Source organism: Hypanus sabinus, unplaced genomic scaffold (genome assembly GCF_030144855.1).
Source record: "Hypanus sabinus isolate sHypSab1 unplaced genomic scaffold, sHypSab1.hap1 scaffold_202, whole genome shotgun sequence".
In the NCBI taxonomy this organism is placed as follows: domain Eukaryota; kingdom Metazoa; phylum Chordata; class Chondrichthyes; order Myliobatiformes; family Dasyatidae; genus Hypanus; species Hypanus sabinus.
This window is the reverse complement of record NW_026780120.1, coordinates 107,185-395,542: the sequence shown is the minus strand read 5'-3', so window position 1 is coordinate 395,542 and position 288,358 is coordinate 107,185. Positions and strand designations below refer to the sequence as shown.

Here is a 288,358-nt window from a genome sequence, read left to right as displayed (position 1 = left end):
AAAGCTAATGGTATGTTGGCCTTCATAACAAAGATCAAGTGCAGGAGCAAAGAGGTCCTTCTGTGGTTGTACAGAGCCGTGGTGAGACCACACCTGGAGTATTGTGTGTAGTTTTGGTCTCCAAATTTGAGGAAGGACATTCTTGCTACTGAGGGAATGCAGCATAGGTTCATGAGGTTAATCTCCAGGATGGCAGGACTGTCATATGTTGAAAGATTGGAGTGACTGGGCTTGTATACACTGGAATTTAGAAGGATGAGGGGATCTGATTGAAACATATAAGGTTATTAAGGGATTGAACATGCTAGAGACAGGAAACATGTTCCTGATGTTGGGGGGAGACCAGAACCAGAGGCCACAGTTTAAGGACAAGGGATAGGACATTTAGAACGGAGTTGAGGAAAAACATTTTCACCCAGAGAATTGTGGATCTGTGAATGCTCTGCTCCAGAAGGCCAATTCTCTGGATGCTTTCAAGAAAGAGTTAAAGCTCTTAAAGATAGTGGAGTTAAGGGATATGGGGAGAAGGCAGGAATGGGGTACTGATTGTGGATGATCAGCCATGATCACAATGAATGGTGGTGAGGCTTGAAGGGCCGAATGGCCTACTTCTGCATCTATTGCCTATTGTATATAATTTGTCATCGTTGTTGCTGAGGCCACAACCACTGTTGACAGGGTTTGATCTGAATCCCGTGACACAGTTGTGTGTCAGCAGCGGGCTGAACATACAGACCTGGGGAGCGCCAGTGCTCAGTGTAATGGGACTGGAGACTTTACTGTCCACACAGACTGACTGTGGCCTTTCATTCAGAGTCCAAGATCCAGTCACAGAGGGAGGTGTTGACACCCAGAGAGGGCAGTTTCTATGGTGTTAAATGCCAAACTGCTGTATAAATGTGAGACCCCATTTTCCAGGTGGGACAGGACAGAGTGGATGGCAGAGACTAATGCATCATCATTGGATCAATTCAATCCGAACCAGAAAGTGAACCGGAAATGGTGCAATGTAGGCGGGAGAGAGGCATTAATGTGCTCCATGACCAGCCGGTCAAAGCATTTCATAATGGTTGATGTTAATGCCACCAGATGATAGTAATTTAGACAGGTTACTGTCACCTCCTTTGGCCCTGGAATGCTGGTTACTGTCTTGAAAATCGATGGGAGAATGGACTGCTCCAGAGAGATGTGGAATATATCCGTCAGCACCTCAGTTAGCTGGGATGCACAATCATTCAGAACCCGACCTGGTATATTATCAGCTTTGTGTGGGTTAGCACTGGCCAGGGTCCTCCTCACCTCTGCTTCAGCCAGACGGAGGGTCTCCTCCCCTGGGTGTCTCTCTCACCAGCACTTTGTTCTGTGCCTCAAACCGGGCTAAAAGACATTCGTCCTGTCGGGGAGTGAGGCATCCTGGTCCCTCTGATCCAAAGACAGCATCACGATCCCTCAGCCGTGCATGCCCCTCTGCGGTGAGCCATGGATTCTGATTTGCCCCACAGAGATGTGTTTTGTGATGGATACAGTCTCAGTTCATTTCCCTGTGTATCTGGTCACAGAATCCACAGATTCCTCAACGTTACATGGTTGACATAGGTAGCAGCCTTTCTGAACATTCTGTTTCAAAGCAGTCCTGCAATGCTGAGATTGCTCCCTCAGAACTGGTTTGGCCAGTTTGATCAGTGGTTTGTATACTGGAATTAGCATAACAGACAAGTGATCTGAGAGCCCAGTGTGGGGCAGGGGAACAGCTTTATATGCTCCTGGTATGTTAGTGTAAACCAGGTCCAGTGTATTCTCACCTCCGGTACCAAAACCAACAAGGTAGTGGAACTCAGGCCGACGACTGGTCAAAACTGCAATCAGTGGGATTGGGTGAAGTTTGTCTTTAAACTAGGTAAAAGGTTCAACATTGGAAGAGTGTGGATAAAGTAAAAGGAAAGGAGAGTGCAGTAGAGGTTACAAAAATCTCCAGTATAAATAAAAAGACAGAATGCTTAGAAAGGGAAATAAATTTAACTGATGATAACATGGGGGTAAAATTGAATACAGAACTGAAAGTGATGGCTTTGAACAGTGGTCCCAACCACTGGACCGCAAAGCATGTGCTACCAGGCCACGAGGAAACGATACGATTTGGCGCTATGAAACGCCATGAGTCAGCTGCACCTTTCCTCATTTCCTGTCACGCCCACTGTTGAACATGAACGCACGCAAGGTCATTACTCACGTCATTCATGTCAGCACGGGAAGAAGATCAAATCCTTGAGCTTGCAAAGGATGGTGGGCTGAAAAATATGTTTGATATAACATCTCTGCTGGCATCCTGGATCAAAGTCAAGGCTGAATATCCTGAAATAGCCACAAAAGCACTGAAAATGTTGCTTCCATTTCCAAAATCATATCTGTGCAAAGTGGGGTTTTCTGCAATGAATGGAACAAAATCTAAATTGCGGAATAGACTGGACGTATAAGGAACTCCCTTTGAGTATCGCTGTCTTCCATCACCCCTCGATGGGATTGTCTTGTTGCAGGGAAACAAGCCCAGGGCTCGCACTGATTCACCGATATTGCAATGATTTTATATGTTCATGCGAGGAAGATATGAGCTGTGTGTTTAATAGCCAAACGTTGCTTAAAATGTTGTGAAGCTATTGACTTATAAGTGACTTATAATTGACTTATCACTATATTCATGTGAGGAAAATATGCGCTGTGTGTTTAATATTAAATTCATTAGATAAACCCTTTTAGAAATGAAATTGAGTGTATTAGCCACTTATAAGTGACTTAGAGTCTTAGAGTTGACTTATCACCTTACACCAGTCGTGATTAACACCCCACCCCCCCCCCCCCAAGTCGGCTGGTCCACAAGAATATTGTCAATATTAAACCGGTCCACTGAGCAAAAAAGGTTGGGGACCCCTGTCTTTGAATGCTCACAATGAGTGAATAATGTCAACAATCTTGTAACACAGACAATAGCAGATACGACATCACGGGCATCACTGAGTCACAATTGAAAGAAGATCAATTGAGAGCTTATTTTTCAAGGATATGCGTTGTATCGAATGGTCAGGAGGAGAAGCAGAGGGAGTAGGGTGGGAATTGAATTCTGAGAGAGAGTTAGCATACGTTTAGGAAGATGTAGAATCCTTGTGGGTAAAGTTAAGAAACAGCAAGGGTACCAAGACCCTGATGGGAGTTGTATTCAGGCCTTGGAACAATAACTAGCAATATGGGTTACAAATTACCAGGATATAGAAAGGGCAGGAGATGAAATGGGCAATGTAATGATAGCCATGGGGGTTTCAATATGCAGATAGATTGGGAAAATCAGGTTGGTGCTGGATCTCAAAGGAAAGAATTTGTAGAATGACTGCTAAAGGCTTTTTAAAACAGCTTGTGGTTGAGCCCACCAGGGAAAAGACATCTGGATTTGATGTTGTGTAATGAGGCAGAGATGATGATGTGATGGAATTCACTCTGCAGTTTGAGAGGGAGAAGCTGAAATCAGATGTATCAGTATTACAGTGGAGTAAAGGGAACTACAGAGGCATGAGAGAGGAGCTGATCAAAGTTGATGGGAAGGAGACATCAACAGGGATGTTGGCAGAGCAGCAATGGCTGGAGTTCCTGGGAGTAATTCAGAAGGTGCAGATAGATTAATACCAAAGATGAAGAAATACTGTAAAGGGAGGGTGAGGCAACTGTGGCTGAAAAGGGAAGTCAAAGACAGAGTAAAAGCAAAATCAGGGGCACACGGTGAAGCAATCATTAGTGGGAAGCAGAAGGATTTTAAAAAACAAGTGAAGGCAATAAAAAAACAAGAAGGGGAAGGGATGAAATGTGAAGGTTAATTTCCCAATAATATAATAGAAGAAACCAAAAGCTGTTTCAGATATATGAAGAATAAAATAGAAGCAAGAGTGGAAAATTGATGCTGGAGAGGTAAAAAGGAATAAAGAAAATGGAGAAACTTAATAAGTATTTTCTGTCGATCTTCACTGTGACAGTGGCCATTAGTCTGACAGAAATTCAAGTGTCAGGGGGCAGAAGTCAGTGTAGTTGCTGTTACTAAGGAGAACGTGCCTGGGTAGCTGAAAGGTCTGAAAGTCGATAAGTCACCTGGACTACACCCCAGGGTTCTGAAAGAAGTGGCTGAAATGATTGTGGAGGCATCAGTTGTGATCTTTCAACAATCACTAGATTCTGGGATGGTTTCGGAGGAATGGAAAATTGTAAATGTCATGCCGCTCTTTAAGAAGGGAGGGAGGCGAAAAACAGGGAATTATAGGCAACAGAAAACACACAGACTGAGAACAAGGAACTGTTCATTTCAGTCACACAGGTGTCACATGTTGAAAGCCACAGAAGTAAATTCACCCACCGACAGAACTGAGAGGAGTTCCTGGAACAGGGTGGTGAGCTCTTACAGAGAGTGAGACAGAAAGTTGGGGGGGGGGGAGGGCAGAGATGATCAGAGGGGAGTGTGAGAGAGGGTCAGAGAGATGCCATGCAGTTTGTGGGGCTGAATATTCAGTTTCTCTGCAAAACATTCCAGATTATTCACTCTGCTCCTGTGGCCATTACAGTTCCAATAGGAACATCCCTCTGGCTAATTCTGCCCTGTTCTGTTCTCCTGTTTGCCACCGGATGTGAACAAACTGAGAACAGAGGGGTTTTCATATCATAGACACAGGTCACATTTGGTGAAAGATCACAGGTCAAAAACAATACATTGAGGTGTTCAAGGGGAGGGGGATTGGGAGAGTGAAAGACAGCAGAGGTGAGAAAGGAAGGGAGAAAAAGAGTCACAGTCATACAAACACAGAAACAGGCTCTTTGGCCCACTGGGTACATGCTGACCATCAAACACCATTGATGCTGATCCTACCCTAATCACATTTTATTGTCTCCACATTCCCAGGGACTGTGGCCATTTAATCTACTGATCAGTGTGTGGAACGAAAACAGGACACTCTGCTCTAGAGTTACCTCCTGAGGCCCCTCCATCTCATTATGCAAGATGACAACACACTAGGAGGAGAAAGCATCCCAGCTCCTCAAGCCCGGGCCACCACTCACTGGTTGATCTGTCCCAGTCCCACACCACTGCACAAGAACAGAGAAGCCTATTAAAAGTGGTGGATACAGCCAAGTGCCCAGGAAAAGCTCCCCCACCATTGAGCCCATCTAGAAGGAGAGTTGACAAAAGAAAACAGCATTCATCATCAGTGACCCCCATCCAGACCGTGCTCTCTTCTCACTGCTTCCACTGGGCAGGAGGTACAGGAGCCTTGGTCTCACACCACCAGGTCAAGCACAGTTATTACAGTTCCAGTGAGGATAACTTCACTCACCTCAATACTAACCTGATTCCACAACCTATGGAGTCACTTTCAAGGACTCTACATCTCATGTCCTGAGTATTATTTATTTATTTATTTATCTCTCTTTTTACAGTGCCTTGAAAATGTATTCAGCCAACACCTTGTTCACATAAATGAGTGTTGTAGCCAGGGATTTTTATTAATTTAACTGAGAATTTTTATTTGTGAATAACATGCTCCTTGTTTTTGCAGTGGAACCAGAAAAAAAACACGGGAAAAATTGCAAAGCGTGAAAAACTAAGAATTCAAAAACTGAAAACTGAAAACAGTGAAGACTTCTGTCAGCTTCACTGTGGAAGACAGGATGTCAGAAATTCAGGAGTGTCAGTGTGCAGAAGTGAGTGTGGGTGCTTCAAACGCCATTCATAAGTTTGCCGATTCCACAACTATTGTTGCCAGCAGTTCAGATGGTGATGAGGAGGTGTACAGGAGTGGGATAGATCAGCTGGTTGTGTGCTGTCAAAACAACAACCTTGCACTTAATGTCAGTAAGACCAGGGAATTGACTGTGGACTTCAGCAAGGGGAAGTCAAGGGAACACACACCAGTCTTCAATGACGGATCAGCAGTGGAAAGGGTGAGCAGTTTCAAAAACTTGGGTGTCAACATCTCTGAAGATTTCTCCTGGGCCCAACATTAATGGAATTACAAAGAAGACGTGACAGCGGCTGCATTTAAGAGTTTGAGGAGACTTGGTTTGTCACCAAAGACTCTCAAAAATGTCTACAGAAGTACCGCAGAGTGCATTCTAACTGATTCATCACTGTCTGGAATGGAGGGGATACTGTACAGGATCAGAAAAAGCAACAGAAAGTTGCAAACTCAGACAGTAATTTATAGGCCATTTAGTCTGACTTCAGTGGTTGGTAAGATGTTTGAGTCCATTACTAATGATGAGGTTTTGGGGAACTTGAAGGCACATGAAAATTTAGATTGTAGTCTGCATGGTTTCCTCAGGAGAAATCCTGCGTGAGAAAGCTCTGAAATTCTTTAAGAAAATAACAGGCAGGAGAGAGAAAAGAGAGTCAGTGGATGTTGTTTACTTGGATTTTCAGAAGGCCTTTGACAAGGTGCTGCACATGAGTTTGCTAAACAAGAGACGGGAAGATACTGGCATGATGGAGGATTGGCTAACTGGAGGAGGCAATGAATGGGAATAAACCGGGTCTTGTCTGGTTGGTTGCTGGTGAGTCGTGATGTTTGGTGTTGGGACTGCTTCTTTTCACATGAAAGGTCTGGGATTTTGATGACAGAATTGATAGCTTTGTGCAAAGTTTGAGGATGATACAAAGTTAAGTAGAGGGGCAGGTGGTGTTGAGAAAGCAGGGTGTCTGCAGAAAGACTCAGACAGATTAGGAGAATGGGTAAAGAAGTGTCAGATGGAATACAGTGTAGGGAAGTGTATGGTCATAGACCTTGTTAGAAAGACTAAAAATGTAGAGTAATTTCTGAATGGGGAGAAAAGCCAGAATTCAGAGTCAGGAAAGAGTCATAGAAGTCGTAAAGTCATAGCCATCTAATTACTGCTGTAGCATCCCACAAGATGCACAGGAACACTTTGTCAGGCCCTGGGGAATTATCCAGTCTAATTTGCATTGTCAGTAATCTGTGTACGGTCCATAACTTCCCTACTTTTCCTCACTTCTATCGACTCTGTGTCTGTCTCCTAAGGAATGCAGATGGAAATTATCCACTTAAGATCTCACCATCTCTTTTAGCTCCGTGCATAGAAGATCTTCAACAGGACCATTTTTTTCTCTTGCTATCTTTTTACATTTAATGCATTTGTTGAAGCCCTTGGGACTCTCCATCACTTTGTCTGCCAGAGCAACCTCATGACTTCTTTTAGCCCTCCTGATTTCTTATACTCCTCAAGTATCTGATTTGTTCCTTTCTGCTACTCCTTGCTTTGCTCCCACTTTCTTAATCAGGACCTCAAATATATCTCGGAAACCAACATTCCCAAAGCCTGTTATATTTGCCTTTTTTTCTGACAGGAGCATACTCTCAAAGGCCTCCCACTTACCAAGCATACCTTTGCCAGAAAACCAATCCACACTTGCCAGATCCTTTCTCTAACTTCGAATGTCACCACAAGGACCAGACCAATGCTGCTCGGTAATTGTCTTGAGACTACTGGCATGATCGGCCGGCTGGCGGTGCAGTGACATCTTCACCGGACCTGAAGGCGAGTGGTCCCGGGTTCAGATTGGGCCAGTTCTTTGCACGCTTTCCATGCGTACCGGGTTGAGCGTTGAGCGAGCAACATGGCCTCACTTAAAAACAGATAAATGCTAAAGAAGGCATAGAAAGGAACAACAATGATTATAATTACTGGATGCAAAGTGTTCCCTTACACAAACTTGTCAGCAACCCTGTCTCATTCCCTAAGAACACATTAGGTATCCTATACCCCATCATCGGAATCTCTATTTATTGATTAAGGAAACTTCCCTGAACACATTTGACAAATTCTATCCGATCTAATCCTTTCAGAGTATTTGAGTCCCAGTCAACATATGGAAAGCTAAAATCATCGACTATCACAACCTTGTCTTTCTTGTAACTGTCTGTGTACTCTACAAATTTCCCCCTCTAAATCCAGCTGACTACTGAGTGGTTTGTAATGTGATCCCATTAATGTGGTCACCCTTTTCTTATCCCTTGGTTCCACCCATAGAGCTTCAGTAGTCGAGTTCCCCACCCTGTCCTGTTGGAACACTGCTGTGACAATTTCCCTGACTAGTAATGTCACCTCTCCCCTTTAATCCCCCTGGTCAGTCATGTCTGAAACAATGGATCCCCACAACATTGAGCAGCCAGTCCTGATCCTCCTGCAATCAAGTCTCACTAATGCTACAGTGTCATAATTCCACGTGCTGATCCATGCCCTGAGCTCATCTGCCTCTCCTATAATACTGATCGTATTGAAATATACACAACATTAGTCCCACCGTGCTCAACCTTCAGCTCCACACATCCACAGTAGTTTAGCCAAGGGTGAGATGCCAGAGGACTGGAGGATAGCTGATGTTCCATTGTTTAAGAAAGACTCTAAGAACAATCCAGGTAAATTACAGGCTGGTGAGCCTGTCATCAGTAGTAGCTGACATGGGCTCAGTGCGAGAGGACAGAGAGTAGTGGAAGCTGGTTGTCTCTCTACAAGAGGCCTGTGATTCGTGGTGTCCACAGGGATCAGTGCTGGGCCCGTTGTTTGTCATCTGTAACAACAATCTGCATGATAATGTGGTAAACTGGTTCAGCAACATTGCTGCTGACTTCAGGATTGTGTGTGTAACAGACAGCGAGGAAGCTATCAATGCTTGCAGTGGGATCTGGACCAGCTGAGAAAAAGGGCTGAGAAAGGGCAGATAGAATTTATTGCAGATGGGGGTGAGATGTTGAATTTGGGAGGACAAACCGGGATAAGACTCACATAGTGAATGTTAGGGCTCTGAGGTGTATGGTAGAACCACGGGACCTGAAAATACAGATCCACATTTTATTAAAAGCAGTGTGACAGGTAGATCCAGTTGTAAAGAGAGCTTTAGGTACATTGGCCTTCATAAATCTGGCATTGAGGAAGGAGTTGGGATGTTATGTTGAAGTTGTAAAAGATGATCGTGAAGCTGATTTCAAAGTAATGTGTGCAGTTCTGGTCACCTACCGGTAGGAAAGATATGAATAAACTTGAAAGAATGCAGAGACAATTTACAAGGATGTGCTGGTACTTGAGGATCAGAGTTACAGGGACAGCTTGAATCCATTAAGAATTTATTCACTGGCGTACTTAGTTGGAAATATTTTAGAGGAATCTGAGGGAGAACTTCACTCAGAGGGTGGTGTGAGTGGAACAAACTGCCAATGGAATTGTAACATGTAGGAAAAGTTTGGATAGGTGGATGAGATGAGAGAGGTCTGGAGGGCTGTGGTCTGGGTGCAGAGAGATGGGAACGAGGCAGAGGAGCAGGCTGGCGTGGACTAAATGGGCTGAAGTTCTTGTTTCTATGCTCATGACTCTATGACCAACAACCCCCCCATAAGATAAATGTCAATGTGCCATTTGCATGCCTAACTACTGCTGCCCCTTCCTGCAGTCTGAGATAAACACTCCACAGTGGACCAGTGTGACTACACACTCGCATCTGTGTATAAACATCTTTACATCTTTCATAAAATTCTCTAAGTTCCTTTTCCATTACAGAACCTGTCCATGATTCACTTCTCGTTACTGACCCTTTGCCAACCTGACCGGGGGTTTATCCTGTGTCCACTCCCCCTCTAATGTCTGCTGTCCATTACAGACGATCTACACCTTCCTCTCCACAACACTGACCCATTATAAACCTGGCAACAGTAATCCTGTGACTATTTCCTCTCCAGCACCTGTGTCCATTCCTGTTCCTCTGCTCAATACTAACCCATCACTGAAACTGTGGTTGTTGAGGAAGCTCACTGACTGGGAACAGTAGGTTCTTCATTTCAGAGCCTCAGGATACGTGATGTTTGTTTGCTTTGCATACTTTTCAAAACATACATCAACTGTTCCACCGCCCATCTCTGGCTTCATCGCTGAATCTGACACCACTCACAGCAGAGAGTGAAGAGGTAGTAGATGGTCCCATCTCCCTCCAGTTCACACAGCAACACTTCATCGGGAGTCACACGTGAGTTGACATCACCCAAAACTGATCGAATCTGGAAATTTGTCTTGGGCTCTGTGTATGAATATGTGCGGGGGGGGGGGGGAAGGGGGAGAGAGAGAGAGAGAGAGAGAGAGAGAGAGAGAGAGAGAGACAGAGAGAGAGAGAGAGAGAGAGAGAGAGAGAGAGAGAGAGAGAGAGAGAGAGAGAGAGAGAGAGAGAGAGAGAGAGAGAGAGAGAGAGAGAGAGAGAGAGAGAATGAGAATGAATGAGAATGAATAACTGAAGGTAGATGGACTCCTCTGTCTCATCCATCTGTGAGGTTTCCGGAAGGGTTTTGTCACCTCTGTCTAGTGTCTCAGTCACAGAGATTTCACTGTATGTGGGGTCCCAGAGAGAGACAGAGGAAGATCTCACCTCCTTCTGTGGGGACTTGGTGAAGGCAGAAGGAGATCCCACCTCTGTCGGTGGGGTTTCTGTGAGATAGTGACGCATCTATCCCATTATAGAAGGATATCCCTTTCAATCCTCAGTTCCCATCCCCATTTACACCTTGTCCTCAGCCTCAGTGTGTCACCACCTCACAGAGTTAATTCCAGTCTTTCATTTCCAGAATGTCACCGGCTGAACTGAGGGTTGTGCTGCTGATCCTGGGTTTTCTGGGTGAGTAATGTCTTGTAGGGACAAACTGCGTGCTGTGTACAGTAAGAGGAAGTAGGAGTTATTTATTGTTTCTGTAGATGAGCAGAGACAGCCTGTATTTAATGGGGGGAAAGTACTGAAGGGACCTCAGGAATATTATGAATCCAATTTGACACCGGGACACACGGCATTAGAGCTGGTGATCAGAAACGTCCAGATACCCGGTTTGGGTGAAACAACAGTAGGGAGTGGAGGGAGATGGGGAGGCAGAGAGGTTTCAGCAGAGAATTTCAGGCTTGAAGACTGAGGAGAAGGCACGGCTGGAAATGCAGTGATTACACTCCGAGAGGGTGGGACTGGAGGGAGTGTTAAGAGGCAGGAGGAGATTACACTGGGAGGAAGTGGTGAGGCTATGTTGGGATGTGAAAGCAAAGTTGGGTTGTATGTTACATAACCAGATTAGTGATCACAGGGATGGTGGAAGAAGGGGCCTCTGGGCAATTTCAGGCATAACTGGCAAAGTTTATGGAGAGCAGAGGGCAGGAGTGGGAGGTGGCTGAAGGTGTGAATGAGATGCGGACTGAGACAGGGTGGAGGTGGGTGACATTACAGAGGTGAGCATCACAGTTGGGCATCGATTTCTCCTTCCAGTAATTTTATTTCCCTTCCCCTTCACTCTTCTACGATTCCCCAATCCGGTCTCTTACCACATTGCCTCATCTGCCTATCACCACCCCTGCTGCCTCTCCTCCTCCAGTTTCTCCCATGGTTCACTCTCCTTTTGGAGTGATAGAACACTACAGCATTGAAACAGGCTCTTTGGCCCATCTAGTCCATGCTGAACTAAAATTCTGCATCGTCCATCTTGTACCAGATTCCTTATTTTCCAGTATCTGGGGAGTGTTGTACGATAGATGGTCAAGATGGTGTCTGGGGAGTGTTGTACAATCGATGGTCAAGATGGTGTCTGGGGAGTGTTGTACAATCGATGGTCAAGATGGTGTCTGGGGACTGTTGTATAATCGATGGTCAAGATGGTGTCTGGGGAGTATTGTACAATAGATGGTCAAGATGGTGTCTGGGGAGTGTTGTACAATAGATGGTCAATATGATGTCTGGGGAATGTTGTACAATCGATGGTCAAGATGATGTCTGGGGACTGTTGTACAATCGATGGTCAAGATGGAGTCTGGAGAGTGTTGTACAATACATCGTCAAGATAGTGTCTGGGGAGTGTTGTACAATAGATGGTCAAGATGGTGTCTGGGGAGTGTTGTGGTCAAGATGGTGTCTGGGGAGTGTTGTACAATCGATGGTCAAGATGGTTGTCTGGGGAGTGTTGTGCAATCGATGGTCAAGATGGTGTCTGTGGAGTGTTGTACAATACATAGTCAAGATGGTGTCTGGGGAGTGTTGTATAATAGATGGTCAAGATGGTGTCTGGGGAGTGTTGTACAATAGATGGTCAAGATGGAATCTGGGGTGTTGTACAATACATAGTCAAAATGGTGTCTGGGGAGTGTTGTACAATAGATGGTCAAGATGGTGTCTGGGGAGTGTTGTGCAATCGATGGTCAAGATGGTGTCTGGGGAGTGTTGTACAATAGATGGTCAAGATGGTGTCTGGGGAGTGTTGTGCAATCGATGGTCAAGATGGTGTCTGTGGAGTGTTGTACAATACATAGTCAAGATGGTGTCTGAGGAGTGTTGTACAATAGATGGTCAAGATGGTGTCTGGGGAGTGTTGTGCAATCGATGGTCAAGATGGTGTCTGTGGAGTGTTGTACAATACATAGTCAAGATGGTGTCTGAGGAGTGTTGTACAATAGATGGTCAAGATGGTGTCTGAGGAGTGTTGTACAATAGATCGTCAAGATGGTGTCTGGGGAGTGCCGTACAATAGATGGTCAAGATGGTGTCTGGGGTGTGTTGTGCAATCGATGGTCAAGATGATGTCTGGGAGTGTTGTACAATTGATGGTCAAGATGGTGTCTGGGGAGTGTTGTACAATAGATGGTCAAGATGGTGTCTGGAGAGTGTTGTTCAATACATAGTCAAAATGGTGTCTGGGGAGTGTTGTACAATAGATGGTCAAGATGGTGTCTGGGGAGTGTTGTACAATAGATGGTCAAGATGGTGTCTGGGGAGTGTTGTACAATACATAGTCAAGATGGTGTCTGGGGAGTGTTATACAATCGATGGTCAGGATGGTGTCTGGGGAGTGTTGTACAATCGACGGTCAAGATGGTGTCTGGGGAGTGTTGTACGATCGATGGTCAAGATGGTGTCTGGGGAGTGCTGTACAATAGGTGGTCCCTTTCATCCTGGAAATATTAGCCACTTCCATCCAAGGAAAAAAAATCGTTGTTCCATGGACCCACCACTCTCTGTGTGTAAGAGAAATGGAGAAAAATTTTAGCTTTGAAAATTATGGGCCCTGGTATTAGCAACATCTGTCCTGGGGGAGAAATAGCTGTCTGTCCATTCGATCCATTCCTCTTCCCATCCTTCACACCTTTATCGAGTCCCCTCTCATCCTCCTTCACTCCAGTGATAAAAGCCTGAGCACACTCTCGAAAGCTTCCACATCCTTCCCATAATGAGGTGAGCAGAACCACCCAACCCAGTCTGCCCTGACACACATGGGGAGCACCGAAACATTGTAAAGGTCATGGTGGGGAGAAGGGAATGGGGAAGAGTGAAGGAGAATGTAGGGGTAGGACTGGAAAGACTGGGGTGGAGTGAAGACCATGGGGAGAGGAAGGAGGGTGGGGAGAAGGCATCAGGGGAAGGGAAAGTGCAGGGAGACTGGAGGTGGGGGATGGGATCAAGGTCTGGGGTGTGGGGTGAAGCGAGATTACTGGAGGTGGGGGGAGGTATGCTGAGACAGAGCCATGAAGGGGGTGGCAGTGATAGGGACATTTCTAGAAGTTTCCCTCAAAGCCACACACTCCCATGCCTTGGAAATACATTGCTGCTCCTTCAGTGTCACTGGGTCAAAACCCTAGAACTCAGGAACATCATTGTGGGTGCCCCACACATTAAGGATCACAGTACCACCACCACCACTTTCTCAAGAGCAACTCTAGTGGGGCAGTTAAACAGTAAATAATAAATAAATTGTTACCCAGGGCTTTCTGAGGGTGGAAATGTAGATGGGGGTTGTGATTGGCAGAGAAAGAGGATGGGAAACGTGAGCTGTACATTAACACTGAACATCGTTCTGTCCCTCAGTCGCAGACTCCACACTCGGTGATCCGTGTGTAACCCACACCGTCCTGGATCAGCCCTGGAGGAGCACGGATTGTTCCCACACAGTGTGTACCGCTGGACAATGGATGAGTGATGGAAATCTTACAGTCGGATGGTACAGATTTAACAGGTAAAGTGAGGAGATAATCACTGAGAAACTGGACACAGAAGGGGAATGTAAACAGGGGAACAAGGGGTGTGTGAATGAGAAATGCAGGGAGACCGGGATCATCAGTGACTACACTGAGATGGGGAGTAAATACAGGGAGAGGGAGATCCCACACTCTCGGGGTCGAGACAAGGGGGAGGTACAACAGAGAAGGAATTCCCAGGATTCAGGGGGTTCTATTGACCAGAGACAGGGTACGGACAGGGTGAGTGTAATTTCCCATGCCTCTCTGAGTGAATAAACTCCCTCAGATCAGGGACTGACTCTCTGATTGTTGTTTCAGTTCTGGAGGATGGAAGATTCCGGAGACGGTCGTTCCACAGGGTCGCTGCTCCGGGGAGACCCCAGGCTGGTTAAACGGTAGGGTCAGAGTTTACATCAGTGGGGCTCGGTCATTTTTGATGAGAGTCAAACTTACAACACAGATCTCTTCAGAGGTCCATGAACATTGACTCAGGATCTCTACACAGGATCTTAGCATGGACACAGAACCCCATCTCCCTGAGAGGTCTCCCCACGGTCACTCAGACCGCTCTACGGTCCTGTATCGTCATGGAGTCCGGTGGAGGAGTGACAACTTCCTGGAGTTGGGTTACAGAACTGATCTGCCCACTGACCCCATTCTGGATATGACCCGGAGGAGTTTCAACAACCCCAGACTCATTTCAGTGTTGGGGCAATCTCCAGGGAGTTGGAGGAGTCTGCAGACATTATCATTCACCAAATAGTGGGATACATTAATGGTTGCTATGGTAACATAGTGGTTAGTGCATCACTATTACAGATCGGGGTGTCGGAGTTCAGAGTTCAATTCCAGTGTCATCTGTAAGGAGTCTCTGTCCATCCTCCCCATGGAATGAATGGGTTTTCCCCCGGTTCTCCGGTTTCCTCCCACAGTCCAAAAATGTGCTGGGTAGGTAAATGGGTCATTGTTAACTGCCCCATAGTTAGGTTAGGGCTAAATGGGGTTATTGAGGATTGCTGAGTTGGAGTGCCTGAAAGGCCAGAAGCCCCAACTCCATACACTTCAAATGTGGAGAAAATGTAAGGAAACAGGAATAATCCTGGAAACTACAGTGTGGATCGAGCTGCCTGAGCAAGTGGTGGATGCCATTTCGATTTCAATGTTTAAGAGAAGTTTGGTTGGTACATGGATAGGAGAGATGGACGCCTGGGGTCCGGGTGCAGGTTGATGGGACAAGGCAGTTTAAATGGTTCAGCATGGACTGGATGGGCCAAAGGGCCTGTTTCTGTGCCGTAGCTTTCTGAGACTCTCTGACCAGTAATTCTCACGTCAGTGGTAGGGAAGGCAGTGGAGAGGATTCTTATGGATGGGACTTCTGAGCATTGGGAAGACCATAGGTGAATGAGGGATGGTCAGCATCTCTTTCTGCAGGGCAGGTCATGACTTCTGGACTCGTTTTGAGTTTGTTGAGGAGTTGACGGAGGTGGTTGATGAAGGTAGAGCTCTGGATGTTGTCTTCATGGATTTTAGACCAGATGTTAGCAGAATTAGGCCATTCAGCCCATTGAGTCTGCAACACCATTCCATCATGGCTGATTTTCTATCCCTCCATTCCTATTCTCATGCCTAACCTTTGACACCATCACAAGTCAAAATACCCCTCAACCTCCGCTTTACATTTATAAATGATGTGAACTCCACAGCCATTTGTGGCAATGAATTCCTCAGATTCACCACCTTCTGGCTGAAGAAATTCTCCCTCATCTCTCTTCTAAAGGGTTCTTGTGTCCTGCGGCTGTACCATCTGGTCCCAGACTCCCCCACTATAGGAAACATCCTCTCCACGTCCACTCTATCCAGGCCTTTCAATATTCGATAGGTTTCAGTGAGATCCGCCAGACGTTTGACAAGGTCCCTCATGGGGGGCTCATTCAGAGGATGAAGGTGCTGCTGTGGGGATGGTGGGGTGGAGAGGGAGAGGGCAGCAGCTCAGTGCTGACTGAGGCTGGACCGGACCGTGGGTTGTGAACCACTGATTTACAGTGGGTCCTGATTCACATTCCCCGCTGTACTGTGGGACCGGGTACATTTTACAGTGTTTATAAATCTCATTCCAGGTCCCCATCCCAGCATGGGAGAGGGGGAGGTGACCAGGACCGTCTGTTTCACCTGGGATAACAACACCTGTTACCAGAGCCGGGAGATCAATGTGAAAAACTGCTCCGGTTACTTTGTGTATCGGCTGGGGCCGACATCCTGGAGTAATTACGCTGTGTTCTGTACAGGTAGGTCACCATTCCCCAGTGACACTGCAGTGTGGTAGTTGTGGGGAAATTCTGGGACGTCCTGAGTCACCAACACACACCACGGGCTGAGTTTTCCAGTCGGCTGCCCAGCCCGTGGTCTGTGATCTCCTTTCCCATATCCCCCCTCACACTGGGGTCAGAATGAAACTGCCCAGTCTGACCTGTGACAGAGATCATAGAACACAGAACAGTACAGCACAGCACAGGCCCTTTGGCCCACAATGCTGTGCAGACCTACTCTGAAATCAATCTAACCCTTCCCTCCGACATAATCCTCCATGTTTCTGTCATCCATGTGTCTATGAGTTTGTTAAATGCCCCTAATGTATCTGTCTGTCCACACACCCACCCCTCTCTGTGTAAAGAACAGTACCTCTGACATTCACCCTATACTTTCCTCCAGTCACTTTAAAATTTCACCCCCTGGTATTAGCCATTTCCTCCCTGGGGAAAAGTCTGGCTCTCTACTTGATCTGTGCCTCTTACCATCTTGTACACCTCCATCAAGTCCTCTCTCATTCTGCTTCACTCCAAAGAGAAAAACCCTCACTCACTCAACCTCTCCCCACAAGACCTGCTCTGTAATCCAGACATCATCCTGGTAAATCTATTCTGCACTGCCTCTAAAGCTTCCACATCATTCCTACAATGAGGTAACCTGAGGTCCACACCCGCCCCGCCCCCCCCCCCCCCCGGCTGCCCAGTCACACATAGGGACCATGCGAAGATTGTCAGGGGGAGAAGGGAGGGGGCATTGAGGAGAAGGGAGGTGCAGGATGGGAATGATTGGGGTGAAGTGTGAAGTGGCAAGAAAAAAGGAAAGTGAGGAGGAGGGAGGAGGAATGAGGACAATAGAGGAGGTTTGTAGGTGGGGTACGAGATGGGGACTGGAGGGAAGAGGGGTGCTGAGAGGGGGCTGTAGACAGTTGTGGGAGTGGAGGAGGGAGAGACAATGGATGCTGGACTGTCCACAGCTCAGGAATTGGTGGGGGGGGGGGATCATCGAAGGGAATGCTGATCCCAGTGGTCGGAGAGAGGGACAATGTTTTAGTGATTTTCTTTCTCCCACATCTCTGTTCCTTTATCGGAGAATTGGAGACTTCTCATAGGGAACAGGTCAAAGGGTCATCGAATGAAGGGGCCACCCAGGAACTGCCCTCTGTTCCATCGGGAGACACATCCTCAGGTAGAAAAGCATGTGACTGGAAGAGGTGGGTGGGTGGGGGGGTTCATTGCACAACTCTGTGGCCGACAGGCTCTCGTGAGCTGATTCAGTGGTTATCTGTGTTTCTCAGTGGGATGTGAACGATGGAGTCCGTTCTATCCCCACTGACAATCTCAGGAGTACATGAGCTCTCCAGAAAGGGTGATTCACTCATCCGGAATGACCTGTCTTGGATGGCGGTTGGTCTGGAACAACATAAGGACATAAGAAATAGGCGCAGGAGTAGGCCATCTGGCCCATCGAGCTTGCCCCGCCATTCAAAAAGATCATGGCTGATCTGTCTGTAAACTCAATTCCATCTACCTGCGTTTTTACCATAACCCTTAATTCCCCCACTATGTAAAAATCTATCTAACTGTATCTTAAATATATTTAGTGAAGAAGTCTCAACTGCTTCCCTGGGCAGAGAATTCCACAGATTCACCACTCTTTGGGGAAAAACAGTTTCTCCTCATCTCCGTCCTAAATCTTCTCCCCTGAATCTTGTGGCAATGTCCTCTAGTTCTAATCTCACCTACCAATGGAAACAACTTTCCTACTTCAATCTTAATTATCCCTTTCAAAACTTTGTATGTTCCTATCAGATCACCTCTCATTCTTCTGAATTCCAGAGAGTAAAATCCCAGGTGACTCAATCTCTCCTCATAGGTTAACCCCTTCATCCCTGGAGTCAACCTGGTGAACCGCCATTGCTCTGCCTCCAAAGCCAGTATATCCTTCCTCAAGTATGGAGACCAGAACTGCACACAGCATTCCGGGTGCGGCCTCACCAGTACCCTGTATAGTTGCAGCATGACCTCCCTGCTCTTGAATTCAATCCCTCTAGGAAAGAAGGCCAACGTTCCATTAGCCTTCTTAATAACCTGTTATACCTGCTAGCCAACTTCTTGCGATTCATGAACAAGCACTCCCAAGTCCCTCTGCACAACAGCATACACCATTTAAATAATAATCTGCTCTTCTATTATTCCTTCCAAAGTGGATGATCTCGCATTTACCAAGGTAGTATTCCATCTGCCAGACCTTGGCCCAGTCACTTAACCTATCTATATCCCTCTGCAGACTCTCCACATCCTCTCTCTACAATTTGCTTTTTCACTCAATTTAGTGTCATCAGCAAATTTTACTACGCTACACTTAGTCCCCTCTTCCAAATCATCAATGTAAATGGTAAACAGCTGCAGGCCCAGCACTGACCACTGACTGCCAACTGGAGAAACAAACATTTATACCAACTCTCTGCTTTCTATTGGTTAACAAATCCACTATCCATGCCAATACACTTCCTCCAACTCCATGCGTCCATATCTTCATAAGTCTTTTGTGCAGCACCTTATCAAACGCCTTCTGGAAATCCAAGTACACGACTTCCACCTGTTCCCCTCTATCCACTACACTCATTATGGCCTCAAAGAATTGCAGTAAGTTTGTCAAACAGGACCTGCCCTTTCTGAATCCATGCTGCATCTGTCAAATGGAACCCTTCCTTTCTAAATGTTTTGTTCTTTCTTCCTTAATGACAGCTTCAATCAAGCATTTTCCCGACTACAGATATTAAGCTAACTGGCCTATAGTTGCTCATCATTTGCCTACATCCTTTTTTAAAAAGCGGCGTGAAATTTGCTGTCTTTCAGTCCGCCGGGACCTGCCCAGATTCTAGACAGTTTTGGTAAATGATTACCAACACATCTACTAATACCTCCGCCCATTCCCTCAGCACCCTGGGATGCATCCCATTAGAGTCAGGGGTCTTATCAACCTTCAGGCCCTTTAGTTTTCTCATCACTATCTCTTTAGTAACAGTGATATTATCTCCCATTTCATCCATAACATAACTCTTTGGCATATTAGATGTGTCCTCCACCTTGAAGACCAACACAAAATTGTCGTTCAATACCTTAGTCATTTCCTTATCACTCAATATCAATTTCCCCTTCTCGTCTTCCAAGGGACCTACGTTCACTTTAGCCAACCTCATCCGCTTTATATATTTATAAAAACTTTTGCTATCTGTTTTTATATTTCATGTTAATTCACTTTGATACTCTATCTTTCCTTTCCTTATTTCTCGATTAGTTGTTCTTTGTTGCTTTTTAAAGTCTTCCAATCCTCCAGTCTCCCACTACACTTTGTGACTTCGTACAAATGAGCTTTTAATTTGATACTATCTTTTATTTCCTTAGTTATCCAAGGCTGGCTGTCCCCACACTTCCGGTCCTTAATTTTGATTGGAATATACTTTTGTTGAGCACTGTGAAAAATCTCTTTGAAAGTATTCCACTGTTCCTCAACTGTCCTACAAAATAGCCTGTGCTCTCAATCCACATTAGCCAACTCCTCTCTCATCCCGTCATCGTCTCCCTTGTTCAAGCATAATACACCAGTTTTAGATCTATTTCACCCTTCATGTGAAATACAATCATACTATGATCACTCTTTCCAAGAGGATCCCTGACTACAAGATCGTTAATCTTACCTGTCTCATTGCACAGGACTAAATGTAAAATAGCATTTTCGCTTGTAGTTCACTAACATGGTTCTCAAGAAAGCCATCATGGATGCATTCTATGAAACCCTCCTCAAGATTTCCTTGACCAATCTGATTCACCCAATCTAAAGTTAAAATTCCCCAAGAAATGTGGAGACAGCTGTGCGGAAATGAGTGGAGGCCTGTGACTAGTGGTGTGCCACAGGGATCAGCGCCTTGCTCCATTGCTATTTTTCATCTATATCAATGATCTGGATGATTATGTGGTAAATTGCATCATCAAATTTGCTGATGATACAAAGTTTGGAGGTGTAGTGGACAGTGAGGAAGGTTTTCAAAGCTTGCAGAGGGATTGAGACCAGCTGGAAAAATGGGCTGAAAAATGGCAGATGGAGTTTAATACAAACAAATGTGAGGTATTGCTGTTTGGAAGGACAAACCAAGGTAGAACATACAAGGTAAATGGTAGGACACTGAGGAATGTAGTAGAACAGAGGGATCTGGGAATACAGATATAAAATTCCCTAAAAGTGGTGTCACAGATAGATAGGGTAGTAACGAGAGCTTTTGGTACAATGGCCTTTATAAATCCAAGTATTGAGTGTAAGGCAAACATGAGGAAATCTGCAGATGCTGGAAATTCAAGCAACACACACAAAATGCTGGTGGAACACAGCAGGCCAGGCAGTATGGTGAGGTTGTATAAGGCATTGGTGAGGCTGAATTTGGAGTATTATGTGCAGTTTCGGTCACCAAATTACAGGAAGGATATTAATAAGATTGAAAGAGTACAGAGAAGGTTTACAAGGATGTTGCCGGGTCTTGAGAAACTGAGTTACAGAGAAAGGTTGAATAGGTTAGGACTATATTCCATGGAGCATAGAAGGATGAGGGGAGACTTGATAGAGGTATATAAAATTATGATGGGTATAGATAGAGTGAATGCAAACAGGCTTTTTCCACTGAGGCTAGGGGAGAAAAAAAACAGAGGACATGTGTTAAGGGTGAAGGTGGAAAAGTTTAAAGAGAATATGGGGGGGGGGATTTCTTCAGACAGAGTGGTGAGAGTGTGGAATGAGCTGCCAAATGAAGTGGTAAATGCGGGCTCACTTTTAACATTCAAGAAAAACTTGGACAGGTACATGGATGAGAGGTGTATGGAGGGATATGGTCCAGGTGCAGGTCAGTTAGACGAGGCAAAAAAATGGTTCAGTAAAGCCAAGAAGGGCCAAAAGGCCTGCTTCTGTGCTGTAATGTTCTATGGTTCTATGGCTCAGTGAACAGAGCAGGGGAGCTGAGTCCTGTTGCTCAGGGTGGAGGAAATGGAGGGCTGGGTGAAGTTTGGAGTGACGTTCAGGCAGGATGTTTTCTCTATTTGTATAATTGTTACCACCGCTGTCTGTCAGGAGATTGTACATTCTCCCTGTGACTGTGTTGGTTTCCTCCCACATTACAAAGACGTCTGGGTTAGTAGGTTAATTGGTCACATGGGTGGTGTGGGTTCGTTGGACTGGTTACTGTGCTCTATCTCTAAATAACTGATGGCCCAGTCCATCGCGGATAAAGCCATCCCCACCATTGAGCATATCGACATGGATTCGGAACGAGAAGGCAGCGGGAGAGCACCTAAGGATTTCCAGTGAGAAGACATATTGAGTTCTCGGGGGAAGAGGGAGGCCAGACTGCACAGGCATGTGACGTCAGCCAGTTGAGCGCGAACAGTTTATAAAGAAGGCAGCCATATCCAGCGGGCAGCGGAGTGAAAGGTCTTTGGCTCCATGGGCTTCGGTGGTAATGGGATGAGGTGAGGCAGTTATTAAATGCTAAAGGGGGTAGTATGTGTGAGGCCAGTTTTCTGTGGTCGGTGTCAGATGTGGGAGGTCCTGGAGTCTCCCAGCATCACGGACGGCCACATTTGCACCCGGTGCATCAAGATGCAACTCCTAAGGGACTGTGTTAGGCAACTGGAGCTGCAGCTCGATGACCTTCGTCTGTCAAAGAGAGTGAGGAGTTGATAGGGAGGAGTTACCGGCAGGTGGTCACTCTGGGGCCATGGGGAACAGAGAAACGGGTCACAGTCAGGAGAGGGAAGGGAAGGAGTTAGGTACTAGAGAGTAGCCCTGTGGCTGTACCCCTTGACAATAAGTACTCCTGTTTGAGTACTGTTGTGGGGGGACAGCCTAACTGGGGGAAGCAACAGTGGCCGTGCCTCTGGCACAGAGTCTGGCCCTGTGGCTCAGATGGGTAGGGAAAAGAAGAGGAAGGCAGTAGTGATAGGGGACTCTATAGTCAGGGGGTCTGATAGGTGATTCTCTGGATGCAGGAAAGAAAGTCGGATGGTAGTTTGCCTCCCAGGTGCCAGGGTCCGGGATATTTCTGATTGCGTCCAAGATATCCTCCGGTGGGAGGGTGAACAGCCAGAGGCTGTGGTACATATGGTACCAATGACATAGGTAGGAAAAGGGAAGAGGTCCTGAAAGAAGACTACAGGGAGTTAGGAAGGAAGTTGAAAAGCAGGACCTCAAAGGTAGTAATCTCGGGATTAATGCCTGTGCCTCGTGACAGTGAGAATAGGAATAGAATGAGGTGGAGGATAAATGCATGGCTGAGGGAATGGAGCAGGGGGCAGGGATTCGGATTTCTGGATCGTTGGGACCTTTTTTGAGGAGGGTGTGACCTGTACAAAAAGGACGGGTTGCACTTGAATCCCGGGGGACCAATATCCTGGCAGGCAGGTTTGTTAGAGCTGTTGGGGAGGGTTTAAACTAGTGTGGCAGGGGTGTGGGAATCAGAATGTGAGTGCAGGGATTAAGGTAGAAGGACAAGGGCATGATGCTAAGAGTTCTGAGTTGATGAGGAAGGATAGACAGGGGACAGAACATAATTGTAGCCAGTTAAAGGGGTTGAAATGTGCCTATTTCAATGCCAGGAGTATTAGGAACAAAGAGGATGAACTTAGAGCATGGATTAGTACGTGGAATTACAATGTTGTGGCCGTTACTGAAGCTTGGGTGGAGGAAGGGCAGGATTGGATGATGAAGGGCCCGGGGTTCAGGTGTTTTACAAGGAATAGGATGGGAGGTAGAAAAGGGGGTGGGGGAGTGGCATTGCTGTTCAGGGATAGTATCACAGCTATAGAAAGGGAGGATGCTGCAGAGGGAGTGTCTACGGAGTCGGTCTGGGTGGAAGTCAGAAATAGGAAGGGATCAATCTGTGCTGGGAGTAGTCTAGAGGCCCCCAAATAGCCCTCGGGACACGAGGAGCAGATAAGTAGGCAGATGTTAAAATGGTGCAGGAAATACAGGGTAGTTGTTATGGGTGATTTCAACTTCCCTCAAATTGACTGGCACCTCCTGAGTTCAAGGGGGATAGATGGGTCTGAATTTGTCAGGTGTGTTCAAGAAGGATTCCTGACACAGTATGTGGACCGGCCAACGAGAGGAGAGGCTATACTGGATCTAGTTCTGGGTAATGAACCTGGTCAGGTGACAGACCTCTTGGTGGGGGAGCATTTTGGTGAGAGTGAGCACAACTCCCTTAGATTCAGCAAAGCTATGGAAAGGGATAAAATCAGACAACATGTTAAAGTACTTAACTGGGGAAGGGCTAACATTGAAGGGATGAGGCAGGAACTAGCGAGAGTAAATTGGAAACAGATGTTCAAAGGGGAAAGCACAGAAGTAATGTGGGAGAAGTTTAGGCACCACTTGAGCTGGGTTCAGGATAGGTTTGTCCCACTGTGGCAAGGAAAAAATGGTAGGAAAAGGGGACCATGGCTGATGAAACACGTGAGGCAACTCGTCAAGAGGAAAAAGGAAGCAAATGTTAGATATAAGAAGCAGGAAGTAGGAGGGGCTCATGTGAAATATAGTGTAGCCAGGAAGGAGCTAAAGAAAGGACTTAGGAGAGCACAAACGGGGCATGAGAAGGCCTTGGCATGTAGGATTAAGGAGAACCCCAAGGCATTCTATGTGTATGTGAAGAATAGGAGGATGACGAGAATGAAGGTGAGACCGTTAAAGGATAAAGAGGGCAACATGTGCCTAGAGGCGGAGGAGGTTGGGGAGGTCCTAAATGAATACTTTGCTTCAGTATTCACAAATGAAAATGATCTCAATCAGGATGAGGTCAAAGTAGAGCAGGCCTGTGTGCTGGACAATGTGGAGATTAAGGAAGAAGACGTGCTGGATCTTCTTAAAAGCATTAAGATTGATAAATCCCCAGGGCCGGATATGATACACCCCAGGGTGTTGTCGGAATTGAGAGAAGAGATCACAGGAGCATTAGCTATGATCTTTGGATCCTCTTTGGCTACAGGGGAAGTGCCAGAGGACTGGAGAATGGCAAATGTAGTTCCCTTGTTTAAAAAAGGTAATAGGGAGAAACCTGGGAACAATAGACCGGTGAGTTTTACGTCGGTGGTCTGCAAACTATTGGAAAGGATTCTTAAGGATAGGATCTGCGAGCATTTAGAGAAGTACAGTCTACTCATGGGTAGTCAACATGGCTTTGTGAAGGGAAGATCGTGCCTCACGAGCCTGATTGAGTTTTTGAAGAGGTAGCAAAAGAAATTGATGAGGGTAGGGCAGTAGATGTGGTCTACATGGACTTTAGCAAAGCTTTTGACAAGGTCCCTCATGAGAGACTCATCCAGAAAGTCATGTGGCATGGGATAAGTGGAACCTTGGCAATTTGGATAAAAATTTGGCTTAAGGGAAGAAAGCAGAGGGGAGTTGTGGAAGGGAAATATTCTGCCTGGAGGTCGGTGACTAGTGGAGAGCCGCAGGGATCTGTCCTGGGACCCCTGCTATTTGTCATTTCTATAAATGACCTGGATGTAGAGGCAAAAGGATAGGTGAGTAAGTTTGTGGACGACACGAAGATTGGAGGAGTTGTGTATGCAGCTGTATGTTGTTGAAGGTTACAAGAGGATATAGACAGGCTGCAGAGTTGGGCAGAGAAATGGCAGATGGAGTTCAATCTGGACAAGTGTGAGGTGATGCATTTTGGAAGGACAAACCAGAAGACTGAGTACAGGATTAATGGTCAGTTACTTAAGATGTGGATGAGCAAAGGGACCTTGGGGTTCAAATCCATACATCCCTCAAGGTCACTGCGCAGGTTGATAGGGTAGTTTAGAAGGCCTGTGGGATGCTAGGTTTCATTAATAGGTGGATTGAGTTCAAGAGTAGAAGAGGTCATGTTGTAAATCTACAAATCTCTGGTGAGACCGCACTTAGAGTTTTGTGTTCAATTCTGGTCACCTCATTGTAGGAAGGATGTGAAAGCTTTGGAAAGGTTACAGAGGTGATTTACCAGGATATTGCCTGGTTTGGAGAACAAGTCGTATGAAGCAAGGTTAGCAGAGCTGGGACTTTTCTCTTTGGAACGTAGAAGAATGAGAGGGGACTTGATAGAGGTCTACAAGATTATGAGAGGCATAGATAGGGTGGATAGTCCGTACCTGTTTCCCAGGGCACCAATAGCAAACACTAGAGGGCATAGGTACAAAATTAAGGGAGGGGAGACATCAGGGGTAAGTTTTTTACACAAAGAGTTGTGTGTGCCTGGAATGACTTGCCAGGGATGGTGGTAGAGGCGTGGATAACTTCACTAACATCACGCCGGTCAGGAGTCTGATGGTTGTGGGGTGATAAATGTTCCTGAAGCTGGTGGTGTGGGATGTCCTGCTGGGAATATTACCACTGATCAGGGTGAATATAACTAGAGGACATAGATTTATAGTCAGTGGTCAGAGATTCAGGATCCGAATCAGGTTTATTATCACTAATGTATCTTGTGAAATTTGTTGCTTCTTTGGCAAAAGTACAGAGCAAGATATAAAAATATTCCTGTACATTCCAATCAAAAATAAAATAAATGAATCGTGCAGAAAGTGGAATAGTGAGGTCATTTTCATGAGTTCATGGATCGTTCAGAAATCTGATGGTGGAGCGGAAGAAATTGTTCCTTTAGGGTCTTGTACCTCCTCTCTGATGTTGGTGATGAAAGGATGGTGACAGTCTTTAATGGTGGACTCCATTGGAGGTTGGAGAGTGTGGGGTGGGATGAATGAACAGAGAGGGGTGGAGTGACTGAGTGACACAGGAGGGAGGGGTGGAGTGATGGAGGTGAGAGGGGAGGATGGTCAGAGACAGGAAGGCAGGAATGACTGTGAGGAATTGCACGATGATAGATGAGACATAGAAACGACCAGAGAGGGATTTGAGTAATTCAGTACATGGACAGAAGGAAATGGGTGAAAACACACAGGAGAGAGGGATAGAGAGACGTGGGATGCTGGAGTGGGAGGAATGAGGCGAGTGAAGAGAGAGTGATGAGTGTGTCAGGAGAGTCAGGCAATGAGAGTGACGCTCAAACTGGAGGGAAGGAAGGAGAGATAGAAAAGAGAGTGATGCAGACAGAAAGAATGCCGAAAGAAGATGAGAGGAGAAGGATTTGAGAGACAAAGGCAGAGGTATTAAAAAGCAAAGGAGAAGGGAGTGTGTGTATTTCAGAGGACAGATTTTACCTGGACTTGAGCCTCCTGTTCCTGCCATTGAGTTCCTTCCTGATTGAATGTAAAACTTGTTTACTACTTTACCCTTCCTTTGTATCTTTACTTATTGCAGAACATCTGTCGGACACAACTCAGGAACGCCAGGGATCGGTGACCGGAGAGTCTGGTCCAGGTTTGACCACCAGCCCAGCAGGGTCTATGAGCTCAGGTACAGATTCCCAGACAGACACAACTTGGGAAGCCCAGGAATCGATGACAGGAGAGCCTGGTCTGGGTTTGACCACCAGCCCAGGTATTCGTGATGGGGTTTGTGAGGGTCAATGAATATAACAATCTTTCCCTCCTTTAGTCGATATTCATCTGGACTTTGTCGGAGAGACGTGTCCAGTCACAGAAACTTTGGGAGGGAGAGGTGGTGAATGGTGACTAGATGGTTTTCGTTTCTTTTCAAATCAGAAACCTCTTTGTCAAATTCTTGACAAATTTTCTTGGCTACCCATTTTAATTCTCCTTACCATTCCCTTCTGCTATGACTGTCCACAGCCTCCTCTGACTTGATGAGACCACCCCCAGGCTTGAAGAGCAACACCTCACAGTCTGTCAAGGCCACCACCAACCTGATGACATGAATATCGATTTCTCTTACATCCAGTAAACTATTCTCCCTCCCACTTCCCTCTTCTTTCCGTTCCCATTCTGGCTCTCCTCTCAGCCCTTCCCCTCTCCACAACTGCCCATCTCCTCCCTCTGGTCCCCCTCCTCCATCTATTTAATCCATTGTCCACTGTCCTGTCTCGTTGGATTTCTCCTTCTTCATCCCTTTACCTCTTCCACATATCACCTCCCAGCTTCTCGCATCATCCTGATCACATTCCCAGACATCTTCTCACTGCCTGGCTTCACCTGTCACCTGCCAGCTTGGACACTCTCCACCTTCTTATTCGGGCTTCTGCCCAGTCACTTCCAGTTCTGAATGAGTGCCTTGAACAAAACATCGACTGTTTATTTTGCTCCAGAGATGTGACCTAACCTGCTCAGTTCCTCCAGCATTTTCTGTGTGTTGCCCCAGATTTACAGCATCTGCAGAATCATTCATCTTTATGAATAATTGTCTCTGTTGTTTTGCTTAAGCTCTGCTCATTTCCCAAGTCTCTGTTACTTTGTTTCAGACCTGGAGACTTCAACATTGGAACAGTCTACAGGATTGTCTACTGGAGAGCACACCCAGGAGCTGTCCTCTGTCCCAGCGGGAGACACATCCTCAGGTACCAAGTCTCATGTCGGTCTATGTTCATTCAGTCTCTGTCACTCTGTGAGGTTGAACCTCCCATGGACCAGTTCACCTACTGGATGTACAGTGCATTATGGGTAGGTGTGTGAATGATGGAGTCAGTGGTTCCTCTCTCCTATCTGTTGGGTTGAGTTTGGTGAGTCGTGAGGGATGAGGCTCCGTGGGATGGGAGGAATGAACAGAGATAGGTGGAGTGACTGAGAGAGACACTGGAGGGAGGGAAAGAGTGATGGAGGTGAGAGGGGAAGGCGGTCACAAGAAGAGAGTTTTGGCTTCTTTTCAACTCAGAGACCTCTTTGTTAAATTCTTGTTCCGGTGGCTACCCAATTTAATTCTCTTTACCATTCCCTTCTGATATGACTGTCCACACCCTCCTCTGACTTGCTGAGACCTCTGCCAGGTTTCAAAAGCAACATCTCATAGTCTGTCAGGATCACCACCAAACTGATGCATGAATACCGATTTCTCTTACATCCAGTAAATTCTTCTGCCTCCCACTTCCCTCTTTTTCCATTCCCATTCTGGCTCCCTTCTCAGCTATTCCCCTCTCCTCATCTGCCCATCTCCTCCCTCTGGTCCCCATCCTCCATCTATTTAATCCATTGTCACCTGTCTCGTTGGATTTCTCCTTCTTCATCCCTTTATATCTTCCACATATCACCTCCCAGCTTCTGGCATCATCCTGCTCACATTCCCAGACATCTTCTCTCAGCCTGGCTTCACCTATCACCTGCCAGTTCGTACACTTTCCACCTTCTTAGTTGAGCTTCTGCCCCCTTCCTTTCCAGTCTTGAAGTATCTTGGCAGAGAAGTTTAACATTTTATTCTCCTCCAAAGGTGCTGCTGGACCTTCAGCATTTTCTGTGTGTTGTTCTAAAATTCCAGCATCAGGAGACTTTCTCGTCTTTACAAGTTATTGTCCCTGTTGTTCTGTTTAAGATCTGCCAATCTCCCGTGTCTGTGATACTTTGTTCCAGGCCTGGAGACTTCAACACTGGATCAGTCTACAGGATTGTCTACTGGAGAACACACCCAGGAACTGTCCTCTGTCCCAGCGGGAGACACATCCTCAGGTACCAAGTCTCATGTCTGTCTGTGTTCATTCAGTCTCTGTCACTCTGTGACTTTGAACCTCCCATGGACCAGTTCGCCTACTGGATGTACAGTGCATTGTGGGTAGGAGTATGAATGATGGAGTCAGTGGTTCCTCTCTACTGTCTGTTGGGTTGTGTTTGGTGAGTCTAGAGGGATGAGGCTCTGTGGGATGGGAGGAATGAACAGAGATGAGTGGAGTGACTGAGAGTGACACAGGAGGGAGGGAAAGAGTGATGGAGGTGAGAGGGGAGGATGGTCACAAGAGGAGAGTTTTGGCTTCTTTTCAAATCAGAGACCTCTTTGTTAAATTCTTGTTCCGGTGGCTACCCAATTTAATTCTATTTCCCATTCCCTTCTGATATGACTGTCCACAGCCTCCTCTGACTTGATGAGCCCACTGCCGGGTTTGAAGAGCAACACCTCATAGTCTGTCAGGATCACCACTAACCTGATGCAGGAATACCAATTTCTCTTACATCCAGTAAATTCTTCTCCCTCCCACATCCCTCATTTTCCATTCCCATTCTGGCTCCCTTCTCAGCCATTCCCCTCTCCTCATCTGCCCATCTCCTCCCTCTGGTCCCCCTCCTCCATCTATTTAATCCATTGTCCACTGTCCTGTCTCGTTGGATTTCTCCTACATCATCCCTTTACCTCTTCCACATATCACCTCCCAGCTTCTGGCATCATCCTGATCACATTCCCAGACATCTTCTCACAGCCTGGCTTCACCTATCACCTGCCAGTTTGTACACTTTCCACCTTCTTATTTGAGCTTCTGCCCCCTTCCTTTCCAGTCCTGAAGAAGTATCTTGGCAGAAAAGTTTGACTTTTTATTCTCCTCCAAAGGTGCTGCCGGACCTTCAGCATTTTCTGTGTGTTGTTCTGAATTTCCAGTATCAGGAGACTCTCTCGTCTTTACAAGTTATTGTCCCTGTTGTGCTGTTTAAGATCTACCAATTTCCCATGTCTGTGTTACTTTGTTGCAGACCTGGAGACTTCAACACTGGAACAGTCTACAGTATTTTCTACAAGAGAGCACACCCAGGATATGTCCTCTGTCCCAGCGGGAGACACATCCTCAGGTACCAAGTCTCATCTCTATCTGTGTTCATTCAGTCTCTGTCACTCTCCTCCCTCTGGTCCCCCTCCTCCATCTATTAAATCCATTGTCCACTGTCCTGTCTCATTGGAATTCTCCTTCTTCATCCCTTTACCTCTTCCACACATCACCTCCCAGCTTCAGGGATGAGGCTCTGTTGGGTGTTGGACAGAGAGGGGTGGGAGGAATGAACAGGGAGGGGTGGAGAGACTGAAAGTGACACAGGAGGATGGTCACAAGGAGAGAGGAGTGTGTGTATTTCAGAGGACAGATTTGACCTCGACTTGAGCCTCCTATTCCTGCCATTGAATTCCTTTCTGCTCTAACATAAAACTTGTTTACTACTTTACCCTCCATCAGGAAGGAGATACTGACAACAGAGTGATACAGACAGAGTGAATGCGGAGAAGGAGATCTGAGGAGTGGGATTTGAGAGACAAGGGTGGAGATGTTAAAGAGCAAAGGAGAGGGGATCGTGTGTATCTCCGAGGACAGATTTGACCTGAAGCCTCCCATTCCTGCTGCTGAGTTCCTTCCTGATCTGACATAAAACTTCATTGCTAATTTAACCTTTTTTATATCTTGTTTTACAGATTCCCATTCAGGCTCAACCTGGCAACCAGAAGGATCAACAACCAGAGAACCTATGCAAGATTTATCCTCCACCCCAGCAGGCTCTTCAAGCTCAGAAGCAGATTCCCAGTCAGGTACATCTCAGGAAACTCTAGTATCAGTGATCGGAGAACCGAGTCTGGGTTTGACCACCACCCCAGCAGGGTCTGAAAATGCAGGTATGCATGTTGGGGTCATTGAAGGGAACGATCTTTCTCTCCTTCAGTCCTCAATATTCATCTGGGCTTTGACTGAGAGTAGTGACCGGTCACAGACATTCACGAGGGAGAGTTGTTGAACAGGGACTGGTTGGTATTGGTAACTCCAGATCAGAGACCTCCTTTTCAAATTGTTGTCCCAGTGGCTACCCATTTCAATTCAACTTCCCAATCCCATTCCCCGTGTCTGTCCAAGGCCTCCACCACTGACATGATAAGGCCAAACTCAGATTGCAGGGGCAACACCTCATATTGTATCTGGGTATCCTCCAAACTGACAACATGAACATTGATTTCTCTAACTTCTCTTTTTCCATTCCCTCTCTGCTCCCCGGTGCTTTACCTCTTCCACATATCACCTCCCAGTTTCTTAAATCACACCCTCCCTCACCCACCCACCTTCCCACTCACTTGGCTTCGCCTATCACCTGCCAGCTGTATTCTCCCCCCCCCACCTCTTTATTCTGGCTTCTTCCCCCTTTTTTCCCAGTGTTGATGAAGGGTCTCAGCCCAAAATATTTGCTATTAATTCCCCTCCAGAGATTCTGCCTGACCTGTTGAGTTCTTCCAGCATTTTGTGTGTGTTGCTCTGGATTTTCAGCATCTGCAGAGTCTCTCATCTTTATGAATTATTGTCCCTGTTTAATCTCTGTCACTCTCCCATGTCTCTGTTACTTTGTTCCAGACCTGGAGGTTTCCACAAAGGATCAGCCCAATGGATCGTCTCCAGGGCAACCCACCACATCACCATCCTCTGTCTCAGCAGGAGAGAGATACTCAAGTATTAGATCTTGTGTCCATCAGGGTCTCTCAGTCTCTCGCTCTGTGATGTCGAACTTCTCACAGACCAATTAGCTGTTGGATGTGCGACATAATGGGCTGTATTCAGTTGTCTTATTCTCCTGTCTGTGTGAAATTTCTGCTCTGTCCAACATTACTCCCGGTTGGTGTGCATTGTAGTGGTGATGAATAAGCCTCTTTGTCTGAGCTGGTCGATGGGGCTGGGTAAGATGGGTTGTCAGGGAGACGACGAGGATAGAAACCCGGGGGATTTATTGGCAGAGGGATTTGCTGGGAAAATGTTTACCAACCTTTGAAATGATGGAGATCTAGTTTGGAATTCGAGGGGTGTGCCTACTGACTGACATTGGGAACGATGAAGTTTGTGGAGCTAAGATCATGGAATATGGGTGTAGCTCGAGAGAATGAGGGGATAAGGTTTGTTAAACCATGAGGAGTAAAGATAGGGTACATACAAGCAGACTGCTTCCACTGAGGTTGTGTGAGACCAGAACTAGTGGTCACAGGTGAAAGGTGAAATGTAAGGGGAACATGAGAGAGAACATCATCACCCTGAGGGTGGTGCAGGTGTGGAACAAGCTGCTGACTGATGTGGTGGATGTGGGTTTGATTTCAACATCAAAGAGAAGTTTGGATGAATACATGGATGGAAGGGAAATGGATGGCTCTGTTCTGAGGGCAGGTTGATGGGACGATGTAGAATACTAGTTCAGCATGGAATAGATGGGCCAAAGGGCTTGTTTCTATACTGTAGTTCTCTATGACTGAGTGGATAGTGGTGATTCAGATTGGAGAGATAGGGGATATGAGGGGAAGAGGAAAGAGTAGGAATGGAAGTGTCACTGAAAGAAGACGAGGTGAGGATGGGAGAGATGTCTGGTGTGTGTGACGAAGAGAGAGGATGGGAGGGAAGAAGAGGGAACAGGGATGGGGGGGGGGGGTCCCTGAAGGAGGACTGGGGATGGGAGAGAGGTCTGGGGTGTGTGACGAAGAGAGAGAATGGGAGCAGAAGAGGAGTTGAATTAGAGTCAGAATCAGGTTTAATATCACCGGTATGTGTTGTGAAATTTGTTGTTTTTTGACATGTAAAACATTGAGTTATTGTTCATGGGTTCCTTGTCCATTCAGAAATTGATGGCAGAGGAGAGACTGTTCCTGAAACGTTGAGTCTATGTCTCCAGTCTCCAGTTACTCCTCCCTGATGGTAACACTGAGAAGAGGGCATGTCCTGGGTGATGTGGTCCGTAATGATGGATGCTGCCTTTTTGAAGCATCACCTGTTGAAGGTGTCCCGGATGCTGGGAGGCTCCTGCCCATGATGGAAATGGTTGTGTTAACAACTTTCTGCAGCTTTTTCCGATCCTGTGCAGTGGCCCCTCCACACCAGACAGTGAGGAACTAGTTAGAATGCTTCCACCTGTGATCCCTCCATGAGGTCTGGTGGGTGTTCCCTCGACTTACCCTTCCCGAGGTCCACATTCACTTCTTTGGTCTTCCTGATGTTGAGTGCATAGTTGCTGTCGCAACACCACTCAACCAGCTGATACGTCTTGCTCCTGTACGCCTCATCACATCTGAAATATGTAAATGGCATTTGAGTTGTGCCTCGCCACACAGTCGGGGGTGTAGGGAGAGTAGGGCTGTGGGCTAATCACGTATCATTGAGGTGTGCCAGTGTTGGTTGTCCGTGAGCCATCCCAGCAGCTTCTGTGAGCCCAGGGACTGATATCCAGTTGGACAGAACTTGGGGACGTCAGGGATCATTAACAGAGGCCCTGGTCCGGGTTTGACCACAAGATCACGTCAAAGGAGCAGAAGTAGGCCATTCGGCCCGTCGAGTCTGCTCCACCACTCCACCATAAGCTAAACTATTCTCCCATCTAGTTCCAATTTCCGGCTTCTTTCCCAACTCAAAACAACTCCAAACAAAACTAAACAAGAAGCGCAGTAGAGGTCCTTTATGTAATTATATAATCATGTAAAACCTGCCTCTTAAAGTAGAGGGGGGAGGAGTCAGAGTGGGGGAGTGCGCACTCAAGGGGGGAAGGGAAGGAGGGTGTGTGGGGGAGGGGCTTGGTGTGGAGGGGAGAGAGACAGAGAGAGATACACATATACACACAGAGATACAGTAATACACACAAAATACTGGAGGAAGTCAGCAGGCCAGGCAGCGTCTATGGAAAAGCATAGTTTCATACCGAGACCCTTCATCAGTCCTCCAGTCTTTCCTGCTCAGTTCCTCTGGCTTTTTGTGTGTGTTGCTTGGATTTCTAGCATCTGCAGATTTTCTCTTGTTTGTGATCACAGAGTAGCGCCCAGCAGAATTAGACCCAACAGCTTTTCATATCCATGTTGACTGACTAGTATTTACAATACTAATATCATTTTACCAGAACTTTCCTTAGACTTCTAAGCGCTTACAAATTAGCGGCTCAGTGAGATATTTCTTGTTTTACTCCGCCCTCACTAATTTCTCACGTAGTGCATTTCCCAATCCAACCACCCTCTGAGGAATCTCCCCCGACTGTTTCACACCTCGCCTCAACCCTGTGTCCTGCAGCTTTCCATACCTTTGATATGAGGATAAATCTGCGCTCTCTGCCCATATTGCCCGTGGTCAGAGAGGCCCTGGGTGTCCAATGCTCCTCTGGCCAATATTCCTGTCCGGAAGTTCAGTATTGAGTGGGAATAACCTCAGCTGATTCATTGTGAAGTCCCAGTGCCTGGCAGCATCGATGGGTATCCAACAGCCGACTTTCAAAGGACCTCATGCTGTAAATGTATATAGACTCTATTTTAAATATATCTAAGTCGAACATCTAGGAATAGCTAGTTAATCAGTTGTTGAAACAAGACAATGCCAATAACGTTCATGGTTAATTCATATGTCAAATTTGACATGAAATTAAAATTGACTGTGATTTCCAGACACACATTGGCTGAGAGAGGATTGGACCCCAAGGTGGGTGAAATTGGTTACATATAAAATTCCTTGTTTGTAGAGCCGTATGACGTGGAAACCAGGTTCAACCCATTAAGCTCGTTCTAGTTGTAAATCTCCACTCATCCAACGTTAATCCCATTTTAAATTATCTCTACATCCTCATCAACAGCGCTCACGACAACCCATATTCCAGCAATTATGAACACTAGAGTTAATTTAGGGTGAGAATATGGTGGAAGCTTTACAGAGGGACAGAATAGTTTATTCCAGCATGCTGTCTGGGTGAGTGAGCATGTTTCATGAGAAGAGACTGAGCGAACCAGGTTTATTGTTTCACTTTGGAATAAAGGGACATGAGAGGAGACTCGATAGTTTATTGTTTCACTCTGGACTGAAGGGACATGAGAGGAGACTCGATAGTTTATTGTTTCACTCTGGACTGCAGGGACATGAGAGGAGACTCGATAGTTTATTGTTTCACTCTGGACTGAAGGGACATGAGAGGAGACTCTAGAGTTTATTGTTTCACTCTGGACTGAAGGGACATGAGAGGAGACTCGATAGTTTATTGTTTCACTCTGGACTGAAGGGACGTGAGAGGAGACTCGATAGTTTATTGTTTCACTCTGGACTGAAGGGACGTGAGAGGAGACTCGATAGTTTATTGTTTCACTCTGGACTGAAGGGACATGAGAGGAGACTCGATAGATGTTTGGAAAATGATAAGAGGCAATGATCGGGCGCAAATGACTAATACGAGGGGATCATAATATTAAGGTGATGAAGGTATGGGGGTAGGGCATGTCAAATAAAAGTATTTTCCAAAGAGCGTGTGATAGCTGAGGCAGACGTATCAGCGATATTGAAGAAGCTCTCAGGTAGACAGATGGATGTAGAAAAATAGACTATATAGGGGACAAAGGTTATATTGATAATAGAGCAGGTGAAAAAGAAAGCACGAATTGTAATGAATTATGGTGTAGCGTCCTGTTCCATATTATAATTCTCCAAACACACGGGTCTGGTGGTGACAGGTTTGGGTGTAGAATCCAGAGGACACCCATCGGTCACAGAGAGAAAGTGAAAATCCCCTACCTACAGCACTGGAGGGCAGGGTGAACACAGATTTCTTGATTAATGTGCTAATAACTGAACTTGTTGCGCCAGTTTTTTTTTTGCCTTTTCGTAGAACCGGCTGTTAATATCAGTAGCTTTTGACACGTGATCATGGCCGTAACAGCTCTGCATCGTTTATGTGATTTACAATGACGTTTGTTCATGCCCCTTGTTTTGTGACTAGCTTGCACATAGTTTCGTTTACATACGATGCAGTGAGAGGATTTTCATACACACCACCTTTTCCAATGTGTAACAACCCAAATGAACCACAGAGGCTTTAATATGTCTTAAAACGTGCAACAGGGGCGATCTTTGTGCTCATATTTCATAAGAGAGGTGCGGAAGGAGTCGCAAATTGCAATCATGTGGTCGTAACACCGGTGATTTTTTGGGAACGGGTCTGCATTCCGAAAGCACGTTCTCAGTATATCAGTTCTGATGGCTCATTCCGTGCCCTTGTTCGCCATTTCAGGAACAGACGTCCGGACGATCTACACGACAGCAGGCGGGGTGGGAGCCGGCCTTGTCATTCTGATTGTCGTCCTGTCGACAATTGCAGTGTGCCGGTATGTGTGATTTGTAACGCGGGGATGGGAGTGTCCAATGCCAAGCAGCTTTGGTAAATAACCCAACTTTCGTTCATTACCTACTCAAATGAAATCTGACCATCTGTCTTAAAGTAGCAATAGATTGAAATTTGGAAGGACAATTTCAGAGTCTGAATTAAGACACATGTGATTGAACATGTTGTTTCACTTAATTTAATGTTTCCTTGTGTTTTCACTCTGTAAACTTCTAAAGTTTTTTTGTTTGTTTGTTTTTAAACGACCGCGTTCTGTGATTATGTTCACCCGTTTTTAACTTGGGCGAACATTAAAGGCTGTACAGTAAATAACCCTCACGTTTACTTGTGCGGCGACGTGATCAGGCGGCTCCACTCGAACCAGAATGCCGAGGAGAAACCGTCAGGGACACAGTTGTTGAAATTTTGTTCCTCGTCGCGGTGCCACTTCAAATCATTTCTATGGTTTATAACCAATCTGTAACCCGTCTCTGTTTGGTGCTTTAGGAAGCAACGACGAAAAGCTGCTGCTGTTTCCGAGCTTTCTGTCGTCTACAGTACTGTGACGCCTTCAATAAATGTCGTGGTAAGCAGCGTCAAACTGCAGTGACATGTTCATGTAACGTGGCTTGCTTTTATTCAGCCGGTGATACTGCACAGGCAAGAGTTGTGGGACCGTGCTGTCAACTGTATTGGGGCGTTGGACACTGAAGGAATGGAAAATCTCTGCTTTCATGTTTTGATGGTCTTTTCTTTGATCCTGGTTTGATATTTGCTAATAACCCTTTCTCTTTATCGGTGCCTTGATGAGAATTGAATCAGCGGCTAGGTTTAGTGTCTCAGCAGTTTGGGAAAGTAGTAACCTGCAATCAGTCAGGGGTCATAATCTATCCGCGTAAAGTTTACACGGTCCCCTCGTTGTATTACCCGTGCGTGTTCCACCCCGAATGTCAAAGGTTACGATGCAACCGATTGTTGGAGATCGGCGACAAAAATGTATCAACATGGAGAGACGAAAGAGGGGTTAAGGTGTATGGATTTGCAGAAAAGGCAGAGGGGATACGGCTGATCTGCTGTGAAGAGTAAATGAGGGCGGCTGGTGGGATAATCTAAAATTCAACATGTTTATCTTATTGTCTATCTAAAATATAATGGAACTCCCATCCAGAATTGAAAACATTTTCATCCGGATTTCACGTGTCTACTCTTTACTCCCAAGCCAAAAATAAGCTTTGTCTTTATGTGGAATACAAATATTTTCTATTGCAGGGCGTCGCCCAGGAACCTCGTGGCGTTGGCGACTCGCAGCCGACTCAAAGAGACAAGATCGTCTATGCTGATATCAACTTCCAGAAATGAAATGCACAGCAACTGCTTTGGACTGAAGTATCGCATCGGTGAGAATGGAGCCCATGGAACGTCAAACGGTAGAGCAGAGGAGCCCCTCCTGACGGAGCTAATGACGCCTGATCTCTTCTGTCCTGTCATTGGTCGGAACCACCGTCTTCATTTGCATATGCAACAGCATTCCAAGCGTCTGTGTCATATTTACTCCACTGTCGAGCGTCCAGACACCCACCACTCTCTGTGTGAAAGCACCCGACCAGCACATCTCCATTTTTGCATTAAAAGTGTTTCCTTTCGCCTCAGACATTTCCACCATGGGGAAAAGATGCCAGTTTTCAGTCGATGCTTCTCGTGATTCTATAAAAGTTTATCTGTCACATCTGCCCTTAGTCTCCGAAGCTGTAGAGGAAACAACCTAAGTCTGTACAACCTCTCTTTTATTCCCTTATCCTCTAATCCAGGTAGCAGTCTGTTAAACCTGTTCTACACCTGTCCAGCGCCTCCACGACATTTAATGAGGGTACGCTGTGCTTCCACTGAGGCCGAACCAGCGATTTATGGAGCTGCACACGGTTTATCGTCTCTTCTACCTAAAGACCCGACCAGTGAAGGCAATAACCGTTTGCCTTCTTTACCGCCCAAGCTACCTTTTATGGAGATATGGTTCCATTGTCCCTCTGTGCAGCGACGCTGTTAATCGCAAGTTCATTAACTGTGTCCCTCCCCTTTACTCTTAACCTCCCAAAGCACAACACCCCACATGTGCCTGAATGAACTTCCATATCCCCATATCTACAACAGATATACAGTGAATGCCGCGCTGTTATTCAGCGAAGCACTACGCTATCCATTAAGGCATCAATCTTTGCATCATTATCAACAGCACAAACACACTCCACCAAGCTTCACCCAAGCCCCATGCAGAATGAATAGAGACACCAACCCGAGTCCCTGAGGGACACCGCTCGGTAAAGATCGAGTCAGAGGAAGATCTAACGACCTGTCTTCAACAGGAAAGGCAATTCTGTATCCAAACTTATTCCTATAAGTCAGCAAGGCTCATGCTGAAATCGCCCAGCACTAGAAGATCCACGAGTTTTTAAATCTGTGGTTTATACAGTGTTCAGGTACAAACATGTTATTTGAAACAAATTTGTGGAGACAACATTTTGAGTAATATACTTATAGCATGTTCTCTATCAAAGTGGGAAACATAACTGCATTATAAGAGAGCCCCTATCTTACAGCCTGAGACCCCTGTTGAACTCTGATCTTTGGTGGTGTTTGTGTGTGGGGTTCCAAAATTCCCCATGTGAACGGAGGTGAAGTGGGATCCCCGGATATTCCACTTTCCTGCCATGTTCCTGTTGAGCACCTTGATGGTTCAATAGAAATTAGGCCTTTTATTTCCAATAAAAAGCAAATTAAAAAATCATGGATGCAGAATTCTTGCAAAATGACTGACGGACAGTGAGATTGAAATAGTTGTAAAGTGTTGCTTTATGTCAAAGACTTGTCCATCTTTTCAGATGCATGGATCGGCAACGAAAGACCATTGCTGAAGAGATATAATTCAACACTCGAAAATATGCCAAAACACACTGCAAATTTTACATTATTATCTGACGTCCACTCGGTGTTCTGCATTCATTCAGTGTAGTAGAATTTGTGCAGTCCATTCAGAAGGAATTTAGCCTGTTTGTAAGGGTACAGTCTGATAGGGATTCATGGGAGTTAGTAGATAGAAGTGTCATTGGGCGATCATTCTGCGGATATTAACCACAACCCACGAGGTTTCAAAGCAGTTGTGGTAAATGTGTTTGAATTGGACCAAGTCTAGTTTAAATATCATTCGACAACACCCATGAAATGTTGACTGGGAGCTTAATGAGAACTTGCATTTCCCCGAGGGTGAATCTGATCAATATGATCACAGGGACCCTCAACTAGAGTGAAATTGTGAGAGTGCAGAGACAACGTGTATCCCCGAGGGTGAATCTGATCAATGTGATCACAGGGACCCTCAACTAGAGTGAAATTGTGAGAGTGCAGAGACAACGTGTATCCCTGAGGGTGAATCTGATCAATGTGATCACAGGGACCCTCAAGCAGAGTGAAATTGTGAGAGTGCAGAGACAACGTGTATCCCTGAGGGTGAATCTGATCAATGTGATCACAGGGACCCTCAACTAGAGTGAAATTGTGAGAGTGCAGAGACAACGTGTATCCCCGAGGGTGAATCTGATCAATGTGATCACAGGGACCCTCAAGCAGAGTGAAATTGTGAGAGTGCAGAGACAACATGTATCCCTGAGGGTGAATCTGATCAATGTGATCACAGGGACCCTCAACTAGAGTGAAATTGTGAGAGTGTAGAGACAACGTGTATCCCTGAGGGTGAATCTGATCAATGTGATCACAGGGACCATCAAGCAGAGTGAAATTGTGAGAGTGTAGAGACAACGTGTTTCCCTGAGGGTGAATCTGGTCAATGTGATCACAGGGACCCTCAAGCAGAGTGAAATTGTGAGAGTGCAGAGACAACGTGTATCCCTGAGGGTGAATCTGATCAATGTGATCACAGGGACCCTCAAGCAGAGTGAAATTGTGAGAGTGTAGAGACAACGTGTATCCCTGAGGGTGAATCTGATCAATGTGATCACAGGGACCCTCAACTAGAGTGAAATTGTGAGAGTGCAGAGACAACGTGTATCCCCGAGGGTGAATCTGATCAATGTGATCACAGGGACCATCAAGTAAAGAGAAATCTTGGGCTCGATGTCAGATAAATGGAGGCAGAGGTTAGTTATGGTGTGTGGAACCATGAAGAGGGAGAGGGTGTTAAAAACAGGAGAGGAATCACGGCTGTGAAATGTCACTGACAGGTAGAACTAAGGACAGTCCGATATATTTTATGGATATAGTGCAGGAGCTCAGGGGATCCCGGTGATGTTTGAATTTCCCAACTAACAGAACTGTGACACATCGATTGGGAAATCTGTAGCGTAACCAGACCAAGCTCCGGGATGATGCTACAGGTGTCGTAGCATCGATTAAACATTGAATAATCCTGAGAACTAATCTGCATCGATTAGTTTTGTGGTGAACGACTTTCCGGCAACTTGACATAATGTTCCTCTGATATTCCTTAACGTCCTTGGCATCCCCACTCCATTCCTGGGAATAGGGAGTTAATCTCCATCGGGTATAAGGACCCGGGTTCATCCATCTTAAAGTCTTCTTCCACTCCAGACACTTCAATTCATTATCGCTGTTTACTCCACTGCCCTCGCCTCTGTTCTTAGTGTCTCAGTGCATTGGAGATGCCTCTGTTTCCAGTATTCCTGCAACAGATGTCATTCCCCGGTAAGCCCAGCTTGTGCGTCGCATTGGACTGAATGTGCTCCATCAGTCCTTCATAGTAACTGTCCGTCTTTCCTCTTCCCGTCCACACGCCTGTGAGTTAAACGGCCCGTCTCCCAGACACCACCGGCCGCATCACAATCTCAGGCCATGATTTCCAGAGCCGTCTAGTGACAGCGGATCGAACAGTCTCTTCCGTCTCTTGCAGTGGAGTCTCCAAACACCGGACCCGATCCGTATTAACACCACTTCACACACGTTTCCTGGTTGTGCTCAGTGAGTCGTAGAGCAGAGACGCGGATCTCTGGGCGAGGGCGTCAATGCGGACGATCGAGGACCCATTCTCATTGACTAGAACCTGATTGATAGTCTTCTCACGGTCACAGTCACGCAGTCCCGCAATACTCTGTCTCGCTCGTCACTGCCGACCATCAGGCTTGCGTCCCTGTTCATTCCCTCTTCCAGCACTCAGCCCATAGAGTCTCTCGGGACTCTTCCTGTAGGTACTCACCAGTTTCACAGGGAAAAGGGCCCCTCAGATTCCATCATTTTCTTACTAATTATCCTAAAATGTCCTCCAGCGTTAATCACCACATTTATGGTGGAAATCTTCCTGCAGTCTGCCCCATCTACTCCTGAACCAATGTCATGTCCTCCACTCAGACTCTCCGGTTTATATTGATATCGGGGACACACCTTCCCAGCCAGCTCCTTTGTTGAGTTTCCAGACAATCTCTCCAAGCCTTTCCTGTGCTTTGGGGACAATAACTCCAGCTACGGTCCGACGAACGCTTATGAGATTTGAGCAAAGCCTCACTGGTCTGGTGATCAATGCCCTGACTCACGGGGATCTTTGCCCCGAATGTGGACTTGCACACCGACACCAAATCATTCGTCTCTCCGCAGGACCCGGCTGCTCACAGCGTCCGTGTGTCCGAGTCACAATAGGACTCAGAGAAATCACCACCTCACATTTATCCGAATTATACTTCATCTGACATTTCTGGGTACATGTCACCGACACTCTGCTATCAAGCATTTTATCTTGGAATATCTGTCGGAAAGAATTGGCCGTGAACTTTCCGTGTTTACCTTGCTGGCAGAGCGACAGATCGGGAACATATTAGTGACCATTTTGAATGGGTTTAAACTTAGCTATTGAACAATTCCTATCAATGTGCTACACTGTTCTTCATGTAATGGTGTAAATTCCCGAAAACATAAGTCATTAGGCACAGCTGTACACCTGCAAACATTGAACCAGCCAATCAGAGGCAGCAGCTCAGCACATAAAAACATACCGGCTTGGTCATGAGCTCCAGTTGTTGATCAGACTGGGGAAGAGCTCTGATCTGAGTCACTCTGACCCTGGGACGATTGTCGGTCAGACAGGTTGCAGTGAGTCTCGCAGAAAATGTCTCGCTGGGGTTTTCACGCACAATAGTCTCCAGAGTTTACATAGAATCGGATGGAGTAAGACTACACCCAGAGAGCGGTAGCTCTGTGGACGAATACGGGTTTTCAATAAGAGAGATCACAGGAGATTGCCCAGACTGGTTCAAGCTGACAGGACAGCGACAGTAACTCAGATAAACACGGGTTGCAACAGCGGTATGCAAGGGAACACCCCTCAACGCACAACACGTCTAGTATTGAAGTGGATGGGCTCCAACAGCAGGAGACCACGAACATACTCTCCGTGTCCTCTACATTTGGTTCAGGAGTTTCCTAATCAAGTGGGTCCCAAATCTGCTTTCTACAACTCGGACATATGTGATGTATTTCCTAGAGAGGAAACATTCCCTCTGCCGGGATGGTTATGAGAGACTGTACCTAGCCAGTCCAGGACATTTGAACTTTGTTGTTTTAAGCCATTCCTGTGTAGCTTTGGCTTTATGCTTGGGGTCAGTTCTTACTGGAAAACAAATCACGCAAGTCACAGTTCTCCTGGAGACTGCATCTGCTTTTCCTCCAGGATTTCCTTGTATTTTGCTGCATACATTTTACCACTACCCCAACAGACCTTCCAGCGTCTCTGCAGTGAAGCATCCCCACAGCATGATGCAGCCACCACCGTGCTTCACGGTAGGGATGGTGTGTTTTTGATGATGTGCGGTGTTTGACTTATGACAAACACAGCGTTAGTCTGATGGCCAAAATGCTCAATTTTGGTTTCACCAGACCATAGAACCTCCTTCTACGTGGCTTCCAAGTCTCCCAAATGCCTTCTTGTAAACTCCAGCCAAGATCTCATGTGAGTTTTTTCCTAGTTCCCTCACAACGTCACAGAGGGGTAAAGCTGCTGGGGAGGGGTAAGTGTGTAGGAGGGGGAGGGATAGAGTGAGGGGAGAATTTGATATGCAGGGTGTGTTGGGGAAGGGGGAAGGAAGAGGAGGGTAGGTGATGGAGGGAGAGGGAAGTGGAATGGTAGTTGGGGATGGAGAGAGTGAGACAGATCGGGATGGGCAGGATGTGTGAGATGGGAGGGCTCAGAAAGGTTCAGTGTGAGGGAAAGGGCAGGAGGTGCTCTCACTGGAGGACCCAGGACAACCAGGGCAGGGTGGGAGGATCATGTGGAGGGGAAGGGGAGAGGAAAGTGATTGTGGGGTTAGTCCGGGGCAGAAGACGGTGTCACTGATGGAGTCCTCAAGAGATGCTCCAGAATGGAGCGGCACTGATCAGTCAGCACGGTCTTACCCAGGTTTTCCAGCCAGCTCATTGGCTGACACCTAGGGCTGGTCCACTGGATGAGCCAATCAGTGACGCCCTGTCTGAGTCACTGGAGGAGCCGGTCGGTGTGGGTGTGGAGTCATTGGAGGAAGCAATTGCAAAGTCAGACTGAAATTTTCCACAAGCCTATGAGAGATGACATCTGTGTCAATCGATGGGCCAATGGGGGCTGTTGCCTGGGAAGCATGACGAGGTTATTGGTGTTGCCCTACGAAGCTGTTGGGCTGGAGTCCATTGATGCGCAGCCAATGAGGTCAAACTGTGGGGATTCTCAGCGGAGTTATTGGGTAGGATCCAATCCAGTATGATGATGTTGGTGAGCCAATGGATGATGTCAGGCCACTGGAGCCAATAGCCGTTGCCGTTGCTGTTGCTGAACGGCCACATAGGAGTGTTCAGTGAAGGCTGGAAAGTAGCCCGTTGTTGGGTGTTAGGGGGACAGACAATCGCCAGTGGGACAGGCCGGGTGCCAACAGGGCTGCTGGTGGAGCACATCAGAGGGGTGATATCGGTCACATGGCACGATGACGTCAAGGCTCAGAAGCCAATCACCATTGCTGTGGGAACCTCAGAGCCAATTGTAGGGTCTTTGATGCAAAACTTGTTGATCAGTCCTGGGACCAATCACAGCCAAGGCCTATGATACCTAACTCAGTGATGTCACCATCCTGGAGCCAATCACAGAGACCCATCTGGAAACATTGCTTGATGACATCAATGTCCCGCAGCCAATCGGGGAGCCTCATTTGGATGGACCTGTTGATGACATCATCATCTTTGAGTGAGTTTTGTCAGATGGTTGAAATAACCTTGAGACAGTGGTTTAATGGATGGGGAGGGAGTAGAGAGGAGGGAAAAAGGGTAAGAGGGATCCTCATATGAGCTAGTCCCACCCACTTGCATTTGGGGGTATCTCACTGAACCTGTCCTACTCATATATCCAGTCCTTTAGAATGCCTTCCACTAACTTTCCCACTGCTGATGTCAGGCTCATCGGCCGATAATTCCCGGTTCACATTTCAAGTCGTTCTGAAACAGCCGGACAACATTAGATACCCTCCGATCCTCCGGTACCTCACCTGTCACTAAGGATGATCTAAATATCTCTGCTAGGGCCCCTGCAATTTCTCCACTTGCCTCCCACAGGCCCTGGGGAATTATCCACTCTAATTCACCTCGTCAGCAAACTCCTCCTCCTCGGTAGTCAGTATAGGATCCATGACCTCCCTGCTGCTTTTCCTCACTTCTATAGATTCTGTGTCCATCTCCCGAGTAAATACAGATGAAAAAAATCAGTTTACCATCTCCCCATCTCTTTCAGCTCCACACATCGTTCACCATTCTGATCTTCCAGCAGACCAATTTTGTCCCTTGCAAAACCTTTGCTCTTAAAATACCTGTCGGATCATAATTCACCCTGTCTACTAAAGCAACCTTTCATGTTGTACGGCACAGTAACCTCGTGTCCTCGATCACCCTCCTGATTTCTCTCTTACGAGGTCTCTTGCATTTCTTATACCTCACAAGTGCTTCATTTGATCCTAACCTCACCTCTTTTTCCTACCCTGGGTCTCTAAACCTGTTAGTCTAGCCTTTTACTCCAAACCCAACGTACAAATTCTGTGCTCTCAATATTTCACTTTTGAAAACCTCCCACTTACCAAGCATCTCTAACAGAAAACCACCTCCACCAATCCATACCTGCCAGATCCCTTCAGATGCCACCAAAACTGGCCTTTCTCCAGTTTTGCATCACAGTCCGAGGACCAGTCCTATCCTTCTCCGTACTTAACTTGAAACTAATGGTTCCTTCAGGTTGTCACTGAAGTGGGAGGGGAGGTGGTAGTCAGGATAACCTCCCAATACCCATTAAATGTTCTCAATGGCCTGCATCTCAAACAGGCTCTGACAACCAAGTCCAGCTCCTGGCTTCCACGTGTGGTTTAGCTGATATGCCCAGAGGAGCTGTTTCTACTGACGGGACAAGGGACAAAGGCAGATTATTCATGCCTTTAAAGCATTCGCTTCAGGCAGATTGGGCTTGTCGGCCGTGGTTGGGAACTTATCTGGAGAAGGAAATTTCTGAGCTCAAACCCCCGCTGTCTTGCAGCGATACCCACTCAAGTGTATGGGTTTGGGAGTAAACCCTGAGAAATAACCTGGAGCTGGGGTCTCTAGGACAATCCTATCCACTCATGTGTACGGGTTTGGGAGTAAACCCTGAGGAATAACCTGGAACTGGGGTCTCTCGGACAATCCTACCCAGTCATGTGTACGACTTTGGGAGTAAACCCTGAGGAATAACCTGGAGCTGGGGTCTCTAGGACAATCCTACCCACTCATGTGTACAACTTTGGGAGTAAACCCCGAGGAATAACCTGGAGCTGGGGTCTCTCGGACAATCCTACCCACTCATGTGTACGGCTTTGGGAGTAAACCCTGAGGAATAACCTGGAGCTGGGGTCTCTAGGACAATCCTACCCACTCATGTGTACAGCTTTGGGAGTAAACCCTGAGGGATAACCTGGAGCTGGGGTCTCTAGGACAATCCTACCCACTCATGTGTATGGGTTTGGGAGTAAACCCTGAGGAATAACCTGGAACTGGGGTCTCTCGGACAATCCTACCCAGTCATGTGTACGGGTTTGGGAGTGAACCCTGAGGAATAACCTGGAGCTGGGGTCTTTAGGACAATCCTACCCACTCATGTGTACGACTTTGGGAGTAAACCCTGAGGAATAACCTGGAGCTGGGGTCTCTAGGACAATCCTACCCACTCATGTGTACGGGTTTGGGAGTGAACCCTGAGGAATAACCTGGAACTGGATTCTCTAGGACAATCCTACCCACTCATGTGTACGGGTTTGGGGGTAAATCCTGCGGAATAACCTGGAGCCAGAGTCTCCAGGACAATCCTGTATTGAGTTCTACACAGACTGGCAATTCCTGAGATGCCCCTGGTTCCAAACTTTCTATTTCTCTGGATTAATTAGCTTCGAGGAGAATGGATCCTCCTACATGGACAAAAGCTTGCTCTCCATATCCTACAGTCCTGGTTGTGTACTGGCTCTCATATCATGTAGACAGCTAGGGTGCAATCACCATGGGAGACAGCGACCAGCGGAGGGTCTCAGTGGAATTGTGATCACTAGATCCAAAGTGTGTTCCTGCACACACTTCTGTCACCTGTCCTGTTTCGTCCCCAAGGGGAGATCCAGTACCTTTCTCAAATTAAACAGTCTATATACATAATAGAATTTACCAGTATAAAACATTCAATGCCTTTTATTTCTTTACACATGTGATGAAAGCATTAGCTTTTGGGACACCGTTAAGAAGGTGACTCCTGTAAGAAGCTCCGATGATAATTGTCCAATATTCTCATTTTAGACTGCTGCATCTGAAACACAGCTACACCCATGGACAATACAGGATGTGACGTGCTGTTAAGGCATTTAAAAAGGTGGAGTGGGCTTTATGATTAACTCCTTGTGGTGGTCAAAAGTGGGGGTTCTGTCCAACTCCTACTCACCTAACCTGGATCATCCAGTGACCAAGTGTCATCTAGTTTACGTGTCAGGACTTACCAGCTGTAGACTTGGACCGTTAGATATCGGGGCAGAATTAGGCCATTTGGTTCATCGAGTCTGCTCTGCCACTTTCATCATTTCCCTCTCTAATATCTACTGTTAGGCAGCCCTAATATCCTGCCTTCCTGACCCAGTAAGAATCTATCAATCTCTGCCTTAAATATACCCAATGTGGAGACGAATTCCACAGATTCACCCCTGCGGCTAAAGAAATTCCTCCTTATCTCCGTTTTAAATGGACGTCCCTCTGTTCTGAGGATGTATCCTCTGATCTGAGACCCCCACCAGTGGAAACATCCTCTCCAATGTGGAGAAAATTCCACAGATTCACTCCTGTGGCTAAAGAAATTCCTCCTTATCTCCGTTTTAAATGGACGTCCCTCTGTTCTGAGGATGTGTCCTCTGATCGGAGACCCCCACCAGAGGAAACATCCTCTCCAATGTGGAGAAGAATTCCACAGATTCACTCCTGTGGCTAAAGAAATTCCTCCTTATCTCCGTTTTAAATGGACGTCCCTCTGTTCTGAGGATGTGTCCTCTGATCTGAGACCCCCACCAGAGGAAACATCCTCTCCAATGTGGAGAAGAATTCCACAGATTCACTCCTGTGGCTAAAGAAATTCCTCCTTATCTCCGTTTTAAATGGACGTCCCTCTGTTCTGAGGATGTGTCCTCTGATCTGAGACCCCCACCAGAGGAAACATCCTCTCCATATTCACTCTATCGATGCCTTTCACATTTGAGAGGTTGATTGAGATCTCCGCTCATTATCCTGAATTCCACAAAGAACAGGCACAGAGCCACCAGACTCTCCTCACATGATAAGCATTTCACTCCTGGAATCATGAACCCTCTCCAATGCCAACACATTTTTTCTTAAATGAAAGGCGTAAACCTCTCGCAATACTCCAAGCGAAGCCCCACTAGGGCCTTATAAAGCCTCAACCTTACATCCTTCCATTTATATTCTAGTCATCTTGAAATAAATGCTAACGTCGCATTTTTCTTCCACTCCACCAACACAACCTGCAGATTAACCTTCGGGGAATCCTGCACGAGGACTCCCAAGTCCCTTTGCGTCTCAGATTTTTAAATTTTCCCTCCATTTAGAAAACACTCTACACTTTTATTTCTTCTACCAAAGTGCATGATCATACAGTTCTTGACACTGTGCTCCATCTGCCACTCCACCTATGTTCATATTGTCTGAAAACCTGGCCACAAAGTCATTAATTCCATCATTGAAATCACTGGCATATGTATAACATCGAAAGAATCGGTCCCAACACAGACCCCGTGGAATACCAATAGCAGCCAAACAGAAAAGGCTCCCTTTATTCCCACTCTTTGCCTCCTGCCAATAAGCCAATGCTCTATCCGTGCTATATTCCTTCCTCCAACACCATGGGCTCTCAACTTGTCAAACAGCCTCATGTGTGGCACCTGGTCAAAGGCCCTTTTGTAAATCCAAATACACAACATCCACTCATTCTCATTTGCCAATCCTGGGTGCTATTTCCTCAAAGAATTCCAGTGGAATTGTCAGGCAAGATTTTCTCTTAAGGAAAGCACGTTGACTACGGCCTATTTTATCATGTGCTTTCGAGTCCTTAACCACATCCTGAACAATTGCCTTCGATATCTTGCCGACCACTGCGGTCAGACTAACTGGCTGATAATTTCCTTTCTTTAGGCTCTCTCCCTTCTTGAATAGTGGAGTGAATTTTGCAATTTTCCTGCCCTCCGGAACCACAGCAGAATATATTCATTCTCATCACTCTTTCCTCCACAATGTCCTCTGCCACCACTTTTAGAAACCTGGGGTGTAGACAATCTGGTCCAGGTGATTTATCTACCTTCAGACCTTTCTGTTTCCCAAGCACCTTCTCCTTAGCAATGGCAACTTCACTCACTCCAGCCCCTGACGCACTTAAACTTCCAGCATACTGTCAGTGTCTTCCACAGTGAAGACTGGTGCAAAATACTTATTCATTTCATCCACTATATCCTACTCCTCACATCCTACCTCTCCAGCGTCATTTTACAGCAGTCCAAAATCTACTCTTGCCTCTCTTTATATATCTGGTAACTTTTCAGAATCAGGTTTATTATCACTGCCATGTGACATTAAACTTGTTAACTTAGCAGCAGCAGTTCAATACAATACATAATCTAGCAGAGAGAAAAAAGTTAATAATAAATAACTCAATCAGTTATGTATATTGAATAGACTAAATAAAATGTGCAAAAAGAGCAATACTGTATATTTTTTAAAAAGTGAAGTAGTGTCTAAAGATTCAATGTCCATTTAGGAATTGGATGGCAGAGGGGAAGAAGCCGTTCCTGAATCACTGAGTGTGTGCCTTCAGGCTTCTGTACCTCCTACCTGATGGTAACAGTGAGAAAAGGGCTTAATAATGGACGCTGCCTTTCTGAGACACCACTCCCTGAAGATGTCCTGGGTCCTTTGTAGGCCAGTACCCAAGATGGAGCTGACCTTTGTATTCCATCTTTTTGTCTTCTTTTAGTTGCCTCTGTTGGCTTTGAAAAGCTTCCCAATGCTCTAACAGTCTGGTTGTTCTGGGAGAAGAAAGAGAAAGTAAATTCACAGGCTTACAGCAAGACAACGACAGAACCACTTACACTGAGAGTCACCCATTTACACAGCATGAGAATCCGCCACATCTTCTTCACTCCCCTGTCTACCTGTGTGCCTCTTTCAGGGAACTCTATACATCTCCCCATCGGACTCTCTGTTCTACAACTCTCCCTGGACCCTGTCATTCACTCTGTGTGTTCCACTCTGGTTTACCTTCCAAAGTCGTGCTTGTCCAGTTAAGTTGCCCCAACCATTCCTGGGCCCACTATCCCGGGTGGCCTCCATCCCACTGTAACCTCCGACAACCCTCATCCTCACCATTGTGGTGTTGTGCACACCCTCACTGACTGTTCAAGCTGAGATTTTGGAGCATGAACAGAAACACGGGGACGAGCTGTCATTGGATCTTCTCAACCATCCGTGTAGACGTGTTACAGCCCATAATATCTGCTTTGCATCTGTTTGTCTCCGGTCTCCAGGCAACCAGAGATGAAACCCTGTGGTGATGCTGCATCGCATTGTGATGTGTCCCGCCCGTGTCACAGTGGCCTTGTGATGTCAGGCCTTGACCTCTCCCTGATTGGTCACTCCTCAACACCTCTGCATGTAGTAAAGGCCTTGCTTGGCCACATTACAATGGTGTGAAGATGGTGAAAATATTAACTGGTGTCCATGGTGACCCTGGGAATGGTAGAGGTGGGATTGTTCACTTACCTGGCCCCTTGTCCGGGTTAAGGGAGATTCAGTGTGAAAATTGTGCTTGCCTGTCCAAATACAGTAGGTTCTGATTAAATGGGGTCCAATTAAATGGCTGTCCCTAATTAGACCAAGTTTCATGGAAATAGTTTGAAAAAGACAATCTAATTGATTAACAATTGACACATTTAAATGAAAAGACAGTATGATGAAACTCTGTATTAGTTCCTAACAGTTACCAACAGAAGAATTCAGTGCACGTTGCCGTGTTCTTTTGATTGACTGTCAAAGAACAAGTCAGCACAGACACCGAGTGCTGATAACAGACTGCTTGCATTGCCTTCCAGCTTCCGGTAATCTCGAAATCCAACAGTAATTTTCCTGGCATCTTGTGCAGGCACCAGCTCAAGTTCAGACGTGTCTAAGGGCCACACAAGTCACCTGACTGAAACTAGTTAGAAACTGTTCAGCAAAAATCTTCTGTCCCAAATAATCAAATGGAACGCTGGCTAATTTCTCCATTAGTTTTTGTTCTTTAAGTGTTGCCCCAGCTGCCCCAATGAGCCAGAATCCATTGAATTTATTAATCCTGCCCTTTAGAATGCCTTCCAGTAATTTACCCATGACTGACGTCAGGCTCACTGGCTGATAATTTACCAGAATCCACAATATTTATTAATCCCACCCTTTAGAATTCCCTTTAATAATTTATCTATAATTGATATCAGGATCACTGACTGATAATTTACCTGCTATATCTTAGAAACTTTCAGAACAATGGAACAAAGTCAGTTCTCCTCCAGTCCTCTGACATCCCACCCATGACCTAGGACATTTGAACTCTTCCTGCCAGGGCCTCTGGAGTTCCTGCATTAGCCTCCCACGAGGTCCAAGGGGATACCTTGCCAGACCCTTCGATTTATCCACCCTAATTTGCCTGAAGACAGCCAGCACCTCCTCCTCCGTAGTCCAGACAAGGTCCATGACCTCACTACTCTTTTGCCCCAGTTCTACAATCGGTGTCAGTCTCCCAAGTAAATACTGATGCGGAAAATGCATCTCTCCCCTCTCTGTCAGTTCCATGCATAGATGGTCACGCTGATCTTCAAGAAGACCAACTCTGTCTCTTGCTACCCTTTTGCTCTGAAGATAGTGAGAGAAACTCTTGGGATTTTCTTTCATCTTGTATGGCACTGTAACTTCGTGTCCTATTTTCCCCTCCAGATTTCCCTCTTAAGCGGTCACGTACATTTCTTATACTCTTCAGGTGCCTCATTTGATCCTACCCTTCCTTCCTTTTCTTACACGAGCCTCAATATCCCTCGATAACCAACAGTCTCTGAACCTGTTAGCCTCGCCTGTTACTCCAAAAGGAAGGCCTCACCTGTGGCTCCTTGTCAAAAGCTTTCTGAAAATCCAAATACACAACATCCACCAATTCTCATTTGTCTATCCTGTGATATTTCTGCAAAGGATTCCAACAGATTTGTCAGGCAAGATTTTCCCTTGAGGAAACCATGTGGACTATGGTCTATTTTATCACATGTCTCCAAGTAACCCAAAACCACAACCTCAACAACCGACCCCAAGACCTTCCCAGACATTGAGGTCAGACAAACTGGCCCATAGTTTTGTTTCTTTTGCCTCCCTCCCTACTTGAAAAGTGGAGTGAAATTTGCAATTTTCCAATTCTCCGGAAACATGCCACAATCTCGAAAGATCTTTACTGAAACCTGCACAATCTCTTCAGCCACCACTTTCAGACCCTTGAGGTGAGGACCAAGTGGTCCAGGGGACTTATCGACCTGAGGCCCTTTCAGTTTCCTAGGCACCTTCTCCCTGGCAATGTCAGCGTCACTCACTCTGCACCCGATACTCTCGAACCTCCGGCACACTGCTCGTGTCTTCCACAGTGACGACGGATGCAAAATACTTCTTCCGTTCCCCCGCCATTTCCACCTCTCCAGCATCGTTCTCCAGTGATCTGATCTGCATTCTCTTCTCTTTTGCTCTGTATATATCTGATGCAGCTTTTCACATCCCCTTTACTATTATCGGCCAGCTTTTGCTTCTTCATCACTATTTTAGTTGACTTGCTTTGGTTTTTATACGTTTCCCAGTCCTCAAACTTCCTACTAAATTTACTCTATTCTATGCCCTCTCTTGGAGTTCTATGTTGGCTTTGACTACTCTTGCCAGCCACGGTTCGATCAGGCTGCCTTTAAAATGCTTCTTATTCAAGGCAGGTATCGATATGTCCCTGATTAATCAGTGTCAAAGGTTACCAGGGCAATGCAGGAGAATGTGGTTTAGAGGAATAATGTATCAGCAGTGCTGGAGGCAGTGCAGACTCAATGGGCTGAATGGCCTCGTGCTGCCCCTATGCCGCATGGTCTTACAGTCTGACGGGCTTACTTCACCAAGGCATCGAGCAGCAGTTACAGGCTGTATGCTGGCCAACCCAGGCTGTGCCGTAATCGTCACAAGTCAGGACACGTCTCGGCCCGATGCAGGGCAGCGATGTGTGAAAACTGCAAGCAGGAATGCCACCAGACAGAGGACTGGCAGGAGAGGAAACGCGACAAACTCTGGAGACGGCGGTCACCTCCACAGAGCCCGCCCCTCACTCACTGGCCCCTCCACACTGGAACGAGAAGGAGAGCTGGCACCCCAACCATAATTATTTTTTATTTATTCATTAACGGGATGAAGCATCGCCAGCTGAGCCAGCATTTATTGCCCATCCTTGTTACCCTTGAGGAGGGGGTGATGAGCTGCCTTCTTGAACTGCTGCAGTCCCTGAGGTAGTTATATGGTTATAATAGACAGAGAGGGTGAGAGAGGGTCAGATCACAGGATAAATCCCCCCATACCCGCAATGTGTCAGTGTTGGACACTGGGCTGAGTTCACAGGAATATAATGGACAGAGAGGGTGAGAGAGGGACCGTCCACAGGGTAAATCCCCCCCTCACCAGCAACGTGTCAGTGTTGGACACTGGGCTGAGTTCACAGGAATATAATGGACAGAGAGGGAGAGAGAGGGACAGTTCACAGGATAAATCCCCCCACACCAGCAATGTGTCAGTGTTGGACACTGGGTTGAGTTCACAGGTCAGTTAATCTCCCCGCCCGGTGAGCCGCACCTCCTGCCCTGTCATTGGTCAATACGCCTGCGCAAGGTTGCCAGACTGAAATACTAATTTAAACCCAAACAATACTAGAAAAAAGCCAAACAAATTACAATATGTTTCTCACACTCACATCACATGAAAAGCTCCAGATCCAGGTCATTACTATTCTCTTCACAGGAATGAGTGGAACGTGCAGCACAAACCTTGTCCGATGTGAAGTTTTTTAGCATTTCTGGAGATGCAGTGAAGTCTTTGCAACACAGGCCTGAAAGCAATAATTCTGCCCTGATTCTCACCGTAGCATCAAGAAGATTCAGCTGCATTCTGTTTCTTGCCTTTGTTTTACCGGAGGATACAAGAGAAAATATCCTCACAACTACAGCATTGCTGACAGGGGTAGTTAGGCAAGTAAGGGCAAAGGTGGCAACCTCTTTAAATGCCTGATGGTGAAGTACACCAATCCAAAACTGTTCAGTGTCTGTCGGGAGTCCGTCTTTCTTAAATGGAGCTTCTTCGTTCCAACCGACAAAAGGCATTTTTCTGTGTTGTTCTTCAATAATGCCGACGTTGTTTCCTGCAAGGTGTATAAAGGGTAACTCGGAAAACATGGGCCTTGAGTCTTGATTTAAAAATATCACAGGGCTCAATTTTAATAAACTTTCAAATGTATCTCTCGTTGATGGAAGTCTACATGTAACTTGACTGAGAGGTTCTTCTAGCATAGACATACATCTTTCTTTGACATTTTTTATTTCTAGATGGGCCAATGTTCTGCTGTAGGACCTTATTACATGCTGTTAAGAATTTGATACCAAAATCAACTTCATCAATATTTTTTTTCTGTCTTTTGGCATCATACAGTCTGCACTGAAGACTCTTCTGGTGTAAGAATACTTGTTGGTAAAATTCATAAGTATCAGCTTTGGTTTGCTGAAAAAGGCTGTTCAGTCTTTCAAATTCATGCACAACAGCTGTTGCAAACTCAAAGAACAAGTAGTTTTTGTAGTCTGAGTGACAACATTTCCTTTAGGCGTCTTGCTTTGAATTTTGTACCAAACTTTGATTAGGCTAGTTCAGCAGAAGTGAAATAACCCTTTAGCTCTTCCCAGTTCATCAAAACTTTTCCACACAGAAGCCACCAAGCAGATGAAGGGTTTACACCGAAAGGAGACACATCTTTTAGTCTAGACCACACAGAATTGTTGCATCCAACCATGTCTGATGCACCATCAGATGCAAAACCAATGCAATTTCCAAGACTCTGGCCACAACTTTTCATTTCCTTGTCAATCAAATTGAATACGTTTTCTCTTGCAGCCTCTTGCACTGGAATTAAACCTAGAAACCCAGTTACAACTTCCTTTGTCCTGTCACTTAAAAATCAAACTAAAATACATAAGTGTTTTTCTGTTGAAATGTCTGTAGATTCATCTATGATGATGGCATATTTCTTGTTCTGAAAGTCATCAATAAGATCAGTTCTCAGTGCAGGCAAAATGATGTTTTTGATTAAGCATGCACATTTAGTTTTATGTAACTCTATGTGCTCCAGTGTACTATCATGATTTCACTAAGGTGGTCAACTGTACATATCGCACAATGGCAGGTCATGCTTACAGCAATTTGCAGCTCTGCTGCCTTAACTTTATCATTATCTTGCCTAAGTCTTTGTTACATTAAGCTGCGTCTGGAGTTCTCCGCTAGTGTCACTCCGATTTTTCATGATTTGAAAGGTTGCTAACTCTATTACCAATGATGATATTACCAATAACACTAGTAGGTAGAGTAATTGCCGTATAAATGAATATATTCCCTAGATTACAATGCTTATTCCAATCACTACCAATACAACTACCTCAGAAGTTTTTTCAACAGTTAAATAAATATGTGAGGAAGTTCCTTTGGAAAGGTAAGATCTCAAGAATATCGTTGGAAAAATTGACATGGAAAATTGATCTAGGAGGGTTACAACTTCCAAATTTTAAGAATTATTATAAAGCAAATCAACAGATTTATTCCATCTTTTTTTTGATAAAGATAAACCAGCATGAACTAGAATAGAACTAGATAAAAAAGGAGAAAATACACCAGAAGATTTTATATATAAATGGGAATCTAAATGGATACGGGAAAAGAAAGAATCTCCTATATTAAAACATTTGATTGATTTATGGAATAAATGTTGATGATAAAATAAGGAATTCTTTATTAGCAAAGAGATCTTCAATTCAAAATAGACATTCCTTTTACAATGGATAATCAACTTTTATATAATTGGTTTCAAAAACGGATTAGATATATAAGAGATCGTTTTGAAGGAGGTATATTAATTTCATTTGATCAATTAAAGAATAAATATAAAATATCTAACACTCTTTTTTGTTACTTCCAATTAAGGGCTTATTTCCGAGAAAAATTGGGTCAAACAATGTTATTGCCGAAATCTAATGAAATAGAAACTTTAATTCAAAAAGGAAAAACTAAAACATGTATTTCTTGTATGTATAGTTTGATTCAAAAACAGGCAATTAAACAAGGAATCCATAAGTCAAGACAAAAATGGGAAACTGGCTTGAATATTAAAATTGAAGAAACAAATTGATCAAGACTATGTCTTGACAGTATGACAAATACAATAAATATCCGGTTAAGATAAGTGGAATATAATTTTTTACATCAATTATATATTACACCACAAAAAATATATAAATTAAACCCAAATTTATCTGATCAGTGTTTCCGATGTAACCAAGAAATTAGTACCTTTTTACATTCTACTTGGTCTTGTTCTAAAATTCAACCTTTTTGGACAAATTTAAGAGTTTTACTGGAACATCAGCAGCCTTTTGTACCCAGACAAGTTTTTCTTCCCATTTGCTGTTGTACTTACCATTGCTCTCGGAACAAGCTTTCCATTTCTTTGACGACATGTGTTGATGATAAATGATTTATAAAAAGAGCCGAAGGCGTCACAGTTTCACCACAAAACGTGATTCCGTATAGAAAGTCGATGTGTATGATTATAAATCACATCCGAGACAAACTGGAGCCGGATCACGTGACCGGCCGTGTTGCTGGTTTGGATATTGCCGAATGGAACTGACCGAAATACATCTTTCTCAAAGGAAAATGTTTCAGAAACAGGATGGCTTGTAATTTTCGTGCAGATAATGTTAACAGGTGAAAAAGCCGGGAAAAAGCCAAATGAATCTTCCGAAGCCAAACAAATTGAATAAAAAGCCAATTTTCTGGAATTTGCTCCGAAAAAGCCAATCAGGTGACCGCGCACCGTCGCGCGCAGTTCGTCTTACGTCACTGCTCAGGTAACTCCGCCCATCCCGAGTTACGTCATTGGGCAGGTAAACCGTCGGCTCGCGAGCTCCTCCCTCCGCCTCTGGTCGGTTCGTTTCCCGCAGCGCGTGCCCCACCTCCCTCGCTTCGTTATTCGTCGCTCAGTCCGTCAATCCTGCTTGTCCCGCCTCCCTCCCTCCGTCATTGGTCGATTAATCGACCCGAGGCTCGAGCTCCGCCTGAAGATGTCGGAGTGTCTGAATGGGGGGGGGGGGTATGAGGGTGAGGGTGTCTTTGGAGTGACTGAGGGCGGGTTTCGGTGAGGGTGTCTCTGCGTTTGGGGTGACTGAGGGTGAGGGCGGTCTGTGGGGTAGAGAATGTAGTAGCTGAGGATGATTCAGTGAGGGAGGGTCTGGTAGTGATGAGGTTTTCAGTGAGGGAATGAGGATAAGCAGTGTCTCTGTAGGAGGGACTGAGGGTGAGGAATGTTCTTGGTGAGGGAGGGTATGAGAGTGTCTCAGTGAGGGAAGATTTGGGGGTGAGGGTCTTGATGAGGGAGGTTCTTGGGGTGTGGAGGGTCGGTGAAGGAGGTTCTGAATGGGGAGGGTCACAGTCAGGATGGTGTTAGTGAGGGGTGTCTGAGTGTGAGGAGGGTCTTAGTGAGGGAGAAGCTGAAGCTGAGGAGGGTCTCAGACCATGGGACCTCTTACATTGAGTGTTGGTCTGAGTATCTCCTGAGGTAGAGATGGGTCTGAGGTGAGGGAACACTCTAGGATAAGGGATGGACTGAGGAAACTCATGGGGTAAGAGGACGGTGTCTGTTGTAGCAGCTCCAGGGATGGGCTGAAAAAACTCCTGAGGTAGTGGGAGGGATCGAGGTGAGGCAGCTCCTGAGATCAAGGGACCATCTGACTTGAGGGATCTCCGTAGGGTGAGAGATGGCTGGGTCTAAGGGACTGACTTGAGGGAGCTTCTGAGGTAGTGGGGTAGTCGGAGTGAGGGGGCTGCTGAGGGTGAGGGACGGTGTGTTGAGAGGGAGCTCCCGAGGGTGAGGGACGGTATGTTGTGAGGGAGCTCCCGAGGGTGAGGGACGGTGTGTTGAGGGGGAGCTCCCGAGGGTGAAGGACGGTGTGTTGAGAGGGAGCTCCCGAGGGTGAGGGACGGTGTGTTGAGAGGGAGCTCCCGAGGGTGAGGGACGGTGTGTTGGGAGGGAGCTCCTGAGGGTGAAGGACGGTGTGTTGAGAGGGAGCTCCCGAGGGTGAGGGACGGTGTGTTGAGAGGGGGCTCCCGAGGGTGAGGGACGGTGTGTTGAGGGGGAGCTCCCGAGGGTGAGGGACGAGTCTGAGGTGGGCAGAGTCCCAATGGTCAGAGTCCACTGATGACGGGTCTGTTACAGGAAGGTGTCAGACTGAGAGCGATGGACTCTCCGTGTCAGAGGCAGAGGCAACGTCTGGTGAGGAGCCACAGGGGAACATTGAACAACAGATGGAAACCAGGCTGAGGTGAGAGATGGAGCTGAGACTGGGAGGGTGAACATTTCCTCTAGTCTCACTCCCCACTGAGATATCACTGCTGTCCCATCCCTGCCCCTATTATCCTGAATTAATCTCTACAACACCGTCCACCATGACTCTCTACTCTAGAATTACCTCCCGAGACCCCTCCACCACTGAGTGTATGTCCCTCATGATTGTCTTCACCTCTATAAGATGACCACTCATTCTCCTACACTCCAATGGGGACAAAACAAAAAGTCCCAACCTGCTCACCCTCTGTCCATAACTCAGTCCCACGAGTCCTGGCAACATCCTGGTAAATCTCCTCTGCACTCCGTCCAGCTTCATGATATTGTTCCTGTCGCAGTGTGACTAAACCTGAGCATAGTATTCCAAATCTGGCCTCACCAACATCTCGTACAATGTCAGAACATAGAAATAGGAACAGGAGAGGACTCACAGACAAGAGACAATCTGCAGATGCTGGAAATCCAAAGCAACACACACAAAATGCTGGAGGAACTCAGCAGGTCAGGCAGCATCTGTGAAAAAGAGTAAACAGTCGACGTTTCAGGCTGAGACCCTTCATCAGGACAGAAGAGAAAGAAGAGAAGTCCGATTAAGAAGGTGGGGGGAGTGGAGGAGGAAGTGCAAGGTGGTGGGTGATAGGTGAAACCGGGAGAGGGGGAGGAGGTGAAGTAAAGAACGGGGAAGTTTGATGGAAGAGATAAAGGGCTGGAGAAGGGGGATCTGATCGAGGGCAGAAGACCATGGGAGAAAGGGAAGGGTAGGAGCACCTGAGGCAGGTGAGGGGAGGGTAAGGAGGTAAGTTGAAAGAGGGAAAAGGGAATGGGGAATAGTGAAGGGGATTGGGACAATTACCAGAAGCTCAAGAAATTGATGTTCATGCCATCTAGTTAGATGCTCCCCAGACAGAATATAAAGTGTTGCTCCTCCAACCTGAGTGTGGCCTCATCACGACAGTAGAGGAGGCCATGAACTGACGTGTCGGAATGGGAATGGGAAACAGAATTGAAATGGGTGGCCACTGGGAAATCCTGCTTTTTCTGGCAGATGGATCGTAGGTGCTCGGTGAAGCGGTCTCCCAATTTTCATTGGGTCTCTCTGATATACAGGAGGCCACACCGGGAGCACCGGATACAGTAGATGCCCCAACAGTTTCACAGGTAAAGTGTCAGCTCACCTGGAAGGACTGTTTGGGGCCCTGAATGGTAGTGAGAGAGGAGATGCAGGGACAGTTGTGACTCCTGTTCTGCTTGCAAGGAGGAGATCAGTGGGGAGGGACAATTGGACAGGGAGTTGTGTTGGGAGTGATCCCTGTGGAAAGTTGGGGTGGGGAGGAGTGCAGGGGAGGGAATGATTTGCTTGGTGGTGGGGTCACGTTGGAGCTGGCGGATGTTATGTAGAATTATGTGCTGTACGTGAAAGTAGGTGGGGTGGTGGTTGAGGAAAAGAACTCTATTCCTGGTTTGACGGCGGGAGGATGGGGTGAGAGCAGATGTGTGTGAAATGGAAGAGATGTGGGTGAGGGCAGCGTTGATGGAGGAGGAAGGGAATCGCTTTTCTTTGAAGGAGCAAGACATCTCAGTCATTCTGGAATGAAGGGTGATGGGGATTTTACAAGTGACGGGGTGGGACGAGGTGTGGTCCAGGTAGCTGTGAGAGTCAGTGGGTTTGTAAAAGATATCAGGAGATAGACTGTCTCCAGAGATGGAAATAGAGATTGAGAAAGGGGAGGTATAGACGAGGTAAATTTGAGGGCAGGGTGGAAGTTGGAAGCAAAGTTGATGAAGTTGACGAGCTCAGCACGGGTGCAGGAATCAGCACCAATGCAGTCTTTGATTAGCATAGGAAGAATTGGGGAGCAATATCAGTGTACGCTTTGAACAGGAATGTTAAATGTAGCCGACAAAAAGGGAGGCACAGCTGGGACCTATGTGAGTGCCCATGGCCACACTTTTGGTTTGAAGGTGGTGGGAGGAACCGAAGGAGAAATTATTGAGGATGAGGACCAGTTCCACCAATTGGAGGAGAGTCGTGGTAGACGGGAACTGGTTGACTGATGTTCTGAAGAAAGTGGAGAGATTTAATGCCCACCCGATGGGGGATGGAAGTGTATTGGGTCTGGACATCCATAGTGAAAATGTAACGATCAGGACCAGGGGGCTTAAAGACATTGAAAAGATCAAGAGCACGTGAAGTGTGATGGATGTAGGTAGGAAGGGACTGACCAAGGGGAATAAAACAGTGGAGGTATGCAGATGTAAGTTCAGTGGGGTAGGAGCAGGCTGAAACACTGGGTCTACCTGGACAGTCAGGTTTGTGGATCTTGAGTGGGAGGTGGAAACAGGAGGTGCAGGTTAAGGGAACTATGAAGTTGGTGGCAGTGGATGGGAGATCCCAGAGTCGAGGTCAGTGACGGTGTGGGAGACAATAGTCTGGTGCTCCTTAGTGGGGTCCTGTTCAAGGATTAAGTCGGAGGAGTTGTCTGAGAGTTGGTTCGTGGACTCAGCAGGGTAGTGGTCAGTCCACCAGACTACTACAGCACCCCATCCTTACCTGGAGGATTGATAGTGAGGTTAGGATTAGTGCGGAGAGAGTGGAGAGCAGCGTGTACAGAGGGGTGAGGTTGGAATTGGAGTGAGGAGGGTTAAAGTTGAGACAGTTGGTGTTTCGCAGGCAATTGGCTATAAAAAGAAGAGCAGGCAGAAGACCAGAGCACGGTGTGCAGGAAGAGGAGGGTTGGAGATGGGAGACTGGGTAATCGGTGCGGTCTGCAGAGTCCTTGCCAAAGACGTAAGCATGGATACAGAGGCAATGGAAGAAGAGTTCAATGTCACGGTGGGTGCAGTGGGGCAAAAGTGAGGCCTTAATGAGGACAGAATGTTCTGCCTCAGAGAGGGCAAGGTCAGAGGGAATTGTGAAGACCCGGCACGGATGAGAGTTGGGATCAGAATGGGGAAGAGGGTTGGTAGTGTCTGAGGAGAGAGGAGGGTTGGAGTGTCCAGGGAAGGTGGGGTTGGAGGACGATGGAGGCTCTGTGGACCCAAGAGCTGACAGTGGGGCCTGAGAGACCCGGGACTGCAGAGTGGTGGTGGGGGAAGGGGAGACTGGGGTTCCAGTGGCAGCGTGTAAAGTCTCGGCCTGGAGGCGACATTGTCAATGTCCAGGCTGGAGTCGGAGTTAGATGTTCTGCAGTTAGCAGTTTGAAGGTGTCCATGGTCATTGGAACCAGCACTGACGGCAGTGGAAACCGGGTTCTGAATCCGCTCGGGATCATTGGAACTGGAGTTGGTGATATTAGTGTCACTGGTAGGGAGATGTCCAAAGCCTTTGGGACTGGGGATGGATTCAGAGAGATTCGTAATCTGGGGGCATCCGATGGTATCGAGGTCCAAGCGGGTGGCAGCAGGAACTGTGGTCTCGGGGTGTCCAGGGCCACCGGCGTTAGACACAGTGAGTCTTTGGTCTGCAGCTTGCAGGGATAAGTGCCAGGAGGAGACCAGTGGGGAGGGACAAGTGGTCACCAGGTATCTCCTCATGGTGGAAAGGGTGGAGCATAGAATACGTAGGGAGAAGCAGCAAGAGAAGCAGTCAGTTGAACGTGGGGCTGGGGAACAGCTTTATATGCTCCTGGTATGTTAGTATAAACCAGGTCCAGTGTATTTTCACCTCTGGTACCAAAACCAACATACTGGTGGAATTTAGGCAGAAGACAGGTCAAAATTGCAATCACTGGGATAGGGTGAAGTTTGTCTTTAAACTAAATAATAGGTTCAACATTTCAACAGTTTGGAAAGTGAGGATGAAGTAAAAGGGATGGAGAGCGCAGGAGAGGTTACAAAAGTCTCCAGAAAGGGATATAAATTTAACTTCTGGTAACATGGGGGTAAAATTGAAAAGGGTGATGAATACAGCACTGAAAGTGTTATCTGTTAATGCTCAGGTATGACATTGTGGCATCACTGAGTCGTGGTTGGGAGTTTAACATGCATAGTGTATCGAATGGATAGGAGGGTAAGCAGAAGGTTGGGGTGGGAATTGAATTCTGAGAAGGAGTTGGCATAGGATTGAAAATACGTCGAATCCTTGTGAGTAAAATTCAGAATCTGCAAGGCTAAAAAATCCCTGATGAGAGTTGTATCACTCTGACACAGTGTTGTCAAGAAAACAACCTCTCCCTCAATGTCGTTAAAAATAAAGGAGCTGGTTGTGGACTACAGGAGGAATGGAGACAGGCTCGCCCCTATTGACATCAATGGATCTGGGGTTGAGAGGGTGAACAGCCTTAAGTTCCTCAGCATTAATATCACCGAGGATCTCTCGTGGCCTGTACATACCGGCTGTGTGTTAAAAAAAGCACAATAGTGCCTCTTTCACCTCAGACAGTTGCAGAAGTTTGGTCTGGACCCCCAAATCTTGAGAACTTTCTACAGGGGCACAATTGAGAGCATCCTGACTGGCTGCATCACTGCCTGGTATGGAAACTCCACTGTACAGCCCAGTGCATCTGTAGATGCGAACTTCCAACTATTCAGGACATTTACAAAGACAGGTGTTTTAAAATGGCCCGAAGGATCATCGGGGACCCAAGTCACCCCAAGCATAATCTTTTCCAGCTGCTACCATCCAGGAAACGGTACCACAGCATAAAAGCCAGGACCAACAGGCTCCGGGACAGCTTCTTCCACCAGGCCATCAGACTGATTAATTGACACTGATGCAACTGTATTTCTATGTTATATTGACTGTCCTGGTGTACATAATGTTTATTACAAATTGCACATTTAGATAGAGACGTAACATAAGTATAGCATCTGAGCCCCCAATTTACCCCCATTCGCCTATGGTGAACCCTACCAATAGTGCAATACTTAAGTGTAAATACGGTGTAATGCCCCCCCCCCCCCGCCAAAAACATGCTCACAACACAAATATCAGACAATACTCCAAAGGCGAGTAAGTAATTACAACTTTATAATTATTTCTTAGTGATGGGTTAGTAGAAACAGATAACCTAAAAATGCCAAATCAGTAAGTTTATCAGTTTGTGCACATAATATTTTAATACGTTGGAGCTCACGCCTCCGGTTCCATCCACAACGACCTTCCGAGCCTTCGGCCACCGTCCGAACCACCGACATCCAGTGTCCACTGCCCTGGAACCGCTGTCCGCTCCTCACACGTCATCCTCCTCGCTCGCCTCCCGTAAAAAGACCATGAACTCCTGCTCAGCTCACTAATACAAGATAGCATAACAATTCTCCATTGGCTAGTTCCCCCCTTAGCTACAGTTATAACCCAAACATTCCAGATACAGAAACCCATTACAGCATTAAGTAACATTACAGGGAAGCCATTTCATTATAACAATACAAAGAAACCATTTTGTTGGCCTGAACAGTTAAAACCACAGTTACTGGTTCTGAGAGCCCCACATAAGACTTTTACTCCTGTATATGAAGGTTGTAAGTTGTAAGTTCAATTCCAATTCAATGTACACAGGCCTCAGAACAGTAACTAGGATGCAGACTACAAATTGCAACAGGAGATGGGAAGGGCATGTAAAAAGGACAATGTAATGATAACCATGGGGATTTCAATTTGCAGGTAGATTGGGAAAATCATGTTGCTGCTGGATCCCAAAAGAAGGAATTTGTAGAATGCCTACGAGATGGCTTTTTAAAGCAGCTCGTGGTTGAGCCCACTGGGGAAAAGATGTCTGGATTTGGTGTTGTGTAATGATGCAGAGATCATGATATGATAGAATTCACCCTGCAGTTTGAGAGGGAGAAGCTAAAATCAGATGTATCAGTGGGGTAAAGGGAACTACAGAGGCATGAGAGAGGAGCTGGCCAAAGTTGATTGGAAGCGGACATTAGCAGGGATGATGGCAGAGCAGCAATGGCTGGAGTTTCTGGGAGTAATTTGGAAATGCAGGATAGATAAATACCAAAGATAAAGAAATATTGCAAAGGGAAGAGGCAACTGTGGCTGTAAAGTGAAGTCAATTACAGCATAAATTCGAAAGCAAGGGCATACAGTAAATCAATAATTAGTGGGAAGCTGGAGGGTTTTAGAAACTAAATGAAGGCAATAAAAAAGCAAAAACGAGAAAAGATTAAATGTGAAGGTTAATTAGCCAGTAATTTAAAAGAAGAAAACAAAGGTTTTTCAGGTATGCAAAAAGTAAAATAGAGACAAGTGGAAAATGACACTGGAGAGGACATAATGCAGTATTAAGAAAGGCGGACAAACTTAATAAGTATTTTGTATTTTTCTTCACTGTGAAAGACACGATCAGTCTGCCAGAAATTCGAGTGTCGGGGGCAGAAGTCAGTGTAGTTGCTATTACGAAGGAGAAGGTGCTTGGGTTGGTGTAAGGTCTGAAAGTCGATAAGTCACCTGGACCAGATAGACAACACCCCAGGGTTCTGAAAGAGGTGGCTGAAATGATTGTGGAGGCATTAGTAGTGATCTTTCAACAATCACTAGATTCTGGGATGGTTTGGGAGGAATGGGAAATTGTAAATGTCACTCCACTCTTTAAGAAGGGTGGGAGGGAAACAACAGGAAGTCATTGGCAACAAAAAACACACAGGTTGCGAACAATGGACTGTTTATTTCACACACGCAGGTGTCATGTATTGAAAGCCACAGATGCAAATTCACCCACTAACAGAACTGAGAGCAGCTCCTGGAATAGGGTGCTGAGCTGATATGGAGAGTGAGACAGAAAGGTGGGGGGAGTGGGTCGGTGGTGAGAGAGGGTCAGAGAGATGCCCATGTAGTTTGTGGGGTTGAATATTCAGTTTCTCTGCAAAACATTTCAAATTATTCACTCTGCTTTTGTGGCCATTACAGTTCCAATAGGAACATCCCTCTGGTTAATTCTGCCCCGTTTTGTTCTCCTGTTTGCCACTGGATGTGAACAGACTGAGAATAGAGGGGTTTTCACATCAGAGACACAGGTCACATTTGGTGAAAGGTCACAGGTCAGAAACAATGTATTGAGGTGCTCAAGGGGAGGGGGATTGGGAGATTGAGAATGTGAAAGACAGCAGAGGTGAGAGAGGACGGAGAGATAGTTACAGTCATAGAACACAGAGACAGGCTCTTTGGCCCACTGGGTACGTGCTGACCATCAAACACCGTTGACACTGATCCGACCCTAATCACACGTTATTGTCTTCACATTCCCAGGGACTGTGGCCATTTTATCTACTGATCAGTGTGTGGAATGAAAACAGGACACCCTGCTCAAGAGTTACCTCCTGAGGCCCCTCCATCTCATTATGCAAGAAGACAACACACCAGGAGCAGAAGATGTCACCAGCCCCTCAAGCCCGGGCCACCACTCATGGGTTGATATGTCCCAGTGCCACACCAGTATACAAGAACAGAGAAGCCTATCAAAAGTGGTGGATACAGCCCAGTGCCCAGGAAAAGCTCTCCCAACCATTGAGCACATCGACAAGGAGCGTTGACACAAGAAAGCAGCATCCATCATCAGTGACCCCCATCATCCAGACCGTGCTCTCTTCTCACTGCTTCCATTGGGCAGGAGGTACAGGAGCCTTGGTCTCACATCACCAGGTCTAGAACAGTTATTACAGTTCCATTGAGGATAACTTCACTCACCTCAATACTAACCTGATTCCACAACCTATGGAGTCACTTTCAAGGAGTCTACATCTCATGTTCTCAGTATTATTTATTTATCTATTTTTCTTTTTACAGTGCCTTGAAAAAGTATTCAGGCCCTGACACATTGTTCACAAAAATGAGTATTGCAGCCAAGGATTTTGACCAATTTAACTGGGAATTTTTATTTGTAAATCACATGCTCCTTGTTTTTGCAGTGGAGCCAGGAAAAGAAACAGGGGAAATTGTAAAGCGTGAAAAACTAAGAATTCAAAAACTGAAATATCAGCAGTTCCAGAGTATTCATCCCCCCGCCCCTTTGTTCTGTACAGAAGAGGCCAGGCTGACTCGAGGGATTTGGAGTGAGGTCGAGGCAGTTTTGGGGCATGCAGAGTGGAGAAAAGTTGGATCAGCAGGCCCAGCATAAATACATCCCAGAGAAGAAGTGTTCTAACTGGAGGCTGAGGCTGACAAGGGAAGTCGAAGATAGCATAAAAGCAAAAGAGAGGGCATGGATCGCAAAATCAGTGTGAGGCTGAAAGATTGGGAAGCCGACGAAAACCAACAGAAGGCAACTTCAAAAGCAATCAGGAGAGAAATGTGAAATATGAAGGTAAGCTATCCAATAAAAGTGGATACAAAAGTTTTTTCAGATATATAAAGAGTAAAAGAGACGGGAGAGTGGATATTGGACCAGTGGAAAACCGCTGGACAGGTTCTAATGGGGGACAAAAATAGTGGATGAATTTACAAGTATTTGTGTCAGTCTTCACTGTGGAAGACAGGATGCCAGAGATTCAAGAGTGTCAGTGTGCAGAAGTGAGTGCAGGTGCCTCTAATGCCATTCATAAATTTGCCGATTCCACAACTATTGTTGGCAGCAGTTCAGGTGGTGATGAGGAGGTGCACAGGAGTGGGATAGATCAGCTGGTTGTGTGGAGTCAAAACAACAACCTTGCACTTAATGTCAGTAAGACGAGGGAATTGACTGTGGACTTCAACAAAGGGAAGTCAAGGGAACACACACCAGTCTTCAATGAGGGATCAGCAGTGGAAAGGGTGAGCAGTTTCAAGAACCTGGGTGTCAACATCTCTGAAGATCTCTCCTGGGCCCAACATTAATGGAATTACAAAGAAGGCACAACACTGGCTGTATTTAAGAGTTTGAGGAGACTTAATTTTTCTCCAAAGATGCTCACAAATTCCTGCAGAGGTCCCGCAGAGAGCATTCTAACTGGTTCATCACTGTCTGGAATGGAGGGGATACTGTACAGGATCAGAAAAAGCTACAGAACGTTGCATACTCAGACAGTAATTCATAGGCCAGTTAGTCTGACTTCAGTGGTTGGTAAGATGTTGGAGTCCATTACTAACCATGAGGTTCTGGGGAAAGAAGGCACATGAAAAAATAGGCCATAGTCTGCATGGTTTCCTTAGGGGAAATGTTGCATGAGAAAGCTCTGAAATTCTTTGAGAAAATAACAGGCAGGAGAGAGAAAAGAGAGTCAGTGGATGTTGTTGACTTGGATTTTCAGTTTTGATTGCCAATTATAAACCCATTTTTCCAGCTGGTCTCGATCTTGCTGCAAGCTTTCATAGCTTTCCGTATTCTCCATTACAGCCCAAATCTTGGTGTCATTGGCAAATTTGTCGACATAGGTGACAAACAAGTGCAGTCCCAGATCTGAGCCCTGTGACACACATCACTAGACACAGTCCTCCAGTCAGAGAGGCAGCCATTTACAAGTACAGACCCAGCTCTGATCCCTGTGACACACATCACTAGACACAGTCCTCCAGTCAGAGAGGCAGCCATTTACACGTACAGACCCAGTTCTGATCCCTGCGGTACACACCACTAGTCACAGGCCTCCAGTCAGAGAGGCAGCCATTTACAAGTACAGACCCAGCTCTGATCCCTGTGGCACCCACCACTAGTCACAGACCTCCAGTCAGAGAGGCAGCCATTTACAAGTACAGACCGAGCTCTGATCCCTGTGACACACACCACTAGTCACAGGCCTCCAGTCAGAGAGGCAGCCATTTACAAGTGCAGACCCAGCTCTGATCCCTGCGGCACACACCACTAGTCACAGGCCTCCAGTCAGAGGGGCAGCCATTTACAAGTACAGTCCCAGCTCTGATCCCTGTGGCACACACCACTAGTCACAGGCCCCCAGTCAGAGAGGCAGCCATTTACAAGTACAGACCCAGCTCTGATCCCTGTGGCACACACCACTAGTCACAGGCCTCCAGTCAGAGAAGCAGCCATTTACAAGTACAGACCCAGCTCTGATCCCTGTGGCACACACCACTAGTCACAGGTCTCCACTCAGAGAGGCAGCCATTTACAAGTACAGACCCAGCTCTGATCCCTGTGGCACACACCACTAGTCACAGGCCTTCAGTCAGAGAGGCAGCCATTTACAAGTACAGACCCAGCTCTGATCCCTGCGGCACACACCACTAGTCACAGGCCTCCAGTCAGAGAGGCAGCCATTTACAAGTACAGACCCAGCTCTGATCCCTGGGGCACACACCAGTAGTCACAGGCCTCCAGTCAGAGAGGCAGCCATTTACAAGTACAGACCCAGCTCTGATCCCTGCGGCACACACCACAGGTCTCAGGCCTCCAGTCAGAGAGGCAGCCATTTACAAGTACCGACCCAGCTCTGATCCCTGCGGCACACACCACTAGTCATAGGCCTCCCGTCAGAGAGGCAGCCATTTACAGGTACAGACCCAGCTCTGATCCCTGCGGCACACATCACTAGTCACAGACCTCCACTCAGAGGCAGCCATTTACAAGTACAGACCCAGCTCTGATCCCTGTGGCACACACCACTAGTCACAGGCCTCCAGACAGAGAGGCAGCCATTTACACGTACAGACCGAGCTCTGATCCCTGTGGCACACACCACTAGTCACAGGCCTCCAGTCAGAGAGGCAGCCATTTACAAGTGCCGACCCAGCTCTGATCCCTGTGGCACACACCACTAGTCACAGGCCTCCAGACAGAGAGGCAGCCATTTACACGTACAGACCGAGCTCTGATCCCTGTGGCACACACCACTAGTCACCGGCCTCCAGTCAGAGAGGCAGCCATTTACAAGTACAGACCCAGCTCTGATCCCTGTGGCACACACCACTAGTCACAGGCCTCCACTCAGAGGCAGCCATTTACAAGTACAGATCCAGCTCTGATCCCTGTGGCACACACCACTAGTCACAGGCCTCCGGTCAGAGAGGCAGCCATTTACAAGTACAGACCCAGCTCTGATCCCTGCGGCACACACCACTAGTCATAGGTCTCCCGTCAGAGAGGCAGCCATTTACAAGTACAGGCCCAGCTCTGATCCCTGTGGCACACACCACTAGTCACAGGCCTCCAGTCAGAGAGGCAGCCATTTACAAGTACAGACCCAGCTCTGATCCCTGCGGCACACACCACTAGTCATAGGTCTCCCGTCAGAGAGGCAGCCATTTACAGGTACAGACCCAGCTCTGATCCCTGCGGCACACACCACTAGTCACAGACCTCCACTCAGAGAGGCAGCCATTTACAAGTGCCGACCCAGCTCTGATCCCTGTGACACACATCACTAGACACAGTCCTCCAGTCAGAGAGGCAGCCATTTACACGTACAGACCCAGTTCTGATCCCTGCGGTACACACCACTAGTCACAGGCCTCCAGTCAGAGAGGCAGCCATTTACAAGTACAGACCGAGCTCTGATCCCTGTGACACACACCACTAGTCACAGGCCTCCAGTCAGAGAGGCAGCCATTTACAAGTGCAGACCCAGCTCTGATCCCTGCAGCACACACCATTAGTCACAGGCCTCCACTCAGAGAGGCAGCCACTTTCAAGTACAGACCGAGCTCTGATCCCTGTGGCACACACCACTAGTCACAGGCGTCCAGTCAGAGAAGCAGCCATTTACAAGTACAGACCCAGCTCTGATCCCTGTGGCACACACCACTAGTCACAGGTCTCCACTCAGAGAGGCAGCCATTTACAAGTACAGACCCAGCTCTGATCCCTGTGGCACACACCACTAGTCACAGGCCTTCAGTCAGAGAGGCAGCCATTTACAAGTACAGACCCAGCTCTGATCCCTGCGGCACACACCAGTAGTCACAGGCCTCCAGTCAGAGAGGCAGCCATTTACAAGTACAGACCCAGCTCTGATCCCTGTGGCACACACCACTAGTCACAGGTCTCCACTCAGAGAGGCAGCCATTTACAAGTACAGACCCAGCTCTGATCCCTGTGGCACACACCACTAGTCACAGGCCTTCAGTCAGAGAGGCAGCCATTTACAAGTACAGACCCAGCTCTGATCCCTGCGGCACACACCAGTAGTCACAGGCCTCCAGTCAGAGAGGCAGCCATTTACAAGTACAGACCCAGCTCTGATCCCTGCGGCACACACCACAGGTCTCAGGCCTCCAGTCAGAGAGGCAGCCATTTACAAGTACCGACCCAGCTCTGATCCCTGCGGCACACACCACTAGTCACAGGCCTCCAGTCAGAGAGGCAGCCATTTACAAGTACAGACCCAGCTCTGATCCCTGCGGCACACACCACTAGTCATGGGCCTCCCGTCAGAGAGGCAGCCATTTACAGGTACAGACCCAGCTCTGATCCCTGCGGCACACATCACTAGTCACAGACCTCCACTCAGAGGCAGCCATTTACAAGTACAGACCCAGCTCTGATCCCTGTGGCACACACCACTAGTCACAGGCCTCCAGACAGAGAGGCAGCCATTTACACGTACAGACCGAGCTCTGATCCCTGTGGCACACACCACTAGTCACCGGCCTCCAGTCAGAGAGGCAGCCATTTACAAGTACAGACCCAGCTCTGATCCCTGTGGCACACACCACTAGTCACAGGCCTCCACTCAGAGGCAGCCATTTACAAGTACAGATCCAGCTCTGATCCCTGTGGCACACACCACTAGTCACAGGCCTCCGGTCAGAGAGGCAGACATTTACAAGTACAGACCCAGCTCTGATCCCTGTGGCACACACCACTAGTCACAGGCCTCCAGTCAGAGAGGCAGCCATTTACACGTACAGACAGATCTCTGATCCCTGTGGCACACACCACTAGTCACAGGCCTCCAGTCAGAGAGGCAGCCATTTACAAGTACAGACCCAGCTCTGATCCCTGCGGCACACACCACTAGTCATAGGTCTCCCGTCAGAGAGGCAGCCATTTACAAGTACAGACCCAGCTCTGATCCCTGTGGCACACACCACTAGTCACAGGCCTCCAGTCAGAGAGGCAGCCATTTACAAGTACAGACCCAGCTCTGATCCCTGCGGCACACACCACTAGTCATAGGTCTCCCGTCAGAGAGGCAGCCATTTACAGGTACAGACCCAGCTCTGATCCCTGCGGCACACACCACTAGTCACAGACCTCCACTCAGAGAGGCAGCCATTTACAAGTGCCGACCCAGCTCTGATCCCTGTGACACACATCACTAGACACAGTCCTCCAGTCAGAGAGGCAGCCATTTACACGTACAGACCCAGTTCTGATCCCTGCGGTACACACCACTAGTCACAGGCCTCCAGTCAGAGAGGCAGCCATTTACAAGTACAGACCCAGCTCTGATCCCTGTGGCACCCACCACTAGTCACAGACCTCCAGTCAGAGAGGCAACCATTTACAAGTACAGACCGAGCTCTGATCCCTGTGACACACACCACTAGTCACAGGCCTCCAGTCAGAGAGGCAGCCATTTACAAGTGCAGACCCAGCTCTGATCCCTGCAGCACACACCATTAGTCACAGGCCTCCACTCAGAGAGGCAGCCACTTTCAAGTACAGACCGAGCTCTGATCCCTGTGGCACACACCACTAGTCACAGGCCTCCAGTCAGAGAAGCAGCCATTTACAAGTACAGACCCAGCTCTGATCCCTGTGGCACACACCACTAGTCACAGGTCTCCACTCAGAGAGGCAGCCATTTACAAGTACAGACCCAGCTCTGATCCCTGTGGCACACACCACTAGTCACAGGCCTTCAGTCAGAGAGGCAGCCATTTACAAGTACAGACCCAGCTCTGATCCCTGCGGCACACACCAGTAGTCACAGGCCTCCAGTCAGAGAGGCAGCCATTTACAAGTACAGACCCAGCTCTGATCCCTGCGGCACACACCACAGGTCTCAGGCCTCCAGTCAGAGAGGCAGCCATTTACAAGTACCGACCCAGCTCTGATCCCTGCGGCACACACCACTAGTCACAGGCCTCCAGTCAGAGAGGCAGCCATTTACAAGTACAGACCCAGCTCTGATCCCTGCGGCACACACCACTAGTCATGGGCCTCCCGTCAGAGAGGCAGCCATTTACAGGTACAGACCCAGCTCTGATCCCTGCGGCACACATCACTAGTCACAGACCTCCACTCAGAGGCAGCCATTTACAAGTACAGACCCAGCTCTGATCCCTGTGGCACACACCACTAGTCACAGGCCTCCAGACAGAGAGGCAGCCATTTACACGTACAGACCGAGCTCTGATCCCTGTGGCACACACCACTAGTCACAGGCCTCCAGTCAGAGAAGCAGCCATTTACAAGTACAGACCCAGCTCTGATCCCTGTGGCACACACCACTAGTCACAGGCCTCCAGTCAGAGAGGCAGCCATTTACAAGTACAGACCGAGCTCTGATCCCTGCGGCACACACCACTAGTCACAGGCCTCCAGTCAGAGAGGCAGCCATTTACAAGTACAGACCCAGCTCTGATCCCTGTGGCACACACCACTAGTCACAGGCCTCCAGTCAGAGAGGCAGCCATTTACAAGTACAGACCCAGCTCTGATCCCTGTGGCACACACCACTAGTCACAGGCCTCCACTCAGAGGCAGCCATTTACAAGTACAGATCCAGCTCTGATCCCTGTGGCACACACCACTAGTCACAGGCCTCCACTCAGAGGCAGCCATTTACAAGTACAGATCCAGCTCTGATCCCTGTGGCACACACCACTAGTCACAGGCCTCCGGTCAGAGAGGCAGACATTTACAAGTACAGACCCAGCTCTGATCCCTGTGGCACACACCACTAGTCACAGGCCTCCAGTCAGAGAGGCAGCCATTTACACGTACAGACAGATCTCTGATCCCTGTGGCACACACCACTAGTCACAGGCCTCCAGTCAGAGAGGCAGCCATTTACAAGTACAGACCCAGCTCTGATCCCTGCGGCACACACCACTAGTCATAGGTCTCCCGTCAGAGAGGCAGCCATTTACAGGTACAGACCCAGCTCTGATCCCTGCGGCACACACCACTAGTCACAGACCTCCACTCAGAGAGGCAGCCATTTACAAGTGCCGACCCAGCTCTGATCCCTGTGGCACACACCACTAGTCACAGGCCACCAGTCAGAGAGGCAGCCATTTACAAGTACAGACCGAGCTCTGATCCCTGCGGCACACACCACTAGTCACAGGCCTCCAGTCAGAGAGGCAGCCATTTACAAGTACAGACCCAGCTCTGATCCCTGTGGCACACACCACTAGTCACAGGCCACCACTCAGAGAGGCAGCCATTTACAAGTACAGACCCAGCTCAGATCCCTGTGGCACACACCACCAGTCACAGGCCACCACTCAGAGAGGCAGCCATTTACAAGTACAGACCCAGCTCTGATCCCTGCGGCACCCACCACTAGTCACATATCTCCAGTCAGAGAGGCAGCCATTTACAAGTACAGACCCAGCTCTGATCCCTGTGGCACACACCACTAGTCACGGGCCTCCAGTCAGAGAGGCAGCCATTTACAAGTACAGACCCAGCTCTGATCCCTGTGGCACACACCACTAGTCACAGGCCTCCAGTCAGAGAGGCAGCCATTTACAAGTACAGACCCAGCTCTGATCCCTGTGGCACACACCACTAGTCACAGGCCTCCAGTCAGAGAGGCAGACATTTACAAGTACAGACCCAGCTCTGATCCCTGCGGCACACACCACTAGTCACTGGCCTCCAGTCAGAGAGGCAGCCATTTACACGTACAGGCCCAGCTCCGATCCCTGCGACACACACCACTAGTCACAGGCCTCCAGTCAGAGAGGCAGCCATTTACAAGTACAGACCCAGCTCTGATCCCTGTGGCACACACCACTAGTCACAGGCCTCCAGTCAGAGAGGCAGCCATTTACACGTACAGGCCCAGCTCTGATCCCTGTGGCACACACCACTAGTCACAGGCCTCCAGTCAGAGAGGCAGACATTTACAAGTACAGACCCAGCTCTGATCCCTGCGGCACACACCACCAGTCACAGGCCTCCACTCAGAGAGGCAGCCATTTACAAGTACAGACCCAGCTCTGATCCCTGCGGCACACACCACTAGTCACAGGCCTCCAGTCAGAGAGGCAGACATTTACAAGTACAGACCCAGCTCTGATCCCTGCGGCACACACCACTAGTCACAGGCCTCCAGTCAGAGAGGCAGCCATTTACAAGTACAGACCCAGCTCTGATCCCTGCGGCACACACCACTAGTCACAGGCCTCCACTCAGAGAGGCAGCCATTTACAAGTACAGACCCAGCTCTGATCCCTGCGGCACACACCACTGGTCACAGGCCTCCAGTCAGAGTGGCAGCCATTTACAAGTGCAGACCCAGCTCTGATCCCTGCGGCACACACCACTAGTCACAGGCCTCCAGTCAGAGAGGCAGCCATTTACAAGTGCAGACCCAGCTCTGATCCCTGCAGCACACACCATTAGTCACAGGCCTCCACTCAGAGAGGCAGCCACTTTCAAGTACAGACCGAGCTCTGATCCCTGTGGCACACACCACTAGTCACAGGCCTCCAGTCAGAGAAGCAGCCATTTACAAGTACAGACCCAGCTCTGATCCCTGTGGCACACACCACTAGTCACAGGTCTCCACTCAGAGAGGCAGCCATTTACAAGTACAGACCCAGCTCTGATCCCTGTGGCACACACCACTAGTCACAGGCCTTCAGTCAGAGAGGCAGCCATTTACAAGTACAGACCCAGCTCTGATCCCTGCGGCACACACCAGTAGTCACAGGCCTCCAGTCAGAGAGGCAGCCATTTACAAGTACAGACCCAGCTCTGATCCCTGTGGCACACACCACTAGTCACAGGTCTCCACTCAGAGAGGCAGCCATTTACAAGTACAGACCCAGCTCTGATCCCTGTGGCACACACCACTAGTCACAGGCCTTCAGTCAGAGAGGCAGCCATTTACAAGTACAGACCCAGCTCTGATCCCTGCGGCACACACCAGTAGTCACAGGCCTCCAGTCAGAGAGGCAGCCATTTACAAGTACAGACCCAGCTCTGATCCCTGCGGCACACACCACAGGTCTCAGGCCTCCAGTCAGAGAGGCAGCCATTTACAAGTACCGACCCAGCTCTGATCCCTGCGGCACACACCACTAGTCACAGGCCTCCAGTCAGAGAGGCAGCCATTTACAAGTACAGACCCAGCTCTGATCCCTGCGGCACACACCACTAGTCATGGGCCTCCCGTCAGAGAGGCAGCCATTTACAGGTACAGACCCAGCTCTGATCCCTGCGGCACACATCACTAGTCACAGACCTCCACTCAGAGGCAGCCATTTACAAGTACAGACCCAGCTCTGATCCCTGTGGCACACACCACTAGTCACAGGCCTCCAGACAGAGAGGCAGCCATTTACACGTACAGACCGAGCTCTGATCCCTGTGGCACACACCACTAGTCACCGGCCTCCAGTCAGAGAGGCAGCCATTTACAAGTACAGACCCAGCTCTGATCCCTGTGGCACACACCACTAGTCACAGGCCTCCACTCAGAGGCAGCCATTTACAAGTACAGATCCAGCTCTGATCCCTGTGGCACACACCACTAGTCACAGGCCTCCGGTCAGAGAGGCAGACATTTACAAGTACAGACCCAGCTCTGATCCCTGTGGCACACACCACTAGTCACAGGCCTCCAGTCAGAGAGGCAGCCATTTACACGTACAGACAGATCTCTGATCCCTGTGGCACACACCACTAGTCACAGGCCTCCAGTCAGAGAGGCAGCCATTTACAAGTACAGACCCAGCTCTGATCCCTGCGGCACACACCACTAGTCATAGGTCTCCCGTCAGAGAGGCAGCCATTTACAAGTACAGACCCAGCTCTGATCCCTGTGGCACACACCACTAGTCACAGGCCTCCAGTCAGAGAGGCAGCCATTTACAAGTACAGACCCAGCTCTGATCCCTGCGGCACACACCACTAGTCATAGGTCTCCCGTCAGAGAGGCAGCCATTTACAGGTACAGACCCAGCTCTGATCCCTGCGGCACACACCACTAGTCACAGACCTCCACTCAGAGAGGCAGCCATTTACAAGTGCCGACCCAGCTCTGATCCCTGTGACACACATCACTAGACACAGTCCTCCAGTCAGAGAGGCAGCCATTTACACGTACAGACCCAGTTCTGATCCCTGCGGTACACACCACTAGTCACAGGCCTCCAGTCAGAGAGGCAGCCATTTACAAGTACAGACCCAGCTCTGATCCCTGTGGCACCCACCACTAGTCACAGACCTCCAGTCAGAGAGGCAACCATTTACAAGTACAGACCGAGCTCTGATCCCTGTGACACACACCACTAGTCACAGGCCTCCAGTCAGAGAGGCAGCCATTTACAAGTGCAGACCCAGCTCTGATCCCTGCAGCACACACCATTAGTCACAGGCCTCCACTCAGAGAGGCAGCCACTTTCAAGTACAGACCGAGCTCTGATCCCTGTGGCACACACCACTAGTCACAGGCCTCCAGTCAGAGAAGCAGCCATTTACAAGTACAGACCCAGCTCTGATCCCTGTGGCACACACCACTAGTCACAGGTCTCCACTCAGAGAGGCAGCCATTTACAAGTACAGACCCAGCTCTGATCCCTGTGGCACACACCACTAGTCACAGGCCTTCAGTCAGAGAGGCAGCCATTTACAAGTACAGACCCAGCTCTGATCCCTGCGGCACACACCAGTAGTCACAGGCCTCCAGTCAGAGAGGCAGCCATTTACAAGTACAGACCCAGCTCTGATCCCTGCGGCACACACCACAGGTCTCAGGCCTCCAGTCAGAGAGGCAGCCATTTACAAGTACCGACCCAGCTCTGATCCCTGCGGCACACACCACTAGTCACAGGCCTCCAGTCAGAGAGGCAGCCATTTACAAGTACAGACCCAGCTCTGATCCCTGCGGCACACACCACTAGTCATGGGCCTCCCGTCAGAGAGGCAGCCATTTACAGGTACAGACCCAGCTCTGATCCCTGCGGCACACATCACTAGTCACAGACCTCCACTCAGAGGCAGCCATTTACAAGTACAGACCCAGCTCTGATCCCTGTGGCACACACCACTAGTCACAGGCCTCCAGACAGAGAGGCAGCCATTTACACGTACAGACCGAGCTCTGATCCCTGTGGCACACACCACTAGTCACAGGCCTCCAGTCAGAGAAGCAGCCATTTACAAGTACAGACCCAGCTCTGATCCCTGTGGCACACACCACTAGTCACAGGCCTCCAGTCAGAGAGGCAGCCATTTACAAGTACAGACCGAGCTCTGATCCCTGCGGCACACACCACTAGTCACAGGCCTCCAGTCAGAGAGGCAGCCATTTACAAGTACAGACCCAGCTCTGATCCCTGTGGCACACACCACTAGTCACAGGCCTCCAGTCAGAGAGGCAGCCATTTACAAGTACAGACCCAGCTCTGATCCCTGTGGCACACACCACTAGTCACAGGCCTCCACTCAGAGGCAGCCATTTACAAGTACAGATCCAGCTCTGATCCCTGTGGCACACACCACTAGTCACAGGCCTCCACTCAGAGGCAGCCATTTACAAGTACAGATCCAGCTCTGATCCCTGTGGCACACACCACTAGTCACAGGCCTCCGGTCAGAGAGGCAGACATTTACAAGTACAGACCCAGCTCTGATCCCTGTGGCACACACCACTAGTCACAGGCCTCCAGTCAGAGAGGCAGCCATTTACACGTACAGACAGATCTCTGATCCCTGTGGCACACACCACTAGTCACAGGCCTCCAGTCAGAGAGGCAGCCATTTACAAGTACAGACCCAGCTCTGATCCCTGCGGCACACACCACTAGTCATAGGTCTCCCGTCAGAGAGGCAGCCATTTACAGGTACAGACCCAGCTCTGATCCCTGCGGCACACACCACTAGTCACAGACCTCCACTCAGAGAGGCAGCCATTTACAAGTGCCGACCCAGCTCTGATCCCTGTGGCACACACCACTAGTCACAGGCCACCAGTCAGAGAGGCAGCCATTTACAAGTACAGACCGAGCTCTGATCCCTGCGGCACACACCACTAGTCACAGGCCTCCAGTCAGAGAGGCAGCCATTTACAAGTACAGACCCAGCTCTGATCCCTGTGGCACACACCACTAGTCACAGGCCACCACTCAGAGAGGCAGCCATTTACAAGTACAGACCCAGCTCAGATCCCTGTGGCACACACCACCAGTCACAGGCCACCACTCAGAGAGGCAGCCATTTACAAGTACAGACCCAGCTCTGATCCCTGCGGCACCCACCACTAGTCACATATCTCCAGTCAGAGAGGCAGCCATTTACAAGTACAGACCCAGCTCTGATCCCTGTGGCACACACCACTAGTCACGGGCCTCCAGTCAGAGAGGCAGCCATTTACAAGTACAGACCCAGCTCTGATCCCTGTGGCACACACCACTAGTCACAGGCCTCCAGTCAGAGAGGCAGCCATTTACAAGTACAGACCCAGCTCTGATCCCTGTGGCACACACCACTAGTCACAGGCCTCCAGTCAGAGAGGCAGACATTTACAAGTACAGACCCAGCTCTGATCCCTGCGGCACACACCACTAGTCACTGGCCTCCAGTCAGAGAGGCAGCCATTTACACGTACAGGCCCAGCTCCGATCCCTGCGACACACACCACTAGTCACAGGCCTCCAGTCAGAGAGGCAGCCATTTACAAGTACAGACCCAGCTCTGATCCCTGTGGCACACACCACTAGTCACAGGCCTCCAGTCAGAGAGGCAGCCATTTACACGTACAGGCCCAGCTCTGATCCCTGTGGCACACACCACTAGTCACAGGCCTCCAGTCAGAGAGGCAGACATTTACAAGTACAGACCCAGCTCTGATCCCTGCGGCACACACCACCAGTCACAGGCCTCCACTCAGAGAGGCAGCCATTTACAAGTACAGACCCAGCTCTGATCCCTGCGGCACACACCACTAGTCACAGGCCTCCAGTCAGAGAGGCAGACATTTACAAGTACAGACCCAGCTCTGATCCCTGCGGCACACACCACTAGTCACAGGCCTCCAGTCAGAGAGGCAGCCATTTACAAGTACAGACCCAGCTCTGATCCCTGCGGCACACACCACTAGTCACAGGCCTCCACTCAGAGAGGCAGCCATTTACAAGTACAGACCCAGCTCTGATCCCTGCGGCACACACCACTGGTCACAGGCCTCCAGTCAGAGTGGCAGCCATTTACAAGTGCAGACCCAGCTCTGATCCCTGCGGCACACACCACTAGTCACAGGCCTCCAGTCAGAGAGGCAGCCATTTACAGGTACAGACCCAGCTCTGATCCCTGCGGCACACACCACTAGTCACAGGCCTCCAGTCAGAGAGGCAGCCATTTACAAGTACAGATCCAGCTCTGATCCCTGTGGCACACACCACTAGTCACAGGCCTCCAGTCAGAGAGGCAGACATTTACAAGTACAGACCCAGCTCTGATCCGTTTGGCACACACCACTAGTCACAGGCCTCTTGTCAGAGAGGCAGCCATTTACAAGTACAGACCCAGCTCTGATCCCTGTGGCACACATCACTAGTCACAGGCCTCCAGTCAGAGAGGCAGACATTTACAAGTACAGACCCAGCTCTGATCCGTTTGGCACACACCACTAGTCACAGGCCTCTTGTCAGAGAGGCAGCCATTTACAAGTACAGACCCAGCTCTGATCCCTGTGGCACACATCACTAGTCACAGGCCTCCAGTCAGAGAAGCAGCCATTTACAAGTACAGACCGAGCTCTAATCCCTGTGGCACACACCACTAGTCACAGGCCTCCAGTCAGAGAGGCAGCCATTTACAAGTACAGACCCAGCTCTGATCCCTGTGGCACACACCACTAGTCACAGGCCTCCAGTCAGAGAGGCAGCCATTTACAAGTACAGACCCAGCTCTGATCCCTGCGGCACACACCACTAGTCACAGGTCTCCAGTCAGAGAGGCAGCCATTTACAAGTACAGACCCAGCTCTGATCCCTGCGGCACACACCACTAGTCACAGGCCTCCAGTCAGAGAGGCAGCCATTTACAAGTACAGACCCAGCTCTGATCCCTGCGGCACACACCACTAGTCACAGGCCTCCAGTCAGAGAGGCAGCCATTTACATGTACAGACCCAGCTCTGATCCCTGTGGCACACACCACTAGTCACCGGCCTCCAGTCAGAGAGGCAGCCATTTACAAGTACAGACCCAGCTCTGATCCCTGCGGCACACACCACTAGTCACAGGCCTCCAGTCAGAGAGGCAGCCATTTACAAGTACAGACCCAGCTCTGATCCCCGTGGCACACACCACTAGTCACAGGCCTCCACTCAGAGAGGCAGCCATTTACAGGTACAGACCCAGCTCTGATCCCTGCGGCACACACCACTAGTCACAGGCCTCCAGTCAGAGAGGCAGCCATTTACAAGTACGGACCCAGCTCTGATCCCTGCGGCACACACCACTAGTCACAGGCCTCCAGTCAGAGAGGCAGCCATTTACAGGTACTGACCCAGCTCTGATCCCTGCGGCACACACCACTAGTCACGGGCCTCCACTCAGAGAGGCAGCCATTTACAAGTACAGACCCAGCTCTGATCCCTGCGGCACACACCACTAGTCACAGGTCTCCAGTCAGAGAGGCAGCCATTTACAAGTGCCGACCCAGCTCTGATCCTGCGGCACACACCACTAGTCACAGGCCTCCAGTCAGAGAGGCAGCCATTTACAAGTACAGACCCAGCTCTGATCCCTGCGGCACACACCACTAGTCACAGGCCTCCAGTCAGAGAGGCAGCCATTTACACCTACAGACCCAGCTCTGATCCCTGCGGCACACACCACTAGTCACAGGCCTCCACTCAGAGAGGCAGCCATTTACAAGTACAGAACCAGCTCTGATCCCTGTGGCACACACCACTAGTCACAGGCCTCCGGTCAGAGAGGCAGACATTTACAAGTACAGACCCAGCTCTGATCCCTGTGGCACACACCACTAGTCACAGGCCTCCAGTCAGAGAGGCAGCCATTTACAAGTACAGACCCAGCTCTGATCCCTGCGGCACACACCACTAGTCACAGGCCTCCAGTCAGAGAGGCAGACATTTACAAGTACAGACCCAGCTCCGATCCCTGCGGCACACACCACTAGTCACAGGCCTCCACTCAGACAGGCAGCCATTTACAAGTACAGACCCAGCTCTGATCCTGCGGCACACACCACTAGTCACAGGCCTCCAGTCAGAGAGGCAGACATTTACAAGTACAGACCCAGCTCCGATCCCTGCGGCACACACCACTAGTCACAGGCCTCCACTCAGACAGGCAGCCATTTACAAGTACAGACCCAGCTCTGATCCCTGTGGCACACACCACTAGTCACAGGTCTCCAGTCAGAGAGGCAGGCATTTACAAGTACAGACCCAGCTCTGATCCCTGCGGCACACACCACTAGTCACAGGGGTCCAGTCAGAGAGGCAGACATTTACAAGTACAGACCCAGCTCTGATCCCTGCGGCACACACCACTAGTCACAGGCCTCCAGTCAGAGAGGCAGCCATTTACACCTACAGACCCAGCTCTGATCCCTGTGACACACACCACTAGTCACAGGCCTCCAGTCAGAGAGGCAGCCATTTACAAGTACAGACCCAGCTCTGATCCCTGTGGCACACACCACTAGTCACAGGCTTCCAGTCAGAGAGGCAGCCATTTACAAGTACAGACCCAGCTCTGATCCCTGTGACACACACCACTAGTCACAGGCCTCCAGTCAGAGAGGCAGCCATTTACAGGTACAGACCCAGCTCTGATCCCTGTGGCACACACCACTAGTCACAGGCCTCCAGTCAGAGAGGCAGCCATTTACAAGTACAGACCCAGCTCTGATCCCTGTGGCACACACCACTAGTCACAGGCCTCCAGTCAGAGAGGCAGCCATTTACAAGTACAGACCCAGCTCTGATCCCTGTGGCACACACCACTAGTCACAGGCCTCCAGTCAGAGAGGCAGCCATTTACAAGTACAGACCCAGGTCTGATCCCTGTGGCACACACCACTAGTCACAGGCCTCCATTCAGAGAGGCAGCCATTTACAAGTACAGACCGATCTCTGATCCCTGTGGCACACACCACTAGTCACAGGCCTCCACTCAGAGAGGCAGCCATTTACAAGTACAGACCCAGCTCTGATCCCTGTGGCACACACCACTAGTCACAGGCCTCCAGTCAGAGAGGCAGCCATTTACAAGTACAGACCGATCTCTGATCCCTGTGGCACACACCACTAGTCACAGGCCTCCACTCAGAGAGGCAGCCATTTACAAGTACAGACCCAGCTCTGATCCCTGTGGCACACACCACTAGTCACAGGCCTCCAGTCAGAGAGGCAGCCATTTACAAGTACAGACCCAGCTCTGATCCCTGTGACACACACCACTAGTCACAGGCCTCCAGTCAGAGAGGCAGCCATTTACAACTACAGACCCAGCTCTGATCCCTGTGGCACACACCACTAGTCACAGGCCTCCAGTCAGAGAGGCAGCCATTTACAAGTGCCGACCCAGCTCTGATCCTGCGGCACACACCACTAGTCACAGGCCTCCAGTCAGAGAGGCAGCCATTTACACCTACAGACCCAGCTCTGATCCCTGCGGCACACACCACTAGTCACAGGCCTCCCGTCAGAGAGGCAGCCATTTACAAGTACAGACCCAGCTCTGATCCCTGCGGCACACACCACTGGTCACAGGCCTCCAGTCAGAGAGGCAGCCATTTACACGTACAGACCCAGCTCTGATCCCTGCGGCACACACCACTGGTCACAGGCCTCCAGTCAGAGTGGCAGCCATTTACAAGTACAGACCCGGCTCTGATCCCTGTGGCACACACCACTAGTCACTGGCCTCCAGTCAGAGAGGCAGCCATTTACAAGTGCAGACCCAGCTCTGATCCCTGCGGCACACACCACTAGTCACAGGCCTCCAGTCAGAGAGGCAGCCATTTACAGGTACAGACCCAGCTCTGATCCCTGCGGCACACACCACTAGTCACAGGCCTCCAGTCAGAGAGGCAGCCATTTACAAGTACAGATCCAGCTCTGATCCCTGTGGCACACACCACTAGTCACAGGCCTCCAGTCAGAGAGGCAGACATTTACAAGTACAGACCCAGCTCTGATCCGTTTGGCACACACCACTAGTCACAGGCCTCTTGTCAGAGAGGCAGCCATTTACAAGTACAGACCCAGCTCTGATCCCTGTGGCACACATCACTAGTCACAGGCCTCCAGTCAGAGAGGCAGACATTTACAAGTACAGACCCAGCTCTGATCCGTTTGGCACACACCACTAGTCACAGGCCTCTTGTCAGAGACGCAGCCATTTACAAGTACAGACCCAGCTCTGATCCCTGTGGCACACATCACTAGTCACAGGCCTCCAGTCAGAGAAGCAGCCATTTACAAGTACAGACCGAGCTCTAATCCCTGTGGCACACACCACTAGTCACAGGCCTCCAGTCAGAGAGGCAGCCATTTACAAGTACAGACCCAGCTCTGATCCCTGTGGCACACACCACTAGTCACAGGCCTCCAGTCAGAGAGGCAGCCATTTACAAGTACAGACCCAGCTCTGATCCCTGCGGCACACACCACTAGTCACAGGTCTCCAGTCAGAGAGGCAGCCATTTACAAGTACAGACCCAGCTCTGATCCCTGCGGCACACACCACTAGTCACAGGCCTCCAGTCAGAGAGGCAGCCATTTACAAGTACAGACCCAGCTCTGATCCCTGCGGCACACACCACTAGTCACAGGCCTCCAGTCAGAGAGGCAGCCATTTACATGTACAGACCCAGCTCTGATCCCTGTGGCACACACCACTAGTCACAGGCCTCCAGTCAGAGAGGCAGCCATTTACAAGTACAGACCCAGCTCTGATCCCTGCGGCACACACCACTAGTCACAGGCCTCCAGTCAGAGAGGCAGCCATTTACAGGTACAGACCCAGCTCTGATCCCTGTGGCACACACCACTAGTCACAGGCCTCCAGTCAGAGAGGCAGCCATTTACAAGTACAGACCCAGCTCTGATCCCTGTGGCACACACCACTAGTCACAGGCCTCCACTCAGAGAGGCAGCCATTTACAGGTACAGACCCAGCTCTGATCCCTGCGGCACACACCACTAGTCACAGGCCTCCAGTCAGAGAGGCAGCCATTTACAAGTACGGACCCAGCTCTGATCCCTGCGGCACCCACCACTAGTCACAGGCCTCCAGTCAGAGAGGCAGCCATTTACAAGTACAGACCCAGCTCCGATCCCTGCGGCACACACCACTAGTCACGGGCCTCCACTCAGAGAGGCAGCCATTTACAAGTACAGACCCAGCTCTGATCCCTGCGGCACACACCACTAGTCACAGGTCTCCAGTCAGAGAGGCAGCCATTTACAAGTGCCGACCCAGCTCTGATCCTGCGGCACACACCACTAGTCACAGGCCTCCAGTCAGAGAGGCAGCCATTTACAAGTACAGACCCAGCTCTGATCCCTGCGGCACACACCACTAGTCACAGGCCTCCAGTCAGAGAGGCAGCCATTTACACCTACAGACCCAGCTCTGATCCCTGCGGCACACACCACTAGTCACAGGCCTCCCGTCAGAGGGGCAGACATTTACAAGTACAGACCCAGCTCTGATCCCTGTGGCACACACCACTAGTCACAGGCCTCCACTCAGAGAGGCAGCCATTTACAAGTACAGAACCAGCTCTGATCCCTGTGGCACACACCACTAGTCACAGGCCTCCAGTCAGAGAGGCAGCCATTTACAAGCACAGACCCAGCTCTGATCCTGCGGCACACACCACTAGTCACAGGTCTCCAGTCAGAGAGGCAGACATTTACAAGTACAGACCCAGCTCTGATCCCTGCGGCACACACCACTAGTCACAGGCCTCCAGTCAGAGAGGCAGCCATTTACAAGTACAGACCCAGCTCCGATCCCTGCGGCACACACCACTAGTCACAGGCCCCCAGTCAGAGAGGCAGCATTTACAAGTACAGACCCAGCTCTGATCCCTGCGGCACACATCACTAGTCACAGGTCTCCAGTCAGAGAGGCAGCATTTACAAGTACAGACCCAGCTCTGATCCCTGTGGCACACACCACTAGTCACAGGTCTCCAGTCAGAGAGGCAGCCATTTACAAGTACAGAACCAGCTCTGATCCCTGTGGCACACACCACTAGTCACAGGCTTCCAGTCAGAGAGGCAGCCATTTACAAGTACAGACCCAGCTCTGATCCCTGTGACACACACCACTAGTCACAGGCCTCCAGTCAGAGAGGCAGCCATTTACAACTACAGACCCAGCTCTGATCCCTGTGGCACACACCACTAGTCACAGGCCTCCAGTCAGAGAGGCAGCCATTTACAAGTACAGACCCAGCTCTGATCCCTGTGGCACACACCACTAGTCACAGGCCTCCAGTCAGAGAGGCAGCCATTTACAAGTACAGACCCAGCTCTGATCCCTGTGACACACACCACTAGTCACAGGCCTCCAGTCAGAGAGGCAGCCATTTACACCTACAGACCCAGCTCTGATCCCTGCGGCACACACCACTAGTCACAGGCCTCCCGTCAGAGGGGCAGGCATTTACAAGTACAGACCCAGCTCTGATCCCTGTGGCACACACCACTAGTCACAGGCCTCCAGTCAGAGAGGCAGCCATTTACAAGTACAGACCCAGCTCTGATCCCTGCGGCACACACCACTAGTCACAGGTCTCCAGTCAGAGAGGCAGCCATTTACACGTACAGACCCAGCTCTGATCCCTCCGGCACACACCACTAGTCGCAGGCCTCCAGTCAGAGAGGCAGCCATTTACAAGTACAGAACCAGCTCTGATCCCTGTGACACACACCACTAGTCACAGGCCTCCAGTCAGAGAGGCAGCCATTTACAAGTACAGACCCAGCTCTGATCCCTGTGACACACTCCACTAGTCACAGGCCTCCAGTCAGAGAGGCAGCCATTTACAAGTACAGACCCAGCTCTGATCCCTGTGACACACTCCACTAGTCACAGGCCTCCAGTCAGAGAGGCAGCCATTTACAAGTACAGACCCAGCTCTGATCCCTGTGGCACACACCACTAGTCACAGGCCTCCAGTCAGAGAGGCAGCCATTTACAAGTACAGACCCAGCTCTGATCCTGCGGCACACACCACTAGTCACAGGTCTCCAGTCAGAGAGGCAGCCATTTACAAGTACAGACCCAGCTCTGATCCCTGTGGCACACACCACTAGTCACAGGCCTCCCGTCAGAGAGGCAGACATTTACAAGTACAGACCCAGCTCTGATCCCTGCGGCACACACCACTAGTCACAGGTCTCCAGTCAGAGAGGCAGCCATTTACAAGTACAGACCCAGCTCTGATCCCTGTGGCACACACCACTAGTCACAGGCCTCCAGTCAGAGAGGCAGCCATTTACAAGTACAGACCCAGCTCTGATCCCTGCGGCACACACCACTAGTCACAGGCCTCCAGTCAGAGAGGCAGCCATTTACAACTACAGACCCAGCTCTGATCCTTGTGGCACACACCACTAGTCACAGGCCTCCAGTCAGAGAGGCAGCCATTTACAAGTACAGACCGAGCTCTGATCCCTGTGGCACACACCACTAGTCACAGGCCTCCAGTCAGAGAGGCAGCCATTTACAAGTACATACCCAGCTCTGATCCCTGAGGCACACACCTCAGGTCTCAGGCCTCCAGTCAGAGAGGCAGCCATTTACAAGTACAGACCCAGCTCTGATCCCTGTGGCACCCACCACTAGTCACAGACCTCCAGTCAGAGAGGCAGCCATTTACAAGTACAGACCGAGCTCTGATCCCTGTGACACACACCACTAGTCACAGGCCTCCAGTCAGAGAGGCAGCCATTTACAAGTGCAGACCCAGCTCTGATCCCTGCAGCACACACCACTAGTCACAGGCCTTCAGTCAGAGAGGCAGCCATTTACAAGTACAGACCCAGCTCTGATCCCTGCGGCACACACCAGTAGTCACAGGCCTCCAGTCAGAGAGGCAGCCATTTACAAGTACAGACCCAGCGCTGATCCCTGCGGCACACACCACAGGTCTCAGGCCTCCAGTCAGAGAGGCAGGCATTTACAAGTACCGACCCAGCTCTGATCCCTGCGGCACACACCACTAGTCACAGGCCTCCAGTCAGAGAGGCAGCCATTTACAAGTACAGACCCAGCTCTGATCCTGCGGCACACACCACTAGTCACAGGTCTCCAGTCAGAGAGGCAGCCATTTACAAGTACAGACCCAGCTCTGATCCCTGTGGCACACACCACTAGTCACAGACCTCCAGTCAGAGAGGCAGCCATTTACAAGTACAGACCCAGCTCTGATCCCTGCGGCACACACCACTAGTCACAGGCCTCCAGTCAGAGAGGCAGCCATTTACAAGTACAGACCCAGCTCTGATCCCTGTGGCACACACCACTAGTCACAGGCCTCCAGTCAGAGAGGCAGCCATTTACAAGTACAGACCCAGCTCTGATCCCTGTGACACACACCACTAGTCACAGGCCTCCAGTCAGAGAGGCAGCCATTTACAAGTACAGACCCAGCTCTGATCCCTGCGGCACACACCACTAGTCACAGGTCTCCAGTCAGAGAGGCAGCCATTTACACGTACAGACCCAGCTCTGATCCCTCCGGCACACACCACTAGTCGCAGGCCTCCAGTCAGAGAGGCAGCCATTTACAAGTACAGAACCAGCTCTGATCCCTGTGACACACACCACTAGTCACAGGCCTCCAGTCAGAGAGGCAGCCATTTACACGTACAGACCCAGCTCTGATCCCTGCGGCACACACCACTAGTCACAGGCTTCCAGTCAGAGAGGCAGCCATTTACAAGTACAGACCCAGCTCTGATCCCTGTGACACACTCCACTAGTCACAGGCCTCCAGTCAGAGAGGCAGCCATTTACAAGTACAGACCCAGCTCTGATCCCTGTGACACACTCCACTAGTCACAGGCCTCCAGTCAGAGAGGCAGCCATTTACAAGTACAGACCCAGCTCTGATCCTGCGGCACACACCACTAGTCACAGGTCTCCAGTCAGAGAGGCAGCCATTTACAAGTACAGACCCAGCTCTGATCCCTGTGGCACACACCACTAGTCACAGGCCTCCCGTCAGAGAGGCAGACATTTACAAGTACAGACCCAGCTCTGATCCCTGCGGCACACACCACTAGTCACAGGTCTCCAGTCAGAGAGGCAGCCATTTACAAGTACAGACCCAGCTCTGATCCCTGTGGCACACACCACTAGTCACAGGCCTCCAGTCAGAGAGGCAGCCATTTACAAGTACAGACCCAGCTCTGATCCCTGCGGCACACACCACTAGTCACAGGCCTCCAGTCAGAGAGGCAGCCATTTACAACTACAGACCCAGCTCTGATCCCTGTGGCACACACCACTAGTCACAGGCCTCCAGTCAGAGAGGCAGCCATTTACAAGTACAGACCGAGCTCTGATCCCTGTGGCACACACCACTAGTCACAGGCCTCCAGTCAGAGAGGCAGCCATTTACAAGTACATACCCAGCTCTGATCCCTGAGGCACACACCTCAGGTCTCAGGCCTCCAGTCAGAGAGGCAGCCATTTACAAGTACAGACCCAGCTCTGATCCCTGTGGCACACACCACTAGTCACAGGCCTCCCGTCAGAGAGGCAGCCATTTACACCTACAGACCCAGCTCTGATCCCTGCGGCACACACCACTAGTCACAGGCCTCCCGTCAGAGGGGCAGGCATTTACAAGTACAGACCCAGCTCTGATCCCTGTGGCACACACCACTAGTCACAGGCCTCCAGTCAGAGAGGCAGCCATTTACAAGTACAGACCCAGCTCTGATCCCTGCGGCACACACCACTAGTCACAGGTCTCCAGTCAGAGAGGCAGCCATTTACACGTACAGACCCAGCTCTGATCCCTCCGGCACACACCACTAGTCGCAGGCCTCCAGTCAGAGAGGCAGCCATTTACAAGTACAGAACCAGCTCTGATCCCTGTGACACACACCACTAGTCACAGGCCTCCAGTCAGAGAGGCAGCCATTTACAAGTACAGACCCAGCTCTGATCCCTGTGACACACTCCACTAGTCACAGGCCTCCAGTCAGAGAGGCAGCCATTTACAAGTACAGACCCAGCTCTGATCCCTGTGACACACTCCACTAGTCACAGGCCTCCAGTCAGAGAGGCAGCCATTTACAAGTACAGACCCAGCTCTGATCCCTGTGGCACACACCACTAGTCACAGGCCTCCAGTCAGAGAGGCAGCCATTTACAAGTACAGACCCAGCTCTGATCCTGCGGCACACACCACTAGTCACAGGTCTCCAGTCAGAGAGGCAGCCATTTACAAGTACAGACCCAGCTCTGATCCCTGTGGCACACACCACTAGTCACAGGCCTCCCGTCAGAGAGGCAGACATTTACAAGTACAGACCCAGCTCTGATCCCTGCGGCACACACCACTAGTCACAGGTCTCCAGTCAGAGAGGCAGCCATTTACAAGTACAGACCCAGCTCTGATCCCTGTGGCACACACCACTAGTCACAGGCCTCCAGTCAGAGAGGCAGCCATTTACAAGTACAGACCCAGCTCTGATCCCTGCGGCACACACCACTAGTCACAGGCCTCCAGTCAGAGAGGCAGCCATTTACAACTACAGACCCAGCTCTGATCCTTGTGGCACACACCACTAGTCACAGGCCTCCAGTCAGAGAGGCAGCCATTTACAAGTACAGACCGAGCTCTGATCCCTGTGGCACACACCACTAGTCACAGGCCTCCAGTCAGAGAGGCAGCCATTTACAAGTACATACCCAGCTCTGATCCCTGAGGCACACACCTCAGGTCTCAGGCCTCCAGTCAGAGAGGCAGCCATTTACAAGTACAGACCCAGCTCTGATCCCTGTGGCACCCACCACTAGTCACAGACCTCCAGTCAGAGAGGCAGCCATTTACAAGTACAGACCGAGCTCTGATCCCTGTGACACACACCACTAGTCACAGGCCTCCAGTCAGAGAGGCAGCCATTTACAAGTGCAGACCCAGCTCTGATCCCTGCAGCACACACCACTAGTCACAGGCCTTCAGTCAGAGAGGCAGCCATTTACAAGTACAGACCCAGCTCTGATCCCTGCGGCACACACCAGTAGTCACAGGCCTCCAGTCAGAGAGGCAGCCATTTACAAGTACAGACCCAGCGCTGATCCCTGCGGCACACACCACAGGTCTCAGGCCTCCAGTCAGAGAGGCAGGCATTTACAAGTACCGACCCAGCTCTGATCCCTGCGGCACACACCACTAGTCACAGGCCTCCAGTCAGAGAGGCAGCCATTTACAAGTACAGACCCAGCTCTGATCCTGCGGCACACACCACTAGTCACAGGTCTCCAGTCAGAGAGGCAGCCATTTACAAGTACAGACCCAGCTCTGATCCCTGTGGCACACACCACTAGTCACAGACCTCCAGTCAGAGAGGCAGCCATTTACAAGTACAGACCCAGCTCTGATCCCTGCGGCACACACCACTAGTCACAGGCCTCCAGTCAGAGAGGCAGCCATTTACAAGTACAGACCCAGCTCTGATCCCTGTGGCACACACCACTAGTCACAGGCCTCCAGTCAGAGAGGCAGCCATTTACAAGTACAGACCCAGCTCTGATCCCTGTGACACACACCACTAGTCACAGGCCTCCAGTCAGAGAGGCAGCCATTTACAAGTACAGACCCAGCTCTGATCCCTGCGGCACACACCACTAGTCACAGGTCTCCAGTCAGAGAGGCAGCCATTTACACGTACAGACCCAGCTCTGATCCCTCCGGCACACACCACTAGTCGCAGGCCTCCAGTCAGAGAGGCAGCCATTTACAAGTACAGAACCAGCTCTGATCCCTGTGACACACACCACTAGTCACAGGCCTCCAGTCAGAGAGGCAGCCATTTACACGTACAGACCCAGCTCTGATCCCTGCGGCACACACCACTAGTCACAGGCTTCCAGTCAGAGAGGCAGCCATTTACAAGTACAGACCCAGCTCTGATCCCTGTGACACACTCCACTAGTCACAGGCCTCCAGTCAGAGAGGCAGCCATTTACAAGTACAGACCCAGCTCTGATCCCTGTGACACACTCCACTAGTCACAGGCCTCCAGTCAGAGAGGCAGCCATTTACAAGTACAGACCCAGCTCTGATCCTGCGGCACACACCACTAGTCACAGGTCTCCAGTCAGAGAGGCAGCCATTTACAAGTACAGACCCAGCTCTGATCCCTGTGGCACACACCACTAGTCACAGGCCTCCCGTCAGAGAGGCAGACATTTACAAGTACAGACCCAGCTCTGATCCCTGCGGCACACACCACTAGTCACAGGTCTCCAGTCAGAGAGGCAGCCATTTACAAGTACAGACCCAGCTCTGATCCCTGTGGCACACACCACTAGTCACAGGCCTCCAGTCAGAGAGGCAGCCATTTACAAGTACAGACCCAGCTCTGATCCCTGCGGCACACACCACTAGTCACAGGCCTCCAGTCAGAGAGGCAGCCATTTACAACTACAGACCCAGCTCTGATCCCTGTGGCACACACCACTAGTCACAGGCCTCCAGTCAGAGAGGCAGCCATTTACAAGTACAGACCGAGCTCTGATCCCTGTGGCACACACCACTAGTCACAGGCCTCCAGTCAGAGAGGCAGCCATTTACAAGTACATACCCAGCTCTGATCCCTGAGGCACACACCTCAGGTCTCAGGCCTCCAGTCAGAGAGGCAGCCATTTACAAGTACAGACCCAGCTCTGATCCCTGTGGCACCCACCACTAGTCACAGACCTCCAGTCAGAGAGGCAGCCATTTACAAGTACAGACCGAGCTCTGATCCCTGTGACACACACCACTAGTCACAGGCCTCCAGTCAGAGAGGCAGCCATTTACAAGTGCAGACCCAGCTCTGATCCCTGCAGCACACACCACTAGTCACAGGCCTTCAGTCAGAGAGGCAGCCATTTACAAGTACAGACCCAGCTCTGATCCCTGCGGCACACACCAGTAGTCACAGGCCTCCAGTCAGAGAGGCAGCCATTTACAAGTACAGACCCAGCGCTGATCCCTGCGGCACACACCACAGGTCTCAGGCCTCCAGTCAGAGAGGCAGGCATTTACAAGTACCGACCCAGCTCTGATCCCTGCGGCACACACCACTAGTCACAGGCCTCCAGTCAGAGAGGCAGCCATTTACAAGTACAGACCCAGCTCTGATCCTGCGGCACACACCACTAGTCACAGGTCTCCAGTCAGAGAGGCAGCCATTTACAAGTACAGACCCAGCTCTGATCCCTGTGGCACACACCACTAGTCACAGACCTCCAGTCAGAGAGGCAGCCATTTACAAGTACAGACCCAGCTCTGATCCCTGCGGCACACACCACTAGTCACAGGCCTCCAGTCAGAGAGGCAGCCATTTACACCTACAGACCCAGCTCTGATCCCTGCGGCACACACCACAAGTCACAGGCCTCCCGTCAGAGGGGCAGCCATTTACAAGTACAGACCCAGCTCTGATCCCTGTGGCACACACCACTAGTCACAGGCCTCCAGTCAGAGAGGCAGCCATTTACAAGTACTGACCCAGCTCTGATCCCTGTGGCACACACCACTAGTCACAGGCCTCCAGTCAGAGAGGCAGCCATTTACAAGTACAGACCCAGCTCTGATCCCTGCGACACACACCACTAGTCACAGGCCTCCAGTCAGAGAGGCAGCCATTTACACGTACAGGCCCAGCTCTGATCCCTGTGGCACACACCACTAGTCACAGACCTCCAGTCAGAGAGGCAGCCATTTACAAGTACAGACTCAGCTCTGATCCCTGCGGCACACACCACTAGTCACAGGCCTCTTGTCAGAGAGGCAGCCATTTACAAGTACAGACCCAGCTCTGATCCCTGCGGCACACACCACTAGTCACGGGCCTCCAGTCAGAGAGGCAGCCATTTACAAGTACAGAACCAGCTCTGATCCCTGTGGCACACACCACTAGTCACAGGCCTCCAGTCAGAGAGGCAGCCATTTACAAGTACAGACCCAGGTCTGATCCCTGTGGCACACACCACTAGTCACAGGCCTCCAGTCAGAGAGGCAGACATTTACAAGTACAGACCCAGCTCTGATCCCTGTGGCACACACCACTAGTCACAGGCCTCCGGTCAGAGAGGCAGACATTTACAAGTACAGACCCAGCTCTGATCCCTGCGGCACACACCACTAGTCACAGGCCTCCAGTCAGAGAGGCAGCCATTTACAAGTACAGACCCAGCTCCGATCCCTGCGGCACACACCACTAGTCACAGGCCTCCACTCAGAGAGGCAGCCATTTACAAGTACAGACCCAGCTCTGATCCCTGCGGCACACACCACTAGTCACAGGTCTCCAGTCAGAGAGGCAGCCATTTACAAGTACAGACCCAGCTCTGATCCCTGCGGCACACACCACTAGTCACAGGCCTCCAGTCAGAGAGGCAGCTATTTACAAGTACAGACCCAGCTCTGATCCCTGTGGCACACACCACTAGTCACAGGCCTCCAGTCAGAGAGGCAGCCATTTACAAGTACAGACCCAGCTCTGATCCCTGCGGCACACACCACTAGTCACAGGTCTCCAGTCAGAGAGGCAGCCATTTACAAGTACAGACCCAGCTCTGATCCCTGTGGCACACACCACTAGTCACAGGCCTCCAGTCAGAGAGGCAGACATTTACAAGTACAGACCCAGCTCTGATCCCTGCGGCACACACCACTAGTCACAGGTCTCCAGTCAGAGAGGCAGCCATTTACAAGTACAGACCCAGCTCTGATCCCTGCGGCACACACCACTAGTCACAGGCCTCCAGTCAGAGAGGCAGCCATTTACAAGTACAGACCCAGCTCTGATCCCTGTGGCACACACCACTAGTCACAGGCCTCCAGTCAGAGAGGCAGGCATTTACAAGTACAGACCCATCTCTGATCCCTGTGGTACACACCACTAGTCACAGGCCTCCACTCAGAGAGGCAGCCATTTACAAGTACAGACCCAGCTCTGATCCCTGTGACACACACCACGAGTCACAGTCCTCCACTCAGAGAGGCAGCCATTTACAAGTACAGACCCAGCTCTGATCCCTGCGGCACACACCACTAGTCACAGGCCTCCAGTCAGAGATGCAGCCATTTACAAGTACAGACCCAGCTCTGATCCCTGTGGCACACACCACTAGTCACAGGCCTCCAGTCAGAGAGGCAGCCATTTACAAGTACAGACCCAGCTCTGATCCCTGTGGCCCACACCACTAGTCACAGGCCTCCAGTCAGAGAGGCAGCCATTTACAGGTACAGACCCAGCTCTGATCCCTGCGGCACACACCACTAGTCACAGGCCTCCAGTCAGAGAGGCAGCCATTTACAGGTACAGACCCAGCTCTGATCCCTGCGGCACACACCACTAGTCACAGGCCTCCAGTCAGAGAGGCAGCCATTTACAAGTACAGACCCAGCTCTGACCCCTGTGGCACACACCACTAGTCGCAGGCCTCCAGTCAGAGAGGCAGACATTTACAAGTACGGACCCAGCTCTGATCCCTGCGGCACACACCACTAGTCACTGGCCTCCAGTCAGAGAGGCAGCCATTTACAAGTACGGACCCAGCTCTGATCCCTGCGGCACACACCACTAGTCACAGGCCTCCAGTCAGAGAGGCAGCCATTTACAAGTACAGACCCAGCTCCGATCCGTGCGACACACACCACTAGTCACAGGCCTCCAGTCAGAGAGGCAGCCATTTACAAGTACAGACCCAGCTCTGATCCCTGTGGCACACACCACTAGTCACAGGCCTCCAGTCAGAGAGGCAGCCATTTACACGTACAGGCCCAGCTCTGATCCCTGTGGCACACACCACTAGTCACAGGCCTCCAGTCAGAGAGGCAGACATTTACAAGTACAGACCCAGCTCTGATCCCTGCGGCACACACCACCAGTCACAGGCCTCCACTCAGAGAGGCAGCCATTTACAAGTACAGACCCAGCTCTGATCCCTGCGGCACACACCACTAGTCACAGGCCTCCAGTCAGAGAGGCAGACATTTACAAGTACAGACCCAGCTCTGATCCCTGCGGCACACACCACTAGTCACAGGCCTCCAGTCAGAGAGGCAGACATTTACAAGTACAGACCCAGCTCTGATCCCTGCGGCACACACCACTAGTCACAGGCCTCCACTCAGAGAGGCAGCCATTTACAAGTACAGACCCAGCTCTGATCCCTGCGGCACACACCACTGGTCACAGGCCTCCAGTCAGAGTGGCAGCCATTTACAAGTACAGACCCGGCTCTGATCCCTGTGGCACACACCACTAGTCACTGGCCTCCAGTCAGAGAGGCAGCCATTTACAAGTGCAGACCCAGCTCTGATCCCTGCGGCACACACCACTAGTCACAGGCCTCCAGTCAGAGAGGCAGCCATTTACAGGTACAGACCCAGCTCTGATCCCTGCGGCACACACCACTAGTCACAGGCCTCCAGTCAGAGAGGCAGCCATTTACAAGTACAGATCCAGCTCTGATCCCTGTGGCACACACCACTAGTCACAGGCCTCCAGTCAGAGAGGCAGACATTTACAAGTACAGACCCAGCTCTGATCCGTTTGGCAAACACCACTAGTCACAGGCCTCTTGTCAGAGAGGCAGCCATTTACAAGTACAGACCCAGCTCTGATCCCTGTGGCACACATCACTAGTCACAGGCCTCCAGTCAGAGAGGCAGACATTTACAAGTACAGACCCAGCTCTGATCCGTTTGGCACACACCACTAGTCACAGGCCTCTTGTCAGAGAGGCAGCCATTTACAAGTACAGACCCAGCTCTGATCCCTGTGGCACACATCACTAGTCACAGGCCTCCAGTCAGAGAAGCAGCCATTTACAAGTACAGACCGAGCTCTAATCCCTGTGGCACACACCACTAGTCACAGGCCTCCAGTTAGAGAGGCAGCCATTTACAAGTACAGACCCAGGTCTGATCCCTGTGGCACACACCACTAGTCACAGGCCTCCAGTCAGAGAGGCAGCCATTTACAAGTACAGACCCAGCTCTGATCCCTGCGGCACACACCACTAGTCACAGGTCTCCAGTCAGAGAGGCAGCCATTTACAAGTACAGACCCAGCTCTGATCCCTGCGGCACACACCACTAGTCACAGGCCTCCAGTCAGAGAGGCAGCCATTTACAAGTACAGACCCAGCTCTGATCCCTGCGGCACACACCACTAGTCACAGGCCTCCAGTCAGTGAGGCAGCCATTTACAAGTACAGACCCAGCTCTGATCCCTGCGGCACACACCACTAGACACAGGCCTCCAGTCAGAGAGGCAGCCATTTACAGGTACAGACCCAGCTCTGATCCCTGTGGCACACGCCACTAGTCACAGGCCTCCAGTCAGAGAGGCAGCCATTTACAAGTACAGACCCAGCTCTGATCCCCGTGGCACACACCACTAGTCACAGGCCTCCACTCAGAGAGGCAGCCATTTACAAGTACAGACCCAGCTCTGATCCCTGTGGCACACATCACTAGTCACAGGCCTCCAGTCAGAGAGGCAGCCATTTACAAGTACAGACCGAGCTCTCATCCCTGTGGCACACACCACTAGTCACAGGCCTCCAGTCAGAGAGGCAGCCATTTACAAGTACAGACCCAGCTCTGATCCCTGTGGCACACACCACTGGTCACAGGCCTCCAGTCAGAGAGGCAGCCATTTACAAGTACAGACCCAGCTCTGATCCCTGTGACACACACCACTGGTCACAGGCCTCCAGTCAGAGAGGCAGCCATTTACAAGTACAGACCCAGCTCTGATCCCTGCGGCACACACCACTAGTCACAGGCCTCCAGTCAGAGAGGCAGCCATTTACAAGTACAGACCCAGCTCTGATCCCTGCGGCACACACCACTAGTCACAGGCCTCCAGTCAGAGAGGCAGCCATTTACAAGTACAGACCCAGCTCTGATCCCTGCGGCACACACCACTAGTCACAGGCCTCCAGTCAGAGAGGCAGCCATTTACAAGTACAGACCCAGCTCTGATCCCTGCGGCACACACCACTAGTCACAGGCCTCCAGTCAGAGAGGCAGACATTTACAAGTACAGACCCAGCTCTGATCCCTGCGGCACACACCACTAGTCACAGGCCTCCAGTCAGAGAGGCAGACATTTACAAGTACAGACCCAGCTCTGATCCCTGTGGCACACACCACTAGTCACAGGCCTCCACTCAGAGAGGCAGCCATTTACAAGTACAGACCCAGCTCTGATCCCTGCGGCACACACCACTGGTCACAGGCCTCCAGTCAGAGTGGCAGCCATTTACAAGTACAGACCCGGCTCTGATCCCTGTGGCACACACCACTAGTCACAGGCCTCCAGTCAGAGAGGCAGCCATTTACAAGTACAGACCCAGCTCTGATCCCTGCGGCACACACCACTAGTCACAGGCCTCCACTCAGAGAGGCAGCCATTTACAGGTACAGACCCAGCTCTGATCCCTGCGGCACACACCACTAGTCACAGGCCTCCCGTCAGAGGGGTAGACATTTACAAGTACAGACCCAGCTCTGATCCCCGTGGCACACACCACTAGTCACAGGCCTCCAGTCAGAGAGGCAGCCATTTACAAGTACAGACCCAGCTCTGATCCCTACGACACACACCACTAGTCACAGGCCTCCAGTCAGAGAGGCAGCCATTTACAAGTACAGACCCAGCTCTGATCCCTGTGGCACACACCACTAGTCACAGGCCTCCAGTCAGAGAGGCAGCCATTTACAAGTACAGACCCAGCTCTGATCCCCGTGGCACACACCACTAGTCACAGGCCTCCAGTCAGAGAGGCAGCCATTTACAAGTACAGACCCAGCTCTGATCCCTGTGGCACACACCACTAGTCACAGGCCTCCACTCAGAGAGGCAGCCATTTACAGGTACAGACCCAGCTCTGATCCCTGCGGCACACACCACTAGTCACAGGCCTCCAGTCAGAGAGGCAGCCATTTACAAGTACAGACCCAGCTCTGATCCCTGCGGCACACACCACTAGTCACAGGCCTCCAGTCAGAGAGGCAGCCATTTACAAGTACAGACCCAGCTCTGATCCCTGCGGCACACACCACTAGTCACAGGCCTCCAGTCAGAGAGGCAGCCATTTACAAGTACGGACCCAGCTCTGATCCCTGCGGCACACACCACTAGTCACAGGCCTCCAGTCAGAGAGGCAGCCATTTACAAGTACAGACCCAGCTCCGATCCCTGCGGCACACACCACTAGTCACGGGCCTCCACTCAGAGAGGCAGCCATTTACAAGTACAGACCCAGCTCCGATCCCTGCGGCACACACCACTAGTCACGGGCCTCCACTCAGAGAGGCAGCCATTTACAAGTGCCGACCCAGCTCTGATCCTGCGGCACACACCACTAGTCACAGGCCTCCAGTCAGAGAGGCAGCCATTTACAAGTACAGACCCAGCTCTGATCCCTGGGGCACACACCACTAGTCACAGGCCTCCAGTCAGAGAGGCAGCCATTTACACCTACAGAACCAGCTCTGATCCCTGTGGCACACACCACTAGTCACAGGCCTCCGGTCAGAGAGGCAGACATTTACAAGTACAGACCCAGCTCTGATCCCTGTGGCACACACCACTAGTCACAGGCCTCCAGTCAGAGAGGCAGCCATTTACAAGTACAGACCCAGCTCTGATCCCTGCGGCACACACCACTAGTCACAGGCCTCCAGTCAGAGAGGCAGACATTTACAAGTACAGACCCAGCTCCGATCCCTGCGGCACACACCACTAGTCACAGGCCTCCACTCAGAGAGGCAGCCATTTACAAGTACAGACCCAGCTCCGATCCCTGCGGCACACACCACTAGTCACAGGTCTCCAGTCAGAGAGGCAGCCATTTACAAGTACAGACCCAGCTCTGATCCTGCGGCACACACCACTAGTCACAGGCCTCCAGTCAGAGAGGCAGACATTTACAAGTACAGACCCAGCTCTGATCCCTGCGGCACACACCACTAGTCACAGGTCTCCAGTCAGAGAGGCAGCCATTTACAAGTACAGACCCAGCTCTGATCCCTGCGGCACACACCACTAGTCACAGGCCTCCAGTCAGAGAGGCAGCCATTTACAAGTACAGACCCAGCTCCGATCCCTGCGGCACACACCACTGGTCACAGGCCCCCAGTCAGAGAGGCAGCATTTACAAGTACAGACCCAGCTCTGATCCCTGTGGCACACACCACTAGTCACAGGCCTCCAGTCAGAGAGGCAGCCATTTACAACTACAGACCCAGCTCTGATCCCTGTGGCACACACCACTAGTCACAGGCCTCCAGTCAGAGAGGCAGCCATTTACAAGTACAGACCCAGCTCTGATCCCTGTGACACACACCACTAGTCACAGGCCTCCAGTCAGAGAGGCAGGCATTTACAAGTACAGACCCAGCTCTGATCCCTGTGGTACACACCACTAGTCACAGGCCTCCAGTCAGAGAGGCAGCCATTTACAAGTACAGACCCAGCTCTGATCCCTGTGGTACACACCACTAGTCACAGGCCTCCAGTCAGAGAGGCAGCCATTTACAAGTACAGTCCCAGCTCTGATCCCTGTGGCACCCACCACTAGTCACAGGTCTCCAGTCAGAGAGGCAGCCATTTACAAGTACAGACCGAGCTCTGATCCCTGTGGCACACACTACTAGTCACAGGCCTCCAGTCAGAGAGGCAGCCATTTACAAGTACAGACCCAGCTCTGATCCCTGCAACACGCACCACTGGTCACAGGCCTCCAGTCAGAGAGGCAGACATTTACAAGTACATACCCAGCTCTGATCCCTGAGGCACACACCACAGGTCTCAGGCCTCCAGTCAGAGAGGCAGCCATTTACAAGTACAGACCCAGCTCTGATCCCTGTGGCACACACCACAGGTCTCAGGCCTCCAGTCAGAGAGGCAGCCATTTACAAGTACAGACCCAGCTCTGATCCCTGCGGCACACACCACTAGTCACAGGCCTCCAGTCAGAGAGGCAGCCATTTACAAGTACAGACCGAGCTCTGATCCCTGTGGCACACACCACTAGTCACAGGCCTCCAGTCAGAGAAGCAGCCATTTACAAGTACAGACCCAGCTCTGATCCCTGCGGCACACACCACTAGTCACAGGCCTCCAGTCAGAGAGGCAGCCATTTACAAGTACAGACCCAGCTCTGATCCCTGTGACACACACCACTAGTCACAGGCCTCCAGTCAGAGAGGCAGGCATTTACAAGTACAGACCCAGCTCTGATCCCTGTGGTACACACCACTAGTCACAGGCCTCCAGTCAGAGAGGCAGCCATTTACAAGTACAGACCCAGCTCTGATCCCTGTGGTACACACCACTAGTCACAGGCCTCCAGTCAGAGAGGCAGCCATTTACAAGTACAGTCCCAGCTCTGATCCCTGTGGCACCCACCACTAGTCACAGGTCTCCAGTCAGAGAGGCAGCCATTTACAAGTACAGACCGAGCTCTGATCCCTGTGGCACACACTACTAGTCACAGGCCTCCAGTCAGAGAGGCAGCCATTTACAAGTACAGACCGAGCTCTGATCCCTGCGGCACACACCACTAGTCACAGGCCTCCAGTCAGAGAGGCAGTCATTTACAAGTACAGACCCAGCTCTGATCCCTGCAACACGCACCACTGGTCACAGGCCTCCAGTCAGAGAGGCAGACATTTACAAGTACATACCCAGCTCTGATCCCTGAGGCACACACCACAGGTCTCAGGCCTCCAGTCAGAGAGGCAGCCATTTACAAGTACAGACCCAGCTCTGATCCCTGTGGCACACACCACAGGTCTCAGGCCTCCAGTCAGAGAGGCAGCCATTTACAAGTACAGACCCAGCTCTGATCCCTGCGGCACACACCACTAGTCACAGGCCTCCAGTCAGAGAGGCAGCCATTTACAAGTACAGACCGAGCTCTGATCCCTGTGGCACACACCACTAGTCACAGGCCTCCAGTCAGAGAAGCAGCCATTTACAAGTACAGACCCAGCTCTGATCCCTGCGGCACACACCACTAGTCACAGGCCTCCACTCAGAGAGGCAGCCATTTGCAAGTGCCGACCCAGCTCTGATCCCCGTGGCACACACCACTAGTCACAGGCCTCCACTGAGAGAGGCAGCCATTTACAAGTGCCGACCCAGCTCTGATCCCTGCAACACACACCACTAGTCACAGGCCTCCACTCAGAGAGGCAGCCATTTACAAGTACAGACCCAGCTCTGATCCCTGTGGCACACACCACTAGTCACAGGCCTCCAGTCAGAGAGGCAGCCATTTACAAGTACAGACCCAGCTCTGATCCCTGCGGCACACACCACTAGTCACAGGCCTCCAGTCAGAGAGGCAGCCATTTACAAGTACAGACCCAGCTCTGATCCCTGCGGCACACACCACTAGTCACAGGCCTCCAGTCAGAGAGGCAGCCATTTACAAGTACAGACCCAGCTCTGATCCCTGCGGCACACACCACTAGTCACAGGCCTCCAGACAGAGAGGCAGCCATTTACAGGTACAGACCCAGCTCTGATCCCTGTGGCACACACCACTAGTCACAGGCCTCCAGTCAGAGAGGCAGCCATTTACAAGTACAGACCCAGCTCTGATTCCTGTGGCACACACCACTACTCACAGGCCTCCAGTCAGAGAGGCAGCCATTTACAATTACAGACCCAGCACTGATCCCTGCGGCACACACCACTAGTCACAGGCCTCCAGTCAGAGAGGCAGCCATTTACAAGTCCAGACCCAGCTCTGATCCCTGCGGCACACACCACTAGTCACAGGCCTCCACTCAGAGAGGCAGACATTTACAAGTACAGACCCAGCTCTGATCCCTGTGGCACACACCACTAGTCACAGGCCTACAGTCAGAGAGGCAGCCATTTACGAATACAGACCGAGCTCTGATCCCTGTGGCACACACCACAGGTCTCAGGCCTCCAGTCAGAGAGGCAGCCATTTACAAGTACAGACCCAGCTCTGATCCCTGCGGCACACACCACTAGTCACAGTCCTCCAGTCAGAGAAGCAGACATTTACAATACAGACCCAGCTCTGATCCCTGCGGCACACACCACTAGTCACAGGCCTCCAGTCAGAGAGGCAGCCATTTACAAGTGCCGACCCAGCTCTGATCCCTGCAACACGCACCACTGGTCACAGGCCTCCAGTCAGAGAGGCAGACATTTACAAGTACATACCCAGCTCTGATCCCTGAGGCACACACCACAGGTCTCAGGCCTCCAGTCAGAGAGGCAGCCATTTACAAGTACAGACCCAGCTCTGATCCCTGCGGCACACACCACTAGTCACAGGCCTCCAGTCAGAGAGGCAGCCATTTACAAGTACATACCCAGCTCTGATCCCTGAGGCACACACCTCAGGTCTCAGGCCTCCAGTCAGAGAGGCAGCCATTTACAAGTACAGACCCAGCTCTGATCCCTGCGGCACACACCACTAGTCACAGGCCTCCAGTCAGAGAGGCAGCCATTTACAAGTACAGACCCAGCTCTGATCCCTGCGGCACACACCACCAGTCACAGTCCTCCAGTCAGAGAGGCAGCCATTTACAAGTACAGACCCAGCTCTGATCCCTGCGGCACACACCACTAGTCACAGGCCTCCAGACAGAGAGGCAGCCATTTACAGGTACAGACCCAGCTCTGATCCCTGTGGCACACACCACTAGTCACAGGCCTCCAGTCAGAGAGGCAGCCATTTACAAGTCCAGACCCAGCTCTGATCCCTGCGGCACACACCACTAGTCACAGTCCTCCACTCAGAGAGGCAGACATTTACAAGTACAGACCCAGCTCTGATCCCTGTGGCACACACCACTAGTCACAGGCCTACAGTCAGAGAGGCAGCCATTTACAAGTACAGACCCAGCTCTGATCCCTGCGGCACACACCACTAGTCACAGGCCTCCAGACAGAGAGGCAGCCATTTATAGGTACAGACCCAGCTCTGATCCCTGTGGCACACACCACTAGTCACAGGCCTCCAGTCAGAGAGGCAGCCATTTACAAGTCCAGACCCAGCTCTGATCCCTGCGGCACACACCACTAGTCACAGGCCTCCACTCAGAGAGGCAGACATTTACAAGTACAGACCCAGCTCTGATCCCTGCGGCACACACCACTAGTCACAGGCCTCCACTCAGAGAGGCAGCCATTTACGAATACAGACCGAGCTCTGATCCCTGTGGCACACACCACAGGTCTCAGGCCTCCAGTCAGAGAGGCAGCCATTTACAAGTACAGACCCAGCTCTGATCCCTGCGGCACACACCACTAGTCACAGTCCTCCAGTCAGAGAAGCAGACATTTACAATACAGACCCAGCTCTGATCCCTGCGGCACACACCACTAGTCACAGGCCTCCAGTCAGAGAGGCAGCCATTTACAACTACAGACCCAGCTCTGATCCCTGCGGCACACACCACTAGTCACAGGCCTCCAGTCAGAGAGGCAGCCATTTACAAGTACAGACCCAGCTCTGATCCCTGTGGCACCCACCACTAGTCACAGGCCTCCAGTCAGAGAGGCAGCCATTTATAAGTACAGACCCAGCTCTGATCCCTGTGGCACACACCACTAGTCACAGGCCTCCAGTCAGAGAGGCAGCCATTTACAAGTACAGACCCAGCTCTGATCCCTGTGGCACACACCACTAGTCACAGGCCTCCAGTCAGAGAGGCAGGCATTTACAAGTACAGACCCAGCTCTGATCCCTGTGACACACTCCACTAGTCACAGGCCTCCAGTCAGAGAGGCAGCCATTTACAAGTACAGACCGAGCTCTGATCCCTGCGGCACACACCTCTAGTCACAGGCCTCCAGTCAGAGAGGCAGCCATTTACAATTACAGTCCCAGCTCTGATCCCTGCGGCACACACCACTAGTCACAGGCCTCCAGTCAGAGAGGCAGCCATTTACAAGTACAGACCCAGCTCTGATCCCCGTGGCACACATCACTAGTCACAGGCCTCCAGTCAGAGAGGCAGACATTTACAAGTACAGACCCAGCTCTGATCGCTGCAGCACACACCACTAGTCACAGGCCTCCAGTCAGAGAGGCAGCCATTTACAAGTACAGACCCAGCTCTGATCCCTGCGGCACACACCACTAGTCACAGGCCTCCAGTCAGAGAGGCAGCCATTTACAAGTACAGACCCAGCTCTGATCCCTGCGGCACACACCACTATTCACCGGCCTCCAGTCAGAGAGGCAGCCATTTACAAGTACAGACCCAGCTCTGATCCCTGCGGCACACACCACTAGTCACAGGCCTCCACTCAGAGAGGCAGCCATTTACAAGTACAGACCCAGCTCTGATCCCTGTGGCACACACCACTAGTCACAGGTCTCCAGTCAGAGAGGCAGCCATTTACAAGTACAGACCCAGCTCTGATCCCCGTGGCACACACCACTAGTCACAGGCCTCCAGTCAGAGAGGCAGACATTTACAAGTACAGACCCAGCTCTGATCCCTGCGGCACACACCATTAGTCACAGGCCTCCAGTCAGAGAGGCAGCCATTTACAAGTACAGACCCAGCTCTGATCCCTGTGGCACACACCACCAGTCACAGGCCTCCAGTCAGAGTGGCAGCCATTTACAAGTACAGACCCAGCTCTGATCCCTGCGGCACACACCACCAGTCACAGGCCTCCACTCAGAGAGGCAGCCATTTACAAGTACAGACCCAGCTCTGATCCCTGCGGCACACACCACTAGTCACAGGCCTCCAGTCAGAGAAGCAGCCATTTACAAGTACAGACCCAGCTCTGATCCCTGCGGCACACACCACTAGTCACAGGCCTCCACTCAGAGAGGCAGCCATTTGCAAGTACAGACCCAGCTCTGATCCCTGTGGCACACACCACTAGTCACAGGCCTCCAGTCAGAGAGGCAGCCATTTACAAGTACAGACCCAGCTCTGATCCCTGCGGCACACACCACTAGTCACAGGCCTCCAGTCAGAGAAGCAGCCATTTACAAGTACAGACCCAGCTCTGATCCCTGCGGCACACACCACTAGTCACAGGCCTCCACTCAGAGAGGCAGCCATTTACAAGTACAGACCCAGCTCTGATCCCTGTGGCACACACCACTAGTCACAGGCCTCCAGTCAGAGAGGCCTGTGACTCGTGGTGTCCACAGGGATCAGTGCTGGGCCCGTTGTTTGTCATCTATAACAACGATCTTCATGATAATGTGGTAAACTGGATCAGCAATGTTGCTGCTGACCAGGATTGTGTGTGTAATGGACAGCGAGGAAGCTATCAATGCTTGCAGTGGGATCTGGACCAGCTGAGAAAAGGGGCTGAGAAAGGGCAGATAGAATTTATTGCAGATGGGGGTGAGATGTTGAATTTGGGAGGACAAACCGGGATAAGACTCACATAGTGAATGTTAGGGCTCTGATGTGTACGGTAGAACCACGGGACCTGGAAATACAGATCCACATTTGCTTGAAAGCAGCGTCACAGGTAGATAGGTTGTAAAGAGAGCTTCATAAATCAGGGCGTTGTGTACAGGATTGGGATGTTATGTTGCAGTTGTAAAAGATGTTAGTGAAGGTGATTTCAAAGTAATGTGTGCAGTTCTGGTCACCTACCGGTAGGAAAGCTATCAATAAACTTGAAAGAATGCAGAGAACATTTACAAGGATTTTGCTGGGACTTGAGGATCTGAGTTACAGGGAGAGTTTGATTCCATTAGGAATTTATTCACCTGTGTTTTTAGTGGGAACGATGAAATATTTTAGAGGAATCTGAGTGGAACTTCACTCAGAGGGTGGTGTGAGTGGATCTTCACTCAGAGGGTGGTGTGTGTGGAACGAGCTGCCAACGGAAGTGGTAGATGCAAATTCAATTGTAACATTTAGGAAAAGTTTGGATAGGTGGATGAGATGAGAGAGGTCTGGAGGGCTACGGTCTGGGTGCAGAAAGATGGGAACGAAGCGGAGGAGCAGGCTGGCATGGACTAGATGGGCCGAAGTTCCTGTTTCTATGCTCCATGACTCTATGACCAACACCCTCCCATACAATAAATATCAATGTGCCATTGGCTCTCCGTACTACTGCTGCCCCTTCCTGCAGTCTGAGCTAAACACCCCACGGTTGACCAGTGTGACTACACACTTGCATCTGTGTAGAAACATCTTTGCATCTTTCATTAAATTCTCTCTAAATTCCTTCTCCATTACCGACCCTGTACACGATCCACTCCCCGTTACTGACCCATTGCCAACCTGACTGCGGGTTTGTCCTGTGTCCACTCCCCCTCTAATGTCTGCTGTCCATTACAGACGATCTACACCTTCCACTCCACAATACTGACCCATTATAAACCTGGCAACAGTAATGCTGTGACTATTTCCTCTCTGGCACCTGTGTCCATTCCTGTCCCTCTGCTCAATACTGACCCATCACTGTGGTTGTTAGAGGAAGCTCACTGACTGGGAACAATAGGCTCTTCATTACAGAGGCTCAGGATACTTGACGTTTGTTTGTTTGCTTTGCATACTTTTTCAAAACATACATCAACTGATCCACCGCCCCGCTCTGGCTTCATTGCTTCGAGAAGCCGGTGCGGAAAGTAGTCGTTGAACTGCCGCTGTGTCTTACACCACTCACAGCAGAGAGTGAGGAGGTTGTAGGTGGTCCCATCTCCCTCCAGTTCACCCAGCAACACCTCATTGGGAGTCACACGTGAGTAGACATCACCCAAACTGATTGAATCTGGAAATTTGTCTTGTGTTCTGTGTTTGTGTGTGGGTGTTGCAGAGAGAGAGAGAGAGGGGGAGAGAGAGAGTGTAAATAAATGAAGGTAGATGGAGCTCCTCTGTCTCATCCACCTGTGAGGTTTCAGGAAGGGATTTCTCACCTCTGTCTGGGGTCTCAGTCACGGAGATCTCACTGTATGTGTGATCCAGAGAGGGAGAGCTCACCTCCTTCCATGGGGACTCTGGAGTATCTCACCTCTGAGTTCTCACTGAGGGAGGTTTCATCTCTATCTTTGGGTTGTCAGTGAGGGAGATAAAGAGATCCCACTTCTGTCTGTGGGGTCTCCATGAGGGAGATCTCACCTCTGTCCATGTGGTTTCAGTGAGGGAGTGATGAATCTATCCCACTGTAGGTGGATATCCCTTTCCATCCTCAGTTCCCATCCCCATTTACACCTTGTCCTCCGCCCCAGTGTGTCATTTCTCACTGAGTTAATTCCAGTCTTTCATTTCCAGAATGTCACCGGCTGAACTGAGGGTTGTGCTGCTGATCCTGGGTTTTCTGGGTGAGTAATGTCTTGTAGGGACAAACTGCGTGCTGTGTACAGTAAGAGGGAGTAGATGTTATTTATTGTTTCTGTAGACGAGCAGAGACAGCCTGTATTTAATGGGGGAAAAGTACTGAAGGGACCTCGGGAACATTATGAATCCAATTTGACACCGGGACACACGGCATTAGAGCTGGTGATCAGAAACATCCAGATACCCGGTTTGGTAAAACAACAGCAGGGAGTGGAGGGAGATGGGGAGGCAGAGAGGTTTCAGCAGAGAATCTCAGGCTTGAAGACTGAGGAGAAGGCACGGCTGGAAATGCAGTGATTACACTCCGAGAGGCTGGGACTGGAGGGAGTGTCCAGAGACTGGAGGAGATTACACTGGGAGGAAGTGGTGAGGCTATGTTGGGATGTGAAAGCAAAGTTGGGTTGTATGTTACTGAACCAGATTAGTGATCACAGGGATGGTGGGTGAAGGGGTTGGGGGCAATTTCAAGCACAGCCTGCAGAGTGTGTGGAGAGCAGAGTGCAGGAGTGGGAGGTGGCTGACGGTGTGAATGAGAGACGGACTGGGTCAGGGGCGGAGCTGGGTGACGTTCCAGAGGCGAGCGTCACAGTGGGGCAGAGGTGCCTTTTAAATGTCATTATCATACCGAAGCGGGCCAGGCAGCATCGATGCAAAAGAGTAAATACTCGATGTTTCGGGCCAAGTTCCTTCATCGGGACCGGAAAGCAAGAGGAGAAGTCCATCTTTTTTCCCCCCAGCCCTTTCTTTCCAGTCGTGATGAAGAGTCTCAGCATGAAATGTTGACTGTTTATTCTTTTCCATCTCTGCTGACTGGCCTGCTGAGTTCATCCAGAATTTTGTATGTGTTGCTCTTGAAACCAGTGTCACTGTGTGTCCTCAGTGACCACTTTATTATGTGCGGAGTATAATTGGCTAATTAGATATTTGTATTAATGGACAAGTGTGCAGGTGTACCTGGTAAAGTGGCCACTGAGTGTATCCCCAATGACGTGACCCCCACAGTCGTCTGTGGTAATGAATTTCACTGGTATATGTTATGTAATTTGTTGTTTTGTGGCAGTACACTACAATACAAGATAAAAAACTATATATTACAATAAGAAATATACTTAAATAAAAAAGAAAGTTGAGCACAGAGAGAGCAAAAAAGTTTTTACAGTGGTGTAAATGGGTTCATTGTCCATTCAGAGATCTGATGGTGGAGAGGAAGAAACTGTTCCTGAAGCGTTGAGTGTGTGTTTTCAGGCTCCTGTACCTCCTCCCTGACAGTAGCAAGGAGAAAAAGGCATGTCCTGAGTGATGGGGGTCTTTAATGATGGATGCTGCTGTTTCGAGGTGTTACTTGTGAAGATGTCCTCGATGCTGGGGAGGCTTGTGTCCATGATGGAGCTGGTTGAGTTTACAGTATTCTGCACCTTTTTCTGATTCTGTGCTGTGGCCCTCCATACCAGACGGTGATACAACCAGTTAGAATACTCTCCACTGTACATCTGTAGAGATTTGCGAGTGTACTTGGAGTCAGACCAAGTCCTTCAAACTCCTGATGAAATGTAGCCACTGTTGGGCCTTCTTTACAATTGGCTCAATATGTTGGTCTGAGGATCGATCTTCAGAGATGTTGACACCCAATAGCTTGAAACTTCTTCTGTGGGACTCGGCAGTATTTACAAGCAAGGATAAGTTTTTTTTTAGCCGGGCTGCTTCTTTGACATTCTTCCATAAATACTTCTTTTGTGGAAGGCTTTAAAGATTGTGGAGCCATGAACTTCATCTCCAGTGTCAGCCACTGACTCCTGCAGCTCACTCAGAGTGACTGTTGTTGTCACAGTAGCCTCTCTTACAAGTGCCAATCTTCTCCGGTGACTAAGTTTAGAGAGATCGCCTGACCTGGGCAGTGTGGCTGTGGTTTTGTATTTTTCCACTGATTCACGATGGACTACACTGAGTTCTGAGGAATGTTCAGTGCCTTTGAGATGGTCTTGTACCCTTCCCCAGATTTGTGCTTCGATATTATCACTTGTCTTGAATGCTCTTTAATATTCATTTTGGTTTGGTGTGTTGAAAATCTACCATACTGTTGGCCCTTACCGGGGCAGGGGTATTTGTTCAAATGACACTCCAATTTTCTCCATCAGCAAATGGAGTGAGTTGAGGATGAATACTTTTTCAGCCTCACCATTTTGGTTTTTAATTTTCAGCTAATTGTTGACTGAATTTGGAATTTTCTTTTGATTCGACATGTTTCACACTGTTTTATAGATTAGCTCAAAATATCCTACTTCAATATATTTTAAATTTAGGAACAGAGTAGGTAATAGATGAAAATAGTTGTGGGGACTGAATACTTTTTTAAAGCACTGTATATAACACCAAGAGGAGAGGGAGACGGGAGTAGACCCGGGGTGGAGGGTAGTAGGGAGAGACCGTGGAGGGGGAGTTAGAAAGTGACCAAAGGAGATGGGGGTAGGCATGCTCCGAAGGGAGACAGTGGTAGTGAGAGACCGAGGGAGGTAATGAGACACAGAGGGGAGAGGAAAGTAGGGAGAGAATGAGGAAAAAGGAAGGTCGGGAGAGTCCGAGGCAGAGGGTGGTAGGGAGAGACGAGGGGAGACGGATATAGACAGAGAACAAGGGGACATGGAGTTTGGCAGAGTGAGGGGCAAATGACTTGGGGAGAGCCTGAGGGCAGAGTGAGTTGGAAACAGCAAGGTAAGGAGAGACCGAGGAGGGAATGAGGTAGGGAGTGGAGGAGGGGTGAATGAGGTGAGGAGAAATTTAGTAGAGAGGGAGTTATGGTGAGCCCAAGGGATGAGTGAGATGGGAAGAGATCGAATTAAACTTATTTTTGGAGAAGGAAATCGGAGGATCAGAAAGAGAGTGTGGCGGCAGCCATTTTGATTTTTTCTTCCTCTCATCGGGGTTAAGAGAGTCGGGACTGTGAGGCGTGTGACGTCGGGCAGTGAAGCGGGGAAGATTTAAAAAGGGCAGAAATCCTGAATCGGGTTTCATTTGGAGAAGAAAGTCGGAGGATCAGAACGGGAGTGCGGCAGGAACCATTTTGATTTTTTTCTTCTTCTCATCGGGGTTAAGAGAGGAGGGACTGTGAGCCGTGTGACGTCGGGCAGTGAAGCGGGGAAGATTTAAAAAGGTCACAGCCTTATACAGCGGGCAACGGAGTGAGCTGGGAACAGAGTGAAGGCTTAACAGCTTTGGCTCAATGGGCTGAAGTGGAAAAGGGTGAGGCAAGGTCGGTTCAGGTTTCAGTTTTTCCTGTTATTTGAGGAAAGGGGAAGTATGAGTGTGAGGGCAGCTTGTTGTTCTCGGTGTCGGATGTGGGAGGTCCTGGAGTCTCCCAGCCTCCTGGACGTCCACATCTGCACCAGGTGCGCCGAGCTGCAGCTCCTAAGGGACCGTGTTAGGGAACTGGAGCTGCAGCTCGATAATCTCCATCTGGTCAGGGAGAGTGAGAAGTTGATAGAGAGGAGTTACAGGCAGGTGGTCACACCGGGGCCACAGGAGGCAGACAGGTGGGTCATGGTTAGGAGAGGGAAGAGGAAGAGTCAGGTACAAGAGAGTACCTCTGTGGCTGTACCCCTTGACAATAAGTACTCCTGTTTGAGTACTGTTGGGGGGGACAGCCTACCTGGGGGAAGCAACAGTGGCCGTGCCTCTGGCACAGAGTCTGGCCCTGTGGCTCAGAAGGGTAGGGAAAGGAAGACGAAGGCTGTAGTTATAGGGGACTCAATAGTTAGGGGGTCAGATAGGCGATTCTGTGGATATAATCCGGAGACCTGGATAGTAGTTTGCCTCCCTGGTGGCAGGATGTTTCTGATCACGTCCAAGATATCCTGAAGTGGGAGGGTGAGGAGCCAGAGGTCGCAGTACATATCGGTACCAATGACACAGGTAGGAACAGGGAAGAGGTCCTGAACGGAGAATAGAGGGAGTTAGGAAGGCAGTTGAGAAGAAGGACTGTAAAGGTGGTAATCTCGAGATTACTGCCTGTGCCACACGACAGTGAGAGTAGGAATGGAATGAGGTGGAGGATAAATGCATGGCTGAGGGATTGGAGCAGGGGGCAGAGATTCAAGTTTCCGGACCACTGGGACCTCTTTTGGGGCAGGTGTGACCTGTACAAAAAGGACAGTTTACACTTGAATCCTAGGAGGAACCAATATATTCTGGTGGGGGGATTTGCTAAGGCTACTGGGGAGATTTTAAACTAGAATGGTTGGGGAGTGGGAATCAATTTGAAGAGACGAGGGGAGAGGAGGTTAGTTCACAAATAGAGAAAGCTTGTAGACAGTGTGAAGGAGGATAGGCAGGTGATAGTGAAGGGGAGCACTCTGACCGAAGATGTAGAGGAGAAGGAAGAAAAAGATAATAATGTTGTTTGCACCGTTCGGGATAAACAGAGAGTAAGAGGTGGAGAGTTTCTTAAATGCATCTCTTTTAATACTAGGAGCATTGTAAGAAAGGTGGATGAGCTTAGAGCATGGATTGATAACTGGAAATATGATGTTGACGCTATTTGTGAAACATGGTTGCAGGAGGGGTGTGATTGGCAACTACAAACAGTAAATATTCCTGGATTTCATTGCTTCAGGTGTGATAGAATTGGAGGGGCAAAAGGGAGAGGTGTTGCAATGCTTGATTGAGAAAATATTACAGCGGTGCTCTGGCAGGATAGATTAGAGGGCTTATCTAGGGAGGCTATTTGGATGGAATTGAGGAATGGGAAAGGTGCAGTAACACTTATAGAGGTGTATTCCAGCCCAGCTAATGGGGAGCGAGAATTGGAGGAGCAAATTTGTAAGGAGATGGCAGATATTTGTAGTAAGCACAAGGTTGTGATTGTGGGAGATTTTAATTTTCCACACATAGACTGGGAAGCCCATTCTGTCAAAGGGCTGGATGGTTTGGAGTTTGTAAAATGTGTGAGGATAGTTTTTTTGCAGCAATACATAGAGGTACCAACTAGAGAAGGGGCAGTGTTTCATCTCCTGTTCGGGAATGAAATAGGTCAGGTGACTGAGGTATGTGGTGGGGAGCACTTCGGGTCCAGTGATCCGAGGGGAGAGGGAGTTAGTGAGAGTGAGGGGAGAGTGTGAGGTAGTCAGAGTCTGAGGGGAAAGGGCTGTAGGGAGAGAGCAGGGGGAGAGGGAGGTGCCAAGAGACCGGGCAGAGAGGCAGTTGGTGAGAGTCCAAAGTGGAGAGGGAAATGATGATGGACCAAGGGGAGATGGAGAGGTAGAGACGGCCAAGGGGAGAGGGTGAGGCAGGGACTGTCCGAGGGGAGATGGAGAGGTAGAGACGGCCAAGGGGAGAGGGTGAGGCAGGGACGGTCCAAGGAGAGAGGGTGAAGCGGGGGAGGACTGAGGGGAGGGGGGAGAGTCTGCGGAGGACCGAGAGGAGGGGGGAGATGTGGGGGAGGACCGACGGGAGGGGGAGGTAAAGGAGACTCGGAGCGGAGAGGGACAGGAAGGATGAAGGGAGAGGAAGGGAGATAGACACCAGACTGAGAGAGCATGAGGGAGAGACCAAGGGGAGAGATTGTGAGGGAGAAAGAGACGGAGTGGTTGGATATAAGAAGAGTATGAGGTAAGAGGGAGGGAGACCCTGGGTGGAGACGGAATAAGGGAGAGTTCAAGGGGAGTATGAGGTAAGGAGGGACCGAGGACAGATGGAAGTAGGGAGTGTCCGAAGGGTGAGACCTTGGGGAGAGGGAGGGAGGGAGGCACCAAGGGGAGAGAGAGTGAGGGAACACCAGGGGTATACTGTTAGGGTGAGATCGAGGGGTGAAGGAGGTAGGCTGAGAGCTGAGGGAGGTAGGGAGAAGCCAAGTGGAGAGCCTGAGGGTAGTGTGAATAAGGGAAAGACAGAGAGGAGTTGGAGGTAGAGAGAGACCAAACGGAGAGGGATGTATGCAGAGATTGAGTGGAGGGGGGAGGTTGTGGGGGACTGAGGAAGGAGAGGGTAGGGAGAGACTGAGGGAAAGAGTAGCTGAGGGAGACCAAAGGGGGGAGGCAGGTGGAGAGTGACCAATTGTAGAGGAAGTTAGGAGGAGACCGAGTGGAGGGGGTAGTGTGGAGATTCCAAATAGAGAGGGAGGCAGAGACCGAGGAGTGAGGAAGGTAGGGAGTGACTGAAGGGAGAGATAGAAGGAAGTAGGAGCTTGGTGGATATGAAGGGTAGAGAGAGACTGAGGTGGGAGAGGGGTAGGTGGAGAGACTGAGACGAGAGGGAGTTACTGTGTAACCGAGAGTTAACTATGGTAGGAAGACATGGAGGGGAGGGGGAGACTGAGGGTGGAGGGTAGTAGGGAGTGTGAGTGGAAAGGGAGGAAGGGAGCGACTCGGGAGAGGAAGGTAGGGTAAGACCAAAAAGGAGAGGGTTAACAAGAGACAAGGGGAGAGGAAGGTAGGGAATGACCAGAGTGGATGGTGGTAGGGAGAAATCAAAGGGAGGCAGAGTGAGGACGTATAGAGGTGGGGAGAGGGAGGTACAACGAGTTCAATTGGAGAGGGTGGTAGGGAGAAGCTGAGGCATGAATAAGGTAGGGAGAGACTGAGGGGAGAACATGAGGAGAGACCAAGGATAGGAGGTGGTGGGGTGAGACCGAAGGTAGAGGGCGGGGGAAACCATGGGGAGAGGGAGGTGGGGAAGGACCGAGGGGAGATGTGGTTATTGAGAGAACGAGGGAAGAGGGATGTACACAGAGACCAAGGGGATGGGGAGGTTGGGAAAGTCTGAGGGGAGAAGCAGGTCACGAGAGTGAGGGGAAAGGAAGGTTGGAGGAAGCCAAAGGGTGAAGAAATGAGGGAGGCGAGGGTGAGGTGGTGGTGTCTGAGGGGAGGTGGAGGTAGAGAGAGGGAGACCAAGGGGGGAGGGTGGCAGAGTGATCTCGGCTAGATGGAGTTAAGGAGGGGAGAGAGGGTGTAGGGAGAGACCGAGGGGTGAGGAAGAGTTCGAGGTGTGAGGGAGGTGGGGAGAGGGAGTCTGTGAAAGTCAGAGGGGAGATGGAGGTAGAGAGAGACTGTGGAGGGAGGGAGACGGAGATTTGAATTGACTTTATTTCTTACAACCTTCACATGCATGAGTAAAAATCTTTACGTTACGTCTCTGTCTGAAGGGGCAAAGTGCAATATATAGTAATTTGTAATAAATAGTATGTACACCAGGACAGTCAATATAACACAGAAATACATGTGCTGTCTTTACGACAGTTATTTAGTTTATAATATTTTCGCTTAGTAATTCATTCAATAGTATTTTCTAGTTAGAATTAGAAGTGTTTAAAGTGTATTCATTGCATGTAAAATATATCGGCATGCGATGACGTCACATCCGGTTTCGCCGCGTCTTGTGGGAAAACACCGGTTTGAAATTAGCGCGAGGGTGGGGGCTCACCACGAGGCTCACCTGAGCACAAGCAGTTTTGCAGGCATGAGAAATCACAGTGAGAGCAACGCTGTAAGTTAATAGATAATCGATATATTGAACTAAGATGTTAATGCTGATCCTGTTAGAGGTAACGACGGTAGATAATGTTTATGCTTTCGTTAGTTAAAGAGTCGCGGATAGTTTGCATGGAAGTGTATTTAAAGTAGTCAATGGAGCAGGTAAACTCTCCCTGTATACTGCACCTTAGTGTAATGTAGTTATAGTCACCTTTGCAAGTATTTACACTTGAAATGTGATATTAAGGAAGGAACAAATACTGTATCAATCTTGTATTGTTTTATCAACAGTTTTCACCATATGTTAATGTGAAGAGTGAACAGTAAATGGTTAATCTTACTGCGATCTGGTTTGCATTGGCTGTGGTTTATCCGGACGTTAAATTCGGCGTTTCGTTACACCCGAAGGAGAACGTTACAGTGAAAAAGCGGCATTATCAGGTGTTTCAAGTGCTGCAATGTCAGCTCAATCCAGCATCAAGTCGACGCCGCCCAGCGACAAGGGCAGTAAACCGACATCAAGTAAGCCCACCCGGGCGTTATCAGGTGTTCCAAGTGCTGCAATGTCAGCTCGATCCGGGATCAAGTCGATGGCGCCCAGCGACAAGGGCAGTAGAACGACATCAAGTAAGTCCGCACAGGCAAGAGCCAAGGCAGAAGCCGCCAAGGTGCGACTGCATTACGCCAAACAAGAAGCAGTTTTGAAAATTAAACTGGCTGCCAGAGAAGCCGAAAGGGCCGCCAGAAAGGCAGAAGCCGCCAAGGTGCTACTGCGTTACGCCAGACAAGAAGCAGTTTTGAAAATGAAACTGGCCACCAGAGAAGCCGAAATCCAGAAAGAAAGGGCCGCCAGAGAAGCCGAAAGGGCTGCCAGACAAAGAGAAGAGGCCGCCAGACAAAGAGAAGAGGCCGCCAGAGAAGCCGAAACCCAGTTGGAAATGGCAAAAATATCGACAGAGTTGCAAGTGCTGCAGCTAGAAAGAGAAGAAGAAGCTGCCATGGCGGAAGCAAAGTACATAGAACAAGCTGAAGGGTCGCGTGATCTGACCGAAGTAAGATCTACTTTAGAAAGGACCAGACTGGAACGCACAAGCGACTATGTACAATATCAAATAGACAGGCAGGCTCGTCTCCCCTCTCCATACGTATTCGATAACTTCCCCAGCTACGAGGAACCTCAGAGAGTCACGATTGCATCACATCCATACGAGGAAGGAAATTTACCCTCACGGCTCCGTGATGAAGTCAAGAATGAAAGAACCGACAACGCTCCTTCACCCCCACAACAGGACGGCGGGGAGGGAGAGGTTCACTCCAGGACAACAATTGTCAGCTCGAACTGTACAGAAGTTTGCGGTCAAACTCAGTCAAGCCGTTCTTGTTCCGAGATCTGCCTCACTGAGGTGTACCCTAAAGAAGCACAACAAGACATTACCAAGCGTAAAGTAACCGACGAGACGCTAGGTCAGTCAGTTTTTGTTCAAACCGAGCACGGAAACAAACTTGCACAATCAGCTCAAGATACCATTTCTTTAAAACCCAAAGACACCAAGGTCTTCAGAGATGAAGCAAATAATGGGGTTGCCCCATTGCCTATCAGAGAACCATGCCAGCGCTCACCAGATAACAAAGAGCAGGCAGTCAAACGGTTCACGTCCTTACGGAAAACCCAGAAAAGGAAACCTGAGATGCAGCAACGCACCCGATTGGCCCACGAGGTACTGTGCACCCTAATGGCAGAGGTCACAGCCATTATAAACGCACAATCATTCCTACCTGTGTCCTCTGACCCAGAAAACCCCTTCATCCTTTCGCCATCAATGCTCCTTACACAGAAGGCAGGAGCACCTCCTCCACCAGGAGACTTTTCAGACAAGGATTTGTACACAAAGCAATGGAGACAAGTCCAGGCTCTGGCAAATCAGTTCTGGCCTCGCTGGAGACAAAAATATCTACCCTCGTTGCAACAGAGACAAAAGTGGACAGGACCCCACAGGAATCTGGCCAACGGCCAGAATCACTGCTACATTCCCTAGCGGGGATGGACATGTCAGGAAGATTGAATTGAAGACTACCGACCAAGGCGATGTGAAAAATTTACCAAGGGCCAGTTACAGAAGTTATTCTACTTCTACCCAATGACTGATTAAGAGACTAAGTTTTGTACTCTGCTCATTGTGACCTTACGAAGGTCAAGCGGGGAGTGTGCTGTCTTTACGACAGTTATTTAGTTTATAATATTTTCGCTTAGTAATTCATTCAATAGTATTTTCTAGTTAGAATTAGAAGTGTTTAAAGTGTATTCATTGCATGTAAAATATATCGGCATGCGATGACGTCACATCCGGTTTCGCCGCGTCTTGTGGGAAAATACCGGTTTGAAATTAGCGCGAGGGTGGGGGCTTTCCACGAGGCTCACCTGAGCACAAGCAGTTTTGCAGGCATGAGAAATCACAGTGAGAGCAACGCTGTAAGTTAATAGATAATCGATATATTGAACTAAGATGTTAATGCTGATCCTGTTAGAGGTAACGACGGTAGATAATGTTTATGCTTTCGTTAGTTAAAGAGTCGCGGATAGTTTGCATGGAAGTGTATTTAAAGTAGTCAATGGAGCAGGTAAACTCTCCCTGTATACTGCACCTTAGTGTAATGTAGTTATAGTCACCTTTGCAAGTATTTACACTTGAAATGTGATATTAAGGAAGGAACAAATACTGTATCAATCTTGTATTGTTTTATCAACAGTTTTCACCATATGTTAATGTGAAGAGTGAACAGTAAATGGTTAATCTTACTGCGATCTGGTTTGCATTGGCTGTGGTTTATCCGGACGTTAAATTCGGCGTTTTGTTACACCCGAAGGAGAACGTTACAATACAGTTGTATCAGTGTGAATTAATCAGTCTGATGGCCTGGTGGAAGAAGCTGTCCCGGAGCCTGTTGGTCCTGGCTTTTATGCTGTGGTACCGTTTCCCGAATGGTAGCAGCTGGAACAGTTCGTGGTTGGGGTGACTCGGGTCCCCAATGATCCTTTTTACACACCTGTCTTTGTAAATGTCCTGAATAGTGGGAAGTTCACATCTACAGATGCACTGGGCTGTCCACACCACTCTCTGCAGAGTCCTGCCATTGAGGGAAGTACAGTTCCCATACCAGGCAGTGATGCAGCCAGTCAGGATGCTCTCAATTGTGCCCCTGTAGAAAGTTCTTAGGATTTGTGGGTCCAGACCAAACTTCTTCAACTATCTGGGGTGAAAGAGGCGCTTACCTGCTGCCCATGTCAGTTACAAACACACGAGATTCTGCAGATGCTGAAAATCTACAGAAAATGCTGAGAAACTCAGCAGGTCAGGCTGCATCCATGGTGAGGAATGAACAGCGGACGTTTTGTGCTGAGACCCTTCATCAGAACTGGAAAGGACGGGGGAAGGAACTGAAATAGGAAGGTGGGGGGAAGAGAAGCAACACAGGCTGGGAGGTGATAGGTGGAGCCAGGCGAGGGGGAAGGTAAGTGAGAGTGAAGGTGAAGTGAGAAGCTGGGAGGTGATAGGTGGAGCCAGGCGAGGGGGAATGTAAGTGAGTGGGAGGGTGAAGTGAGAAGCTGGGAGGTGATAGATGGAGCCAGGTGAGGGGGAGGGTAAGTGAGTGGGAGGGTGAAGTGAGAAGCTGGGAGGTGATAGGTGGAGTCAGGCGAGGGGGAAGGTAAGTGAGTGGGAGGGTGAAGTGAGAAGCTGGGAGGTGATCGGTGGAAAAGGTAAAGGGCTGAAGAGACCCGAAACGTTGACTCTTTATTTCTCTCCATCGATGCTGCCTGGCCTGCTGAGCTCCCCAGTATCTTGTTTGTCCGATACACATCCCAGTGAAGAATGTTTTGTCAGGGGTTTATCCCACTCCCTAATTCATGGGTTTAATTCGACTCTCTGGTCTGTGTGTCCATTCCTGTCCCGACACACAGAGCCCTTTTCCTGCCCTGAGCTGTTGCCGATTCTGTGTCAGTTGAGGAAGTTTGGGAAATGAGAACAATGGACTCTTCATTCCAGGCGGCTGGGATACATGTCAGCTCACTTACTTTGCATGTTCACCCATATCATATCTTCAGCCATGTCACTACCCAGCCCTGTGTTCTTTCACACCAGCAGCCGGTGTGGAAGGTAGTCGGGGCCAAGGCTGCCACCACTGACCCCAGAACTCAGGAGGATATAGGTAGTTCCATCTCCCTCCGTCTCTCACACAGACTGTAAACCGTGGTCAGGCACAGGTATCTGTGATCTGTGCCGTTAACAGACGTGTGTGTGCATGTGTGAGATGACCCCGAGTGAGGGTCGGTGTGTGTGACTGACGGGGTGCCATTCCCCATTGAGGGTCAGAGTGTGTGTGACTGGCGGGGTGCCGTTCCCCATTGAGGGTCAGAGTGTGTGTGATTGACGGGGTGCCGTTCCCCATTGAGGGTCAGAGTGTGTGTGACTGACGGGGTGCCATTCCCCATTGAGGGTCAGAGTGTGTGTGACTGACGGGGTGCCGTTCCCCATTGAGGGTCAGAGTGTGTGTGACTGACGGGGTGCCGTTCCCCATTGAGGGTCAGAGTGTGTGTGACTGACGGGGTGCCGTTCCCCATTGAGGGTCAGAGTGTGTGTGACTGATGGGGTGCCGTTCCCCATTGAGGGTCAGAGTGTGTGTGACTGACGGGGTGCCGTTCCCCATTGAGGGTCAGAGTGTGTGTGACTGACGGGGTGCCGTTCCCCATTGAGGGTCAGAGTGTGTGTGACTGACGGGGTGCCGTTCCCCATTGAGGGTCAGAGTGTGTGTGACTGACGGGGTGCCGTTCCCCATTGAGTGTCAGAGTGTGTGTGACTGACGGGGTGCCGTTCCCCATTGAGGGTCAGAGTGTGTGTGACTGACGGGGTGCCGTTCCCCATTGAGGGTCAGAGTGTGTGTGACTGACGGGGTGCCGTTCCCCATTGAGGGTCAGAGTGTGTGTGACTGACGGGGTGCCGTTCCCCATTGAGGGTCAGAGTGTGTGTGACTGACGGGGTGCCGTTCCCCATTAAGGATCAGAGTGTGTGTGACTGACGGGGTGCCGTTCCCCATTGAGGGTCAGAGTGTGTGTGACTGACGGGGTGCCGTTCCCCATTGAGGGTCAGAGTGCGTGTGACTGACGGGGTGTCGTTCCCCATTGAGGATCAGAGTGTGTGTGACTGACGGGGTGCCGTTCCCCATTGAGGGTCAGAGTGTGTGTGACTGACGGGGTGCCGTTCCCCATTGAGGGTCAGAGTGTGTGTGACTGACGGGGTTCCGTTCCCCATTGAGGGTCAGAGTGTGTGTGACTGACGGGGTGCCGTTCCCCATTGAGGGTCAGAGTGTGTGTGACTGACGGGGTGCCGTTCCCCATTGAGTGTCAGAGTGTGTGTGACTGACGGGGTGCCGTTCCCCATTGAGGGTCAGAGTGTGAGTGACTGACAGGGTGCCGTTCCCCATTGAGGGTCAGAGTGTGTGTGACTGACGGGGTGCCGTTCCCCATTGAGCTACAGAGTGAGTGAGTGTGTGTGTGTGTGTGTGTGTGTGTGTGTGTGAGAGAGAGAGAGATTGATTTCACCCTCTCTATGTGGTGGGAGGGAGAGGGGAAAAGGGCAAGTGAGAGGGAGAGGTATCAGCCCTCTCAGTGTGACAGAGAGATGGAGATTTCACCCTCTCCATTTGGTGGGAGGAAGAAGGGAAGGGGGTGACTGAGGGAGAGGTATCTCACCCCTCTCTGTGTGGTCTGTGTGAGAGAGATGGGCAGACAGACTCAGATGGTCTCTCTGAGATCCAGAGAGAGAGAGAGAGAGAGATCTCACCTCTGTCGCGTCCCGTTGAGAACGTCGTGTTCCACACCCACTGTCGATAGATCCTCAGTTATTGTCCCAGTTTGCGCTCTGGTCCCTACCCCACTGTCTCATTTCTCTCTGATTTAAATTATGTTCAGCAGCAGGTGTGTTATCACTGACATATCCTGTGAGATTTGTTTTACGGATGGGTGCAGTGCATTGAATAAAATTTACATTAGATTATAATAAATATAGAAATATATTGATCTGAAAATTAAATTATGTTTTCCCCTCTTTAGCCAGCAGGGTGAGGGTCCCATCACTGGTTCTGGCTTCTCTGGGTGAGAAATTTCCATCAGCAAGGGGAAATCGTGTGGAAGTTGTGGCAAGGCAAAGGTTAATTAATGTCCGGCAAGGGTAAATTGTAGATGGAGTGCAGACAGCCCTGGCAGCAAAGGCCCTTAAAGAGCATCACTCCCATTTTGTTTTACAAAATTATAGAAGTTTGTTCACTCACAAAACACAAACATCTGTGATTTACGAGGTTGCTAACAATTTCAAGTTAAATATGGTTTCTACAATCTACAAAGCATATAATTCCCTGGAGGACCCACCATTCCCGGAAATCCCCCCTGTACCCATAGTGACTGCATTCTTCTGCTTTACAGAAACTTTGGTATAAACATAACCCCAGAAGGGGGACAGGCATTCAGCTTGGGCAGAGCCCTTGACTGCCTGGAGCCACGATTGGCCATCTCGGCCAGGTCCAGGAACAAGCCCACCAGTAGATTCTCTGAGTGACCCAACCCCCTCCGTACTGGGTGACCATATATCTGGAGCACAGGGCTGAAGTACAACCAAAACGTGAGCAGCAGCCCCTTCAGATACTCAAACAGGGGCTGCAACCTCTCACACTTCATGTAAACATTGTACACTGACTCCTCCCGGCCTCACAAAGGACAGGTGAACCGGGTGTCTGTGAAACGCCTCAAAATCTATTGCATGGCACAGGGGAAAAGTTCACTCAACTTCACTCGCCCCGTCATTGAAATGTTCCCACAACCTATGGACTCACTTTCAAGGACTCTTCATCTCATGATCTTGATATTTATTGTTATTTATTTTTTCATTATTATTTCTTCTTTTTGTATTTGCACAGTTTGTTGTCTTCTGCACTCTGGTTGAATGGCCTAACTGGTCGGTCTTTCATTGATTCTGTTGTGGTTATTATTCTATAGATTTATTGAGTATGCAACAAGAAAATGAATCTCAGGGTTGTATATGGTGACATATCTGTACTTTGATAATAAATTATTCTGAACTTTGAAATGCACCTTATGCTAAATGTCAATCTTCTGGAATATGTTTTATAATTTGTTAATTTATTTGTGGTAGTATTACTTGACGTGTTGTTGTGAATTATATGCACTGCGTTGTACTGTGGTCTGCAACATACTCCAAAGGAACGTTGATTTGTTTGGTGGTGTAGGTTTATATAGTTAAATGACGATAACCTTGAACTTGAGAGTCCACTTGTTCAGTGACAGGAGATTCACACCCAACTTCTGCAGGAATGGGGTGATAACACGGATGAGTGAGTGACTGGGGAGCTGGTGCAGGGGACAGGGTTTCAAGTTGTTGGTTCATTGGAACTTTTACTTGGAAAGGGGTGACCTGTACAAGCGGGACGGGCTGCAACTGAACTATAGGGGAACCAATATCCTGGCTGAAACGTTCACCAAAGCTACTCGGGAGAGTTTAATCTGGCTTAGCAAGGAAATGGGAAACTGGAGCATCAGGTGAGTAAGGGAAGGTCGATGTCAGGGGAAGTATTGAAATTACCGGTATGATGGGTGGGATAGTTTGAAGAATGTATATGTTAATGCTAGGGGTATTATGGGTAAAGGTGATGAACTCTGAGCATGGATCAAGTACGTGGAACTACGATGTTGTGGCCACTACTGAAACTTGGTTGAGAGAGGGGCAGGAACGGGTGATTAATGTACCAGCTTTTAAAAGTTTTTGAAAAGACCGAACTAAAAGAGGTGGTCACACTGCTGCACTCAGGGGAGACATAATGGAGGGGTCAGACCCTGAGTCCATTTGTGTAGAACTCAGGAATAGGAAGGGTACAATCACACTGACGGGATTGGATGACAGAACCCCCCAGTAGCCAGCAGGACTTTGAGGAACAGATTTATAATTAGATTAAGGAAATGTGAAAAAATAATCGTGTTGTTGTCATTGGGGATTTCAACTTCCCTAGTGTGAATTGGGACCACCTTAGTGCAAGGGGGTGAGAAGGAAAATAATTCGTTAAGTGGATCAGGGTGGTTTCTTAAATGAATATGTGTATGGTCCATCGAGAGGAGGGGCCGTACTGGACATGGTGTTGGGTAATGATCCTGGCCGGGTGTCTGACCTTTCAGTGAGTGCGCAGTTAGGGAACAGTGACCACAACTCCTTAACTGTCAGGATAGCTATGGATAAGGACAGGTATGGTCCTTGCAGGAGAGATTTAAGTTGGACCAGGGCAAACTACAAGAGTCTGAGGCAGGAACATCTGTCAAGTCCACATCAGACATGTGGAGGGTGTTTAAAGATCAGCTGCACTGAGTACAGGATAGGTGTGTTCCCATTAGAAGGAAGGACAGGGACAGAAAGATAAGAGAACGTTGGCTGTCCAGAGAGGTGATGAATTTTGTCAAGAAGAGAAAAGACAAGTATGGAAAGCTTCAGGTTAGGTTCGAATGAAGCACGTGAGGAGTATAAAGAAGCCAGAAGAGAACGAAAGAGCAGAATTAGGAAAGCCAGGAGGGTCAATGGGAAGTCCTTGGCAAGTAGAATCACCGGTGAGATCCCAGAGGTCTGGCGAGTGGCTAATGTATCTCTGTTTACTAAGGGGACAAGGGAAAATCCTGGGAAATATAGACTGGTGAGTCTCACATCAGATGTAGGGAAATAGTTCGAGAAAATTCTTCGGGATAGGACAGATGAGCATTATGGACAGCCAGTGTGTCTCCGTGAGGGGCAGGTCGTGTCTTACCAACTTGATTGGGTTTTTTGACAATGTGCTGAGAGAGATTTAAGAGGGTAGGACAGTGGATGTTGTCTACGTGGATTTTAATAATCTGTGTGCTAAAATCCCTCATTGGAGGCTAATCGAGAAGATTAAGATGCAAAAGGTCCATGGCAACTTTGCTGTTTGGGTTCAGAACTGGATTCAGCAAAGGAGATAGAGGGTGGAGGTTGAAGGGATTCGAGCTAGAGGTCTCTAATTAGTGGAATTCTGCAGGGATCTATATTGGGACTTCTGCTGTTTGTGATGTCTAAATGACCTGATGAAAATCTGGATAGGTGGGTGAGTAAGGTTGAAGATGATACCAAGATCAGTGAAGTTGTTGATCATGTGGAAGACTGACAAAGAATACAATGCGATACAGATCAGGTGCAGGTATTGGCTATTAAATGGCAGGCGGTGGTTAATCCAGATAAATATCTGTTGCACCTTGGTTGGGCAGATGAAAGAAGACAGTACACTGTTAAGGGCAAGAACTTTTAGAGTGTTGCTCAGCAGAGAGATCTTGGGATCGATATTCATAGCTCATTGAAAGTAACTACATAGATTGATAAGGTAATATACCAAATCTCCTCAAATTCCTAATGGCGTGCCTTATTAGTGATGGGGGTCAATGTGTGGGGCACAGAATGGGTCTACAGAGATGTTGATGGCTTCTCTCCACCGGCTAACTCCCAACCCATTCCCATTATTTACATCCACTGACCGATTGACATTTGTGAAATGTTACTTTGTGTCAGTGATAATGAAACGTCCTTTGTTCTCTCATGAAATATTAACCCGTGGGGTGGTTCTATTAGAAATGTTATAGTTGCAACATCAATAGACAGTTATTCAGAAGATGCTGTACAGGAATGTGTAAATCAGCCCAGCAGTCCAATGAAAGTGATGGATGGTGCACAGGGAGTGTTGTACAATCGATGGTCAAGGTGGTGTCTGCGTAGTGTTGTACAATAGATGGTCAAGATGGTGTCTGAGTAGTGTTGTACAATTGATAGTCAAGATGGTGTCTGAGGAGTGTTGTACAATAGATGGTCAAGATGGTGTCTGAGTAGTGTTGTACAATCGATGGTCAAGATGGTGTCTGTGGAGTGTTGTACAATCGATAGTCAAGATGGTGTCTGAGGAGTGTTGTACAATAGATGGTCAAGATGGTGTCCGGGGAGTGTTGTACAGTCGATGGTCAAGATGGAGACCGGGGAGTGTTGTACAATCGATAGTCAAGATAGTGTATGTGGAGTGTTGTACAATCAATGGTCATGATGGCGTCCGGGGAGTGTTGTACAATCGATGGTCAACATGGTGTCTGGGGAGTGTTGTACATTCGAAGGTGAAGATGGTGTCTGGGGAGTGTTGTACAATCGATAGTCAAGATGGTGTCTGCGCAGTGTTGTACAGTAGATGGTCAAGATAGTGCCCATTTTTTTTAAAATTACAAAATCCTTTATTACAAATATCGGTGCTATACAATATATACAAAACAGTGGCAAACACAATTACTGCACTACAAATAGACAATAGACATTATACCAGAATGTTGCCATCCCTATCCACGATGGCATTTACACCCCGCGGAGCCCAAAGGTCTCGAAACTCCTCTAAGGTCGCCGTGGACTGTTTTTCAATAGTTACCCAGGCACGAACATACCCCCTAAACATCTCCAGGCAGTCTGCCCGGGGAGATCCTCCCGCCACCCGTTTCCAAGACCCACGGATGGCGGATTTCGCCAGCCCCAGGAGCAAGTTGACTAGGACATCCTCATCCCTCCATGCCCCCTTCCTTACTGGATGACCATATATAAACAGGGTGGGACTCAAATGCAGCCAGAAGGCGAGGGAGAGTTCTACAATCGATAGTCAAGATGGTGTCTGGGGAGTGTTGTACAATTGATAGTCAAGATGGTGTCTGTGGAGTGTCGTACAATAGATGGTCAAGATGGTGTCTGGGGAGTGTTGTACAATTGGTAGTCAAAATGGTGTCTGGGGTTTGTTGTCCAATAGGTGGTCAGTATGTTGTCTGGTTAGTGTTGTACAATCGATAGTCAAGATGGTCTCTGGAGAATGTTGTACAATAGATGGTCAAGATGGTGCCTGGGGTGTGTTGTCCAATTGATGATCAAGATTGTGTCTGGGGAGTGTTGTACAATTGATAGTTAAGATGGTGTCTGGGGAGTGTTGTACAATTGGTAGTCAAAAAGGTGTCTGGGGTTTGTTGTCCAATAGGTGGTCAGTATGGTGACTGGTTAGTGTTGTACAATCGATAGTCAAAACGGATTCTGTTGTGTGCTAAATAATAGATGGTCAAAATTGTGTCTGGGGAGTGTTGTACAATCAATAGTCAAGATGGTGTCTGGGGAGTGTTGTACTATAGATAGTCAAGATGGTGTCTGGGGAGTGTTGTACTATAGATCGTCAAGATGGTGTCTGGGTGGTGTTGTCCAATTGATGATCAGTATGGTGTCTGGTTAGTGTTGTACAATCGATAGTCAAAATGGATTCTGGTGTGTGTTAAATAATAGATGGTCAAAATGGTGTCTGGGGATTGTTGTACATTGGATGATCAGGTTGGTATCTGGGGAGTTTTGTACAATCGATGGTCAAGATTGTGTCTGAGGAGTGTTGTACAATAGATTATCAAGATGGTGCCGGGGGAGTGTTGTACAATCGATAGTCAAAATGGTGTCTGGGGACTGCTGTACAATAGATCGTCTAGATGGTGTCTGGGTAGTGTTGCACAATTGATAGTCAAGATGGTGTCTGTGGAGAGTCGTACAATAGATGGTCAAGATGGTGTCTGTGGAGTGTTTTACAATCGACAGTCAAAATTTAGTCTGGTGTGTGTTGTACAATCAATAGTCAAGATGGTATCTGGGGAATGTTGTGCAATAGATGGTAAAGATTGTGTCTGAGGAGTGTTGTACAATAGATTATCAAGATGGTGCTGGGGGGTGTTGTACAATCGATAGTCAAAATGGTGTCTGGGGACTGTTGTACATTCGATGGTCATGATAGTGTCTGGGGACTGCTGTACAATAGATCGTCTAGATGGTGTCTGGGGAGTGTTGTACAATTGATAGTCAAAATGGTGTCTGGGGAGTGTTGTACAATAGATGGTCAAGATGGTGTCTGGGGAGTGTTGTACAATTGGTAGTCAAAATGGTGTCTGGGGTTTGTTGTCCAATAGGTGGTCAGTATGGTGTCTGGTTAGTGTTGTACAATCGATAGTCAAAACGGATTCTGGTGTGTGTTAAATAATAGATGGTCAAAATGGTGTCTGGAGAGTGTTGTACAATCGCTAGTCGAGATGGTCTCTGGAGAATGTTGTACAATAGATGGTCAAGATGGTGTGTGGGGATTGTTGTACAATTGATGATCAGGTTGGTATCTGGGGAGTTTTGTACAATCGATGGTCAAGATTGTGTCTGAGGAGTGTTGTACAATAGATTATCAAGATGGTGCCGGGGGAGTGTTGTACAATCGATAGTCAAAATGGTGTCTGAGGACTGCTGTACAATAGATCGTCTAGATGGTGTCTGGGTAGTGTTGTACAATTGATAGTCAAAATGGTGTCTGTGGAGAGTCGTACAATAGATGGTCAAGATGGTGTCTGTGGAGTGTTGTACAATCGACAGTCAAAATCTAGTCTGGTGTGTGTTGTAAAATCAATAGTCAAGATGGTATCTGGGGAATGTTGTGCAATAGATGGCCAAGATGGTGTCTGGGGAGTGTTGTACAATCGATGATCAGGTTGGTTTCTGGGGAGTGTTGTCCAATCGATGGTTAAGATTGTGTCTGAGGAGTGTTGTACAATAGATTATCAAGATGGTGCTGGGGGGTGTTGTACAATCCATAGTCAAGATGGTGTCTGGGGAGTGCTGTACAATTGGTAGTCAAAATGGTGTCTGGGGTTTGCTGTCCAATAGGTGGTCAGTATGGTGTCTGGTTAGTGTTGTACAATCGATAGTCAAAATGGATTCTGGTGTGTGTTAAATAATAGATGGTCAAAATGGTGTCTGGGGAGTTTTGTGCAATCAATAGTCGAGATGGTCTCTGGAGAATGTTGTACAATAGATGGTCAAGATGGTGTGTGGGGATTGTTGTACAATTGATGATCAGGTTGGTATCTGGGGAGTGTTGTACAATCGATGATCAAGAGTGTGTCTGAGGAGTGTTGTACAATAGATTATCAAGATGGTGCCGGGGGGTGTTGTACAATCGATAGTCAAAATGGTGTCTGGGGACTGTTGTACATTCGATGGTCAAGATGGTGTCTGGGGAGTGTTGTACAATTGATAGTCAAGATGGTGTCTGTGGAGTGTCGTACAGTAGATGGTCAAGATGGTGTCTGGGGAGTGTTGTAGAATTGGTAGTCAAAATGGTGTCTGGGGTTTGTTGTCCAATAGGTGGTCAGTATGGTGTCTGGTTAGTGTTGTATAATCGATAGTCAAAATGGATTCTGGTGTGTGCTAAATAATAGATGGTCAAAATGGTGTCTGGGGAGTGTTGTACTATGGATAGTCAAGATGGTGTCTGGGGAGTGTTGTACTATAGATAGTCAAGATGGCGTCTGGGTGGTGTTGTCCAATTGATGATCAGTATGGTGTCTGGTTAGTGTTGTACAATCGATAGTCAAAATGGATTCTGGTGTGTGAAATAGTAGATGGTCAAAATGGTGTCTGGGGAGTGTTGTTCAATCAATGGTCAAAATTTAGTCTGGTGTGTGTTGTACAATCAATAGTTGATTTGGTGTCTGTGTGGTGTTGTATAATTGATAGCCAAGATGGTGTCTGGGGAATGTTCTACAGTAGATGGTCAAGATGTTGTCTGGGTAGTGTTGTACAATCGATAGTCAGGATGGTGTCTGGGGAGTGTTTTACCATCGATGATCAAGATGGTGTCTGACGGGAGTTGTACAATAGATGGTCAAGATGGTGCGCAGGGAGTGTTGAACAATTGATGGTCAAGATGCTGCCAAGGGAATGTTGTACATTCGATAGTCAAGATGGTATCTGGGGAGTGATGTGTAATAGATGGTCAAGATTGTGTCTGAGGAGTGTTGTACAATAGATTATCAAGATGGTGCCAGGGGAGTGTTGTACAATCGATAGTCAAAATGGTGTCTGGGGACTGTTGTAAATTCGATGGTCAAGAAGGTGTCTGGGGAGTGTTGTACATTCGATAGTCAAGACAGTGTCTGGGGAGTGTTGTACCATCGATGGTCAAGATGGTGTCTCGGGCGTGTTATGCAATCGATGGTCAAGATGGTGTCTGGGGACTGTTGTACAATAGTTGGTCATGATGGTGTAACTCCCTGGGTCGCCTCAGGCTCGCTCAGCTCGTTCTTGTCTCGGGGGAGCAGCCTTCGGCCCCGCCAAACTGGATAATCAGCTGGTGTGGATGCTGTGTGATGTCCCCGCCTCGCCCAAAACCAGACAGTACACCATATGCGATTAAATGAGTACAATTTATAAAGGTTACTATAACTAAGTGATTAATAACGATACAGTATATATGAAGAGAAAATTAAAGAAAAGGCGCCAAACTTATCAAAGTCCAAACCACTTCGTGCACAACCGTTGGAGCTCAATTACTGAAGTCTTCTGGCCACCATTCGATCCCCACCGAACTCCTCGACTCGCAGCTCAGGACCCTCCGAACTCCTCGACTCTCCAAACAGCTCAGGACCCTCCGAGTGGTCAACCAAGCACATCTAGCTTCATCCACCCCCCCCCCCCCTCGGAGAATCTCCCGGCCTCGGACCCCCCTTTGGGGTCCGATCCTCGCCCAGCTTAGAGCATTGCGTCCTCTCTCTCGACCCCCTCGCGCCGATCTGCCCAAAAGCCCGTCAAGAAAAGCTTACAGACTCAGAAGAAAGAACATTAATCCCCATTTGGTTTACAAAGGAATACCATTCTCGTTATCAGTAAATTAGCATTCCTGCTAGTTAACAAATGGAGACCCTTTCCCAACAGTAACAAAGAAAAAAAAGAAACCCCCTTTACAATGGTGTCTGGGGAGTGTTGTACAACCGATAGTCAAGATGGTGTCTGGGGACAGTTGTACAATAGTTGGTTAAGATGGCGTCTGGGGAGTGTTATACTATAGATGGTCAAGACGGTGTCTGTGGATTGTTATACAATCGTTGGTCAAGATGGTGTCTGGGGCGTGTTGCAATGTGGATGGTCAAGATGGTGTCTGGGGAGTGTTGTGCAATAGACGGTCAAGATGGTGTCTGGGGAGTGTTGTACAATAGATGGTCAAGATGGTGTCTGGGGAGTGTTGCACTGTAGATGGTCAAGATGGTGTCTGGGGAGTGTTGTTCAATCGATAGTCAAAATTTAGTCTGGTGTGTGTTGTACAATCAATAGTTAATATGGTGTCTGGGTGGTGTTGTATAATTGATAGCCAAGATGGCGTCTGGGGAATGTTTTACAATAGATGGGCAAGATGGTGTCTGGGGAGTGTTGAACAATCGATGATCAAGATGGTGTGTGGGGAGTGATGTACAATCGATAGTCAAGATGGTGTCTGGGGACTGTTCTACAATAGATGGTCAAGATGGTGTCTGGGGAGTGTTGTACAATCGATGATCAGGTTGGTGTCAGGGGAGTGTTGTACATTCGATGGTCAAGATAGTGTCTGGGGAGTGTTGTACATTTGATAGTCAAGATAGTGTCTGGGGACTGCTGTACAATAGATCGTCAAAATGGTGTCTGGGGTTTGCTGTCTAATAGGTGGTCAGTATGGTGTCTGGTTAGTGTTGTACAATCGATAGTCAAAATGGATTCTGGTGTGTGTTAAATAATAGATGGTCAAACTGGTATCTGGGGAGTGTTGTGCAATCAATAGTCAAGATGGTGTCTGGGTGGTGTTGTACAATCGATAGTCGAGATGGTCTCTGGAGCATGTTGTACAATCGATGGTCAAGATTGTGTCTGAGGAGTGTTGTACAATAGATTATCAAGATGGTGCCGGGGGGTGTTGTACAATCGATAGTCAAAATGGTGTCTGGGGACTGTTGTACATTCGATGGTCAAGATGGTGTCTGGGGAGTGTTGTACAATTGATAGTCAAGATGGTGTCTGTGTAGTGTCGTACAATAGATGATCAAGATAGTGTCTGGGGAGTGTTGTACAATTGGTAGTCAAAATGGTGTCTAGGGTTTGTTGTCCAATAGGTGGTCAGTATGGTGTCTGGTTAGAGTTGTATAATCGATAGTCAAAATGGATTCTGGTGTGTGCTAAATAATAGATGGTCAAAATGGTGTCTGGGGAGTGTTGTACAATCAATAGTCAAGATGGTGTCTGGGGAGTGTTGTACTATAGATAGTCAAGATGGTGTCTGGGGAGTGTTGTACTATAGATAGTCAAGGTGGTGTCTGGGTGGTGTTGTACAATCGATAGTCGAGATGGTCTCTGGAGAATGTTGTACAATCGATGGTCAAGATTGTGTCTGAGGAGTGTTGTACAATAGATTATCAAGATGGTGCCGGGGGTGTTGTACAATCGATAGTCAAAATGGATTCTGGTGTGTGTTAAATAATAGATGGTCAAAATGGTGTCTGGGGATTGTTGTACAATCGATGATCAGGTTGGTATCTGGGTAGTTTTGTACAATCGATGGTCAAGATTGTGTCTGAGGAGTGTTGTACAATAGTTTATCAAGATGGTGCCAGGGGAGTGTTGTACAATCGATAGTCAAAATGGTGTCTGGGGACTGCTGTACAATAGATCGTCTAGATGGTGTCTGGGTAGTGTTGTACAATTGATAGTCAAGATGGTGTCTGTGGAGTGTCGTACAAAAGATGGTCAAGATGGTGTCTGTGGAGTGTTGTACTGTAGATGGTCAAGTTGGTGTCTGGGGAGTGTTGTTCATTCGATAGTCAAAATTTAGTCTGGTGTGTGTTGTACAATCAATAGTTGATATGGTGTCTGGGTGGTGTTGTATAATTGATAGCCAAGATAGTGTCTGGGGAATGTTCTACAGTGGATGGTCAAGATGTTGTCTGGGTAGTGTTGTACAATCGATAGTCAGGATGGTGTCTGGGGAGTGTTGTACCATCGATGATCAAGATGGTGTCTGACGGGAGTTGTACAATAGATGGTCAAGATGGTGCCAAGGGAATGTTGTACATTCGATAGCCAAGATGGTATCTGGGGAGTGTTGTGCAATAGATGGTCAAGATGGTGTCTGGAGAGTGTTGTACAATTGATGATCAGGTTGGTATCTGGGGAGTGTTGTACAATCGATGGTCAAGATTGTGTCTGAGGAGTGTTGTACAATAGATTATCAAGATGGTGCTGGGGTGTGTTGTACAATCGATAGTCAAAATGGTGTCCTGGGACTGTTGTACATTCGATGGTCAAGATGGTGTCTGGGGAGTGTTGTACATTTGATAGTCAAGATAGTGTCTGGGGACTGCTGTACAATAGATCATCTAGATTGTGTCTGCGGAGTGTTGTACAATTAGTAGTCAAAATGGTGTCTGGGGAGTGTTGTACAATCAATAGTCAAGATGGTGTCTGGGGAGTGTTGTACCATCGATGATCAAGATGGTGTCTGACGGGAGTTGTACAATAGATGGTCAAGATGGTGCCAAGGGAATGTTGTACATTCGATAGTCAAGATGGTATCTGGGGAGTGTTGTGCAATAGATGGTCAAGATGGTGTCTGGGTGGTATTGTACAGTCGATAGTCGAGATGGTCTCTGGAGAATGTTGTACAATAGCTGGTCAAGATGTTGTCTGGGTAGTGTTGTACAATCGATAGTCAGGATGGTGTCTGGGGAGTGTTGTACCATCGATGATCAAGATGGTGTCTGACGGGAGTTGTACAATAGATGGTCAAGATGGTGCCAAGGGAATGTTGTACATTCGATAGTCAAGATGGTATCTGGGGAGTGTTGTGCAATAGATGGTCAAGATGGTGTCTGGGGTGTGTTGTCCAATTGATGATCAAGATGGTGTGTGGGGAGTGTTGTACAATTGATGATCAGGTTGGTATCTGGGGAGTGTTGTACAATCGATGGTCAAGATTGTGTCTGAGGAGTGTTGTACAATAGATTATCAAGGTGGTGCCAGGGGAGTGTTGTACATTCGATGGTCAAGAAGGTGTCTGGGGAGTATTGTACATTCGATAGTCAAGACAGTGTCTGGGGACTGTTGTACAATAGTTGGTCATGATGGTGTAACTCCCTGGGTCGCCTCAGGCTCGCTCTTGTCTAGGGGGAGCTGCCTTCGTCCCCGCCAAACTGTATAATCAGCTGGTGTGGATGCTGTGTGATGTCCCCGCCTCGCCCAAAACCAGACAGTACACCATATGCGATTAAATGAGTACAATTAATAAAGGTTACTATAACTAAGTGATTAATAACGATACAGTATATATGAAGAGAAAATTAAAGAAAAGGCGCCAAACTTCTCAAAGTCCAAACCACTTCGTGCACAACCGTTGGAGCTCAATTACTGAAGTCTTCTGGCCACCATTCAATCCCCACCGAACTCCTCGACTCGCAGCTCAGGACCCTCCGAACTCCTCGACTCTCCAAACAGCTCAGGATCCTCCGAGCGGTCAACCAAGCACATCTAGCTTCATCCCCCCCCCCCCCCCCCCCGGAGAATCTCCCGGCCTCGGACCTCCCTTTGGGGTCCGATCCTCGCCCAGCTTAGAGCATTGCGTCCTCTCTCTCGACCGCCTCGCGCCGATCTGCCCAAAAGCCCGTCAACAAAAGCTTACAGTCTCAGAAGAAAGAACATTAATCCCCATTTGGTTTACAAAGGAATACCATTCTCGTTATCAGTAAATTAGCATTCCTGCTAGTTAACAAAAGGAAACCCTTTCCCAACAGTAACAAAGAAAATAAAGAAACCCCCTTTACAATGGTGTCTGGGGAGTGTTGTACAATAGTTGGTTAAGATGGCGTCTGGGGAGTGTTATACTATAGATGGTCAAGACGGTGTCTGTGGATTGTTATACAATCGTTGGTCAAGATGGTGTCTGGGGAGTGTTGCAATGTAGATGGTCAAGATGGTGTCTGGGGAGTGTTGTACAATAGACGGTCAAGATGGTGTCTAGGGAGTGTTGTACAATAGATGGTCAAGATGGTGTCTGGGGAGTGTTGCACTGTAGATGGTCAAGATGGTGTCTGGTTGAGTGTTGTCCAATTGATGATCAAGATGGTGTGTGGGGAGTGTTGTACAATTGATGATCAGGTTGGTATCTGGGGAGTGTTGTACAATCGATGGTCAAGATTGTGTCTGAGGAGTGTTGTACAATAGATTATCAAGGTGGTGCCAGGGGAGTGTTGTACAATCGATAGTCAAAATGGTGTCTGGGGACACTTGTACATTCGATGGTCAAGAAGGTGTCTGGGGAGTATTGTACATTCGATAGTCAAGACAGTGTCTGGGGACTGTTGTACAATAGTTGGTCATGATGGTGTAACTCCCTGGGTCGCCTCAGGCTCGCTCTTGTCTAGGGGGAGCTGCCTTCGGCCCCGCCAAACTGGATAATCAGCTGGTGTGGATGCTGTGTGATGTCCCCGCCTCGCCCAAAACCAGACAGTACACCATATGCGATTAAATGAGTACAATTTATAAAGGTTACTATAACTAAGTGATTAATAACGATACAGTATATATGAAGAGAAAAATAAAGAAAAGGCGCCAAACTTATCAAAGTCCAAACCACTTCGTGCACAACCGTTGGAGCTCAATTACTGAAGTCTTCTGGCCACCATTCGATCCCCACCGAACTCCTCGACTCGCAGCTCAGGACCCTCCGAGCGGTCAACCAAGCACATCTAGCTTCATCCCCCCCCCCCCCCGGAGAATCTCCCGGCCTCGGACCCCCCTTTGGGGTCCGATCCTCGCCCAGCTTAGAGCATTGCGTCCTCTCTCTCGACCGCCTCGCGCCGATCTGCCCAAAAGCCCGTCAACAAAAGCTTACAGTCTCAGAAGAAAGAACATTAATCCCCATTTGGTTTACAAAGGAATACCATTCTCGTTATCAGTAAATTAGCATTCCTGCTAGTTAACAAAAGGAAACCCTTTCCCAACAGTAACAAAGAAAAAAAAGAAACCCCCTTTACAATGGTGTCTGGGGAGTGTTGTACAACCGATAGTCAAGATGGTGTCTGGGGACAGTTGTACAATAGATGGTCAAGATGATGTCTGGGGAGTGTTGTACAATCGATGGTCAAGATGGTGTCTGGGGAGTGTTGTACAATAGATGGTCAAGATGGTGTCTGGAGAGTGTTGTACAATAGTTGGTTAAGATGGCGTCTGGGGAGTGTTATACTATAGATGGTCAAGACGGTGTCTGTGGATTGTTATACAATCGTTGGTCAAGATGGTGTCTGGGGAGTGTTGCAATGTAGATGGTCAAGATGGTGTCTGGGGAGTGTTGTACAATAGACGGTCAAGATGGTGTCTAGGGAGTGTTGTACAATAGATGGTCAAGATGGTGTCTGGGGAGTGTTGCACTGTAGATGGTCAAGATGGTGTCTGGGGAGTGTTGTTCAATCGATAGTCAAAATTTAGTCTGGTGTGTGTTGTGCAATCAATAGTTAATATGGTGTCTGGGTGGTGTTGTATAATATAGCCAAGATGGCGTCTGGGGAATGTTTTACAATAGATGGGCAAGATGGTGTCTGGGGAGTGTTGAAAAATCGATGATCAAGATGGTGTGTGGGGAGTGATGTACAATCGATAGTCAAGATGGTGTCTGGGGACTGTTCTACAATAGATGGTCAAGATGGTGTCTGGGGAGTGTTGTACAATCGATGATCAGGTTGGTTTCTGGGGAGTGTTGTACATTCGATGGTCAAGATAGTGTCTGGGGAGTGTTGTACATTTGATAGTCAAGATAGTGTCTGGGGACTGCTGTAAAATAGATCGTCTAGATGGTGTCTGGGGAGTGTTGTACAATTGGTAGTCAAAATGGTGTCTGGGGTTTGCTGTCCAATAGGTGGTCAGTATGGTGTCTGGTTAGTGTTGTACAATCGATAGTCAAAATGGATTCTGGTGTGTGTTAAATAATAGATGGTCAAACTGGTATCTGGGGAGTGTTGTGCAATCAATAGTCAAGATGGTGTCTGGGGAGTGTTGAACTATAGATAGTCAAGATGGTGTCTGGGTGGTGTTGTGCAATCGATAGTCGAGATGGTCTCTGGAGAATGTTGTACAATCGATGGTCAAGATTGTGTCTGAGGAGTGTTGTACAATAGATTATCAAGATGGTGCCGGGGGGTGTTGTACAATCGATAGTCAAAATGGTGTATGGGGACTGTTGTACATTCGATGGTCAAGATGGTGTCTGGGGAGTGTTGTACAATTGATAGTCAAGATGGTGTCTGTGGAGTGTCGTACAATAGATGGTCAAGATGGTGTCTGGGGAGTGTTGTACAATTGGTAGTCAAAATGGTGTCTGGGGTTTGTTTTCCAATAGGTAGTCAGTATGGTGTCTGGTTAGTGTTGCACAATCGATGGTCAAAACGGATTCTGGTGTGTGCTAAATAATAGATGGTCAAAATTGTGTCTGGGGAGTGTTGTACAATCAATAGTCAAGATGGTGTCTGGGGAGTGTTGCACTATAGATAGTCAAGATGGTGTCTGGGGAGCGTTGTACAATCGATGTTCAAGATGGCCTCTGGGGAGTGTTGTACAATCGATAGTAAGGATGGTGTCAGGCGAGTGTTGTACAATAGATGGTCAAGATGGTGTCTGGGGAGTGTTGTACTGTAGATGGTCAAGATGGTGTATGGGAGTTTTGTACAATCAATAGTCAAGATTGTGTCTAGGGAGTGTTGCAGAATAGATGGTGAAGATGCTGTCTGCTGAGTTTGTACAATTGATGGCCAAGATGATATCTGGGGAGTGTTGTGCAATAGATGGTCAAGATGGTGTCTGGTGTGTGTTGTACAATAGATGGTCAAGATAGTGTCTGGAGAGTGTTGTACAATCGATGGTCAAGATAGTGTCTGGGGTGTGTTGTACAATAGATGGTCAAAATGGTGTCTGGGGAGTGTTGTTCTATTGATGGTCAAGAAGGTGTCTGTGCAGTGTTCTTCAATCGATAGTCAAGATGGTGTCTGGAGAGTGTTGTACAACAGATGGTCAAGATGGTGTCTGGGTCGTGTTGTACAATCGATAGTCAAGATGTTGTCTGCGGAGTTTTGTACAATAGCTGGTCAAGATGGTGTCTGGGGTATGTTGTACAATCGATGACCAAGATGCTGTGTGGGGATTGTACAATCGATGATCAGGTTGGTATCTGGGGAGCTGTACAATCGATGGTCAAGATGGTGTCTGGGAATGTTGTACTGTAGATGGTCAAGATGGTGTCTGGGGAGTGTTGTACAATTGATAGTCAAAATGGTGTCTGTGGTTTGTTGTCCAATAGATGGTCAGTATGGTGTCTGGGGAGTGATGTACAATCGATAGCCAAAGTGGTGTCTGGGGAACGTTGTACAATAGATGGGCAAGATGGTGTCTGGGGAGTGTTGAACAATCGATGATCAAGATTGTGTGTGGGGAGTGATGTACAATCGATGGTCAAGATGGGGTCTGGGTAGTGTTGTACAATCGATAGTCAGGATGGTGTCTGGGGAGTGTTGTACAATCGATGATCAAGATGGTGTCTGACGGGAGTTGTACAATAAATGGTCAAGATGGTGCGCAGGGAGTGTTGAACAATTGATGGTCAAGATGGTGCCAATGGAATGTACATTCGATAGTCAAGATGGTATCTGGGGAGTGTTGTGCAATAGATGGTCAAGATGGTGTCTGGGGGGTGTTGTACAATCGATGATCAGGTTGGTATCTGGGGAGTGTTGTACAATCGATGGTCAAGATTGTGTCTGAGGAGTGTTGTACAATAGATTATCAAGATGGAGTCTGGGGAGTGTTTTACATTTGATAGTCAAGATAGTGTCTGGGGACTGCTGTACAATAGATCGTCTAGATGGTGTCTGGGTAGTGTTGTACAATTGATAGTCAAGATGGTGTCTGTGGAGTGACATACAATAGATGGTCAAGATGGTGTCTGGGGAGTGTTGTACAATTGGTAGTCAAAATGGTGTCTGGGGTTTGTTGTCCAATAGGTGGTCAGTATGGTGTCTGGTTAGTGTTGTATAATCAATAGCCAAAATGGATTCTGGTGTGTGCTAAATAATAGATGGTCAAAATGGTGTCTGGGGAGTGTTGTACAATCAATAGTCAAGATGGTGTCTGGGGAGTATTGTACAATAGATAGTCAAGATGGTGTCTGGGGAGTGTTGTACTATAGATGGTCAAGATGGTGTCTGGGGAGTGTTGTACAATTGGTAGTCAAAATGGTGTCTGGGGTTTGTTGTCCAATTGATGATCAGTATGGTGTCTGGTTAGTGTTGTACAATTGATCGTCAAAATGGATTCTGGGGTGTGTTGTCCAATTGATGATCAAGATGGTGTGTGGGGATTGTTGTACAATCGATGATCAGGTTGGTATCTGGGGAGTTTTGTACAATCGATGGTCAAGATTGTGCCTGAGGAGTGTTGTACAATAGATTATCAAGATGGTGCCTGGGGAGTGTTGTACAATCGATAGTCAAGATGGTGTCTGGGGACTGCTGTACAATAGATCGTCTAGATGGTGTCTGGGTAGTGTTGTACAATTGGTAGTCAAGATGGTGTCTGTGGAGAGTCGTACAATAGATGGTCAAGAGGGTGTCTGTGGAGTGTTGTACTGTAGATGGTCAAGATGGTGTCTGGGGAGTGTTGTTCAATCGATAGTCAAAATTTAGTCTTGTGTGTGTTGTACAATCAATAGTCAATATGGTGTCTGGGTGGTGGTGTACAATCCATAGCCAAGATGGTGTCTGGGGAATGTTGTACATTCGATAGTCAAGATGGTATCAGAAGAATGTTGTGCAATAGATGGCCAAGATGGTGTCTGGGGAGTGTTGTACAATCAATAGTCAAGATGGTGTCTGCGGAGTGTTGTACAATCGATAGTCAGGATGGTGTCTGGGGAGTGTTGTACAATCGATGATCAAGATGGTGTCTGACGAGAGTTGTACAATATATGGTCAAGATGGTGCGCAGGGAGTGTTGAACAATTAATGGTCAAGATGGTGCCAAGGGAATGTTGTACATTCGATAGTCAAGATGGTATCTGGGGAATGTTGTGCAATAGATGGCCAAGATGGTGTCTGGGGAGTGTTGTACAATCTATAATCAGGTTGGTTTCTGGGGAGTGTTGTACAATCGATGATCAAGATGGTGTGTGGGGATTGTTGTACAATCGATGATCAGGTTGGTATCTGGGGAGTGTTGTACATTCGATGGTCAAGATGGTGTCTGGGGACTGCTGTACAATAGATCGTCCAGATGGTGTCTGGGGAGTGTTGTACAATTTGTAGTCAAAATGGTGTCTGGGGTTTGTTGTCCAATAGGTGGTCAGTATGGTGACTGGTTAGTATTGCACAATCGATAGTCAAAATGGATTCTGATGTGTGTTAAATAATAGATGGTCAAAATGGTGTCTGGGGAGTGTTGTACAATCAATAGTCAAGATGGTGTCTGGGGAGTGTTGTACTATAGATAGTCAAGATGGTGTCTGGGTGGTGTTGTACTATCGATAGTCGAGATGGTCTCTGGAGAATGTTGTACAATTGATAGTCAAGATGGTGTCTGTGGAGTGTTGTACAATTGGTAGTCAAAATGGTGTCTGGGGTTTGTTGTCCAATAGGTGGTCAGTATGGTGTCTGGTTAGTGTTGTACAATCGATAGTCAAAATGGATTCTGGGGTGTGCTAAATAATAGATGGTCAAAATGGTGACTGGGGATTGTTGTACAATTGATGATCAGGTTGGTATCTGGGGAGTTTTGTACAATTGATGGTCAAGATTGTGAATGAGGAGTGTTGTACAATAGGTTATCAAGATGGTGCCAGGGGAGTGTTGTACAATCGATAGTCAAAATGGTGTCTGGGGACTGCTGTACAATAGATCGTCTAGATGGTGTCTGGGTAGTGTTGTATAATTGATAGCCAAGATGGTGTCTGGGGAATGTTCTACAGTAGATGGTCAAGATGTTGTCTGGGTAGTGTTGTACAATCGATAGTCGAGATGGTCTCTGGAGAATGTTGTACAATAGATGGTCAAGATGGTGTCTGGGGTGTGTTGTCCAATTGATGATCAAGATTGTGTCTGGGTGGTGTTGTACAATCGATAGTCGAGATGGTCTCTGGAGAATGTTGTACAATAGATTATCAAGATGGTGCCGGGGGGTGTTGTACAATCGATAGTCAAGATGGTGTCTGGGGACTGTTGTACATTCGATGGTCAAGATGGTGTCTGGGGAGTGTTGTACATTTGATAGTCAAGATAGTGTCTGGGGACTGCTGTACAATAGATCATCTGGATGGTATCTGGATAGTGTTTTACAATTGATAGTCAAGATGGTGTCTGTGGAGTGTCGTGCAATAGATGGTCAAGATGGTGTCTGGGGAGTGTTGTACAATTGGTAGTCAAAATGTTGTCTAGGGTTTGTTGTCCAATAGGTGGTCAGTATGGTGTCTGGTTAGTGTTGTATAATCGATAGTCAAAATGGATTCTGGTGTGTGCTAAATAATAGATGGTCAAAATGGTGTCTGGGGAGTGTTGTACAATCAATAGTCAAGATGGTGTCTGGGGAGTGTTGTACTATAGATAGTCAAGATGGTGTCTGGGGAGTGTTGTACTATAGATAGTCGAGATGTTGTCTGGGGAGTGTTGTACTATAGATAGTCGAGATGTTGTCTGGGGAGTGTTGTACTATAGATAGTCAAGATGGTGTCTGGGTGGTGTTGTCCAATTGATGATCAGTATGGTGTCTGGTTAGTGTTGTACAATCGATAGTCAAAATGGATTCTGGTGTGTGTTAAATAATAGATGGTCAAAATGGTGTCTGGGGATTGTTGTACAATTGATGATCAGGTTGGTATCTGGGGAGTTTTGTACAATCGATGGTCAAGATTGTGTCTGAGGAGTGTTGTTCAATAGATTATCAAGATGGTGCCGGGGGAGTGTTGTACAATCGATAGTCAAAATGGTGTCTGGGGACTGCTGTACAATAGATCGTCTAGATGGTGTCTGGGTAGTGTTGTACAATTGATAGTCAAGATGGTGTCTGTGGAGAGTCGTACAATAGATGGTCAAGATGGTGTCTGTGGAGTGTTGTACAATCGACAGTCAAAATTTAGTCTGGTGTGTGTTGTACAATCAATAGTCAAGATGGTATCTGGGGAATGTTGTGCAATAGATGGCCAAGATGGTGTCTGGGGAGTGTTGTAAAATCGATGATCAGGTTGGTTTCTGGGGAGTGTTGTACAATCGATGGTTAAGATTGTGTCTGAGGAGTGTTGTACAATAGATTATCAAGCTGGTGCTGGGGGGTGTTGTACAATCGATAGTCAAAATGGTGTCTGGGGACTGTTGTGCATTCGATGGTCACGATAGTGTCTGGGGACTGCGGTACAATATATCGTCTAGATGGTGTCTGGGGAGTGTTGTACAATTGATAGTCAAAATGGTGTCTGGGGAGTGTTGTACAATAGATGGTCAAGATGGTGTCTGGGGAGTGTTGTACATTTGATAGTCAAGATAGTGTCTGGGGACTGCTGTACAATAGATCATCTGGATGGTATCTGGATAGTGTTTTACAATTGATAGTCAAGATGGTGTCTGTGGAGTGTCGTGCAATAGATGGTCAAGATGGTGTCTGGGGAGTGTTGTAAAATCGATGATCAGGTTGGTTTCTGGGGAGTGTTGTACAATCGATGGTTAAGATTGTGTCTGAGGAGTGTTGTACAATAGATTATCAAGATGGTGCTGGGGGGTGTTGTACAATCGATAGTCAAAATGGTGTCTGGGGACTGTTGTACATTCGATGGTCAAGATGGTGTCTGGGGAGGGTTGTACAATTGGTAGTCAAAATGGTGTCTGGGGTTTGTTGTCCAATAGGTGGTCAGTATGGTGTCTGGTTAGTGTTGTACAATCGATAGTCAAAACGGATTCTGGTGTATGTTAAATAATAGATGGTCAAAATGGTTTCTGGGGATTGTTGTACAATTGATGATCAGGTTGGTATCTGGGGAGTTTTGTACAATCGATTGTCAAGATTGTGTCTGAGGAGTGTTGTACAATAGATTATCAAGATGGTGCCGGGGGAGTGTTGTACAATCGATAGTCAAAATGGTGCCTGAGGACTGCTGTACAATAGATCGTCTAGATGGTGTCTGGGTAGTGTTGTACAATTGATAGTCAAGATGGTGTCTGTGGAGAGTCGTACAATAGATGGTCAAGATGGTGTCTGTGGAGTGTTGTACAATCGACAGTCAAAATCTAGTCTGGTGTGTGTTGTAAAATCAATAGTCAAGATGGTATCTGGGGAATGTTGTGCAATAGATGGCCATGATGGTGTCTGGGGAGTGTTGTACAATCGATGATCAGGTTGTTTTCTGGGGAGTGTTGTACAATCGATGGTTAAGATTGTGTCTGAGGAGTGTTGTACAATAGATTATCAAGATGGTGCTGGGGGGTGTTGTACAATCCATAGTCAAGATGGTGTCTGGGGAGTGTTGTACATTCGATGGTCAAGATGGTGTGTGGAGATTGTTGTACAATTGATGATCAGGTTGGTATCTGGGGAGTGTTGTACAATCGATGGTCAAGATTGTGTCTGAGGAGTGTTGTACAATAGATTATCAAGATGGTGCCGGGGGGTGTTGTACAGTAGATGGTCAAGATGGTGTCTGGGGAGTGTTGTACAGTTGGTAGTCAAAATGGTGTCTGGGGTTTGTTGTCCAATAGGTGATCAGTATGGTGTCTGGTTAGTGTTGTATAATCGATAGTCAAAATGGATTCTGGTGTGTGCTAAATAATAGATGGTCAAAATGGTGTCTGGGGAGTGTTGTACAATCAATAGTCAAGATGGTGTCTGGGGAGTGTTGTACTATGGATAGTCAAGATGGTGTCTGGGGAGTGTTGTACTATAGATAGTCAAGATGGCGTCTGGGTGGTGTTGTCCAATTGATGATCAGTATGGTGTCTGGTTAGTGTTGTACAATCGATAGTCAAAATGGATTCTGGTGTGTGAAATAATAGATGGTCAAAATGGTGTCTGGGGATTGTTGTACAATCGATGATCAGGTTGGTATCTGGGGAGTTTTGTACAATCGATGGTCAAGATTGTGTCTGAGGAGTGTTGTACAATAGGTTATCAAGATGGTGCCAGGGGAGTGTTGTACAATCGATAGTCAAAATGGTGTCTGGGGACTGCTGTACAATAGATCGTCTAGATGGTGTCTGGGTAGTGTTGTACAATTGATAGTCAAGATGGTGTCTGTGGAGTGTTGTACTGTAGATGGTCAAGATGGTGTCTGGGGAGTGTTGTTCAATCGATAGTCAAAATTTAGTCTGGTGTGTGTTGTACAATCAATAGTTGATATGGTGTCTGGGTGGTGTTGTATAATTGATAGCCAAGATGGCGTCTGGGGAATGTTGAACAATCGATGATCAAGATGGTGTGTGGGGAGTGTTGTACAATCGATAGTCAAAATTTAGTCTGGTGTGTGTTGTACAATCAATAGTCAATATGGTGTCTGGGTGGTGTTGTACAATCGATAGCCAAGATGGTGTCTGGGGAATGTTGTACAATAGATGATCAAGATGGTGTGTGGGGAGTGATGTACAATAGACGGTCAAGATGGTGTCTGGAGAGTGTTGTACAATCGATAGTCAAGATGGTGTCTGGGGACTGTTGTACAATAGTTGGTCATGATGGTGTAACTCCCTGGGTCGCCTCAGGCTCGCTCAGCTCGTTCTTGTCTCGGGGGAGCAGCCTTCGGCCCCGCCAAACTGGATAATCAGCTGGTGTGGATGCTGTATGATGTCCCCGCCTCGCCCAAAACCAGACAGTACACCATATGCGATTAAATGAGTACAATTTATAAAGGTTACTATAACTAATTGATTAATAACGATACAGTATATATGAAGAGAAAATTAAAGAAAAGGCGCCAAACTTATCAAAGTCCAAACCACTTCGTGCACAACCGTTGGAGCTCAATTACTGAAGCCTTCTGGCCACCATTCGATCCCCACCGAACTCCTCGACTCGCAGCTCAGGACCCTCCGAACTCCTCGACTCTCCAAACAGCTCAGGACCCTCCGAGTGGTCAACCAAGCACATCTAGCTTCATCCCCCCGCCTCGGAGAATCTCCCGGCCTCGGACCCCCTTTGGGGTCCGATGCTCGCCCAGCTTAGAGCATTGCGTCCTCTCTCTCGACCCCCTCGCGCCGATCTGCCCAAAAGCCCGTCAACAAAAGCTTACAGACTCAGAAGAAAGAACATTAATCCCCATTTGGTTTACAAAGGAATACCATTCTCGTTATCAGTAAATTAGCATTCCTGCTAGTTAACAAAAGGAAACCCTTTCCCAACAGTAACAAAGAAAAAAAAGAAACCCCCTTTACAATGGTGTCTGGGGAGTGTTGTACAACCGATAGTCAAGATGGTGTCTGGGGACAGTTGTACAATAGTTGGTTAAGATGGCGTCTGGGGAGTGTTATACTATAGATGGTCAAGACGGTGTCTGTGGATTGTTATACAATCGTTGGTCAAGATGGTGTCTGGGGAGTGTTGTACAATAGATGGTCAAAATTGTGTCTGGGGAGTGTTGTACAATAGATGGTCAAAATTGTGTCTGGGGAATGTTGTACAATAGATGGTCAAAATGGTGTTTGGGGAGTGTTGTACAATAGATGGTCAAAATCGTGTCCAATTATAATATTCTTCACAGTACACCTATGTACTGTGTCTTCAGTTACAATTTGTTATTATAAGCTAATTATTATTAGATTACTTAAGCAGAAATTATTAGAATATTGGAATTACTGTGACATGTAGAAGTAGAAACAGACTCTGTTTACCCTTCTTGCTGCCTCATTAAAGCACCCAGCGTAATCAAAGACCCCACCCCGGACAGTCTCTCATCTCCCCTCCCATCGGGCAGTAGATACAAAAGTCTGAAAGCACGTACCACCAGGCTGAAGGACAGCTTCTACCCCCACTGTCATCAGACTCTTGAACGGACATCTTGTACGATAAGAGGATCTGTCCTGGGACCAGTATGTAAGTGTCATTACAAAGAAGGCATGGCAGCTCCTTGACTTTCTGAGAAGTTTGTACAGATTCAGTCTGTCACCTAAAGCTTTGACCAACGTCTATAGATGTGTGGTGGAGAGTATTTCTGACTGGTCCCATCCCGGCCTGGTATGGTAACACCAATGCCCAAGATCAGAACAGTCATGGGTGCAGCCCAGTCCATCACAGGAAAAACCCCGCCCACCATTAGACACATCTACAAGCAGCATCCATCATCAAGGACATCACCATCCAGTCCATGCTGTCCTCTCACTGCTGCCATCAGGAAGGAGGTACAGGAGCCTTAGCTCCCACACTACCCCTCAAACCATCAGACTCCTGACCTAGTGTAGGTAACTTCAGTTCCTGTCTGGGAGTTTCTTAAATGCCCCTAATATATCTGACTCTACCACCACCCCTGACAGGACATTCCATGCACCGACCGCTCTCGGTTTAAAAAAATTACCTTTGAAAATTATGACCCCTAGTATTAGCCACTTACACGCTGGAAAAATGTCTGTTCGATTGATGCCCCTTACCATCTTGTACGCCTTTATCAAGTCACCTCTCATCCTTGTCTGCTCCAATGATAAAAGATCACAAGGCAAAGGAGCAGAAGTGGGCCATTTGGCCCATCGATTCTGCTCCGCCACTCCACCATGAGCTAAACTATTCTCCCATCTAGTTCTGATTTCCGGCTTTTTCTCCATGTCCCTTGATACCCTGACTGATTAGATACTTATTAATCTCCTCCTTAAACACCCTCAATGATTGCGCCTCCACAGCTGAATGTGGCAACAAATTCCATAAATCCACGACCCTCTGGCTAAAAAATTTCTCCTCACCTCTGTTTTAAATGGGTACCCTCTAAATCTAAGTCTGTGGCCCCTTGTCCTGGACTCACCGACCAAGAGAAACAGCCTCAGTGAAAATGCCTGAGCACACCCTTTAAAGCTTCCTATCTTTCCTGTATCCATCTGGCCCAGTCTGCCCTGCCACATATGGGGAGTTCAAAAACATTGTAAAATCTGTGGTGAGGAAGAGTGAAGGAGACTGGAGGGGTAGGAGGGGAAAGACCGAGGTGGAGAGAAGACCATGAGGTGAGGAATGAACGTGGGAGGAGGCAGCAGAAGAAGCGGAAGTGGAGAAAGACTGAAGGTTGGGGATGGGATTAAGGTCTTGGGTTTGGGATGAAGTAAGGTGACTATCGGGGGGGGGGAGCTGAGAGGGAGCCATGGGAAGGGGTGTGCTTGTGGGAAATTTTCTGGAAGTCTCCCTTTAAGCCACACACTGTTCTGACTTGGAAATACATTGCTGTTCCTTCAGCATCTCTGGGTCAAAACCCTGGAACTCGCGAAATCAATGTGGGTGTCCCCACATATCAAGGACTGCAGCAGATCAAGAAGTCAGCTCACCACCACCCCCACTGACTCAAGGACATCCCTTGCCCAGGGGTTGCTGAGGGTGGAAGTGCAGATGGGGGTTGTGGTTGGCAGAGAAAGAGGATGGGGAACGTGAGCTGTACATTAACACTGAACATCGTTCTGTCCCTCAGTCACAGACTCCGCACTCGGTGATCCGTGTGATAACCACACCGTCCTGGATCAGCCCTGGAGGAGCACGGATTGTAACTGCACAAAGTGTACCGGTGGAGAATGGAAGGGAGATAAAAATCTTGCAGTGGGATGGTACAGATTTAACAGGTAAAGTGAGGAGATAATTACTGAGAAACTGGACACAGAAGGGGAATGTAAACAGGGGAACAAGGGGTGTGTGAATGGGAAATGCAGGGAGACCGGGATCATCAGTGACTACACTGAGATGGGGAGTAAACACAGGGAGAGGGGAGATCCCATATTCTCGGGGTAGAGATAAGGGAGAGGTACAACAGAGAGGGAATTCCCAGGATTGGGGGGTTATTGACCAGAGACAGGGTACGGACAGGGTGAGTATCATTTCCCGTGTCTCTCTGAGTGAATAAATTCCCTCAGATCAGGGACTGACTCTCTGATTGTTGTTTCAGTTCCGGAGGATCGAAGATTCCCGAGATGGTCGTTCCACAGGGTTGCTGCTGCGGGAAGAAATCAGGCTGGTTAAACGGTAGGGTCAGAGTGTGGCTCAGTTATTTCCAGACAGGGTCTGACTGATGACAGATCCCTTCACGTACAAATACAAACACAGATCTCAAACTCCCTGAGAGGGCTTCCAACAGTTACCCAGATCACACTCCAGCCCTGGATCCTCGTGAAGTCCAGTGGAGGAGTTCCAACTTCCTCGAGTTTCCCAGGAGCTGGGCTGTCGTTCCATGGATTCAGAGCTGGTGAATTCTCTGAATGTCGGTAAAATTTTTACTGATGCTCTGTCTGGGCTTTGCATCTGAACCCAAAGTGAGGAACATCAGGGGTGGGGCTTCACCAGCTGTCAGTCACATCAGGGGTGGGGCTTCACCAGCTGTCATCACATCAGGGGTGGGGTTTCACCAGCTGTCATCACATCAGGGGTGGGGTTTCACCAGATCTCAGTCACATCAGGGATGGGGCTTCACCAGATGTCAGTCACATCAGGGGTGGGGCTTCACCAGATGTCAGTCATATCAGGGGTGGGGTTTCACCAGCTGTCAGTCACATCAGGGGTGGGGTTTCACCAGATGTCAGTCACATCAGGGGTGTGGCTTCACCAGATGTCAGTCACATCAGGGGTGTGGCTTCACCAGATGTCAGTCATATCAGGGGTGGGGCTTCACCAGATGTCAGTCACATCAGGGGTGGGGCTTAACCTGATTTCAGTCACATCAGGGGTGGGGCTTCAACAGATGTCAGTCACATCAGGTGTGGGGCTTCACCAGATGTCACTCACATCAGGGGTGGGGCTTCACCAGATGTCAGTCACATCAGGGGTGGGGTTTCACCAGATGTCAGTCACATCAGGGGTGGGGCTTTAACAGATGTCAGTCATATCAGGGGTGGGGCTTCACCAGATGTCAGTCACATCAGGGGTGGGGCTTTAACAGATGTCAGTCATATCAGGGGTGGGGCTTCACCAGATGTCAGTCACATCCGGGGTGGGGCTTCACCAGATGTCAGTCACATCAGGGGTGGGGATTTACCTGATTTCAGTCACATCAGGGGTGGGGCTTCACCAGCTGTCAGTCATATCAGGGTGGGGCTTAACCTGTTTTCAGTCACATCCGGGGTGGGGCTTCACTAGATGTCAGTCACATCAGGGGTGGGGATTTACCTGATTTCAGTCACATCAGGTGTGGGGCTTAACCTGATTTCAGTCACATCAGGGGTGGGGATTTACCTGATTTCAGTCACATCAGGTGTGGGGCTTAACCTGATTTCAGTCACATCAGGGATGTGGCTTCACCAGATGTCAGTCACATCAGGGGTGGAGCTTCTCCAGCTGTCAGTCATATCAGGGGTGGGGCTTCACCAGATGTCAGTCACATCAGGGGTGGGGCTTCACCAGATGTCAGTCACATCAGGGTCTGGGCTTCTCATTCTGTCAATCATACTGTATCAGGGCCTCACCTGGTGTGAGTCACAACATGAGAGGCATTTTTGTTACCAGACTATACCCCTGGGGGACTCTCAGACCAGGTGCTGTAGGGAGGGTGGGGTATGGAGTGTGAAGACAGCACATCACTGCTGACTGATTTACAGTGGGTCCTGATTCACATTCCCTGCTGTACTGTGGGACTGGGTACATTTTACAGAGTTTCTAAATCTCATTCCAGGTCCCCATCCCAACGTGGGAGAGGGGGAGGTGACCAGGACCGTCTGCTTCAGCAAGGATGAAAACCCCTGTGAGAAGAACCAGAAGATCAGGGTGAAAAACTGCTCTGGTTACTTTGTGTATCGGCTGGAGCCTACAACCGGGAATGATTCTGTGTACTGTACAGGTGGGTCATCGTTCCCCAGTGACACTGGAGTGTGGAGGTGGGGTGGAGGGTGAGGGAAAGAGCGAAAGACTAATGTATCTGACTCTACCACCCCTGGTGGGGAATTTCAGTCGCTCACAACTCCCTGTGTGAGGGACCTGTCTCCGAATCAGGATTTATATCACAGAGTTATGTTGTGGAACATGTTAACTTTATGGCAGCGATACATGATAAATAGATATAGGGAAAACAAACTGAGTTACATCAAGCATAGATATGACTATTAAATAGTTAAGTAAATAGGAAATGAGAAAAGTAGTGAGGTTGTGTTCATGGGTTCAATGCCCATTTAGGAATCGGATGGCAGAGGGGAAGAGCTGTTCCTGAATCACTAGGTGTGTGCCTTCAGGCTTCTGTACCTCCTACCTGAAGGTAACAGTGTGAAGAGAGCTTGTCCTGTGTGGTGGGGATCCTTAATGATGGATGTCGCCTTCCTAAGGCATCCCTCCTTGAAGATTTCTCAGGTACACGGAGACTAGTACCCATGTTGGTAAATTTTGCAAGTTTTTGCAACTTATTTCAATCTTGTCCAATCGCACCGTCCCCACATACCAGGTGGTGATGCAGCCAGTCAGAATGCTCCACTTGCGGGGTGGGGGGACGCCACTGAACAGTTTCTATTAAAGTCAGGCAAGCCATCCTCGGAGAGTGAAAAAAGAATTCTCTTCAGATGCTGGGTTAAAAGCTGAGGAGGAAATGAAAAGAGTTCATGAAGGGAACACTTGACCGTCTTCACAGAGATATGGACGAAAGGTTTGCTCGTTTGCACAACACTGATGCCAAGTTTGGGTTCCTTCTCACTGTCGAGCGATTGTGTTATGGCACCAACAGTAACGACCTAAAGTAACGATACTAAAGTCTGAAAGCACGTACCACCAGGCTCAAGGACAGCTTCTACCCCCAATGTCATCAGACTCTTGAACGGACATCTTGTACGATAAGAGGATCTGTCCTGGGACCAGTATGTAAGTGTCATTACAAAGAAGGCATGGCAGCTCCTCGACTTTCTGAGAAGTTTGCACAGATTCAGTCTGTCACCTAAAGCTTTGACCAACTTCTATAGATGTGTGGTGGAGACTATTTCTGACTGGTTGCATGACAGTCTGGTATGGAAACACCAATGCCCAAGATCAGAACAGTAGTGGATGCAGCCCAGTCCATCACAGGAAAAGCCCTCCCCACCACTAAACACATCTACAAGCAACATCTATCATCAAGGACCCCACCATCCAGTCCATGCTGTCCTCTCACTGCTGCCATCGGGAAGGAGGTACAGGAGCCTTAGCTCCCACACTACCCCTCAAACCATCAGACTCCTGACCTAGTGTAGGTAACTTCAGTTCCTGTCTGGGAGTTTCTTAAATGCCCCTAATATATCTGCCTCTACCACCACCCCTGACAGGACATTCCATGCACCGACCGCTCTCGGTTTAAAAAAATTACCTTTGAAAATTATGACCCCTAGTATTAGCCACTTACACGCTGGAAAAATGTCTGTTCGATTGATGCCCCTTACCATCTTGTACGCCTTTATCAAGTCACCTCTCATCCTTGTCTGCTCCAATGATAAAAGATCACAAGGCAAAGGAGCAGAAGTGGGCCATTTGGCCCATCGATTCTGCTCCGCCACTCCACCATGAGCTAAACTATTCTCCCATCTAGTTCTGATTTCCGGCTTTTTCTCCATGTCCCTTGATACCCTGACTGATTAGATACTTATTAATCTCCTCCTTAAACACCCTCAATGATTGCGCCTCCACAGCTGAATGTGGCAACAAATTCCATAAATCCACGACCCTCTGGCTAAAAAATTTCTCCTCATCTCTCTTTTAAATGGGTACCCTCTAAATCTAAGTCTGTGGCCCCTTGTCCTGGACTCACCGACCAAGAGAAACAGCCTCAGTGAAAATGCCTGAGCACACCCTTTAAAGCTTCCTATCTTTCCTGTATCCATCTGGCCCAGTCTGCCCTGCCACATATGGGGAGTTCAAAAACATTGTAAAATCTGTGGTGAGGAAGAGTGAAGGAGACTGGAGGGGTAGGAGGGGAAAGACCGAGGTGGAGAGAAGACCATGAGGTGAGGAAGGAACGTGGGAGGAGGCAGCAGAAGAAGCGGAAGTGGAGAAAGACTGAAGGTTGGGGATGGGATTAAGGTCTTGGGTTTGGGATGAAGTAAGGTGACTATCGGGGGGGAGCTGAGAGGGAGCCATGGGAAGGGGTGTGCTTGTGGGAAATTTTCTGGAAGTCTCCCTTTAAGTCACACACTGTTCTGACTTGGAAATACATTGCTGTTCCTTCAGCATCTCTGGGTCAAAACCCTGGAACTCGCGAAATCAATGTGGGTGTCCCCACATATCAAGGACTGCAGCAGATCAAGAAGTCAGCTCACCACCACCCCCACTGACTCAAGGACATCCCTTGCCCAGGGGTTGCTGAGGGTGGAAGTGCAGATGGGGGTTGTGGTTGGCAGAGAAAGAGGATGGGGAACGTGAGCTGTACATTAACACTGAACATCGTTCTGTCCCTCAGTCACAGACTCCGCACTCGGTGATCCGTGTGTAAACCACACCGTCCTGGATCAGCCCCGGAGGAGCACGGATTGTAACTGCACAAAGTGTACCGGTGGAGAATGGAAGGGAGATAAAAATCTTGCAGTGGGATGGTACAGATTTAACAGGTAAAGTGAGGAGATAATTACTGAGAAACTGGACACAGAAGGGGAATGTAAACAGGGGAACAAGGGGTGTATGAATGGGAAATGCAGGGAGACCGGGATCATCAGTGACTACACTGAGATGGGGAGTAAACACAGGGAGAGGGGAGATCCCACATTCTCAGGGAAGAGACAAGGGGGAGGTACAACAGAGTGGGAGTTCCTAGGATTGGGGGGTTATTGACCAGAGACAGGGTACGGACAGGGTGAGTGTAATTTCCCATGTCTCTCTGAGTGAATAAACTCCCTCAGATCAGGGACTGACTCTCTGATTGTTGTTTCAGTTCCGGAGGATCGAAGATTCCCGAGATGGTCGTTCCACAGGGTTGCTGCTGCGGGAAGAAATCAGGCTGGTTAAAAGGTAGGGTCAGAGTGTGGCTCAGTTATTTCCAGACAGGGTCTGACTGATGACAGATCCCTTCACGTACAAATACAAACACAGATCTCAAACTCCCTGAGAGGACATCCCACAGTTTACCCAGATCACACTCCAGCCCCAGATCCTCGTGGAGTCTGATGGAGGAGTTCCAACATCCTCGAGTTTCCCAGGAGCTGGGCTGTCGTTCCATGTATTCAGAGCTGATGAATTCTCTGAATGTCGGTAAAATTTTTACTGATGCTCTGTCTGGGCTTTGCATCTGAACCCAAAGTGAGGAACATCAGGGGTGGGGCTTCACCAGCTGTCAGTCACATCGGGGTGGGGCTTCACCAGCTGTCATCACATCAGGGGTGGGGTTTCACCAGCTGTCATCACATCAGGGGTGGGGTTTCACCAGATCTCAGTCACATCAGGGATGGGGCTTCACCAGATGTCAGTCACATCAGGGGTGGGGCTTCACCAGATGTCAGCCATATCAGGGGTGGGGTTTCACCAGCTGTCAGTCACATCAGGGGTGGGGTTTCACCAGATGTCAGTCACATCAGGGGTGTGGCTTCACCAGATGTCAGTCACATCAGGGGTGGGGCTTCACCAGATGTCAGTCATATCAGGGGTGGGGCCACCAGATGTCAGTCACATCAGGGGTGGGGCCACCAGATGTCAGTCACATCAGGGGTGGGGAACCTGATTTCAGTCACATCAGGGGTGGGGTTTCACCAGATGTCAGTCACATCAGGGGTGTGGCTTCACCAGATGTCAGTCACATCAGGGGTGTGGCTTCACCAGATGTCAGTCATATCAGGGGTGGGGCCACCAGATGTCAGTCACATCAGGGGTGGGGCTTAACCTGATTTCATTCACATCAGGGGTGGGGCTTCACCAGCTGTCAGTCACATCGGCGTGGGGCTTCACCAGCTGTCATCACATCAGGGGTGGGGTTTCACCAGATGTCAGTCATATCAGGGGTGGGGTTTCACCAGCTGTCAGTCACATCAGGGGTGGGGTTTCACCAGATGTCAGTCACATCAGGGGTGTGGCTTCACCAGATGTCAGTCACATCAGGGGTGTGGCTTCACCAGATGTCAGTCATATCAGGGGTGGGGCTTCACCAGATGTCAGTCACATCAGGGGTGGGGCTTAACCTGATTTCAGTCACATCAGGGGTGGGGCTTCACCAGATGTCAGTCACATCAGGGGTGGGGCTTCACCAGATGTCAGTCACATCAGGGGTGGGGCTTCACCAGATGTCAGTCACATCAGGGGTGGGGTTTCACCAGATGTCAGTCACATCAGGGGTGGGGCTTTAACAGATGTCAGTCATATCAGGGGTGGGGCTTCACCAGATGTCAGTCATATCAGGGGTGGGGCTTCACAAGATGTCAGTCACATCAGGGGTGGAGCTTCTCCAGCTGTCAGTCATATCAGGGGTGGGGCTTCACCTGATTTCAGTCACATCCGGGGTGGGGCTTCACCAGATGTCAGTCACATCAGGGGTGGGGATTTACCTGATTTCAGTCACATCAGGGGTGGGGCTTCACCAGATGTCAGTCACATCAAGGGTGGGACTTCTCCAGATGTCAGTCACATCAGGGGTGGGGCTTCACCAGCTGTCAGTCATATCAGGGGTGGGGCTTCACAAGATGTCAGTCACATCAGGGGTGGAGCTTCTCCAGCTGTCAGTCATATCAGGGGTGGGGCTTCACCTGATTTCAGTCACATCAGGGGTGGGGCTTCACCAGATGTCAGTCACATCAGGGTCTGGGCTTCTCATTCTGTCAATCATACTGTATCAGGGCCTCACCTGGTGTGAGTCACAACATGAGAGGCATTTTTGTTACCAGACTAAACCCCTGGGGGACTCTCAGACCAGGTGCTGTAGGGAGGGTGGGGTATGGAGTGTGAAGACAGCACATCACTGCTGACTGATTTACAGTGGGTCCTGATTCACATTCCCTGCTGTACTGTGGGACTGGGTACATTTTACAGAGTTTCTAAATCTCATTCCAGGTCCCCATCCCAACGTGGGAGAGGGGGAGGTGACCAGGACCGTCTGCTTCAGCAAGGATGAAAACCCCTGTGAGAAGAACCAGAAGATCAGGGTGAAAAACTGCTCTGGTTACTTTGTGTATCGGCTGGAGCCTACAACCGGGAATGATTCTGTGTACTGTACAGGTGGGTCATCGTTCCCCAGTGACACTGGAGTGTGGAGGTGGGGTGGAGGGTGAGGGAAAGAGCGAAAGACTAATGTATCTGACTCTACCACCCCTGGTGGGGAATTTCAGTCGCTCACAACTCCCTGTGTGAGGGACCTGTCTCCGAATCAGGATTTATATCACAGAGTTATGTTGTGGAACATGTTAACTTTACGGCAGCGATACATGATAAATAGATATAGGGAAAACAAACTGAGTTACATCAAGCATAGATATGACTATTAAATAGTTAAGTAAAAAGGAAGTGCAAATGGACAGAAATGAGAAAAGTAGTGAGGTTGTGTTCATGGGTTCAGTGTCCATTTAGGAATCGGATGGCAGAGGGGAAGAGCTGTTCCTGAATCACTAGGTGTGTTCCTTCAAGCTTCTGTACCTCCTACCTGAAGGTAACAGTGTGAAGAGAGCTTGTCCTGGGTGGTGGGGATCCTTAATGATGGATGTCACCTTCCTAAGGCATCCCTCCTTGAAGATTTCTCAGATGCACGGAGGCTAGTTCCCATGATGGTAAATTTTGCAAGTTTTTGCAACTTATTTCAATCTTGTCCAATCGCACCGTCCCCACATACCAGATGGTGATGCAGCCAGTCAGAATGCTCCACTTGCGGGGTGGGGGGGGACGCCACTGAACAGTTTCTATTAAAGTCAGGCAAGCCATCCTCGGAGAGTGAAAAAAGAATTCTCTTCAGATGCTGGGTTAAAAACTGAGGAGGAAATGGAAAGAGTTCATGAAGGGAACACTTGACCGTCTTCACAGAGAAATGGACGAAAGGTTTGCTCGTTTGCACAACACTGATGCCAAGTTTGGGTTCCTTCTCACTGTCGAGCGATTGTGTTATGGCACCAACAGTAACGACCTAAAGTAACGATACCAAAGTCTGAAAGCACGTACCACCAGGCTCAAGGACAGCTTCTACCCCCAACGTCATCAGACTCTTGAACGGTCATCTTGTACGATAAGAGGATCTGTCCTGGGACCAGTATGTAAGTGTCATTACAAAGAAGGCATGGCAGCTCCTCGACTTTCTGAGAAGTTTGCACAGATTCAGTCTGTCACCTAAAGCTTTGACCCACTTCTATAGATGTGTGGTGGAGAGTATTTCTGACTGGTTGCATGACAGCCTGGTATGGAAACACCAATGACCAAGATCAGAACAGTCGTGGATGCAGCCCAGTCCATCACAGGAAAAACCCCGCCCACCATTAGACACATCTACAAGCAGCATCCATCATCAAGGACATCACCATCCAGTCCATGCTGTCCTCTCACTGCTGCCATCAGGAAGGAGGTACAGGAGCCTTAGCTCCCACACTACCCCTCAAACCATCAGACTCCTGACCTAGTGTAGGTAACTTCAGTTCCTGTCTGGGAGTTTCTTAAATGCCCCTAATATATCTGACTCTACCACCACCCCTGACAGGACATTCCATGCACCGACCGCTCTCGGTTTAAAAAAATTACCTTTGAAAATTATGACCCCTAGTATTAGCCACTTACACGCTGGAAAAATGTCTGTTCGATTGATGCCCCTTACCATCTTGTACGCCTTTATCAAGTCACCTCTCATCCTTGTCTGCTCCAATGATAAAAGATCACAAGGCAAAGGAGCAGAAGTGGGCCATTTGGCCCATCGATTCTGCTCCGCCACTCCACCATGAGCTAAACTATTCTCCCATCTAGTTCTGATTTCCGGCTTTTTCTCCATGTCCCTTGATACCCTGACTGATTAGATACTTATTAATCTCCTCCTTAAACACCCTCAATGATTGCGCCTCCACAGCTGAATGTGGCAACAAATTCCATAAATCCACGACCCTCTGGCTAAAAAATTTCTCCTCATCTCTCTTTTAAATGGGTACCCTCTAAATCTAAGTCTGTGGCCCCTTGTCCTGGACTCACCGACCAAGAGAAACAGCCTCAGTGAAAATGCCTGAGCACACCCTTTAAAGCTTCCTATCTTTCCTGTATCCATCTGGCCCAGTCTGCCCTGCCACATATGGGGAGTTCAAAAACATTGTAAAATCTGTGGTGAGGAAGAGTGAAGGAGACTGGAGGGGTAGGAGGGGAAAGACCGAGGTGGAGAGAAGACCATGAGGTGAGGAAGGAACGTGGGAGGAGGCAGCAGAAGAAGCGGAAGTGGAGAAAGACTGAAGGTTGGGGATGGGATTAAGGTCTTGGGTTTGGGATGAAGTAAGGTGACTATCGGGGGGGGGGGAGCTGAGAGGGAGCCATGGGAAGGGGTGGGCTTGTGGGAAATTTTCTGGAAGTCTCCCTTTAAGCCACACACTGTTCTGACTTGGAAATACATTGCTGTTCCTTCAGCATCTCTGGGTCAAAACCCTGGAACTCGCGAAATCAATGTGGGTGTCCCCACATATCAAGGACTGCAGCAGATCAAGAAGTCAGCTCACCACCACCCCCACTGACTCAAGGACATCCCTTGCCCAGGGGTTGCTGAGGGTGGAAGTGCAGATGGGGGTTGTGGTTGGCAGAGAAAGAGGATGGGGAACGTGAGCTGTACATTAACACTGAACATCGTTCTGTCCCTCAGTCACAGACTCCGCACTCGGTGATCCGTGTGTAAACCACACCGTCCTGGATCAGCCCTGGAGGAGCACGGATTGTAACTGCACAAAGTGTACCGGTGGAGAATGGAAGGGAGATAAAAATCTTGCAGTGGGATGGTACAGATTTAACAGGTAAAGTGAGGAGATAATCACTGAGAAACTGGACACAGAAGGGGAATGTAAACAGGGGAACAAGGGGTGTGTGAATGGGAAATGCAGGGAGACCGGGATCATCAGTGACTACACTGAGATGGGGAGTAAACACAGGGAGAGGGGCGATCCCACATTCTCAGTGTAGAGACAAGGGGGGGGGGTTCAACAGAGAGGGAGTTCCCAGGATTGGGGGGTTATTGACCAGAGACTGGGTACGGACAGGGTGAGTGTAATTTCCCATGTCTCTCTGAGTGAATAAACTCCCTCAGATCAGGGACTGACTCTCTGATTGTTGTTTCAGTTCCGGAGGATCGAAGATTCCCGAGATGGTCGTTCCACAGGGTTGCTGCTGCGGGAAGAAATCAAGCTGGTTAAAAGGTAGGGTCAGAGTGTGGCTCAGTTATTTCCAGAGAGGGTCTGACTGATGACAGATCCCTTCACATACAAATACAAACACAGATCTCAAACTCCCTGAGAGGGCTTCCCACAGTTTCCCCAGATCACACTCCAGCCCTAGATCCTCGTGGACTCCGATGGAGGAGTTCCAACATCCTCGAGTTTCCCAGGAGCAGGGCTGTCGTTCCATGGATTCAGAGCTGGTGAATTCTCTGAATGTCGGTAAAATTTTTACTGATGCTCTGTCTGGGCTTTGCATCTGAACCCAAAGTGAGGAACATCAGGGGTGGGGCTTCATCAGCTGTCAGTCACATCGGGGTGGGGCTTCACCAGATGTCATCACATCAGGGGTGGGGCTTCACAAGCTGTCAGTCACATCAGGGGTGGGGCTTCACCAGATGTCAGTCACATCAGGGGTGGGGTTTCACCAGATGTCAGTCATATCAGGGGTGGGGCTTCACCAGATGTCAGTCACATCAGGGGTGGGGCTTCACCAGATGTCAGTCACATCAGGGATGGGGTTTCACCAGATGTCAGTCACATCAGGGGTGGGGCTTCACAAGCTGTCAGTCACATCAGGGGTGGGGCTTCACCAGATGTCAGTCACATCAGGGGTGGGGTTTCACCAGATGTCAGTCACATCAGGGGTGGGGCTTTACCAGATGTCAGTCACATCAGGGGTGGGGCTTCACCAGATGTCAGTCACATCAGGGGTGGGGCTTCACCAGCTGTCTGTCACATCAGGGGTCGGGCTTCACCAGATGTCATCACATCAGGGGTGGGGTTTCACCAGATGTCAGTCATATCAGGGGTGGGGCTTCACAAGCTGTCAGTCACATCAGGGGTGGGGCTTCACCAGGTGTCAGTCACATCAGTGGTGGGGCTTCACCAGCTGTCAGTCACATCAGGGGTCGGGCTTCACCAGATGTCATCACATCAGGGGTGGGGCTTCTCCAGATGTCAGTCACATCAGGGGTGGGGCTTCACCAGCTGTCAGTCACGACGGGGGTGGGGCTTCACCAGGTGTCAGTCACATCAGGGGTGGGGTTTCACCATGTGTCAGTCACATCAGGGGTGGGGTTTCACCAGCTGTCAGTCACATCAGGGGTGGGGCTTCACCAGATGTCACTCACATAATGGGTGGGGCTTCACCAGATGTCACTCACATCAGGGGTGGGGTTTCACCAAATGTCAGTCACATAATGGGTGGGGCTTCACCAGCTGTCAGTCACATCAGGGTTGGGGCTTCACCAGCTGTCAGTCACATCAGGGGTGGGGCTTCACCAGATGTCAGTCACATCAGGGGTGGGGCTTCACCAGCTGTCAGTCATATCGGGGTCTGGGCTTCTCATTCTGTCAATCATACTGTATCAGGGCCTCCCCTGGTGTCAGTCACAACATGAGAGGCATTTTTGTTACCAGACTAAACCCCTGGGTCCCTCAGACCAGGTGCTGTAGGGAGGGTGGGGCGGGGAGTGTGAAGACAGCACATCACTGCTGACTGATTTACAGTGGGTCCTGATTCACATTCCCCGCTGTACTGTGGGACCGGGTACATTTTACAGTGTTTATAAATCTCATTCCAGGTCCCCATCCCAACGTGGGAGAGGGTGAAGTGACCAGGGCCGTCTGCTTCAGCAAGGATGAAAACCCCTGTGAGAAGAACCAGGAGATCAGGGTGAAAAACTGCTCTGGTTACTTTGTGTATCGGCTGGAGCCTCCAACCGGGAATGATTCTGTGTACTGTACAGGTGGGTCATCGTTCCCCAGTGACACTGGAGTGTGGAGGTGGGGAGGAGGGTGAGGGAAAGATTAAATGTCTAATGTATCTGACTCTACCACCCCTGGTGGGGAATTTCAGTCACTCACAACTCCCTGTGTGAGGAACCTTTCTCAGAATCAGGTTTATTATCACTGACTTATGTTGTGGAACATGTTAACTTTATGGCAGCAGTACATTGCAATACATGCTAAATAGATATAGGGAAAACAAACTGAGTTACATCAAGCATAGATATGACTATTAAATAGTTAAGTAAATAGGAAGTGCAAATGGACAGAAATGAGAAAAGTAGTGAGGTTGTGTTCATGGGTTCAGTGTCCATTTAGGAATCAGATGGCAGAGGGGAAGAGCTGTTCCTGAATCACTAGGTGTGTGCCTTCAGGCTTCTGTACCTCCTACCTGAAGGTATCAGTGTGAAGGGAGCTTGTCCTGGGTGGTGGGGATCCTTAATGATGGATGTCACCTTCCTAAGGCATCCCTCCTTGAAGATTTCTCAGATGCACGGAGGCTAGTTCCCATGATGGTAAATTTTGCAAGTTTTTGCAACTTATTTCAATCTTGTCCAATCGTATCGTCCCCATGTACCAGATGGTGATGCAGCCAGTCAGAATGCTCCACTTGCGGGGTGGGGGGGGACGCCACTGAACAGTTTCTATTAAAGTCAGGCAAGCCATCCTCGGAGAGTGAAAGAAGAATTCTCTTCAGATGCTGGGTTAAAAGCTGAGGAGGAAATGGAAAGAGTTCATGAAGGGAACACGTGACCGTCTTCACAGAGAAATGGACGAAAGGTTTGCTCGTTTGCACAACACTGACGCCAAGTTTGGGTTCCTTCTCAATGTCGAGGGATTGTGTTACGGCGCTGTGGTGAACTACATATACCTGTCTGGACAGGCCCCTCTGCTGACTGCTCCTGTGGCTCCTCCCACAGACCCCTGTATAAAGGCGACTGTAGCCACTGCTCCTCCCTCAGTCTCCAAGATGTTGTGTGGTGGTCTCTTGCTGCTAATCGTGGTCTCTTGCAGCTAATAAAAGCCTAACATTCACCTCCCGTCTCCGAGAGTTATTGATGGTGCATCAGGCGCCAACAGTAATGACCTAAAGAAGAAGTGTGAAAATCTGGGTGAATTGCACAGCTCTGATGTTGATGTACAGCAGATATATGAAGAAATTTTGTGTTGCAGAATGTTGCTGTCAAGGTGGGTCAACATGAAAATGTCACCATCTGAAGAGCCTCCTGAATTGATTGTTCAGTATGGAGATGAGAGTGTCTACCCCAATCTTCGCATTGCTATTCAGATAATGCTAATCATCACAGTTTCCATCGCCAGCTGTGAGAGATCATTCAGCAAGTTAAAACTACAACTTCCGTGTTCGAGAGCCTCCGTGGGTCAGGGCAGACTCTGTGATCTTGCTCTGCTGAGTGAAAAAACTGAAAAAACTGACTTTGATCACATCATAGACCAATTTGTATCAGTGAAAGCAAGGAAGGTGCAGTTATAATTTTCGTGTAGGGCCATGATTTGTTAATTAACGAGCTTGACGTACTTTTGAGCTGATATTATGGTAAAGTTATCTAAAGGATGGGTGTCAGATGTTGGGAAGGGGGTACAATTTCAGAGCTTGCTATGGGCGCTACTTTCCGTAGATACGCCCCTGCCTTCCACTGTGTTGTGTTGGGCCGCTGCAGGGTGTGATGCACTACAGTGGGCCTCTGTGAGACAATCGGTGGTGGTTGTTCCCCCACCGGGTCTGCTTCATGGATCCAACCTGCTGGGGAGCCACGGCTTCAGCTCAGAGATAGTGTTGCCCCCGGTACATCCAAACGGACCCCCAGTGGGTCAGCAGGTCCAGGACAATGATGCAGGACTCAGGGATGTAGGAAAGCCACACTGCGTGCTCCACCGTGTTTATCCCCATTCCGATGCGCAGTCACCTCTTCCCTCTCAACACCGCGTGCTCCACCGTGTTTATCCCCATTCCGATGTGCAGTCACCTCTTCCCTCTCAACACCGCGTGCTCCACCGTGTTTATCCCCATTCGGATGCGCAGTCACCTCTTCCCCCTCAACACCGCGTGCTCCACTGTGTTTATCCCCATTCCGATGTGCAGTCACCTCTTCCCTCTCAACACCGCGTGCTCCACCGTGTTTATCCCCATTCTGATGCGCAGTCACCTCTTCCCTCTCAACACCGCGTGCTCCACCGTGTTTATCCCCATTCCGATGCGCAGTCACCTCTTCCCTCTCAACACCGCGAGCTCCACCGTGTTTATCCCCATTCCGATGCGCAGTCACCTCTTCCCTCTCATCACCACGTGCTCCACCGTGTATATGCCCATTCCAATGTGCAGTCACCTCTTCCCTCTCAACACCGCGTGCTCCACCGTGTTTATCCCCATTCCGTTGTGCAGTCACCTCTTCCCTCTCAACACCGCGTGCTCCACCGTGTTTATCCCCATTCCGATGTGCAGTCACCTCTTCCCTCTCATCACCGCATGCTCCACTCTGTTTATCCCCATTCCGATGCGCAGTCACCTCTTCCCTCTCAACACCGCGTGCTCCACCGTGTTTATCCCCATTCCGATGCGCAGTCACCTCTTCCCTCTCATCACCGCGTGCTCCACTCTGTTTATCCCCATTCCGATGCGCAGTCACCTCCTCCCTCTAATCACCGCGTGCTCCACCGTGTTTATCACCATTCCGATGCGCAGTCACCTCTTCCCTTTCAACACCGCGTGCTCCACCGTGTTTATCCCCATTCCGATGCGCAGTCACCTCTTCCCTCTCAACACCGCATGCTCCACCGTGTTTATCCCCATTCCGATGTGCAGTCACCTCTTCCCTCTCAACACCGCGTGCTCCACCGTGTTTATCCCCATTCCGATGCGCAGTCACCTCTTCCCTCTCAACACCGCATGCTCCACCGTGTTTATCCCCATTCCGATGCGCAGTCACCTCTTCCCTCTCAGCACCGCGTGCTCCACCGTGTTTATCCCCATTCCGATGCGCAGTCACCTCTTCCCTCTCAACACCGCGTGCTCCACCGTGTTTATCCCCATTCCGATGCGCAGTCACCTCTTCCCTCTCAACACCGCGTGCTCCACCGTGTTTATCCCCATTCCGATGCGCAGTCACCGCTTCCCTCTCAACACCGCGTGCTCCACCGTGTTTATCCCCATTCCGATGCGCAGTCACCTCTTCCCTCTCTTCACCGCGTGCTCCACCGTGTTTATCCCCATTCCGATGTGCAGTCACCTCTTCCCTCTCAACACCGCGTGCTCCACTGTGTTTATCCCCACTCCGATGCGCAGTCACCTCTTCCCTCTCAACACCGCGTGCTCCACCGTGTTTATCCCCATTCGGATGCGCAGTCACCTCTTCCCTCTCAACACCGCGTGCTCCACCGTGTTTATCCCCATTCGGATGCGCAGTCACCTCTTCCCCCTCAACACCGCGTGCTCCACCGTGTTTATCCCCATTCCGATGCGCAGTCACCTCTTCCCTCTCAACACCGCGTGCTCCACCGTGTTTATCCCCATTCCGATGTGCAGTCACCTCTTCCCTCTCAACACCGCGTGCTCCACCGTGTTTATCCCCATTCCGATGCGCAGTCACCTCTTCCCTCTCGTCACCGCGTGCTCCACTGTGTTTATCCCCATTCCGATGTGCAGTCACCTCTTCCCTCTCAACACCGCGTGCTCCACCGTGTTTATCCCCATTCTGATGCGCAGTCACCTCTTCCCTCTCAACACCGCGTGCTCCACTCTGTTTATCCCCATTCCGATGTGCAGTCACCACTTCTCTCTCAACACCGCATGCTCCACCGTGTTTATCCACATTCCGATGCGCAGTCACCTCCTCCCTCTAATCACCGCGTGCTCCACCGTGTTTATCACCATTCCGATGCGCAGTCACCTCTTCCCTTTCAACACCGCGTGCTCCACCGTGTTTATCCCCATTCCGATGTGCAGTCACCTCTTCCCTCTCAACACCGCATGCTCCACCGTGTTTATCCCCATTCCGATGTGCAGTCACCTCCTCCGTCTCAACACAGTGTGCTCCACCGTGTTTATCCCCATTCCGATGCGCAGTCACCTCTTCCCTCTCAACACCGCGTGCTCCACCGTGTTTATCCCCATTCCGATGTGCAGTCACCTCTTCCCTCTCAACACCGCGTGCTCCACCGTGTTTATCCCCATTCCGATGTGCAGTCACCTCTTCCCTTTCAACACCGCGTGCTCCACCGTGTTTATCCCCATTCCGATGTGCAGTCACCTCTTCCCTCTCAACACCGCATGCTCCACCGTGTTTATCCCCACTCCGATGTGCAGTCAGCTCTTCCCTCTCAACACCGTGTGCTCCAATGTGTTTATCCCCATTCCGATGCGCAGTCACCTCTTCCCTCTCAACACCGCGTGCTCCACCGTGTTTATCCACACTCCGATGCGCAGTCACCTCTTCCCTCTCAACACCGCGTGCTCCAATGTGTTTATCCCCATTCCGATGCGCAGTCACCTCTTCCCTCTCAACACCGCGTGCTCCACCGTGTTTATCCCCACTCCGATGTGCAGTCACCTCTTCCCTCTCAACACAGCGTGCTCCACCGTGTTTATCCCCATTCCGATGTGCAGTCATCTCTTCCCTCTCATCACCGCGTGCTCCACCGTGTTTATCCCCATTCAGATGTGCAGTCACCTCTTCCCTCTCATCACCGCGTGCTCCACCGTGTTTATCCCCATTCCGATGTGCAGTCACCTCTTCCCTCTCAACACCGCGTACTCCACCGTGTTTATCCCCATTCAGATGTGCAGTCACCTCTTCCCTCTCAACACCGCTTGCTCCACCGTGTTTATCCCCATTCCGATGCGCAGTCACCTCTTCCCTCTCATCACCATGTGCTCCACCGTGTTTATCCCCACTCCGATGTGCAGTCACCTCTTCCCTCTCAACACCGCGTGCTCCACCGTGTTTATCCCCATTCCGATGCGCAGTCACCTCTTCCCTCTCAACACCGCATGCTCCACCGTGTTTATCCATACTCCGATGTGCAGTCACCTCTTCCCTCTCAACACCGCGTGCTCCACCGTGTTTATCCCCATTCCGATGCGCAGTCACCTCTTCCCTCTCAACACCGCGTGCTCCACCGTGTTTATCCCCATTCCGATGCGCAGTCACCTCTTCCCTCTCAACACCGCGTGCTCCACCGTGTTTATCCCCATTCCGATGCGCAGTCACCGCTTCCCTCTCAACACCGCGTGCTCCACCGTGTTTATCCCCATTCCGATGCGCAGTCACCTCTTCCCTCTCTTCACCGCGTGCTCCACCGTGTTTATCCCCATTCCGATGTGCAGTCACCTCTTCCCTCTCAACACCGCGTGCTCCACTGTGTTTATCCCCACTCCGATGCGCAGTCACCTCTTCCCTCTCAACACCGCGTGCTCCACCGTGTTTATCCCCATTCGGATGCGCAGTCACCTCTTCCCTCTCAACACCGCGTGCTCCACCGTGTTTATCCCCATTCGGATGCGCAGTCACCTCTTCCCCCTCAACACCGCGTGCTCCACCGTGTTTATCCCCATTCCGATGCGCAGTCACCTCTTCCCTCTCAACACCGCGTGCTCCACCGTGTTTATCCCCATTCCGATGTGCAGTCACCTCTTCCCTCTCAACACCGCGTGCTCCACCGTGTTTATCCCCATTCCGATGCGCAGTCACCTCTTCCCTCTCAACACCGCGTGCTCCACCGTGTTTATCCCCATTCCGATGCGCAGTCACCTCTTCCCTCTCGTCACCGCGTGCTCCACTGTGTTTATCCCCATTCCGATGTGCAGTCACCTCTTCCCTCTCAACACCGCGTGCTCCACCGTGTTTATCCCCATTCTGATGCGCAGTCACCTCTTCCCTCTCAACACCGCGTGCTCCACTCTGTTTATCCCCATTCCGATGTGCAGTCACCACTTCTCTCTCAACACCGCATGCTCCACCGTGTTTATCCACATTCCGATGCGCAGTCACCTCCTCCCTCTAATCACCGCGTGCTCCACCGTGTTTATCACCATTCCGATGCGCAGTCACCTCTTCCCTTTCAACACCGCGTGCTCCACCGTGTTTATCCCCATTCCGATGTGCAGTCACCTCTTCCCTCTCAACACCGCATGCTCCACCGTGTTTATCCCCATTCCGATGTGCAGTCACCTCCTCCGTCTCAACACAGTGTGCTCCACCGTGTTTATCCCCATTCCGATGCGCAGTCACCTCTTCCCTCTCAACACCGCGTGCTCCACCGTGTTTATCCCCATTCCGATGTGCAGTCACCTCTTCCCTCTCAACACCGCGTGCTCCACCGTGTTTATCCCCATTCCGATGTGCAGTCACCTCTTCCCTTTCAACACCGCGTGCTCCACCGTGTTTATCCCCATTCCGATGTGCAGTCACCTCTTCCCTCTCAACACCGCATGCTCCACCGTGTTTATCCCCACTCCGATGTGCAGTCAGCTCTTCCCTCTCAACACCGTGTGCTCCAATGTGTTTATCCCCATTCCGATGCGCAGTCACCTCTTCCCTCTCAACACCGCGTGCTCCACCGTGTTTATCCACACTCCGATGCGCAGTCACCTCTTCCCTCTCAACACCGCGTGCTCCAATGTGTTTATCCCCATTCCGATGCGCAGTCACCTCTTCCCTCTCAACACCGCGTGCTCCACCGTGTTTATCCCCACTCCGATGTGCAGTCACCTCTTCCCTCTCAACACAGCGTGCTCCACCGTGTTTATCCCCATACCGATGTGCAGTCATCTCTTCCCTCTCATCACCGCGTGCTCCACCGTGTTTATCCCCATTCAGATGTGCAGTCACCTCTTCCCTCTCATCACCGCGTGCTCCACCGTGTTTATCCCCATTCCGATGTGCAGTCACCTCTTCCCTCTCAACACCGCTTGCTCCACCGTGTTTATCCCCATTCAGATGTGCAGTCACCTCTTCCCTCTCAACACCGCTTGCTCCACCGTGTTTATCCCCATTCCGATGCGCAGTCACCTCTTCCCTCTCATCACCATGTGCTCCACCGTGTTTATCCCCACTCCGATGTGCAGTCACCTCTTCCCTCTCAACACCGCATGCTCCACCGTGTTTATCCCCATTCCGATGTGCAGTCACCTCTTCCCTCTCATCACCGCGTGCTCCACTGTGTTTATCCCCATTCTGATGCGCAGTCACCTCTTCCCTCTCAACACCGCGTGCTCCACCGTGTTTATCCCCATTCCGATGCGCAGTCACCTCTTCCCTCTCAACAGCGCGTGCTCCACAGTGTTTATCCCCATTCCGATGTGCAGTCACCTCTTCCCTCTCAACACCGCATGCTCCACCGTGTTTATCCCCATTCCGATGTGCAGTCACCTCCTCCCTCTAATCACCGCGTGCTCCACCGTGTTTATCACCATTCCGATGCGCAGTCACCTCTTCCCTTTCAACACCGCGTGCTCCACCGTGTTTATCCCCATTCCGATGTGCAGTCACCTCTTCCCTCTCAACACCGCATGCTCCACCGTGTTTATCCCCACTCCGATGTGCAGTCAGCTCTTCCCTCTCAACACCGTGTGCTCCAATGTGTTTATCCCCATTCCGATGCGCAGTCACCTCTTCCCTCTCAACACCGCGTGCTCCACCGTGTTTATCCACACTCCGATGCGCAGTCACCTCTTCCCTCTCAACACCGCGTGCTCCACCGTGTTTATCCCCACTCCGATGTGCAGTCACCTCTTCCCTCTCAACACAGCGTGCTCCACCGTGTTTATCCCCATTCCGATGTGCAGTCATCTCTTCCCTCTCATCACCGCGTGCTCCACCGTGTTTATCCCCATTCAGATGTGCAGTCACCTCTTCCCTCTCATCACCGCGTGCTCCACCGTGTTTATCCCCATTCCGATGTGCAGTCACCTCTTCCCTCTCAACACCGCTTGCTCCACCGTGTTTATCCCCATTCAGATGTGCAGTCACCTCTTCCCTCTCAACACCGCTTGCTCCACCGTGTTTATCCCCATTCCGATGCGCAGTCACCTCTTCCCTCTCATCACCATGTGCTCCACCGTGTTTATCCCCACTCCGATGTGCAGTCACCTCTTCCCTCTCAACACCGCGTGCTCCACTGTGTTTATCCCCATTCCGATGTGCAGTCACCTCTTCCCTCTCAACACCGCGTGCTCCACCGTGTTTATCCCCATTCCGATGTGCAGTCACCTCTTCCCTCTCAACACCGCGTGCTCCACCGTGTTTATCCCCACTCCGATGTGCAGTCACCTCTTCCCTCTCATCACCGCGTGATCCACCGTGTTCATACCCACTCCGAGGTGCAGTCACCTCTTCCCTCTCAACACCGCGTGCTCCACCGTGTTTATCCCCATTCCGATGCGCAGTCACCTCTTCCCTCTCATCACCGCGTGCTCCACCGTGTTTATCCCCATTCCGATGCGCAGTCACCTCTTCCCTCTCATCACCGCGTGCTCCACCGTGTTTATCCACATTCCGATGCGCAGTCACCTCTTCCCTCTCAACACCGCGTGCTCCACCGTATTTATCCCCATTCCGATGCGCAGTCGCCTCTTCCCTCTCATCACCGCGTGCTCCACCGTGTTTATCCCCATTCCGATGCGCAGTCACCTCTTCCCTCTCAACACCGCGTGCTCCACCGTGTTTATCCCCATTCCGTTGTGCAGTCACCTCTTCCCTCTCAACACCGCGTGCTCCACCGTCTTTATCCCCATTCCGATGCGCAGTCACCTCTTCCCTCTCATCACCAGGTGCTGCACCGTGTTTATCCCCATTCCGATGCGCAGTCACCTCTTCCCTCTCAACACCGCGTGCTCCACAGTGTTTATCCCCATTCCGATGTGCAGTCACCTCTTCCCTCTCAACACCGCGTGCTCCACCGTGTTTATCCCCATTCCGATGTGCAGTCACCTCTTCCCTCTCAACACCGCGTGCTCCACCGTGTTTATCCCCATTCGGATGCGCAGTCACCTCTTCCCTCTCAACACCGCGTGCTCCACCGTGTTTATCCCCATTCCGATGCGCAGTCACCTCTTCCCTCTCAACACCGCGTGCTCCACCGTATTTATCCCCATTCCGATGCGCAGTCGCCTCTTCCCTCTCATCACCGCGTGCTCCACCGTGTTTATCCCCATTCCGATGCGCAGTCACCTCTTCCCTCTCAACACCGCGTGCTCCACCGTGTTTATCCCCATTCCGTTGTGCAGTCACCTCTTCCCTCTCAACACCGCGTGCTCCACCGTCTTTATCCCCATTCCGATGCGCAGTCACCTCTTCCCTCTCATCACCAGGTGCTGCACCGTGTTTATCCCCATTCCGATGCGCAGTCACCTCTTCCCTCTCAACACCGCGTGCTCCACAGTGTTTATCCCCATTCCGATGTGCAGTCACCTCTTCCCTCTCAACACCGCGTGCTCCACCGTGTTTATCCCCATTCCGATGTGCAGTCACCTCTTCCCTCTCAACACCGCGTGCTCCACCGTGTTTATCCCCATTCGGATGCGCAGTCACCTCTTCCCTCTCAACACCGCGTGCTCCACCGTGTTTATCCCCATTCCGATGCGCAGTCACCTCTTCCCTATCAACACCGCGTGCTCCACCGTGTTTATCCATACTCCGATGTGCAGTCACCTCTTCCCTCTCAACACCGCGTGCTCCACCGTGTTTATCCCCATTCCGATGTGCAGTCACCTCTTCCCTCTCATCACCGCGTGCTCCACCGTGTTTATCCCCATTCCGATGTGCAGTCACGTCTTCCCTCTCAGCACCGCGTGCTCCACCGTGTTTATCCCCATTCCGATGGGCAGTCACCTCTTCCCTCTCAACACCGCGTGCTCCACCGTGTTTATCCCCATTCCGATGCGCAGTCACCTCTTCCCTCTCATCACCGCGTGCTCCACCGTGTTTATCCCCATTCCGATGCGCAGTCACCTCTTCCCTCTCAACACCGCGTGCTCCACCGTGTTTATCCCCATTCCGATGCGCAGTCACCTCTTCCCTCTCAACACCGCGTGCTCCACCGTGTTTATCCCCATTCCGATGCGCAGTCACCTCTTCCCTCTCAACACCGCGTGCTCCACAGTGTTTATCCCCATTCCGATGTGCAGTCACCTCTTCCCTCTCAACACCGCGTGCTCCACCGTGTTTATCCCCATTCCGATGTGCAGTCACCTCTTCCCTCTCAACACCGCGTGCTCCACCGTGTTTATCCCCATTCCGATGCGCAGTCACCTCTTCCCTCTCAACACCGCGTGCTCCACCGTGTTTATCCCCATTCCGATGCGCAGTCACCTCTTCCCTATCAACACCGCGTGCTCCACCGTGTTTATCCATACTCCGATGTGCAGTCACCTCTTCCCTCTCAACACCGCGTGCTCCACCGTGTTTATCCCCATTCCGATGTGCAGTCACGTCTTCCCTCTCAGCACCGCGTGCTCCACCGTGTTTATCCCCATTCCGATGGGCAGTCACCTCTTCCCTCTCAACACCGCGTGCTCCACCGTGTTTATCCCCATTCCGATGCGCAGTCACCTCGTCCCTCTCATCACCGCGTGCTCCACCGTGTTTATCCCCATTCCGATGCGCAGTCACCTCTTCCCTCTCAACACCGCGTGCTCCACCGTGTTTATCCCCATTCCGATGCGCAGTCACCTCTTCCCTCTCAACACCGCGTGCTCCACCGTGTTTATCCCCATTCCGATGCGCAGTCACCTCTTCCCTCTCAACACCGCGTGCTCCACCGTGTTTATCCCCATTCCGATGCGCAGTCACCTCTTCCCTCTCAACACCGCGTGCTCCACCGTGTTTATCCCCATTCCGATGCGCAGTCACCTCTTCCCTCTCAACACCGCGAGCTCCACCGTGTTTATCCCCATTCCGATGAGCAGTCACCTCTTCCCTCTCAACACCGCGTGCTCCACCGTGTTTATCCCCATTCCGATGCGCAGTCACTTCTTCCCTCTCAACACCGCGTGCTCCACCGTGTTTATCCCCATTCCGATGTGCAGTCACCCCTTCCCTCCCAACACCGCGTGCTCCACCGTGTTTATCCCCACTCCGATGCGCAGTCACCTCTTCCCTCTCAACACCGCGTGCTCCACCGTGTTTATCCCCACTCCGATGCGCAGTCACCTCTTCCCTCTCAACACCGCGTGCTCCACCGTGTTTATCCCCATTCCGATGCGCAGTCACCTCTTCCCTCTCAACACCGCGTGCTCCACCGTGTTTATCCCCATTCCGATGCGCAGTCAGCTCTTCCCTCTCAACACCGCGTGCTCCACCGTGTTTATCCCCATTCCGATGCGCAGTCACCTCTTCCCTCTCAACACCGCGTGCTCCACCGTGTTTATCCCCATTCCGATGCGCATTCACCTCTTCCCTCTCAACACCGCGAGCTCCACCGTGTTTATCCCCATTCCGATGCGCAGTCACCTCTTCCCTCTCATCACCGCGTGCTCCACCGTGTTTATCCCCATTCCGATGCGCAGTCACTTCTTCCCTCTCAACACCGCGTGCTCCACCGTGTTTATCCCCATTCCGATGTGCAGTCACCTCTTCCCTCCCAACACAGTGTGCTCCACCGTGTTTATCCCCACTCCGATGCGCAGTCACCTCTTCCCTCTCAACACCGCGTGCTCCACCGTGTTTATCCCCACTCCGATGCGCAGTCACCTCTTCCCTCTCAACACCGCGTGCTCCACCGTGTTTATTCCCATTCCGATGTGCAGTCACCTCCTCCGTCTCTTCACCGCGTGCTCCACCGTGTTTATCCCCACTCCGATGCGCAGTCACCTCTTCCCTCTCAACACCGCGTGCTCCACCGTGTTTATCCCCATTCCGATGTGCAGTCACCTCCTCCGTCTCAACACCGCGTGCTCCACCGTGTTTATCCCCACTCCGATGCGCAGTCACCTCTTCCCTCTCAACACCGCGTGCTCCACCGTGTTTATCCCCATTCCGATGTGCAGTCACCTCCTCCGTCTCAACACCGCGTGCTCCACCGTGTTTATCCCCACTCCGATGCGCAGTCACCTCTTCCCTCTCAACACCGCGTGCTCCACCGTGTTTAATCCCACTCCGATGCGCAGTCACCTCTTCCCTCTCAACACCGCGTGCTCCACCGTGTTTATCCCCATTCCGATGCGCAGTCACCTCTTCCCTCTCAAACCCGCGTGCTCCACCCAGTTTATCCCCGCTCCGATGCGCAGTCACCTCTTCCATCTCAACACCGCGTGCTCCACTGTGTTTATCCCCATTCCGATGTGCAGTCACCTCTTCCCTCTCATCACCGCGTGCTCCACCGTGTTTATCCCCATTCCGATGTGCAGTCACCTCTTCCCCCTCAACACCGCGTGCTCCACCGTGTTTATCCCCATTCCGATGTGCAGTCACCTCTTTCCCCTCAACACCGCGTGCTCCACCGTGTTTATCCCCATTCCGATGCGCAGTCACCTCTTCCCTCTCATCACCGCGTGCTCCACTGTGTTTATCCCCATTCCGATGTGCAGTCACCTCTTCCCCCTCAACACCGCGTGCTCCACCGTGTTTATCCCCTTTCCGATGCGCAGTCACCTCCTCCCTCTCAACACCGCGTGCTCCACCGTGTTTATACCCATTCCGATGCGCAGTCACCTCTTCCCTCTCAACACCGCGTGCTCCACCGTGTTTATCCCCATTCCGATTCGCAGTCACCTCTTCCCTCTCAACACCGCGTGCTCCACCGTGTTTATCCCCACTCCGATGCGCAGTCACCTCTTCCCTCTCAACACCGCGTGCTCCACCGTGTTTATCCCCATTACGATGTGCAGTCACCTCTTCCTTCACATCACCGCGTGCTCCACCGTGTTTATCCCCATTCCGATGTGCAGTCACCTCCACCCTCTCATCACCGCGTGCTCCACCGTGTTTATCCCCATTCCGATGCGCAGTCACCTCTTCCCTCTGAACACCGCGTGCTCCACCGTGTTTATCCCCATTCGGATGCGCAGTCACCTCATCCCTTTCAACACCGCGTGCTCCACAGTGTTTATCCCCATTCCGATGCGCAGTCACCTCTTCCCTCTCAACACCGCGTGCTCCACAGTGTTTATCCCCATTCCGATGTGCAGTCACCTCTTCCCTCTCAACACCGGGTGCTCCACCGTGTTTATCCCCATTCCGATGCGCAGTCACCTCTTCCCTCTCAACACCGCGTGCTCCACCGTGTTTATCCCCATTCCGATGCGCAGTCACCTCTTCCCTCTCAACACCGCGTGCTCCACCGTATTTATCCCCATTCCGATGCGCAGTCGCCTCTTCCCTCTCATCACCGCGTGCTCCACCGTGTTTATCCCCATTCCGATGCGCAGTCACCTCTTCCCTCTCAACACCGCGTGCTCCACCGTGTTTATCCCCATTCCGTTGTGCAGTCACCTCTTCCCTCTCAACACCGCGTGCTCCACCGTCTTTATCCCCATTCCGATGCGCAGTCACCTCTTCCCTCTCATCACCAGGTGCTGCACCGTGTTTATCCCCATTCCGATGCGCAGTCACCTCTTCCCTCTCAACACCGCGTGCTCCACAGTGTTTATCCCCATTCCGATGTGCAGTCACCTCTTCCCTCTCAACACCGCGTGCTCCACCGTGTTTATCCCCATTCCGATGTGCAGTCACCTCTTCCCTCTCAACACCGCGTGCTCCACCGTGTTTATCCCCATTCGGATGCGCAGTCACCTCTTCCCTCTCAACACCGCGTGCTCCACCGTGTTTATCCCCATTCCGATGCGCAGTCACCTCTTCCCTATCAACACCGCGTGCTCCACCGTGTTTATCCATACTCCGATGTGCAGTCACCTCTTCCCTCTCAACACCGCGTGCTCCACCGTGTTTATCCCCATTCCGATGTGCAGTCACCTCTTCCCTCTCATCACCGCGTGCTCCACCGTGTTTATCCCCATTCCGATGTGCAGTCACGTCTTCCCTCTCAGCACCGCGTGCTCCACCGTGTTTATCCCCATTCCGATGGGCAGTCACCTCTTCCCTCTCAACACCGCGTGCTCCACCGTGTTTATCCCCATTCCGATGCGCAGTCACCTCTTCCCTCTCATCACCGCGTGCTCCACCGTGTTTATCCCCATTCCGATGCGCAGTCACCTCTTCCCTCTCAACACCGCGTGCTCCACCGTGTTTATCCCCATTCCGATGCGCAGTCACCTCTTCCCTCTCAACACCGCGTGCTCCACCGTGTTTATCCCCATTCCGATGCGCAGTCACCTCTTCCCTCTCAACACCGCGTGCTCCACAGTGTTTATCCCCATTCCGATGTGCAGTCACCTCTTCCCTCTCAACACCGCGTGCTCCACCGTGTTTATCCCCATTCCGATGTGCAGTCACCTCTTCCCTCTCAACACCGCGTGCTCCACCGTGTTTATCCCCATTCGGATGCGCAGTCACCTCTTCCCTCTCAACACCGCGTGCTCCACCGTGTTTATCCCCATTCCGATGCGCAGTCACCTCTTCCCTATCAACACCGCGTGCTCCACCGTGTTTATCCATACTCCGATGTGCAGTCACCTCTTCCCTCTCAACACCGCGTGCTCCACCGTGTTTATCCCCATTCCGATGTGCAGTCACCTCTTCCCTCTCATCACCGCGTGCTCCACCGTGTTTATCCCCATTCCGATGTGCAGTCACGTCTTCCCTCTCAGCACCGCGTGCTCCACCGTGTTTATCCCCATTCCGATGGGCAGTCACCTCTTCCCTCTCAACACCGCGAGCTCCACCGTGTTTATCCCCATTCCGATGCGCAGTCACCTCTTCCCTCTCATCACCGCGTGCTCCACCGTGTTTATCCCCATTCCGATGCGCAGTCACCTCTTCCCTCTCAACACCGCGTGCTCCACCGTGTTTATCCCCATTCCGATGCGCAGTCACCTCTTCCCTCTCAACACCGCGTGCTCCACCGTGTTTATCCCCATTCCGATGCGCAGTCACCTCTTCCCTCTCAACACCGCGTGCTCCACCGTGTTTATCCCCATTCCGATGCGCAGTCACCTCTTCCCTCTCAACACCGCGTGCTCCACCGTGTTTATCCCCATTCCGATGCGCAGTCACCTCTTCCCTCTCAACACCGCGAGCTCCACCGTGTTTATCCCCATTCCGATGCGCAGTCACCTCTTCCCTCTCAACACCGCGTGCTCCACCGTGTTTATCCCCATTCCGATGCGCAGTCACTTCTTCCCTCTCAACACCGCGTGCTCCACCGTGTTTATCCCCATTCCGATGTGCAGTCACCCCTTCCCTCCCAACACCGCGTGCTCCACCGTGTTTATCCCCACTCCGATGCGCAGTCACCTCTTCCCTCTCAACACCGCGTGCTCCACCGTGTTTATCCCCACTCCGATGCGCAGTCACCTCTTCCCTCTCAACACCGCGTGCTCCACCGTGTTTATCCCCATTCCGATGTGCAGTCACCTCCTCCGTCTCTTCACCGCGTGCTCCACCGTGTTTATCCCCACTCCGATGCGCAGTCACCTCTTCCCTCTCAACACCGCGTGCTCCACCGTGTTTATCCCCATTCCGATGCGCAGTCACCTCTTCCCTCTCATCACCGCGTGCTCCACTGTGTTTATCCCCATTCCGATGTGCAGTCACCTCTTCCCCCTCAACACCGCGTGCTCCACCGTGTTTATCCCCTTTCCGATGCGCAGTCACCTCCTCCCTCTCAACACCGCGTGCTCCACCGTGTTTATACCCATTCCGATGCGCAGTCACCTCTTCCCTCTCAACACCGCGTGCTCCACCGTGTTTATCCCCATTCCGATTCGCAGTCACCTCTTCCCTCTCAACACCGCGTGCTCCACCGTGTTTATCCCCACTCCGATGCGCAGTCACCTCTTCCCTCTCAACACCGCGTGCTCCACCGTGTTTATCCCCATTACGATGTGCAGTCACCTCTTCCTTCACATCACCGCGTGCTCCACCGTGTTTATCCCCATTCCGATGTGCAGTCACCTCCACCCTCTCATCACCGCGTGCTCCACCGTGTTTATCCCCATTCCGATGCGCAGTCACCTCTTCCCTCTCAACACCGCGTGCTCCACCGTGTTTATACCCATTCCGATGTGCAGTCAACTCTTCCCTCTCAACACCGCGTGCTCCACCGTGTTTATCCCCATTCCGATGTGCAGTCACCTCTTCGCTCTCAACACCACGTGCTCAACCGTGTTTATCCCCATTCCGATGTGCAGTCACCTCTTCCCTCTCAACACCGCGTGCTCCACTGTGTTTATCCCCATTCCGATATGCAGTCACCTCTTCCCTCTCATCACCGCGTGCTCCACCGTGTTTATCCCCATTCCGATGTGCAGTCACCTCTTCCCTCTCAATATCGCGTGCTCCACCGTGTTTATCCCCATTCCGATGCGCATTCACCTCTTCCCTCTCATCACCGCGTACTCCACCGTGTTTATCCCCATTCCGATGCGCAGTCACCTCTTCCCTCTCTTCACCGCGTGCTCCACCGTGTTTATCCCCATTCCGATGTGCAGTCACCTCTTCCCTCTCAACACCGCGTGCTCCACCGTGTTTATCCCCATTCCGATGTGCAGTCACCTCTTCCCTCTCAACACCGCGTGCTCCACCGTGTTTATCCCCATTCGGATGCGCAGTCACCTCTTCCCTCTCAACACCGCGTGCTCCACCGTGTTTATCCCCATTCCGATGCGCAGTCACCTCTTCCCTATCAACACCGCGTGCTCCACCGTGTTTATCCATACTCCGATGTGCAGTCACCTCTTCCCTCTCAACACCGCGTGCTCCACCGTGTTTATCCCCATTCCGATGTGCAGTCACCTCTTCCCTCTCATCACCGCGTGCTCCACCGTGTTTATCCCCATTCCGATGTGCAGTCACGTCTTCCCTCTCAGCACCGCGTGCTCCACCGTGTTTATCCCCATTCCGATGGGCAGTCACCTCTTCCCTCTCAACACCGCGTGCTCCACCGTGTTTATCCCCATTCCGATGCGCAGTCACCTCTTCCCTCTCATCACCGCGTGCTCCACCGTGTTTATCCCCATTCCGATGCGCAGTCACCTCTTCGCTCTCAACACCGCGTGCTCCACCGTGTTTATCCCCATTCCGATGCGCAGTCACCTCTTCCCTCTCAACACCGCGTGCTCCACCGTGTTTATCCCCATTCCGATGCGCAGTCACCTCTTCCCTCTCAACACCGCGTGCTCCACAGTGTTTATCCCCATTCCGATGTGCAGTCACCTCTTCCCTCTCAACACCGCGTGCTCCACCGTGTTTATCCCCATTCCGATGTGCAGTCACCTCTTCCCTCTCAACACCGCGTGCTCCACCGTGTTTATCCCCATTCGGATGCGCAGTCACCTCTTCCCTCTCATCACCGCGTGCTCCACCGTGTTTATCCCCATTCCGATGTGCAGTCACGTCTTCCCTCTCAGCACCGCGTGCTCCACCGTGTTTATCCCCATTCCGATGGGCAGTCACCTCTTCCCTCTCAACACCGCGTGCTCCACCGTGTTTATCCCCATTCCGATGCGCAGTCACCTCTTCCCTCTCATCACCGCGTGCTCCACCGTGTTTATCCCCATTCCGATGCGCAGTCACCTCTTCCCTCTCAACACCGCGTGCTCCACCGTGTTTATCCCCATTCCGATGCGCAGTCACCTCTTCCCTCTCAACACCGCGTGCTCCACCGTGTTTATCCCCATTCCGATGCGCAGTCACCTCTTCCCTCTCAACACCGCGTGCTCCACCGTGTTTATCCCCATTCCGATGCGCAGTCACCTCTTCCCTCTCAACACCGCGTGCTCCACCGTGTTTATCCCCATTCCGATGCGCAGTCACCTCTTCCCTCTCAACACCGCGTGCTCCACCGTGTTTATCCCCATTCCGATGCGCAGTCACTTCTTCCCTCTCAACACCGCGTGCTCCACCGTGTTTATCCCCATTCCGATGTGCAGTCACCCCTTCCCTCCCAACACCGCGTGCTCCACCGTGTTTATCCCCACTCCGATGCGCAGTCACCTCTTCCCTCTCAACACCGCGTGCTCCACCGTGTTTATCCCCACTCCGATGCGCAGTCACCTCTTCCCTCTCAACACCGCGTGCTCCACCGTGTTTATCCCCATTCCGATGCGCAGTCACCTCTTCCCTCTCAACACCGCGTGCTCCACCGTGTTTATCCCCATTCCGATGCGCAGTCAGCTCTTCCCTCTCAACACCGCGTGCTCCACCGTGTTTATCCCCATTCCGATGCGCAGTCACCTCTTCCCTCTCAACACCGCGTGCTCCACCGTGTTTATCCCCATTCCGATGCGCATTCACCTCTTCCCTCTCAACACCGCGAGCTCCACCGTGTTTATCCCCATTCCGATGCGCAGTCACCTCTTCCCTCTCAACACCGCGTGCTCCACCGTGTTTATCCCCATTCCGATGCGCAGTCACTTCTTCCCTCTCAACACCGCGTGCTCCACCGTGTTTATCCCCATTCCGATGTGCAGTCACCTCTTCCCTCCCAACACAGTGTGCTCCACCGTGTTTATCCCCACTCCGATGCGCTGTCACCTCTTCCCTCTCAACACCGCGTGCTCCACCGTGTTTATCCCCACTCCGATGCGCAGTCACCTCTTCCCTCTCAACACCGCGTGCTCCACCGTGTTTATCCCCATTCCGATGTGCAGTCACCTCCTCCGTCTCTTCACCGCGTGCTCCACCGTGTTTATCCCCACTCCGATGCGCAGTCACCTCTTCCCTCTCAACACCGCGTGCTCCACCGTGTTTATCCCCATTCCGATGTGCAGTCACCTCCTCCGTCTCAACACCGCGTGCTCCACCGTGTTTATCCCCACTCCGATGCGCAGTCACCTCTTCCCTCTCAACACCGCGTGCTCCACCGTGTTTATCCCCATTCCGATGTGCAGTCACCTCCTCCGTCTCAACACCGCGTGCTCCACCGTGTTTATCCCCACTCCGATGCGCAGTCACCTCTTCCCTCTCAACACCGCGTGCTCCACCGTGTTTATTCCCACTCCGATGCGCAGTCACCTCTTCCCTCTCAACACCGCGTGCTCCACCGTGTTTATCCCCATTCCGATGCGCAGTCACCTCTTCCCTCTCAAACCCGCGTGCTCCACCCAGTTTATCCCCGCTCCGATGCGCAGTCACCTCTTCCCTCTCAACACCGCGTGCTCCACTGTGTTTATCCCCATTCCGATGTGCAGTCACCTCTTCCCTCTCATCACCGCGTGCTCCACCGTGTTTATCCCCATTCCGATGTGCAGTCACCTCTTCCCCCTCAACACCGCGTGCTCCACCGTGTTTATCCCCATTCCGATGTGCAGTCACCTCTTTCCCCTCAACACTGCGTGCTCCACCGTGTTTATCCCCATTCCGATGCGCAGTCACCTCTTCCCTCTCATCACCGCGTGCTCCACTGTGTTTATCCCCATTCCGATGTGCAGTCACCTCTTCCCCCTCAACACCGCGTGCTCCACCGTGTTTATCCCCTTTCCGATGCGCAGTCACCTCCTCCCTCTCAACACCGCGTGCTCCACCGTGTTTATACCCATTCCGATGCGCAGTCACCTCTTCCCTCTCAACACCGCGTGCTCCACCGTGTTTATCCCCATTCCGATTCGCAGTCACCTCTTCCCTCTCAACACCGCGTGCTCCACCGTGTTTATCCCCACTCCGATGCGCAGTCACCTCTTCCCTCTCAACACCGCGTGCTCCACCGTGTTTATCCCCATTACGATGTGCAGTCACCTCTTCCTTCACATCACCGCGTGCTCCACCGTGTTTATCCCCATTCCGATGTGCAGTCACCTCCACCCTCTCATCACCGCGTGCTCCACCGTGTTTATCCCCATTCCGATGCGCAGTCACCTCTTCCCTCTGAACACCGCGTGCTCCACCGTGTTTATCCCCATTCGGATGCGCAGTCACCTCATCCCTTTCAACACCGCGTGCTCCACAGTGTTTATCCCCATTCCGATGCGCAGTCACCTCTTCCCTCTCAACACCGCGTGCTCCACAGTGTTTATCCCCATTCCGATGTGCAGTCACCTCTTCCCTCTCAACACCGGGTGCTCCACCGTGTTTATCCCCATTCCGATGCGCAGTCACCTCTTCCCTCTCAACACCGCGTGCTCCAATGTGTTTATCCCAATTCCGATGTGCAGTCACCTGCTCCCTCTCAACACCGCGTGCTCCACCGTGTTTATCCCCATTCCGATGCGCAGTCACCTCTTCCCTCTCAACACCGCGTGCTCCACCGTGTTTATACCCATTCCGATGTGCAGTCAACTCTTCCCTCTCAACACCGCGTGCTCCACCGTGTTTATCCCCATTCCGATGTGCAGTCACCTCTTCCCTCTCAACACCACGTGCTCAACCGTGTTTATCCCCATTCCGATGTGCAGTCACCTCTTCCCTCTCAACACCGCGTGCTCCACTGTGTTTATCCCCATTCCGATATGCAGTCACCTCTTCCCTCTCATCACCGCGTGCTCCACCGTGTTTATCCCCATTCCGATGTGCTGTCACCTCTTCCCCCTCAACACCGCGTGCTCCACCGTGTTTATCCCCATTCCGATGTGCAGTCACCTCTTCCCCCTCAACACCGCGTGCTCCACCGTGTTTATCCCCGTTCCGATGTGCAGTCACCTCTTCCCTCTCAATATCGCGTGCTCCACCGTGTTTATCCCCATTCCGATGCGCATTCACCTCTTCCCTCTCATCACCGCGTACTCCACCGTGTTTATCCCCATTCCGATGCGCAGTCACCTCTTCCCTCTCTTCACCGCGTGCTCCACCGTGTTTATCCCCATTCCGATGTGCAGTCACCTCTTCCCTCTCAACACCGCGTGCTCCACCGTGTTTATCCCCATTCCGATGCGCAGTCACCTCTTCCCTCTCAGCACCACGCGGCTGCCGGTGCCCGTAGCCAGTTGGACCAAGTTATTATCCACCCAGGCGGAGATGGGTGGTCCGTGTTGGGGAGGATACTGGGACGGATGAGAGAGAGCCCATGTCCACCAACACACGGCATCTGATGTCCTCCATCACACCGTCCACGTATAAGCCTTGCTCTCCACCCACCCGGAGAGTTGACAACGGAGGGGTTCTGCTGGAGGATTTGGGCAGTGTCGACCGCTCGGTGATTCCCGATGGCAGCGCTGGGCTGTGGCGTGGTGCCGGTGTGGTGCTGACCTGGTCCGGATGGCCTGCCTCACTGCACCGGTAGCAGAGATCAATTTGTGGCCCTTGGCAGGGCCGGCATGGCGCTGATCGGACCTGTCCCACGGTCTCCTCCTCGTCAGTTTCCTTCTCCACCTCAGTGACAGGAGCCCGGGCTCGCAGCATGTGGGGCAATGCTGGACCACCTTGAGGGGCTAAAATTGCTTCTGCCCTCTCCGTCAGTGCCAGCACCTCAGTCAGCGACGGTGGTGAGTCAGGTGAACGTGCTGCTGAAGGCACTCTGGTGTCAGCCCCTTTACAAAGACGTGGAGGGCAAGCTCTTCCTGGGCTGCGGGAGGGAACTGGGGGTAGCCATGCCCAGCACAGTGGCGGTGATCAGGCCTTCTCCCGTCCAGTGCCGTCTGCTGCACAGTTCTTCCCTCATTGCTTCCTCCTGTTGCCTCCGCTCGAAACGCAGCTCCAGTGATGCTATGAGGGCCCTGTAGTCTCACTGTTAGCCGAGCGTTCGGTCGAGGAGGGCCCATGGTATCCCCCTCCCTCCAGTTCCAGGGCACAGAAAACCGCTGTTTCAGTGGGATCCACACATTGAGCCATGTGGCAAGTTTGACTTGCCCCAGGAAAGGCTCCAGGCGGCAGGTACCGTCGTATCCGGGGAGCTTCAGGGTGGACCTTGTGGAGGTAATCATTGAAGCCCGCATTAGATGGTCAAGATGGTGTCTGTGGAGTGTTGTACAATCGATGGTCAAGATGGTGTCTGTGGTGTGTTGTACAATAGATGGTCAAGCTGGTGCCTGGCTGAGCTCTCCATCAACATCATGCCTCCGGTTTAGTTGTTTTTATAAGTTTGTAGAGATGGTATTGGGGACAGAGTGGGAAGTTAGTCATCAGGTTCGAGTTTAGGGAGAGGAATGTGGAGGAGACAAGGGCTTTTGAAGATGTCCTCGATGGTGGGGAGACCAGTGACCATGATGGAGCTGGTTGAGTTTACAACCCTCAGTAGCTTTTTTCAATCTTGTGCTTTGGTATCTCCATATCAGACAGTGATACAACCAGTTACAATGATCTCCACAGTACATCTATAGAACTCCGCTGTGTCTTCAGTTATAATTTATTATTATAAACTGATTATTATTGGATCATTAAAACACATTATTAGAATATTAGAATTACTATGGCAAGAAGTACAGACAGACATTGTTTACCCTTCTTGCTGCCTCAGTAAAGTAGCCAGCGTAATCAAATACCCCACCCCGGACATTCTCTCATCTGCCCCTCCCATCGGGCAGTAGATACTAAAGTCTGAAAGCACGTACCACCAGGCTCAAGGACAGCTTCTACCCCCACTGTCATCAGACTCTTGAACAGACATCTTGTACGATAAGAGGATCTGTCCTGGGACCAGTATGTAAGTGTCATTACAAAGAAGGCATGGCAGCTCCTCGACTTTCTGAGAAGTTTGCACAGATTCAGTCTGTCACCTAAAACTTTGACCAACTTCTATAGATGTGTGGTGGAGACTATTTCTGACTGGTTGCATGACAGCCTGGTATGGAAACACCAATGACCAAGATCAGAACAGTAGTGGATGCAGCCCAGTCCATCACAGGAAAAGCCCTCCCCATCATTTTTAATCCGGCCTGCAGAACTTTATGAAATTATATTAATAAACCTTGTTAACGTTTTTTCCCCACAATTCTTGCATTTTCCCAATAGATGACGCACTCTATATACATTGACCTTTGTTGAGGTGCAGCGTATTACTCCACATTTGCGCTTTACTCTTTGTTCGGCTCGACCTATTTGTGTGAACAGGCGTTCAGCGTCATGAACATCAACAAAGCCAGCCACAGATCCAAGTTAACTGACCAACACCTCAGATCCATCCTGAGAATCGCCACAACAAAACTAAATCCAGACTTTGATGCGCTGGCTAAAAAGGGAGACCAACAACACTGTTCCCACTGAAATTAAAAATAAGCTTCTTCGTTGTGTTATGTAAAAAATGCATTTGAAAATATTTTTTTCAATAAGCCTTACATGTTACATGTCATTTCTGTTAAGTGATGGACATGAGTAGTGCGCAGGTGTTCGTACGTTCTCAAAATAAAAAATGCGCTCCAGATCAAATAACGCGCTCCGCATACTGGCACGCTGTCACTGTTCTGTCTTTGTGCTGGTCGTTGTTGAGTTTTGGCACAGGGGACAATTGAATAAGAGGGAGCAGGACAAGTAGACCTGCATCTCCTACCGTTTTCGAAATAAAGACAGTCAGGAGGAGAGTGATGATGATAATATCTTGAAGGATAACAGAATTTTCAGTGCTTTAAAATAATAACTGTTACTATTAAAAAAGCTGTATTTTATTCATTTAATTTTCAGTGTTTTAAAAGTCATTTCAATAAATAGCTAAATACCATGGGACTTCAAAGACAGATATTTTGTTGTAATGCATTTGTTCATTTTCAATTGAAATTAAAGCACATGTTTTCTACATATCCCACGAGATTTTATTTTCTCTTATGAGGTGTATTACCAAAACACTCCGTCCATCTGCTCCTGGTCTGGCCCCCCTGTCAAATTTTAGAACCCTTTGTGGCCCACAAGTCAAAAAGTTTGCCCACCCCTGGTCTAGCGCGTTCTCCGGAAAGGAGCTTCAAATCCACCCAGATGAAAACAAGACCAAAAACTAAAGCTGCAAGACCTGCACAAAACCACATAATTACAACTTATAGTTATAACACTGCAAACAATAGCATAATTGATAAAAAAACAGACTATGGGCACAGTAAAGTAGTCCAAGATGTTAAAGGACTGTAAGTTCAAAAGAAATCACCACACAGTTTCCACAAGTCCCCAGGGTCCCGACAGACTCGCCATCCCACGCCGGCAGCAGAAGGGAATACCCCCGCTACGGACTGCCAGGGCGCCGCCCGACTCAGCCTCGCAGACGCAGCACAGAATGAAAGTGACCTGAGTCCATCGAAAGGACTCCGAGTCCGTCGAACCTCTGAGCCGACGACCATCCCCTCCGCCACAGCTTCTCCAAGCACCATCCTCTGCTGTGCGCACTATGATGCCCCTGCCAATGGCCATTGGTAACGCGACCCCGAGGACTGGGGGCCTGTTCTTCCCAGCAGAGTCCTGGACCTCACAGCAGCAGCAGCAATGAAGAAGGTCTTCCTGAAATTTCCCGATGTTTCTCCGTGCTTCCATGTTCGTTTTCAATCGATTATGGTTGCGCACGGCACCCCACTTCACAAGTAACAGATAATCAGTTCCGGAGTGGCCGCCGCAAGCTGCATCGCGCCGCCATCTTGGATGAATAAATAACAAAATTATTGGTGCCCAGGGGTTGCTGAGGGTGGAAGTGCAGATGGGAGTTGTGATTGGCAGAGAAAGAGGATGGGGAACGTGAGCTGCACATTAACACTGAACATCGTTCTGTCCCTCAGTCACAGACTCCGCACTCGGTGATCCGTGTGTAACCCACACCGTCCTGGATCAGCCCTGGAGGAGCACGAATTGTTCCAACACTGAGTGTACCGATGGACAATGGATGGGTGATGGAAATCTTGCAGTGGGATGGTACAGATTTAACAGGTAAAGTGAGGAGATAATCACTGAGAAACTGGACACAGAAGGGGAATGTAAACAGGGGAACAAGGGGTGTGGGAATGGGAAATGCAGGGAGACTGGGATCATCAGTGACTACACTGAGATGTGGAGTAAATACAGGTAGAGGGAAGATCCCACACTCTCTGGGTCGAGACAAGGGGGAGGTACAACAGAGAGGGAATTCCCAGGATTGGGGGGTTATTGACCAGAGACAGGGTACGGACAGGGTGAGTGTAATTTCCGATGTCTCTCTGAGCGAATAAACTCCCTCAGATCAGGGACTGACTCTCTGATTGTTGTTTCAGTTCTGGAGGATGGAAGATTCCAGAGACGGTCATTCCACAGGATCACTGCTCCGGGCAGTACCCAGGCTGGTTAAACGGTAGGGTCAGAGTTTATATCAGTGGGGCTCAGTTATTTTTTGTAAGTCTCAGAATATCAACTTGAATTTCGGCAGAGGGCCCGAGCACGGCTGCGGAAAGCTATCTTCCTGAGCCGTCTCCCCACAGTCGCTGAGACCGCTCTACGGTCCTGTATCGTCATGGAGTCCGGTGGAGGAGTGACAACTTCCTGGAGTTGGGTTACAGAACTGATCTGTCCACTGACCCCATTCTGGATACGACCCGGAGGAATTTCAACGACCCCAGACTCTTTCAGTGGTGGGGCAATCTCCAGGGAATTGGGGGAGTCTGCAGACATCATCGTTCACCAATTAGTGGGATAAATTAATGGTTGCCATGGTAACGTAGCAGTTAGCGCGTCGCTATTACAGCTCGGTGTGTCGGGAGTTCAGAGTTCAATTCCTGTGTCATCTGTAAGGAGTCTCTTTCCGTCCTCCCCATGGAATGCATGGGTTTTCCCCGGGTTCTCCGGTTTCCTCCCACTCTCCAAAGACGTACCGGGTGGGTTCATTGGTCACTGTAAATTGTCCCACGATGACGATCGGCTTTCTCGGGATTGTCGAGGGTTGCAGAGTCAGTGTGGCCCAAAGGGTCAGAAGGTCCTACTCCGTGTTTTATTGCCAAATAGATAAATAAATAAAACAGATTTAAAATTTTGTTGAATGTCAGGAAACAGGAATAATCCTGGAAACGACAGTGTGGAACGAGCTGCCTGAGCAAGTGGTGGATGCCATTTCGATTTCAATGTTTAAGAGAAGTTTGGTTGGTACACGGATGGGAGAGATGGACGGCTGTGGTCCGGGTGCAGGTTGATGGGACAAGGCAGTTTAAATGGTTCAGCATGGACTGGATGGCCGAAGGGCCTGTTTCTGTGCTGTAGCTTTCTGTGACTCTCTGACCAGTAAGTCTCACGTCAGTGGTAGGGAAGGCAGTGGAGAGGATTCTTATGGATGGGACTTCTGAGCATTGGGAAGACCGTGGGTGAATGAGGGACAGTCACAAATGACACCCTTGTAGTCTTGCGCAAAGCACTACGAAAGGAACACACAGAGGCAGAGAGAGCTGAACTCAGAATGACTCTACTGATTCAAATCTCCCCTCCCATGGGCCCCTGTGACGTGACGTCAGACCGTACACGGAAAGTCCACTCCGAGCGGGCCGGACGCCTGCCTGCGGCACCTGATGGTGGTTTGAGTCCCGTGTGTCTGGACCGCCACACCCTCCCCCCCCCCAAGAAACATCCATCAGCGGAGTGGGGCCCCCAGTCTGTGTGGCTTGCCTGGGTGGCCTGCCCGGCCTCACCGGCGCTGTGTGGGTATCCTCACTGGTTGCTCAATGTCCAAGTGCACCGGTTTGAGGCGGTCCACTGTAAAAGTCTCTTCCCGGCCACCCACCTCCACGACACACGTGGATCAGTTGTGCCGGATCAACTTGAAGGATCCCTCGTACGGCCACTGTAGAGGTGTCCTGTGCATGCCCCTGTGAATAAAAACATACTCACAGTCTCGGAGGTCTTTGGGGGTGAAGGATGGCGTGAGACCATGTCTGGAGGTCGGGACCGGTGCCAGGGTCCCTACCTTCTCCAGCAATCTCGTGAGCACTGCTGCTGTGTTTCGTCCGAACCTCGGGCCTCAGGTACGAACTCGCCCGGGACCGTCAGGGTGGCGCCATAGACCAATTCCACCGAGGAGGTGCCCAGGTCCTCCTTGGGGGCTGTGCAGAGCCCATTAGGACCCAGGGAGCCTGTCTGTCCAGTTGGGGCCCCTGAGATGCACCATCAGGGCCGACGAGATGCCGGTGGAATCGCTCTACCAAACCGTTGGACTGGGAATGGTACGCTGTGGTGTGATGCAGCTGGGTGCCCAGGAGCTGCGCCAGTGCTGTCCACAAACCAGACATGAACTGCGCCCCTCGGTCGGAGGTGATGTCGGTTGGGAGGCCGAACCTGGCGATCCTGTTTGCAATGAGCGTCCTGATGCAGGACTCAGTGGACGTGTCTGCGAGCGGTACGGCTTCCGGCCATCTGGTGAACCTGTCTACCATGGTAAAGATGTACCTGGTGCCCCGGGAGACTGGCAGGGGGCCGACGATGTCCACGCGGATGTGTTGGAACCTCCTGTGCATCAGCTGGAACCGCTGGATGGGGAGCCTTCACGTGCCGCTGGACTTTGGCGGTCTGGCAGTGTGCACGGGTCCTGGCCCAGTGTCCGACCTGATGGTGCAAACCGTGCCCGATGAATCTGTCCGCTACCAGCTTGATGGATGCCCCGATGGACGGGTGGGCCAGGTCGTGCAGCGTGTCGAACACCTGGCGCCTCCATGTCGCTGGTTCCATGGGTCAGGGTTTTCCGGTAGAAAAGTCGCACAGGAGTCGATCCGCTACCGGGCCGATGGAGACTGGGCCGGTTCCTCCAACTGGAACCCCAAAACCGCAGTGCGGTAAGCCGGGATCTCGGTGTCCGACAGTTGTGCTTCCGTCAATGCTGCATAGTCTATTCCTGAGGACGATATGCCTACTGAGTGGAGGCAGAGGGGAGACATTGTGTCGGTGACGATGTTGTGCTTCCGTCAATACTGCGTAGTCTATTCCTGAGGATGATACGCCTACTGAGTGGAGGCAGAGGGGAGACAGTGTGTCGGTGACGATGTTGTGCTTCCGTCAATACTGCGTAGTCTATTCCTGAGGATGATACGCCTACTGAGTGGAGGCAGAGGGGAGACAGTGTGTCGGTGACGATGTTGTGCTTCCGTCAATGCTGCGTAGTCTATTCCTGAGGATGATATGCCTACTGAGTGGAGGCAGAGGGGAGAGAGTGTGTCGGCGACGACTTTGTTCTTCCCTGCGATGTGGCGGACGTCTGTGGTGAATTCTGAAATAAAGGACAGGTGCCTCTGCTGACGAGCCGACCATTGGTCCGATACCTTGGCCAGTGCGAAGGCGAGGGGCTTGTGGTCCGTATACACGGTGAACTCCCTTCCCTCGAGGAAATGCCGGATAGCCAGGTAGAGCACTAGCAACTCTCTGTCGAAGGCGCTGTACTTCACCTCTGGTGGCCGTAGGTGCCGGCTGAAGAAAGCGAGTGGTCACCACTGGTCCTCGACGAGCTGCTCCAGGACTCCACCGACTGCCGTGTCGGAAGCGTCGACTGTGAGTGCCGTGGGTACATCGACTCTCGGGTCCACTAGGAGGGCGACCTTCGCCACCGCCTCCTTGGCCTGCTCGAACACCTCCGTGGACTCCGCGTCCCATGCCACTTCTTTGGCATTGCCAGCCATCAGGTGGAACAAGGGTCTCATGATGTGGGCCACCGCCGACACGAACCGATGATAAAAGTTGACCATCTACGAACTCCTGCAGGCCCTTGACCGTGCTGGGCTTGGGGAACTGGCGGATGGCCTCGACCTTGTCCGGTAGGGGAACTGCGCCATGTCGGTTGACTCTGTCGCCAAAGAAGTCAATCTCCGTCAGCCTGAACTGGCACCTCGCTGGATTGCTTGCCAGTCCGTGGTCACTCAGGCATTGACAGAGCTGGTGCAAATGTCCCACGTACTCTTGGTGCAAACTGCTGACCACCAGGATATTGTCCAAGTAAATGAAAGCAAAATCCAGGCCGCGTCCCACCGAGTCCATGAGCCTTTGGAAAGTTTGGGCTGCATTCTTGAGACCGAAAGGCATCCTCAGGAATTCGGACAAGCCGAACGAGGTGATGTTGGCTGTCTTGGACACGCCGTCGGGGTGTACTGGGATCTGATGGTATCAACTGACCAGGTCGATTTTCGAGAAGATGGTCGCTCCATGCAGGTTCGCTGTGAAGTCCTGGATGTGGGGTACCGGCTATCTATCAGCGGTTGTGGCATCGTTGAGCTTTCTGTAGTCTCCACTGGGCATCCAGCCTCCTGCGGACTTGGGCACCATGGGGATGCCCACGGGCTGTCTGAGCGGCGTACGATTCCCATCACTCCCATCTTACGGAACTCCTCCTTGGCAATGTGGAGCTTGTCGGGTGGGAGCCTGCGAGCTCGGGTATGCAGTGGTGGTCCTTGCGTGGGGATGTGGTGCTGCACGTCGTGCTTGGGGTCGGCCGTGGAGAATTGCGGGGTGACTGTGAAGGGAAATTCCGCCAACACCCTGGCGAATTCGTTACCCGAGAGGGTCACGGAATCCAGGTGGAGGGCCGGTAGCTTGGCTTCTCCGAGCTGGAAAGTCTGGAACATCTCGGCGTGGACTAAATGCCGGCCTTTCAAGTTGACCAGGAGGCAGTTGGCGCGTAGGAAATCTGCCCCTAGTAGTGGCTGTGACACCGCTGCCATCATGAAAGTCGAAGTGAAACGGCTGGACCCGAAATGCAGTGAGATAGTTTGCAGGCTGTACGTCCAAATACTGGTGGGTTCGGGGCCTGGGACCGCGTTACGAGTGTCTGTGTTCGAGGGGGGCAGTACGCTGACTTCGGCCCCGGTCTCTACCAGGAAGCGCCGTCCGGAGTGTCGGTTCCAGAGGTACAGGAGGCTGTCTCGGTGGCCAGCCATCGTAGCCATTAGTGACGGCTGACCCCGACGTTTCCCGGAAAAGCACATGGTGGACGGCAGCGGCGCGCGCCTGAGCCCCATCTTTGGTGACAGAAACCCTTAAACCTTCAACAACTGACCCCATTCTTCTTTTATGGAAAAATAAAGGAATTCATTCTTTTACAGATTTATTTTGTGATGGCCGATTGATGACTTTTGAGGAGTTAATAAATTTTCTCTCGCTCATTCACATTTTTTGCAATATTTTCAGGTTAGACATTTTTTACAACAATATTTACCCAAGTTTCCATATTTACAAGAATCTGATTTGTTGGATACCATTTTGAAATTGAATCCCGTAGTGAATAGTTTCATTCGCAGAATTTATGATTTATTTTTGTTACAAAAAGAGAACCTATCACTAAAGATTAAACAAAATTGGGAGAGAGAACTTACTATGACCTTTGTTAATGAAGATTGGCTTTGAGTTTTGAAAAACGTAAATTCTTCTTCTGTATGTGCCAACCACTATTTAATTCAATTTAAAATTGTTCACCATTATTACTTAACAAAGGAGAGACTATCTAAAATATTTCCTAGTATAGATAACTATTGTGATAGATGTAAAATTGAAGTAGCTGCTTTGTCACATATGTTCTGGTCATTTTCTTCATTAAAGTCATTTTGGAAATCTTTATTTGCTACAATGTCTAAAGCTTTGAAAATTAATTTACAACCTAATACATTGACTGTTCTATTTGGAATAGTTCTGCATCATATTCTGGGTATCCCATCTTCAGATCAACATGTAATTGCATTTGTTACACTGCTGGCAAGAAGAGCTATTTTATTAAAATGGAAAGATATTTCTTCCCCTACGTTAATTGAATGGTTTTTTCAAGTGACATTATGTCTCAGTTTGGAAAAAATTAGTAGAACGTTTGATCCTCAATTTGATTTTGAGAGAAGATGGGGTTCTTTTGCCAAATATTATAATTTAATTTGAATTAAGTTATATGGTTTCCCTCCAATTTTATTTTATTTTATAAATATGAAATGATGGTTGATGAATCTTTTTTTTTAATATATTTAGATCATGGTCGAACATATTGCTCCAGAGCGTTGATTCCTAATGGGCTGTTTTCTTAGTTACATGTTTTTTTCCTTTTTTCTATATATAAACAATCTTTTTTCCATTTGTATATTTCAAGATCAGTTTTTTTTCTTCTCTTCAGCTGTATTAATTGTATACATATTAGTCTGTTAAAGTTTTGATTCATTTTATAGCTGTTGATGATTACATACCAATAAAAAGATTCTAAAAATGAAGAATGAAATGAAACACCATTATTCCGAACTTCCATCTTTTCCCCCCGTGGGTCTCGACGGCTTCGGTTGCAGGGCCTGGGCTTTGGGGTGTGTGATCGTGGCTAGGCCAATGGAGGCTGCACCACGCTGCTTGCTCTGCCAAAGGACGTCTGCTTTAGCCGCGACACTGAGTGGGTCGCTGAAATCCTCACTCGCGAGGAGGAGGCGAATGTTCTCTGACATTTGCTCGAGGAACAACTGTTCAAATAAAAGGCACGGCTTATGGCCGTCCATGAGCGCCAGCGTATCGTTCATGAGCTCGGATGGCGTGCGGTCGCCCAGGCCGTCCATGTGTAGGAGCCGTGCGGCCCGTTTGCGGCGTGACAGTCCGAAGGTACGGATCAGGAGCACTTTAAGCTTAGTGTACCTGGTCTCCATTGGTGGCTAGCGTAGGAAGTCGATGATCCGGCCTTCCGTCTCCTGGTCGAGCGTGCTGATCACGTAGTAATACCACGTGGCGTCGGCTGTAATGTCTCTGATATTGAACTGGCCCTCAGCCTGCTCGAACGGAACGTGGGGCTGAGTGGCCCAGAAACTCGTAGGAAGTCGATGATCCGGCCTGCCGTCTCCTGGTCGAGCGTGCTGATCACGTAGTAATACCACGTGGCGTCGGCTGTAATGTCTCTGATGTTGAACTGGGCCTCAGCCCGCTCGAACCAAACCTGGGGCTGAGTGGCCCAGAAAGTCGGGAGCCTCAGAGAGACCGCGCTGTGCGAGTTGAGCAAACTCATGGCTGGCTGCAGAGTCGCCGGTTCCAGATGCCGTCTGGAACGTCGGGGTCACCAATGTAGTCGCGCGCAAAGCGCTACGAAAGGAACACACGGAGGCAGAGAGAGCTGAACTCGGAATGACTTTACTGATTCAAACTCATGCGCTTAAATCCCCCCTCCCTTGGGTCTCTGCCACCAGCGGGTCTGCCCCGATCGGGCGGTCTGCCTACCTGCGGCTCCCGATGGCCGTTTGAGTCCCGAGTGTGCGGACCCCCACACCCTCACAAATCAAAAAACCTCTCAACCTCCACTTTACATTTATAAATGACGTGACCTCCACAGCCGTTTGTGGCAATGAATTCCTCAGATTCACCACCTTCTGGCTAAAGAAATTCTCCCTTATCTCTGTTCTAAAGGGAGTCTCTTGTGTTGTGAGGCTCTGCCCTCTGGTCCCAGACTCCCCCACTATAGGAAACATCCTCTCCATGTCCACCCTATCCAGGCCTTCCAATATTCGATATTCCCCCAGACGTTTGACAAGGTCCCTCATGGGAGGCTCATTCAGAAGATGAAGGTGCTGCTGCGGGGAGGGTGGGGTGGAGAGGGAGAGGGCAGCAGCTCAGTGCTGACTGAGGCCGGACCGGACCGTGGGTTGTGAACCATTGATTTACAGTGGGTCCTGATTCACATTCCCCGCTGTACTGTGGGACCGGGTACATTTTACAGTGTTTATAAATCTCATTCCAGGTCCCCATCCCAACGTGGGAGAGGGGGAGGTGACCAGGACCGTCTGCTTCACTGTGAGTGAAAACACCTGTTACTGGAGCCGGGAGATCAGGGTGAAAAACTGCTCCGGTTACTTAGTGTATCGGCTGGGGCCGACAACCGGGAGTAACGCTGTGTACTGTACAGGTAGGTCACCGTTCCCCAGTGACACTGCAGTGTGGTAGTTGTGGGGAAATTCTGGGACGTCCTGAGTCACCAACACACACCACGGGCTGAGTTTTCCAGTCGGCTGCCCTGCCCGTGGTCTGTGATCACCTTTCCCGTATCCCCCTTCACACCGGGGTCAGAATGAAACTGCCCAGTCTGACCTGTGACAGAGATTATAGAACACAGAACAGTACAGCACAGCACAGGCCCTTCGGCCCACAATGCTGTCTCAGCTGCGGGAGAGAGTCTACCCATCCCCTGGAGTGAGGGAGGGTGAGGCTGACAGGAAATAGAGGGAGCAGTCGTGAGAGTGATGGGAGGGGGGGAGTGACATACCGTGGAGAGGGAGATGGAGGGAGACCGAGGGAAGAGGAAGATAGGAAGAGTCCAAGGAGAGAGGGAGGCAGGGAGAGGCCGAGGGGAGGGGGAGACAAGGAGTGGCTGAGGGGAGTCGGAGACTGCAATAGGCCTAGGGGAAGGGTAAACAGGGAGAAACGAGGGGTGGGGAGGCAGGGGGATACCAAGGGGTCAGGGAGACAAGGAGAGGCCGAGGGGTAGGGGAGAGAGGGAGGGGTTGAGGGGAGGGGAAGTGACGGACATCCCGAGGAGAGCAGTAGATAGGGAGTAGGTAACGGGATGGCCGACAGGAGCAGGAGAGTGGAGGAGGCAGAGGGGAGCGTGAGACAGGGAGATGCCGAGGTGACGGGGAGTTAGGCAGTGACTGTGTGGGGAGAAAAGTTGAGAGATGTTGGGGGAGAGTGAAGGGAGAGGGAGTGAGAGACCGAGGAGAGAGGGAGGTAGGGAGATCGAGTGTAGAGGGATCTGAGACTCTCAAAATAGCAATAAATAATGAGAACATGAAAGAATAAGATACAGTCCTTAAAGTGAGATCATTGGTTGTGGGAACATCTCAAGGGATTAGTGTTTGGGTGTTTCTGATTAGTTTTTTAGCTGGGTCAGCACAACATTGTGGGCCAAAGGGCCTGTTCCTGTGCTGTACTGTTCTATGTTCCATGTACTAGAACACAGAATCAGAATCAGGTTTATTATCACTGACAAATGTCATGAATTTTGTTGTATTACAGCAGCAGTACAGTGCAATACACAAGTTACAATAACAAATACATAGAAAATAAATATGTAGTGTAGAAAGAGAGCAAAAATAGTGAGGTAATGTTCACGGGTTCACTGTCCGTTCAGAAATCTGATAGCGGAGGGGAAGAAGCTGTTCCTGAAACATTCAGTGTGTGTCTTCAGGCTCCTGTCCCTCCTCTCTGATGGTGGTAATAGGAAGAGGGCATGTCCTGGGTGGTGGGGTCCTGACTGATGGATACTGTCTTTGTCGATTTCTATTGCACATTTGTTGCTTGTCAGTCTTTGTTTGTGTGTAGTTTTTCATTGATTCTATTGTATTTCTTTGTTCCACTGTGAATGCCGGGAAGAAACTGAATCTCAGGGTATTATATAGTAATATGTAGCAACACACACACACAATGCTGGGAAACTCAGCAGGTCAGACAGCATCTATGGAAATGAATAGTTGATAATTTGGGCCAAGACCCCTCTTTAGGACTGAGAGGGCAGGAGGAAACAGACAGATAGGCATACTTTATTGATCCCGAGGGAAATTGGGTTTTGTTACAGCCACACCTACCAAGAATAGTGTAGAAATATAGCAATATAAAACCATAAAAAACTAAATAATAATAAGTTAATCATGCCAAGTGTAAATAAGTCCAGGACCAGCCTATTGGCTCAGGGTGTCTGACACTCCGAGGGAGGAGTTGTAAAGGTTGATGGCCACAGGCAGGAATGACTTCCTATGACGCTTAGTGTTACATCTCGGTGGAATGAGTCTCTGGCTGAATGTACTCCTGTGCCGAACCAGTACATTATTGAGTGGATGGGAGTCCTTGTCCAAGATGGCATGCAACTTGGACAGCATCCTCTTTTCAGACACTACCGTCAGAGAGTCCAGTTCCACCCCCACAACATCCCTGGCCTTACGAATGAGTTTGTTGATTCTGTTGGTGTCTGCTACCCTCAGCCTGCTGCCCCAGCACACAATAGCAAACACGATAGCACTGGTCACCACAGACTCGTAGAACAACCTCAGCAAGATACCAGAACAAAGATTGGGGGGGCAGGATGAGGTTGTGGTTGGCAGAGAATGAGGATGGGAAACGTGAGCTGTACATTAACACTGAGCATCGTTCTGTCCCTCAATCACAGACTCCGCACTCGGTGATCCGTGTGTAACCCACACCGTCCTGGATCAGCCCTGGAGGAGCATGAATTGCTCCAACACTGAGTGTACCGGTGGACAATGGAGGAATGATGTAAATCTTGCAGTGGGATGGTACAGATTTAACAGGTAAAGTGAGGAGATAATCATTGAGAAACTGGACACAGAAGGGGATTGTAAACAGGGGAACAAGGGGGTGTGTGAATGGGAAATGCAGGGAGACTGGGATCATCAGTGACTACACTGAGATGGGGAGTAAATACAGGGAGAGGGGAGATCCCACATTCTCGGGGTAGAGACAAGGGGGAGGTACAACAGAGAGGGAATTCCCAGGATTGGTGGTTATTGACCAGAGACAGGGTACAGACAGGGTGAGTTAATTTCCCATGTCTCTCTGAGTGAATAAACTCCCTCAGATCAGGGACTGACTCTCTGATTGTTGTTTCAGTTCTGGAGGATGGAAGATTCCGGAGACGGTCGTTCCACAGGGTCGCTGCTCCGGGGAGTTCCCAGGCTGGTTAAACGGTAGGGTCAGAGTTTACATCAGTGGGGCTGGGTTATTTTTGGGAAGTGTCACAATAACAACCTGAATCTCTTCAGAGGGCCCTAGCATGGACACAGAACCCATCTCCCTGAGAGGTCTCCCCACAGTCACTCAGACCGCTCTACGGTCCTGTATCGTCATGGAGTCCGGTGGAGGAGTGACAACTTCCTGGAGTTGGGTTACAGAACTGATCTGCCCACTGACCCCATTCTGGATACGACCCGGAGGAGTTTCAATGACCCCAGACTCATTTCAGTGGTGGGGCAATCTCCAGGGAGTTGGGGGAGTCTGCAGACATCATCGTTCACCAGTTAGTGGGATGTTAATTTTTGCCATGGTAACGTAGTGGTTAGCACGTCGCTATTACAGCTCGGGGTGTCGGAGTTCAGAGTTCAATTCCAGTGTCATCTGTGAGGAGTCTCTGTCCGTCCTCCCCATGGAATGCATGGGTTTTCCCCGGGTTCTCCGGTTTCCTCCCACTCTCCAAAGACGTACCGGGTGGGTTCATTGGTCACTGTAAATTGTCCCATGATGACGATCGGCTTTCTCGGGAGTGTCGAGGGTTGCAAAGGCAGTGTGGCTCAAAGGGTCAGAAGGCCCTACTCACTGTTTTATTGCCAAATAGATAAATAAATAAATAAAATTGACTTATTTTTGTAGAAATGTGGAGAATATGTCAGGAATTAGGAATAATCCTGGAAACTACAGTGTGGATCGAGCTGCCTGAGCAAGTGGTGGATGCCATTTTGATTTCAATGTTTAAGAGAAGTTTGGTTGCTACATGGATGGGAGAGATGGATGGCTGTAGTCCGGGTTGATGGGACAAGGCAGTTTAAATGGTTCAGCATGGACTGGATGGGCCGAAGGGCCTGTTTCCGTGCCGTAGCTTTCTGTGACTCTCTGACCAGTAAGTCTCACGTCAGTGGTAGGGAAGGCAGTGGAGAGGATTCTTATGGATGGGACTGATGAGCATTGGGAAGACCGTGGGTGAATGAGGGACAGTCACAAATGACACCCTCACTAATCAAAAAGCCTCTCAACCTCCACTTTACATTTATAAATGACGTGACCTCTACAGTCGTTTGTGGCAATGAATTCCTCAGATTCACCACCTTCTGGCTAAAGAAATTCTCCCTCATCTCTGTTCTAAAGGGAGTCTCTTGTGTTGTGAGGCTCTGCCCTCTGGTCCCAGACTCCCCCACTATAAGAAACATCCTCTCCATGTCCACTCTATCCAGGCCTTTCAATAATCGATAGGTTTCAGTGAGATCCCCCAGACGTTTGACAAGGTCCCTCATGGGAGGCTCATTCAGAAGATGAAGGTGCTGCTGCGGGGAGGGTGGGGTGGAGAGGGAGAGGGCAGCAGTTCAGTGCTGACTGAGGCCGGACCGGACCGTGGGTTGTGAACCACTGATTTACAGTGGGTCCTGATTCACATTCCCCGCTGTACTGTGGGACCGGGTACATTTTACAGTGTTTATAAATCTCATTCCAGGTCCCCATCCCAACGTGGGAGAGGGGGAGGTGACCAGGACCGCCTGCTTCACCCAGGGTGAAGACAGCTGTTACAGGAGCCAGGAGATTGGGGTGAAAAACTGCTCCGGTTACTTTGTGTATCGGCTGCTGCCAGCACCCTTGAGTTACGCTGTGTACTGTACAGGTAGGTCACCGTTCCCCAGTGACACTGCAGTGTGGTAGTTGTGGGGAAATTCTGGGACGTCCTGAGTCACCAACACACACCACGGGCTGAGTTTTCCAGTCGGCTGCCCTGCCCGTGGTCTGTGATCACCTTTCCCGTATTCCCCTTCACACCGGGGTCAGAATGAAACTGCCCAGTCTGACCTGTGACAGAGATCATAGAACACAGAACAGTATAGCACAGCACAGGCCCTTCGGCCCACAATGCTGTGTCAGCTGCCGGGAGAGAGTCTACCCATCCCCTGGAGGGTGAGGCTGACAGGAAATGGAGGGAGCAGTGGTGTGAGTTAGGGGAGAGAGGGGGAGTGGCGTACCAAGTAGAGAGTGAGATGGAGGGAGACCGAGGGGAGAGGAAGATAGGGAGAGACTGAGTGGAGAGGAAGGTAGGGAGAGGCCAAGTAGTTGCGGGTACAGGGAGAGGCCAAAGGGATGATGTGTGTGAGACAGGGAGAAACAGAGGGGAGGGGTAGTCAGGGCGAGGCTGAGGGGATTGGAGTTGGAGAGATGCCGATGGGATGGGGAGGGGCTGAAGGAAGAGAGAGACGGTGATTGGCTGAGGGCAGGGGGAGATGGAGATGCCGAAAGGGAGGGAATGAAGGGATGGAAAGACACCGAGAGGCTGAGGGAAAGGGGAGACAGGGAGAGACCGAGGGGATGATGGGGTCAGGGAGAGGAAAAGCTGAGGGAGAGATGGTGATAGACCAAGGGGAGGGGCCGAGTGAATGGGGAGAAAAGGTGACTTTTCCGAGGGGTTGGGGAGACATCAAGATCTGAGGGGAGGGGGAGACAGAGGCCGAGGCGAGGGGAATACAGTGAGAGGCTGAGGGGAGGAGGAGACTGAAGGGCTGTGTAGTGTGAGGTAGGGGAGAGGCCGAGGGAGTCGGTGATTGGGAGAGGCCAATGCAATGGAGAGACGGAGAGTGGCCAAGGGGATGGAAAGACAGGGAATTGGCCAAGGGAATGGGGGGCCGTGGAAGGAGAGGTAGGGGTGATGCTGAGGGTGTGGGGGGACAGTGAGAGGCTGAGAGATGGGGGTCCAGGGAAAGGCTGAGAGATGGGGAGTGCGGGAGACGGGAAAGGCCGAGGGGAGGGGGAAATTGAGACAGAGAGGCTGAGACGATGGGGTGACAGGGAGCGGCAGAGGGTAGGCAGAGACAGGGAGAGGCCGAGAGGAGGTGGAGTGAGGGAAATGCTGAGGGGAGGGGGACTGAGGGAGAGGCAGAAGGGAGCAGGAGACAGGAGGTTCAGGGGAGAAGACGGAAGATGTCTGAGGGGAGGGGCCGAGTGGCCAGTGTGACAGGGAGCGGTTGAGTTGACGAGAAAGGGAGAGCCCAAGGGAAGGGGGAATGTGGGAACTCAGGAAATCCAGATATCAGTGACTGATTCAGGTTTGACCAACCCCCCAGCAGGGTCTGCGAGCTCGGGTAACTGTGGTGGGATCACTGAAGGGAAGAATATTCATCTGGGCTTTGACTGAGAGTAGTGACCGGTCACAGACATTCACCAGGGAGAGTTGCTGAACAGGGACTGGATGGTTTTGGTATCTCTTCAGATCAGAGACCTCCTTTCCAAATTGTTGTCCCAGTGGCTACCCATTTCAATTCAACTCCCCATTCCCATTCCCACGTGTCTGTCCAAGGACTCCTGCACTCACCTGATGAGGCCAGAATCAGGATGGAGGGGCAACATCTCATATTGTGTCTGGGTAGTTTCCAAACTGACGGCACAGACACTGATTTCTGTATATTCCAGTAATTTCTCCCCTGTACGGGTTCTCTCTTTTTCAATTCCCATTCTGACTCCCCTCTTAACCCCTCTCTTCTCCTCACCAACCCATGACCTCCCTCTGGTACCCCTCCTCCATTGCTTTATTCTGTCCTCTGTGAATGGATTACTCCTCTTCAGCCCTTCACCTCTTCCACATCTCACCTCCCAGCTTCTCAAATCATCCCCTCCCTCACCCACCCACCTTCACACTCACCTCGGTTCACCTATCACCTACTCCTCCCCACCTCTTTATTCTGGCTTCTTCCCCCTTCCTCTCCAGTGTTGATGAAGGGTCTCAGCCCAAAATATTCACTGTTTATTCCCCTCCAGAGATGCAGCCTGACCTGCTGAGTTCTTCCAGCATTTTGTGTGTGTTGCACTGGATTTTTAGAGTATCTCATCTTTGTGAGTTATTGTCCCTGTTGTTTTGTTTAAACTCTGCCACTCTCCCATGTCTCTGTTACTTTGTTCCAGACCTGGAGGCTTCCACAATGGATCAATCCAATGGATCATCTACAGGACAACCCATCCCATCACCATCCTCTGTCTCAGAGGGACAGAGATCCTCAGGTATCAGGTCTCGTGTCCATTGGGGTTTTTCAGTTTCTCGCTTTGTGACATCGAACCTCTTACATACTGATTCACCTGCTGGATGTGCGTCCTGGTGAGGTGATAGTGATCGTTCAGCTGATCCTTCTATCCATCTTGCATCAATTTCCACCGACATCCATCATCTCTCCAAAGGCAGTGAGAGTTGTTGTGGAGAACAGTCCATGGGGTTGGTTGCTATAAGATGGCAGAGAACTGGTGGGGTGGAGATACATCTCTACCAAAGGAGGTGCAAGGTGCTCCTTCCTTCTGTTACCCTGCTACTCAAATGTGGCTGAAGTGCAGCAAACCTCCTCGCACCTCCCACCCCCACCCGATCAGAGTCACGTGAAGCCATGCGGCAGGTAGTGGATGGTCGTGTGAGCAGCTGGTACACATCACATGTACGGGTTCTGTAACCACTGACACCAGGATGACGATCAGAATCACGTGAAGCCATGGAGCAGGTAGTGGGTGGTCGTGTGAACAGCTGGTACACATCACATATACGGGTTCTGTAACCACTGACACCAGGATGACGATCAGAGTCACGTGAAACCATGGAGCAGGTAGTGGTTGGTCGTGTGAACAGCTGGTACACATCACATATACGGGTTCTGTAACCACTGACACCAGGATGACGATCAGAGTCACGTGAAGCCATGGGGCAGGTAGTGGATGGTCGTGTGAGCAGCTGGTACACATCACATATACGGGTTCTGTAACCACTGACCCCAGGATGACGATCAGAGTCACGTGAAGCCATGGGGCAGGTAGTGGATGGTCGTGTGAGCAGCTGGTACACATCACATATACGGGTTCTGTAACCACTGACCCCAGGATGACGATCAGAGTCACGTGAAGCCATGGGGCAGGTAGTGGATGGTCGTGTGAGCAGCTGGTACACATCACATATACGGGTTCTGTAACCACTGACCCCAGGATGACGATCAGAGTCACGTGAAGCCATGGAGCAGGTAGTGGGTGGTCGTGTGAACAGCTGGTACACATCACATATACGGGTTCTGTAACCACTGACCCCAGGATGACGATCAGAGTCACGTGAAGCCATGGAGCAGGTAGTGGGTGGTCGTGTGAACAGCTGGTACACATCACATATACGGGTTCTGTAACCACTGACACCAGGATGACGATCAGAGTCACGTGAAGCCATGGAGCAGGTAGTGGATGGTCGTGTGAGCAGCTGGTACACATCACATATACGGGTTCTGTAACCACTGACACCAGGATGACGATCAGAGTCACGTGAAGCCATGGAGCAGGTAGTGGGTGGTCGTGTGAACAGCTGGTACACATCACATATACGGGTTCTGTAACCACTGACACCAGGATGACGATCAGAGTCACGTGAAGCCATGGAGCAGGTAGTGGGTGGTCGTGTGAACAGCTGGTACACATCACATATACGGGTTCTGTAACCACTGACACCAGGATGACGATCAGAGTCACGTGAAGCCATGGAGCAGGTAGTGGGTGGTCGTGTGAACAGCTGGTACACATCACATATACGGGTTCTGTAACCACTGACACCAGGATGACGATCAGAGTCACGTGAAGCCATGGGGCAGGTAGTGGATGGTCGTGTGAGCAGCTGGTACACATCACATATACGGGTTCTGTAACCACTGACACCAGGATGACGATCAGAGTCACGTGAAGCCATGGGGCAGGTAGTGGATGGTCGTGTGAACAGCTGGTACACATCACATATACGGGTTCTGTAACCACTGACACCAGGATGACGATCAGAATCACGTGAAGCCATGGAGCAGGTAGTGGATGGTCGTGTGAACAGCTGGTACACATCACATATACGGGTTCTGTAACCACTGACACCAGGATGACGATCAGAGTCACGTGAAGCCATGGAGCAGGTAGTGGGTGGTCGTGTGAACAGCTGGTACACATCACATATACGGGTTCTGTAACCACTGACACCAGGATGACGATCTCTGAAGAGTATTGATAATGGCTGGAGTCACCCATCCTGTAAAGACACTGCTCAGATGAAGGCAATGGCAAACTGTTTCTGTTGAAAAATTTGCCCAGAACAATCATGGTGACGGACAGACCTTGATCACCCATGTGATATGATATGGCACGTAATGATAACGATGCCGGAGAACAAGGACTGAGAGATGCGGTTTGGTGGTGAGCGGATTTCAGTGGTTTTAAACACGGAATACTGGAGGAACTCCACTGGCCAGGGAGCGTCTACAGAAAAGAGGAAAAAGTCAATGTTTCAGGCCAAGACATCTAATCAGGACATCCAGCATCTGCAGATTTTCTCTTATTTGTGATTTAAGTGGTTGTTTCATAATGGTCATCGGGTGAGAGATGGGTGTGAGGTAGAGGAGTGAAGGATGGTAGGGGGGTCAGAGGAGTGAGGAATGGGCACTGAGGGGAGAGGATTGAGTGAAGAGGGAGGGTGTGGACTGTCTGAGGGGATTAGATTGTGTGCAGATCCAGAGGTTTGACCAGTTTCACACTGGTAGATTATAGATGTTTCTGTTCGTGATGACCACTCCCCAACTCATTTTCTCTCTCCACCCTGATCCGCTGCTCGCCTGTCCCCACCCACCCTGTTTCTCTCTTTGCAGATTCCCAGTCGGACACCACTCAGGAACCCCAGGGGTCTGCGACTGGAGGACCTGGTCCGGGTTTGTCCACCACCCCAGCAGGGTCTGCAAGCTCAGGTATCCATGGTTGGGTTCACCAAAGGGAATGATTCTCCTCGGTTTCAGTACTGGAAATTCCTCCTCACTCCCACTGAGGGGGTCACGTGGAGTGACGGAGGTTTGAGGGAGCGAATCGGTGAAGGGACACCGAATGGTTTTGGTTTCTTCCCCCGTCCTGGTCTGGTCACCAGGTCTGGTGTCTCCTCTCCGTCACCCTCCCACGTCTGTGGTCCTTTACTCCAGTTCACTGGAATTCCTCAGAGGAACAAGCCAAAGGACCGTCTACTGGTGAACTCAGCCGGGAACTGTCCCCTGTCCCAGCAGGAGATACATCCTCAGGAACCAAGACCTAGTTTCTGTGGGGAATGGAGAATCTCTCTCACTGGATGCCCTTGTAGCTGATGTACATCGTCTCCCCTGTTGGATGTGGTTTCCCGTGGGGTGGGGATCACCGGTGTCAGTGGCTCGTCCCCTGTCTGGACAATTCTCAGTCCTGCATCGTCTCCCCTGATGGATGTGGTTTCCCGTGGGGTGGGGATCACCGGTGTCAGTGACTCGTCCCCTGTCTGGACAATTCTCTGTCCTGTATTGAGATCCCTCTGTTGGATGTGGTTTCCCTTGGGGTGGGGATCACCGGTGTCAGTGACTCGTCCCCTGTCTGGGCAATTCTCAGTCGTGCATCGTCCCACCTGTTGGATGTGGTTTCCCGTGGGGTGGGGAGCACCGGTGTCAGTGACTCGTCCCCTGTCTGGGCAATTCTCAGTCGTGCATCGTCTCCCCTGTGGGATGTGGTTTCCCGTGGGGTGGGGATCACCAGTGTCAGTGACTCGTCCCCCGTCTGGACAATTCTCAGTCGTGCATCATCTCCCCTGTTGGATGTGGTTTCCCGTGGGGTGGGGATCACCGGTGTCAGTGGCTCGTCCCCTGTCTGGGCAATTCTCAGTCGTGCATCGTCTCCCCTGTGGGATGTGGTTTCCCGTGGGGTGGGGATCACCGGTGTCAGTGACTCGTCCCCCGTCTGGACAATTCTCAGTCGTGCATCGTCTCCCCTGTTGGATGTGGTTTCCCGTGGGGTGGGGAGCACCGGTGTCAGTGACTCGTCCCCTGTCTGGGCAATTCTCAGTCGTGCATCGTCCCACCTGTTGGATGTGGTTTCCCGTGGGGTGGGGAGCACCGGTGTCGGTGACTCGTCCCCCGTCTGGACAATTCTCAGTCGTGCATCGTCTCCCTGTTGGATGTGGTTTCCCGTGGGGTGGGGATCACCGGTGTCATTGACTCGTCCCCCGTCTGGACAATTCTCAGTCGTACATCGTCTCCCCTGTTGGGTGTGGATTCCCGTGGGGTGGGGATCACCGGTGTCAGTGGCTCGTCCCCCGTCTGGACAATACTCAGTCGTGCATCGTCTCCCCTGTTGGATGTGATTTCCCGTGGGGTGGGGATCTCCGGTGTCATTGACTCGTCCCCTGTCTGGACAATTCTCTGTCCTGTATTGAGATCCCTCTATTGGATGTGGTTTCCCGTGGGGTGGGGATCACCGGTGTCAGTGGCTCGTCCCCCGTCTGGACAATTCTCAGTCGTGCATCGTCTCCCCTGTTGGGTGTGGTTTCCCGTGGGGTGGGGATCACCGGTGTCAGTGGCTCGTCCCCCGTCTGGACAATTCTCAGTCATGCATCGTCTCCCCTGTTGGATGTGGTTTCCCGTGGGGTGGGGATCACCGGTGTCAGTGACTCGTCCCCCGTCTGGACAATTCTCAGTCCTGCATCGTCTCCCGGTGGGATGTGGTTTCCCGTGGGGTGGGGATCACCGGTGTCAGTGGCTCGTCCCCCGTCTGGACAATTCTCAGTCGTGCATCGTCTCCCCTGTTGGATGTGGTTTCCCGTGGGGTGGGGATCACCGGTGTCAGTGGCTCGTCCCCTGTCTGGACAATTCTCCGTTGTACATCGTCTCCCCTGTTGGATGTGGTTTTCCGTGGGGTGGGGATCACCGGTGTCGGTGACTCGTCCCCCGTCTGGACAATTCTCAGTCGTGCATTGTCTCCCCTGTTGGATGTGGTTTCCCGTGGGGTGGGTAGCACCGGTGTCATTGACTCGTCCCCTGTCTGGACAATTCTCTGTCCTGTATTGAGATCCCTCTGTTGGAGGTGTTGTGTGTGGGCTTTGAAAGGAAGGTGCTGTAACTTTCAACAACAAGCCACTGTGGCTGTTTGTGTGGCGAGCTTGTGGGTGGTCCGACAGTCGGGAACAAGGGTTGAGAGCTGGGCTTTGTGAAGGAGGAGAGTTAAGTGACTGACTGGTCGTGAGTTAGAGGGTTCATCACGAAGGAATGGGGCCTGAAGTTGGAAATGGTTCCAGGAGCCCAAGGTCCCACACCCCCAGGTTCAGGAACAGTAACCATATGGCTCCTACACCAGTTTGGGCGACTTTACTCAACTCACTTCTGAACTGATTGCACAGCCTACACACTCATTTTTATGGACTCCACAACTCATGTGTCTAGCATTTATCATCATCTATCTTTGATTTATTTCCACAAATTGTCTTCTGTTGCACACTGGTTGTTTGTTTTATGTCGAGGTTTTCACACTTTCTGTTGTATATTTTAGTTTTTTCCTGGGAATGCTTGCAAGAAAATGATTCTCTGGGTTGTATATGTTGGCATGTATGTACTGTGATAATAAAGTTACTTTATGTTTCATTTATATTAGAGTTATGGCTGCTGAGTAGGGACATTGTCTCTCTCAACCTCATTCTCCCGCCTTGTCCTGTAACCTTTGACACCATTACTAATCAAGAACCTATCAACCTCTGCTTTAAATATGACCAATGACTTGGCCTCCACAGTCTTCTGTGGTAATAAATTCCATAGGTTCACCATCCTCTGGCCAATGAAAATCCTCCTCACTTCTGTTTCAAAGGAAAGTCCTTCAGTTCTGAGGAAGTGCCCTCTCTGTCCTAGACTCCCCCACTATAGGAAACATTGTCTTCACATCCGCTCTATACTGACCTTTCACTATTCCATAGGTTTCAATGAGATCCACCCTCTTTCTCTGAACTCCAGTGAGCACAGACCCAGAGCAATGAAACACTCCTCATTCTCGAACATTTTCATTCCCAGGGGGATCATTCTCGTGAACCTCCTCTGGACCATCTCCAATGCCAGCACATCCTTTCTGAGATAAGAGGCCCAGAAATGCTCCTGACCACAAAGCCACCAATTCCATCATCCATATCATTGACATATAATGTGAAAAGAAGCTGTCATGGCCAAACAAACCAAAACAATTGCCACTGCTGGCAACCCTACGGATTTGACATGATGCACCCTCACTCCAATAATCAATTTTACAAAAAGCTCAATATGTATTTGATCCTTTATTAGCAATTAGTAAATGTACAATCTTGAATCAATGAAACTTAAGCGTGCCCAAGTCTAAGCTAAGTGTAATTGAGTGTTATTGCGTGATCAGCAAAAGATACGACATCTGTCCGTCCCCATCTACTACAAACTGCAATGAATAAAGCATGAAGGTGGAACTTACTCCCTTCACTTTGACCCCGTCCCCACTCATGTGACTAGTTACCATAATAAACGTGAAACTCAGAATAGCATGCAGATGGAGAACAGATACATGGGTCATACAGAAGCCGTTCCAATATTGAACCCTATGGAACACCACCAGTCACCAACAGCCAACTAGAAAAGGCCTTTAATCCCAATCTTTCCCTCTGTCAGTCAGTCAGTCTACTAACTACAGTATGCTCGTATCTTTCCTGTAAAATCATGGGCTCTTGTTTATTAGTATCGTGTGTGACAGCTTGTCAGAGGCCTTCTGAAGATCCAAATGCACAACATCCACCAATTGTCTATTCTGCCTGTTATTTTCTCAAAGAATTCCAACGGATTTCTCAGGCAAGATCTCCCCTTAAGGAAACGATGCTAACATCGGCCTTTTCTCTCATGTGCCTCCAAGTACCCCAAAACTTCATCTTTAATAATGGACTCCTTCCCAGCCTGTGAAGTCAGGCCTAACTAGCCTATAATCTCCTGTCCTTTGCCTCCCTCCCTTCTTTAAGAGCAGAGTGACATTTGCAATTTTCCAGGACCATTCCAGAATCCAGTGTTGTTGAAATATCCCTGCTAATGCCTTCATCTCTTGCAAAGCCCCGGAGTGTATTCCATCTGGTCCAGGTGATTTACCTACCTTTAGCCCTTTTGGCTTCCCAAGCACCTTCTCCTTAGTATCAGCAAGTTCACTCACTCTTACCCCATGACACTCTCCAGTTTCAGATGTACAGCTGCTTTCTTCCATCGTACAGACTGACACAAGAACTATTAGAATGGGAAACAACTTCTTTCCCCGGGCTGTCAGACACTGAACTCCCAGCCTCCTGCCAGGTCACATCACACTTGAAGCATGATGCGGTCTACTTTTTAACTTGTGTCACAAATGCACCTTATTATTTATGAATCTACAAGTGTTGATATTAATCTGTGTGAGTGTTTTACGTATGTCCGGAGGAACGTTGTTTCGTTTGGTGATTTTAAAAAAGTGTACTGTTGAATGAAAGTAAACTGAACTGGAACTTGAGTTTGAAAACATTTATTAAGTTCATCCACCATTTCTTTGTCCTACCTCTGCAGCATCATTTTCCATCCGTCCAATATCCACTGTCCCCTCTCTTTTACTCTTGATATATCTGAAAAACCTTTTTGCATCCTCTTTTATGCTGTTGGCTAACTTACTTCCATATTTCAGCTTTTTTCTCCTTATTGTTTTTTCCAGTTACCTTCTATTGGTTTTTAAGAGCTTCTGAATCCTCGAACCTCCCACTAATTCTTGCTCTATTCTCTGCCCTCTATTCTGCTTTTATGCCGACTTTCACTTCCCTTGTCATCATGGTTGCATCATCCTCCATTTAAAAGACTTCTTTTTCTTTGGGTTTATCTATCCTGCACCTTCCGAATTGCTCCAGAAATTCCAGCCATTGCAGTTCTACTGTCATCCCTGCTAGTATTCCCTTTCAATCAACTTTGGCCAGCTCCACTCTCATGCCTTCTCTTGGAATCCAGCCCCAATCTGAGTTTCCTAATCTGCTGCACATTGAAATCGCCCATGACCATCGTAACATTGCCCTTTTGTCCTGCCTTTTTTTTATCTCCCGTTGTAATTTCTGCCCCACATCCTGGCTACTGTTGAGAATCCTGTATATCACCCCCAGGAGGGTCTTGTTATCCTTGCATTTTCTTAACTCAACCCCCAAGGATTTAACATCTTCCAATATTATTCACCTGTTTCTAAGGATTTGATTTTAGTTTTTAGCAAGAGAGCCACCCCACTTCCTCTGCCTACGAGCCTGTCCTTCTGAATGACGGATGAGGTTGGGGGATGAGCAAACGGAGGGATTGGGAAGGAGTCTGTGTGTGGAGTGTGTCAGGCTGATGGAACTGAGACTGGGGGAGTGTGGTGGAAGAACAGAGCTGGCTGGTGTGTGGACGTTGTAGGAAGAATCAGTCTCAGCCCTGGACCTATCCCCCAAACTCCATTTCTCACCTGGACCTTCTCTCGTCCCAGATCCAGATAGGAGGACAAGCCCCAACGCCGGGCAGGAGAAGCCGACGGACACCACGTGCAAAACCTATGAGATGATCCCAGGTAACCACTGAGTTCTGATAGGGGATCGTCAGGTACTCCTGATCAGAGGGACCCTTTCTGATGTATCTGGCCTTCATGTGGTTGGGGTCTGCATGGAGCATCTCCCCAAACAGAGACTGGCATTCCCTCTCCCCCAAACCCCACCACTTTCAGCCCTGGTGGGGGGGAGTCCCTGCTCTGTCTGCCCCGTGGAAGTGGTATGCCGATGTTTACGGAGAGATGCAGGGGGGGTGGAATTCTTCCACAAGCAAGGCATGGATACTCAAAAAGGGGGTTTGACGTTACAAAAGTTTGTGCTCATGAAGGGGACGTTGCTCACTTTTGAGCTGGAGCTGAGAAGTTCTGACGATATCACAGTTGCACTCGGGAGAGACACAATGGAGGGTCAGAGACTGTTCATTTGGGTAGAACTCAGGAATAGGAAGGGTGAAATCACACTGATGGATTGTACAACAGAACCCCCAATAGCCATCGGGACATTGAGGAATAGATGTGTAATCAGGTTAAGGAAATGTGTAAAAATAATAGGGTTGTTGTCATGGGGGGGGGTTCAACTTCCCTCATGTAAGCGGGGGCCTTCTTTGTGCAAGCAGTTTGGCTGGGGCAGAAAACGGGTTTTTTCTTTGCAGCAGTGGAGGCTGAGGGAAGATCTCATCGAGGTTTTTATGATTATGAAAGGCTGAGATGGAGCAGATAAGGAGTGTCTGTTTCCCAGGATTGAAACGCCCAACTCCAGAGGACAGGTATTGAAGGTGAGAGGGGATTAGGTTCAAGGGGGATGTGAGGGGTAAGTTTTTTACTCAGTGGTGGGTACCTGGAATGCACTCTCTGGTATAGTGGGAGAGGCAAATACATTAGAGGCTTTTAAGGGACATTTAGATTGACAGATGGATGTGAGGAAGATGGAGGGATTTGGACATTATGTGGGAAGGAGGTATTAGATTCTGTGTCCTTTTGATTTACTTTTTAGCTGGTCCAGTACAACATTGTGGGCCGAATGGCCTGTTCCTGCGCTGTACTGATCTCTGTTCTGTATGAGACCAAGGTAAACTGAATCGGCCAGTGTGTGGAAGACACCAACACTGGGGGCATAGTGGGCGTGAGGAAGGCTGTCAATATCTGCAGCAGGATCTGGATGAGCTGGGGAAATGGCAGATGGAATTTAATGCAGACAAGCATGATCGTACTTTGGGAATGTAAAGCAGGTTCAGACTCACACAGGGAACGGTGCGGTGGAACAGAGGAATCTGGGAATACAGATCCATAACTCTTTGAAAGTGGTGCCACAGGTAGATAGGGTTGTAAAGCGAGCTTTTGGCACATTGGCCTTCATAAATAAAAGTACTGACTGCAGGCGTTAAGATGCTATGCTGAAGTTGTACGAGACATTGGTGAGGATTAATTTGGAAGATCTTATGCAGTTCTGGTCACCTACCTACAGGAAAGATATCAATAAGATTGAAAGAGAGCAGAAAAAATTCACAAGGATGTAGCCAAGACTTGAGGACTTGAGTTTTGGGGAAAGGTTGGATAGGTTAGGAGTTTATTCCGGGGATGTAGGTGACAGAGGGGAGATTTGATAGAGGTATAAAAAATTGTGAGGGATACAGAGAGGGTAAATGCAAACAATCTTTTTCCACTGAGGTTGGGTGGGACTGGAACTTCAGTTCATGGGTTAAGGGTGAAAGGTGAAAATATTTGCGGGAAACCTGAGTGGGAACTTCTTCACTCGAAGGGTAGTGAGAGTGTACAATGAGCTGCCAGCAGAAGTGGTGGATCTGGGTTTGATTTCAACATGTAACACAAGATTGGAGGGACACAGACCTGGTGCGAGTAGATGGGACGAAGCAGAAGCTTGGGAAGGACTAGATGGGCTGAAGGGCTTGTTTCTGTACTGTAGTGCTGTATCACCCAAAGATCTAGATCCCTCTCTAGATGTCATTACTCTCCCTCTGAGAGGGGAAGCCCCCCCCCCTCCACAGTATCCAACTTTCAACAAGGACTTGGGGTCAAATTTCTCTTCAATCCATTCCACTGGATGGGGTTAGTTGTTCCCCTTCAGTTCTATACGTCATGCGATGCTTTGAAAAACTTGTTCTTCTTTGTATTATTGACCATGCCAATCTTTACTGGCTTCAGTTAACATACACACTTCCCTTCTTACTGAATTCAAATCTAGCCAGGGAAAGCAAAGTGAATTTACACGTTGTACAGAAAGGCTGGTGGTGGATCAGGAGAGGGACTGGTTACTGGAACGATGAGCAGGAGGGGAACCTGGGGTCAGCCTGGGTCCCCGTGCTTACACAGAGAGGCTGGTGGTGGATCAGGAGAGGGACTGGTTACTGGAACGATGGGCAGGAGGGGAACCTGGGGTCAGCCTGGGTCCCTGTGCTTACACAGAGAGGCTGGTGGTGGATGGGGGAGGGATTGGTTACTGGAACGATGGGCAGGAAGGGAACCTGGGGTCAGCCTGGGTCCCCGTGCTTACACAGAGAGGCTGGTGGTGGATGGGGGAGGGACTGGTTACTGGAACGATGGGCAGGAGGGGAACCTGGGGTCAGCCTGGGTCCCCGTGCTTACACAGAGAGGCTGGTGGTGGATGGGGGAGGGACTGGTTACTGGAACGATGGGCAGGAGGGGAACCTGGGGTCAGTCTGGGTCCCCGTGCTTACACAGAGAGGCTGGTGGTGGATGGGGGAGGGACTGGTTACTGGAACGATGGGCAGGAGAGGAACCTGGGGTCAGTCTGGGTCCCCGTGCTTACACAGAGAGGCTGGTGGTGGATGGGGGAGGGACTGGTTACTGGAACGATGGGTAGGAGGGGAACCTGGGGTCAGTCTGGGTCCCTGTGCTTACCATCACCAACACTCCAGCCCAACCACCCATCTTACCGTGTAAGTCTGCTGTCTCTGGATCTGCTCTGACTGAACACTTCTCTCAATCTCCCAGTGAATGAGCTCCTGTTGGATGAGGAGTGTGAGGGGATGATCAGCAGTGTCAAAGTGCTGTACCTTGGACAGAAGAACCTGGGAGACCCCCAGGAGCGAGAGGCCTACCTCGATCAGGTGAGAGATGTTGTCCACATTCATTCCCAGAGGTGGTGATTCTGATTCATGTGCCTTTGGTCATTCCAGGTCAATGATCAGTGAGTCTCCCTTCCTGATGAACGGTGAAACACCCAACCCTGAAATGATTACATCTGAGTCACCAGAGACTCCCCGTCCTCAGTCACCACCCAACGCAGGATATAAGAACAGAATTAGGCCATTGGGCCCATCAAGTCTGCTCCATGAATGTGTTTCACCATGGCACTTTCTCCCTGTAAGACAAACCCTCTTACCGATCAATCTCTGCCCTAAGTACACCCAGTGTGAATGGGGACTGCCCCACCACCTGATAAACACCATCTCCCCGTCTCCCCCACCTCCACCCCATTATACACGACTTCCAAAGACAAACTATTTACAGTGATCATTGTCCCCTCGTTGTCCCACCATTCCTCTGAATCCCTTATTCCTGAGTACATTGCGTGCTCCTTATCTAGGCACGTACATAGCCTTGAACAGTTGGCTCCCAGCCCACCTTCCTCCTCTATTGGCAACAAGTTTCCATCGACCGACCATCTCGATTCATATCCCTTCAGCTTTGCATCTCCCCCATGGTCTCAGCGACCATTCGGAGCCGGCGATCACTTTGCATCACCCCCATGGTCTCAGCGACCATTCGGAGCCGGCGATCACTTTGCATCTCCCCCATGGTCTCAGCGATCACTTTGTGACTTTCCTGCTCAGGGTTCCCCGTCATTAGCAGAGCAGAGGTTCCCCTGGTTTGGGGAAATGTTTTCCTCTGGTGCCCGTTTTCCAGGAAAGTTTATCTCCCATTCTGTGGACCGTCTGTTGTTTATGGGATATGCTGATTTGCAGGTTTAGGGGACATGATTACATTCATTAGTGAGGGAGTTAATGTTTCAACTCAGAGACCCTTGGACAGAACTGTCCGGGAAAGGGGGAGATAGGTCTGCTCTCAGTTTGGGAGACAGCGATACACTGAACTGGGCAATCAATTTCACAGGTCTGTGAGGAGATGTGTTTCGGTGCAGTAGGGCAGGGAACTTGCCTGGTTTTGGGAGCTGGTGAGTGGAATTCCTGGTCTGAAGGGTTGAGGGGAATATCCTGGGCTGGAGAGGGGAAATCCCAGAATCCGAGTGGGGAAATCCCCTGGTCTGAGGGAGGGGGCATCCCCCTATCTTCAGGGTGAGGAAAATCTCCTGGTCTTACAGGGGTGATGAGAATCCCTTGGTCTGAGGTGGGGGTGTGGTACAAATCCCCTGATCTGAGGGGAATGAGAGGCATTCTCTGCCGTCGGGGTAGGGGGATCCCCTAGCCCGAGGAGGGTGGAAAATTCCTGGACTGGGTGGGGGAAGAGGTGGGAATACCCTGGTCTCAGTTGGTGAGGAGAATTCCCTGGTCCGAGGGTGAGAGGGAGGTGAATGGCATTCTCTGGCCTCGGGGTGAGGAGAATCCCCTGATCTGAGAGGGTAAGAGGTATTTTCTGGTCTCAGGGGCTGAGGAAATCCCCTGATCTGAGAGGGATGAGAGGTATTTCCTGGTCTCAGGGGGTGAGTAGTATCCCCTGGTCTGAGAGGGTAAGAGGTATTTCCTGGTCTCAGGGGGTGAGGAGAATCCCCTGATCTGAGAGGGTAAGAGGTATTTCCTGGTCTCAGGGGGTGAGGAGAATCCCCTGATCTGAGAGGGATGAGAGGTATTTCCTGGTCTCAGTAGGTGAGGACAATCCCGTGATCTGAGAGGGTAAGAGGTATTTCCTGGTCTCAGGGGGTGAGGAGAATCCCCTGATCTGAGAGGGCTGAGAGGTATTTCCTGGTCTCAGGGGGTGAGGAGAATCCCCTGATCTGAGAGGGATGAGATGTATACTCTGGCCTCAGGGTGAGGAGAATTCCCTGATCCGGGGATGAGAACAATCCCCAGTTGGAGGGGTTAAGGGGCATTCTGTGTGAGGGGAGGGTCTGAAGGAAAAGCTGATTCCATTTTCCGGGAAGCTCTATCCCCAGTTTGGAGCACGGGAATTTCTCTGATCCCGAGAGAAGGTGGATCCTTGTTGTGGGATGTTTGGAGGAGCAGATTTTCCTGGTGAAGGGATGGGGTTTGGGGAGGGGTTGATGGTGATTTCTGAGGAATTGAATTTTCCTGGTGTATAGGGAGTGTAGTTCTTGGTGTAAAGAAGGGAATCTCCTGGTGGAAAGTGATGGATTTTGTGGGTGATGAGAGGAGGGTCTCTCTGCTGTCCTGATCCCCCACACAGTGCGGTCTAACCGCGTTTCTTCACCCGTCGCTCACCATTGACATCCCTGGTCCACAGATACGTGAGATACTGAGGAAACAGCTCCCCTGCAAGCAAATCCTGTCCAGGAGAAATCACGACAAGGGAAATAACTGAGAAGGAAGATCTCAGACTGTGTTTGTCCAACGTATCACAGGGTGATGGACGATGTGTGAAGTGTTCATGGGTTGTGGTGGGGAGTGTGAGGTTTCAGTCGGTTGTGTGATGGTGGTGGGGAATCCAATATCAGTGAAATATTAGCATCAATTAGACTGTGTATCTGTCATTGAGAATCAGGTTTATTATCAGTGACATATTACTCTTTCATCTTTCATTATTTCTCATCGATTGAGTGTAATAATGGGTTTAATCCAAGCAATGAAAGACACATTCAGATTCCTGGGAAGTGTCTCTGTAATTGTTTCTGTATTTCCAATGATCCATGGTTACTTTAATTAAGAATGTATTTCTGTTTTACTTCAGTTGTGATGTTACATTCATTTATGACTGTTATTAAAAGTAATATCATAAAGACACAAAATAAATGAACATTCCCAAACAGCTTGCGGAGAAAGGAGACTGTTTCTGCACAATTGATCTTCCTTTGCATGTCAGCTGTTTGTCGGTCTTTATTTAAGTGTAGATTTTGGTAAGTTGTATCGTGCTTTATTTTCACGTGAATGCTTGTATGAAAATGAGTCTCAGGGTAGTATATGGTGATGTATACGTACTTTGTTAATAAATTTACTTTGAACTTTGATTGCAAAGCTGTTCTTTTCAGTATCTGAATCAGGTTTAATAACACTGACATATGTCATGAAATTTGTTGTTTTGTGTCAGCAGTACAGTGTAAGACAGAAAATTATGAATTACAATAACAAATGTACAGAATATGAAAATAAGTCGTGTAAAAACAGAGCAAGAATATCATCAAGCTGATTATCTTGCCTGCAATTTCCATTAAGCACTGAAGACTGGTTCTGGATTGAATTAATATCTGCCACACTCACGTAATTCCACAATTCCTGAATCATTCCGAACAGAACCTATCAAATACCTTGAAGAGGCTTGATCTGCTACAGCACAGGAGGCTGTGGATCAACAGCGGGTAAGAGGGATGAGTGGAGATGGGTACCTGCTGTGTTTTGTAACTACAAAACTTTAAACTAATGAAAAGAATGACACGGGAGCGGGAATGTGATTCTAACTTTGTTTTTTTACGTTAAGCGAGGCATATCACGTGGTAGCTTCATGACGCATGCACTGCGTTAATTTTTACAGATAATCCTTAAATTATTTAAACAAACAAGAATGTTTAATCAACAGTATATTTACAATATTACTGAGATATTAAATACACACCATTCCTACCTGCTTTGCTGTAAACTCCAATTCAATGGAGAATGCATCTCAACTCTCTATACACAGTATACTATATAATACAACTGCTGTAGACAGACATCATGCAGAGTCAATTTCAAATTGTCCCATTCGGGCGAAAGATTGATTCACTATGGATGGAGGTTTTCTTACTCTTTAATGTCTTTCCTGACTGAGGGATCACTACACTTAGCAGGTGTGACTTTTGAAGCATTGAGCCTCACCCACATTAGCACTGGTTAAAACATTTTACACCCCAAACCAGACTCGAGGCCTTTCTGTCGATCTGTGCATGTTGTTTGTCACTGCAGCATGAAGGCAACGTGATGCAGAGGTTGTGGGGTGTTCACGTCCATCACCCAGAACTTGTGACATGACTGCACCTGTACCATAAGGCGAGGTGTCATGGGCAAGCTTCCCTAGACAGAGTGGATCACGATGTTTGAGTACAGAGTGTGTTGTCACCATTTCCTTTACCTTTTGTCCATTACCATCTCTTCCCCGTCTGTGATGATGAGTGCAGGGAGTGGAAGAGAGTAGCCAGGTTTGGCAGGAATTAACAAATCCTAAAAATTAACTGGGCTGAATTCACAGGCATATAATGGACAGAGAGGGTGAGAGAGGGACAGTTCACAGTATCAATCCCCCCACACCAGCAGTGTGTCAGTGTTGGACACTGGGATGAGTTCACAGGAATATAATGGACAGAGAGGGTGAGAGAGGGACAGTTCACAGGATAAATCCCCCCACACCAGCAATGGGTCAGTGTTGGACACTGGGCTGAGTTTACAGTAATATAATGGACAGAGAGGATGAGAGAGGGACAGTACACAGTATAAATCCCCCCACACCAGCAATGTGTCAGTGTTGGACACTGGGATGAGTTCACAGGAATATAATGGACAGAGAGGGTGAGAGAGGGACAGTTCACAGGATAAATACCCCCACACCAGCAATGTGTCAGTGTTGGACACTGGGCTGAGTTTACAGTAATATAATGGACAGAGAGGATGAGAGAGTGACAGTTCACAGTATCAATCCCCACACACCAGCAACGTGTCAGTGTTGGACACTGGGCTGAGTTCACAGGAATATAATGGACAGAGAGGGTGAGAGAGGGACAGTTCACAGGATAAATCCCCCCACACCAGCAATGTATCAGTGTTGGACACTGGGCTGAGTTTACAGTAATATAATGGACAGAGAGGATGAGAGAGGGACAGTTCACAGGATAAATCCCCCCACACCAGCAATGTGTCAGTGTTGGACACTGGGCTGAGTTCACAGGAATATAATGGACAGAGAGGGTGAGAGAGGGACAGTTCACAGGATAAATCCCCTCCACACCAGCAAAGTGTCAGTGTTGGACACTGGGCTGAGTTTACAGTAATATAATGGACAGAGAGGATGAGAGAGGGACAGTTCACAGTATCAATCCCCCCACACCGGCAACGTGTCAGTGTTGGACACTGGGCTGAGATCTCAGGAATATAATGGACAGAGAGGGTGAGATAGGGACAGTTCACAGGATAAATACCCCCACACCAGCAATGTATCAGTGTTGGACACTGGGCTGAGTTCTCAGGAAGATAATGGATAGAGAGGGTGAGAGAGGGACAATTCACAGGATAAATCCCCCCACACCAGCAATGTGTTAGTGTTGGACACTGGGCTGAGTTCACAGGAATATAATGGACAGAGAGGGTGAGAGAGGGACAGTTCACAGGATAAATCCCCCCACGCCAGCAATGTGTCAGTGTTGGACACTGGGCTGAGTTTACAGGAATATAATGGACAGAGAGGGTGAGAGAGGGACAGTTCACAGGATAAATCCCCCCACACCAGCAATGTGTCAGTCTTGGACACTGGGCTGAGTTTACAGGAATATAATGGACAGAGAGGGTGAGAGAGGGACAGTTCACAGGATAAATCCCCCCACACCAGCAATGTGTCAGTGTTGGACACTGGGCTGAGTTTACAGGAATATAATGGACAGAGAGGGTGAGAGAGGGACAGTTCACAGGATAAATCCCCCCACACCAGCAATGTGTCAGTGTTGGACACTGGGCTGAGTTTACAGGTCAGTTAATCTCCCTGCTGCGCGAGCTGCACCTTCTAGCCTGTCATTGGTCAATTCACCTGCTGTCGCGCGCACTTTGCCCAACGTCACTGCTCAGGTAACTCCGCCCACCCCTGAGCTCCGTCTTTGTTCGGTTAAACCGTCGGCTCGCGAGCTCCGCCCTCCGCCTCTGGTCGGTTCGTTTGCCCAGACCGCGAGCCCCACCTTCCTCGCTGCTTTATTGGTCGGTCAGTCCGCCAATCCTGCTAGCCCCGCCTTCCTCGCTTCTTTATTGATCGGTCTGTCCACCAATCCTGCTAGCCCTCAGTCATTGGTTGATTTATATACCCAAGGCTCGAGCTCCGCCTGAGTCAGTGAGTGTGAGGAGGGTCTCGGAGAGGGAGGGTCTGTGAGGAGGGTCTCGGAGAGGGAGGGTCTGAGGGTGAAGAGGGTCTCGGTGAGGGAGGGTCTGAGGGTGATCAGGGTTTCACTGGGGGTTGGTATGAGGAGGGCCTCGGCAAGGGAGGGTCTGAGTGTGAGGAGGGTCTCGGAGAGGGTCTGAGTATGAAGAGGGTCTCGGAGAGGGAGGGTCTGTGTGAGGAGGGTCTCGGAGAGGGAGGGTCTGAGGGTGAGGAGGGTCTCGGTGAGGGAGTCTGTGAGGAGGGTCTCGGTGAGGGAGGGTCTGAGGGTGAGGAGGGTCTCGGTGAGGGAGTGTCTGTGTGAGGAGGGTCTCGGTGAGGGAGGGTCTGTGAGGAGGGTCTCGGTGAGGGAGTGTCTGAGTGTGAGGAGGGTCTCGGTGAGGGAGTGTCTGAGGGTGAGGCGGGTCTCGGAGAGGGTCTGTGTGAGGAGGGTCTCGGTGAGGGAGTGTCTGAGTGTGAGGAGGGTCTCGGTGAGGGAGTGTCTGAGTGTGAGGAGGGTCTCGGTGAGGGTCTGTGTGAGGAGGGTCTCGGTGAGGGAGGGTCAGGGTGAGGAGGGTCTCGGTGAGGGAGTGTCTGAGGGTGAGGCGGGTCTCGGAGGGAGGGTCTGTGTGAGGAGGGTCTCGGTGAGGGAGTGTCTGAGGGTGAGGACGGTCTCGGTGAGGGAGGGTCTGAGGGTGAGGAGGGTCTCGGTGAGGGAGGGTCTGAGGGTGAGGAGGGTCTCATTGAGGGAGGGTCTGACGGTGATCAGGGTTTCATTGGGGGTGGGTATGAGGAGGGCCTCGGCAAGGGAGGGTCTGAGTGTGAGGAGGGTCTCGACGAGGCAGGGTCTGAAGGAGCGGAGAGTCTCGGCGTAGGAGGGTGAGGAGGGTCTCAGCGCGGGTGTCTGAGGGTGTGGAGGGTCTCATTGAGGGATGGTCTGAGGTTGAGCAGGGTCTCGCTGTCTGAGGAGGGTCTCAGTGAGGGAGGGTCCAACGTTGATATAGGTTCCATTTAGGGTGGAATGAGAGTGAGGAAGTTCTCGCTGAGGGAATGGCTGAGGATAAGGGAGGGACTGAGAGTGTAGGTGAGGGTGGATAGGAGGGGAAGGAGGATCTCAGTGAGGGAGGGTGTGATGGTGATAAGAGATGGACTGCGGGAACCTGGGATGTAAGCGGACAGAGTCAGCTGAATCAGCTCCAGACTTGGGCTGAAGGATCTCCTCAGATAGTGGGATGGATTGAAGTGAGGGCGCTCCCGAGCATGAGGGATGGATCAGAGGGAGTTCCAGAAGTCGAGAGACCATCCGACGAGGGATATCCCTAGGGTGAGAGATGGCCGGGTTTGAGGGACACACTTGAGGGAGCTTCTGCGGTACTGGTATGGTCGGTTGTGAGGGAGCTCCCTGCGGTGAGGGACGGATCTGAGGGAGATACTGAGGAACTGGGGTAGTCGGTGTGAGGGAGCTCTTGGGGCTCAGTGAGTTGAGTGGGACCTCCTCAGGGTGAGGAACAGACCCGAGGTAGCAGAATGGTCTGGTGCAAGGAGGCTCCCCCGGATGAGGGACAGTGTGGAGGGACCTCCCGAGTGTGAGGGATAGTGTGTCGAGAGGGAGCTCCCGAGGGTGAGGGACGGTGTGTTGAGGGGGAGCTCCGGAGGGTGAGGGACGGTGTGTCGAGAGGGAGCTCCCGAGGGTGAGGGACGGTGTGTTGAGGGGGAGCTCCCGAGGGTGAGGGACGGTGTGTTGAGAGGGAGCTCCCGAGGGTGAGGGACGGTGTGTTGAGAGGGGGCTCCCGAGGGTGAGGGACGGTGTGTTGAGAGGGAGCTCCCGAGGGTGAGGGACGGTGTGTTGAGAGGGAGCTCCCGAGGGTGAGGGACGGTGTGTTGAATGGGATCTCGGGGGTGAGGGAAGGTATGTTGAGAGGGAACTCCCGAGGGTGAGGGACGGTGTGTTGAGAGGGAGCTCCCGAGGGTGAGTGACGGTGTGTTGAGAGGGAGCTCCCGAGGGTGAGGGACGGTGTGTTGAGAGGGAGCTCCCGAGGGTGAGGGACGGTGTGTTGAGAGGGAACTCCCGAGGGTGAGGGACGGTGTGTTGAGGGGGAGCTCCCGAGGGTGAGGGATGGTGTGTTGAGAGGGAACTCCCGAGGGTGAGGGACGGTGTGTTGAGGGGGAGCTCCCGAGGGTGAGGGACGGTGTGTTGAATGGGATCTCGGGGGTGAGGGACGGTGTGTTGAGAGGGAACTCCCGAGGGTGAGGGACGGTGTGTTGAGAGGGAACTCCCGAGGGTGAGGGACGGTGTGTTGAGAGGGAGCTCCCGAGGGTGAGGGACGGTGTGTTGAGAGGGAGCTCCCGAGGGTGAGGGACGGTGTCGAGAGGGAGCTCCCGAGGGTGAGGGACGGTGTTGAGAGGGAACTCCCGAGGGTGAGGGACGGTGTGTTGAGAGGGAGTTCCCGAGGGTGAGGGACGGTGTGTTGAGAGGGAACTCCCGAGGGTGAGGGACGGTGTGTTGAGAGGGAACTCCCGAGGGTGAGGGACGGTGTGTTGAGAGGGAGCTCCCGAGGGTGAGTGACGGTGTGTTGAGAGGGAGCTCCCGAGGGTGAGGGACGGTGTGTTGAATGGGATCTCGGGGGTGAGGGAAGGTATGTTGAGAGGGAGCTCCCGAGGGTGAGGGACGGTGTGTTGAATGGGATCTCGGGGGTGAGGGAAGGTATGTTGAGAGGGAACTCCCGAGGGTGAGGGACGGTGTGTTGAGGGGGAGCTCCCGAGGGTGAGGGACGGTGTGTTGAGGGGGAGCTCCCGAGGGTGAGGGACGGTGTGTTGAGAGGGAACTCCCGAGGGTGAGGGACGGTGTGTTGAGAGGGAACTCCCGAGGGTGAGGGACGGTGTGTTGAGAGGGAGCTCCCGAGGGTGAGGGACGGTGTGTTGAGAGGGAGCTCCCGAGGGTGAGGGACGGTGTGTTGAGAGGGAGCTCCCGAGGGTGAGGGAAGGTATGTTGAGAGGGAGCTCCCGAGGGTGAGGGGCGGTGTGTTGAGAGGGAGCTCCCGAGGGTGAGGGACGGTGTGTTGAGAGGGAGCTCCCGAGGGTGAGGGACGGTGTGTTGAGAGGGAGCTCCCGAGGGTGAGGGAAGGTGTGTTGAGAGGGAGCTCCCGAGGGTGAGGGACGGTGTGTTGAGAGGGAGCTCCCGAGGGTGAGGGACGGTGTGTTGAGAGGGAGCTCCCGAGGGTGAGGGATGGTGTGTTGAGAGGGAGCTCCCGAGGGTGAGGGACGGTGTGTTGAGAGGGAGCTCCCGAGGGTGAGGGACGATGTGTTGTGAGGGAGCTCCCGAGGGTGAGGGAAGGTGTGTTGAGAGGGAGCTCCCGAGGGTGAGGGGCGGTGTGTTGAGGGGGAGCTCCCGAGGGTGAGGGACGGTGTGTTGAGGGGGAGCTCCCGAGGGTGAGGGACGGTGTGTTGAGAGGGAACTCCCGGGGGTGAGGGACGGTGTGTTGAGGGGGAACTCCCGGGGGTGAGGGACAGTGTGTTGAGAGGGAGCTCCCGAGGGTGAGGGACAGTGTGTTGAGAGGGAACTCCCGGGGGTGAGGGACGGTGTGTTGAGAGGGAACTCCCGAGGGTGAGGGACGGTGTGTTGAGGGGGAGCTCCCGAGGGTGAGGGACGGTGTGTTGAGAGGGAACTCCCGGGGGTGAGGGACGGTGTGTTGAGAGGGTGCTCCCGAGGGTGAGGGACGGTGTGTTGAGGGGGAGCTCCCAGGGTGAGGGACGGTGTGTTGAGGGAGCTCCAGAGGATGAGGGACGGTGTGTTGAGAGGGTGCTCCCGAGGGTGAGGGACAGTGTGTTGAGAGGGAGCTCCCGAGGGTGAGGGATGGTGTGTTGAGAGGGAGCTCCCGAGGGTGAGGGGCGGTGTGTTGAGGGGGAGCTCCCGAGGGTGAGGGACGGTGTGTTGAGGGGGAGCTCCCGAGGGTGAGGGACGGTGTGTTGAGAGGGAACTCCCGAGGGTGAGGGACGGTGTGTTGAGGGGGAGCTCCCGAGGGTGAGGGACGGTGTGTTGAGAGGGAACTCCCGGGGGTGAGGGACGGTGTGTTGAGGGGGAGCTCCCGAGGGTGAGGGACGGTGTGTTGAGAGGGAACTCCCGAGGGTGAGGGACGGTGTGTTGAGGGGGAGCTCCCGAGGGTGAGGGACGGTGTGTTGAGAGGGAACTCCCGGGGGTGAGGGACGGTGTGTTGAGAGGGAGCTCCCGGGGGTGAGGGACCGTGTTGGGAGGGAGCTCCCGAGGGTGAGGGACAGTGTGTTGAGAGGGGGCTCCCGAGGGTGAGGGACAGTGTGTTGAGAGGGAGCTCCCGGGGGTGAGGGACCGTGTGTTGAGAGGGAGCTCCAGAGGATGAGGGACGTTGTGTTGAGAGGGAGCTCCCGAGGGTGAGTGACGGTGTTGAGGGAGCTCCCGAGGGTGAGGGACGGTGTGTTGTGAGGGAGCTCCCGAGGGTGAGGGACGGTGTGTTGAGAGGGAGCTCCCGAGGGTGAGGGACGGTGTGTTGTGAGGGAGCTCCCGAGGGTGAGGGACGGTGTGTTGAGAGGGAGCTCCCGAGGGTGAGGGACGGTGTGTTGAGAGGGAGCTCCCGAGGGTGAGGGAAGGTGTGTTGAGGGGGAGCTCCCGAGGGTGAGGGACGAGTCTGAGGTGGGCAGAGTCCCAATGGTCAGAGTCCACTGATAACGGGTCTGTTACAGGAAGGTGTCAGACTGAGAGCGATGGACTCTCCGTGTCAGAGGCAGAGGCAACGTCTGGTGAGGAGCCACAGGGGAACATTGAACAACAGATGGAAACCAGGCTGAGGTGAGAGATGGAGCTGAGACTGGGAGGGTAAACATTTCCTCTGGTCTCACTCCCCACTGAGATATCACTGCTGTCCCATCCCTGCCCCTATTATCCTGAATTAATCTCTACAACACTGTCCACCATGACCCTCTGCTCTAGAATTACCTCCCGAGACCCCTCCACCACTGAGTGTATGTCCCTCATGATTGTCTACCCCTCTATAAGATGACCACTCATTCTCCTACCCTCCAATGGGGACAAAACAAAAAGTCCCAACCTGTCCATAACTCAGTCCCACGAGTCCTGGCAACATCCTGGTAAATCTCCTCTGCACTCCGTCCAGCTTCATGATATTGTTCCTGTCGCAGTGTGACTAAACCTGAGCATAGTGTTCCAAATCTGGCCTCACCAACATCTCGTACAATGTCAGAACATAGAAATAGGAGCAGGAGAAGACTCACAGACACGAGACAATCTGCAGATGCTGGAAATCCAAAGCAACACACACAAAATGCTGGAGGAACCCAGCAGGCCAGGCAGCATCTGTGGAAAAGAGTAAACAGTCGACGTTTCAGGCTGAGACCCTTCATCAGGGCAGAAGGGAAAGAAGGGAAGTCCGATTAAATAGGTGGGGGGAGTGGAGGAGGAAGTACAAGGTGGTGGGTGATAGGTGAAACCGGGAGAGGGGGAGGAGGTGAAGTAAAGAACAGGGAAGTTTGATGGAAGAGATAAAGGGCTGGAGAAGGGGGATCTGATCGAGGGCAGAAGACCATGGGAGAAAGGGAAGGGTAGGAGCACCTGAGGCAGGTGATGGGAGGGTAAGGAGGTAAGGTGAAAGAGGGAAAAGGGAATGGGGAATTGTGAAGGGGATTGGGGCAATTACCAGAAGCTCAAGAAATCGATGTCCATGCCAACTGCTTGGATGCTCCCAGACAGAATATAAAGTGTTGCTCCTCCAACCTGAATGTGGCCTCATCACGACAGTAGAGACCATGGACTGACATGTAGGAATGGGAATGGGAAGCAGAATTGAAATGCGAGGTCACTGGGAAATCCTGCTTTTTCTGGCAGATGGATCGTAGGTGCTCGGTGAAGCGGTCTCCCAATTTTCACTGGGTCTCTCTGATATACAGGAGGCCACACCTGGAGCACCGGATACAGTAGATGGCCCCAACAGACCCACAGGTGAAGTGTCAGCTCACCTGGAAGGACTGTTTGGGGCCCTGAATGGTGGTGAGGGAGGAGGTGCAGGGGCAGTTGTGACTCTTGTTCCGCTTGCAAGGATGAGTACCAGGAGATCAGTGGGGAGGGACGAGTGGACAGGGAGTTGTATTGGGAGTGATCCCTGTGGAAAGTGGGGGGAGTACAGGGGAGGGAATGATTTGCTTGCTGGTGGGGTCATGTTGGTGCTGGCGGATGTTATGTAGAATTATGGGCTGTATGTGAAAGCAGGTGGGGTGGTAGTTGAGGAAAAGAACTCTATTCCTGGTTTGACGGCAGGAGGATGGGGTGAGAGCAGATGTGTGTGAAATGGAAGAGATGTGGGTGAGGGCAGCGTTGATGGAGGAGGAAGGGAATCGCTTTTCTTTGAAGGAGCAAGACATCTCAGTCATTCTGGAATGAAGGGTGATGGGGATTTTACAAGTGACGGGGTGGGACGAGGTATGGTCCAGGTAGCTGTGAGAGTCAGTGGGTTTGTAAAAGATATCAGTAGATAGACTGTTTCCAGAGATGGAAATAGAGATTGAGAAAGGGGAGGTATAGACGAGGTATATTTGAGGGCAGGGTGGAAGTTGGAAGCAAAGTTGATGAAGTTGACGAGCTCAGCATGGGTGTAGGAATCAGCACCAATGCAGTCTTTGATTAGCATAGGAAGAGTTGGGGAGCAATATCAGTGTACACTTTGAACAGGAATGTTAAATGTAGCCGACAAAAAGGGAGGCACAGCTGGGACCTATGTGAGTGCCCATGGCCACACTTTTGTTTTGAAGGTAGTGGGAGGAACTGCAGGAGAAATTATTGAGGATGAGGACCAGTTTCACCAGACGGAGGAGAGTCGTGGTAGAGGGGAGCTGGTTGACTCTGTTGTTCTGAAGAAAGTGGAGAGATTTAATGCCCACCCGATGGGGGATGGAAGTGTATTGGGTCTGGACATCCAGAGTGAAAATGTAACGATCAGGACCAGGGGGCTTAAAGACATTGAAAAGATCAAGATCACGTGAAGTGTGACGGATGTAGGTAGGGAGGGACTGAACGAGGGGAATAAAACAGTGGAGGTATGCAGATATAAGTTCAGTGGGGTAGGAGCAGGTTGAAACACTGGGTCTACCTGGACAGTCAGGTTTGTGGATCTTGGGTGGGAGGTAGAAACAGAGGTGCAGGTTACGGGAACTATGAAGTTGGTGGCAGTGGATGGGAGACCCCAGAGTCGATGTGGTCTGTGACGGTGTGGGAGACAGTAGTCTGGTGCTCCTTAGTGGGGTCCTGTTCAAGGATTAAGTAGGAGGAGTTGTCTGAGAGTTGTTTCGTGGACTCAGCAGGGTAGTGGTCAGTCCACCAGACTACTATAGCACCCCACCCTTACCTGGAGGATTAATAGTGAGGTTAGGATTAGTGCGGAGAGAGTGGAGAGCAGCGTGTACAGAGGGGTGAGGTTGGAATTGGAGTGAGGAGGGTTAAAGTTGAGACAGTTGGTGTTTCGCAGGCAGTTAGTTATAAAAAGAAGAGCAGGCAGAAGACCAGAGCACGGTGTCCAGGAAGAGGAGGGTTGGCGATGGCAGACTGGGTAATCGGTGCGGTCTGCAGAGTCCTTGCCAAAGACGTAAGCATGGATACAGAGGCAATGGAAGAAGAGTTCAATGTCACGGTGGGTGCAGTGGGGCAAAAGTGAGGCCTTAATGAGGACAGAATGTTCTGCCTCAGAGAGGGGAATGTCAGAGGGAATTGTGAAGACCCGGCACGGATGAGAGTTGGGATCAGAATGGGGAAGAGGGTTGGTAGTGTCTGAGGAGAGAGGAGGGTTGGAGTGTCCAGGGAAAGTGGGGTTGGAGGAAGATGGAGGCTCTGTGGACCCAAGAGCTGACGGTGGGGCCTGAGAGACCCGGGACTGCAGAGTGGTGGTGGGGGAAGGGGAGACTGGGTTTCCAGTGGCAGCGTGTAAAGTCTCGGCCTGGAGGTGACACTGTCAATGTCCAGGCTGGAGTCGGAGTTAGGTGTTCTGCAATTAGCAGTTTGAAGGTGTCCATGGTCATTGGAACCAGCACTGACGGCAGTGGAAACCGGGTTCTGAATCCGCTCGGGATCATTGGAACTGGAGTTGGTGATATTAGTGTCACTGGTACGGAGATGTCCAAAGCCTTCGGGGCTGGGGATGGATTCAGAGAGATTCGTAATCTGGGGGCATCCGATGGTATCGAGGTCCAACCGGGCGGCAGCAGGAACTGTGGTCTCGGGGTGTCCAGGGCCACCGGCGTTAGAGACAGTGGGTCTGTGGTCTGCAGCTTGCAGGGATAAGTGCCAGGGGAGGGTCGAGTGGTCACCAGGTATCTCCTCACGGTGGAAAGGTTGGAGCGTAGAATACGTAGGGAGAAGCAGCAAGAGAAGCAGTCAATTGAACGTGGGGCTGGGGAATGGCTTTATATGCTCCTGGTATGTTAGTAGAAACCAGGTCCAGTGTATTCTCACCTCTGGTACCAAAACCAACATGGTGGAGGAATTTAGGCAGAAGACAGGTCAAAATTGCAATCACTGGGATAGGGTGAAGTTTGTCTTTAAACTAAATAATAGGTTCAACATTTCAACAGTGTGGAAAGTGAGGATGAAGTAAAAGGGAAGAAGAGTGCAGGAGGGGTTACAAAAGTCTCCAGAAAGGGATATAAATTTAACTTCTGGTAACATGGGGGTAAAATTGAAAAGGGTGATGAACACAGCACTTTTAATGCTCAGGTATGACATTGTGGGCATCACTGAGTTGTGGTTGGGAGTTTAACATACACATTGTATCGAATGGATAGGAGGGTAAGCAGAAGGGTTAAGGTGGGAATTGAATTCTGAGAGGGAGTTGGCATAGGATTGAGAATATGTAGAATCCTTGAAAGTAAAGTTAAGAATCTGCAAGACTAAAAAATCCCAGATGAGAGTAGTATCACACTGACACAGAGGTGTCAAGAAAACAATCTCTCCCTCAATGTCATTAAAAAACAAAGGAGCTGGTTATGGACTACAGGAGGAATGGAGACAGGCTCGCCCCTATTGACATCAATGGATCTGGGGTTGAGAGGGTGAACAGCCTCAAGTTCCTCAGCATAAACATCACTGAGGATCTCACATGGTCTGTACATACCAGCTGTGTGGTGGAAAAGCACAACAGTGCCTCTTTCACCCCAGACGGTTGAGGAAGTTTGGTATGGGCCACCAAATCCTAAGAACTTTCTACAGGGGCACAATTGAGAGCATCCTGACTGGCTGCATCACTGCCTGGTATGGGAACTGTACTTCCCACAATCGCAGGACTCTGCAGAGAGTGGTGTGGACAGCCCAGTGCATCTATAGATGTGAACTTCCCACTATTCAGGACATTTACAGTGACAGGTGTGTAAAAAGGGCCCAAAGGATCATTGGGGACCCGAGTCACCCCAACCACAAACTGTTCCAGCTGCTACCATCCGGGAAACGGTACCGCAGCATAAAAGCCAGGAACAACAGGCTCCGGGACAGCTTCTTCCACCAGGCCATCAGACTGATTAATTCACACTGATGCAACTGTATTTCTATGTTATATTGACTGTCCTGGTGTACATAATGTTTATTATAAATTGCACATTTAGAGAGAGATGTAACATAAGTATAGCATCTGAGCCCCCAATTTACCCCCGTTCGCCTAGGGTGAACCGCTGTCACCCCCCCAATAGTGCAATACTTCGGTGTAAATACGGTCTAATACCCCCAAACCCCAGTACACACGCGCAACACAAATATCAGACAATACACCAAAGTTGAGTAAGTAATTGCAACTTTATAGTTATTTCTCAGTGATGGATTAGTAGAAACAGATAACCAAAAGGCACCAAATCAGTAAGTTTATCAGTTGGTGCACATAATATTTTAATACGTTGGAGCTCACGCCTCCGGTTCCATCCACAACGACCTTCCGAGCCTTCGGCCACCGTCCGAACCACCGACGTCCAGTATCCACTGCCCTGGAACCACTGTCCGCTCCTCACACGTCATCCTCCTCGCTCGCCTCCCGAGAAAAGACCGTGAACTCCTGCTCAACTCACAGATACAAGATAGTATAACAATTCTCCATTGACTAGTTCCCCCTGAGCTACAGTTATAACCCAAACATTCCAGATACAGAAACCCATTACAGCATTAAGTAACATTACAGGGAAGCCATTTCATTATAACAATACAAAGAAGCCATTTTGTTAGCCTGAACAGTTAACACCACAGTTACTGAGAGTCCTACATAAGATTTTTACTCCTGTATATAAAGTTTGTAAGTTGTAAGTTCAATTCCAATTCAATTTACACAGGCCTCAGAACAGTAACTAGGATGTAGACTACAAATTGCAACAGGAGATGGGAAGGGCATGTAAAAAGGACAATGTAATGATAACCATGGGGATTTCAATTTGCAGGTAGATTGGGAAATTCATGTTGGTGCTGGATCCCAAAAGAAGGAATTTGTAGAATGCCTACGAGATGACTTTTTTAAAGTAGCTCGTGGTTGAGCCCACCAGGGAACAGACGTCTGGATTTGGTGTTGTGTAATGATGCAGAGATCATGATATGATAGAATTCACCCTGCAGTTTGAGAGGGAGAAGCTAAAATCAGATGTATCAGTGGGGTAAAGGGAACTACAGAGGCATGAGAGAGGAGCTGACCAAAGTTGATTGGAAGTGGACATTAGCAGGGATGATGGCAGAGCAGCAATGGCTGGAGTTTCTGGGAGTAATTTGGAAATGCAGGACAGATAAATACTAAAGATAAAGAAATATTGCAAAGGGAAGATGAGGCAACTGTGGCTGTAAAGTGAAGTTAATGACAGCATAAATTCAAACACAAGGGCATACAGTAAATCAATAATTACTGGGAAGCTGGAGGGTTTTAAAAACTAAATGAAGGCAATAAAAAAGCAAAAACGAGAAAAGATGAAATGTGAAGGTTAATTAGACAGTAATTTAAAAGAAGAAAACAAAAGGTTTTTCAGGTATGCAAAAAGTAAAATAGAGACAAGTGGAAAATGACACTGGAGAGGTCATAATGCAGTATTAAGAAAGGTGGACAAACTTAATAAGTATTTTGTATTTTTCTTCACTGTGAAAGAAACCATCAGTCTGCCAGAAATTCGAGTGTCGGGGGCAGAAGTCAGTGTAGTTGCTATTACGAAGGAGAAGGTGCTTGGGTTGGTGAAAGGTCTGAAAGTCGATAAGTCACCTGGACCAGATGGACAACACCCCAGGGTTCTGAAAGAGGTGGCTGAAATGATTGTGGAGGCATTAGTAGTGATCTTTCAACAATCACTAGATTCTGGGATGGTTTCGGAGGAATGGAAAATTGTAAATGTCACTCCACTCTTTAAGAAGGGTGGGAGGCAAACAACAGGAAATCATTGGCAACAAAAAACACACAGATTGAGAATAATGGACTGTTTATTTCACTCACGCAGGTATCACGTGTTGAAAACCACAGATGCAAATTCACCCACTAACAGAACTGAGAGGAGTTCCTGGAATAGGGTGCTGAGCTGATATGGAGAGTGAGACAGAAAGGTGGGGGGGGGGGTGAGGTGAGAGAGGGTCAGAGAGATGCCCATGTAGTTTGTGGGGCTGAATATTCAGTTTATCTGCAAAATATTCCAGATTATTCACTCTGCTTCTGTGGCCATTGCAGTTCCAATAGGAACATCCCTCTGGTTAATTCTGCCCTGTTCTGTTCTCCTGTTTGCCACCGGATGCAAACAGACTGGGAACAGAGGGGTTTTCACATCATAGACACAGGTCACATTTGGTGAAAGGTCACAGGCCAAAAACAATACATTCAGGTGCTCAAGGGGAGGGGGATTGGGAGATTGAGAATGTGAAAGACAGCAGAGGTGAGAGAGGAAGGGAGAAAGAGAGTCACAGTCATACAACACAGAAACAGGCTCTTTGGCCCACTGGGTACGTGCTGACCATCAAACACCGTTGACACTGATCCTACCCTAATCACACGTTATTGTCTCCACATTCCAAGGGACTGTGGCCATTTTATCTACTGATCAGTGTGTGGAATGAAAACAGGACACTCTGCTCTAGAGTTACCTCCTGAGGCCCCTCCATCTCATTATGCAAGAAGACAACACACTAGGAGGAGAAAGCATCCCAGCCCCTCAAGCCCGGGCCACCACTCACTGGTTGATATGTCCCAGTCCCACACCAGTGCACAAGAACGGAGAAGCCTATTAAAAGTGGTGGATACAGCCCAGTGCCCAGGAAAAGCTCTCCCCACTACTGAGCACATCTGCAAAGAGCATTGACACAAGAAAACAGCATTATTATCAGTGACCCCCATCCAGACCGTGCTCTCTTCTCACTGCTTCCACTGGGCAGGAGGTACAGGAGCCTTGGTCTCACACCACCAGGTCAAGGACAGTTATTACTGATCCAGTGAGGATAACTTCACTCACCTCAATACCCACCTGATTCCACAACCTATGGTCTCACTTTCAAGGACTCTACATCTCATGTTCTCAGTATTATTTATTTATCAATCTATCTGTCTTTTTACAGTGCCTTGAAAAAGTATTCAGGCCCTGACACCTTGTTCACAAAAATGAGTCTTGCAGCCAGGGATTCTGATCAATTTAACTGAGAATTTTTATTTGTGAATCACATGCTTCTTGTTTTTGCAGTGGAGCCAGAAAAGAAACAGGGGAAATTGTAAAGTGTGGAAAACTAAGAATTCAAAAACTGAAATATCAGCAGTTCCAAAGTGTTCATTCCCCCCCCCCCTTTGTTCTGTACAGAAGAGGCCAGGTTGACTCGAGGGATTTGGAGAGAGGTCGAGGCAGTTTTGGGGGATGCAGAGTGGAGAAAAGTTGGATCGGCAGACCCAGCATAAATACATCCCAAAGAAGAAGTGTTCAAACTGGAGGATGAGGCTGACAAGGGAAGTCAAAGATAGCATAAAAGCAAAAGAGAGGGCATGGATCGCAAAATCAGTGTGAGGCTGAAAGATTGGGAAGCCGATGAAAACCAACAGAAGGCAACTTCAAAAGCAATAAGGAGAGAAATGTGAAATATGAAGGCAAGCTATCCAATAAAAGTGTATACAAAAGTTTTTTCAGATATATAAAGAGACGGGAGAGTGGATATTGGACCAGTGGAAAACCGCTGGACAGGTTCTAATGGGGGACAAAAATAGTGGATGAATTTACAAGTATTTGTGTCAGTCTTCACTGTGGAAGACAGGATGCCAGAAATTCAAGAGCATCAGTGTGTAGAAGTGAGTGTGGGTGCCTCTAATGCCATTCATAAATTTGCCGATTCCACAACTATTGTTGGCAGCAGTTCAGATGGTGATGAGGAGGTGTACAGGAGTGGGATAGATCAGCTGGTTGTGTGGAGTCAAAACAACAACCTTGCTGTTAATGTCAGTAAGACCAGGGAATTGACTGTGGACTTCAGCAAGGGGAAGTCAAGGGAACACACACCAGTCTTCAATGAGGGATCAGCAGTGGAAAGGATGAACAGTTTCAAGTACCTGGGTGTCAACATCTCTGAAGATCTCTCCTGGGCCCAACATTAATGGAATTACAAAGAAGGCACGACAGTGGCTGTATTTAAGAGTTTGAGGAGACTTGGTTTGTCACCAAAGACTCACAAATTTCTACAGAGGTACCGCAGAGAGCATTCTAACCAGTTCAGCACTGTCTGGAATGGAGGGGATCAGAAAAAGCTACAGAACATTGCAAACTCAGACAGTAATTCATAGGCCAGTTAGTCTGACTTCAGTGGTTGGTAAGATGTTGGAGTCCATTACTGACCATGAGGTTCTGGGGAAAGAAGGCACATGAAAAAATAGGCTGTAGTCTGCATGGTTTCCTCAGGGGAAATCTTGCATGAGAAAGCTCTGAAATTCTTTGAGAAAATAACAGGCAGGAGAGAGAAAAGAGAGTCAGTGGATGTTGTTGACTTGGATTTTCAGTCGGCCTTTGACAAGGTGCTGCACATGAGGCTGTTGAACAAGATCAGAGCCCAGGGAAGATACTGGCATGATGGCGGATTGGCTGACTGGAGGAGGCAATGAGCGGGAATAAACGGGACCTTTTCTGGTTGGCTGCTGGTGAGTCGTGATGTTTGCTTTTGGGACCATTTCTTTCCACATGAAATGTCAAGTGATTTCAATAACAGAATCGATAGCTTTGTGCAAAGTTTGTGGATAATACAAAATTAAGTGGAGGGGCAGGTGGTGTTGAGGAAGCAGGGTGTCTGCAGAAAGAATCAGACTGTTTAGGAGAATGGGTAAAGAAGTGTCAGATGGAATACAGTGTAGAGAAGTGTATGGTCATAGACTTTGTTAGAAAGGATAACAATGTAGACTAATTTCTAAACAGGGAGAAAACCCAGAAATCAGAGAAGAGTCTCAGAACACCACAACCCAGAAACAGGACTTTCTGTCCATCTAGTCCATGCTGAACTATTAACCTGCCTTGTCCAATCGACCTCCACCCAGACCAGAACCCACTGTACCCCTCCCACCCTCGTACAATCCACATTTCTCTTGAATGTTGAAATCGAACGTGCATCCACCTCTTCGGCTGGCAGCTTGTTCCACGCTCTCGCCTCTCTCTCAGTGAAGAAGATCCCTCTCGTGTTCCGCTGAAACAGTTCAAGCTCTGTTCACATTTACCCTCTCCATAATATTGCATTGTGAGGGGTATGGATAGGGAAAATAAACCTCTGTTACATCTCCCCTCATTCTCCTACACTCTGGGGAATAATGTCATAACCTGTTCAACCTTTCTCTGTAACTCAGGTCCTCAAGTCCTGGTAACATCCTTGTGAATGTTCTCTGCAATCTTTGAATCTTGTTGATATCCGACCTGTAGGTAGCTGAACAGAAGTGCACACAATTCCCCAAATTGGGCCTCACCGCATCTTCAACTTCAACAGGACATCCAACTCCTTTACTCAGTACTGTGATTTATGAAGGCCAATGTGCCAAAAGCATATTATGACCCTATCTACCCGTGATGTTACTTTCGAGGAATTATGGATTTGTATTCCCAGTTCCCCCTGTTCTACCTCACTCTTCAGTGACCTACTGCTCACTGTGTAAGCCCGACCCTGGAATGACCGACCAAAGAGCAACACCTCACACTTGTCTGCATTAAATTCCATTTGCCAATTTCAAACCCATTTTTCCAGCTGGTCTCCATCTTCCTGCAAGATTTAATAGCTTTGCTTATTCTCCACTACAGCCCAAATCTTGGTGTCATTCGCAAATTTGTCAACATAAGTGACAAACAAGTGCAGTCGCAGCTCTGATCCCTGTGGCACACACCACTAGTCACAGGCCTCCAGTCAGAGAGGCAGCCATTTACAAGTACAGACCCAGCTCTGATCCCTGCGGCACACACCACTAGTCACAGGCCTCCAGTCAGAGAGGCAGCCATTTACAAGTACAGACCGAGCTCTGATCCCTGTGGCACACACCACTAGTCACAGGCCTCCAGTCAGAGAGGCAGCCATTTACAAGTACAGACCCAGCTCTGATCCCTGTGGCACACACCACTAGTCACAGGCCTCCACTCAGAGAGGCAGCCATTTACAAGTACAGACCCAGCTCTGATCCCTGCGGCACACACCACTAGTCACAGGCCTCCAGTCAGAGAGGCAGCCATTTACAGGTACAGACCCAGCTCTGATCCCTGTGGCACACACCACTAGTCACAGGCCTCCAGTCAGAGAGGCAGCCATTTACAAGTACAGACCCAGCTCTGATCCCTGTGGCACACACCACTAGTCACAGGCCTCCACTCAGAGAGGCAGCCATTTACAAGTGCCGACCCAGCTCTGATCCCTGCAACACGCACCACTAGTCACAGGCCTCCAGTCAGAGAGGCAGACATTTTCAAGTACAGACCCAGCTCTGATCCCTGCGGCACACACCATTAGTCATAGGCCTCCAGTCAGAGAGGCATCCATTTACAAGCACAGACCCAGCTCTGATCCCTGTGGCACACACCACTAGTCACAGGCCTCCAGTCAGAGAGGCAGCCATTTACAAGTACAGACCCAGCTCTGATCCCTGTGGCACACACCACTAGTCACAGGCCTCCAGTCAGAGAGGCAGCCATTTACAAGTACAGACCCAGCTCTGATCCCTGTGACACACACCACTAGTCACAGGCCTCCAGTCAGAGAGGCAGCCATTTACAAGTGCAGACCCAGCTCTGATCCCTGCGGCACACACCACTAGTCACAGGACTCCAGTCAGAGAGGCAGCCATTTACAAGTACTGACCCAGCTCTGATCCCTGTGACACACACCACCAGTCACAGGCCTCCAGTCAGAGAGGCAGCCATTTACAAGTACAGACCCAGCTCTGATCCCTGCGGCACACACCACTAGTCACAGGCCTCCACTCAGAGAGGCAGCCATTTACAAGTGCCGACCCAGCTCTGATCCCTGCGACACGCACCACTGGTCACAGGCCTCCAGTCAGAGAGGCAGCCATTTACACGTACAGACTCAGCTCTGATCCCTCCGGCACACACCATTAGTCATAGGCCTCCACTCAGAGAGGCAGCCATTTACAAGTACAGTCCCAGCTCTGATCCCTGCGGCACCCACCACTAGTCACAGGTCTACAGTCAGAGAGGCAGCCATTTACAAGTACAGACCCAGCTCTGATCCCTGCGGCACCCACCACTAGTCACAGGTCTACAGTCAGAGAGGCAGCCATTTACAAGTACAGACCCAGCTCTGATCCCTGCGGCACCCACCACTAGTCACCGGCCTCCAGTCAGAGAGGCAGCCATTTACACATACAGACTCAGCTCTGATCCCTCCGGCACACACCATTAGTCATAGGCCTCCAGTCAGAGAGGCAGCCATTTACAAGCACAGACCCAGCTCTGATCCCTGTGGCACACACCACTAGTCACAGGCCTCCAGTCAGAGAGGCAGCCATTTACAAGTACAGACCCAGCTCTGATCCCTGTGGCACACACCACTAGTCACAGGCCTCCAGTCAGAGAGGCAGCCATTTACAAGTACAGACCCAGCTCTGATCCCTGTGGCACACACCACTAGTCACAGGCCTCCAGTCAGAGAGGCAGCCATTTACAAGTACAGACCCAGCTCTGATCCCTGCGACACACACCACTAGTCACAGACTTGCACTCAGTAATGTGTGTACACTCCATAACCTCCCTGCTTTTCCTCACTTCTACAGAGTTTGGTTGTGGCTCGTGGCTAGTCTATCACCTTAACCAACTGGTTAAAGTGTTGGACTAGCAATCTGAAGGTCGTGATTTTGAGTCCCAGCTGAGGCAGCGTGTTTTGTCCTTGAACACGACACTTAACCACGCATTGTTCCAGTCCACCCAGCTGAAAATGGGTACCGGCGAAATGCTGGGGGTTACCCTCGCGATAGACTGGGGTCCTATCCGTGGGGTGGGGGGAGTCTCGTACACTCAGTCGCTTCACGCCACGGAAACCGGCATAACCACCGGCCTGATGAGCCAATAAGGCTCGGGACAGATTTTAACTTTGACTAACTTAACCACAGTCTCTGTATCTGTCTCCTAAGTAATGCAGATGCAAAATATCCATTTAAGATCTCCCCCATCTCTTTCAGCTCCATGCACAGAAGATCTTCAACAGGACCAATGTTGTCCTTTGCTATCCTTTTGCTTTTAATTTCTCTGTGGAAGCCCTTGGGACTCCCCTTCACCTTGTCTGCCAGAGGAACCTCATGCCTTCTTTTAGCCCTCCCGATTTCCTCAAGTGTTCTCTTGCATTTCTTATACTCCGCAAGTACCTCATTTGTTACTTCCTGCCCCTCCTTGCTATGTACCACCTTCTTCTTCCCCAGGATCTGAAACATCTCTCGGAAACCAACATTCCCAAAACCTCTTACACTTGCCTGTTATTCTGAGAGGAACATGCATCTCAAAATTCTACGTTTGAAGTTACCAAGCATAACTGTGAAGGACACCATCAGTCTGCAAGAAATTCGAGTGTCGGGGCAGAAGTGAGTGTAGTTGCTATTACTAAGGAGAAAGTGTTTGGGTAGCTGAAAGGTCTGAAAGTCGATAAGTCACCTGTACCAGATGGACTACACCCCAGGGTTCTGAAAGAGGTGGCTGAAATGACTGTGAAGGCATCAGTAGTGATCTTTCAACAATCACTGGATTCTGAGATCATTTTGGAGGAATGGGAAATTGTAAATGTCACTCCAGTCTTTAAGAAGGGTTGGAGGCAAACAACAGGAAATCAAAGGCAACAAAACACACACAGGTTGCGAACAAAAGACTCTTGATTTCACTCACGCAGGTATCACGTGTTGAACACCACAGATGCAAATTCACCCACCGGCAGAACTGAGAGGAGTTCCTGGAACAGGGTGGTGAGCTCATGCAGAGAGAGTGAGACAGAAAGGTGAGGGGGGGGGGGTGGTTGTGAGAGAGGGTCAGAGAGATGCCATGTAGTTTGTGGGGCTGAATATTCAGTTTCTCTGTAAAACATTCCAAATTATTCACTCTGCTGCTGGGGTCATTACATTTCTAATATGAACATCCCTCTGGTTAATTCTGCCCTGTTCTGTTCTCCTGTTTCCCACTGGATGCAAACAGACTGAGAACAGAGGGGTTTTCACATCAGAGACACAGGTCACATTTGGTGAAAGTTGAGATTTCTTTTGTCACCTGTAACACTTAATTTCTATAAATGTTCCATGGAGAACATTCTGACTCACCATCTGGTATTGGGATGGAAAGGGGCCATTACACAAGATCAAACTTTGTTGCAGAAACTGATAAAATTAGTCTTCTCCATCATGGGTACCAGTCTCTGTAGTCTCCAAGACATCTTCATGGAGCAGTGCCTTCGGAAAGCAGTGTCCATCATTGTGGATCCTCACCACCCCGAACGTGCCCTCTTCTCGTGGTTACTGAAGGGAAGGAGGTACAGAAGCCTGAAGGCACTCACTCAGTGATTCAGGAACAGCTGCTTCCCCTAAATGACATGATTCCTAACTGGACAGTGAACCCATCAACAGTAACTCACTACTTTTTAATCTCTGTATTTTTTGCATTACTTATTTTACATTAATCATTTAATAGACATCTATGTAATTACTGTCAGTTTTTCCCCTTACATCTATTTAATGATTAATATCCCATTAATGTGGTCACCCATTTCTTATCCCTTAGTTCCACCCTTATAGCTTCAGTAGTCGAGCTCTCCAGCCTGTCCTGTTGGAACACTGCTGTGACAATTTCCCTGACTAGTAATGTCACCTCTCCCCCTTTAATCCCCCTGGTCGGTCGTGTCTGAAACAATGGATCCCCACAACATTGAGCAGCCAGTCCTGATCCTCCTGCAATCAAGTCTCACTAATGCTACAGTGTCATAATTCCACGTGCTGATCCATGCCCTGAGCTCATCTGCCTCTCCTATAATACTGATTGTATTGAAATATACACAACATTAGTCCCACCGTGCTCAACCTTCAGTTCCACACCTCCACAGTAGTTTAGCCAAGGGTGAGATGCCAGAGGACTGGAGGATAGTTAATGCTCTATTGTTCAAGAAAGACTCTAAGAACAATCCAGGTAAATTACAGGCTGGTGAGCCTGACATCAGTAGGAACTGACATTGGCTTAGCGTGAGAGGACAGAGAGTATTGGAAGCTGGTTGTCTCTCTACTAGAGGCCTGTGACTCGTGGTGTCCACAGGGATCAGTGCTGGGCCCGTTGTTTGTCATCTATAACAACAATCTGCATGATACTGTGGTAAACTGGATCAGCAATGTTGCTGCTGACCAGGATTGTGGGTGTAATGGACAGCGAAGAAGCTATCAATGCTTGCAGTGGGATCTGGACCAACTGAGAAAAGGGGCTGAGAAAGGGCAGATAGAAGTTATTGCAGATGGGGATGAGATGTAGAAGTTGGGAGGACAAACCAGGATAAGACTCACATAGTGAATGTTAGGGCTCTGGGGTGTACGGTAGAACCACGGGACCTGGAAATACAGATCCACATTTGCTTGAAAGCAGCGTCACAGGTAGATAGGTTGTAAAGAGAGCTTTAGGTACATTGGTATGTACAGGGTACAGGATTGGGATGTTATGTTGAAGTTGTAAAAGTTTTTAGTGATGCTGATTTCAAAGTTATGTGTAAAGATATCAATTATCTTGAAAGAGTGCATTGAAAATTTACAAGGATGTTGCTTGGAATTGAGGACATGAGTTACAGGGACAGTTTGAATCCATTAGGAATTTATTCACTGGTGTGTTTAGTGGGAACGATGAAATATTTAAGAGGAACCTGAGGGGGATCTTCACTCAGAGGGTGGTGTGTGTGGAATGAGCTGCCAACGGAAGTGGTAGACGTAAATTCAATTGTAACATTTAGAAAAAGTTTGGATAGGTGGATGAGATGAGAGAGGTCTGGAGGGCTGTGGTCTGGGTGCAGAGAGATGGGAACGAGGCAGAGGAGCAGGCTGGCATGGACTAGATGGGCCGAAGTTCTTGTTTCTATGCTCCATGACTCTATGACCAACACCCCCCATACAATAAATATCAATGTGCCATTTGCCTTCCTAACTATCTACAAGCATCTTTGCATCTTCCATAAAATTCTCTCTAAATTCCTTCTCCATTACAGACTCTGCACACGGTCCACTCCCCGTTACTGACCCATTGCCAACCTCACCGGGGGTTTATCCTGTGTCCACTCCTCCTCTAATGTCTGCTGTCCATTACAGACGATCTACACCTTCCACTCCACAACACTGACCCATTATAAACCTGGCAACAGTAATCCTGTGACTATTTCCTCTCCAGCACGTGGGTCCATTCCTGTCCCTCTGCTCAATACTGACCCATCACTGTGGTTGTTAGAGGAAGCTCACTGACGGGGAACAATAGGCTCTTCATTACAGAGCCTCAGGCTGGATGATGTTTGTTTGCATACTTTTTCCAATCATACATCAACTGTTCCACCGCCCCGCGCTGGCTTCATTGCTTCGAGAAGCCGGTGCGGAAAGTAGTCGTTGACCTGTCGCTGCGTCTGACACCACTCACAGCAGAGAGTGAGGAGGTTGTAGGTGGTCCCATCTCCCTCCAGTTCACCCAGCAACACCTCATCGGGAGTCACACGTGAGTAGACATCAACCAAACTGATTGAATCTGGAAATTTGTCTTGTGTTCTGTGTTTGTGTGTGGGTGTTAGAGAGGGAGGGAGGGAGGGAGGGAGGGAGGGAGGGAGGGAGGGAGAGAGAGAGAGAGAGAGAGAGAGAGAGAGAGAGAGAGAGAGATTGAGATTAAATAAATGAAGGTAGATGGAGCTCCTTTGTCTCATCCAGCTGTGAGGTTTCAGAAAGGGATTTCTCATCTCTGTCTAGGGTCTCAGTCACAGAGATCTCACTGCATGTGTGATGCCAGTGAGAGAGGGAAAGAGAGAGATCTCACCTCCTTCCATGGGAAATCTGGGGTATTTTGTCTTTGTGGGTTCTCACTGAGGGAGGTTTTATCTCTGTCTTTGCTGTCTCAGTAAGGGAGTGAGTGAGGTCTCACTGAGCGATCTCATCTCTGTCCGTGGGGTCTGAGTCAGGGAGTGATGAATCTATCCCTCTATAGATGGATATCCCTTTCCATCCTCAGTTCCCATTCACATTTACACCTTGTCCTCCGCCCCAGTGTGTCATTTCTCACTGAGTTAATTCCAATCTTTCATTTCCAGAATGTCACCGGCTGTGCTGCTGATCCTGGGTTTTCTGGGTGAGTAATGTCTTGTAGGGACAAACTGCGTGCTGTGTCCAGTAAGAGGGAGTAGATGTTATTTATTGTTTCTGTAGACGAGCAGAGGCAGCCTGTATTTAATGGGGGGAAAGTACTGAAGGGACCTCGAGATCATTATGAATGCAATTTGACAACGGGACACAGGGCATTAGAGCTGATGATCAGAAACGTCCAGATACCCGGTTTGGTGAAACAACAGTAGGGAGTGGAGGGAGATGGGGAGGCAGAGAGGTTTCAGCAGAGAATCTCAGGCTTGAAGACTGAGGAGAAGGCACGGCTGGAAATGCAGTGATTACACTCCGAGTGGCTGGGACTGGAGGGAGTGTCCAGAGGCTGGAGGAGATTACACTGGGAGGAAGAGGTGAGGCTATGTTGGGATGTGAAAGCAAAGTTGGGTTGTATGTTACTTAACCAGATTAGTGAATGGTGGTGGGTAAAGGGGTTGGGGGCAATTTCAGGCACAGCCAGCAGAGTGTGTGGAGAGCAGGGTGCAGGAGTGGGAGGTGGCTGACGGTGTGAACGAGAGACGGACTGGGTCAGGGGCGGAGCTGGGTGATGTTACAGAGGCAAGCATCACCGTGGGTCAGAGGTGCCTGTTAAATGTCATTATCGTACCTGTCTCAATGACTTCCAGTGGCAGCTCATTCTGCATACGTACCACCCTCTGTGGGTTTCCTCTGGGTGATCCGGTTTCCTCCCACAGTCCAAAGATGTACCGGTTAGTCAGTTAATTGGTCGTTATAAATTGCCCCGTGAATAGCAACAGGCAGAAAATGCTGGAGGAACTCAGCAGGCCAGGCAGTATATATGCAGAAGAGTAAAGAGTCAATATTTCGGGCCAAGTTACTTCATCAGGACCGGAAAGCAAGAGGAGCAGTCCATCTTTATTTTCCACAGTCCTTCTGTCCAGTCGTGATGAAGAGTCTCAGCCTGAAATGTTGACTGTTTATTCTCTTCCATCTCTGCTGCCTGGCCTGCTGAGTTCATCCAGAATTTTGTGTGTGTTGCTCTTGGAATCAGTGTCACTGTGTGTCCTCAGTGACCACTTTATTATGTGCAGAGTGTAATTGGCTAATTAGATATTTGTATTAATGGACAAGTATCCCCAATGACGTGACCTCCACAGTCGTCTGTGGTAATGAATTACAGTGATTCACCACACTCTGGGTAAAGAAATTCCTGCTTATCTCTGTTCTAAAGGGATGTCGTTGTATTCTGAGGCTGTGCCCTCTGGTCCGAGATTCCTCCACTATCGGACACGTCTCTGTGTCCACTCTCTCCAGCCTTTCAATATTTGATAGGGTGTGTAAGGAAACTGATAGATAGGCACATGGATGGTAGAAGAATGGAGAGCTGTGTGGGAGGAAAGGGTTTGAGTGATCAGAATCAGGTCTGATACCACTGGTATATGTCATGTCATTTGTTGTTTTGTGCCAGTACACTACAATACAAGATTAAAACGATATATTACAACAAGAAGTATATTTAAATAAAAAATAAGTTGTGCAAAGACAGAACAAAAAAAGTTTTTACAGTGGTGTAAATGGGTTCATTGTCCATTTAGAGATCTGATGGCAGAGAGGAAGAAGCTGTTCCTGAAGCGTTGAGTGTGTGTTTTCAGGCTCCTGTACCACCTCCCTGACAGTAGCAAGGAGAAAAAGGCATGTCCTGGGTGACGGGGTCTTTAATGATGGATGCTGCTGTTTGGAGGCGTTACTTGTGAAGATGTCCTCAATGCTGGGGAGGCTTGTGTCCATGATGGAGCTGGTTGAGTTTACAGTATTCTGCACCTTTTTCTGATTCTGTGCTGTGGCCCTCCATACCAGATGGTGATACAACCAGTTAGAATGCTCTCCACTGTACTTCTGTAGAGATTTGCGAGTGTATTTGGAGTCAGACCAAGTCCTTCAGACTCCTGATGAAATGTAGCCACTGTTGGGCCTTCTTTATAATTGGCTCAATATGTTGGTCTGAGGATCGATCTTCAGAGATGTTGATACCCAGTAACTTGAAACTGCTCACCCTTTCCACTGCTGATCCCTCGATGAGGACTGGTGGGTATTCCCTTCACTTCCCCTTTCTGAAGTCCAGAATCATTTTCTTGGTCTTACTGACGTTGAGTGCAGGGTTGTTGTTACGACACCACTCAACCAGCTGATCCACTCACTCCTGTACGCCTCCCCATCACCATCTCAAATTCTGCTGGCAACAGTTGTGTAAATGGCAGTTTTATAGATGGTGATTGAGCTGTGCCGAGCCACACAGTTGTTGGTGTGGAGAGAGAATCGAGCAGTGGGCTGAGTTTGATCCTTGCGGTGTGCCAGTGTTGATCGTCAGTGAGCAGGTAATGTTATTTTCCATCTGCACTGACTGAGGTATCCTGATGAAGAAGTCAAGGATCCAGTGACAGAGGGAGGTTTTGGAGTTTGTTGATTGGTACTGAGGCTGTGATGGTGTTGATCACTGAGCTGTAATCAATAAACAGCCGCCTGACAGAGGTATCGTTGTTGTCCAGGTGATCCAAGGCCGAGTGTAGAACCAGTGAGATTGTATCCACTGTAGACCTATTGTGGTGATAGGCAAATTGCAGCAGGTCCAGGGCCTCGCTTAGGCTGGAGTTGATTCTGGCCATGACTAACCTCTCAAAGTACTTCATCACAGTAGATGTGAGTGCAACTGGATGGTCGTCCTTCAAATTACAAAGAAAAATTTTCATCAAGTACTTAGAGTACGTTGTAAAAATATTCAGCCCCCAACTGTTTTAAGACAGTGTGATTTGGCTTGTTGTCCTGCTGAAAGATGAACTTCTCTCAGTTTGACCTGTCCAGCAGAGGCTAGCAAGTTTTATCCAGGATCTCTCTGTATTTAGCAGCATTCATTGTCCTATCAATCCTGACTAGATTTCTGGTCTCTGCTGCTGAAAATCATCTTCTTAGCAGGATGGGATACCATACATTCCAGTATAGATGGGGTTACCTGGCTGATGCACAATATTAGATTTATGCCTCACGTACAGCTTAATGTTGAGGCCAAAAAGTTCCACTTTAATCTCATCCGAGCACAAGACCTTCTTCCACACCTTTACAGTTTCTTCTGTGTGACTCTTTGCAGTATTTACAGGCAAGGATAAGCTTTTTTTTAGCCGGGCTGCTTCTTTGACATTCTTCCATAAATACTTCTTTTGTGCAAGGCTTTAAAGATTGTGGAGCCATGAACGTCATCTCCAGTTGCAGCCACTGACTCCTGCAGCTCACTCAGAGTGACTGCTGTTGTCACAGTAGCCTCTCTTACAAGTGCCAATCTTCTCCGGTGACTAAGTTTAGAGAGATCGCCTGACCTGGGCAGTGTGGCTGTGGTTTTGTATTTTTCCACTGATTCACGATGGACTACACAGAGTTCTGAGGAATGTTCAGTGCCTTTGAGATGGTCTTGTACCCTTCCCCAGATTTGTGCTTCGATATTATCACTTGTCTTGAATGTTCTTTAGTCTTCATTTTGGTTTGGTCTGTTGAAAATCTACCATACTGTTGGCCCTTACCAGGACAGGGGTATTTATTTAAATAATACTCCAATTTTCTCCATCAGCAAATGTGGTGAGTTGAGGATGAATACTTTTTCAGCCTCACAACTTTGGTTTTTAATTTTCAGCAAATTGTTGACTGGATTTGGAATTTTCTTTTGATTTGACATGATGCACACTGTTTCATGGATTAGCTCAAAATATCCCACTTCGATATATTTTAAATTTAGAAACAGAGTACCGGTAGGTAATGCATGAAAATAGTTGTGGGGACTGAATACTTTTTCAAAGCACTGTATATGACACCCAGAGGAGAGGGAGACGGGAGTAGACCTGGGGTGAATGGTAGTAGGGAGAGACCGTGGAGGGAGAGTTAGAAAGTGACCAAAGGAGACGGGGAATGGATGCTCCGAAGGGAGACAGTGGTAGTGAGACACCGAGGGAGAGGAAAGTAGGGAGAGAATGAGGAAAAAGGAAGGTAGGGAGAGTCCGAGGCAGAGGGTGGTAGGGAGAGACGAGGGGAGACAGAGATAGACAGAGAACATGGGGACAAGGAGTTTGGCAGAGTGAGGGGCGAATGACTTGGGGAGAGCCTGAGGGCAGAGTGAGTTGGAGACAGCAAGGTAAGGAGAGACTGAGGAGGGAATGAGGTAGGGAGTGGAGGAGGGGTGAATGAAGTGAGGAGAAACCTGGTAGAGAGGGAGTTACGGTGAGACCAAGGGATGAGCAAGATGGGAAGAGACCGAAGTTAAACTTATTCTTGGAGAAGGAAGTCGGAGGATCAGAACGAGAGTGTGGCGGCAGGAACCATTTTGATTTTTTCTTCTTCTTATCGGAGTTAAGAGAGTCGGGACTGCGAGGCGTGTGATGTCGGGCAGTGAAGCGGGGAAGATTTAAAAGGAACACAGCCTTATACTGCGGGCAGCGGAGTGAGCCGGGAGCAGTGGGAAGGCTTAAGGGCTTTGGGTCAACGGGTTTAGGCGGAAGCCGGTGAGGCAAGGTAGGTTTAGGTTTCAGTTTTTCCTGTTATTTGAGGAAAGGGGGAAGTATGAGTGTGAGGGCAGCTTGTTGTTCTCGGTGTCGGATGTGGGAGGTCCTGGAGTCTCCCGGCCTCCCGGACGTCCACATCTGCACCAGGCGCGCTGAGCTGCAGCTCCTAAGGGACCGTGTTCGGGAACGGGAGCTGCAGCTCGATAATCTCTGTCTGGTCAGGGAGAGCGAGGAGTTGATAGAGAGGAGTTACAGATCACGGTTAGGAGGGGGAAGGGGAAGAGTCAGGTGCAAGAGAGTACCCCTGTGGCTGCACCCCTGGACAATAAGTACTCCTGTTTGAGTACTGTTGGGGGGTGGGGGACAGCCTACCTGGGGGAAGCAACAGTGGCCGTGTCTCCGGCACAGATTCCTGCCCTGTAACTCAGAAGGGTAGGGAAAGGAAGAGGAAGGCTGTAGTAATAGGGGACTCGATAGTTAGGGGGTCAGATAGGCAATCCTGTGGATGTAATCAGGAGACCCGGATGGTAGTTTGCCTCCTTGGTGCCAGGGTCCGGGATGTTTCTGATCACGTCCAAGATATCCTGAAGTGGGTGGGTGAGGAGCCAGAGGTCTCAATACATATCGGTACCAATGACATAGGTAAGAAAAGGGAAGAGTTCCTCAAAGGAGAATATAGGGAGTTAGGAAGGGAGTTGAGAAGGACCACAATGGTAGTAATCTCTGGATTACTGCCTGTGCCACGCGACAGTGAGAGTAGGAATGGAATGAGGTGTGGGATAAATTCGTGTCTGAGGGATTGGAGCAGGGGGCAGAGACTCAAGTTTCTGGATCATTGGGTCCTCTTTTGGGGCAGGTGTGACCTGTACAAAAAGAACAGTTTACACTTGAATCCTAGGGGGACCAATATATTCTGGTGGGGAGATTTGCTGAGGCTACTGGGGAGACTTTAAACTAGAATGGTTGGGGAGTGGGAATCAATTTGAAGAGACGAGGGGAGAGGAGGTTAGTTCACAAATAGAGAAAGCTAGTAGACAGTGTGAGGGAGGATAGTCAGGTGATAGAGAAGGGGAGCACACTGACCGAAGATGTAGGGAAGAAGGAAGAAAATGATAATAAAGTTGTTTTGCACTGTCACGGATATACAGAGAGGAAGAGGTGGAGAGTTTCTTAAATGCATCTATTTTAATGATCGGAGCATTGTAAGAAAGGTGGATGAACTTGGAGCATGGATTGAAACCTGGAAATTCGATGTTGGGGCTATTAGTGAAACATGGTTGCAGGAGGGGTGTGATTGGCAACTAAATATTCCTGGATTTCATGCTTCAAGTGTGATAGAATCGGAGGGGCAAGAGGGGGAGGTGTTGCATTGCTTGTCAGAGAAAATATTACAGCGGTGCTCTGGCAGGATAGATTAGAGGGCTTATCTAGGGAGGCTACTTCGATGGAATTGAGGAATAGGAAAGGTGTAGTAACACTTATCGAGGTGTATTACAGACTAGCTAATGGGGAGCAAGAATTGGAGGAGCAAATTTGTTAGGAGATGGCAGATATTTGTAGTGTTATGAATGTACCACAGCTCTGAGGGGCCAAAGGGTGTGGGGTAGCCCCCTCCTTTGTGAGAATCACAAGATCACTATTGAGTCAGTTCAGAAGACCCAGGAAATGAGAGAGAGACGTTTGGAATGTCTTTACCCCTCCGGCGATATAAAGCTACGGGGAAACGGCCGTTGTCTCTTGGAGACGGAATTGTGTATTAAAGTACTGTGCTTCGTGGAAGCCTTCGGGCAAAGTGGGCTGTTTGGTGGAGGGATTGCATCATCCCTACCTGATTGACATCTGCGACCCTGTGAGTCAGGATAAAAGAGGGTCTGTGGGAACAGCCCCTCAGATGCACCAGAAGAAACGCTAGCAATCCTGTAACAGCAAAAGCCAGTGGGAAGGCCACGTGCGTCCGTTTCCATTTGCCCCGGAATTGGTGGTCCTCTAGCACGGAAGAACGGTTTTTAGCTAACAACGGGGAAATCAACTCCCAACGACTCTCGAAGGATTGAAATCATAAAATGACTGGGCAAGTTTTAACCCGTCTTTCTCTCAAACCAAAACGCTGCAGCTTGAATGAACCAAAGTGACTTTTATATTTCCATCGGACAATACGTTATCCCCTAGACAACGATAGAGCTATTTCTTATGGATTATTATTGTACCCGCGCTTTTAGATTTAGTATTGATGACGTATATTATCTGTATGTTTGCATTGATATTATTTTGTGTATTTTTATCAATAAATACTGTTAAAAATAGTACCATCAGACTTCAACGGACCTCTCTATCTTTGCTGGTAAGTGACCCAGTTAAGGGGTACGTAACAGTAGTAAGAACAAGGTTGTGATTGTGGGAAATTTTAATTTTCCGCACATAAACTGGGAAGCCCATTCTGCCAAAGGGCTGGATGGTTGGGAGTTTGTAAAATGTGTGCAGGATAGTTTTTTGCAGCAATACATAGAGGTACCAACTAGAGAAGGGGCAGTGTTTCATCTCCTGTTCGGGAATGAGATAGGTCAGGTCAGGTGACTGAGGTGTGTGGTGGGGAGCACTTCGGGTCCAGTGATCTGAGGGGAGAGGGAATTAGTGAGAGTGAGGGGAGAGTGTGAGGTAGTCAGAGTCTGAGGGGAAAGGGATGTAGGGAGAGAGCAGGGGGAGAGGGAGGTGCCAAGAGACCGGGCAGAGAGGCAGTTGGTGAGAGTCCAAAGGGGAGAGGGAGGTGGTGATGGACCGAGGGGAGATGGAGAGGTAGAGACGGCCAAGCGGAGACGGTGAGGCAGGGACGGTCCAAGGGGGGAGGGTGAGGCAGGGACTGTCTGAGGGGAGCGGGTGAGGCAGGGACGGTCCGAGGGAGAGGGAGAGGCAGGGACTGTCCGAGGGGAGAGAGTGAGGCAGGGACGATCCGAGGGGAGAGGGTGAGGCAGGGACTGTCCGAGGGGAGAGGGTGAGACAGGGACGGTCCGAGGGGAGAGGGTGAGGCAGGGACTGTCCGAGGGGAGAGGGTGAGGCAGGGACAGTCCGAGGGGAGAGGGTGAGGCAGGGGCGGTCCGAGGGGAGAGGGTGAGGCAGGGACTGTCCGAGGGGAGAGGGTGAGGCAGTGACTGTCCGAGGGGAGAGGGTGAGGCAGGGACTGTCCGAGGGGAGAGGGTGAGGCAGGGACGGTCAGAGGGGAGAGGGTGAGGCAGGGACGGTCCGAGGGGAGAGGGTGAGGCAGTGACTGTCCGAGGGGAGAGGGTGAGGCAGGGACGGTCCGAGGGGAGAGGGTGAGGCAGGGACGGTCCGAGGGGAGAGGGAGAGGCAGGGACTGTCCGAGGGGAGAGGGTGAGGCAGGGACGATCCGAGGGGAGAGGGTGAGGCAGGGACTGTCCGAGGGGAGAGGGTGAGACAGGGACGGTCCGAGGGGAGAGGGTGAGGCAGGGACTGTCCGAGGGGAGAGGGTGAGGCAGGGACAGTCCAAGGGGAGAGGGTGAGGCAGGGACGGTCCGAGGGGAGAGGGTGAGGCAGGGACTGTCCGAGGGGAGAGGGTGAGTCAGGGACGGTCCGAAGGGAGAGGATGAGGCAGGGACGGTCCGAGGGGAGAGGGTGAGGCAGGGACGGTCCGAGGGGAGAGGGTGAGGCAGGGACTGTCCGAGGGGAGAGGGTGAGGCAGGGACTGTCCGAGGGGAGAGGGTGAGGCAGGGACGGTCCGAGGGGAGAGGGTGAGGCAGTGACTGTCCGAGGGGAGAGGGTGAGGCAGTGACTGTCCGAGGGGAGAGGGTGAGGCAGGGACTGTCCGAGGGGAGAGGGTGAGGCAGGGACGGTCAGAGGGGAGAGGGTGAGGCAGGGACGGTCCGAGGGGAGAGGGTGAGGCAGGGACGGTCCGAGGGGAGAGGGTGAGGCAGTGACTGTCCGAGGGGAGAGGGTGAGGCAGGGACTGTCCGAGGGGAGAGGGTGAGGCAGGGACTGTCCGAGGGGAGAGGGTGAGGCAGGGACGGTCCGAGGGGAGAGGGTGAGGCCGGGACGGTCCGAGGGGAGAGGGTGAGGCAGGGACTGTCCGAGGGGAGAGGGCGAGGCAGGGACGGTCCGAGGGGAGAGGGCGAGGCAGGGACGGTCCGAGGGGAGAGGGCGAGGCAGGGACGGTCCGAGGGGAGAGGGCGAGGCAGTGACTGTCCGAGGGGAGAGGGCGAGGCAGGGACTGTCCGAGGGGAGAGGGTGAGGCAGGGACGGTCCGAGGGGAGAGGGTGAGGCAGGGACGGTCCGAGGGGACAGGGTGAGGCAGGGACTGTCCGAGGGGAGAGGGTGAGGCAGGGACTGTCCGAGGGGAGAGGGTGAGGCAGGGACGGTCCGAGGGGAGAGGGTGAGGCAGGGACGGTCCGAGGGGAGAGGGTGAGGCAGGGACTGTCCGAGGGGAGAGGGTGAGGCAGGGACGGTCAGAGGGGAGAGGGTGAGGCAGGGACGGTCCGAGGGGAGAGGGTGAGGCAGTGACTGTCCGAGGGGAGAGGGTGAGGCAGGGACGGTCCGAGGGGAGAGGGTGAGGCAGGGACGGTCCGAGGGGAGAGGGAGAGGCAGGGACTGTCCGAGGGGAGAGGGTGAGGCAGGGACGATCCGAGGGGAGAGGGTGAGGCAGGGACTGTCCGAGGGGAGAGGGTGAGACAGGGACGGTCCGAGGGGAGAGGGTGAGGCAGGGACTGTCCGAGGGGAGAGGGTGAGGCAGGGACAGTCCAAGGGGAGAGGGTGAGGCAGGGACGGTCCGAGGGGAGAGGGTGAGGCAGGGACTGTCCGAGGGGAGAGGGTGAGTCAGGGACGGTCCGAAGGGAGAGGATGAGGCAGGGACGGTCCGAGGGGAGAGGGTGAGACAGGGACGGTCCGAGGGGAGAGGGTGAGGCAGGGACGGTCCGAGGGGAGAGGGTGAGGCAGGGACTGTCCGAGGGGAGAGGGTGAGGCAGGGACTGTCCGAGGGGAGAGGGTGAGGCAGGGACGGTCCGAGGGGAGAGGGTGAGGCAGTGACTGTCCGAGGGGAGAGGGTGAGGCAGTGACTGTCCGAGGGGAGAGGGTGAGGCAGGGACTGTCCGAGGGGAGAGGGTGAGGCAGGGACGGTCAGAGGGGAGAGGGTGAGGCAGGGACGGTCCGAGGGGAGAGGGTGAGGCAGGGACGGTCCGAGGGGAGAGGGTGAGGCAGTGACTGTCCGAGGGGAGAGGGTGAGGCAGGGACTGTCCGAGGGGAGAGGGTGAGGCAGGGACTGTCCGAGGGGAGAGGGTGAGGCAGGGACGGTCCGAGGGGAGAGGGTGAGGCCGGGACGGTCCGAGGGGAGAGGGTGAGGCAGGGACTGTCCGAGGGGAGAGGGCGAGGCAGGGACGGTCCGAGGGGAGAGGGCGAGGCAGGGACGGTCCGAGGGGAGAGGGCGAGGCAGGGACGGTCCGAGGGGAGAGGGCGAGGCAGTGACTGTCCGAGGGGAGAGGGCGAGGCAGGGACTGTCCGAGGGGAGAGGGTGAGGCAGGGACGGTCCGAGGGGAGAGGGTGAGGCAGGGACGGTCCGAGGGGACAGGGTGAGGCAGGGACTGTCCGAGGGGAGAGGGTGAGGCAGGGACTGTCCGAGGGGAGAGGGTGAGGCAGGGACGGTCCGAGGGGAGAGGGTGAGGCAGGGACGGTCCGAGGGGAGAGGGTGAGGCAGGGACGGTCCGAGGGGAGAGTGTGAGGCAGGGACGGTCCGAGGGGAGAAGGTGAGGCAGGGACGGTCCGAGGGGAGAGGGTGAGGCAGGGACGGTCCGAGGGGAGAGGGTGAGGCAGGGACGGTCCGAGGGGAGAGGGTGAGGCAGGGACGGTCCGAGGGGAGAGCGTGAGGCAGGGACTGTCCGAGGGGGGAGGGTGAGGCAGGGACTGTCCGAGGGGGGAGGGTGAGGCAGGGACGGTCCGAGGGGGGAGGGTGAGGCAGGGATGGTCCGAGGGGGGAGGGTGAGGCAGGGACTGTCCGAGGGGAGAGGGTGAGGCAGGGACGGTCCGAGGGGAGAGGGTGAGGCAGGGACTGTCCGAGGGGGGAGGGTGAGTCAGGGACGGTCCGAGGGAGGAGGGTGAGGCAGGGACGGTCCGAGGGGAGAGGGTGAGGCAGGGACTGTCAGAGGGGAGAGGGTGAGGCAGGGACGGTCCGAGGGGAGAGGGTGAGGCAGGGACGGTCCGAGGGGGGAGGGTGAGGCAGGGACGGTCCGAGGGGAGAGGGTGAGGCAGGGACTGTCCGAGGGGAGAGGGTGAGGCAGGGACGGTCCGAGGGGAGAGCGTGAGGCAGGGACGGTCCGAGGGGAGAGGGTGAGGCAGGGACTGTCCGAGGGGAGAGGGTGAGGCAGAGACTGTCCGAGGGGAGAGGGTGATCCAGGGACTGTCCGAGGGGAGAGGGTGAGGCAGGGACGGTCCGAGGGGAGAGCGTGAGGCAGGGACGGTCCGAGGGGAGAGGGTGAGGCAGGGACGGTCCGAGGGGAGAGGGTGAGGCAGGGACGGTCCGAGGGGGGAGGGTGAGGCAGGGACGGTCCGAGGGGAGAGGGCGAGGCAGGGACTGTCCGAGGGGAGAGTGTGAGGCAGGGACGGTCCGAGGGGAGAAGGTGAGGCAGGGACGGTCCGAGGGGAGAGGGTGAGGCAGGGACGGTCCGAGGGGGGAGGGTGAGGCAGGGACGGTCCGAGGGGAGAGGGCGAGGCAGGGACGGTCCGAGGGGAGAGGGCGAGGCAGGGACGGTCCGAGGGGAGAGGGCGAGGCAGTGACTGTCCGAGGGGAGAGGGTGAGGCAGGGACTGTCCGAGGGGAGAGGGTGAGGCAGGGACGGTCCGAGGGGAGAGGGTGAGGCAGGGACGGTCCGAGGGGACAGGGTGAGGCAGGGACTGTCCGAGGGGAGAGGGTGAGGCAGGGACTGTCCGAGGGGAGAGTGTGAGGCAGGGACGGTCCGAGGGGAGAAGGTGAGGCAGGGACGGTCCGAGGGGAGAGGGTGAGGCAGGGACGGTCCGAGGGGAGAGGGTGAGGCAGGGACGGTCCGAGGGGAGAGGGTGAGGCAGGGACGGTCCGAGGGGAGAGCGTGAGGCAGGGACTGTCCGAGGGGGGAGGGTGAGGCAGGGACTGTCCGAGGGGGGAGGGTGAGGCAGGGACGGTCCGAGGGGGGAGGGTGAGGCAGGGACGGTCCGAGGGGGGAGGGTGAGGCAGGGACTGTCCGAGGGGAGAGGGTGAGGCAGGGACGGTCCGAGGGGAGAGTGTGAGGCAGGGACTGTCCGAGGGGGGAGGGTGAGTCAGGGACGGTCCGAGGGAGGAGGGTGAGGCAGGGACGGTCCGAGGGGAGAGGGTGAGGCAGGGACTGTCAGAGGGGAGAGGGTGAGGCAGGGACGGTCCGAGGGGAGATGGTGAGGCAGGGACGGTCCGAGGGGGGAGGGTGAGGCAGGGACGGTCCGAGGGGAGAGGGTGAGGCAGGGACTGTCCGAGGGGAGAGGGTGAGGCAGGGACGGTCCGAGGGGAGAGCGTGAGGCAGGGACGGTCCGAGGGGAGAGGGTGAGGCAGGGACTGTCCGAGGGGAGAGGGTGAGGCAGAGACTGTCCGAGGGGAGAGGGTGATCCAGGGACTGTCCGAGGGGAGAGGGTGAGGCAGGGACTGTCCGAGGGGAGAGGGTGATCCAAGGACTGTCCGAGGGGAGAGGGTGAGGCAGGGACGGTCCGAGGGGAGAGGGTGAGGCAGGGACGGTCCGAGTGGAGAGGGTGAGGCAGGGACGGTCCGAGGGGACAGGGTGAGGCAGGGACGGTCCGAGGGGAGAGGGTGATCCACGGACTGTCCGAGGGGAGAGGGTGAGGCAGGGACGGTCCGAGGGGAGAGGGTGAGGCAGGGACGGTCCGAGGGGAGAGGGTGAGGCAGTGACTGTCCGAGGGGAGAGGGTGAGTCAGGGACGGTCCGAAGGGAGAGGATGAGGCAGGGACGGTCCGAGGGGAGACGGTGAGACAGGGACGGTCCGAGGGGAGAGGGTGAGGCAGGGACTGTCCGAGGGGAGAGGGTGAGGCAGGGACTGTCCGAGGGGAGAGGGTGAGGCAGGGACGGTCCGAGGGGAGAGGGTGAGGCAGTGACTGTCCGAGGGGAGAGGGTGAGGCAGGGACTGTCCGAGGGGAGAGGGTGAGGCAGGGTCGGTCAGAGGGGAGAGGGTGAGGCAGGGACGGTCCGAGGGGAGAGGGTGAGGCAGGGACGGTCCGAGGGGAGAGTGTGAGGCAGGGACGGTCCGAGGGGAGAGGGTGAGGCAGTGACTGTCCGAGGGGAGAGGGTGTGGCAGGGACTGTCCGAAGGGAGAGGGTGAGGCAGGGACTGTCCGAGGGGAGAGGGTGAGGCAGGGACGGTCCGAGGGGAGAGGGTGAGGCCGGGACGGTCCGAGGGGAGAGGGTGAGGCAGGGACTGTCCGAGGGGAGAGGGTGAGGCAGGGACTGTCCGAGGGGAGAGGGTGAGGCAGGGACGGTCCGAGGGGAGAGGGTGAGGCAGTGACTGTCCGAGGGGAGAGGGTGAGGCAGGGACTGTCCGAGGGGAGAGGGTGAGGCAGGGACGGTCCGAGGGGAGAGGGTGAGGCAGGGACGGTCCGAGGGGAGAGGGTGAGGCCGGGACGGTCCGAGGGGAGAGGGTGAGGCAGGGACTGTCCGAGGGGAGAGGGTGAGGCAGGGACTGTCCGAGGGGAGAGGGTGAGGCAGGGACGGTCCGAGGGGAGAGGGTGAGGCAGTGACTGTCCGAGGGGAGAGGGTGAGGCAGGGACTGTCCGAGGGGAGAGGGTGAGGCAGGGACGGTCCGAGGGGAGAGGGTGAGGCCGGGACGGTCCGAGGGGAGAGGGTGAGGCAGGGACTGTCCGAGGGGAGAGGGTGAGGCAGGGACTGTCCGAGGGGAGAGGGTGAGGCAGGGACGGTCCGAGGGGAGAGGGTGAGGCAGGGACGGTCCGAGGGGAGAAGGTGAGGCAGGGACTGTCCTGGTGGGGAGGGTGAGGCAGGGACGGTCCGAGGGGGGAGGGTGAGGCAGGGACGGTCCGAGGGGGGAGGGTGAGGCAGTGACGGTCCGAGGGGGGAGGGTGAGGCAGGGACTGTCCGAGGGGAGAGGGTGAGGCAGGGACGGTCCGAGGGGAGAGGGTGAGGCAGGGACTGTCCGAGGGGAGAGGGTGAGGCAGGGACTGTCCGAGGGGGGAGGGTGAGGCAGGGACGGTCCGAGGGGGGAGGGTGAGGCAGGGACTGTCCGAGGGGAGAGGGTGAGGCAGGGTCTGTCCGAGGGGAGAGGGTGAGGCAGGGACTGTCCGAGGGGAGAGGGTGAGGCAGGGACGGTCCGAGGGGAGAGGGTGAGGCAGGGACTGTCAGAGGGGAGAGGGTGAGGCAAGGACGGTCCGAGGGGAGAGGGTGAGGCAGGGACGGTCCGAGGGGGGAGGGTGAGGCAGGGCCGGTCCGAGGGGTGAGGGTGAGGCAGGGACTGTCCGAGGGGAGAGGGTGAGGCAGGGACGGTCCGAGGGGAGAGCGTGAGGCAGGGACGGTCCGAGGGGAGAGGGTGAGGCAGGGACGGTCCGAGGGGAGAGGGTGATCCAGGGACTGTCCGAGGGGAGAAGGTGAGGCAGGGACGGTCCGAGGGGAGAGGGTGAGGCAGGGACGGTCCGAGGGGGGAGGGTGAGGCAGGGCCGGTCCGAGGGGAGAGGGTGAGGCAGGGACTGTCCGAGGGGAGAGGGAGAGGCAGGGACGGTCCGAGGGGAGAGCGTGAGGCAGGGACGGTCCGAGGGGAGAGGGTGAGGCAGGGACGGTCCGAGGGGAGAGGGTGATCCAGGGACTGTCCGAGGGGAGAAGGTGAGGCAGGGACGGTCCGAGGGGAGAGGGTGTGGCAGGGACTGTCCGAGGGGAGAGGGTGAGGCAGTGACTGTCCGAGGGGAGAGGGTGAGGCAGGGACTGTCCGAGGGGAGAGGGTGAGTCAGGGACGGTCCGAGGGGAGAGGGCGAGGCAGGGACTGTCCGAGGGGAGAGGGCGAGGCAGAGACGGTCCGAGGTGAGAGGGCGAGGCAGGGACTGTCCGAAGGGAGAGGGCGAGGCATGGACGATCCGTGGGGAGAGGGCGAGGCAGGGACGGTCCGAGGGGAGAGGGCGAGGCAGGGACGGTCCGAGGGGAGAGGGCGAGGCAGGGACGGTCCGAGGGGAGAGGGCGAGGCAGGGACGGTCCGAGGGGAGAGGGCGAGGCAGGGACGGTCCGAGGGGAGAGGGCGAGGCAGGGACGGTCCGAGGGGAGAGGGCGAGGCAGGGACTGTCCGAGGGGAGAGGGCGAGGCAGGGACTGTCCGAGGGGAGAGGGCGAGGCAGGGACGGTCCGAGGGGAGAGGGCGAGGCAGGGACTGTCCGAGGGGAGAGGGCGAGGCAGGGACGGTCCGAGGGGAGAGGGCGAGGCAGGGACGGTCCGAGGGGAGAGGGTGAGGCAGGGACGGTCCGAGGGGAGAAGGTGAGGCAGGGACGGTCCGAGGGGGGAGGGTGAGGCAGGGACTGTCCGAGGGGGGAGAGTGAGGCAGGGACAGTCCGAGGGGGGAGGGTGAGGCAGTGACAGTCCGAGGGGGGAGGGTGAGGCAGGGACTGTCCGAGGGGAGAGGGTGAGGCAGGGACGGTCCGAGGGGAGAGGGTGAGGCAGGGACGGTCCGAGGGGAGAGGGCGAGGCAGGGACGGTCCGAGGGGAGAGGGCGAGGCAGGGACGGTCCGAGGGGAGAGGGCGAGGCAGGGACTGTCCGAGGGGAGAGGGCGAGGCAGGGACTGTCCGAGGGGAGAGGGCGAGGCAGGGACGGTCCGAGGGGAGAGGGCGAGGCAGGGACTGTCCGAGGGGAGAGGGCGAGGCAGGGACGGTCCGAGGGGAGAGGGCGAGGCAGGGACGGTCCGAGGGGAGAAGGTGAGGCAGGGACGGTCCGAGGGGGGAGGGTGAGGCAGGGACTGTCCGAGGGGGGAGAGTGAGGCAGGGACAGTCCGAGGGGGGAGGGTGAGGCAGTGACAGTCCGAGGGGAGAGGGCGAGGCAGGGACGGTCCGAGGGGAGAGGGCGAGGCAGGGACGGTCCGAGGGGAGAGGGCGAGGCAGGGACTGTCCGAGGGGAGAGGGCGAGGCAGGGACTGTCCGAGGGGAGAGGGCGAGGCAGGGACGGTTCGAGGGGAGAGGGCGAGGCAGGGACTGTCCGAGGGGAGAGGGCGAGGCAGGGACGGTCCGAGGGGAGAGGGCGAGGCAGGGACGGTCCGAGGGGAGAGGGCGAGGCAGGGACGGTCCGAGGGGAGAAGGTGAGGCAGGGACGGTCCGAGGGGGGAGGGTGAGGCAGGGACTGTCCGAGGGGGGAGAGTGAGGCAGGGACAGTCCGAGGGGGGAGGGTGAGGCAGTGACGGTCCGAGGGGGGAGGGCGAGGCAGGGACGGTCCGAGGGGAGAGGGCGAGGCAGGGACTGTCCGAGGGGAGAGGGCGAGGCAGGGACGGTCCGAGGGGAGAGGGCGAGGCAGGGACGGTCCGAGGGGAGAGGGCGAGGCAGGGACGGTCCGAGGGGAGAAGGTGAGGCAGGGACGGTCCGAGGGGGGAGGGTGAGGCAGGGACTGTCCGAGGGGGGAGAGTGAGGCAGGGACAGTCCGAGGGGGGAGGGTGAGGCAGTGACAGTCCGAGGGGGGAGGGTGAGGCAGGGACTGTCCGAGGGGAGAGGGTGAGGCAGGGACGGTCCGAGGGGAGAGGGTGAGGCAGGGACGGTCCGAGGGGAGAGGGCGAGGCAGGGACGGTCCGAGGGGAGAGGGCGAGGCAGGGACGGTCCGAGGGGAGAGGGCGAGGCAGGGACTGTCCGAGGGGAGAGGGCGAGGCAGGGACTGTCCGAGGGGAGAGGGCGAGGCAGGGACGGTCCGAGGGGAGAGGGCGAGGCAGGGACTGTCCGAGGGGAGAGGGCGAGGCAGGGACGGTCCGAGGGGAGAGGGCGAGGCAGGGACGGTCCGAGGGGAGAGGGCGAGGCAGGGACGGTCCGAGGGGAGAAGGTGAGGCAGGGACGGTCCGAGGGGGGAGGGTGAGGCAGGGACTGTCCGAGGGGGGAGAGTGAGGCAGGGACAGTCCGAGGGGGGAGGGTGAGGCAGTGACAGTCCGAGGGGGGAGGGTGAGGCAGGGACTGTCCGAGGGGAGAGGGTGAGGCAGGGACGGTCCGAGGGGAGAGGGTGAGGCAGGGACGGTCCGAGGGGAGAGGGTGAGGCAGGGACGGTCCGAGGGGAGAGGGTGAGGCAGGGAGGGTCCGAGGGGAGAGGGTGAGGCAGGGACTGTCCGAGGGGGGAGGGTGAGGCAGGGACGGTCCGAGGGAGGAGGGTGAGGCAGGGACGGTCCGAGGGGGGAGGGTGAGGCAGGGACTGTCCGAGGGGAGAGGGTGAGGCAGGGTCTGTCCGAGGGGAGAGGGTGAGGCAGGGACTGTCCGAGGGGAGAGGGTGAGGCAGGGACGGTCCGAGGGGAGAGGGTGAGGCAGGGACTGTCAGAGGGGAGAGGGTGAGGCAGGGACGGTCCGAGGGGAGAGGGTGAGGCAGGGACGGTCCGAGGGGGGAGGGTGAGGCAGGGACGGTCCGAGGGGAGAGGGTGACGCAGGGACGGTCCGAGGGGAGAGGGTGAGGCAGGGACGGTCCGAGGGGAGAGCGTGAGGCAGGGACGGTCCGAGGGGAGAGGGTGAGGCAGGGACTGTCCGAGGGGAGAGGGTGAGGCAGGGACTGTCCGAGGGGAGAGGGTGATCCAGGGACTGTCCGAGGGGAGAGGGTGAGGCAGGGACGGTCCGAGGGGAGAGGGTGAGGCAGGGACGGTCCGAGGGGAGAGGGTGAGGCAGGGACGGTCCGAGGGGAGAGGGTGATCCAGGGACTGTCCGAGGGGAGAAGGTGAGGCAGGGACGGTCCGAGGGGAGAGGGTGAGGCAGAGACTGTCCGAGGGGAGAGGGTGAGGCAGTGACTGTCCGAGGGGAGAGGGTGAGGCAGGGACGGTCCGAGGGGAGAGGGTGAGGCAGGGACGGTCCGAGGGGAGAGGGTGAGGCAGGGACGGTCCGAGGGGAGAGGGTGTGGCAGGGACTGTCCGAGGGGAGAGGGTGAGGCAGGGACTGTCCGAGGGGAGAGGGTGATCCAGGGACTGTCCGAGGGGAGAGGGTGAGGCAGGGACGGTCCGAGGGGAGAGGGTGTGGCAGGGACTGTCCGAGGGGAGAGGGTGAGGCAGGGACGGTCCGAGGGGAGAGGGTGAGGCAGGGACGGTCCGAGGGGAGAGGGCGAGGCAGGGACTGTCCGAGGGGAGAGGGCGAGGCAGGGACAGTCCGAGGTGAGAGGGCGAGGCAGGGACTGTCCGAAGGGAGAGGGCGAGGCAGGGACGATCCTTGGGGAGAGGGCGAGGCAGGGACGATCCTTGGGGAGAGGGCGAGGCAGGGACGGTCCGAGGGGAGAGGGCGAGGCATGGTCGGTCCGAGGGGAGAGGGAGAGGCAGGGACTGTCCGAGGGGAGAGGGCGAGGCAGGGACTGTCCGAGGGGAGAGGGCGAGGCAGGGACTGTCCGAGGGGAGAGGGCGAGGCAGGGACGGTCCGAGGGGAGAGGGCGAGGCAGGGACGGTCCGAGGGGAGAGGGTGATGCCGGGACGGTCCGAGGGGAGAGGGTGAGGCAGGGACTGTCCGAGGGGAGAGGGTGAGGCAGGGACTGTCCGAGGGGAGAGGGCGAGGTAGGGTCGGTCCGAGGGGAGAGGGCGAGGCAGGGACTGTCCGAGGGGAGAGGGTGAGGCAGGGACGGTCCGAGGGGAGAGGGAGAGGCAGGGGAGGACTGAGGGGAGTGGGGAGAGTCTGGAGAGGATCGAGAGGAGGGGAGAGATGTGGGGGACCGAGGTGGGGGGTGGTAAAGGAGACTCGGAGGGGAGAGGTACTCAGGAAGGGAGAGGAGGGGAGATAGACCCCATGCTGAGAGAGCATAAGGGAGGGACCAAGGGGAGAGATTGCGAGGGAGGAAGAGATGGAGTGGTTCTTATGTCCATAAGAAGAGTATGAGTTAAGAGGGAGGGAGACCCCGTGTGGAGAGGGAGAAAGGGAGAATTCAAGGGGAGTACGAGGTAAGGATGGACCGAGGACAGATGGAGGTAGGGAGTATCCGAAGGGTGAGACCTTGGGGAGGGAGGGAGGCACCAAGGGGAGAGAGTGTGAGGGAACAGCAAGGGAGTAGTGAGTTAGGGTGAGATCAAGGGGTGAAGGAGGTAGAGACTGTGCTGAGGGAGGTAGGGAGAAGCCAAGTGGAGAGCCTGAGGGTTGTGTGAATAAGGGAAAGACAGAGAGGAGTTGGAGGGAGAGAGAGACCAAGCGGAGAGGGATGTATGCAGAGATCGAGTTGAGGGGAAGGTTGGGGGGACTGAGGAAGGAGAGGGTAGGGAGAGACTGAGGGAAAGGGTGGCAGAGGGAGACCAATGGAGGGAGGCAGATGGAGAGTGACCAAGGGGAGATGAAGTTAGGAGGAGACTGAGTGGAGGGGGTAGTGTGGAGATTCCGAATAGAGAAGCAGGCAGAGACCGAGGGGTGAGGACGGTAGGAAGTGACCGAGGGGTGAGGGAGGTAGGGAGAGTCTGAGGGAAAGTGGTTGGAGGAGTCTGAAGGGAGAGATTGAGGGAAGTAGGAGTTTGGCGGATATGGAGGAAAAGCGAGACCGAGGTGGGAGGGGTAGGTGGAGTTGACTATGGTAGGAAGAAATGGAGGGTAGTAGGGTGTGTGAGTGGAAAGGGAGGTAGGGAGCAACTCAGGAGAGGAAGAAAGGGAATGACCAGAGGGGATGATGGTAAGGAGAAATCGAAGGGAGGCAGAGTGAGGACGTGTAGAGGTGGGGAGAGGGAGGTACAGCATGTTTGAGGGGAGAGGGTGGTAGGGAGAGGCTGAGGCACGAATAAGGTGGGGAGAGACTGTGGGGAGAACATAAGGAGAGAAGAAGGGTAGGGGATGTTGGGGTGCGACCAAGGGTAGAGGTAGGGGGACACCAGTTGGAGAGGTAGGTAGGGAAGGATGGAGGGGAGATGTGGTTTGTGGGAGACCGAGGGAAGGGGGATGTGCACAGAGACTAAGGGGATGGGGAGGTTGGGAAAGTCTGAGGGGAGCAGGTAGGGAGAGACTGAGGGGATAGGGAAGTAGGGAGAGTGAGGAGATAGGGGAGAGGCTGAGGGGAAAGAAATGTTGGAGGAGGCCAAGGGGTGAAGAAATGAGGGAGGCGAGGGTGAGTTTGTGGTGTCCGAGGGGATGCAGAGATAGAGAGAAGGAGACCAAGGGGGGTGGGTGGCAGAGTGATCGAGGGGGAAGGTAAGTGAATGGGTGGGTGAAATGAGAAGCTGGGAGGTGATAGGTGGAGCCAGGGGAGGGTAAGTGAGTGGGAGGGTGACGTGAGAAGCTGGGAGGTGATAGGTGGAGCCAGGCGAGGGGGAGGGTAAGTGAGTGGGAGGGTGACGTGAGAAGCTGGGAGGTGATAGGTGGAGTCAGGAGGTTGGGAAGGTCAAGTGCTGGACAAGAAAGTAACTCATAGGAGAGGAGAGTGAATACCATTGGAGAAACGGAAAGAGGAGGAGACCTGGGGAAGTTTAAAGCAGGTGAGAAGTAAAAGATCAGAATGGGAATATAGGGAGGGAGTGGAGTTAAATTTGTTCACCGGAAAGTGAAATCGATATTCATACCATCAGGTTGGAGGGTACCCAGATGGAATATGAGGTGTTGCTCCTCCACCTTGAGGGTGGCCTCATCTTGACTCCATGCTTTTACCGATCCTGTGCAGTGGCCCCTCCATATCAGATGGTGAGACAACCAGTTACAATGCTCTCCAAGGCACAGCTGTAGAAGTTTACTCGAGTCTTTGGTAACAAAGCAAATCTCCTCAAACTTCTAATCAGTTATAGCTGCTGGCATGCCTTCTTCATGATTGGGTCAATGTGTGGGACACAGAATGGATCTTCAGAGATGTTGACAGCTTCTCTCCACCCACCACCACCCTACCCGTTCCACGTTATTTACACCCACTGACCAATTCAAGATGGTGCCTGATATGCTGTCTGGAGAGTGTTGTTCAATAGAGGTCAAGATGGTATCTGGTGTCTGGAGAGTGTTGTACAATCGATGGTCAAGATGGTGTCTGGGGAGTGTTGTACAATAGATGGTCAAGATGGTGTCTGGGGAGTATTGTACAATAGATGGTCAAGATGGTGTCTGGGGAGTGTTGTAGAATAGATGGTCAAGATGGTGTCTGGGGAGTGTTGTACAATAGATGGTCAAGATGGTGTCTGGGGAATGTTGCAGAATAGATGGTCAAAATGACACCCTACTGCGATCTGTGTCAAGATCTTGCCTCAGATATAGGCCTTGTTATCAGTTCGTAGGAATGGTTTTAGGGACAGAGTGGAATCATGGGTCAGATACAGAAGTCTGAAAGCACATACCACCAGGCTGAAGGACAGCTTCTACCCCCACTGTCATCAGACTCTTGAACAGACATCTTGTACGATAAGAGGATCTGTCCTGGGACCAGTATGTAAGTGTCATTACAAAGAAGGCATTGCAGCTCCTCTACTTTCTGAGAAGTTTGCACAGATTCAATCTGTCACCTAAAGCTTTGACCAACGTCTATAGATGTGTGGTGGAGAGTATTTCTGACTGGTTGCATGACAGCCTGGTATGGAAACACCAATGCCCAAGATCAGAACAGTAGTGGATGCAGCCCAGTCCATCACAGGAAAAGCCCTCCCCACCATTAAACACATCTACAAGCAGCATCCATCATCAAAGACCGCACCATCCAGTCCATGCTGTCTTCTCACTGCTGCCATCGGGAAGGAGGTACAGGAGCCGTAGCTCCCACACGACCCTTCAAACCATCAGGCTCCTGAACCCGTGTGGATAATATCTTAATCTACCACCAACCCTGGCAGGACGTCCATGCACCCACCACTCTCTGTGTGTAAGAAAAAAATAAAGAAAAAAATTTAGCTTTGAAAATTTTGACCCCTGGTATTAGCCACATCCGTCCTGGGGGTGAAATAGCTGGCTGTTCATTCGATCCATTCCTCTTCCCATCCTTCACACCTTTATCGAGTCCCCTCTCATCCTCCTTCACTCCAGTGATAAAAGCCTGAGCACACTCTCGAAAGCTTCCACATCCTTTCTATAATGAGGTGAGCAGAACCACCCAACCCAGTCTGCCCTGACACACATGGGGAGCAGGGAAACATTGTAAAGGCCACGGTGGGGAGGAAGGGAATGGGGAAGAGTGGAGGGGAAAGACTGGGGTGGAGGGAAGACCATGGGGAGAGGTAGGAGATTGGGGAGGGGCATCAGGGGAAGTGAAAGTGGAGGAAGACCGGAGCTGGGGAATGGGATTAAGGTCTGTTGTGTGGGATGAAGCGAGGTGATTGCAGGTGGGGGAGTTTCTGCAAGTTTCTGTCTCAGCCATGCACTACTGTGCCTTGGAAATACATTGCTGCTCCTTCAGTGTCACTGGGTCAAAATCCTGGAACTCCGGATCAGCATTGTGGGTGTCCCCACACATCAAGGATTGCAACCGTTCAGGAAGGCAGCTCACTATAACCACCACCTTCTCCAGGAAACCTCTGGAGGGGCAGTTATACACTGGCTCAGCCTCTGAAACTCTCTCCCTTTTGATGAATAAATCAACAAAATTACTGGTGCTCAAGGGTTGCTAATGCGAGGGGATGGGAGTGGAGGAGGGATGTTAAATGGGACTGGACTGGAGGAGGGATGCTGAGACGGGAGTGGAGTGGAGGAGGGATGCTGAGAGGGGAGTGGAGTGGAGGAGGGATGCTGAGAGGGGACTGGAGAAGAGGAGGGAAGTTGAGAGTGGAGTGGAGGAGGGATGTTGAGAGAAGAGTAGAGTGGAGGAGGGATGCTGAGAGGTGACTGGAGAAGAGGAGGGAAGTTGAGAGTGGAGTGGAGGAGGGATGTTGAGAGAGGAGTAGAGTGGAGGAGGGATGCTGAGAGGGGAATGGACTGGAGGAGGAATGCTGAGTGGAGTGGAGGGGATGTTGAGAGGGGAATAGAGAGGTGGGGATTCTGAGAGGGGGCTGGAGTGCAATAAGGATGCTAAGAAGGGATGGTGTGGAGTGGGCGATTCTGAGAGGGGGCTGGAGTGGAGGAGGGAAGTTGAGAGGGGAGTAGAAGAGGGATGTTGAGGGGACTGGAGTGGAGGGGGAATGCTGAGAGGGGACTCGACTGAAGGAGGTATGCTGAGAGGGGACTGGAGTGGAGGGGCATGTTAAGAAGGGACTAGAGCGCAGGAGGGATGCTGAGAGGGGATTGGAGTGGAAGAGGGATGATTAGAGGGGACTGGAGTGGAGGGGCATGTTAAGAGGGGACTGGAGTGGAGGAGGGATGCTGAGAGGGGATTCCAGTGGAGAAGGGATGTTGAGTGTGGACGAGAGTGCAGGAGGGATGCTGAGAGGGGATTGGCGTGGAGGGGGATGTTAAGAGGGGACTGGAGTGGAGGGAGGATGCTGAGAGGGGATTGGAGTAGAGGCGGGATGATGAAATGGTTAGGCCATTTAGAAAAGAGATGCGGAAAAACTTATTCACCCAGAGAGTGGTGGATATGTGGAATGCTCTGCCCCAGAATGCAGTGGAGGCCAAGTCTCTGGATGCTTTCAAGAGAGAGTTAGATAGAGCTCTTATAGATAGCGGGGTCAAGGGATATGGGGAGAGGGCAGGAACGGGGTACTGATTGTGTACGATCAGCCATGATCACAGTGAATGGTGGTGCTGGCTAGAAGGGCCAAATGGCCTACTCCTGCACCATCTGTCAATTGTCTATTGAGTGGGGGATGGAGCGGAGAAGGGAATCTGAGAGGCTGCTGGTGTGGAGGAGGGGTGTTGAGAGGGGACTGGAGTGGAGGAGGGGTGTTGAGAGGGGACTGGAGTGGAGGGGTGATGTTGAGAGAGGGCTATGGACAGTGGGGGGTTGAAGAAGTTTCCAGATCTTTCCCTCCAAATTACATATTGCCATGCCTTGGAAATACATTGCTGCTCCTTCAGTGTCACTGGGTCAAAACCCTGGAACTCCGGATCACCATTGTGGGTGTCCCCACACATCAAGGATTGCAACAGGCCAAGGACAGGCCACCACCACCACCTTCTCAAGGGAACCTCTGGAGGGGCAGTTCTACACTGGCTCAGCCTCTGAAACTCACGTCTCTTCAAGGAATAACAATAAATATTGTTGCCCAGGGGTTGATGAGGGTGGAAGTGCAGATGGGGGTTGTGGTTGGCAGAGAAAGAGGATGGGGATGTGAGCTGTACATTAACACTGAACACCGTTCTGTCCCTCAGTTACAGACTCCACACTCGGTGATCCGTGTGTAAACCACACCGTCCTGGATCAGCCCTGGAGGAGCACGGATTGTTCCAACACTGAGTGTACCGGTGGTCAATGGATGGATGATGGAAATCTTGAAGTGGGATGGTACAGATTTAACAGGTAAAGTGAGGAGATAATCACTGAGAAACTGGACACAGAAGGGGAATGTAAACAGGGGAACAAGGGGTGTGTGAATGGGAAATGCAGGGAGACAGGGATCATCAGTGACTACACTGAGATGGGGAGTAAATACAGGGAGAGGGGAGATCCCACACTCTCTGGGTCGAGACAAGGGGGAGGTACAACAGAGAGGGAATTCCCAGGATTGGGGGTTATTGACCAGAGACAGGGTACGGACAGGGTGAGTGTAATTTCCCATGTCTCTCTGAGTGAATAAACTCCCTCAGATCAGGGACTGACTCTCTGATTGTTGTTTCAGTTCTGGAGGATGGAAGATTCCCGAGACGGTCGTTCCACGATATCACTGCTCCGGGGACTACTCAGGCTGGTTAAACGGTAGGGTCAGAGTTTACATCAGTGGGGCTCGGTTATTTTTGGGGAGGGTCAAACTGATGACCCGGATTTCTTCAGATAGGTTTCAGTGAGATCCCCCAGACGTTTGACAAGGTCCCTCATGGGGGGCTCATTCAGAAGATGAAGGTGCTGCTGCGGGGAGGGTGGGGTGGAGAGGGAGAGGGCAGCAGCTCAGTGCTGACTGAGGCCGGACCGGACCGTGGGTTGTGAACCACTGATTTACAGTGGGTCCTGATTCACATTCCCCGCTGTACTGTGGGACCGGGTACATTTTACAGTGTTTATAAATCTCATTCCAGGTCCCCATCCCAACGTGGGAGAGGGGGAGGTGAGCAGGACCGTCTACTTCGCTTCTAGTGGATCCACCTGTCACTGGAGACTTTGGATCAATATGAAGAACTGCTCCGGTTACTTTGTGTATCGGCTGTGGCAAACAGCCTGGAGTAACGCTGTGTTCTGTACAGGTAGGTCACCGTTCCCCAGTGACACAGCAGTGTGGTAGTTGTGGGGAAATTCTGGGACGTCCTGAGTCACCAACACACACCACAGGCTGAGTTTTCTAGTCGGCTGCCCTGCCCGTGGTCTGTGATCACCTTTCCCGTATCCCCCTTCACACCGGGGTCAGAATGAAACTGCCCAGTCTGACCTGTGACAGAGATCATTGATCACAGAACAGTACAGTACAGCACAGGCCCTTCGGCCCACAATGCTGTGTCAGCCCCGGGAGAGAGTCTACCCATCCACTGGAGTGAGGGAGGGTGAGGCTGACAGGAAATGGGGGGCGCAGTGGTGAGATTGAGTGGAGGGTGGAGTGAGTCTGACAGGAAATGGAGGGAGCAGTGGTGAGAGTGAGGGGAGAGTGGAGTGAGGCTGACAGGAAATGGAGGAAGGAGTGGTGAGATTGAGTGGAGGGTGGAGTGAGTCTGACAGGAAATGGAGGGAGCAGTGGTGAGAGTGAGGGGAGGGTGGAGTGAGCCTGACAGGAAATGGAGGGAGTGAGGGGTGAGTGAGGGGAGGGTGGAGTGAGGCTGACAGGAAATGGAGGGAGGGATGGGAGACAGGTGTGGGGAAGAAAGAGAGGGGCAGAGGGGACGGGGAGGGGGTAAGAGGGAGAGGCCTGATTTTATCTGCTCCGATCGCCGATACATAAATCTCAAAACGTTGTTTAAATTTTCTCCAGTTCCACAACAAATGAAGTGTCGGTGGCGACTGCAGCCCCTCCATTTGTAAAACTGTTCGCAAACACCAAAACAACACAAACTCAGTTTTTTCCGATTATCTTCGATTCTCCCGTAGAAAACGTATTATCTATGGAAAGAACAAGCACATCCCTTCAGGTTCGGCATGCCACCCTGTTAAATGTCACACTTGTGATGTTGTGCTGCAGTGGTGTGAGTGCTTGCTGACTGTCTCCGGTTATATTGAGGTCGTAATGTTTATGGGTTCATTGCCATTCAGAAATGTGATGGCGGAGGGGAAGAAGCTGTTCCTGAAACATTATGTCTGCCTTCAGGCTCCTCATGGTGGTAGCAATGAGAAGAAAGCACGTCCTGGGTTTGAGGATCCTTGATGATGGATGCCACCTTTCTGAGCCTTTGCTTTCTGAGGGTGTGCTCTTGATCAATGTAAAAAATAGCCAAATTAAATCCATTTTTTAGATATATAAGCCCACTCCCGCAGTGGAGCATCGGCCATCAGGAGCAGCTGAACAGAGTCTCCCATCCTGGGTCAGTCGTTCACTTTATCATCAGGTGTAGCCCTTCTTCTGGATGTGTCCTTCATCTCCCGGGAATGAGATGTCTGGAGCTTCTGTTACCGTTCATGAAGCTGTAGGTTTTTACGGGATGTTAGCCCGATGCCAACCCTCCTCCTTTCACTGCTGGGCTTGGGACCATCCATTGCAGAGTTATTCACAAGAACCGATAAACATATATGAACCATATAACAATTACAGCACGGAAACAGGCCATCTCATCCCTTTTCGTTCATGCCGAAAGCTTACTCTCACCTAGGCCCATTGACCTGCTTTCAGTCCATAACCCTCCATTCCTTTCCTGTCCATATACCTATCCAATTTTATTTTAAATGAACCTGCCTCTACCACTGCTACTGGAAACTCATTCCACACAGCTACCGCTCTCTGAGTAAAGAAATTCCCCCTCGTGTTACCCCTAAACTTTTGCCCCCTGTGGTGCACTACATATACCTGTCTGGACACGCCCGAGGAGGGAGAGATGTGTGGAAGAGGGTGAGGGAGTCAGGGAGAGACCGAGGTGAGGGGGAGGAACTGATAGGCTGAGGGGAGGCAGTGACTGGGAGGGACGGAGGAAACGGTGAGACAGGGAGCGCCCGAGGGGAAGGGGAGATGGGGAGAGGCCAAGGGGACAGTGAGACCGGTGTTGTATTCTATATATTAATACATTCCGGGGGTTTCTAATAACAAAACATATTCTGGAAGAATAGAATTTTATTGATAACAGCAGCAAAACCACACGAGTCTCATAGGGCCAGGCTTCGCGATGTTTCTCGATCTTTCTCAGATTTCTGCGCATGCTCAGAACTCTCTCCAATCACGGTCTGACACGTCATATCTCCACCCCAGGGAGCGCCCGAGGTGTGGGGGAGGGGGAGGGGCAGAGGGCAGGGGGAGAGGGGGGGAGGGGCAGAGGGGAGGGGGAGAAGGAGAGGGAAAGAGGGAGAGGCCGAGGGGAGAGGGAGATGGTGAGGGTCTGAGGGGAGGGGGAGACGGGGAGATGCCGAGGGGAAGGGGAGACGGGGAGAGATTAGTGAAAGGGACACTCCAACTGGGGGAAGGAAGGAGTGACTGACCAGAGAGTGATTCAGACAGAGAGAGGGACACGTGACAAGATGGATTTGGCCGACAAGGGTTGGAGGTATTAAACAGGAAATTAGAGTGGATCAGAGACAAGTGAGCCGCGTCTGGGTTTGACCATCACCCCAGCAGGGTCTGCGAGCTCCGGTACAGATTCCCAGTCGGACACAACTCAGGAAATCCGGATATCAGTGACTGGAGAGCCTGATTAGGGTTTGACCACCCCCACCCCCCCAGCAAGGTCTGCGAGCTCGGGTAACTGTGGTGGGATCATTGAAGGGAACGATCTTTCTCTCCTTCAGCCCCAAATATTCTCCTGGGCTTTGACTGAGAGTAGTGACCGGTCACAGACATTCACCAGGGAGAGTTGCTGAACAGGGACTGGATGGTTTTGGTATCTCTTCAGATCAAAGACCTCCTTTCCAAATTGTTCTCCCAGTGGCTACCCATTCCAATTCAACTCCCCATTCCCATTCCCACGTGTCTGTCCAAGGACTCCTGCACTCACCTGATGAGGCCAGAATCAGGATGGAGGGGTAACACCTCACATTCCTTCTGGGGAGCCTCCATCCTGATCACATAAACATTGATTTCTGTAATTCCCGGTAATTTCCACCCCTAACACTTCTCTCGATTTCCATCCCCACTCCGGCTCCCATCTTGGTCCTTCTCTTCTCCTCATCTGTCCATCATCTCCGTCTGTTCCCCCTCCTCCAATCCTCCACCCTTGTCTCTCAAATCCTTCTCCTCACATCCCCCTCTCTCGTCATTCACTCTGTCTGCATCACTCTCTTTTCAGTCTCTCCATCCCTCCCTCCAGTTGGAGTGTCACTCTCACTGATCTCTCTGCGCAACTCTCCTCACAAAATCATCATTCTCTTCACTCGCCTCATTCCTCCCACTCCAGCATCCTGCCTCCCTCTCCATCCCTCTCTCCAGTGTGTTTTCACCCATTTCCTTCTGTCCATGTACTGAATTACTCAAATCCCACTCCGGTCGTTTCTGTGTCTCATCAGTCACCGTGTAACTCCTCACAGTCAATCCTCACTTACTCTCTGTGACCATCCTCCCCTCCCACCTCCATCACTCCTCCCCTTTCTCTGCGTCCACCCCTCTCTGCCCTATCGTGTTTGAGCGGTGGACTGACAGGCTGGATTGCGTGTGTCTGTACACTGCCGGGAGACAGTACCATCGACTGCTGGACATTGTCTCTCAGGGACTTGGACTGTGTATGATTTCCTTTTCAAGTGAAGATGCTTCTTTGCTCGATATTTTGAACTCTGTTACTCAGTGTTTTTGAATGTTTGCTTGCTATTTTGAATGTTTTGTACCTTGTCCCCAGAGGAATGCGGTCTCGTTCGGCTGTATCCATGTATGGTTTGAATGATAATTAACCTTAATTTGATTTGATTTGTCGACCTATTGTGATAGGCAAATCACAGTGGGTCCAGGTCCTCGCTCTGGCACGAGTTGATGCTGGTCATGAGTAATTCAGTACGTGGACAGCAGAAAATGGGTGAGAGGGGTGGAGAGAGAGGTGCAATGTGGGAGATGTGAGGAGAGGGATTTGAGAGACAAGGGTAGAGATATTAAAGAGCAAAGGAGAGGGGAGTGTGTGTATTTCAGAGGACAGATTTGACCTGGACTTGAGCCTCCTGTTCCTGCCATTGAGTTCCTTGATGATTGAATGTAAAACTTGTTTACTACTTTACCCTTCCATTGTATCTTTACTTATTGCAGAACCTCTGTCGGACACAACTGAGGAACGCCAGGGATCGGTGACCGGAGAGCCTGGTCCAGGGTTGACCACCAGCCCAGCAGGGTCTGTGAGCTCAGGTACAGATTCCCAGTCAGACACATCTTGGGAAGCCCAGGAAACAATGACAGGAGAGCCTGGTCTGGGTTTGACCACCAGCCCAGCAGGGTCTCTGAGCTCAGTTATTCATGATGGGGTTTGTGAGGGTCAATAAATAGAATGATCTTTCCCTCCTTTAGTCCTCGATATTCATCTGGACTTTGTCTGAGAGACGTGTCCACTCACAGAAATTTTGGGAGGGAGAGGTGGTGAATGGTGACTAGATGGTTTTGGTTTCTTTTCAAATCAGAGACCTCTTTGTTAAATTCTTGTTCTGGTGGCTACCCAATTTAATTCTCCTTACCATTCCCTTCTGATATGACTGTCCACGGCCTCCTCTGACTTGATGAGACCACCCCCAGGTTTGAAGAGCAACACCTCATAGTCTGTCAGGGTCACCACCAACCTGATGGCATGAATATCGATTTCTCTTACATCCTGTAAATTCTCTCCCTCCCACTTCCCTCTTTTTCCATTCCCATTCTGGCTCTACTCTCAGCCCTTCCCCTCTCCTCATCTGCTCATCTCCTCCCTCTGGTCCCTCTCCTCCATCTATTTAATCCATTGTCCACTGTCCTGTTTCGTTGGATTTCACCTGCTTCATCTCTTTACCTTTTCCACATATCACCTCCCAGCTTCTCGTATCATCCTGATCACACACCCAGACATCTTCTCACTGCCTGGCTTCACCTATCACCTGTCAGCTTGTACACTCTCCACCTTCTTATTCAGGCATCTGCCCCCTTCCATTCCAGTCCTGAAGAAGTAACTTGGCCCAAAACTTTGACTGTTTGTTCTCCTCCAGAGATGCTGATGGACCTTCAGCATTATCTGTGTATTGTTCTGGATTCCCAGCATCCGGAGAAACGCTCATCTGTACAATTGCTGAAATGAGAAGCTGGTAGGTGATAGGTGGAACCAGGCAAGGGGGAAGGTAAGTGAGTGGGAGGGTGAAGTGAGAAGCTGGGAGGTGATAAGTTGAAAAGGTAAAGGGCTGAAGAGACCCAAAACGTTGACTCTTTATTTCTCTCCATAGTTGCTGCCTGACCTGCTAAACTCCCCAGTATGTTGTGTGTCTAGTACAGAATGTTTTATCAGGGGTTTATCCCACTTCCAAATTCTTGCTTTGGGTTTTATGTGATTCCTTTCTACAAAACACTCAATTTCCTGGAGGACCCACCATCACAGGAAACCCCCCTGTACCCATGGTGATCACATGCTCCATCTCTATAGATGCACAGCCATGAACGTAACCCCTGAACTGATAACCTTGAACTTGAGAGTCCATTTAATCAGTGACAGTAGATTTTATGTGTCGAGGGGCTAGAGCCACATATCTCTTCACTACAATTAATGAAAAAGAACACAATAGATCACAGGAAAGTTACTAATCACAGTTTGGCATGTTGAGGGCAAGATCCTTAACAGCAGCAGTGCAGTGCAATAAACAAGTTACAATAACAAATATATAGAAAATAAATATGTAGTGTAGAAAGAGAGCAAAAATAGTGAGGTAATGTTCACGGGTTCACTGTCCGTTCAGAAATCTGATGGCGGAGGGGAAGAAGCTGTTCCTGAAACGTTGAGTGTGTGTCTTCAGGCTCCTGTCCCTCCTCTCTGATGGTGGTAATAGGAAGAGGGCATGTCCTGGGTGGTGGGGTCCTGACTGATGGATACTGTCTTTGTTGATTTCTATTGCACATTTGTTGCTTGTCAGTCTTTGTTTGTGTGTAGTTTTTCATTGATTCTATTGTATTTCTTTGTTCCACTGTAAATGCCGGGAAGAAACTGAATCTCAGGGTATTATATAGTAATATGTAGCAACACACACACACAGTGCTCGGGAAACTCAGCAGGTCAGGCAGCATCTATGGAAATGAATAGTTAGTTGATAATTTGGGCCAAGTACCCTCTTTAGGACTGAGAGGGCAGTCGGAACAGAATGGGAATATAAGAAGGGAGTGGAGTAAATATTGTTCACCGGACATTGAAATCGATATTCATACCATCAGGTTGGAGTGTACCCAGATGGAATATGCGGTGTTGCTCCTCCACCTTGAGGGTGGCCTCATCTTGACACCATGCTTTTACCGATCCTGTGCAGTGGCCCCTCCATATCAGATGGTGATACAACCAGTTGCAATGCTCTCCAAGTCACAGCTGTAGAAATTTGCTCGAGTCTTTGGTAACAAAGCAAATCTCCTCAAACTTCTAATCAGTTATAGCTGCTGGCATGCCTTCTTCATGATTGGGTCAATGTGTGGGACACAGAATGGATCTTCAGAGATGTTGAAAGCTTCTCTCCACCCTCCACCACCCAACCCGTTCCACATTATTTACACCCACTGACCGATTCAAGATGGTGCCTGATATGCTGTCTGGAGAGTGTTGTTCAATAGATGGTCAAGATGGTGTCTGGGGAATGTTTTACAATAGATGGTCAAGATGGTGTCTGGGGAGTGTTGTACAATCGATGGTCAAGATGGTGTCTGGGGAGTGTTGTACAATCGATGGTCAAGATGGTGTCTGGGGAATGTTTTACAATAGATGGTCAAGATGGTGTCTGGGAGTGTTGTACAATCGATGGTCGAGATGGTGTCTGGGGAGTGTTGTACAATAGATGGTCGAGATGGTGTCTGGGGAGTGTTGTACAATAGATGGTCGAGATGGTGTCTGGGGAGTGTTGTACAATCGATGGTCAAGATGGTGTCTGGGGAGTGTTGTACAATAGATGGACAAGATGGTGTCTGGGGAGTGTTGTACAATCGATGGTCAAGATGGTGTCTGGGGAGTGTTGTACAATAGATGGTCAAGATGGTGTCTGGGGAGTGTTGTACAATAGATGGTCAAGATGGTGTCTGGGGAGTGTTGTACAATCGATGGTCAAATGGTGTCTGGAGAGTGTTGTACAATAGATGGTCAAGGTGGTATCTGGGAGTGTTGTAGAACAGATGGTCAAGATGGTGTCTGGGGAGTGTTGTACAATCGATGGTCAAGATGGTGTCTGGGGAGTGTTGTACAATCGATGGTCAAGGTGGTATCTGGGAGTGTTGTAGAACACACGGTCAAGATGGTGTCTGGGGAGTGTGGTACAATGGATAGTCGAGATGGTGTCCGGGAAGTGTTGTACAATAGATGGTCAAGATGGTGTCGGGAGTGTTGTACAATAGATGGTCAAGATGGTGTCGGGAGTGTTGTACAATAGATGGTCAAGATGGTGTCTGGGGAGTGTGGTACAATAGATAGTCGAGATGGTGTCCGGGAAGTGTTGTACAATAGATGGTCAAGATGGTGTCGGGAGTGTTGTACAATAGATGGTCAAGATGGTGTCGGGAGTGTTGTACAATAGATGGTCAAGATGGTGTCTGGGGAGTGTTGTACAATAGATGGTCAAGATGGTGTCTGGGGAGTGTTGTACAATAGATGATCAAGTTGGTGTCTGGGGAGTGTTGTACAATAGATGGTCGAGATGGTGTCTGGGGAGTGTTGTACAATAATTGGTCAAGATGGTGTCTGGGGAGTGTGGTACAATAGATGGTCGAGATGGTGTCTGGAGAGTGTTGTACAATAGATGGTCAAGATGGTGTCTGAGGAGTGTTGTACAATAGATGGTCAAGATGGTGTCTGGGGAGTGTTGTACAATAGATGATCAAGGTGGTGTCTGGGGAGTGTTGTACAATAGATGGTCGAGATGGTGTCTGGGGAGTGTTGTACAATAGATGATCAAGTTGGTGTCTGGGGAGTGTTGTACAATAGATGGTCAAGGTGGTGTCTGGGAGTGTTGTAGAATAGATGGTCAAGATGGTGTCTGGGGAGTGTTGTACAATAGATGGTCAAGATGGTGTCTGGGGAGTGTTGTACAATAGATGGTAAAGATGGTGTCTGGGGAATGTTGTAGAATAGATGGTCAAGATGGCACCTACTGTGATCTGTATCAAGATATTTCCTCAGATATAGGCCTTGTTATCAGTTCGTAGGAATGGTTTTCGGGACAGAGTGGAATCATGGGTCAAGTTAAGGTTTCAGGACAGGGTTGTGATGAATTCGAGGTCAGACCTCCACTCCACATTCGAAAGCCAGTGATGAAGGGACATCGTGACGCGGGGACTTTTGAAGATGTCATCGATGGTGGGGTAGCCAGTGATCACAATGGAGCTGGTTGAGTTTACAACCCTCCGCAACATTGTTCCATCTTGTGTTTTGGTATCTCCATATCAGATGGTGACGAAACCAGTTACAATGATCTCCACAGTACATCTATAGAAATCCGCTGTGTCTTCAGTTATAATTTATTATTATAAACTGATTATTATTAGATTATTCAAAATAAAAATTATTAGAGTATTAGAATTACTGTAGAAAGGAGATGTTCAGACAGACACTGTTTTCCCATTTTCGCTCCCTCATTAAAGCAGCCAGCACCCCGGACATTCTCTCATCTCCCCTCCCATCGGGCAGTAGATACAGAAGTCTGAAAGCACGTACCACCAGGCTCAAGGACAGCTTCTACCCCCACTGTCATCAGACTCTTGAACAGACATCTTGTACGATAAGAGGATCTGTCCTGGGACCAGTATGTAAGTGTCATTACAAAGAAGGCATGGCAGCTCCTCTACTTTCTGAGAAGTTTGCACAGATTCAGTATGTCACCTAAAACTTTGACCAACTTCTATAGATGTGTGGTGGAGACTATTTCTGACTGGTTGCATGACAGCCTGGTATGGAAACACCAATGCCCAAGATCAGAACAGTAGTGGATGCAGCCCAGTCCATCACAGGAAAAGCCCTCCCCACCATTAAACACATCTACAAGCAGCATCCATCATCAAGGACCCCACCATCCAGTCCATGCTGTCCTCTCACTGCTGCCATCGGGAAGGAGGTACAGGAGCCTTAGCTCCCAGAATACCCTTCAAACCATCAGGCTCCTGAACCAGTGTGGATAATGTCAATATTTATCTCAGTGTTTCTTAAATACCCCTAAAATATCTGAATCTACCACCACCCCTGGCAGGACGTCCATGCACCCACCACTCTCTGTGTGTAAAAAAATATAAAGAAAAAAACTTGGCTTTGAAAATTATGACCCCTGGTATTAGCAACATCTGTCCTGGGGAGAAATAGCTGGCTGTCCATTCGATCCATTCCTCTTCCCATCCTTCACACCTTTATCAAGTTCCCTCTCATCCTCCTTCACTCCAGTGATAAAATCCTGAGCACACTCTCGAAAGCTTCCACATCCTTCCTATAATGAGGTGAGCAGAACCACCCAACCCAGTCTGCCCTGACACACATGGGGAGCAGGGAAACATTGTAAAGGCCACGGTGGGAAGGAAGGGAATGGGGAAGAGTGAAGGGGAAAGACTGGGGTGGAGGGAAGACCATGGGGAGAGGAAGGAGAGTGGGGAGGGAGCATCAGGGGAAGGGAAAGTGGAGGGAGACCGGAGCTGGGGGATGGGATTAAGGTCTGGTGTGTGGGATGAAGCGAGGTGATTGCAGGAGGGGGGAGTTTCTGCAAGTTTCTGTCTCAGCCACACACTACTGTGCCTTGGAAATACATTGCTGCTCCTTCAGTGTCACCGGGTCAAAACCCTGGAACTCCGGATCATCATTGTGGGTGTCCCCACACATCAATTATTGCAACAGGCCAAGGACAGGCCGCCACCACCACCTTCTGAAGGGAACCTCTGGAGGGGTAGTTATACACTGGCTCAGCCTCTGAAACTCACGTCCCTTCGAGGAATAACAATAAATATTGTTGCCCGGGGTTGCTGAGGGTGGAAGTGCAGATGGGGGTTGTGATTGGCAGAGAAAGAGGATGGGGAACGTGAGCTGTACATTAACACTGAACATCGTTCTGTCCCTCAGTCACAGACTCCGCACTCGGTGATCCGTGTGTAACCCACACCGTCCTGGATCAGCCCTGGAGGAGCACGAATTGTTCCAACACTGAGTGTACCGGTGGACAATGGATGAATGATGGAAATCTTGCATTGGGATGGTACAGATTTAACAGGTAAAGTGAGGAGATAATCACTGAGAAACTGGACACAGAAGGGGAATGTAAACAGGGGAACAAGGGGTGTGTGAATGGGAAATGCAGGGAGACCGGGATCATCAGTGACTACACTGAGATGGGGAGTAAATACAGGGAGAGGGGAGATCCCACATTCTCGGGGTAGAGACAAGGGGGAGGTACAACAGAGAGGGAATTCCCAGGATTGGGGTTATTGACCAGAGACAGGGTACGGACAGGGTGAGAGTAATTTCCCATGTCTCTCTGATTGAATAAACTCCCTCAGATCAGGGACTGACTCTCTGATTGTTGTTTCAGTTCTGGAGGATGGAAGATTCCCGAGACGGTCGTTCCACGATATCACTGCTCCGGGGACTACTCAGGCTGGTTAAATGGTAGGGTCAGAGTTTACATCAGTGGGGCTCGGTTATTTTTGGTGATGGTCAAACTGATGACCCGGATCTCTTCAGATAGGTTTCAGTGAGATCCCCCAGACGTTTGACAAGATCCCTCAGGGGGGGCTCATTCAGAAGATGAAGGTGCTGCTGCGGGGAGGGTGGGGTGGAGAGGGAGAGGGCAGCAGCTCAGTGCTGACTGAGGCCGGGCCGGACCGTGGGTTGTGAACCACTGATTTACAGTGGGTCCTGATTCACGTTCCCAGCTGTACTGTGGGACCGGGTACATTTTACAGTGTTTATAAATCTCATTCCAGGTCCCCATCCCAACGTGGGAGAGGGGGAGGTGAGCAGGACCGTCTGCTTTGCTTCTAGTGGATCCACCTGTCACTGGAGACTTTGGATCAATATGAAGAACTGCTCCGGTTACTTTGTGTATCGGCTGTGGCCGACAGCCTGGAGTAACGCTGTGTTCTGTACAGGTAGGTCACCGTTCCCCAGTGACACAGCAGTGTGGTAGTTGTGGGGAAATTCTGGAGTGAGGGAGGGTGAGGCTGACAGGAAATGGAGGGAGCAGGGGTGAGAGTGAGGGGAGGGTGGAGTGAGGCTGATAGGAAATGGAGGGAGTGAGGGGAGGGTGGAGTGAGGCTGACAGGAAATGGAGGGAGTGAGGGGAGGGTGGAGTGAGGCTGACAGGAAATGGAGGGAGTGAGGGGTGAGAGTGAGGGGAGGGTGGAGTGAGGCTGACAGGAAATGGAGGGAGTGAGGGGAGAGGGTGTGGGGAAGAAAGGGAGGGGCAGAGGGGACGGGGAGGGGGTAAGAGGGAGAGGCCTGATTTTATCTGCTCCGATCTCCGATACAGAAATCTCAAAACGTTGTTTAAATTTTCTCCAGTTCCACAACAAATGAAGTGTCGGTGGCGACTGCAGCCCCTCCATTTGTAAAACTGTTCGCAAACAACAAAACAACACAAACTCAGTTTTTTCCGATTATCTTCGATCTCCCGGAGAAAGCGTATGATATTTCCAGACCAACTTCTGACACTATGTCATGGTCTTTATATTCATACGTCCCGGGGGTTTCTAATAACGAAACATATTCTGGAAAAATAGAATTTTATTGACAACAGCAGCAAAACCACACGAGTCTCATAGGGCCAGGCTTCTCGATGTTTCTCGATCTTCCTCAGATTTCTGCGCATGCTCAGAACTCTCTCCAATCACGGTCTGACACGTCATATCTCCACCACAGGGAGCGCCTGAGGTGTGGGGTAGAAAGGGAGGGGAGGGAGAGAGGGGGAGAGGTAGGGAGAGGGAAAGAGGGAGATGGGCAGAGGGGAGGGGGACATGGGGAGAGGCCGAGGCGAGGGGGAGACGGGGCGTGGCTGAGGTGATGGGCCGAGGACAGGGGGAGATAGGGAGTGGTCGAGGAGAGTGGGAGACGGGAAGATGCACAGGGGAAGAGGAGATGGGGAGAGATAAGTGAAAGGGACACTCCAACTGGGGGAAGGAAGGAGTGACTGACCGGAGAGTGATTCAGACAGAGAGAGGGACATGTGACAAGATGGATTTGACCGACAAGGGTTGGAGGTATTAAACAGGAAATTAGAGGGGATCAGAGACAAGTGAGCCGAGTCTGGGTTTGACCACCCCCCCAGCTGGGTCTGCGAGCTCCGGTACAGATTCCCAGTCGGACACAACTCAGGAAATCCGGATATCAGTGACTGGAGAGCCTGATTCGGGTTTGACCAACCCCCCAGCAGTGTCTGTGAGCTCGGGTAACAATAGACAATAGGTGCAGAAGTAGACCATTCGGCCCTTCAAGCCTGCACCGCCATTTTGAGATCATGGCTGATCACTGCCTTTCAATACCCGGTTCCTGCCTTGTCCCCATATCCCTTGATTCCCCTATCCATAAATACCTATCTAGCTCCTTCTTGAAAGCATCCAGAGAATTGGCCTCCACTGCCTTCCAAGGCAGTGCATTAAAGACCCCCACAACTCTCTGAGAGAAGATGTTTTTCATTAACTCTGTCCTAAATGACCTACCCCTTATTCTCATACCATGCCCTCTGGTGCTGGACTCCCCCAGCATCTAGAACATATTTCCTGCCTCTATCTTGTCCAATCCCTTAATAATCTTATATGTTGCAATCAGATCCCCTCTCAATCTCTTTAATTCCAGCGTGTACAAGCCCAGTCTCTCTAACCTCTCTGCGTAAGACAGTCCAGACATCCCAGGAATTAACCTCGTGAATCTACGCTGCACTTCCTCTACAGCCAGGATGTCCTTCCTTAACCCTGGAGACCAAAACGTTACACAATACTCCAGGTGTGTTCTCACCAGGGCTCTGTACAAATGCAAGAGGATTTCCTTGCTCTTGTACTCAATTCCCTTTGTAATAAAGGCCAACATTCCATTAGCCTTCTTCACTGCCTGCTGCACTTGCTCATTCATCTTCAGTGACTGATGAACAAGGACTCCGAGATCTCTTTGTATTACTCCCTTACCCAACTCTATACCAGATAATAATCTGCCTTCCTGTTCTTACTCCCAAAGTGGATAACCTCACACTTATTCACATTAAACGCCATCTGCCAAGTATCTGCCCACTCACCCAGCCTATCCAAGTCACCCTGAATTCTCCTAAAATCCTCATCACATGTCACACTGCCACTCAGCTTATTATCATCAGCAAATTTGCTGATGTTATTTCCTATGCCTTCATCCAAATGGTTAACATAAATGGTAAACAGCTGTGGTCCCAATACCGAGCCCTGTGGCACCCCACTAGTCACCACCCGCCATTCCGAGAAACACCCATTCACCGCTACCCTTTGCTTTCTATCTGCCAACCAGTTTTCTATCCATGTCAATGTCTTCCCCCAAGGCCCTGAGCTTTAATTTTACCCACCAATCTTCAATGTGGGACCTTATGAAAAGCCTTCTGAAAATCGAGGTACACTACATCCACTGGATCTCCCCCATCTAACTTCCTGGTTACATCCTCGAAAAAATCCAACAGATTAGTCAAGCATGATTTACCCTTGGTAAATCCATGCTGGCTCGGCCCAATCTTATCACTGCTATCTAGATATGCCACTATTTCATCCTTAATAATGGACTCTAGCATCTTTCCCACCACTGATGTCAGGCTGACAGGTCGATAGTTCTCTGTTTTCTCCCTCCCTCCTTTCTTAAAAAGTGGGATATCATTAGCCATTCTCCAATCCTCAGGAACTGATCCTGAATCTAAGGAACATTGGGAAATGATTACCAATGCATCTGCAATTTTCAGGGCCACCTCCTTTAGTACCTGAGACCAGACCTGCACCAGACCATCTGGACCTGGGTATTTGTCAGCCTTCAGTCACATCAGTCTTCTCATCACCGTTTCCTTCCGAATGTCAATCTCTTTCATTTCCTTGGTTACCCTATGTCCATGGCCCATCCATACATCTGGGAGATTGCTTGTGTCTTTCTTAGTGAAAACAGATCTGAAGTACTCATTAAATTCTTCTGCCATTTCTCTGTTTCCCATAACAATTTCACCCAATTCATTCTTCAAGGGCCCAACATTGTTCTTAACTATCTTCTTTCTCTTCACATACCTGAAAAAACTTTTGCTATCTTCCTTTATATTCCTGGCTAGCTTGCGTTCATACCTCATATTTTCTCCCTGTATTGTCTTTTTAGTTAAGTTCTGTTGTTCCTTAAAAACTTCCCAATCATCTGTCCTCCCACTCACTTTAGCTCTGTCATATTTCCTTTTTTTTAATGCTATGCAGTCTCTCACTTCCTTTGTAAACCACTGGGGCCCCTTTCCCCCCTTTGAATCCTTCCTTCTCTGGGGGATGAACTTATTTTGCACCTTGTGCATTATTCCCAAGAATACCTGTCATTGCTTCCCACTGTCTTTTCTGCTAGGCTATCCGTCCAGTCAACATTGGCCAGCTCCTCCCCATGGCTCCATAGTTTCCCCTGTTCATCTGCAACACCGACACCTCCGAGCTGCCCTTATCCTTCTCAAATTGCAGATAAAAGCTTATCATATTGTGATCACTACCTCCTAATGGCTCCTTTACTGCAAGATCGCTTATCAAATCCTGTTCATTACATAACACTAAATCCAGAATAGTCTTGTCCCTGGTCGGCTCTCGTACAAGTTGTTCCAAGAATGCATCCCGTAGGCACTCTACAAACTCCCTATCCTGTGGTCCAGCACCAACCTGATTCTCCCAGTTCACCTGCATGTTGAAATCCCCCATAACTACTGCGATATTACATTTGCCACATGCCAGTGTTAACTCCCTATTCAACTTGCACTCAATATCCATGCTACTGTTTGGTGGCCTGTAGACAACGCCCATTTGGGTCCTTTTGCCCTTACTGTTTTTCAGTTCTATCCACACAGACTCTACCTCTCCTGACCCTATGTCCCCCCTTGCAAAGGACTGAATCTCATTCCTCAACAACAGGGCCACCCCACCCCCTCTGCCCACATTTCTGTCCCTACGATAGCACGTATACCCTTTTACATTTATTTCCCAGGTCTGATCTCCCTGCAGCCATGTCTCCATTATTCCAACAACATCATAGTTACCCATTTGCACCTGGGCTTCAAGCTCATCCACCCTATTCCTGACACTTCGTGCATTCAGATATAGAATTTTTAACCCATTTTTCCTCTCTCTGTTTGAATCGCTGCCTATTGTGCTTAACCCACCTCCACGAACTCCCATCGGGCTATACGCCCCCAGAATTTTGTTGTCCTTCCTACATTTACTTATTCTTTCAACACATTTAACTCCATGTTCCGTCAGACCCTCCCTCTGTACACGAGTCCTCCTTATCACTTGTTCCGCCCCACCGTCCTCTTCTACACTCTTAATATTCTGGAACCGTGTAGTCCCCACCTGTCCTTTATTCTTCCTCTCGCTATCCTCTCTCACACTCTGGATCCCAGCCTCCTGCAAATTTAGTTTAAACCCCCCCAAGAAGCTCTAGCAAACTTCCCTGCAAGAATGTTAGTACCGCTCCAGTTCAGGTGTAAACCGTCTCTTTGGAACAGATCCCACCTTCCCTGGAACAAGGTCCAAATATCTACAAACCTGAAGCCCTCCCTCCTGCACCATCCTCTCAGCCACGTATTAATCTTTATAATCTTCCTGTTCCTTGCCTCACTCGCACTTGGCACAGGTAGCAATCCTGAGATCACTGAAGGGAACGATCTTTCTCTCCTTCAGCCCCAAATATTCATCTGGGCTTTGACTGAGATAGTGACCAGTCACAGACATTCACCAGGGAGAGTTGCTGAATAGAGACTGGATGGTTTTGGTACCTCTTCAGATCAGAGACCTCCTTTCCAAATTGTTGTCCCAGTGGCTACCCATTTCAATTCAACTCCCCATTCCCATTCCCACGTGTCTGTCCAAGGACTCCTGCACTCACCTGATGAGGGCAGAATCAGGACGGAGGGGTAACACCTCACATTCCTTCTGGGACGGGAGTGGAGGAGGGATGTTGAGAGGGGAGTAGAGAGGCGGGGGGGATGTTGAGAGGGGGCTGGAGTGGAGGAGGGATGCTGAGAGGGGAGTAGAGAGGTGGGGGGATGTTGAGAGGGGGCTGGACTGAAGGAGGGATGCTGAGAGGGGACTGGACTGAAGGAGGGATGCTGAGAGGGGACTGGAGTGCAGTAGGGATGCTGAGAGGGGAGTAGAGAGGTGGGGGATGTTGAGAGGGGGCTGGAGTGCAGGAGGGATGCTGAGAGGGGACTGGACTGGAGGAGGGATGCTGAGAGGGGACTGGAGTGGAGGCGGAATGATGAAATGGGTAGGCCATTTAGAAAAGAGATGAAATAATCTGTCCACGAATATATGCTTTAAAAGTATCCAATAAAATTCCACTAGAGATCTCTACTGTCGAATTTGTTGCGAAAAACAAATCAATTTGTTGTTTAATAAAGTTTAATAAAGTCTAAATCCTGCAATAAAATAGGATTAAACCTCCAAAATTTAGCATTGATATATGAATCCGTTATTTTAATAGATAACTTCTGAGGTGCATAATCAGATATGGTAATACAGTCATATTTACAATCAGTAACATCTGTGAGTAAATGGTTATCAATGAAAAAGTAATCAATTCGAGTAATTATGATAAACATGGGAAAAGTATGAAAACTCTTTGTCATTAGGGTGTAGAAAATGTCAAATTTCACAAATAGCTGAATCAATCATAAAAGAGTTAATAAGAGAAGCCGATTTATTCGGAAGAGTTTGGGTAGGCTTGGATCTATCCATCACAGGGTTTAAACAACAGTTAAAATCCCCACCCATTATCAGTCTATATTGATTCAGATTAGGAAAAGATGTAAATAAGCATTTAAAAAATTCAGGACAATCAGTATTTGGAGCATAAACGTTAACTAAAACAACGTTTTGATTGAAAAGTAGACCAGTAATAAGCAAAAATCTACCTTGTGGATCTGAAATTTCTCATGATGTATAAAAGAAGTTGATGAGTCTATAAAAATAGAAACACCTCTTACTTTGGCTTGCGAATTTGCGTGATACTGTTGGCCCTTCCAAAACCTAAAAAACGTTGACTATCCACCTTCCTTTCATGAGTCTCCTGCACAAAAATAACATTAGCATTCATTCTATGGAATACTTTGAATATTTTTTCCATTTGATCGGATGAACTAGGAAACGAACTAATTCTAAAATATTAACATTAGTTGATAAAATCAAAGCAATTGATAAAATTTATTCAATGACTCCTAGTAAAGAACTTTATAAAGAAAGAGTGGAACTTCAAATGGAACATAGTTTATTATTATCCTCTTCGATTGAAAGTCAGTTGATTAAATCAAAAACTCAATTCTATATGCATGGAGATAAGTCTGGTAAATTATTGGCTAACCAATTGAAAATTGTTTCAGATAAACGACAGATTACTAGAATTCGTAAACAAGATGGTACTCTGATGATCGATCACAAAGAGATAAATAGAGCCTTTCAAGATTTTTATAACTCCTTATATCAATCAGAATTCACTAAGGACTCTTCTATAATAAATGAATTTTTAAGGAAATTGAATATTCCAAAAGTAACTGTTGAGGATAATGTAATTTTAGATACACCTATTATGGAGTCTGAAATAGAAAAGGCTATTTCTTTAATGAATTCTGGTAAAGCTTCTGGTCCAGATGGTTTTCCTGTAGAATTTTTTAAATCTTTTTCTCCTATACTTTCTCCTTGGCTTTGTAAAATTTTTGAAGATGTATTAAGTGTAGGTAAACTACCACAATCTTTTTATGAAGCTTCTATTTCTTTAATTCTTAAAAAAGATAAAGACCCTACTGAATGTGCATCCTATCGACCTATATCCTTATTAAATACGGATTTTAAGATTTTCAATAAAATTTTGGCTATTAGATTAGAATATATATTACCTCGAATTATTTCTGAAGATCAGACTGGATTTATTAAAAATCGCTATTCATCTTTTAACATTAGAAAATTAATTAATATTATTTATACTTCATCTAAAATACCAGAATGTGTTATTTCTTTAGATGCTGAAAAAGCATTTGACAGAGTTGAATGGCCATATTTATTTACTACAATGCAACAATTTAATTTTAGTTCAAAATTTATATCATGGATTAAATTAATATACCATAAACCTTTAGCTTCGGTTTTTACCAATAATCAAAGATCCCCTTTTTTTCAGCTATTTCCTGGTACAAGGCAAGGTTGCCCTTTAAGTCCTTTACTATTTGACATTGTTTTAGAACCGTTGGCTATAGCTATTCAGGAATCACCTAATATTCTGGGTACTACCCGTGGGGAGAGGACGTATAAAGTATCATTGTACGCTGATGATTTGTTATTATATATATCTGACCCTGAAAAATCTATCCCTGCTATTTCATCTTTGCTTGCTCAATTTAGTAATTTTTCTGGTTATAAATTGAATTTTAACAAGAGTGAACTATTTCCATTAAATATGCAAGTTCCAATTTATAAACATTTACCATATAAAATTGTTACAGATTATTTTATTTACCTAGGTATTAAAATTACTAAAAAACATAAAGATCTATTTAAGGTTAACTTTTTACCTTTAATTGATCAAATTAAGCAACTTGCTATTAGGTGGTCTCCACTATCTTTGTCATTGGTTGGTAGAGTTAATGCTATTAAGATGATGATACTACCTAAATTCTTATATTTATTTCAAGCATTACCAATTTTTATTCCTAAAGCTTTTTTTGATACTATTGACTCTAAAATTTCTTCTTATTTGTGGCAGAACAAAAATCCTAGATTGGGTAAAAAATATTTACAGAAGCCTAAGAAGGAGGGCAGCTTGGCTTTACCAAACTTAAGATTTTACTATTGGGCAGTCAATATATGGTACTTAATATTCTGGACACAAGAATGGACTATAGCTACTTGCCCACAATGGGTAAATTTGGAATGTAAATCTGTGCAAGATTTTTCACTGATTTCAATCTTAGGATCTTCACTTCCTTTTTCTTTATTCAAATTGAATAAACAGATAACTAACCCTATAGTCAGATATACATTACGAATTTGGTTTCAATTTCGTAAATTTTTTGGTTTGAATAAATTTATTTTATCATGTCCTATAATATCTAATTATTTTTTTCGGCCTTCATCTAAGGATCAAGCTTTTCTTTTATGGAAAACAAAAGGTATAACATGTTTTTGTGATCTGTTTCTGGATGATAACATTATGTCCTTTGAACAGCTATCTAATAAATATAATTTACCTAAAACCCATTTTTTTTAGATATTTGCAAGTTAGAAATTTTTTGTATAATCAGTTACAATCTTTTTCGAAAGAATGTCCATTGGACATTACAGATAGAATTTTAGCTCTTAATCCTTATCAAAAGGGTTTAGTAGCCATCATTTATAAGATGATCATGAATTTACAGTTAGATGTATCAGAAAAAATTAAGAAGGAATGGCAAGAAGAGTTGCATTGTCCTGTATCTACTGAGCAATGGGAAAACATTTTATTATTGGTAAATTCGTCCTCTATCTGTGCTAAACATGCCCTAATACAATTTAAGGTTGTACATAGAGCTCATATGTCTAAGGATAAACTGGCTCGATTTTACTCTCATCTTAACTCAACCTGTGATAGATGTCATTCTGATGTTGCTTTATTGACTCATATGTTCTGGTCTTGTCCTTGTTTACAAAATTATTGGAAAGATATCTTCAGTATTATTTCAAAAGTCTTAAATATTAATTTTCAACCGCATCCTCTTACTGCAATTTTCGGTTTACCCATGACGGATAATAATCGTTTATCTGCTTCATCTCAACGAATGATTGCATTTGTTACATTAATGGCTAAAAGATCTATTTTATTGAATTGCAAAGAAATTAATCCTCCAACTGTATTTCAGTGGTTTCCTCAAACTATTTCTTGTTTGAGTTTAGAAAAAATTAAAAGTGTGGTTTTTGAACCTTCAGTTAAATTTGAAGAAACTTGGAGACCTTTTATTCAACATTTTCACATGAGTTGAATTGTCTTTTCCTAAACCTTACTTATATTATCCTTAATCAATTGGATGGAGGTTCGGAGTTACTGGCACAACTGTATATGTACTTAATATTATTCAATGGCCCTTGTTGGTTAGAGTTTTTTTTTGTTTTTTTTCCCCTTTTTTTTCTTTTTACTTCTTTGTTCGTTATTATTCTGGGTTTGAGAGGTTATATATTTTTATTATTACATATCTGAATGTCTATTTAAACTATTAATTATGTACTCTCAAACATTTTGTATTCATGTTTCATTTATGTTTGTTTAAAACTAATAAAAAGATTTAAAAAGAAAAAGAAAGAAAAGAGATGTGGAAAAACTTTTTCACCCAGAGAGTGGTGGATATGTGGAATGCTCTGCCCCAGAAGGCAGTGGAGGCCAAGTCTCTGGATGCTTTCAAGAGAGAGTTAGATAGAGCTCTTATAGATAGCGGGGTCAAGGGATTTGGGGAGAGGGCAGGAACGGAGTACTGATTTTGTATGATCAGCCATGATCACAGTGAATGGTGGTGCAGGCTAGAGGGGCCGAATGGCCTACTCCTGCACCTACTGTCAATTGTCTATTGAGTGGGGGATGGAGCGGAGGAGGGAATCTGAGAGGCTGCTGGAGTGGAGGAGGGGTGTTGAGAGGGGAGTGGAGTTGAGGGATGTTGAGAGGGGGCTGGAGTTGAGGGGTGATGTTCAGAGTGGGCTGGAGTGGAGCGGTGATGCTGAGAGGGGGCTGGAGTGGAGGAGGGTATCTGAGAGGCAGCTGGAGTGGAGGAGGGATTTTGAGAGGGTCTGGAGTGGAGTAGTGATACTGAGAGAGTGTTATGGATAGTTGGGGGTTGTGGAAGTTTCCAGATCTTTCCCTCCAAATTCCATATTGCCATGCCTTGGAAATACATTGCTGCTCCTTCAGTGTCACCGGGTCAAAACCCTGGAACTCCGGATCATCATTGTGGGTGTCCCCACACATCAAGGATTTCAACAGGCCAAGGACAGGCCACCACCACCACCTTCTCAAGGGAACCTCTGGAGGGGCAGTTCTACATGGGCTCAGCCTCTGAAACTCACGTCCCTTCGAGGAATAACAATTAATATTGTTGCCCAGGGGTTGATGAGGGTGGAAGTGCAGATGGGGGTTGTGGTTGGCAGAGAAAGAGGATTGGGAACGTGAGCTGTACATTAACACTGAACACCGTTCCGTCCCTCAGTCACAGACTCCACACTCGGTGATCCGTGTGTAAACTACACCGTCCTGGATCAGCCCTGGAGGAGCACGGATTGTTCCAACACTGAGTGTACCGGTGGACAATGGATGGGTGATGAAAATCTTGAAGTGGGATGGTACAGATTTAACAGGTAAAGTGAGGAGATAATCACTGAGAAACTGGACACAGAAGGGGAATGTAAACAGGGGAACAAGGGGTGTGTGAATGGGAAATGCAGGGAGACCGGGATCATCAGTGACTACACTGAGATGGGGAGTAAATACAGCGAGAGGGGAGATCCCACATTCTCGAGGTAGAGACAAGGGGGATGTACAACAGAGAGGGAATTCCCAGGATTGCGGTGTTATTGACCAGAGACAGGGTACGGACAGGGTGAGTCTCTCTGAGTGAATAAACTCCCTCAGATCAGGGACTGACTGTCTGATTGTTGTTTCAGTTCCGGAGGATGGAAGATTGCCGAGACGGTCGTTCCACGATATCACTGCTCCGGGAAGTACCCAGGCTGGTTAAACGGTAGGGTCAGAGTTTACATCAGTGGGGCTCGGTTATTTTTGGGGAGGGTCAAACTGATGACCCGATCTCTTCAGATAGGTTTCAGTGAGATCCCCCAGACATTTGACAAGGTCCCTCATGGGAGGCTCATTCAGAAGATGAAGGTGCTGCTGTGGGGAGGGTGGGGTGGAGAGGGAGAGGGCAGCAGCTCAGTGCTGACTGAGGCCGGACCGGACCGTGGGTTGTGAACCACTGATTTACAGTGGGTCCTGATTCACATTCCCCGCTGTACTGTGGGACCGGGTACATTTTACGGTGTTTATAAATCTCATTCCAGGTCTCCATCCCAGCGTGGGAGAGGGGGAGGTGACCAGGACCGTCTGCTTCACTGTGGGTGAAAACACCTGTCACTGGAGCCGGGAGATCAGGGTGAAAAACTGCTCTGGTTTCTTTGTGTATCGGCTGTGGCCAACACCCTGGAATACCGCTGTGTACTGTACAGGTAGGTCACCGTTCCCCAGTGACACTGCAGTGTGGTAGTTGTGGGGAAATTCTGGGACGTCCTGAGTCACCAACACACACCACGGGCTGAGTTTTCCAGTCGGCTGCCCTGCCCGTGGTCTGTGATCACCTTTCCCGTATCCCCCTTCACACCGGGGTCAGAATGAAACTGCCCAGTCTGACCTGTGACAGAGATCATAGAACACAGGCCCTTCGGCCCACAATGCTGTGTCAGCTGCCGGGGGAGAGTCTACCCATCCCCTGGAGTGAGGGAGGGTGAGGCTGACAGGAAATGGAGGGAGCAGGAGTGAGAGTGGGGGGAGGGTGGAGAGATGCTGACAGGAAATGGAGGGAGGGAGGGGTGAGATTGAGGGGAGGGTGGAGTGAGGCTGACAGGAAATGGAGGGAGTGAGGGGTGAGATTGAGGGGAGGGTGGAGTGAGGCTGACAGGAAATAGAGGGAGTGAGGGGAGGGTGGAGTGAGTGACTGAAAATGGAGGGAGTGAGGGGAGGGTGGAGTGAGTGACTGAAAATGGAGGGAGTGAGGGGAGGGTGGAGTGAGGCTGACAGGAAATGGAGGGAGTGAGGGGAGGGTGGAGTGAGGCTGACAGGAAATGGAGGGAGTGAGGGGAGGGTGGAGTGAGACTGACAGGAAATGGAGGGAGTGAGGGGAGGGTGGAGTGAGGCTGACAGGAAATGGAGGGAGTGAGGGGAGAGGGTGTGGGGAAGAAAGAGAGGGGCAGAGGGGACGGGGAGGGGTAAGAGGGAGAGGCCTGATTTTATCTGCTCCGATCTCCGATACAGAAATCTCAAAACGTTGTTTAAATTTTCTCCGGTTCCACAACAAGTGAAGTGTCGGTGGCGACTGCAGCCCCTCCATTTGTAAAACTGTTCGCAAACAACAAAACAACACAAACTCAGTTTTTTCCGATTATCTTCGATCTCCCGGAGAATGCGTATGATATTTCCAGACCAACTTCTGACACTATGTCATGGTCTTTATATTCATACGTCCCGGGGGTTTCTAATAACGAAACATATTCTGGAAAAATAGAATTTTATTGACAACAGCAGCAAAACCACACGAGTCTCATAGGGCCAGGCTTCTCGATGTTTCTCGATCTTTCTCAGATTTCTGCGCATGCTCAGAACTCTCTCCAATCACGGTCTGACACGTCATATCTCCACCCCAGGGAGCGCCCGAGGTGTGGGGTAGAAAGGGAGGGGAGGGAGAGAGGGGGAGAGGTAGGGAGAGGGAAAGAGGGAGATGGGCAGAGGGGAGGGGGACATGGGGAGAGGCCGAGGAGAGGGGGAGGGGCAGAGGGGAGAGGGAGAGGGAAAGGGAGATGCAGATGGGAAGGGGTGAAGGGGAGTGGGAGTGACATTGAGGACGAGGGTAGAGGGAGATGGTGAGAGGGAGGGGCAGAGGGGAAGGGAGGGAGGGAGGCTGAGGGGAGGGGGAGACGGGCAGAGGCTGAGGTGATGGGCAGAAGACGGGGGGAGATGGGGAGTGGTCGAGGATAGTGGGAGTGATGTTGAGGCCGAGGGAGAGGGAGATGGTGAGGGTCTAAGGGGAGGGGGAGATGGTGAGGGTCTGAGGGGAGGGGGAGACGGGGAGATGGGGAGAGATTAGTGAAAGGGGCACTCCAACTGGGGGAAGGAAGGAGTGACTGACCGGAGAGTGATTCAGACAGAGAGAGGGACACGTGACAAGATGGATTTGACCGACAAGGGTTGGAGGTATTAAACAGGAAATTAGAGTGGATCAGAGACAAGTGAGCCGAGTCTGGGTTTGACCACCACCCCAGCAGGGTCTGCGAGCTCCGGTACAGATTCCCAGTCGGACACAACTGAGGAAATCCGGATATCAGTGACTGGAGAGCCTGATTCGGGTTTGACCAACCCCCCAGCAGGGTCTGCGAGCTCAGGTCACTGTGGTGGGATCATTGAAGGGAACGATCTTTCACTCCTTCAGCCCCAAATATTCACCTGGGCCTTGACTGAGAGTAGTGACCAGTCACAGACGTTCACCAGGGAGAGTTGCTGAACAGGGACTGGACGATTTTGGCATCTCTTCAGATCATGGACCTCGTTTCCAATTGTTGTCCCAGTGGCTACCCATTCCAATTCAACTCCCCATTCCCATTCCCACATGTCTGTCCAAGGACTCCTGCACTCACCTGATGAGGCCAGAATCAGGATGGGAGGGGTAACACCTCACATTCCTTCTGGGGAGCCTCCATCCTGACGA

At 50.4% G+C, this 288,358-nt stretch overlaps 1 protein-coding gene across 3 annotated transcripts; it reads left to right on the top strand.

Moving 5' to 3' along the window:
- The first annotated feature begins 57,453 nt into the window (after window positions 1-57,453).
- On the top strand, window positions 57,454-213,917 carry LOC132387603 (uncharacterized). Of its 3 annotated transcripts, XM_059959973.1 has the most exons (26): window positions 57,454-58,597; window positions 59,728-59,778; window positions 61,292-61,453; window positions 65,816-66,869; window positions 107,474-107,598; window positions 108,129-108,178; window positions 147,263-147,410; window positions 147,731-147,807; window positions 149,447-149,611; window positions 152,180-152,327; window positions 152,648-152,724; window positions 154,750-154,914; window positions 157,505-157,652; window positions 157,975-158,051; window positions 159,656-159,820; window positions 184,552-184,699; window positions 185,020-185,096; window positions 192,447-192,611; window positions 194,865-195,006; window positions 195,326-195,402; window positions 196,917-197,081; window positions 199,361-199,456; window positions 202,096-202,191; window positions 207,746-207,826; window positions 210,776-210,891; window positions 213,203-213,917. In XM_059959973.1, the coding sequence occupies exons 4-26, from the start codon at window positions 66,864-66,866 to the stop codon at window positions 213,278-213,280; spliced, it is 2,592 nt and encodes an 863-aa protein (XP_059815956.1). In that variant the 5' UTR covers window positions 57,454-58,597; window positions 59,728-59,778; window positions 61,292-61,453; window positions 65,816-66,863; the 3' UTR covers window positions 213,281-213,917. The 3 variants fall into 3 exon arrangements, with proteins under 3 accessions (XP_059815956.1, XP_059815958.1, XP_059815959.1); XM_059959975.1 differs by lacking the exons at window positions 59,728-59,778; window positions 61,292-61,453; window positions 107,474-107,598; XM_059959976.1 differs by lacking the exons at window positions 59,728-59,778; window positions 61,292-61,453; window positions 107,474-107,598; window positions 108,129-108,178.
- The last annotated feature ends 74,441 nt before the right edge of the window (window positions 213,918-288,358 follow it).

Excerpts from the sequence above, each read along its gene's own strand:
- LOC132387603 (XM_059959973.1), top strand. Across the intron at positions 152,725-154,749 it reads GAAATCAGGCTGGTTAAAAG|GTCCCCATCCCAACGTGGGA; the intron begins GTAGGGTCAGAG and ends ATCTCATTCCAG. Across the intron at positions 195,403-196,916 it reads GTTCCCAGGCTGGTTAAACG|GTCCCCATCCCAACGTGGGA; the intron begins GTAGGGTCAGAG and ends ATCTCATTCCAG.